The sequence below is a fragment of the Eretmochelys imbricata genome, chromosome 4 (assembly GCF_965152235.1).
Source record: "Eretmochelys imbricata isolate rEreImb1 chromosome 4, rEreImb1.hap1, whole genome shotgun sequence".
Taxonomy (NCBI): Eukaryota; Metazoa; Chordata; order Testudines; family Cheloniidae; genus Eretmochelys; species Eretmochelys imbricata.
This window is the reverse complement of record NC_135575.1, coordinates 93,450,001-93,652,365: the sequence shown is the minus strand read 5'-3', so window position 1 is coordinate 93,652,365 and position 202,365 is coordinate 93,450,001. Positions and strand designations below refer to the sequence as shown.

The window sequence follows — 202,365 nt, the reverse complement described above, 5'->3', positions numbered from 1 at the left end:
ATCACGTTATTGCCACTGAAAGCACAAACTCAGGGTGAAGATATTGCATCTGCTGTCACTGCATGTCTGAAACAAAAAGATATTGACATCAACAGAATAATTTCTATTGCTACAGATGGAGCACCAAGCATGAAGGGAGCACACAAAGGTTTTGTTTCTTTACTTAAAATAAGTATGGAGCATGATGTAATTTCATTTCACTGCGTAATCCACCAGGAGGTGCTGTGTGCACAAACCTTTCCAGAGAAAATCTCAAAAGTAATGGAAATGGTCATGCAGATTGTTAACAAAATAATGGTAAGTGCTCTCAATCATTCGTAGTTTTGCGAGAGTCTTCAAGAAGTTAACAGCCAATATTCTGATCTTCTCATGTATAACAAGGTAAGATGGCTTTCCAGAGGTGCAGTCCTGGTGAGGTTTGCATCATGTCTTGAGGAAATTAGGGTGTTCCTCCGAGAAAAGAGCCTTAAATATGTGGTGCTAACAGATCCTCACTGGCTGCAGAAATTCAGTTTCTTGGTGGATTTAACTTCTCATTTAAATGTGTTGAATCGGAAGCTACAGGGAAAAGGAAATACTGCAATTTCGCTTTTGGAAGAAGTTCTTTCATTTAAACGAAAGCTGTCTTTGTAAAGGACATTGAGACGGGCATGTTAGTGCATTTCCCAACACTGAAGCAATACAAACAAACAAATGACTGTGACATTGACATTAGGTTCCTTGCAGAAACAGTCATCAGAATGCAAGCTGCATTTGTTGTTCGATTTCAAGAGTACAGAGGGGAAAAGGCCACTTTGTAATTTCTGTTGAAACTGCTTGAAGCTGACACTTCTGCACTGAATTTTTCAGCATTTGCGGGAATCGATTGAGCGCAATTTGAACTTGAATTAACGGACTTGCAAGACAAAGATTTATGGAATTCAAAATTGAAAGATCTTGTCATTGAACTTGAATATCTGGAAAGCCAGAAATCCACCCTGGGGCTACAACACAAATGGTCTGAAATGGACGACCTTAAATGGCAAGACCAGATTATATTCCATGTTTGGAATTGTCCACCGGATACGTACAGTCAGCTGAAGAAATACACATTTGGCTTCTCTCAATCTTCAGTTCAACGTACTTCTGTGAACAAGTGTTTTCCAACATGAATTTCATCAAAAACAAACTGAAGAGCCAACTGCAAGATGTTAGTCTTGAGTCCTGCTTGAAAATGAAAATCACAGCATATTCACCGAACATTGAGCAACTCTCTAAAGCTATCCAACAGCAGAAGTCGCATTAAAGGTATTGGTCAGTAGTAATAACTTTATGATTTTCAATTATTATTAGTTGATAAATTCTAACTTTACAAGTAGCTTTGCATGTGATGTGGCTTTCTAAATATTTTGGTCAAAGACAAAAACAAAAAAGTGTCTCTTCTTCTTTGAAAGGTCACCGACCCCTGGTCTAGTGAGAGATGCCAAAGATGGCTTCTTTTCTTGCTGATATCTCCTAAAGTTCAATGAACTTGTTTCAAGTGGCAGGATGACCTTGTGCTGTTCTTCCCTTTCTGTAGGCTTCCCATCCCCTGCATGATTTCTATGTAAATGGGGCTTCCCTTGCTTGATTCCATCATGCTTAATTTATATAGGAGACCGGTAGAGAGCTGTGACGTTCACTCTTGTCTGGGCAGACCATAGAGCCCTAATATCAATAAGAATCTATAATTCCTTACATAGTGTTAATACATACTTTTTCACAATGATATTAATCACCAGTGTGTCACTAGCTTTCAGAAAGACCTCACTCTATACACTTTTATAATACAGTTGATTCAGTTGCTTACTACTTGAGGTTCAGCCCCCCCTGTCTTTATAGACCACTAAAACTTTGAAATGGATTCTTTGAAAAATGAAACCCAGACCAACCTTCTCTCCCTGGCTGGGTGTAGATGCCATGCTGTCTTCTCTTCTTGTTAGCATGAGGTTTGCCTCCACCCCTGATTAACTTGATGGGTCTCTTTACTGCTTATATGTAAAGTGAGGTAAACACACATTCCTTTGTTTAGGATAGATTTGTTTAACAATTCCCCTGACATACCTGGTTTGAACATATCTTAGTTATCATTCCAGCATATATCCATTACTCTTAATACCCACCACGTACATCCATGATGGAAGATTATTAATGATCAATGAGTTATTAGTTTTCAAATGATACCTCACAAGGCCTATTTTGTACAAAGATTATTACAATAGTGTGTAAGGTGTGAATACAGCAGTGCTTAATGTCACAGGGGTCTAAGGGTGGGGGCAGGACAGAGGCAAGGCTGGGTACAAGGCAGGAACAACAGGGACAAGGTAATACAGAAGCAATCACAGTGGTAGGCATGAGCATTGTGTAGCCATTGAGATACTATTGCTACTTGTCCCTCCATCCAATCTGCTGCAGGCCGCCTGTACTGATAAGGCTGCCTGGAAACTAGCTCTGCTGCAGGCCCTGGTTCCTGACATTTACCGTTAAGGTCCCAAGACTGCAAACACAACACATGCAAGTATTCCTATTGGAATGTAAGTAGGTCTAAGGGAGTCACAATGACTTTAAGGTAGCCTAAATTGGTAAACTTAGGCCTTGTCTACACTGGCAAGTTCTTGTGCAGTAAAGCAGCTTTCTGCGCTGTAACTCCCGAGGTGTACACACTGCCAAGCCACTTAGTGCGCAGAAACTGCGCAGTTGTAGCACTCTGAAAAAACCACCCTAACGAGAGGTTTAGAGTTTTCTGCACTGGGGCTACAGTGCTGCGGTGCCAGTGTAGACACCGTGGTGATTACAGCACTGCGACTGGCTTCCAGGAGGTGTCCCACAATGCCTGTTATCACCTCTCTGGTCATTGGTTTGAACTCTACTGCCCTGCCCTCAGGTGACCAAGCGTCATCCCCACCCCAGACATTCCTTTGCAAATTTGACAGTCCCCTTCCTGTTTCCTCAGTGATGCGTGCAGTGGTCTCAGCGCATCTTTCCAGGTGTCCATGCCTGCCCATGCACTAGGCGATCCCCCACTTGGATCAATGCTGAGCTGCTAGACCTCATCAGCATTTGGGGAGAGGAGGCTGTGCAGTCCCAGCTGTGGTCCAGCTGTAGGAATTACAATACCTATGGACAGATTTCATGATGCATGACAGAAAGGGGCCATGACCGGGACACATTGCAGTGTAGGGTAAAAGTGAAGAAGCTGTGGAACGCCTACCAGAAGGCGCAGGAGGCAAACCACTGCTCCAGTGCTGTGCCCACAAGCTGCCGGTTCCACAAAGAGCAGGATGCAATACTCGGTGACGGCCCCTGTGGATACTTCATTGGCTCACGTGCCAGTTGAGAGTGGACTGAACCAGGAGGAGGAAATCTTGGATGAAGAAGGGGAGGGAGACCCAAAAGCAGAGGATGACTCAGAGGCCAGAAATGCATGCAGTCAGGAGCTCTTTTCTACCCTGGAGGAGCCTAGCCAGTCACAGCATTCGGAACTTGGCGAACTGCAAACAGGAGAGGAGGCCCCTGGTAGGTAGATCTCATTCTGTGAATTGCTGAAGCAAGTTGTTGGGGGCAGGAGGGTTGCAGAAAGCAGGCTTGTCTCCCACCATATGCCTAGCCTGAGCAGCAGAACAGGCTGTTGATAGACTCCCTCACTTCACAGGGATCTCCCTCAGAGATCTACAGGAAACTCTTGTGGAGATACTGGGCATTCCGCTGCCACAGGTTCCTCGGCAGAGCTGGTTTGTTTCTTGCCCCATTAATGGTAACATTCCCGCGCCACTTTGCCATCACGGGGGGAGGGGGAAGGGGGCGGGGAGGGGGCGGGGAGCTGACCATTGCTGAACACAGGCGAGCCACATACTGCTTCTGTAAAATGTTGCATTTAAACTTCACAGAGATGACCTTGGGAGCCCAGCCTCCCTCTTTGTTATCGGCGGCAGAACGGTTGCACAGAATTAGAAAGCGGCCAAGAAGAACTAGGGAGGACTTTCTTCATGGGGTTATGAAGCACTCCTCCGCCAAGAAACAGGAATTGAAGGAGTGGTGGGACATTGAGAAAGGAGAACATGGCACACCAGAAAGAAGCCACAGAGCGGCTCTTAATCGTTATGGATCGCCAAGTGGATACACTCCAGGTGATACTAGCTCTTCAAACCGAGCAGCTCCGCACCTGCCCTCCCCTGCAGCCGCTTTCGCAAAACTCTTTCCCATGCACCGCCCACACACCGCCAGCACACGGTTATCAACTCCTGGCTCCACTCTCTACCAGCAGCATTCCACTCCTCCTTCGTCACAGTCCAACACTGTGGACTCCCAGTACCCACTGCACTCAACACCCATCCCTCTGCAGTTTGGCCCTGCTGAAGTATAGCACCCTCTGCATTGTACTCCAAAGGAGAAGGTTGGACATGATCCCTGGACGTATACAAATCTGTAGCTGTCCCGGGACTCCTCCTCCTCCTGAGACCTTTCCTTCCCCCATTTCCCCTCCCTGCTGATGAATTTTTTCATTTAACTCTCTCCTCCGGTTGTTGTCTTTTCATAAAAGAATTGTGTTGGTTTGAAAGCAATCTTTATTCTACCAAGTGAAAGTAAAAAGGGCACCGTAAAGCAACATACAATTATGGTAAGTCTCCTTCTTGCATCATGTGCACCAGTCACCTCCTAGCATTGCAAACACTGCAATCCCAAGCATAGCAACAAATATTAGTGGTTTTCAGCTTCAAATTGCTGCCTCAAGACATCCCTGATCCTTATGGCCCCACGCTGTGCCCCCCTAATAGCCCTGGTCTCTGGCTGTTCAAACTCAGCCTCCAGGCTCAGAGCCTCTGTAGTCCAGCCTTGAGTGAAGTTTTCACTCTTCCCTTCACAAATATTATGGAGTGTACAGCTGCTATAAGTATAGGAATATTGTCATCTGCAAGGTCCAGCTTCCCATAGAGGCATCACCAGCGGGCTTTAAAATGGCCAAATGCACACTCAACAGTCATTCTGCACTTGCTCAGCCTGTTGCTGAACCTCTCCTTGCTGCTGTCAAGTTGCCCTGTGTATGGCTTCAGAAGCCACGGCATTAAGTGGTAGGCAGGCTCTCCCAGTATCACAATGGGCATTTTGACTTCCCCTATGGTGATCTTCTGGTCCGGGAAGAAAGTCTCTGCTTGCAACTTCTTGAACAGGCCAGTGTTCCGAAAGATGCATGCGTCATGCACCTTTCCGGACAAGCCTCCATTAATGTCTGTGAAACACCCGCGGTGATCCACAGGTGCCTGGAGAACCACTGAGAAATGTTCCTTGCGATTAATATACTTGGTGACTAGGTGGTCTGGTGCCAGAATTGGAATGTGCATGCCATCTATCACCCCTCCGCAGTTAGGGAAGCCCATTTGTGCAAAGCCATCCACAATGTCATGCACGTTGCCCAGAGTCACGGTCTTTCGGAGCAGGATGCGATTAATGGCCCTGCACACTTCCATCAACACGACTCCAACAGTCGACTTTCCCACTCCAAACTGGTTTGCGACCGATAGGTAGCAGTCTGGAGTAGCCAGCTTCCACAGTGCAATCGCCACACGCTTCTCCAGTGACAGGGCAGCTCTCATTCTCGTGTCCTTGCGCTGCAGGGCTGGGGCAAGCTCATCACACAGTCCCATGAATGTGGCTTTCCTCATACGAAAGTTCTGCAGCCATTGCTTGTCATCCAGATGTGCATCGCGATGTAATCCCACCACTCAGTGCGTGTTTCCCAAGCCCAAAAGCGGCATTCCACTGTGGTCAGCACCTCCTTGAATGCCACAAGCAATCTCGTGTCGTAGCTACTACATGAGGTGAGATCAACATGTGGCGCACTCCTCTTGCCTTTGTAGTTTAAGGAATAACTCCACTGCCACTCATGACATGTTGGTCAGAGCAAGCAGCATACTGGTCAGCAGTTCAGGATCCATTCCTGCTGCCCAAAAGATGCAGAGTGTGCAGCACACAAACCATTGAAAGATGGTGCCAAATGCAGATAGAAGCAGAGGGATTGCTGGGATGTGAAGCAATGCATCATGGGGCATTGGGACAGGACCCAGGATGCCCTACAACACCCCCCTACACCTTCCCACAAGTCTTAGCAGCAAAAGAGAAAGAGGTGCTCTGTGGGATAGCTGCCCAGAGCGCACTGCTCCGAATGCTGCTGCAAGTGTGAACATGCTATTGCGCAGGCAGCTGTCAGTGTGAACACACAACAGCAGTTTCCCTTCTGCACTCTCTGAGTAACACTGTAACTGCCAGTGCTGCAACTTTGCCAGTGTAGACGTGCCCTCAGATGCTGAAGAGACAGAAAGTGTAAGTAATAGGTGACATATTTTGGCTTGCATATTGTAACACCCTCCTGTTAATTGCTTTTTCTGCTACACTTCTCTCAACCCCTTGACCTTGAATTAAACAATCCTAGACTCTCTTAGACTCAGGACTTGCCTACAAGGAACACAGCTGCATGGTAGGGTGCAAATCTACAGAGCAGTAGCTTGTTGCATAGTAATGTCCCATATGGACACTGGTATAGCGAGTGGAAAGTATGTCAAATGACTAATGATCGAACTTTTAGTGTACTGTACCAGTTTCTGCATTGGATGTTACTGCACAGCAAGCTAATGTGGTGTAGATTTACATCCTCGCTTGCTGTGCAGTAACATCACATGTAGATAATCCCTCAACTGATTAATTCAGAGATGGGGCCAACCCTTGCTCCCAATATTCAGTGGGAGCAAGATCAGGCCCATGGTAAGGGTCATTTATTAAATCTTGATTAGTGGATGAGTCTCAGAGGGCAAAAGAAGTTGTAAATTAGCTCTCTGACTTTGGATTTGAATTTGAAGCCTGCCTCCTCTTGTCCTGCTGTGAAAGCAATTTTTTCCCCTGTCCTAGTGGATAGCTTTCCACTTGCCAATACTTATAGGATCCCAAGTGGAAAACCAGACCGAACCTGCTACAGCATCCAAAGTATCATCTATTCATGATAATTGATAAGAATCCTTCAAAGTTACTTCATTTAGTTTTCTATAGTCCACACAGAATCTGGTGCTGCCATCTTCTTCTTTTGCCAGAACTATGGGTGAGGTCCAACGACTGATTGAATGCTCATGGAGATCAGCTTGCATTTTCCTCACTAGCATCTGCTAAATTTTCTGCATCCACCAAAGTGGGTATTCACCCACGAAAGCTTATGCTCCAATATGTCTGTTAGTCTATAAGGTGCCACAGGACTCTTTGCCGCTTTTACATTTTCTGGTGAGCTGCTGCAAGGAAAGATTCAAGTTCTGTGGCAAATTCCACAGCCTCTCAGAGTATTCTTGGCCTCCTTTCACTGATCTTGATCTGCAAGCCCAGTTGATCATCTATAAATTGGTCCATTGCTAATATATCACTGGTATCTAGTTATGCCAGGAGCACAAATCTCCTCAGGGCTTCTACCAGTTCAGGTCGGGTCTCTTCTTTCCATCTCCTTGCTCTCAGCTGCATCCTGTGCAGCTTTTATTGATGGATGACCCCAAACTGTGTATCAACGCCTAGTACCAAATCTGGATGATTGATTTAGACTCTTTTCTTGGGGTAAGTTCTGAAGACCTGCTCCATTCAAGTTGGCTGCTACAAACCCCCTTCTCTGTTCATCTGGACTATGTTAAATTGAGCCAAAGAAGCCTCCCAAGAAATTAATCCTTCAAAAAAAGTTGGCTTTTGTATTACTTGAGTTGCAACAATCAGATCTCTTCCCCTCTGAGCCTCCGTTATAAAGGGGCGGTAGAAACGTTTTGCAATGTCTTGTTTTATCCAAGTGCTTTGACTAGCCCAATTCCTCAACCAAATGGATTACTTCCACTCTGGGCTACGACATTCTGATTTATTTTGAAGCTGATTTTTTTTTTTTTTTTTTTTAAGATCCTTAAGTCTTTGCAGCAGCTCACCTCTGTTAGGAAGCTCCAAATTGGACAAAGTTTTCCTGTTCTCTTCTATTTCCTGGAAAGGCTTATCCATGATAATCAAGTTGCTGGTTACCTCATCAATCCATCTTGCCATTCCAGGTTGGGAGTTTTGTAGCTGGGTTTCCAAATCTGTCCAGACAAAGTTTTGTATCTCCAACCACATGTCTCTCAGTCCTTTCTGGGAAACCTCTAGATGTTTCTTTAATTTCTTTTCCAAGATCCTCAGCTCCTGTTTTAAATTATTTTGAGAAGTCTCTGGTTCATGTTGTAAACCTTGTTTAATTCTGATTTGGGCATCTTTGTATTCTCTGAGCACCTCCATTTTGGCTCAACAAGAATGCCAGCTCACAATTTCTCTCCTTGGAAATGCTATCCCACCACTAACAGCGTTGCCCCTTGATCAAAGTAGTTAGCCAATATTTGATGCAGGGTGGATTTGATTTAAATCAAATTGATTTAAATCATGATTTAAATCACTAGTCAGGAAGACTCAATCTAATCATGGATTGCTACATAAAAGTGCATTCTTGTTGGTTGTTATAACCTTAATACATATTCTTCACAACTCAGAGACAGATGTAGGTTTCATATTTAGAAGATACACCCTATACATTTTTAAAGTGATTTATTTTGAAAACTTTTCAGATTCGTTTTACAGTTATACCAGAAAATGAATGATTGTTTGGTTATTACATTTACCAAAGGTAACTGAAGCAGATATTTATGAAGTCATTGGGAGGCGAACTATCTCCAATTCAACGGGTTAATCATTAATATTTGGAGGATTTTCTTGCCATGCTGTATTAGGAGGAGAACATCACCAGAGAGACATTTAAATTGTTTTATTTAATTAAAACAACAACATTATGTATTCTGGATTTTTTTCTTCAACAGCAAATATATAATATTTTAACAGAACAAGCATATGAATTTTTGAATTTAGTTAAGCATTCAAGTTTTTTAAAATCAGGTTTGTTTTTGTTAACATTGTTTTTAACTAAAATAGTTAAATGAATTTTTTTTTTAAATTAAATTGACTATGTCAGCCAGGACAACATGAGAAACTTAAAATATTGGCTTCTGCTGCTAACTCAGTCATCTTCACTTTCATTTTCCTGTTTGTTCATAATCTGGAAAAGAAAAACAAGTTTTCCTGCTTTTTCAGGTCCTAAACAATTTCTCAATTTGGAATGAATTAGTCCAGAGGAAGAAAATATTCTTTCTACACCAGCAGAAGAAGTTACTGCTGTTAAAAGTGAGATTATCACTTCACCAGTCTCTGAATCCAAGTGCTCAACTTCAACCAGTTCACTGGAGTGACTTTCTTTAAAACATCATCAGCAAACATATATTTCTTGAATGGTTCTTATTCCCAAACTGGGTCTCTTTTACAGCCTACTGCCATTATAGGTTTTCCCTTCTAGTGAGAAAATGGTATGGTCAGGGCCAGCTCTAGGATTTTTGCCACCCCAAGCAAAAAATTTTTTGGCCGCCTCCGCTTTTTTTCCGTGCCCCCCCATCCCCGCCCCAACTCCGCCCCTTCCCAACCCTTTCCCCAAATTCCCGGCCCCGCCTCCTCTGCCGGGCGTGCCGCATTCCACTCATTGCAAAAAGAAAAGGAGGACTTGTGGCACCTTAGAGACTAACCAATTTATTTGAGCATGAGCTTTCGTGAGCTACAGCCACAAGTACTCCTTTTCTTTTTGCAAAGACAGACTAACACGGCTGTTACTCTGAAACCTGTCATTCCCCCCATTGCTTCCTGTGGCTCCCCCCCCCCCCGCAACCCCTCCACCCTAGCTTACCTCCACTCTGCCTGATCCCCTGAACACGCCACCGCTCCTCTTCTCCCCCCTCCCTCTCAGGCGAGGGAGAAGCAGTGCGTTCAGGGGAGCAGGCAGAGCGGAGGTAAGCGAGGGTGGGGGGAGCGCAGGAAGTAATGGGGGAGGTAGAGGAACCGCTCCCCGCCCCAGTTTGCCTCCACTCCACCACCACCGCCTCCCCCGAGCATGCCGTCATTCGGCTTCTCCTCCCTCCCTGCCAGGCTTGCTGCGCGAAAGCCTGGGAGGGAGGGAGCAGGGAGAAACGGAGCAGCGGCAGCGCGCTCAGGGGAGCAGGTGGAGGCGGAGCGGAGGCGAGCTGGGGAGGCGGGGGCACATTTCTAGGGGCAGCATGGCTGGCGCCGGAATGCCACCCCTAGAAATGTGCCGCCCCAAGCACCTGCTTGTTTTGCTGGTGCCTAGAGCTGGCCCTGGGTATGGTAGATCTCAAATCAATGAAGGCACACTAAGAAAGACCTCAAGACTTCTGGAATATGCTGCTCAGACAGCTTCACTTTTCTTTGCACTGCCTGTCCCTCCCTTCTCACATTTATCTCCAGACTTTTTCTCCTTGTCCAGAGCTATTCCGCCCACAACATTCATTGAACTTTCTGAAACTTTGCACTTTTAGAGAGTGGTAAGGGATTGACTCTGTATACACAAATTTGCAGAGGGACAATAGGGTTGAGGTCTGTTATTTCTCACCTGTGCATATTATTTATTTATTTGAAACCATTTTTGCTGTTAACAAGCATGTTATCTCTGGAGACACAAATCCACAGTTTGAGAACTGCAAAACTAAGCATCTCTGATGGTATCTTCTAGACTGAGCACTGAGTCCCATTGGGTAGATAGAAAGATTAACCTAAGTAATCTGTACAGAAGCCCTTGGAACCTCATAAGATTGGGTCCCTAATCCATGAACTATTGGAACTCATTTACAAAACTTTTCTTAAACATTACATTAATATATTGTCTCATACTGTAGAATTAGAATTTATAATCCCTATTCCATGATGAGATATCTTTGAGCTATAATGTATCTTAATTAAAACTATCTTTAGATAGGTTTTTTCCTCAAAAAGCATTTTATTAAAAAAATCCGATTTAAATAAAAAATCTGACTTATTTTTATTTTTTTTTTTTAAAATCATTGATTTTTATCCACCCTAATTTGATGTCTTGTCGTGTTTTTGTTAGGAGGAGAAATTAATGATGTGTGTCAGGTATTTCTTTGGTGAAATCCTATTTACAAAGAACGTACACTCTCCTATTTCCCAGAACACAATAGGAACAACTACAGGCAGTTTCTTTGCTCACAATTTCTAAGCCTGTCTTTCCTGTGCCTGAAGGGGATCTGACTCTGCTCCCTCTCAGGACTAAAAGAAAAGGAGTACTTGTGGCACCTTAGAGACTAACCAATTTGTTTGAGCATGAGCTTTCGTGAGCTACAGCTCACAATACAGACTAACACGGCTGTTACTCTGAAACCTCTCAGGACTGTTTCTCAGCTTTTCTGATGGCATTCTGATGGCTTTCACAGGGACAAACCATTTGCAGCCACTCAATGCTCCAGTCCCTGTGTTTCCAATCAGTCCCCAAGGAAAATCCTCAGCCTGCATGGCTTAGCTGTTTATCTGCTCTGCATGTGCCCTAATGCCTTGGGGGTGGCTTCTATTGTCTCCAGCTATCTTATTCCATAAAAGAGCTTAATTACTTCTTCTGTTTAGTCTGAATGGAAGGTGGCTAGCATGACCATAAGTTTTAAAGGGGCTGTGGTTGCCTATAGATCAATGACACTGTTTGTGGCAGCCATAACCACAATACCTTATCTCAAAACAGATTATTGTTCTTTTACACCATGCAACTTAATATTGCACAATAAATTATTGAAAGGTAAGTCATTCAAAAATTATTCCACATGTTGCTCAATTACAAGAAATAAATACTTAGAATTTGTAAAGTAGTTGAAAATCAGTCCTACAGAAACCATCAAAAATAATTCTGTCCACAGGCCACCTTAAAAAAAAATTCTTAAAAATATCTATCACTTTATTTGAAAAAAGCTACAAACTACCATATTTCATCTAATGACATTCAATTCTCAGACCTGACAATAAACACTCCTGATCTTCTGTAGTGAATGGCAGGGGAATGTTCTTTTAATTCCATCAATGCCCCTCTGCCATGTACATTGGTCAAACTGGACAGTCTCTACGTAAAAGAATAAATGGACACAAATCAGATGTCAAGAATTATAACATTCATAAACCAGTCGGAGAACACTTCAATCTCTCTGGTCATGCAATTACAGACATGAAGGTCGCTATCTTAAAACAAAAAAACTTCAAATCCAGACTCCAGCGAGAAACTGCTGAATTGGAATTCATTTGCAAATTGGATATTATTAATTTAGGCTTAAATAGAGACTGGGAGTGGCTAAGTCATTATGCAAGGTAGCCTATTTCCCCTTGTTTTTTTCCTACCCCCCCTTCCCCCCAGACGTTCTGGTTAAACTTGGATTTATGCTGGAAATGGCCCACCTTGATTATCATACACATTGTAAGGAGAGTGGTCAGTTTGGATGAGCTATTACCAGCAAGAGAGTGAGTTTGTGTGTGTGTGGGGGGGGTGAGGGGTGAGAAAACCTGCATTTGTGCTGGAAATGGCCCACCTTGATTTTCATACACACTGTAAGGAGAGTGGTCACTTTGGATAAGCTATTACCAGCAGGAGAGTGAGTTTGTGTGTGTGGTTTATGGAAAAAAGGGGAGGGGGTGAGAAAACCTGGATTTGTGTTGGAAATGGCCCACCGTGATTATCATACACATTGTAAAGAGAGTGGTCACGTTAGATAAGCTATTACCAGTAGGAGAGTGGGGTGGGAGGAGGTATTGTTTCATGGCCTCTGTGTATATAATGACAGGTTTCAGAGTAACAGCCGTGGTAGTCTGTATTCGCAAAAAGAAAAGGAGTACTTGTGGCACCACATCAGATGAAGTGAGCTGTAGCTCACGAAAGCTCATGCTCAAATAAATTGGTTAGTCTCTAAGGTGCCACAAGTACTCCTTTTCTTTTTGTGTATATAATGTCTTCTGCAGTTTCCACAGTATGCATCCGATGAAGTGAGCTGTAGCTCACGAAAGCTTATGCTCAAATAAATTGGTTAGTCTCTAAGGTGCCAGAAGTACTCCTTTTCTTTCAGCTCTGATGTGTCTCCCTCCTCTTCCCACTCTGATCCATCTTTTTCTCTATTCTCTGCTCTTATTTGTATCTTTGTTTATTTCAGCTGTGACCTATTATTTTAACCTACTAGCTGTGGTGTAAAACTTTACAGTGCAGAACAATATGAAAGATGAAAATTAGGCTGGAAAACTACTCGATATGAACAATTAATGCCAAAAGGGATTGGTGATAGTTGATCACCAAGCCGCTGGGCCTATACCCATGCAGAATTAATTCCTTGTCAGATTGAATTATCTTGGAGGCTAAAAATCCTGAAGGTTTTATTTTTTTTACATATCACAAATGCTGAAAATTTTTGTTTTTATTGCCTTCTGCTTTTCCAGTGTTGTTTTTATTTTTCAGTGTTTTAAGGTGCCACAAGTACTCCTTTTCTTTTAACTTCCATTGTTTTCACAGTTATGCAGAGTCAAAGCAATGGAAGTTCTGTGAAGAAATCATGAGGGTTTAAAAAAAACAACAACACACCCCAGAGTGCAATTTTTTCTCTTTATAAGCCAGTTTGAAAGGAAGACTACTAGCCAGTGTACAAAATCAGATTAACCAGTGGAAGTTCATAGTGACTCCATTAACAAGGACATTTATATTGGTAGTTATTTGTAGTATGTTTTAATTATTATCTGTGCAAATACTTAAGTATTCCAGAAATTAAAATAATCAGTATTGATTTGAAGACTCACCGTAAACTGGAAATCTTGTAAGTTTTAAAAAATGATTTAAAAGTAGTTTCATGTTCTGCACCTGGCCTTTGAGTCCTGTCAATTTCTGTGGGTTTAGTATCAGTTTTTTTTAATTCAATTTTTTATTTTCTCAACTGCGTGAAAGTCCAAACAAACAAGTAAAACTGACTGACTCTACAGGCAAAACAGTGTAACTGGCATAGACTAAGGGCCCAATCCTGCAAGCACTCTTCTCAGGTGGACCATTGTGTCTACATGGAGTTCCGAGTATGACCAAGGTCAAAGTACTGTCAAATATAGGAAGTGAACAAATGGGGAGCAGTGGGGAAAGAGAAATACTGTACTGACCCTTAATAAAAGATACAAGTTTCTTAAGGTATATATAAACTTGTTGTATAGGAAACCTACGTCTGAAAACTTTCCCAATCAAACCACCTTTCTCAGTCCATTTATGATTGCATAGTAAACGAGAACTGATTGTAGCAATGAAAATGACCTGACTTCACTGCATGGTTAAATAATTAACAAAAGTAATGTTCCATTCATACTCATCACACCATTTTCAAACATTTATCTCGAAAGGAAATTTCTTCATTCAAGACTACATCTATGCCAAGTACAAAGCTGTAAAACAAGGTTGTCCATGCAGATGATTCAAAGAATGAGCTCCCTGCCACAAAGTGGAGCTTTTAATATTTGCATAGGCTTCTGTTTTGATTGTCAGAGCGTGGATGATGCCATGAGAGATTCTTTCAGTGTTTGCAGTGGGATGAGGAAAATCCTCACACCTGGGCCGAAGTGGACCCAGGAAGGTGGGCCAAATTTGTTTCCACACCTCCCTCTTCTTACATTTTATCATTAAACGTTCCCTTAGTTGGTGCGGGGCTGAAACCACATTAAAGATGGCCACCATTTTTCCACAGCATTTCCTGCACGTGAAAGGGAGGCTTCCTATAACAAAGATGGCAGCCATTGCCTACTGTTTTTGAAAACTCAGGCAAGGCTGCCTTTAAGGAAAATGGTCTCACTTCCCATGCTCAATGGACAGGAAGAGGACATGCCAACATAGGGAGCAGTAGCGATGCCTAAAGGGAATGAGGGAGGGGTGTGACAGAAAAAGAGAAGGTGAGGATGCTGGGCCGATGAAGGGGAAGGGAGGGGAAATACAGAGACTGCGGGCGCAAGGGGGAGAACAGTGAGGGCAGGATCCTGGCTGCCGTGTGGAGGAATGCAGGATAATGCTAGTGAGTGGGTAGCAAGAGACAGAATGGCAGCCTCCCACCCTAAGGATAAGGAAGACTAAACCCTTCCCCCTGTGCCAGTAGCCTGGGAAAGGCCTCCATTCGTGTGGGCCTGTTCAGGGCTGGATTCGCCAAGCTGCAACGAGCAGCATGCTCCAGCTGGGGAAGGGTTCACCCCGAGAGACTCCCACCGCAAACACTTCCGCGTGACTTGGTTTAATCTTTTTATTTTGGGGCTGGGTCTCACTGAGGATTTCTTGTAACCCTTGTGGCTGGCAAGTGTGTATTCCCCCCGCCCCTAGCTGCAGGGAGCAGCCCCCGTTTCTGTGGCACCAGTTACCCCGGCCCGGGGGCCCAGGGCCCGACACGATAGTTGTGGGCCTAAGGCAGGCCGGCCCTGTAGCCTTCTCCGCAGGGCGCCCCCCCAGAGGGGATTCTCTCCCCATTATGCCGCAAGGGCCAGGCCACCTTACTCCTTCCCGCACTAGGCCCTACCGGGTGAGGGGGCAGGCCCCGTTTCCCCGCCCCAACCCCCGTTGTCCTGCCCCCAGCGGGGGCCGGCCCGGCGTCCTAGTGCTTCGGGGGCGGCGGGGCCGGCCCTTTCCTGTGTGTGTGTCAGTCACTCGGCGGGGGGAGGGGAAGCGCTGAGCGAGCGAGCGGCGGCTCCTCGGTGGGGGAGGGGCGGGCGCTGCACACACCGGCCTCCGCCGCTCGGAGCTCCTCGGCTGCCGCTAGAAGCGCCTGCGGGGCCCGCGCGGGGAGCCGGCGCCTGTGTCTGCGCTCGGCAGGGGCCGGCGGCCATGTCGACCGGCGAGGTGGAGCGGCTGGCGGCGGACCTGAGCGGGACCGGCGGGGATGAGGAGGAGGAGTGGCTCTATGGCGGTACGGACCTTCCTAGGCCTCGGCCTGGCCCGGCCGCCGCGGGCTCCCTCCCTGGCGCCGCGGTACGGGGACAGGCCGGAAGGGGAGCGCTAGGCCCCAGCGTGCGCAGCACTCACTGTCCCCATCGGCTAGGCCGGCTCCTTGGGCCGGGCCGGGCCGGCTGCCTCCCGCCCCGCTCCCCGCGTGCCCACCTCCCGCGGGAGCCGCTCCGGGGGCCTGCTGGTGCTGGAACCACCTGCTAATGCGGCCGGCTTGGGGGCTGGGCATGGCCCACCCCGGGTCTCCTGATAACTAGTGTGATGATTATAGTGATCTGCGGCCCTGCGCCCCTCCGCCCCATTTCGGCCTGGTCCCCGCCTACTGCCTGGCCGCCCGAGGGTCTTCAGCGCTCCCCTCGTTATCCCCTCCTCCTCGGGCCTGAGGCCGCTGCTTGTTGTGTGCGACCCCTTTTAAAAAGTCCATGATTCTCTCTGGTCTCGTAACTTCGCCATCACCATCCTATTTAGGCACTTCCTATATCTAGACTCCTCTGAAATACCACAGATTTAAAATGTGTATTTTCAAATGTAGTTTCCTATTCTGTATAGCGACTGTACCATTGGCTGTAGAAGAGCTAAGAGGAAAAGGTTGTTTGGACACTGGGTTCATATAATGCTTCAGTCTATAATCTGTACCAAATCCACTCGTTTTGGAAAGGAGGCTTAGAATATAATGACTGCTCATAATAGATATGCGCTAAGAGGGGTTTCATTTTCTGAGAGGTCGTAGTGGTTCAGATGCTTCGAGGAAATCCTGGGGTGTGATTGGTATGGGAGTACTGAATACATATTTAGGGACCATTACTGCAGCCTTCATTCACCTGAGTAGTTTCACCAAAATCCATGGGGTTGCTTGTGTGAATAAAGATAGCAAGATCAAAGCCTTATTTTCTGTCATGCCTTTCATATAAATTGTCTTAAAATTCTTTGAATTCTCAACACCAATAAACTGTCTTAGACGCTTCTTGTTGTAGATTAAAGTTTCATGTACATAACTCACATTTCAATATAATGATAACAGTAAATAAGTGACCTAAAAATGAAAACAAGTTTGAAATACTGTAATTGCTCTTTCTCTTTTTGGTTTGAAACTTGTAGAGCTTGACTTCCTTGGGTATGTCTACACTGCCACTGGAAGTGAGTGTCTTAGACTGGGTAGACAGACTCTTCAGCTAGCATACTAAAAAATAGCCGTGTGGACATTGTGGCCTGGGCTCAGAGCTTGGACTGTCAAACCTAAGGTGTTGTGTGGGCTTGAGAACCTGAGCTTCAGCCCAAGCCACAACATCAACACTGCTGTTTTTAGCATGCTACCTTGAGCCTCACAAGCACGAGTCTGTTTTCCCTGACTGGGAGGCTTGTTTCCAGCTGCAGTGTAGACATACCCATTTACCCTAACCACGTTAATGCTGCCTGCAAACTAAAACCCTGATACCACAAAGGGTCTGTTTGTGGAGCTCTGTTGGCTTAAGTGGGGTGCTGTGTTGGCTCACATGTCTGACCACACAGATCCAACTCAGGATTGGAGGGTCCACAGTTTTATTTAGTGGCATATTTAAAAGGGATCATTGTTTACATAAAGTCATTTGGTATAGGATCAGAATTAGAGCTTGCAAGATACTCTGCTATTTTTGACTCCATGGTTTCTAATACATAATTCTTAACTAATGTGTTTTTCTTTTGACAGATGAAAATGAACCAGAGAGACCAGAGGAACAAAAAGCTAGGTGAGTTTTTTGCGGATGATACTAAACTGGGAGGAGTGGTAGATACGCTGGAGGGCAGGGATAGGATACAGAGGGACCTAGACAAATTAGAGGATTGGGCCAAAAGAAATCTGATGAGGTTCAATAAGGATAAGTGCAGGGTCCTGCACTTAGGACGGAAGAACCCAATGCACAGCTACAGACTAGGGACCGAATGGCTGGGCAGCAGTTCTGCGGAAAAGGACCTAGGGGTGACAGTGGACGAGAAGCTGGATATGAGTCAGCAGTGTGCCCTTGTAGCCAAGAAGGCCAATGGCATTTTGGGATGTATAAGTAGGGGCATAGCGAGCAGATCGAGGGACGTGATCGTCCCCCTCTATTCGACATTGGTGAGGCCTCATCTGGAGTACTGTGTCCAGTTTTGGGCCCCACACTACAAGAAGGATGTGGATAAATTGGAAAGAGTCCAGCGAAGGGCAACAAAAATGATTAGGGGTCTGGAACACATGAGTTATGAGGAGAGGCTGAGGGAACTGGGATTGTTTAGTCTGCGGAAGAGAAGAATGAGGGGGGATTTGATAGCTGCTTTCAACTACCTGAAAGGTGGTTCCAGAGAGGATGGTTCTAGACTATTCTCAGTGGTAGAAGAGGACAGGACAAGGAGTAATGGTCTCAAGTTGCAGTGGGGGAGGTTTAGGTTGGATATTAGGAAAAACTTGTTCACTAGGAGGGTGGTGAAACATTGGAATGCGTTGCCTAGGGAGGTAGTGGAATCTCCTTCCTCAGAAGTTTTTAAGGTCAGGTTTGACAAAGCCCTGGCTGGGATGATTTAACTGGGGATGGGTCCTGCTTTTGTGCAGGGGGTTGGACTAGATGACCTCCTGAGGTCCCTTCCAACCCTGATATTCTATGAGTGTCTTGACAGTTGTGAATCTGCTAATGTAGTTTTGCAAAAAGTGTATTCAGAACAAATCATTTCACACCTGTTTCTTGCAAAGTGATAGCCACTTGTAAGTCTAACTTTAAATGAATTTGGGATGTTCAGTCTTAAATATGAAAGTTCACTTTTAGTTCAGGGTTATCTATATTGGTGCTTCTCAAGCTATCTGATGTGGGGCACTGGCAGTTTTTTTTTCCAATGTGCGCACAGACCAGCAGCCGATGGCTTGCGGACCGGCACCGGTCCACGGACCAACTCTTTGAGTGGCACTGATCTATATCACTATAGAAAGGACTAACAGATTTCTTTAACATAGCTTTTGTTACATTGGGAGCCTACTACTGTAGAACGAGGGACCCCCGCCACCACACTTAAATGGATTGTTATAGGAGGCATAGGGATATCTGCTGTAATTTACAGTATTTGCAATGAACATGAAACATATAAAATTTCAGCTAGAAATAGAAGCTACAGTGAAATAAGAACATTTTGCTCTGTTTTCCAGGGGTTACTGCTCTCTTTGGAGGGCACGTGACACAAAAGATATTGACCAATAAAGGCATCCAGAACGATAAATATGACATTAAAAATATCAGCATGGAACCATTCATTTTTGCTAGTTCTTGGTTTTTATTCGTTTGACTTGATTAGAGTGTTCCTAAAGTCAGATTCTAGGGTTGAAACATATACTGAATGTTCCTGGGGATTGACTTGTTGGGGATGTACATGTTAGATTTCAGTTAACCCCTTTTAAATTGTTTCTGAGGAGTGGAATTGTCAAGAATGACTGAGATTCCCGAGCAGTAAGTGTTTTCTAGGTATCCCTTGACCAGGCTACTTAGTGCCTTGATGGTAAGGACTGAAATCTTCTACTTGATATGATTTTCTGTAGCGAGCAGAGGGCAGGTGTGATATGCTCACAGTATCTTGTGTTAGTGAGGAGATGTGCTGCTGCATTCTGATTTCCTCAGCAGTGGAACTGTCAGGCCCACATAGATTGTATTGTTGCAGTTCAGGCAGGAGATGACAAAGACATGAATTACCAAAGCCAGGTTGTTATTGACAAGGATAGGACATGCCTTCTGGCCAGCGAGAGATAGTAGAACATGTTACTTGTATGTGCTGCTATGTGAGAGTTTAGCTTCAGCAAGAAATCCAGGAAAGCCTCCTAAATTGCACAGTGCCTACAAACTCTTCTTGGCATTTTATTCTACCTGTCAGTATAACCTAAGTCTTACAGTGGTTTAACGTCAACCAGCTTTCCTTCATCCAAGAGCATATCTGAGCCAAGCGTTGGTTTAACTTGGTGACAGAGATCATCCAGACGTCCCCACAACTGCAGCTGTGCCCAGTATCCCCTGCAACTGCAGGGTGTGGAGACTGAGATCGTGCCAAGATATAACTCGGGAAGGCTGCATCTTCATTTCTAGGCTGCAACTACACTGAAGTCTTTGGCCCAGGTATTTAGGTGTTGCTGTGCTCAGATTTGCAGAGCTTAATTGTTTTAGAGTCTGATCCCCACAGTCTATGGTTTTACACTCCTAAGTGCCTAAATCCCTTTTGAAAAAAGATTTAGGTTCTTAAATCAGGTGTCGTGACAGTGAGCTCAGCAATGCCGAAGTACCTTTACAAATCTGAGCCTTTTAGAAGTTTTCCCATCATTAGTCTAGCGCAATGCAGTTCTGCTGTTGCTGATGGAAGCGCTAAAGTAGATTAGAGATCTGGCATTTTTACAGTGTCATCTAGACATGCTGTTTTAGTGTGGTTTTTTTTTCACTATAACCTATAGATAAGCGTGACAATAATTTTCTTCTGTTATAATTTCAGCAGATAATATTGCTTACATTGATAAAAATAGAAAAATGCTAAAAATTAGCACAGTTGGAGGAAATTATGGGAGTCAGACAATTATTGAATGAAAGTAGATGTTGAGATTCAAAAAGTTAAAGCTTTATAAACCATTAAAACACAACTTTTCAGCAGCACATGTCAAAATATACAAATGAATATCCTGAAATCAACAAATTATACCTGTTGTTACAAATTCACTATGAATGAATAGTAAAAAGTCTAAATCACTGGATGTTGACTCTATACTCTGCCTATCTGTAAATTTGGTTATCATCTATGGAAATGTATTTCTGTTTGTGTGTGTGTATCGAGAAATCCATGTGTACCAATTAAAAAAATCTAATCCTTCGAAGCCTGCTTATAGTCACCCATAGTAACTAGCTCAGAGCAGGGTTACATGACAATGTTAAAGGACTAAACCAATATATTCAACCTTTTCCACCTTTGCAAACACTGATGCTGAGGCTGCACTGGTGTTTAACCAATGGTGGAAGAATTGCTAATAATTTTCAGTGTCATCAAGGCCACAGTGTGGAGTAGCTGTAGTAAGTGCTTTATTCCCTGCTGAAAACAACTATTGCAAGACTGGCCTTTCTTCTCTGAATTTTCTGGAGCAACTGCATCAAGACTGAATTTTTTTTTACCCTTCCCTCCAGAGGGCAATGGTGGGGTAGAGATTTGAAATTCAGTGCTTTACAGCTGTCTGTTATGTAATGACTTCTGTATTCCACAGTGGATTCAGTTCTAATGGAGTGAAGCTTCACTATAAGAGGAATGAAAGTCCACTAAAATGCACTCAAGCAATTTCGGACTTGCATACTCCCTTCATATGGAAGTAGAATCATTATATATGATCGATTATGATCATGTTCCACTGTATCTATTACTTGTAAACATTTGAATCCAGTTTTGCTATCCACGGGGTCATATTTGTGGACAGGAGTCAATGAAAATTTAAACAAATTTCTTATAATGAAATAATCCCTTTTGTTTCAATCTGTTTTCTAATACTACTTTCATATTGGTGAGTCTTCTGATATTGATGGTGGAAATTACACTATCTTGTTGCCTTCTGATTTTCTAATATCTTCTCTAAATAATCTCCAGATTCTTCTTCCCCATAGTGTTTCATTGAAATGCTCGTGAGGCTTTCTTCTTCTCTAGGTTTTCAGACCCTTGGGGCTAGATTCACAGAGTCCAACATTTACGTGCCACTGGCATTCACTAAACTACTGCTCAGCTGCTGCCTAATCACCTTTAAAGGATAGTATTTAGGCTTCACTCTCTCATCATTTTGTACTGGTTAGCTTAGGCAGCTCTCCACCAAGCATGCTGACGTCTGTGAATCCCTTATTTTTAGGCACCTAACTTTCCCTGTGCATTGTGTGGGGAGCCAACTCAGGGTTGTGAATTCCACTAGGTGGCAGAGGGCTTAAGTCCCCCTTGGGAATCTAGCCTTCAGTGTAGTTGTTTGATTTCCTAATCTTGCTGCCATCAGCTCCATTTCAACAACTTTTGTCAAAATGGCTATCGTGCTAGTTTGCTTAGTTAGGTGTGCAGTAAAAGTGATTTGTCACATTTGAGTACAGCTGATGATGAAAAGAAATACTGAAAGAACACAGAGCCATGGAAAGTTAATAATGTACCTGCATTCTCCGAGATTCACTGTACTTGAGCATGTCTAATCAAAAATATTTTCATGCTTATTGAACCAGCTCTGTGGCAAATAAACTTTAAATTGTATTTGCCATAGTAATAAAATGTGCTGGACTAGTTGTTTGATGTATTGGTTATTTTTAAGGCTTTGTAATGATCTCATAATTAATGTCACACTGGAAAATCTGTTTTCTTTTTAGAGTATTGACTATGTGGTAGTTAAAATGATCAGCTGTTAAATGAGTTGGTTCCTGGAGTTTTTAGTCAATAGTGCCACACCTGACCACAAAATAAACCGTCCTGATAGACAGTAATTGGCATCACTGTTGGCAGTGTGTAGAATGGATACTAAACTACCTCCTAACCCCTAAATTGGCTTATTTCAGGTTCGGACAGAGTGGGGAAGGTTGTACTACTACTAATGCTCTAGTCTCCATTCTTGTAATTCCAGAAAAATTCAAAAATGTTACATTCAGTGATTTGTTTTTTAACTTTACAGTAGCCAGTGTGTCAACAGTGATGTGAAACACCTAGATTTGAATCCCAAAACCAGATTCAGTCCTGGTAACGAGCAGATACAACTCTCATTGAAGCATTGGGAGTGTTGCCAACTTAAGTTAGTACTGAATTTGTTTTTTTGACTGATTGCCCATCCAGAAAGAAGCTGGGACAACAGACCCCATCTCAAATAAATCTGTTAGTCTTTAAGGTGCCACCGGACCCCTTCTTGTTTTTGTGGATACAGACTAATACGGCTACCCCCTGATACTAGACTCCAGCCAGTGGCTTGAGGAAATAATTTTAAGTACCAGTATTCTCTTTTTCAGTTAAGGAGCATTGGTCAGCGTGGCTCTTGTATGTTGTTTTGTTTGTTAAGCAACATAAACAAGGATGTCAACAAAGTGTTAGAAATTTAGTTTAGTAGTCAGTTTAGTAGTCAGTTTTTGCTGTCTCAGAAGCAACAAAACACTGGCTATTGAGTTAACTTGTTTATAAATTTGAGTGCCACAATGACTTAAAAAACAAACAGAATTTTCAAAACTGGTGGACATTACAAATCAGGTTACAACAAATTTAAAGGCCAATCAAAGGTTGTATTTAAAATATCTTGTACTATTGTGCCAGATAAAAAAAGAAAAAGAAACCTTGATAGAGATTTTTTTGAAGCATTCTTTGATGTTTAGGCACACGTCTTTCACCATTTTAACCGAAGATGTGTCTAAACAACCTAGTCATTGTAAAATCTGAGTCCTCATTTTGCATACTAAGGACCAAATCCTCCTCCCGTTATACTCAATGAAAAAGCTCCCTTATGACTTCAATAGGTATAGGATCCAAACATGGTGAAAAATTGAAAATACAGTACTCAAAAAATATCTAGTTCACATAATTTGTGTCACCTGATAACTTAATGTCAACTTTACACTATCTCTTAGAATATTTTTGCTTAGCAGTCATATAAAAGACTGCTAGGACATTGACTGTACTTCAAAATACTGTATCAGTGCTTTTTCACTGTAACATGTAGGTACGTGTAGTAACTAGCTTGCATTTTCTGTTTTTAAGTGCTCCACCTCCTTCTGCAAATGAAGAGGAAGCTGCTGAAAATGGTGTAGTGAAAACGGTAATTCTAAATATGTATTACAGACATTAGTTAATACGCTTTGCTTTCACATGGGGCAGTGATAATTTCAGTGACTAAAGAACTTCGCTAAAGTAACTGACTTTACATGTTAGTTTGTAAGTTGTCACTTTATTTGGCTAATTTTCAGTTCATTTTTTATGTGCAATGCTTGCCAGAAATTTCTTAACATCCGAAACGGTACTTTTTCTGTCACCTTCTGTGTCTCTCGTGGGTTAACCTTTCACTAAGAATTACCTTTAAAATGGGTCTAACAATGACCTAATAGGAATGTTGAAACTTATCTAATGTTTGGAAAGTGTTTTGTGGTTGTCGGATTAAAAGCACTGTGAAAATGCTAATTACTATTAGTGCTGCAAACGTTTTTTTGGGGGGATAATTCTGATTTTGTAAATGAACAATGGTTTTAATATTTTGGACACATGGAGACAACTAGTTAGTACAATGTTTTAAATGTGTATGCATGTTAATACTCATTTCTAATAACGTCTGCCCCTTCCCCCTTTTGCATCTCCAGGCAATTAACTTGTGTGCTACAGAGAAGAACCGTATATTAAGACATGTTAATAAAATTAAGGTTATTAAGGGAAAAGGAGGAATAGGAAGGGTATACATATTGGATCAACAGTATGCCTTAATTTTATAAATTCCTGAGTAACAGGAAAAAATCAGATAATTTATTCAAGGACTATTATTGGTATACATTGAATACGTTATTTGATGAGTAGTATTCACCCAGCTGTAGAAAAAAGAAATTGTTTATGTAAATTATTTAATGAAAATTTTTGATGTTTGCTGAATTTCATGTACCTGACCATTGTTTTTACCAGCATTTGTATATATTAGTATTTGATTTGCTGAGAAAGTGTAAATAAAGATGCAGAGAACTTGTTTTCTCTTATTTTTGTATTCTTTCCGTGTTGAGCAGGTGATGGAAGAGCTGAACTGTTATGGACTAGGTAGACAAACTGCGGTCTTGGGTAGCCAAAACCAGTTTTTCTTTACTATGCAAAATGTTGCATTTCACAAATAGCGTATTGACATTCAAGATACTTAAGTCTTATCACCCCTTTGCATCCAGATATCATCAATGTTTACGTAGACTCAATGGATAAGTTTGGTTTTCCTGGTAGCACCCTGTTGTGCTAAGCAGTAGATGCCAGCTGTAAGCCAAAAAGTATAAAGTAACTTGTTAATGTTCATTTGTTTTTCCATCAAAGTTCTCTGGAATGGATGCTTAAGTCTATGATATTTTAGGCAAATATCTGATTGTACCTTTTATGTCTGTTTTTGTTGAAGAAGGTGACAGAGGCTGAGGATGACAGTGACAGTGACAGCGATGATGATGAGGATGATGTTCATGTCACCATAGGAGATATTAAAACAGGAGCTCCACAGTATGGGTAAGTTATTTTCAGTGCCTGAATATTAAGTGTTTGACTCAGATCTTGCAGCAAGTATAATGCTTAAAATAGAGGACAACTAATTTGTTCTGTGTGCTTCTATTTAGCCTTTTCATGTGGTTAACCAATTAAAATTTAATTATCAAATTGATCTGAAAAGAGAAAACTGTAAAATAGAATTTCTGCAAGGAAGAACCAGCAGATGGGTTACATTTTCACTTTCAGTTTCTGAAAAACACAGGGTGGGTTTGATTTAAATCATGATGTAAATCGCTAGTCAGGAAGACTCGATCTAATCATGGATTTCTACATAAAGGTGCATTCTTGTTGGTCGTTATAACCTTAATACATATTTTTCACAACTCAGAGATAGATGTAGGTTTCATTTTTAGAAGGTACACACTATACATTTTTAAAGTGATTTATTTTGAAAACTTTTCAGATTCGTTTTAGAGTTATACCAGAAAATGAATGATTGTTTGGTTATTACATTTACCAAAGGTAACTGAAGCAGATATTTATGAAGTCATTGGGAGGCGAACTATCTCCAATTCAACGGGTTAATCATTAATATTTGGAGGATTTTCTTGCCATGCTGTATTAGGAGGAAAACATCACCAGAGAGACATTTAAATTGTTTTATTTAACTAAAACAACAACGTTCTGTATTCTGGATTATTTTTCTTCAACAGCAAACATATAATATTTTAACAAAACAAGCATATGAATTTTTGAATTTAGTTAAACATTCAAGTTTTTTAAAATCAGGTTTGTTTTTTAAAATTGTTTTTAATTAAAATAGTTAATTTTTTTTTTTTAAAAATATTTCATTTAAATCAACTATGTGAGCCAGGTCAACATGAGAAACTTAAAATATTCTGCTGCTAACTCAGTCGTCTTCACCTTCATTTTCCTGTTTGTTCATAATCTGGAAAAGAAAAACAAGTTTTCCTGCTTTGTCAGGTCCCAAACAATTTCTCACTTCGGAATGATTTAGTTTAGAGGAAGAAAATATTCTTTCTACGGAAGCAGAAGAAGCTATTGCTGTTAAAAGTGAGATTATCACTTCAACAGTCTCTGAATCCAAGTGCTTGAATGACTTCTTACCAGTTCACTGGTGTGACTTTCTTTAAAACATCATCAGCAAACACATAGTTCTTGAATGGTTCACCCTTAGGTCTAAAGTCTGTTATAGTTGGCATTATGGAGGGATGTTTGCTGGATGTCCATGTCCTAGCCAGCTCATCATCTTCAGCAGTTAAGGTTTGACCCTGGTACCAAGTATTGAGAATATTTGGAAGAAAATGACCTGGAGATAGTTCTTGTCCCATTTGTTTTTTTAGTGCTTGTAATTTAACTCTGTCATTGCATATTTCTCTTTTTAAGATCTCACTCAGTTCCTTCCAAATTTCAATAGCATCAGCAATAAAACAGCTATTTCCCTGCATTTTGTTCAAGGCTACAGAAATAGGCTTCAGGGTACTCAGCATGTGTTTAACATTTCTCTTAAACCCAATGCTGAGAACTTTGGCTGTGACAGTGTCATCTGTTTTTTCATGAACGGTCATCAGATTAGGCAAGTTCTTGATCTAGTGCTCAAAACAGTCCACTACTGAGTTCCATCGTACATCTTGTGGGAGAGTTAGCTTGGTTCCTCCAACTTTTTTCAGAGCAGCTGCTACAAAGTGGTTGTTACAGAAGTGTTTTGCGGTTTCAACAACATTAGCCTTTATTTCTGGAACACTGAAGTCTTTGGCTAGGCGGTACATCGAATGAGCACTGCAGAGGCATGTTGTTAGCTTGGGACTCTCTGCTAAATAATTTCTTCTCATCTTGGATACATTTGCAGCATTGTCTGTGACTAGACATTTGAATTTTTTTTCAGTTCTAGCTTTTACTGCTGCTTCTTGTAAGTATTCTGCTGTGTGTGCATTTCCTGTTGTATCAATTTTTTCTGTAAGGAAGACATTCCCTTTTTCTGTTGTCACACAAGCACATACAACAGGATCATTGTGGACATTGCTCCACCCATAAAGACTCAGGTTAACAATTTCACCCTCTAGACTTTTTGCACACCGCTCAATTTCTCTTTCATACACTTCATCTGGCAATTTGTCTGAGACATCTGCTCTGTTGGGTGGACTGTATTCTGGTCTTAATGACTGAACCGTGTTAATGAAGTGTGCGTTCTCAGTCATACGGAAAGGAGAGTTTGTTGCATAAACAAACAGGGCAATTTTTTCATCAATTACCTCTTTTTGTAATCTGCTGGTTCTTATCACAAACTTAGTTATGGTTGTTTCTGGATGATGGAGAATTTTTTTTCTTTTTGCTACAGGTTTGAGTTCACTGTGGCTATGTGACATACATGATGTGACTGAAACACTATCATTGGCAGATAACTCTGAAACTATAGAAAATGATGGTGAGCTTGAAGGTGGATAGTTTTGAGAATCCTGTATGTTGAGGATGGATTCTCCTAAACAAAATAAGATAATGCAGTTATTTAATTATTATTACCATACTGCTCATTTAGTATTACTCATTGCATTCACTGACACTCAGTACTATTTTAAAGGTGAAATTGTAAAAGGAAGATCTGCCTATTTCATCTATTTATTTTTATCACAACTGCATCTAAAATGATAGAGTAACAACTATATTTTTTGCTCAAACATGAGAATTTAAAAATAGTTCAGAAGGAAGACAGGCAGTCCTTAAGACAGAACTATGAAATAAAAAAGTTTACCAACCTGAAGATCCTGCATCTTCAGACATGTTCTTTTCATCATCTTTAACGCAGCTTCCTCCTGAAAAGGAACACTTCTCATGATGTTGTTTCATTCGGGCAACCAGGCCTTGCATTTCTTTGTTGCACTGTTTGCATGTTGCACGCATGCCTGTCTTACTCACAGGTAGAGGAACTTCATTGAAACGTTCCCAAACTGGGTCTCTTTTACAGTCTGTTGCCATTACAGGTTTTCCTTTCTAGTGAGAGAATGGTATAATAGTTCTCAAATCAATGAAGGGTACACTCAAAAAGGCCTCAAGACTTCTGAAATATACTGTTCAAACAGCTTCACTTTTGTTTCTATTGCCTGTCCCTCCCTTCTCGCATTTATCTCCAGACTTCTTCTCCTTGTCCAGAGCTATGCTGCCCCCAACAATCTTTTCTATTCATTGAACTTTCTGAAACTTTGCACTTTTAGAGAGAGGTAAGGGAATGACTCTGTGTACACAAATTTGCAGAGGGACAACAGGGATGAGGTCAGTTATTTCTCAGCCCGCCCCCCCCCCTTATTTATATATTTGAAACCATTTTTGCTGTTAACAAGCATGTTATCTCTGGAGACACAAATCCATAGTTCGAGAACTGCAAAACTAAGCATCTCTGATGGTATCTTCTAGACTGAGCACTGAGTCTCATTGGGTAGATAGAAAAATTAACCTAAATAATCTATACAGAAGCCCCTGGAACCCCATAAGATTGGGTCCCTAATTCATGAACTATTGGAACTCATTTACAAAACTTTTCTTAAACATTACATGAATATATTGTCTCATACTATAGAATTGGAATTTATAATCCCTATTCCATGATGAGATATCTTTGAGCTATAATGTATCTTAAATAAAACTATCTTTAGATAGGTTTCTTCCTCAAAAAGCATTTTATTTAAAAAATCAATTTTTTTTTTAAATCATTGATTTTTATCCACCCTGGAAGAACAGTTGCATTGCAGAAACGTATGGTGGCTGAGACTTACAGTTTTAATTAAGTGGCAATATAACCAAATTAGAATTTTAGGTTAATATTTATGATATATTGACTTTTCCTTTGCAAACTGGAAAGTATTATGCACAAAGAGAACATTAAATATGTTTGTTCTCAATCTAGTTTCTAGTGGACAAGGTGCATATTAAAACACCATCATATCTGGCATTTTTATGATGTTCATAGAGGATTTAGTGGACTTCAGGGTTGAACTGGCAGTCCTTAGAGATGGTCCCTCAAAGTTAGGGCTCAGGCACACGGTTGGGCTGTGTAGAAAAACTTGCATTATCACTGACCTGTATTTTTTTTCCTGTGAATAGAGGACTTCATTTTCACTTTCTGCTACTCCAACAACTTTAAAGAGTACTAAGTTCACTTAAAATTATGGAATACAATTTTCCAAGTGAATTATGTATTTACAAGGATTCTGAAGGAACAGCACCATTAAAGAATGAAAGTCTACTTTAGGGTTGCTATTCACGTGTAGAATAAAATTCTATTAATCTCATGCCTATGATAATACTGAGCCAAATTCTGCTTGCCTTTCTCATATGTGTAGTCCAGTTGACTATTTACGTGAATAGAACTAGTAGAGTTTAATGCTGTATGTGCTGCAGTAGTACATTTTTCTAGGCATAATTTACTGGGTTATGTACACTATCTTAACAGTCTTACGTACACAGTCTTAACTTTAGAATTATGTTGCATATTCTTCAGTTTTGCAAAGTGTTCACTATTCCAGAGCTTTTAGTATTTCATATCTTAAAATAACTAAATTTGCCAAACTGTGCAATATTAAAAAATGCAAACTCTGTCATCAGTATTTGTGATTGATTGTCATTTCAACAGCATACTGCATGCTCTGGAGCTGGTCACTCTTGGATAAGGAGAACCTGGAGGGGGGGGAATAGGGAGGAAGGTTAGGATTACATTTTTCATGGCCAGGGTACCCCTCTTACTCTGACTACCTAGGATTATTGGCATATTATACTAAAGCTTATTAAACTGAGTACAAGGAATTTTAAATAAAGTGAACATTTTTTCTAAAAAGCCCTTCCAGAACAAGGTTATACAATGAATTTGTCACCCACTCTTGCTTTTATGAATGGAAAATAGATTTTAAAATTAATTCAGTTTTAGTTTAAATAAACTTTAGTACAGTAAGTTATTTTACAAGCTTAAATTATCTCCATGTATAATATTTAGTTTTGGCCATTGATAAGAGAACTATAAAATTTTCTCAGCAAAGTCAAATACTGATGTAGCATGTCATACCAGAAGAAAAGTGCTATTTGCCAGTCTTGCATTATTGCAATGCAAATTACTTTTATTTAGGAAGAGAACTGGAATGAGAAAGATGTTGCAGGATAGTTACACCATAAATTGTACCCTGCCTTTTACTTACCAAGATTATATAATAAAAGTGTCTTCACTACATGTAGGGGCAAATACTACCTGTGAGGATGAGCCAGTTGCACACATCCTGGGGTAGAACTTGTTTCTTGGTGTCCTGAGTTACAACACCATTACTGGGCCTTTTCAAGTGACAGCACTCTATTATTAGAGCAGTGTCGTGTCTTGTTTATAGTTAAGGTATTTTTATATATTTGCACTGGAAGTTCAAGATCTGTTGGTATCTGTGAAGAAAGTTCTATTGGCCTAATTTTTGTTCGCTGTTTTTGTAACGTATAGTTAGCGTAAAGATATGAGATTTGTTTAATTTACTGAGGAGTATTTGAGGTGGTACAAAATAGCATTTTCAGCAAAAGACACAAGGGTATGTACTTATTGAAACTACAATAACCTTTCAGTCAGTTTTGATAAATGCTTATTCTTCCTGCTTCAGTACAGATTAAATGATAATAATGAAACAACAAAGACTCTTTATCAAAAGCATTCTCCAGTTCTAGTTCCCTGGTATCCTCTGTATCCCTAAGTGAGCCCTTTTTTATTTCTTTTTTGGTCCTGTCAATTCTTGAGGCTCTGTCATGGTCACTATGCTTTCAGCACCCAAAGTGTGATTGAGACTTCAGTGCCATTTATTAATTGGAGATATTGCTATTGAGTGTTGGAGTGATGCACTGTCTTGCTCCTAGACTCATCTCTCTACTTCTGCGTTGTTAGTTTGGAGAGCTAGAGATTGAGAATGATAATCAAGTCTAGGTCCTCTTCTTGTTTCTGGATATAGCTAACCATTTTTGTCGGTTTTCTCTACCTAATTCAGTTTTGTTAATTTCTTGAAGCTATGGAACAGCTCCTGTGAATCTCAACATCAAGACAGGAGGTCGAGTTTATGGATCTTCTGGTAAAAAAAAAAAAAGTTTGCACATTTATATTAATAGAAAAATGTAACCAGTGCAGTAATCTGTGGTAGTAGCAGCACATACTCTGTTTTTAGTAACAATTTTTGCCTAAAGTTTCTGCACAGTGTTGGTGAATTAGACAAATATAAAATTAACATTTTAGTCCATTAGCTTTTAGTGCAGAGGTCCCCAAACTGAGGGGTGCACCCGCCTAGGGGGACACGGAGGAATGTTTGGCGGGGCGGGGCCTGGGCCAGCTCCCATGGGGAATGGGGAGGGAGCACCACCCAGACCCCCTCTGCTCTTAGCTCTGCTCCAGCGCTGGCCCCACCCCTAGCCTCGGCCCCTGGCTGGGAAGTGGGGTGGACAGGTGCAAGGGGGGGCGAGACCCTGAAAAGTTTTGAGACCAATGCTATAGTGTATTAGATCTGCTGATATATTCAGAATTAGGGCCGTAAAAATTGTATAGTTGCATTATGTATAATTTAATCCTAACATTTAAGGTAATACAAATAATGAAAAATAATATAAATAGCATATTATCAATTGTACAGCAGAAGTCCCTGGAGAAACATGTTTGCCTTTGTATTTACCATCTATACCATAAGGCACTTAAAGGGTAACACTTAGTTAACCTCTGTTGCTGATTTCTACTATTGCATTCTCTCAGCTCTCTCGTAAAAATTCTGTTTGCATTCCAGCAGTGATGAATGAGCTACAACTGCTTAGATAATATGAGCTAACAAGATGCATAACAGGTGTCATGACTTGGACCGTTGTCTTCCCCTGCTATATGTCTAATTTAGATGGTATACAGCTTGGAGAAGAAAACTCTTTTTAACTGTCTGTAAAGCACCATTTATATCTATGGCACTATAAAATAATGATGATAGATCTGCACAAATTAATGAGTCAAAGTACGTGGCAGAAATATATATATAATTTAAGATCCAATATACAATGCTTGCATTTTGCTATAAAACTACTACTATATGTAAAGCTTTGGATGATATATTCTTGAATGTGGAAGGGCCATGTGATGTCCTGAGTGCAGTGGAAAAGGTGTGGTGCCACTTCATGGCAAGGGCAGGGCACAGCACGGAGAAGCCATAATTGGAGACTGCTCTGTGAGTGCATGCGTAGAGCACAGCTCAGATTACAATAGAAGGGTTTCAGCATGTGGCTGTTCAGATGGTCTGTACCCTGACCTTTTGGTTCTGGGGCAGGGGTTGCCTGAGAGGGGGATTTGTGTTTCACAGGGACTTTTTTCATGTCATCCACTTAAGTTTATTGGAAACAAGAAATAACTGTGATGCCTCTAAAACCAGTCCTCAAAACACCAATTATGTTAACTGAAATTTCTGATAAAACAAACACATGTATAAAACTATTGTTTTATGAGCATTTGGTGTACAGTAGTTAGTCTACAAAAATTAATTACAGACCATGTAGTTGCTATTAATTCACTGTAGGTAAGTTGGAAGGATAAAATGTGTTTAAGATAGTAAAGAAAATCATTTCATTTAGATTATAAGCTCTTTGGGCAAGGATTCTTTCTTCTTACTTGTTTGTAAAATACCTAGCACTCTAGTGCTGTATAACTTGTCAAAAATAAAATTTTAATTTTAGGAAAGTCACATGAAAAGTGTTGCATTTATTAAAATCCCTTTTACAGAGTTAAGTTACGATTTTTGTTTCTTTTCTTTATAGGTGCAAAAGTCAAAGGAGTTGATCTTGATGCACCAGGAAGTATTAATGGTGTTCCACTGCTGGAAGTAGATTTAGATTCTTTTGAGGATAAACCTTGGCGAAAACCAGGTAATATTTCTGCATGACATTCTTATTGCATAATAATGTATACATCAGTTGAAATACAAGTATATTTAATAGATTACTTTGGAGAGTTTTTACCCACAGCAGATTAATTTAGTGGTAACGCCCTACAAATGGAAGTAATATACACAGTAGTATTCATGTTTAATTGTACAATTAATGAGCTAAATCATCCAGTCCTTCTTGAAAAACCTGTAAAGGGAGATGAGTTACTCTGATGAGAATGTATTATTCTGGAGTTCCGGGGTATCCACTGCAAACACCTGTCAACAAGTGGCGGGGAGAAAGGGTCATGGTATATGCCCAGCTAAATTCATGGACATCCTGAGAGATCCATGAGTGGAAAATCCAAAGTTCTCTAGGGTTGTTGCCATTGGCTCCATGCCTGAATGTACTACCAGAGATAAAGCAGAAAGTAATGTTACTAGCAGTAAAAGCTACATAGAATGATTGCCCCTTAGCTCTTGTCACTCTCTGATATATTGTATTCATGCAGGGCACACACAGACTTTGAGGAGAAGGTTGACTCTTAGGGTCTCTGCATGTGTTCATTGTTTTCTGCTTACCTCTCTCCCAATACATATGGTAAAGCCAGATTTGGCCAGTATTTGCATTCTTTTTATCCCTCTAAACTGCTCATTGGAGTATTTTGTAAATTGCTTTGAAGATGGAAATGATGTCTTTACAAAGATGTAAGAGGCATATTGCTTTTTGATTTATTATTTGAAGCCTGATCTCTGCAAAATTGGAAAGTATAGCATGACCAGAATAGACATCAAATATGTTGAACTGTAGAAGGTTGCATATTATTCAGTGTAAGAAATCTATAATTCTTAACATTGGGACTTTCCCCTGATTTCTGATTCTTTCTGTTGCTATAAACAAAGCAGAAATAGAAAAGGAAGGATGAGTTATAATGCTTAATTCTTAGAATTTGTGCTTTTCTGTTTGAAGGTGCTGATCTTTCAGATTATTTCAATTATGGGTTTAATGAAGATACCTGGAAAGCTTACTGTGAAAAACAAAAGAGGATACGAATGGGACTCGAAATTTTACCAGTTACCTCAACTACAAATAAAATTATGGTAATTAATAACATTTTTGTGGTATTCCATAATATGTAAACACTCCGTCCCTCCCTCCCCCCCCCCATAAAGCTGTTACGGTGCTGTGTCACTGTTTGTGTGTTAGAAACCTCTTCTGTCTGGTACAATATCATTATTAATAAGTTCATACTTTTTCTTTTCCCGCCACCCAGAATCTTTCTCTGTTGTTTCGTTGACTATTTGTGCAGATAGTGGCACTGCTAGGCTGTAACCATGTGTTAGTCATGATGTAGCCCATCAATTCAAAGTTGTGTGGTATCTTAATGGGCAATGTGTTATTTAACTTAGGCCGAAGACAATTCTATGGAAGTAACACCAGGTGCAGAGATTCAAGATGGCAGATACAATCTTTTTAAGGTGAATTTTAGTAAACTTTCCTTGGTTGCTCTCATTTTTGTTGAGTATTGCTTCCCATACTACTCTCAAGTGATAGAGGCAAGATTGAAGTGGACATAGCTGTTTTTCTAAGCTCTCATCTTACATCAGTGACTTTCAGTGTATCTCACAAAGTTGCTGAATTAAAAAAAAAGTTTGTTTTGTTATCACTGCTACAAGCATGTGAGTTAATGGCCTAGTGCACTAATAATTGCTAAGTGAAACTATACTTGCTTTATGTGGTGGTTTTATTTTTTTAGTTATAGTGCATTTGTTATTCAGGTTAAAGAATTCCTGCAGTGGTTCTGGAGAGGCTTTGGAAGCTATTGGAGGATGTTATGGCATGATATTTTACCCAACAGCCTTGTAGTTATTTTACTTTATTTTGTACCCTTCATCCTCAGTGAGTCTGAGATGTGAAGATATCTTTTCTTTTAGGTTCTTCTGTTGTCTAATGTGGGTTAGATGTACTCTGTTTTATTTCCATCTGATATTTGTCTAAATGAGGACAAACTGCCATAAGAAAATATCAGTATTTTAACAGAAATACAACCTAGCTACTTGTTTTTATTTTCAGTAGACTGGAGTGAAGCATTGACTTAAATTTTCTCTTTTTTTGAAAGTCACTCTTTAATCATTCAATTTATATTAAAACTGCTTTTAATATAAATAAGTCTGTAGATTCAGTTGCAATACTAAAGTCATTTTATTTTGGTTGTTGAGTTGTAATGTATGGTAAGTATTTCATTCTTGAACTTCATTAAAACCAGTTCAGAATAGATGATTGCTGTTTCTCTATTCCATGCTACAGCAACAGAAACAGCAATTGTAGCCAGGTGGGTGGGTTTTTTTTTTTTTGTTTGCGGGGGGTGCGCCATTTCTCACTCCTACGTTGCTGCAGTGTCCACTAGTTTTCTTCTCTGTCTCAGTGAGGATATTCTTTACAGTAGCTTCTGTAGCTTTTCTTTCCACCATGTTCATCATGGCAGAGTTCAGAAAATGCAAGGAGTGTGGTCTCCCATTGCAACTAACCATTACAAGGTCAGACTCTCTTCTGGACCTGCTGCTTGCCTTGGTAAGGGGAGATTTAAGTGATCCGACTCAGAGGCTTCCTCACTTGAGTCTGGGGATTGAGGTTTGAAGCTCTAACAGGAAGACAGCCTGAGGGCAAGAGCTAGTGATATGTCGCTGTTTAGGTAAGTATTTTCATTGTCTAAACACAAGAGATTGTTGGCCATGCGTGTCTTCCAATTTACGTGCCTTTTCTGGTAATGAGGAGGATATGTACATATCTCCTATAGATGTCTGAGGACAAAGACATTTTTTCTTTTGAAGAATATAACTTCTGTCTGGGTTAGTACAGAACCTATCATTTAATATTAATCTTGTTAATTTCCCCATAATAGAACCATGAATGAATTTTATTTGAATACAGTTTGTTCATAACCACTCCAGACTTCATATTTGAGGTATGATTACAATTAGAATGTGACAAAACAATTTTGTAAATGTATGGTTTTAGTTTTTGAAATAGCATTCTATGGCTGATCATTTGAAGGGTCTAAAACATAAAAGGGCATACATTTGGTTAGGATGAGAAAATAGAGTAAGCTGAACAGGGTAATGAAGAACATGCTTATTTTATCATTTTGTTAAACACTTTTCATTCTCCATTGAACTATAAAAACGAAAATATTATTTGCCTTCATATTATAGGTTTAGACTAGCCCTGAAGTAATTAACAAAAATAGATCTCAGTATTTTCACATTTTCCAGAATTGATTGGCCAGTAGAAATCTTTAGGGATTTTATCCTTCACCTGAAGGGTCTGTAATAATTAGTTATTCAGTTTTTCTAGCTATTATGCCTTTTTATTTCTGGTTAAAAGGAAAACTTGAACAATTATGCCACTCTTTTGCATGTTTGATTAGAAATTTGTTAAAATTCCAGTGTGACCATGGCAACAAAATGTTGAATACAAAATTACTTTACTATACATGGAAATAGCTCCATAATGATTTCTCTTTAAGCTGGATATCCTGTGAGGTTAAAGAATCCAAGATTGTTTATTATCATTACTAATTACTTAAGCACTGAAAGTCTCTGAAGTGTTTGTACATAAATTCGTAAAGGAAGACACAATCCTTGCGTTAGACAACTTACCATCTAAGGTTGGACTACTGTGCCTGTGTGGAGCTCTGTTTAAGGCATTGGGGCTGTGCAAAGGCTCTGCAGTCCATTGTCATGTGAAAAGTTACAAGATCAGAGCCTATATGGAAGTATACCATGATTTAGCTAAATTTCCATATAATAATTTGAGATATTGGTATCTAAACAATCATCCAACAGATGTTGTTGTTAAATGGAAATTGTTTTACAGATGTTAAGGACTGGAAAGTTGAGTGTGTATTGTTAAAAAAGCATAGGAAAGTATAACTGTTTGTTATTATATTTCTAATTCTGCATTTAAAATTTTGGTTCTTGATCTACCTTATTGGCTAATGCATATCTCATACAGTATACTTAGAAAAGGTCTTAGGTTTTTTTTGGCCCCTAATTCCACTTTTGCTATTGCTTTTCCAAAGAGAGTCTCTGAAGAGGTGGCATTTGTGTGTCATTCCACTACTGAATTACTATTACTTCTGTTTCTTTCATAGTGCTCACATATTTCCCTAACAAAATCTTTCAGATATTTTGCTTATAAACTGTGCCACTGTCAGCTGCCAAATCTGTGGGGAAAAATAGTGTTAGAGGTATTTGCACCAGAAGTACTTAAGATAGAAATGCTACAAAATCTTGCACTACTTTACAAACTTTTCTACATTTCTAGTATTTCTTACTAAACTGAAAATGCCAGTAGCTGCATGGTTAAAGTACAAGAATTGAATATTCTTGGTATGGCTTTCAACAGTGAGGTAATTACCGTATATACACGTTCATAAGCCGAATATTTTTGGTAAAAAAGTGATACATCAAAGAGCGGGGGTGGGCTTATAAACAGGTCTATACCAAAATTTGATGATTTTAAACTCTATGAAATCATTGAATTGAATATCTAATACATTGTCATTTTGTTTACCTGGAGCGTTCACAGGCACGGAGCCCCTCAGCTCCCTGTGGCTGCGGTTCGCCGTTCCCAGCCAGTGGGAGCCAAAGTTTGCCAACCCTGACGGTCCAGGAGCCAAAGTTTGCCAACCCCTGAAATATAGGGTTGGCTTATGAAAGGGTCATACTGTTTTTACCTATCCATCTTGGGGGGTCGGCTTATAAATGAATGGGCTAATGAACGAGTATATAAGTTAATTAGGCTGTAGTTACTGTCTCATTAAATGAAGAATGTTTTCACCTTGTTTTGCAGTTTGTTTCTGATGTGAAGACTTTACATTCCATTAGTTTTCTTGATGAGGAGTGTCTTTGAAAATAACTTTGATATTTTAAATCAAAATGTTATTTTATAAAATAAGAGTCTGCAGGAAGACTAATTTAACCCAGATTTTATTATCCTTGGTCATACGCCTTGAAAAAATTAGGAATTTTGATCTTCATAGATAAATGTGAAGCTCTTTAGTTTCCTTTTTTATTGTTAAAAACAATTTCTTGCAAGTAACTCTTCCTTGTAAAATGTGGGATTTTATTAACTGTGCAAGAATAATAGTTTTAATATTATTGAAGTTGTGAATCATAGAATATCAGGGTTGGAAGGGACCTCAGGAGGTCATCTAGTCCAACCCCCTGCTCAAAGCAGGACCAATCCCCACAATCATGTGGTCTGTCTTACCAGTGTGTATTGTTGTATCGAGTGATGGTGCTGTTAAACTTCTGAGGCTGAGCTAATGAGGAAAACATTATCTTGAAGGTACAGCAGGGCAGAACTGGAAATATGGAGAAGGAGGTGGCAGTGCAATTGACCAAAGCTGAGTTTACGTCTCCTCCCCCACTGTTCAAATCAGGAATCCCGACAAACAGGTCAGTTGGACAGTCGTAATTTTATAACTTGTCATAAAGAGTTTTCTTTTTAAAGGTTTTGATCTGTTGTAGAAATAAAAAAATGTGACTAGTTAAAAATATGCAAGGAAGCATGATCTTATTCAGTTTCAGTTTGTAACCAGCTCTCAGTGAAGCGTTTCTCTTTGTGCATGCAATGCAACTCCTGTGATGCTCCTAAAAGAAGTGGTAGCATGACAGACCAGGAAAAAATGATAGGACCAAACAGGACAAAAATGAAAATCCCAGAGTTGGTATCTCATATGGTATTTTCTATGTAGTTAATTTGGCTGCCAGAGAGTGGAATAGCCACCAGAATGTCTCCTGTTAACACTGCACTACTGGCACGAACACACACATTTTTTCAAAATAAACAAAATTCAGAGTTGGAAAGCTAGAATAAAAACAACTCCGGGCTCCTGGGATCTAGTCCCCGCCCTACAAGGTATCTCTTGCTTTCTTGCACTTGGTTGACACTTAGCATACTTTTCTTAAAAGTGGAGGAAATAACTTCATTACTGTAGTATTGTTCCAACCTCCCTGGCTTTAATATGTACTGCTTGTGTCCTCCCTTCAACTCTAAGCTTTACTGTGTTTGTGATTGTGAACTTGGCTGTCTTTGGAGTTCATGACTCTACTTTGTTCTAGTTATCAAATGGTCCTGAAGAGCAATTCTGCTGGCAACTCAAAAAACCTGAAGGCATTTTATCATAGTATCGTAGACGTTACAGATGATGGCAGTGGAAATGTATTGAGTCATCCAGTCCCACTCTTCCCCAATTCAAGGTTTTTTGCTATTCATTTTTTAGTACTATGTCAGGAGTAATTTTAAATATCCCAAAGAAGGGGGCTTCTATCACATTTTTGAAAGGCTGTTTAACAGACAAATACATCTCTCTGTAAAGAAATCCTTGCTTGATATTCAGCCAAAATGTTCCCCGCCTGTTGCTCTGAGTTATACTCCATTGTAGTAAACTAAATAGTTCTTCTCTGTGCTTGGGGCTTACACTGTTCAGATGTTGGTAGGTTATTTTCAAGTCCCTCCACCAACCTTTATTTATCCAAGAAACCGTATAACTTTTAAACTTCCCTCATTTATATATCCTTTCAATCCCCCTGACAATTTTTATTTCTCTTATCTGAATTACCTGTAGTTTGTCTCTATTGGTAATGAGATTCCCAGACTGAACACAGTATTCCAGGTGTGATTGCTTTAGAACTGTGCAGAGTACCATTGTTGTTCCATGATATGATGCCTTGTGTAACACAGCCCATTTTTACACTGGTATTTTAAATACTTTAGATAGTGTTAATGAACTACTATGAAATTAGATTTTTAAATATATTAGCTTAAAATATGTGGAAAACGTTGGTAGTGTAGACATGGATTGCATATTCTGTAGATGTATATTATAGGAGTGTGCAGTTTTAGTTTAAGCACTGTGTGTGTGTGTGTATTGAAATTGAATGTTATTTTGTAAGGAAAATCCCTTTGACATACTGCAGATGGAATTCAAATTTCATGCCATGCCTCTTCCCTTTCCCAGTGTTCCCCTGCCTACTTTCATTTCCCCTCACATCCCTTATCTTTGAGTCTCAGCTTGCAGCTACCATATTCTGATTTTCCAGTGGTACTAAAGTCAGTAAACATTGTTATTAATTAGAGGAGTTATTCTTGAGCAATTGGAGGTGCACTCCTTTTCTTAAAGAGCCAGGTTTACTCCCCAACTTTTGATATCTTTGGGAGTAGAGATTAGAAATCTAACCTGGTTCTCTTGTATGGCAACAGAGAGCACAAATCAGCATGCCAGCATTTATATTTCTATCTGTTTCTTCCCCATCAGTACACATTTAGAATAGGTGTGTATATTGTGTGTCTGTATTATATATAAACTTTGCTTAAATCATTGTAATTGCTTGTCCTTATAATGGCAAAGCTGACTTTTTTTAGTATTTGATGTCTGCTATTTTATAATACACCGAGTTATAAGTTGCTGTGCCAAAAACAATGTTTCTTATAAATGGTCAGATGAGACTTTGAAAGAAAAATATTTGTAAGTTATTATAAACAACTTAGTCTTGGATCATTTGCAATGCATGCTTCTACTTAAACCATTTTTGGTAGAGTGCTGTAACAGCAGTACAAAGCTCATCACCACCAGCACCTTCCCTGCACCCTGTTTGTATATGAGGGAAGGTTACTCTGACTTTTTTTATTGCAAATTAGTGGGCTAATGAAAAAATGTGGAAAAACTATTGTAGATGCTTATCCCTTAAAATAAGAGAATTTTAACTAGGTACAGCTTATTTCAGGTGATAGGATTGCACTGCAATCCCAGTCTGATGTCACTTGTTTAAAAATTCCCAGTGTAGTATGAGGCGCTAGCAGTAGTGTTGTTTGTAAATTTGGTAGTAAAGCTTCTTGAATTACATAAGAACTCCTGCTAGCTTTTAACAGTAGTTGATATGCTGGGTGGAGGGAGTGGAAGAATGACAGTGGAAATGGGAGCAGGGAAGAGAAGAGGAGCTCAAAGAACAGAAAAGATAGAGACAAGAAAAGAAAGACCTAGAAAATTTATCTCACCAGAAACAGCACCTCTTCTCAGTCACAGACAAGCACTGCTTCCAGAAAAGCCAGTTCAGGCATCGGGAAGTGGCAGGAGCGATATGGGAGGGCCGAATCACCTGAACTAAGGTAAGAAAAACAAAAAATTAGGGCACAATCCTTATTTAACATTTTAATCCCTCCCTCCCCCCTCCGTCTCCCCACTTTTTTTTTAATTTTTTTTTTTTTTTTTTTTTGGTCATTGGTGGGACATTGTCCCCCTTAGACAGATTTTTGGAAATCTACCTAGTCAGGGCCGCCATGTGGTTTCCTGGATATACTCTTGTGCCTAGATATTGCAGCACATATTTTCCCTTATTTGGGAGTCTGAAAACAGGTGGTGGTCTGACCACATAATATATGTGTGAGAAGCAAAAATTGAAAAGCATTTCATTTTAAAAATATTTTCTCTAGTGTTTGAATTTAGAGCCTGTTAATTGCCCCCATCCAATGGCTTATCAGCTAGAAAACCCTAATACCCAAATAGCTTTTCCTCCAGTATGTAAATCAGTAATAGTGGTCAGCCAGGAGCATGGAAACTGTTGTTCAAATGATACAAATAGAACTATCATTGGCTACTAAAAAGCTAAGAAGCAGTTTTAGCCAGATGGTAATAGGTTTCATTTGAAAAAAAAAAAAAAAATCATTAATGTACATCATATGAATACTCCTGTATAATGGAAGACTTCCATTTGATTGAATATCTTTCGTGATAGCTCAGTTTATTTAGAAACTGCAGTATAAATTTAATCATGTACAAGGTTAAAGATTATTGAATAAACAATATGTACTTCTGAAAGAACTAGAACATTATGGAAGTCATCTAATAGATGTCTAAATAATACAGTATTTAGTTAGATTTTTTTAGCAGCTTAACAGAGACAGATATAATTACAGGGTGAGTCTTGTTCTGTCACTAGGCTAGGTGTACCTCTGTCCGTTCTTTGGGGTCTCTGTGAGAGCACCACCTAGAGGTGTCAGGCCTTTGGCCATTACAATTTCTGGGGTGGAATTCCACAGTTTGCCCATTGTCACACCAGGATCCCTTGGGTATCAACTGTAACTAATGCGGCAGGTCCTACTGGGGTATGACCCCGCAAGGATTTCTCTTTCGGAGCTTGTGACAGCGTACTCTTGCAGTGAGACAGAATCAGCTTCTTCAAAACAAAACGTGATTTATTTTGCCGAAAGGGTACACAATACTTAGATTAGTAGATATAAAATAAGAGGCTGTACATACATATTCCCTTGCCTAAACTTAATCTCTCTATCCACCGCTCATGTGGGTCTGGCTTATTTCCCCATCTCTGAGTTGGGAGAACCAGCCTACACTGCTTGTAGCCTTTTCCCTTTGTCTTTGAGTGCATCCTCTTTTCAGCTTATTTTCCCCACCCACCGCTGACAGCATCCAAGACCAGCTCACCTCAAAAACCTCTTCAGTTCTTTTTTAAAACGATCCCGGTCTTTTGATCTCAGTGATAGAAAGCGAAAAGTTCTAGCCTGGATGAAGCCAGCTAGGTAGCTGCTGCTCCCTCATTTGATAGCCCAGCCATTGTGTGCTTAGCTGCTTTGAAGGCGTGTACCTAAAGCTAAATTATATCTGTTATTGTTTTGCCTTTCCTGCTCAGATCTGTAGAAGCCCCCTGTAACAAGGCGCACCATGGGCCCCTCTGGTTTTGGACCCTGTTGCCCTCTCCAGTCAGTCAGGAACGCCTCAGCTTGATGCAACACCAGTGTTCTTTATTTACAGTTGTTTTCCCACCACCACTTTCCACCTGTGTATAGGTTTCACAGCCAACTTTGCAAAGTACAGGCCTGGCCAGCAACAGACCAGAAGGCTCCGAACTCCCTCTGTGCTTAGCCTTTTGCTTCCTCCGAACCTTTATAGCCCTGGTTCATGAGGCTGGCAGGTGCTGCCCGTTACCAGGCAGACACAGGGCTATCCAACCATTCTATTCTCCTAACTATTCATTCTCCTTGATTGGAGCGGGAGTGGCAGGGGCTGATTAAGTGCTTCTCACTCAGCACCCTGTCACACCCCTTTGCAGCTCTCTGCATTTGGTCAGGCACCAATATAAAATTGAATAGGGAAACTATGATGTTTTACACATCATATTAATAAAAATACCACCTGCACTATTTACAACAAATATAAAGCAATGAAGGAACCTCTTTGAACATATTGATAGCTAGATTGTGAACAGATTGAACATTTATGAAGTATATTTCAGACTAGCTTAACAGCCAGCACACAGAAGGTTTAGGTCTTTGTAGGCTATTCTGTTCTCACAGGTCAAAGTGGAACATTTATAAAAATGCTATGTTTCCAACCGTCTAGGTATGAACGTGAACAGTGAAGTGCAACATCTCTTGCATCTATATTGTAATTGATACGGCACATTTTTAGTAATATGTAGTGTAACTAACTCTCCATTACTTTTTTGGTAGTATTCTTATGTTGCTTATCCCTTGTCTGCTCTGTTAATTTTATTATTTTATGTTTCTAATGGATATTTTCATTAGGAGAAAAATGACTTGTCACCTAGACAGTCATGTTCTCAGTTCTGCATGGTTCAGAGAAAAAGCACTGTAAGTGCCATAGAACATTGATCTGTGCTTGTTCATAATTAAATAGATATATACTTCACATTCCCTGAATCAACATTGCAAGATTAAAGGGGGAAATATCAACTAGGGTTGAAGTATGTCTGTTCAATAAATGTTGTACAGAATTGAAGCTGGATTACTTTGTTACGTTTGTTTGCTTACTTGTGCCCAACAATTAACAGCAAGTAAAACTGTCTCAACAAATCCCTGGTCCTCCTAAGGAGATACAGGGGAACAAAATGTACATATGGAGGTAGGATAAGAAGAAACAAAGAAAAGCATTACTTTTATTAGTTAATGGTTTCTAAAGCACTATGAAGATGAAGAGCAAAATATAAATGTACAGTTGATACTGAGTAGCCTAGTCAATAATTAGTATCTTTCAGATTTTATTAGTTTATACATTTGGAAAAAGTTGAGTTTATGTTAAAACACATTTCATTGTTCATAGTCTCATTTCTGGTGAAGGTATGAAGCAGTTTATATCAACTTGGAATTTCTTAACAGAGTTGCATTTGTATTTTTTTTCCTTTTCATTTATAAAACCTAAACAAGTTTAGCCTGCCATATAAGAGAGTACCTTTTTGAACTAGATTTTCTTGGAGAATAAGGATAGTGTAATTTGAATGGTTTATAAATAACCATTCTCTGCTTAGAATGGAACCATTCACTAAAACATTATTCATTTTCGAGTGACTGTCCATGTGGATAATACTTCTGGTGTGCATGTGCCCCATTTCCACACGACTAGATTCTTTTTGGCACGCAGGGTCCTTTGGGGCAGTGCCTGCACCCTACATGCCTTTAGGGCATAAAGGGTGGAGCAAGCAAAATTGTCCTTCAATTCCTTCTTACTGCCCATGGCAGCAAGATGGAACCCCTTTAGTGTATACTTACACGTGGTCTCGTTAGGCTAGTTAGTAGTAGTTAGTTTAGTTTTATTTATGCCCATTGGCAAAAAAACAAAAGCAAACCATTTTATGGTAGATTAGGACATATCCCCAGTACTGGAACTCAAGACACTATGACTGAATTAAAGTCACTAGGATTTAAAATTTGTCCGTCTTGTGAGGTTGCTCTCCTTCTCAGTGATGGGCATGCTCTAGGTGCCTCTTGTGCCTTGGCGAGGGGCGTGTCTCTGACACAGAAAGCAAGCAAGGCCTGCATCAGGCTCTTTCTGCTGGAGTGCTCAGTGAAGTGCCTCTTCAAAGTATGAGGAAAAAGAACCTTTGAAGCCTGAACTTTCAGCTAGTGCTCCTGTGAGCACTGGCTCTGCTGTGAGCTCCTGGGCTCATTTTTTCGTTGAAGAGCTTTAACTCTTTGACTACTGAGTATTGAAGAGCAGTCAAAACCTCCTTTACCCAGTCATCAGAAAGGGATAGGAAGGAACATCACTGCAAGGACGGGTGTAGGCATAGGTCATCTTTTCTGGTGCTTCGTAAAATGAGGCAGAAGGCCCATCATGCCTCTGTATTGGCTCTTGCTCTTCAGTGGAAAGGGAGTTCACAGGCTAGATCTAAGTATGATGGATCAAAGTATGTTGACTGGTCACTAAGATATCTGTGGTACCATCTGAAACCAAGGTTCATACTCCCCCCTAGTACTATTGACTTGGTACCAATGTCAGCACAGCACACTTGGTACTGATAACCTTGGTGCCCATAACTTTGATGTTGACCTCCATGGTGCAGATGTTTCTAGCCCAGGTTCTCAGTACCAAGTGATCTCACGATGACCACATAACTGGAGTCACCCTTGCTGGACTCATCAGTGGCTAGAGGTGCATCTGCCTTGATACCGTCTACAAATACCACCACAATACTGATGAGCTCTCCTGTTCAGATTGTGGATAGGATTTGGGTATGCCCTATGACACGAGAGAGAGTAGCTCCCTCTTTGGAAGAAATATATTCTTCTGGGCTTGTAACAGAGGGCGCCTAGAGCACAAGCATGGCCCCAACAGACATTACTCGCCAAAAATAATCCAATCTTGCGTGCATGGGGAATATGCTCACCAGGAGTGAAATCCATGTAGATAACATATCTCAAAGAATCCAAGTTACTATAAGGTAAGTAACTTAGGAGAGTCTTCACTGTTTTGTTTTTCAGGAAGTAGACAACAAAATACAAAGTACATTTTAAAAAGGAAGGATTTTGAACTGTTCAATTTGTATTAAGGCATTCTGTCAAGTAACACTTCTTGCAGCTTCCAGTGTATTAGTTACGTGTGTACCTCACTCCTACAGAAAACAGATAAAGTTTACTGAATGGAGAAGGGGAGAAGAAAGTTAACAATCTGAGATAAGGAAAACAAGGTCCATGAGCCTTCATATCCCTCTTTCAGTATCTAGAAATCTACACTATGTTGTTTTGGACAGTGGTTGTATGTGTAAAGTAGGTGATCTGGAGATCCACTCTCTGGTTCATTTATTTTTGTCAGAATGCTATCCCAGAACCACCCTGTGCATGGACGTTCCTAGAATGTGGCGATAAATGCCAGCTCTCGCTTTGCCAGATATTCAACGTCAGCTGCTATCTCGTGGACCTGTTGTGTGCTTTCACTTGGGGGTCTTGTGTAACATGTAAAGATTGTAATTGCGTGAATTTCAGCATAGTCTCTGGATGCAGACTGACTTCTAACTGGGCCAATCTGCTTCCACACTCTGCCTCACAAATTTGCTTTTAGCATGTAGGTGACTTAATTGTAAAATCTAGGAGCATGCTTTAAATAGTCAAAACCTGTTTAACTCTGATTTTTTTTTAGCTGATTATCCAGTTTTTCAATCTTTAGATGCAAGGGTTGGTAATCCAAGACCTTTCATCAGATTGTGTTTTAATTGTAAATACTGGTAGATATTACTCTCCCTCTCCCCTCCACCTCCTTTCTTCCTTATATGCACATGTACACACAACACAAATAGACCTCTGTTTTTGTCTAAGCACTATATATTCACTATGGTTTATATTCACATAGCATTCAGCAGTTGTATTTTGCTCTTCACCTCCTTTTAGAAATTGAGTGTGAAACACTGGTGTGATATATTGTTTGGTTTTTTGGCTTAGAAAATCAGCGAATAACTTCTGTGTATGAGGTGTAGTTTCTGTGTTGCCTGCATTTTCAGACCTGAATAGCTAGGTCCTCCATTCTTTTCACCCGACGTCAACCCACTTGTTCCCAAAATGTTTCAATCTCCTGTACTGTATTGACTAATGTCACTAAAAACTTTCATATTCTGTTGATACGTTTTATGATATAGTCTGGCAGCTTTATGACATAATCTTGCAATTTACTGTATGTAAGTAATGATTGATTTTCACCTGTGGTGGTATGTTCTCTTCCATTTGATTTAATGAATTTGTGTAAGACTGATAAAGCTTAGCTTTTGGTAGATGAATGTCTGCTTTCCTCATGGAAGCATATAGTTTCTTCAGTTTCAATCTATGCTTTTTCTGCCCTCTAAAACTAAAAAAAAAAAAAAAAAAAAAATACTTTTAGTTCCAAAAGTTAATTTTCCAGCTGGTTAGTAGTAGTAGTTTGAGGACAAAGTAGTTGTGAATTGTGAAGCTGAGTAGACCTAAAGAGACTTCTATAAGAGACGGTCTGTAAGTAGCTATGTGGGGAGCAAAAATTTGATGGTAGAGGGCTCTTCAATCTGGCAGACAAAGGTATCTAGCAGACAAAGTGTCTGGAAGTTGAAACTTGACAAATTCATGCTTGAAATAAGATGCACGTCTCTAACAATGAGGGCAGTTAGTTGTTGGAACAACTTATTAAGGGTTGTGGTGGATTCTCCATCACTGGCAATTTTAAAATCAAAACTGGATGTTTTTCTAAGAGATATGCTGTAGTGCAAACAGGAATTAATTAAAGTAAGTTCTGTGGCCTGTTACGCAGAAGGGAAGAGTCAATGATCACAGTGCTCCCTTCAGGCCTTAGAATCTATGACTCTCTCTCCAAAAGTCCTCTGTCTAATAGTGTTGATTTTTGAATTATACCTGTTTTTCTCTCAGTATGTTCCAAAGCTTTGTTTAATGTCACTCTTAAATCAGTCGTGCTTTTTGTGACCCATATAAATTGCTAGTCCTTAAAAACAGAAGGATGGCAGAATGTAAAAGGTAGCAGAATTTCCATTTGAACCCAAGGGACTTTACATCCTGATATTATTCTAAGTACTGCAGTGTTCTGTTACATGTCTGGTTTACTAGTAGGTGGGTCTTTAACTAGTAATAGAGAATTGTCTGTATATAGTAAAGACTTGCATTCGGTCTCTATGATTTGATACCTTGTGACACACTTTCTTTCCTTATTGCTGTCATTAAAGTGTCTAATACCAAAGAGAATAAACCAGAGAAAAGAGGCAGCCTCGTCTACTCCCTGTTTCCAGTTCACAGAATACATGCAAAAAAATTAGGTTGGAGTAAAATAAGCGCAACATATTGAAAGACAAAATGTTAAAATTCTCAAGCTGTTTCACAGCTGTATCACTTCATAAAGGGAAAGAGAGAGACTAGGACACTTGCCACAGTGTGGGTGAGAAGAAAAATGGGAACACGGACCCTTCGGACTCTTGCTTCTAAAATGAAAAATGTCTCAACATTTCTAAGGGACTACAATTGCTATATTCTGTTTAGTCTGTGTTTGCCTCTTTTAAATGTACTTTTAGAAGACCTTGTCTTTCTCCTACCTCAGAACTAGTATCCTTTAGTTTTAGAGGTCCTCTCCAAAATGCAGACCTTTGGGAATTATTTGAAGCCCAATGAAGATGAGTAGTCCAGATTTTGTGAAGGGCTAAACCTCTCTCCTACATTATCAGAGCAGTATATCTTGTGAGAACATTTTAAAACGTCTCAGATTTGAAAGCATGTAGTGAAACACATCTGAGGAAAGAGTACAGAGGTAGGGGAGTATTAAGTATGATGCTGAAAGTAGATTAGTTAACTTCATGAGACAGTGAAGAAAATTCTGTTTGCTGGCATAACTTGCATGTTTTATTAATAATTTACACTTATAGGGTGAGTTTCCTATGAGGATCTCAAAGAGCATTATAAACACTGCATCTCTCAAAGCATTGTTAAGTTGTTAGGGGATATATGTAGGACATTTAAACTGTGCTTGAAGTATGGCCACCTCTGTGGTGACATGTGGAAACTGTTTACTGGCACAGAGAAATAGTATATGACATCTGAGAACTGGAAGGGACTGGACTAGCCAAGTGAAAATTTCAGGAGGAATTAGGTAGCCAGGGTACAGTTATTGGAGCTAGAATTTGCTTTGGGTACCAAGATTTATACCCTCTGCTCTAACACAAATGCCACAGATTCTTTAACAACCATGTCTCTTTTTTCTGTTATGTTGTGTTAAAAAAAAATCTTAAACTAATGGTTTTTCAGACAAAGCTACTGTATGTGACCTTTGTGTTGATATTTAAGGTACTTGGAAAGTTCGTCAGTCGGTGGAATTCTGAAATGTATTGTCCCATCTCTGTCTCAAATCTCTGTGATTGTGATTCATTCCTCTATGACAAGAAGGATGATGGTTGTGGTGGTGAGAGATCTTCAGTAATATAAAGTGACAAAAAATGCAGAAAATCTCAAGGATCTCTGAGTGGATGTAGAGTAGAACTTTGGTTAAGACCCTCTGGTGGTTCGTGAGTAAAGCTCCATGTTTGTCAGAAAGCTCACAGATTACGTGCCTTTCCGTGACTTATGCAGCAGCCCAGGCCACTGGCCCGGGAGCTGCCTGAGCAGCTCGGCCAGCCCCTGGGCCAGTCGCACCGGCTGATGCTGGAGCAGTCTCAGGCCCCCACCCCCGAGCAGCAGGAGTTTGGGTGTGGGAGGGCTCAGGCCTGGGGATTGGGGTGTGGGGCAGTGCTTACCTGCGGGGGGGGGCTCCCCGGAAGGGTGACAGGAACTCAGCTCCTAGCTCCATGTGCTGCCGCTGTCAGCAGGAACCACCCACACAGCTCCCATTAGCCGTGGTTTCCAGCCAATGGGAGCTGCAGAACCAGGGCTTGGGGCGGAGTGGAGGCAGCAGGTGGAGCTAGGAGCTGTTGGTCAACGCTTCCCAGGAGCCAGGAAGGGAACCTACCCCAGCCCTGCCAACCCCCTCCCCCAGCACTCATGGCACATCCTGGGCTGCAACCCCCTTGAGCACCCGCAGTGCAACCATACACAACCCCCCGCCACCCTTTGAGTATACACAGTGCCCCCAGGGCCACCGCCCTCCTCCGAGCTGCCCCCACCAAGTTTTAGTTAGGGGTATATAGTAAAAGTGATGGACAGGTCATGGGCTGTGAATTTTTGTTTATTGCTCATGACCTGTCCATGACTTTTACTAAAAATACTTGTGACTAAAACGTAGCCTTATTCATGAGGTGGTGACCACTAGGTTTCACCTCTCAGATTGAAGTGGTTGGAAACAGCAAAATCCCTTGGACACTAGGCCCAGCAGGAACAAATGAAGTTGATGGTAGTAGAAACTCTGCTCCCTTCTACTACTCTTTCTACTGAAACTGCCATTCCACTCCACACCTCTGCTTTCATTTCAGTTCTGGGGGCAGCACCACTTCAAGAAATTGTGTAACTGGTTCCACAGCTGCTTAACGGTGCTATTGGACCTGACTGTTGTGGAGGCAGAAAAGGGAGAAGTACTTACACCAGTCCCCCCACCTACCTGCACTCAAAACCATTTATGGGTTTATGCTCTGAATCAGTCCTTAGAATCATAAGTATTTGATATTTGGGCAATAAATTACGGATGGATTTTGGATCCTGGGTGAAGAAAGGTTGAGAAACACTGGGGGTCCCTGCCAAAAACAAAAATGAAAATAAAGTCTGGCGAGAGGCTTGAGTTGAACTTTTATTCTACTATTAATTTCTTTGTTAATGAAGGCAAACCCAGGAAGGAGTTAAGTGTTTGCCTGTACTTTGTTTTTAGAGCAGTTAGGGAAAGGCAGCTCCTTGCATATTTCAGTTCTACATTTTGGGAAACTGAGGTACCAAAGGATAAGTGGCTTGGTCTAAGTGGCTTCTGAGTTTCAGGCAGACTTATCAACCCAAGAACAGAATCCAGGTCTCTTGGCTTCTAGTACCCTGTTCCATTTGACGTTACCCACTAACTGGTATGTTGCTATGTCTAGATGTTGCAAAACCCCGAGGAGAATGAGTGATTTCATGCAATATGTGCTGCAATATCTACAGTATGCACAGTAGGGCTGGCTAACCGTTTTTATCAGTGCCTCATTATATACCTAGTCATTCTCTCCATCTTCCATGGACCATTACAGGCATAGTTTCTGCAGTCTCAGGTCTAAATTTCCTGTGTTTTGATAGTTTCCTGTAACACTTTTTTTAATTGATTTGCTAGTTTTTATAGAATTTCTCTGAGGTTACTCTTTTCTTGTTACATGTTACCAGTACTCTTTAATTGCAATATTGCTGATCGTTTTCTTTTAACATAGGCAGAAAAACATGGCTGTTTACTGAGGGGAGGTGGGAGTAGAATGTGGAAACATTCATCCTTTATTCTTGAGAAGGCTGTACTGCTCCTTTCCTTAATTCTAAAGAAACAAGAAAGCTGAGGTTGTAAGATTCAATAAATGAAACATGTTTTTAGCATCTAGCATTCTGCAGAAACCTTATGCGACTTGTAAATAGCTTTTATACAGAGGAAGGAGCTTACAGACTTTAATTGATTCATATATTATTTGCCTTGGCTGTTTAATTTGCTTGTTCTAAGCTTTGTAAAAGTCCTTTAGTACTTTTTGGTTATTCCATTCTGTCCTGTGTTGCAGGAGATTGTCTGGTACAATAGATGTGATTGGACAGACCATCACTATCAGCAGAGTGGAAGGAAGGCGGCGAGCCAATGAAAATAGCAACATACAGGTTTCGTATTTCAGATTTTCACAAGTTCTGTCATTGACCAAAGAGGGGCTTTTTTTTCTTTCACCTTATCATCTGAATAAATAATTCTAAACTTCATGGATGAATGATAATATGAACAACCAAGGAAAAGGAACAAATATCATTTAAAATTAATGTGTTGAATTTAACTCCAAGAAACTTTTTTCTCTGTGAAATCCAAATTGATGTAGTTCAAAAGAAAACATTGTAATGTATTTTCTAGTAAAAAGCAGCAGTGGTCCAACTTCTTTGCTGACTTACACTCCAGGCTGCTATGTTGACTTAATTGGGCCTGTACGGGGGTGGTGGTGTATGTATGCGTGTGTGTCTGGAAACACACACATATATTATAAATATAAATGTCAATTTTATGGCATGTTATATTGAATGTTATATTGAAAGTAGTCATCTGCCATGCATGCCTGCCCCCCAAATGACGCTGATGTTAAAAAGAAGTGAGGAGAGTTTTCTTAATATGCAATTTAAGAAATAAAAATCTGATTTAAGGCATAAATGGCTTGTAATGAAGGGAGACATTTAAATAAATTTTTGTGTCACTGTTCCACTAACTCTCACTATGTAATAAGAAATGTTAGTGTTTGTGGTCCCTGATTAAATTAAATTGATTTTTGAAAGTAATCAGGGTTTTTAGTCTAATTTTTCCCTCATGGCATCACTATATGGCAGAATTAAGGTTTTTGGGTGCTCTAGCTGTATTCCTATGCTTTCACATGTTCAGGTTATTTTAAAAGAAATCCTAACTGTGAATGTAATAATTTCAATTTTCTTGTAATGTTTTTTACTCTTAAATTACTGATATGTAGCCTCAACCCTAACTCCAGCTTCATGTAGTTTTTTTTTTAATCTAGGAATTCAAAATGTTCCGGTTTTGTTTTTAATATTTAGTTTGGTTCATAGAAAGGTGGTTGGGTGTGGTTTTTTTTGTTTTTTTGTTTTTTTTGTTTTTTTGCAAATGTATATTCCTTACATAGATATTTAAGAAGGTATTTTGTATGCATGTGTGTTCCTTCCCTGGAAAGAACTAGAAAGGTTGGAAAATATAATTTTCTTCTCTGTCTCTACATAACCATTGTAACTGTAGGTTTCATGTCTTACAGGTTCTTTCAGAAAGATCCAGTTCTGATGTAGACAGTTTTACCAAGCCACCTCCATTTTTCCCTCCAGGAGCTCCACCTACCCACCTTCCACCCCCTCCTTTCCTCCCACCCCCTCCAACTGTCAGTACTGCTCCTCCTCTGATTCCCCCACCAGGTAAATACGGTATGAATAATTGTTTCAATCATTTTATAGAATGATTGAAACAGGAATGTGATGTTTGAAATGATTTTTTTTTAAATGTGTTAGATCCTAAATTACTTGTATTTGAAATCCTAAGAGAGATTTTTCAGAACATTCCTGCTCCCTCTCTTCCCCCATTCAGAATTAAACTGGGAAGGCTGAGACTGAAATCTGGTTTTACATCCTCAGTACTTATAAAAGACAGATCTGGATACTATAGAAATAGCTAAAACAGGGAGATTATCAAATTTTGAGTTTTCCATCCTTGAAAGTGCCCTTTTAAGTCAGATGCTTTTATGATTAATATTTTGCTATTGTTAATGTTGCAGAGGTATGTTTTAAAGAGGAGCTGTGGATGGCAAAAGGACTGGAGGGGATAATACTAAAAGTGCAGTGGGGCCAGGTCAGGAAGTTCTTGAGCAGAGGAGCAGCTGAGTGGGAGCTCATTAAGATTGGAAAGGTATACTACTCATGGGGAGAGAGCCTGATTCATCGTGGAGCCAGAGAAGCACACTCATTTTTTAATTAGCCTCCCCATTGCTCTTTACCGTCTCCACTGCCGAGCAGTTTTCCTTCCCTTCCGTGGCCTTGCGGAGATCCCACACAGCCACTCCTTTGCTTAATAGTTTTCCCTGCCATCTGGTGCTCTTCTAGAATCCTCCCTTCTAATCTTCTCCACACATGAACTGGATGGGGATACCTGCTGTAGAGGTAGCACCCTTCCTTTCTGCAGTAGTTTTTGGCTTTTTCATGGTCTGGTTCCCTCTCTTGGAAGAGGATGCCAGTGCCGCTGCTGCTGGTGACCTTTAGGATTGTAAGCTCCCTATGCCTGGAAAACAAAGTCCTTCTCAATGGCCTGCATCTAGGAAATGGTGCAACCTAGGGGAGATGGAGGAGAAAAAGTTAAAAATAAAATCATTCCCCTGCCACTTTCTGTGTGTATGTGTGTGTGAAATTATAGGTAAAAATAAAATGTAGAAATATTAATTTGATGAGAGAATGCTACTGCTCTGGAGCTTTTGTAGAAGTAATGTTTTTTTTTTTAAAAACAGAGCTAATCAAACTTTCAACTTTAAAGTGACCTGTTCATTAAATAATATGTACAACTCATTGGAAGTTTGAAAATAATTATCTTCTTTATAATGGTGGAAAGAATCAGAGTTGCATACTATAAAAGTTAGGCTGATCTCCCTTTTTTCCCAGCTTAGTGAGATGTTAATGTTACGTAGGTGTACTGTAATGTTTTTATAACGCCTTTCACATGTCGAGAATAGGCATTTAATGAAATATGCACACGTGTTGCAGATCTGTCAAGCAGGTTTGGCTTTAGTCTTACGTTTTACAGACAGGTTTATAACATGCACTTGTTCAAAAAGTCTCCTTCAACATCCTTCCGTGCTTCGAGTAATTTGAAAATAACCATTAAGAGCTGTGGCTTTGGCTCCTCCAGTCCCGTGCTTTAATTGTGCTGGTGCCAGCTCTTTATCTTCAAAGCTTTTACTAAAATAGAATCTGCCATCCCTCCTAGGTTCAGTGGAGAAAAAATCTACTGTTGTTACCTCATATTAACTGGGACTACTTGCCAGGAAATTTAAGTACTCCAAATATAAAACATCCTCCAGAAGCTCCTTTGAAAAAGGATCCTGCTTTGAAGTTCTGTCTCTTGTACTGTATTCACTTATTCTCTTGTGACGCAAATGCCTTTTCAGGAAAAAGTACTCGTATTGTTTGGAAAGCTGAACCTGGAAACCAATGAAATACTCCTAGAAAAGTCACTCTAATTGGCTGTGGTAAAAGGTGTGGTTTTTTAATTTGATAGGATAATTGAAATCTGGGAGGAAATATATTTAGGTGCTATTGTGATAGTTTTAAAGCTTATTACCTTTTTATTTTTTAATATTGCATTTTAAAAAGATGCCATTTATACATTTATGAAGTTACAAAAGTATTTTTACATTGTTATAGTCTCATTCAAGCATGCCACATAATTTTAAGGGTGTCACGGAATCTTAGTGACAGCACATTGTGGCCCTGCTCCCCTTTAGTGAAAGCTGTAACATTTTGTGAAGATTCTACACACTTGGACTGTGTGGGGTGGTTAAAGGCAGGGTCCCAAAATAAAGTGCTGAAAGTAGATTAGGTCATCTTTTCAGACTAGCGTTCAGGTCAAGTCCAGCATTGCAAGGAATGAATCCATGCTTCAGTGCTATCCTCTCTCAAAAAGAAGTCATTGGCTAACCATTTTGTCCTAAAAGTATCTTTTTAAACATTGTGTTTATCAGAGATAAGGGACTAGTGTGTCCCTCATGCTAATTACCTGATTTTCCTGTTATTATGTTACACATTTTTGACACTTATACTATGGAAGGTAAGGTAGGAGATAACCTTCTGTCTAGATCGGGGTTCTCAAACTTCATTGCACAGTGACCCCCTTCTGACAACAAAAATTACTACACGGCCCCTGGAGGGGGGCCTAAACCTGAGCCCTGCCTTTGGTTGGAGGGCCAAAGCCTAAGCCCCACTGCCCTGGGCAGCAGGGAGGGCAAAGCTGAAGCCCGAGGGAAGCCCTATAACTCGAGCCCTGACTCCCAGGGCTGAAATCCTCAGGCTGTGGCCCTGGAGCAGGGGGGCCTGGGCTTCAGTTTTGGCCGTGGACCTCAACAAGCTCCATTAAAACAGGGTCGTGACCCGCTTTGGGGTCCCGACCACAGTTTGAGAACTGCTGGTCTAGATCTTTTCACTTGGTGTTTGCTACCTTGAAATAAAGAAGAACTGCTATGCTAACACCAAATAGATTCCAATCCATTATTTAAAGTGACATAACAAATAATCCTTTCCTAGTGTTAAAGGCTTGAGGTTGAAGAATCTGAAATGTGATGATTTAATATAAAGACCTGTTAGTGAGCCTAACTTACTTTTTGTTAACTTTTCCAACTTTGGAAATAAATTTCAGTATTGAGACAATTACTATTAGTAATATTGGTCTCTAGATATAAAAATTAGCACGACTAGGTCTAATTTTGATCTTTGTACACATGTCTCTGTAGAGTACATATCTTAAAATGAAAGTCTTAGTTTTACCTGGGCTCAAGTATAGGGCTTTATATTTATGTATATTTTCTTGAGATTGTACAAATTGTTGAAAGGACTCATTTTGTAGAAGGTGTTGACTGATGATTTTCATAGTTAAATAAAATGTAACATTACCTATAGTGGAGAAAAACTTATTTTATCCTGAAACTTGACAAATTACGCTGTTTTAGTACAGTAGGGAAAATTACATGCAAAAAAACAACTTTCATGCGGTGTTAAATTTGAAATGTCAGTCATTTAAGTTGGAATTCTAAAAGTATTGCTTGAGTAACATCTCTAAGATGTTGCATTTTCGGTATATTTAATGGTGTATGTTGATAAAGTGCAACATGTTAACAATTCTCCAAGAAAAGAGGAATAGAAAATACTCTGTATTCAACTTAACTAAGTTAATATTGCCCACTTGCCCGTCATGTGAAGTATTTTCTGACTTTCTTGGTGCTTGATCTCTCAACCATCACATTAATGCCAGCTAACTTTTTTTCTATCATATTTCCTAGATTATTAATAAGGGTGGGTGTAGAAACCCCACAGCCAGAAGGTAGAACAGACAGCACAGTTTATAAGATCTACTAGTTGCATTAGCAGATCTTGACAGCTTTTATCTCTGGAACTAATGGATTCCTGGAATTGCCAGGGTCCTGTAATCCCCTTAGTCCAGATGTCAAGGAGTTGCTTGAGTTCAGAAGTTCTGTTACCTCTAGCTCCAAAGCCACTAGGTTTTTTGATCTTGCCATCTCCTGATTCCCATTTCAGGTGGAAAATTAGTTTTTAAATTTCTTGGTTTTGAACAGCTATATTTTACAAAATAAACAATTTAATTGCCTTAGAAGTAAGGTTGTTTAAATGCATTACATGTCAATTCAGGCATTAAAAAGCAAGCACATCACCAGTTAATATAAGTCTTATCCAGTACTTTATCTCAGCTTGTATATTAAACACCCTGCCATCATGCATAAGTCATTGGGAAATTTGATAAGACAGTACAGGCTGCAGTGCCAGCAGAATGTGGCTGACACAGCTATATTTCCGTTTCATGCCATAATATGCTCAGACTCCACTGCTCCACAGTATATTCACTTTCAATTCTAGAACAGAACCACTCAAATATATACATCTAGTTTCTGTCGATCTTGCCCAAAGCAAAACCTTAACGCTGACCTCTGCAAGGTGAAGGTTTCTTACCTATAGATGTGTAGTATTTTAGTGAAAGTCATGAGAGAGTCTGAGAATGGACTCCGTGATTGGGTCTGAACTTTGTTTGGTGTGCATATTAAAGTAGTCCTCACAAAGCTGATGAAAGCACCTTTCCAACCACTCTTTCTGAATAATATGAGGGAGAGATTTGAGTCTTGTCAGGCTCCACAGATGCTGGCTTTCCTAGTGGAATCACTGTTGTCCACGTTGACCCTTATGTTGCTGTTAAGTCTGCCATGTGACCTATTTTCGATTGTCATTTGTGCCATTAATGTAAATGCCCTTTTAGAGTACATTGTGGCCTATTAATATTACTTGGGGGGGGTTATTTTTTCATTTTCATGGCTCTTGTGCTTTTACATCTTCAGTGCTAATGCCAGGTGGGGTTTTTGTATTGTTTCACCCATACACAAAGGAGAAGGAAGGGACAAACTTGCTAACGATTTTATATCAAAATAAATACTCAAATATATTTGGTTATTTGAATAATTTCTTGGTGCAGTTACTGAAATATGTCTAAATGGAATATGCTTGCTTCAAATTACCTCTGATTTCTTTAGATTTTTATATTTTAAAAATGTCCTTTATGGCATTCTAGAAGATATACATATCTGGAGTCTTGTGAAAAATAAATTATTAGCAGATGCTATCATATTGGAGTCGAACGTTTCAAGCTGATATGATTTGATAATTCAAGGAACTTTCTGTAAATATTAACAAATTGTCACCATTCAAACAGAAAATCTTATATTATCTGTAGTTATAATTTTAGACAGGAAATATTGCTTTAAACAAAACCTTAAACATATTATTTTACCTGTGTATAGAACTGAAAAAGATCATTAATACAATCTGCACAGATCCTCTGGCAAAAGTTTTCAAATTTGGATGCCTAAAAGTAAGACACTTAAATCCATATTTAGACATCTAAGCAAAGTATCTTTACTTTGAGGTGTGGTGAGCATCCATAATTCCAATTTAAATCAGTGAAAAGATTTGCATTGAAATGAATTAGTGGGATGTGTGCTCTCATTTAGGTGTTGAACTTTAGGCACCCAAGTTTGAAAATTTTGATCTTAGTACTTTAGCTTCTGATCCTGCAAAAACTTGTCTTTTAAAACTCAGTGGGACTACTCTTGTACATAAAGTTATGCATGTTCATAAGTGTTTGCAGGATTGGGCACTAAGATGCAGGATTGGTCAGTCTTTTCATTGACTTCAGTGGGCTTTGGATCAGAGCCTAAAATAGGTACGTGTACTTGGTGAAGTATTGTGATACATATTCTATTAAACCCAATTGTACCTGAGGCTAGTTTAGAGTTTGAAGGGCATTTATTTTATGTAATTCAGCTTTGCTTCCAAAAGTTCCTTTTCTGACACATTAAAAACCCACTAAACAAAATGACAACACAACAACAAAAAAACAGTTTGGGGAATTTTTTATTTGCTTTCTGGTTTTTGAATGTTTTGGGTGTGCTTGGGTCACATTTTCAAGGTAGTATTTGCAACTTTGAAATCTTGAAACTGACTTGGGTTTTTGTTGTATTAATTGAAAACAATTCTCAGGAGCTGAAGTTTTAAATAAAACCTCAAATATCATGAGACGTGAGATAAAATGAAGCGTTGATAACACTGAGACTGCCATGATTCTTACTCTAAGGACAGGGAAATACTTTTGTTCTTTGTATTGATAACATAACTTGAATTAGTTCTGCTGATAAAGAACACAAGTTATTGCTAAAATTGACTTAGTATGTATCATATATTTTTATGTCTTAGGTATACCAATAACTGTGCCACCACCAGGTAACTTATTTAGATATTTTCTGAAGCATTGTTAAGAAATGTGAAACTTAAATTTGAATGTGCAACACGCAGTTCCCTACATCTGCTTGTTCATAGCAAGATAAAGTTCATAAACATAAAACTATATGTGTAGACGTAGGCCTGGTTGATTTTATGCAAGGTAGAGATGGAACAGTTTTAATGTTCCTGATTATGGGACCAACCTGCCACTTCCCTGAGAACTACACTCCTTCCTCCCCCCCTCCCCCCCAAGGCTCATTAAAATTATTGAGAGACTTGTTGCTGGTGCAAAGCATTCTTGATAACCTCTCAAGAGTTGCAGCACAATAGAAAATAGTTAAAGTAAATGTTTTGAAACTGATGACAGATGAAATTAAGACACATATTTAGGACTTGACCCTGATTTTCGTTAAGTAGTTGTGTACTGTGCAGTCTTACATAATCGTTAACTGTGTAGATGGTCATTCTTTGCTTCAGCTCAGCTTCTCTGGAATTAGTTTGCCACTGTATACCTAACCCAATTTTTTATGTTTTCCAATTTAAATATTTCAGGTTTTCCTCCCCCACCTGGAGGTCCACCACCTTCTCTTATACCAACAATAGAAAGGTAAATTTTGTTTGAAATCATTTATTAATTTTCATCCTTTGCAACATGGGGCTTTTTTAAAAAAAACAAATCCTTACAGTAAGCATAATAACTTTTATGTTCCTTATATAGAAAAAAATTCTGCTTTTGTCATCATTTTCTGTCTTGGTTTTTCCCAAGAGTTACTGTCATCTAAATTTTCAAAAGGCTGTAATACAGCTAACGTTGTTTGTGTATAAAGTATTTTGCTATCTGTCATCCTGTAGATCTATCCCATTATATTGATGCAAGATTTAAGAACAGAGCAGCTCTTGCATTAGTTAGGGTGCTGATTATTCAGAGATTCTCAGATTATTCAGTGGATTATCTAACTTAATCTTACTGTGTTTCTCTGGAACAGCATATACATTACACACACAAAAAAGTTAAGGTTGCAAAGTCAAGCACTCAAAGCCCAGGAAATTCTGGAAATCAGGTTGTCTGTGCAACTGTTGATACTGATAGCCATAGTATCAGAGTGCTTCACAACGTCCCATAAGGTAAGATGTAAAATTATCCCCATGTTGTAGAGGAGGATCTGAGAGAGAGAGATATTAAGGCCAAAATTGTCATGTCCACAAATACTGGGAATTTAAAAAAAAATCAGGCCCTAGACATCTCAAGTTAAACACTTAACATTTTTGTAGCACTTGTTGTTCAAAACTCAGGCCCCATTGACTCCAGTTGCAGTTGTGAGTATTTATCACTTCTGCAAATCAGGCCCAAAATGTCTCAAGATGGGTCCCTAGATAATGAAATGTGCACAGTGGCCACTTGTGAAAAGTTGGTTTAAATTACTTTCCCAGCATCACTTAGGAATTTTGTGGGAGAGGAAGGGATAGAATCCATTTCTCCAGGGAGGCATTTCAAATGTTTAAACCACAAGACCATCCTTTCTCTTCCTGTAGTCCCCAACCTTATTTACTACACACCTTCCTGCTTTGCAACAAATCAAGTCCTGCCTGCAGCATCCTAAATCACAACACACTAATTCAGACCTGGTTTACACTTAAAAGATAGGTCAGCCTAGCCAGGTGTACAAGGATATGAAAAATTCAAACCTCCTGTACTGCATAGTTAAGCCTACTTAACTCGCAATGTAGATGCACCTAGGTTATTGGAAGAATTTTTCTGTTGACCTAACGACCACCACTTAGGGAGTTGGATTACCTATTGTGATGGAAGAACCCCTTCCATTGCTGTAGGAAGTATCTGCGCTATGGTGCTACAGCCACCGAGCTGTAGCTTTGCCCCTGGAGTGCTCATATTGTTAAGATGGTCCTGAACATCTTGTATGCTGAATAATTAAGGGTCCTGTGGAAAAAATAGTATGCAGTCATGTGATTAAAGATGGTGGGCCAGATTTTTAAAGATATCTAGCCAAGATGCAGGAATGAACCTAGTGGGATTCTCAAAAGTGCATAGGCACCTAACTCCTATTGATTTCATAATGCATATGCTCAAGGGAGCCAAATTAAAGTTGCACAGACTACCTCAACTCTGGCATTTCCTACCTTCTGCGTGCTTGCCTTTGCAACCGTAAGATTCTTATAATATAGTTGTTTTTGTATGTAATATCCTAAATTTATTTTTTTTAAATGAAAAAAAACCCCACATAAATTCTATCCTATAGAACCGTATTAATCTTCACATAGGTCAGCAGCACTATCAGAACCTTTAGTTTCATAGGGCAGACCTCTACCATTTGAATTTATGGGGTAACTGGTAATATCAGTAGGCTATTATCCACTGTCAGCCTCTAACAAACCTCTAGTGAGCATGTGCAAAATGAGATTTACAGTGGTTTATAATTTGGCAAAATTTGTGTGGAATTTCACAGAGACGGTAAAAGGCACATTTTTGACATCAGAGAGTCCCTTTGCGAGATTTCGAGACCCATCTCCACAGTATGGAGATGATAAAGCTTCTCAGTGAAACAGCTGAAAGAATTATTTTTAACATAGGTCATGCACAACCCAAAGATTTACATTCCCACCAACTGGAATGTTAAAATTTGAAGGAAATAAAATATACAGGAAGTACTTTTCTTAAGCTTTTGCCAGTAAAGAAGACATAGCAATACAGAGAATGTTGAAAAGGCATGAAGTATATGCTAGCTTGACTTTGTTTCTTTGGGTCATTGTGTTTTTTATGGCTATTTTTACTTATGAGAATAAATTGTATAGGTTCCTCAATATAGTATAACTTGTAAAATTCTTTATCTAGTTTATATTAAAACCTTGCATCTCCAGCTCTGACAAATACCCTAAAATGTTGAGACATTGCATAAGGCTTTCATTAATCTATTTTTAAAACCATACTGATCCGAAAGTCTTTTTATAGTGTGAGGCTGTCTTCAAGAACAAAAGTAGCACTTAAGTAAATGTGTTAAATAAGGTGTACATGATTAATTCAAGCTATCTAGGAAGCGATAAAACTTATCAAAGGTTATAGAAAATTGAATTTAAGCCCAATGTGCACATCATCCTTTTCAACCTCTATATTTTACCTATTTAAGTTGGCTACCATTGAAAGAAGTAGCTCTAGAAAATATGAAGTTGATTTAGAAGAATATTTATAGAACAATCCATTTGAAGCCCACCTGCTTTTATATGTATATGTGTTTGAAAAAATTGGATTCACTTCCATACCTACTTATTTAACAGGAAGGATATAAGGAAGCTTTCATTCACAGATTTGCTTGTTGCCAAGCAATTGGGCATGCAGTATGATTTCTCTGCCAGTATTTGTAACTGTTTTTGGAATATAAGCAACATATTGAAATAGAAAATCCAGTGAGGACAAGACAGAATAGTTTATATATAATATAATATAAAACATATTCAGACATTTTTGGGAAGAAATGTTTAAAAAAATTAGGAATGTTAAGGGAGAATATGAATCTTCCTTGCTACATCAGTATTAAAATATTTATATATTAGACATCTGTGTTTGTTCAGTGCAATTGATGATTAAATTGTTTTTTATAGTAGAAAGGCTTACGATGGATGGCATATTATTTAAATGTAATCCCCTTTAAAGATATACTGTTTTAGTCACATACTTCTAAGAATTGTGAAGAATAAAATCAGGTTCTCTCTCTCTCTACATATACATATATATATAAAAAAATGCTCAGGCGAGCAAGAGAGAGAGAACCTGATTTGCAGGAACCTGACTTGTATATTTACCTTTCAACAGTGGACATTCCTCTGGCTATGACAGCCGCTCTGCTCGTGCATTTCCGTGTGAGTATGGTTATCAGCTTTGAGGATTTTACTTAAGCTTTGTTAAAAATTGTTTAAAATAGCTATAGCTACATTGTTTCAGTTTAAATGTAAACAAGAATCTATCCACTAATCAAAATAAGATGGTGCAAAAGATCAAAATGAGTATTATCATGACTGAATACCTAACACATCATATTAGCAACTACTGGTAAATACCTGCTTACCTGTTCATTCATTTTTCTGTCCTCTAAATTGACATTTCTATGATGGGCACCCTTCCATTCTGCTTCAGTGCTAATGTGTTTGTTTTTTAAAAACCATGCAAACACCAATAGAATTCAGTGTGTATCACTAGCAGGTGGACAGACATAATTTTTTCTTCATGTACCTTCAAAACTGTACCCAACAAAATCTGTAACAGTGATTGGAAAGATGCAAATTTTTTTGTTAAGCTATTTTTCCTGCAGCATGCTGTAAACTTGCAGATGGCAACAGAAGGCAAGTAGTTGGGTAGTTCAGTACTTTCTCGGTATGTGTGTGTGCTGTGGGGCACTAGATAATCTGGTACACTCCAACACTCCCATTTTGTGTGTGTGTGTTTGCCCTTTCTAGAGCAAGTTTTTCATTTACTATTTTGAAAAGGTAAGGTGGATTGATTTAAATCACAGATTGTAATCATGATTTAAATCAGCAAGCAGGAATCCTTGATTTAAACCATGTGTTTTAATTGTGTTTTGCATTTGTACTTTCATTCTTTTCCTAAAGAAAGATTGATTCTCATTGGTTGGTAACCATTAAAACATGTTCACTTGAAACTCAGTACAGTCTTTATACTAAGTTTGATACTTTTTTTTTTTTTTTTTTTTTTTTTGCTAACCAGGAGGATACACTATATCTCTACACTTTTACTTAAGCAGTTTATATAACTTAATTTACATTTATTCAGTTTCTTAATTTTTACGTTAGAAAATTCTGAATAATGCATTTCTTATTTATTAGATGAGGATTAATTTTTTACTTGTGATTTGTTTCAAGTTCTGTTTGGATGGTAATTCAAATTCAATTAAAAATGCACAACAGCACGTTCTTTTTTATTAAATAAAACTACTGTAAGTGCTGGAAACATAAGAAAAATTCCCAAATGTATCAAAACATGTTTTGCTTTTAAAGCTAACTGATTTATTAAAGAAAGGAAGTATTGTCTATAGTTAGTTATTTAAGCCGATTGTTTCTACGTCACCATGTCCATAAAGGCTTTAGAACTAGTAGATCTCAGCCTCTCACACTTAGTTTTTATTCGTAGATTGGAAGAGGAAAAATGAGCTCTCCTTTTTAAACTCCAAATTGGTTTAATAACTTTGAATGAGTAACTTAACTGAGTTAAGTGAATAAACTGAAATTACATATTTTTTTCTGCACCTGCAAAAGGGAGGCAATTGGTGTCAAAAGCTGGTCTAGCACTTCGGCAGACTTTAGTTATAGGTGCTTAGCCAGTAACGTCCACCAGTCCAGTGGTTTGCCTTTAAAACTTGGCAACAAACATGTACTGCTTAATATTAATTTTTTGTATTTAATTTAAATTATTTAATAGCTTATTGAAGTGATTATAATAAGGTTAGGCCTCCTCAACATAGGTTGTCAATTTGAAATTTAAACTGAAGTAGGTTTATTTAAAAAATAAAACTGTATTTAATTTAAATTAAAAAGACATTTTTATGTACCCTGCAAATACTTAATGTAAATCTTACTAATGTTACATGGATAACCTTAACTCTGTCATTCCTAACTTCTGAGTCTTTGAGTTTGCAAACATTTATCAATGTATTTTTTGTGGTTTTTAAAAAAATTTCCTCAATTTTTAAAAAAGCAAACTGAAAAACCAACAATTCCATCCTGTGTAATCATATTAATACCCAAATGATTGATCTTCAGGATTAGAAACTTAAGGTGCACAGTATCTGCCACTTGAACTAAGAGTAAATTATAACAGTAGTAGGTTGTTGTGCTCTGTGAGCCAGCCACTAGAGTGAGATAAGGTGCACACATTGCTGGTCACCATCTCTGCTCTCTGCTTCTCATTTCAGTCCCTGCATTCCCACTCTGTCTTTTCCATGACTGTCTCTTCTTTTGCTCCCCCATTCCAGTTGTCCCTGCTTTCAATTACTGTGTCACAGGGCCCCCTGGGTGCTGAAAGCAGCAATTTCAAAGAAAGTGCTGCTCAGACCCTGCAGACCTGGCACAGAGTATGCTTAGTACAGACTACGTCTTCAGAAAATTTACCTGCCAAATTCCTAATGAATCTCTACTGAGCATTTGCAAACTGAAATTTTTAGAGGCTCATAACTTGCTCAAATTAGGGTGGATTTTCATAGGAGTGGCAAAAGACATGTCCCTGACCTCAGGGCAATCTCCCTACCAAAGTTTAAGTCCTTGCTCCAGAGCATCTTCTTAATGCTTCCTAGTGCTTGGAGCATCTTAGTGAAATGGAAGAACTTTTGAATATGGGCAAAACACCCTATTTGTCTATAACTTTATTCTCAGAAATAGATGAACCATACTTCCGGAAATTTCCCCCAAAAATTCAGTCTAAGGCAGACACCGAGCATGGAAAATTTGAACTCAAATATTAAAGTTTTGCAAAGTTGTAAGCAAATGGAAAAGAGTCTTACCATGGAAAGTGCTGAACATTAATTATAGATGTTACTAAATACACTGCCTATAAAGAAAAAAAAATCATCCATCCACTTTAGTTTGCTTTTTTGCTCTTGGGCTGGAGCTTTACTTTCAGTTGCAGTCTTTATTTCACTTTGGGGAATTTTTTTGGTTACAAGGGCTAAGCTATTTCCAGCCCACCTTTATTGTTGCTCTAGGTAGTGGTAGAACCAGCTCAGCATTTTCTACTTTAGAAGGCTGTGATTGGCCTTCAGGGTTGATACTGATGTCATACTGAGATTGACTCAAAAAAAAAAAAAAAAGAAAGTGTCACAGAGATGATTATCCTCGCAATAAATATTTTCCTGTCTCATGGGCAAAGTAAAAGCAGGAGCAGTACATATATGTGGTTGTGAGGACCAAGCAGCAAGTGAGAAAAAAAATGGAAGGTTGAAGGGACATTTAGTTGTGAATGGGCATACCAAAATTTTATTTTCTAGTAACTGATCACAGATGTTTGTCAAATTGACTTCTGTAATAGAAGACAGATGTGATCTGATTAATGCATGTATGCGAATATTTATTTTTTTAAACTGTCTTTTGTACATTAAATAATATAGTGTCTGGATTTTTTTCCCATTCTCTTCTCTTGTTCTCTCAAACATGATCCATTGTGGTGAATCTCTCTCCAGTGAAGGCAAGCTGGAAATGGCTCCCTCCTGAAACCTATGAATGTTGCTCATTAAGTCAATTGGAAAAGTTAACTAGAGAGGAACATGGGGTGCTTCCTCTCCTTTTTTTGTCCCCTCTGAGCGCATAGCTGGCTCAGGTGCCGGCAACAAGTTTGAAACCCTAACTTTTGAGCATCACGTTTTATGTCAGAGAGTAGGAATGTATTGGCTCCTTAAAACATGCAAATCCAGAACATGATTTTTCAAGCCTCACAACTTCTTTTCTAAAAAGCAACATACTTTACAATTATCAAAATACGATACAAGTTTTAAGTGGATGGCTTCTCTCTATTTCTGTCTGTCGGAATTGCTGTAACTTGAGAGAAAATGAGAGGCATAGTTCTTGACCCCATTTAGTAAAGGCACTCAAGTTTAAGTATTAATTCATAATTTATTAAGTCAATTTCCTTATGTACATTTTAATAATTCTTTTAGGTTTAGTTCCTGGTTTTTAGTGCACATAAAATTTTTATTTACTAAATGTCTAAAATGTGCCATCAGTTTTCACTGGGGATATCTACAATATTGAAAAAATAAGCTGCTTTCTTAATGAATATATTTGCCTTCGATACAGTATGTATTTCATAACAAACTCTCTCCGATGAAAGCTTGGTAATAGATGGCTTTTAATCATTCATAGAATCATAGAATATCAGGGTTGGAAGGGACCTCAGGAGGTCATCTAGTCCAACCCCCTGCTCAAAAGCAGGACCCATACCCAATTAAATCATCCCAGCCAGGGCTTTGTCAAGCCTGACCTTAAAAACTTCTAAGGAAGGAGATTCCACCACCTCCCTAGGCAACGCATTCCAGTGTTTCACCACCCTCCTAGTGAAAAAGTTTTTCCTAATATCCAACCTAAACCTCCCCCACTGCAACTTGAAGGTCAGTAGACTTTGACTTTGTTAGGCAAATGTGGAGAGCGAGTTTCTGCCACATAGACCTCCTGTTACTTACCTGCATATGTTCATGTGTAGGGACTGTTAGCAAGAGGTTCCCACCTGATCTCAATTGTTACAGTAGTGTATAAGGAGAGATTAAGATGGACAAAAACCATGCGGCGCTTTATAGATCATATCTTGCGTTTGCACTCAGGTGCAATTCGGAAGTTTGCAGTTTTCAGAGAACAAAATGTTCCCTGTCGGTGACATTATAAAGTAGGATGCTGCTATATACTGCGTTGGCTCTAGCTTCCCAAAAGGATATTGAAATAATCTAATCTGGGGATCACAACTCAGAAATGACTGCCGTAATACACAACTGTGGAGCAGTCATTGCAAACACTTTAGCGGACTCAGATGGGAGAAATATCACTTTTGTCTTAAATTTGATTTGGTGATTCTGTCTTAAATCGTTACCAACTAAATATCTATTTTTACTCCTTAAGAACGTTTTTGAATGTATGGCAGAAGTTGGCCTACTATAATCAACTTCATTAATGTTGCTTGAACATACTAGATTTTTTAGATTGAATTTTATGAAGGAGATTTTAAAGGAAGATGTTTAAAGGTGACTTCAAAGCACAAAAAATTGACTGTTTTTTTGCTTCATAATGTATAAAAATGCTTGCTAGATCTATTTTATAAATTAATATTATAAAGGGCTTTTTATTTTTGATTTTGTTTTCCTGCTGGTGTTTTATCTTAGAATGTCAGGAATGTTGTCTAGCCTTCTCAGCCTTTGCTAGAAGTCTGAAATATGGATTGTGAGCTCTCTTAGTTCTTAATGGAAAGGGCCAGAGTTGTTTGAATCCTTAACAAACACATCTTTTCTCTTGGAAGTTGCAGTTGTATAAGTATTAACAAAAAACAAAATTTTAAACAGTTTAAAATCACTTAATTTCACTGTCATAATGCTGTTACGTCTCCAGTTGTCCATAGGGTCTTCAAGGAAAAATGAGGTAGACATGATCAGAATTTCTAATCTGGCGCCCCTGATCTTCCCCCTAACTGTGGGTTTTGAAGTGGTTTTTATTCATAGGTCTGTGAGTACTGATACTCTTCCCAGACTAATGTTCTCTATCCATTTAAAATGGAATCACAAATTTAGTACAAGTATTGCAAAAACAATTCTAAAAACAGCTTTTTCTACAACACAAATAAGATCGGCTAATGTTTTGCTGTTGTACATGACACAGTATAGTCTTATTTGTATGAAACTGTTCTCCAAAGCAGAGTTAATGACTCCAGATGCACTGAATAAATTGAAAGTTTCCTGTACCTGAAATCACCATCACCAAACTTATTTGGTGTGCCTCTCTCCCAATCTAGAAATGATCAGTAGCGCAATTTCAGTGTGAAGTTTAGTACAAATCCATCAAGAGGTAACAAAATATTGAGATTTGTTCCTAGTAGAAGACACAAAATACTAGTCTTGATTATGTTTGAAAGCAATTCTATTTTTTAATTTCTTGCATGTTGAGAACTCTTATAGATAAAATCCGAATAGCTGCAATCAGAGCTATATAAAGCCAGAGCACTGGGTCACGTTAGGTCACTGTGATGCAAATGACATATTTTGCTTATGTCAGATAAATTTTCTGGTGTATTTGTCTGGCAGGATATGGAGATTACTGTAGTTACGGCGTAGGAGGGACCAGACAGAATCAGCATGGATGTAGATTCCATAATAAGTAAAAATCATTACTGTTTGTGTTTCGCAACTTACATTTAATGTAACCAATAGAATTAAGTAAATATAATTTCATATTTTTAAATCAGAATAGTCTCTATCATCCAGTGTATTCAAGCCCTGAAGACCATACATACCTTGTTGAAATCATGGCAAGTTAAGGAAATTAGCAGTCTTTAAAGTCCAGCTGTTTGGTTTTTTTGTGCTTTTCTATTTCTGGTTGCTTTCCTTACATAGAAGAATTTCAGTTTTGGCAGCATAATAAACAAAACACTGTTGTTCTAGGATTTTTTTTTGTTAACTCCTCATTTTCTCTATATTCCTAAACTCAAACATTAACTAATGTTTGTTCAGCATTTTGTAGATGTAAAGCACTGTATTGCTGCTGCTGTTATGCATTATGTGGGTTGTCACTGGAAATAGTATTTTAATGCTGAAGTTTCTCTCCCCTCTGTAAAGGATCGTTTGTATTTGTTCATGGAGCCCTTGGCGAACCCAGTATTTTACACTTCTGCTCAAGCACGCTGCTGCAGGCACATTCACAGGCATCTTAAACAAAGAAGACCAAACATGACTCTTATCAGAACCCATTAGTGGTGCCTCTTTGTGCACTATGTAACACTTCATATTTCTGAAAGCTCTGTACAGTTGTTAACTTGCCCTCATAACAACACATGAGTTAGATAAGTATTATTCTATTTTACAGATGCAGAAAAATGGTAACTCACTGCTGTTAAACTGATTTACCTAAGGCCACGCAGTTAGTTGGTCGCAAGGCAGATATCAGCACTCAGGAATCCCTAACTTTGAGACCCTAAGTCCACTAGAGAGTGCTGTGTCTCAGTAAAATAAAGCAGTCACTGTTGGGTAGAATGAGGCACTCCAGTTGCCCCTTTGAGCATTATCTTTGGGCTACTAAGCCTAGTCTCTAGTCATTTTGGTGTCTTCCTGGCAGCAGAACATACTGGAGAGTCTTTCTATTCCACTGCTGGTTACAGAAAATTCTTGAGTGCAAGAGGATGTTTTCTTATCAGGAAGTCCGATTAAAATTTTTCTCCTCTAAACAAGTATATTGTATTTTACAAAGAGTCTTAAACTGAAGGACGTATTTAATTTTCTCAAAATGTAACATGTTTTAGTAGTAACAGTGGTTCTTGTGAATGTTTATTATAATGGTATTGTTTGTATGAGATAAACAATAGAATTATTTCCTTTAGCTAGTTATAATAGCTTCCCCAAGGCTAACTTACAGAAGAGACTTCCACATTTACTATTGTGGAATATGAACTCCTGAGAGAAAATATGGAATGTAACTGTCAAAAATTGTACATTTAGTTGCAACTATTTTTATTTTGTGCACCTTTTAACTTACATAATGTTTTTTTTTAAATAAACTGAGCAAAGTAGGAAACACTCTTTTCTCCCCCTTTTTTAGTTATACTTTCAGAGCCACAACATTTAAAAGGATCTGTTTGTTCTGGCTGTTTTATTTCCTATTTGCTTGTTTTGCAAAAGTAAAACTAAGCTAATCACATAAAAAAATCTGACCCTTCTTAGGAAGTGTTTGCTTGGCTGTTTTATTTGTAGTGATGTAGAATTTAGACATTCTGCATAATCTACATCTGAATAAACAAAATGTACACTGGTAACCGTACGTCTTCAGAATTAAAATGCAACAGAAGCGTGTCTGAGATCTTGGATTGCCATCGTAATAAAATACTGTACCTAGTTTCAAGTAATATATAGACTTGTGAAAGAAAAATTGTACATGTACAAAACTCTCTCTCTCTCTCTCATTTCAAGAGCGAATCATATTATATTTTACCAGCTTTTGTTCTTGCTAATACCAGCATTTTTTTCTTTAGTCACCTTTCCGCACCTTGCAGGTTCTGCTCCTTCGTGGCCTAGTCTTGTGGACACAAGCAAACAGTGGGATTATTATGCACGAAGAGAGAAAGATAGGGAACGAGAGAGAGAGAGAGACCGAGAGAGGGATCGTGATCGGGATCGTGATAGGGAACGAGAACGTACCAGAGAGAGAGAGAGGGAACGTGATCACAGCCCAACTCCAAGTGTTTTCAACAGGTTAGTAATAAAATAGTTAACTATAATACTGTATTTAAGTGTTGTGTCCATATTAGGTAGTGTGCTTCAACACTTAAAACCCTTGGTGTGCAGCTGTATGTCTCAAGGGACAAGAGGGTGTGGGTTTTCTTCTCCCTTTGTTTTCTGTTGGAAACTAGCAAAAATTTCCAAATGTAAAACAGAAGTGTAAAAATATACTTTATGTACTAACTACTTATAGAACTGCAGGCATTACGAATGTGATTTAAGCTTTGTGTATGAGGGAGAGAAGCAGTCTTTGACCTCATTAATTCCAAAAACAACTGTGGAATCTGTGGGTTCTCTATTATTTTACAATTGGAATTTCTACTTCTTTTCTGAGAGCAATGTCCACATACAGTTTACTCTAATTTGAAACAGTGGTATTACTGCCTGCTAAAGCTGGGTTGATTAGTTTGGTGGGTTTTGTGAGTAGTTGGAAATGAATAATGTTCTGTCCAAGCTATTTATTTGTGAACTTCAGGCTTCACTAAAAGGTCAAGAACTTTTTGTTTTCAGACAGATAACTCCTTTATTGAGATTTCAACTCTTTAATAATTTTTATTTTTTAAGTGATTAAACTTAGACACTACTGCTATCTTCTGTATGTTTTTGTGTACAAGAACAGAGCATTTAATGTTGAATTGGATGTGACACAAATAAGTTGAGGGCTATAGACTTACAAAGTTAGTATGAACGTATTTTGCTTAGGCAGTTTATTTCATGCTTTTCTAGTGGTTGCAAAATATTTTAGGATTAGTCCCTTAACTCTTCAGTTAATTGTTTTGATTGGTTTCATATTTACAGGATATACACATTAGCCATTCAATTGATTTTGGAATTGTCATCTTAATTGTTTTATGTTGCTGAACCTGAGCAGAACACCAGGAATTAGTATTACCTTAGTTGAGAGAAATGGGGTTTTTTTTATCATCTTTATCAATCATTACAGGCATAAGAGAATTGTTAAAGATCTAAATTAGGTGCAAGAAAACTTAGTTCTTATTTTGTGCAGTCATTGACATTGTGATGTTGTGGTTCTGTAGTGTGTCTGTGTTTTGTGTTACAAATTACTGAGTCAGTGTTTAAGAACTTAAGTCCAATTTAAACATCTGTTTCTCAGGCAGCTTGATTGAAGGCCAGAAAGAAGGCTGGTCATTCAAGGGTGCTTGAAATGAACCTTAATGACTTCCAGGCCCAGAGAAGTCTCTGTGTTGCTGCCAGAGATATCCGTAAAGGAGGGGGAAGAGGAGGCCTCAATTTTTTTTTTTTTTTTTTAAATGTGACTAAATTATCCACCATCTGCAGCAAAGCTGCTGCCACATTGCTATGTAAGGAACCAAGAGGCCCTTAACTAGAAAAAAGTAGATTTGGGAGTAACAGAGAAGGTGGGAGAAGATTTAAAAGGACAGATAATTCACATACGGTAATGTTGTTTTTTAAGCTTATTTACAGTTTCATTCACTTTTCAAAAATAAAAACACCTGTGAGGAGGAAGAAGGGAACGAGAACTTCACACATCACAAAGATGCATTAAATTTCAGGGAAAGAATACTTACCATTGTTGTCTTTTTTCCTCTCGGTTTAAAACTACCAGAAACAATACTTCTGCGAGTAGGCATCATGTTTTGTGCAGGGAAAACTAAAATGAGGCTATATGCACTTCTATATTTGGCCCTGCAAACGAAAAATCTGTGTTCTATTGCATTTCTTACCAGTGTAAGATAACCCGAGTGCATGTTACTGGAAATGTGCAAGTTAATGTGGTTTTAAATGATCCCACAACCATCTTACCACCTTCTTCCCTTACTACCCCCCTCTGTATATGAAAATTGTGCGTATTTTGCTTACATCCCACTCCCTACCGTTCAAATGGTGCCTTCTTTCTTGGATTTTAATCTCTTCAGGGAAAGGACCATGTTTCCTTTGTGCTGAGGTACAGTTTTGAAGTTAGTTATCACTAACAATGTAAAGTGCAAATACTTGATTGACTTCCTCTCCGTATTGGAACTCATTCTTAGCAGGGTATCTTATAAAGAATGAATTCTACTGTTTAAATCAGTTTTAAGGGTTTTAGCAAAATATATGATAAAACTTTCAAATATGGATGCCTTAAGTTAGGTACCTAAATAGAAGTGGGATTTTCAGGTATGTTGAGCATCCTCAACTGTCATTGAAGTGAACAGCAGTTGTAGGTTCTGAGAACCTCTAAAATTATGCCCATTTCTGATTTGATGCCTAAATATGGATTCAGATGTTGATCTTTAGGCACCCATGTTTGAAAATTGTGGGCATAAAGTGTGTGTGTGTGTGTGTGTGTGTGTGTGTATGTGGGGCAGGGTGTACACTAACACTTATTGTGTATGTATGTTGTGTGTGCTTGGTTTTGTATTGGTAGTATTTGTATGTGTAGAGGTTTGTAGGGGCTTTGTGCTGGGAGAGAAGCTGAGCCCTGATTAGGGGGCGGGGCTTCACTGACTAGGGGTCCTATAAAGGTAGCAGCCAGTCAGGCAGCGGCACAGACAGCTGCAGCGGCACAGGAGCTAGCAAACAGAGCTGTAAACAGGGGAGTTTGAGTGGGAGTTCTGTTGGAGGAGAAGGTATTTGTGTGTGCTTGGTTTTGTATTGGTAGTATTTGTATGTGTAGAGGTTTGTAGGGGCTTTGTGCTGGGAGAGAAGCTGAGCCCTGATTAGGGGGCGGGGCTTCACTGACTAGGGGTCCTATAAAGGTAGCAGCCAGTCAGGCAGCGGCACAGACAGCTGCAGCGGCACAGGAGCTAGCAAACAGAGCTGTAAACAGGGGAGTTTGAGTGGGAGTTCTGTTGGAGGAGAAGGTATTTGTGTGTGCTTGGTTTTGTATTGGTAGTATTTGTATGTGTAGAGGTTTGTAGGGGCTTTGTGCTGGGAGAGAAGCTGAGCCCTGATTAGGGGGCGGGGCTTCACTGACTAGGGGTCCTATAAAGGTAGCAGCCAGTCAGGCAGCGGCACAGACAGCTGCAGCGGCACAGGAGCTAGCAAACAGAGCTGTAAACAGGGGAGTTTGAGTGGGAGTTCTGTTGGAGGAGAAGGTATTTGTGTGTGCTTGGTTTTGTATTGGTAGTATTTGTATGTGTAGAGGTTTGTAGGGGCTTTGTGCTGGGAGAGAAGCTGAGCCCTGATTAGGGGGCGGGGCTTCACTGACTAGGGGTCCTATAAAGGTAGCAGCCAGTCAGGCAGCGGCACAGACAGCTGCAGCGGCACAGGAGCTAGCAAACAGAGCTGTAAACAGGGGAGTTTGAGTGGGAGTTCTGTTGGAGGAGAAGGTATTTGTGTGTGCTTGGTTTTGTATTGGTAGTATTTGTATGTGTAGAGGTTTGTAGGGGCTTTGTGCTGGGAGAGAAGCTGAGCCCTGATTAGGGGGCGGGGCTTCACTGACTAGGGGTCCTATAAAGGTAGCAGCCAGTCAGGCAGCGGCACAGACAGCTGCAGCGGCACAGGAGCTAGCAAACAGAGCTGTAAACAGGGGAGTTTGAGTGGGAGTTCTGTTGGAGGAGAAGGTATTTGTGTGTGCTTGGTTTTGTATTGGTAGTATTTGTATGTGTAGAGGTTTGTAGGGGCTTTGTGCTGGGAGAGAAGCTGAGCCCTGATTAGGGGGCGGGGCTTCACTGACTAGGGGTCCTATAAAGGTAGCAGCCAGTCAGGCAGCGGCACAGACAGCTGCAGCGGCACAGGAGCTAGCAAACAGAGCTGTAAACAGGGGAGTTTGAGTGGGAGTTCTGTTGGAGGAGAAGGTATTTGTGTGTGCTTGGTTTTGTATTGGTAGTATTTGTATGTGTAGAGGTTTGTAGGGGCTTTGTGCTGGGAGAGAAGCTGAGCCCTGATTAGGGGGCGGGGCTTCACTGACTAGGGGTCCTATAAAGGTAGCAGCCAGTCAGGCAGCGGCACAGACAGCTGCAGCGGCACAGGAGCTAGCAAACAGAGCTGTAAACAGGGGAGTTTGAGTGGGAGTTCTGTTGGAGGAGAAGGTATTTGTGTGTGCTTGGTTTTGTATTGGTAGTATTTGTATGTGTAGAGGTTTGTAGGGGCTTTGTGCTGGGAGAGAAGCTGAGCCCTGATTAGGGGGCGGGGCTTCACTGACTAGGGGTCCTATAAAGGTAGCAGCCAGTCAGGCAGCGGCACAGACAGCTGCAGCGGCACAGGAGCTAGCAAACAGAGCTGTAAACAGGGGAGTTTGAGTGGGAGTTCTGTTGGAGGAGAAGGTATTTGTGTGTGCTTGGTTTTGTATTGGTAGTATTTGTATGTGTAGAGGTTTGTAGGGGCTTTGTGCTGGGAGAGAAGCTGAGCCCTGATTAGGGGGCGGGGCTTCACTGACTAGGGGTCCTATAAAGGTAGCAGCCAGTCAGGCAGCGGCACAGACAGCTGCAGCGGCACAGGAGCTAGCAAACAGAGCTGTAAACAGGGGAGTTTGAGTGGGAGTTCTGTTGGAGGAGAAGGTATTTGTGTGTGCTTGGTTTTGTATTGGTAGTATTTGTATGTGTAGAGGTTTGTAGGGGCTTTGTGCTGGGAGAGAAGCTGAGCCCTGATTAGGGGGCGGGGCTTCACTGACTAGGGGTCCTATAAAGGTAGCAGCCAGTCAGGCAGCGGCACAGACAGCTGCAGCGGCACAGGAGCTAGCAAACAGAGCTGTAAACAGGGGAGTTTGAGTGGGAGTTCTGTTGGAGGAGAAGGTATTTGTGTGTGCTTGGTTTTGTATTGGTAGTATTTGTATGTGTAGAGGTTTGTAGGGGCTTTGTGCTGGGAGAGAAGCTGAGCCCTGATTAGGGGGCGGGGCTTCACTGACTAGGGGTCCTATAAAGGTAGCAGCCAGTCAGGCAGCGGCACAGACAGCTGCAGCGGCACAGGAGCTAGCAAACAGAGCTGTAAACAGGGGAGTTTGAGTGGGAGTTCTGTTGGAGGAGAAGGTATTTGTGTGTGCTTGGTTTTGTATTGGTAGTATTTGTATGTGTAGAGGTTTGTAGGGGCTTTGTGCTGGGAGAGAAGCTGAGCCCTGATTAGGGGGCGGGGCTTCACTGACTAGGGGTCCTATAAAGGTAGCAGCCAGTCAGGCAGCGGCACAGACAGCTGCAGCGGCACAGGAGCTAGCAAACAGAGCTGTAAACAGGGGAGTTTGAGTGGGAGTTCTGTTGGAGGAGAAGGTATTTGTGTGTGCTTGGTTTTGTATTGGTAGTATTTGTATGTGTAGAGGTTTGTAGGGGCTTTGTGCTGGGAGAGAAGCTGAGCCCTGATTAGGGGGCGGGGCTTCACTGACTAGGGGTCCTATAAAGGTAGCAGCCAGTCAGGCAGCGGCACAGACAGCTGCAGCGGCACAGGAGCTAGCAAACAGAGCTGTAAACAGGGGAGTTTGAGTGGGAGTTCTGTTGGAGGAGAAGGTATTTGTGTGTGCTTGGTTTTGTATTGGTAGTATTTGTATGTGTAGAGGTTTGTAGGGGCTTTGTGCTGGGAGAGAAGCTGAGCCCTGATTAGGGGGCGGGGCTTCACTGACTAGGGGTCCTATAAAGGTAGCAGCCAGTCAGGCAGCGGCACAGACAGCTGCAGCGGCACAGGAGCTAGCAAACAGAGCTGTAAACAGGGGAGTTTGAGTGGGAGTTCTGTTGGAGGAGAAGGTATTTGTGTGTGCTTGGTTTTGTATTGGTAGTATTTGTATGTGTAGAGGTTTGTAGGGGCTTTGTGCTGGGAGAGAAGCTGAGCCCTGATTAGGGGGCGGGGCTTCACTGACTAGGGGTCCTATAAAGGTAGCAGCCAGTCAGGCAGCGGCACAGACAGCTGCAGCGGCACAGGAGCTAGCAAACAGAGCTGTAAACAGGGGAGTTTGAGTGGGAGTTCTGTTGGAGGAGAAGGTATTTGTGTGTGCTTGGTTTTGTATTGGTAGTATTTGTATGTGTAGAGGTTTGTAGGGGCTTTGTGCTGGGAGAGAAGCTGAGCCCTGATTAGGGGGCGGGGCTTCACTGACTAGGGGTCCTATAAAGGTAGCAGCCAGTCAGGCAGCGGCACAGACAGCTGCAGCGGCACAGGAGCTAGCAAACAGAGCTGTAAACAGGGGAGTTTGAGTGGGAGTTCTGTTGGAGGAGAAGGTATTTGTGTGTGCTTGGTTTTGTATTGGTAGTATTTGTATGTGTAGAGGTTTGTAGGGGCTTTGTGCTGGGAGAGAAGCTGAGCCCTGATTAGGGGGCGGGGCTTCACTGACTAGGGGTCCTATAAAGGTAGCAGCCAGTCAGGCAGCGGCACAGACAGCTGCAGCGGCACAGGAGCTAGCAAACAGAGCTGTAAACAGGGGAGTTTGAGTGGGAGTTCTGTTGGAGGAGAAGGTATTTGTGTGTGCTTGGTTTTGTATTGGTAGTATTTGTATGTGTAGAGGTTTGTAGGGGCTTTGTGCTGGGAGAGAAGCTGAGCCCTGATTAGGGGGCGGGGCTTCACTGACTAGGGGTCCTATAAAGGTAGCAGCCAGTCAGGCAGCGGCACAGACAGCTGCAGCGGCACAGGAGCTAGCAAACAGAGCTGTAAACAGGGGAGTTTGAGTGGGAGTTCTGTTGGAGGAGAAGGTATTTGTGTGTGCTTGGTTTTGTATTGGTAGTATTTGTATGTGTAGAGGTTTGTAGGGGCTTTGTGCTGGGAGAGAAGCTGAGCCCTGAGTAGGGGGCGGGGCTTCACTGACTAGGGGTCCTATAAAGGTAGCAGCCAGTCAGGCAGCGGCACAGACAGCTGCAGCGGCACAGGAGCTAGCAAACAGAGCTGTAAACAGGGGAGTTTGAGTGGGAGTTCTGTTGGAGGAGAAGGTATTTGTGTGTGCTTGGTTTTGTATTGGTAGTATTTGTATGTGTAGAGGTTTGTAGGGGCTTTGTGCTGGGAGAGAAGCTGAGCCCTGAGTAGGGGGCGGGGCTTCACTGACTAGGGGTCCTATAAAGGTAGCAGCCAGTCAGGCAGCGGCACAGACAGCTGCAGCGGCACAGGAGCTAGCAAACAGAGCTGTAAACAGGGGAGTTTGAGTGGGAGTTCTGTTGGAGGAGAAGGTATTTGTGTGTGCTTGGTTTTGTATTGGTAGTATTTGTATGTGTAGAGGTTTGTAGGGGCTTTGTGCTGGGAGAGAAGCTGAGCCCTGATTAGGGGGCGGGGCTTCACTGACTAGGGGTCCTATAAAGGTAGCAGCCAGTCAGGCAGCGGCACAGACAGCTGCAGCGGCACAGGAGCTAGCAAACAGAGCTGTAAACAGGGGAGTTTGAGTGGGAGTTCTGTTGGAGGAGAAGGTATTTGTGTGTGCTTGGTTTTGTATTGGTAGTATTTGTATGTGTAGAGGTTTGTAGGGGCTTTGTGCTGGGAGAGAAGCTGAGCCCTGATTAGGGGGCGGGGCTTCACTGACTAGGGGTCCTATAAAGGTAGCAGCCAGTCAGGCAGCGGCACAGACAGCTGCAGCGGCACAGGAGCTAGCAAACAGAGCTGTAAACAGGGGAGTTTGAGTGGGAGTTCTGTTGGAGGAGAAGGTATTTGTGTGTGCTTGGTTTTGTATTGGTAGTATTTGTATGTGTAGAGGTTTGTAGGGGCTTTGTGCTGGGAGAGAAGCTGAGCCCTGATTAGGGGGCGGGGCTTCACTGACTAGGGGTCCTATAAAGGTAGCAGCCAGTCAGGCAGCGGCACAGACAGCTGCAGCGGCACAGGAGCTAGCAAACAGAGCTGTAAACAGGGGAGTTTGAGTGGGAGTTTGAAAGGGGAGTTTGTCTTGCGGTGCTTGTGTTGGGTTTGGTTTTGCTGTGGGTGGTGGTGTTTTGGTGTGGTTTGTGTTTCCCAGAGTAACAGGATTTAGGTGGGAAGGATATGACAGATACAGAGGTGGCAGTGGGAGTGACCTATGTAGCAGAAGACACAATGAAGATGACTGGATGTGGAAGCTGTGGTATGTACATGATCCTGGAGGGGGCACCTGGTAAGAGTTTTGTCTGCATGAAGTGCCGTCTGATAGAGCTGATGGAGGAAAAGATCCGAGGTTTGGAGATGCAGGTGGAAAGTCTGGTAGAGTTTAGGAAGGGGTTTGAGCAGATTATGGAGCAAAGACATGAGGTATCTGAAGGGAAAAGCTCAGACTTGCAGATGGAAGCAGGACTAGGGAATTCTGAGGGGAGACTGGGTGAGGAAAGTGGTCGGTGGAAGCATGTGACTAAAAGAACTAGGCAGAGGAAAAGACGGGCTAGTGAAGGAGAAATAGAGCTTAAGAATAGGTTTGCAGAGTTGGAAAATGAGGAAGGGGCTCAGCAGGTAGTCACTGAAGGTGACAGGGCAAGGAAGAAGAGAAGAGAGGTTAGTCCTATAGGAAAAGGGGAAGAGTTAATGGAGATTACACCAAATATGAGCCCCAGGAGGATACAGGATGGGTTAAAAAGGATTACAAGGGAGAATGGGAATGGAAAGAACTTGCAGCCAGAGGGAACAGGGGATAGACTGGAGAATAGTACAGTCACTAGGAAAAGGCAGGTCTATGTGATTGGGGACTCTTTACTGAGAAGAATAGATAGGCCTGTAACCAGAGCTGATCCAGAAAATAGGAGGGTGTGCTGTCTTCCGGGTGCTAAGATACGGGATGTAGACCTGAGGTTGAAAAGGATTCTAAAGGGAGCGGGAAAGAATCCCCTAATTATCCTTCATGTGGGAACAAATGATACGGCTAGATTCTCGCTGGATAGTATTAAGGGAGACTATGCTAGGCTGGGGAGGACGCTTAAGGAAATTGAGGCTCAGGTGATCTTTAGTGGGATTCTGCCTGTTCCTAGAGAAGGGCAACAAAGGTGTGACAAGATTATGACTATCAATAGATGGCTTAGGCAGTGGTGCTATAAGGAGGGCTTTGGGATGTATGGCCATTGGGAGGCATTCATGGATAGAGGACAGTTCTCTCGGGATGGACTTCATCTGAGTAGGGAAGGAAATAGACTTCTAGGATGGAGGCTGGCACAACTGATTAAGAGAGCTTTAAACTAGGAATTTGGGGGAGATGGTTGGGAGATGTCCAGGTAATCTCCACGCCAGAATTAAGCATAGAGTGGAAAGAAAATGAAGTAAGAGTGGATACAGCTGTAGGTAGGAGGAAGGGCAGTGTAGATACAAGTCTAATAGGTTATACTGGTAGTAAAATAACCGTGCCTAATAGGGTACAGAATGTGAGTGAGGCTAAACAGCAAAAATTAAGATGTTTGTACACTAATGCAAGGAGCCTAGGTAACAAAATGGAGGAACTAGAGTTACTGGTGCAGGAAGTGAAACCAGATATTATAGGTATAACAGAGACCTGGTGGAATAGTAGTCATGACTGGGCTACAGGTATTGAAGGGTATGTGCTGTTTAGGAAAGACCGAAATAAAGGTAAAGGTGGTGGAGTAGCACTGTATATCAATGATGAGATAGAATGTAAAGAAATAAGAAGCGATGAAATGGATATGACTGAGTCTGTCTGGGCAAAAATTAAATTGGGGAAGAAAACTATTAGAGCCTCCCCTGGGATAGTGCTTGGGGTGTGCTATAGACCGCCGGGATCTAATTTGGATATGGATAGAGCCCTTTTTAATGTTTTTAATAAAGTAAATACTAATGGAAACTGTGTGATCATGGGAGACTTTAACTTCCCAGATATAGACTGGAGGACGAGTGCTAGTAATAATAATAGGGCTCAGATTTTCCTAGATGCGATAGCTGATGGATTCCTTCAGCAAGTAGTTGCCGAACCGACTAGAGGGGATGCTATTTTAGATTTGGTCTTGGTGAGTAATGAGGACCTCATAGAGGAAATGGTTGTAGGGGATAATCTTGGCTCAAGTGATCATGAGCTAATTCAGTTCAAACTGAATGGAAGGATTAACAAAAATAAATCTGCAACTAAGGTTTTTGATTTCAAAAGGGCTGACTTTCAAAAATTAAGGAAATTAGTTAGGGAAGTGGATTGGACTGAAGAATTTATGGGTTTAAAGGTAGAGGAGGCCTGGGATTATTTTAAATTAAAGCTGCAGAAGCTATCGGAAGCCTGCATCCCAAGAAAGGGGAAAAAATTCATAGGCAGGAGTTGTAGACCAAGCTGGATGAGCAAGCATCTTAGAGAGGTAATTAAGAAAAAGCAGAAAGCATATAGGGAGTGGAAGAAGGGAGGGATCAGTAAGGCAAGCTACCTTATTGAGGTCAGAATATGTAGGGATAAAGTGAGACAGGCTAAAAGTCAAGTAGAGTTGGACCTTGCAAAGGGAATTAAAACCAATAGTAAAAGGTTCTATAGTCATATAAATAGGAAGAAAACAAAGAAAGAAGAAGTGGGACCGCTAAAAACTGAGGATGGAGTGGAGGTCAAGGATAATCTAGGCATGGCCCAATATCTAAACAAATACTTTGCCTCAGTCTTTAATAAGACTAAAGAGGATCTTAGGGATAATGGTAGCATGATAAATGGGAATGAGGATATGGAGGTAGACATCACCATATCTGAGGTAGAAGCGAAACTCAAACAGCTTAATGGGACTAAATCGGGGGGCCCAGATAATCTTCATCCAAGAATATTAAAAGAATTGGCACAAGAAATTGCAAGCCCATTAGCAAGAATTTTTAATGAATCTGTAAACTCAGGGGTTGTACCGTATGATTGGAGGATTGCTAACATAGTTCCTATTTTTAAGAAAGGGAAAAAAAGTGATCCAAGTAATTATAGGCCTGTTAGTTTGACATCTGTAGTATGCAAGGTCTTGGAAAAAATTTTGAAGGAGAAGGTAGTTAAGGACATTGAAGTCAATGGTAAATGGGACAAAATACAACATGGTTTTACAAAAGGTAGATCGTGCCAAACCAACCTGATCTCCTTCTTTGAGAAAGTAACAGATTTTTTAGATAAAGGAAACGCAGTGGATCTAATTTACTTAGATTTTAGTAAGGCGTTTGATACGGTGCCACATGGGGAATTATTAGTTAAATTGGATAAGATGGGCATCAATAGGAATATTGAAAGGTGGATAGGGAATTGGTTAAAGGGGAGACTACAACGGGTCCTACTGAAAGGTGAACTGTCAAGTTGGAGGGAGGTTACCAGTGGAGTTCCTCAGGGATCGGTTTTGGGACCAATCTTATTTAATCTTTTTATTACTGACCTGGGCACAAAAAGTGGGAGTGTGCTACTAAAGTTTGCAGATGATACAAAGCTGGGAGGTATTGCTAATTTAGAGAAGGACAGGGATACCCTACAGGAGGATCTGGATGACCTTGTAAACTGGAGTAATAGGAATAGGATGAAATTTAATAGTGAGAAGTGTAAGGTCATGCATTTAGGGATTAATAACAAGAATTTTAGTTATAAGCTAGGGATGCATCAACTAGAAGTAACAGAGGAGGAAAAGGACCTTGGAGTATTGGTTGATCATAGGATGACTATGAGCTGCCAATGTGATATGGCTGTGAAAAAAGCTAATGTCGTCTTGGGATGCATCAGGAGAGGTATTTCCAGTAGGGATAAGGAGGTTTTAGTACCGTTATATAAGGCACTGGTGAGACCTCACCTGGAGTACTGTGTGCAGTTCTGGTCTCCCATGTTTAAGAAGGATGAATTCAAACTGGAACAGGTACAGAGAAGGGCTACTAGGATGATCCGAGGAATGGAAAACTTGTCTTATGAAAGGAGACTCAGGGAGCTTGGCTTGTTTAGCCTAACTAAAAGAAGGCTGAGGGGAGATATGATTGCCCTCTATAAATATATCAGAGGGATAAATACCAGAGAGGGAGAGGAATTATTTAAACTCAGTACCAATGTGGACACAAGAACAAATGGATATAAACTGGCCACTAGGAAATTTAGATTAGAAATTAGACGAAGGTTTCTAACCATCAGAGGAGTGAAGTTTTGGAATAGCCTTCCGAGGGAAGTAGTGGGGGCAAAAGATCTATCTTGCTTTAAGATTAAACTCGATAAGTTTATGGAGGAGATGGTATGATGGGATAACATGGTTTTGGTAATTAAATATTCACGGTAAATAGGCCCAATGGCCTGTGATGGGTTTTAGATGGGGTAAGATCCAAGTTACCTGGGAAAGAATTTTCTGTAGTATCTGGCTGATGAATCTTGCCCATATGCTCAGGGTTTAGCTGATCGCCATATTTGGGGTCGGGAAGGAATTTTCCTCCAGGGCAGATTGGAAGAGGCCCTGGAGGTTTTTCGCCTTCCTCTGTAGCATGGGGCACGGGTCACTTGCTGGAGGATTCTCTGCTCCTTGAGGTCTTTAAACTACAATTTGAGGACTTCAATAGCACAGATACAGGTGTGAGGTTTTTTTGTAGGAGTGGTGGGTGAAATTCTGTGGCCTGCGTTGTGCAGGAGGTCAGACTAGATGATCATAATGGTCCCTTCTGACCTAAATATCTATGAATCTATGTTCAAATATTGTGTGTGCGCACATGCAGTGGTATCAACTATGTGATAAAATAGTGGAGTCATGATTACATTACATTATTACAAAGTTCTGTGTTTTGTCATACACCTTTGACTGCCCTCTATATACTATATATACTATATATCTCTCATTGGGAATATTTCTGACATTCAGAATGTGAGCAGTTTCAAATACACATAGTTTATTACTTTAAGCTACCTGCTAGGCAGAGAAATGTTGGTTCCTTTTGTCCGAAGTCATGGAATCTCTGCTCCTGCTCTGAAGACCCGCTGATCCATTGCCCAAGGGTGGCTGTATTTGTTCAGTGCTGCACCAGGGACTCGTTTTAAGGTCCAATATTACACAACTCTGCAGGGCAAAAAAAACGGCTTCAAATTATTGAAAAGGGGTGTGTGACGCATGTTTACCTGTCAGTTGTTCATTTTTGAGGTACAGCAGAATAAAGATACAAGGGAGTAATAAGAAAATATAAGCCCTGCCTCTCTAAAGGTGCACAGTGAGCTAGATTCAATTTGACATGTATAGCCAGAGAAAATTGTTATACATACCAGGATCCAGTCACCTTTATACTTTAGGGTGACTAAGGTGCAAGCAAGATAAAAAAGCATTTACAATTTTAGGTTGTGTGAGAGGAAATTGAATAACTCCAGAGATGGACAGGAATGATGATAGTAAGCAGATATAGGTAACAATAGTTATTGTACAGAGAATAAACTATTCCACTTCTTCTCATCTCTCCCCTCCCAATGGCACACCTAATCAACCATTTCATTGTTGAATTGCTGATGTAATCCAGTGCTGTGTGCCTGATGGATTGTCATAGTTTTAATGACAAAAAGGGTAACTATTACAAAGGACTTGGATCTTGGGGAGAAGGGAAGGTGATACGTACCTGGTTGGTTGAGTCTCAGACGTGTGGCCTGCTTAGAGGGCTAGAAAGAAACTGGTACAGAGAGGAGTCCGTTCTAGAAATCTAGGATATTGCTTTTTTCACTTCAACAACATGGATTGTATTTATCTGGAATTAGCTTTTACAGAGTTTTGACTAAATATGCTGGGCATACAGTTTCTTTTAATCTCATTTTATTGCTCTGTTTTAATTCTTTGGTTTTTTACCTATAGCCAAGGTGGCTTTAGACTGAGAATGTCATGCAGACCATCCTGAATAATTTCAACCTCCTAAGAAGAGGTAGCAAAAGGAAGCTTATCTGGATCCTATTGCACTTGGATTTGTCTGTCAAAAAGGGCACTGATTAAATATTAGATTCTTCGTTGAGTGGTGTCTCTAGAGGTGCTTCACTTTGTGTGTGCTGGTGTACGTGTGCCTGGGAGTGGAGGTCTTCAATAGCAGTGCCTGTTGGGCTCATCCCCATCACAGACTGTAAGGGTGTCTGTATAGCACTGTGTGACCCAGCATCCGTCAGTTCCTTCTCAACTGTCCTTGGTCTGCGACAGAGCCTCTAGCAGATCCCTTCGTCGCTCGTTGTAGTGCCTTTAGATGTTTTAAGTTTCCGTTTTAGATAGTTGTTAGCAGTTTTTTTCTCTCTTTTATTCTCCCTGGGAAAAAAAAATGTCTTTCCTCCCTGTTATTTCCTAGTAGAGATTCCAGAGTCCTTCCCAATCGGGAAGTTCTCCCCTCACGGAACTATGCCCAGATCCCCTGACTTTAAGAGGTGCCTCTCTTGCCATGAGGCCATTCCCATGAGCGATGGGGATTCCCGGTGCATTTTGTGCCTGGAAGAAGGGCACGTATATCAGCAGTTGTTCCCGCTGCCTTAATTTAAAGGCACAGGCCAGAAAAGACTGTGACCTCAAACTCAAGTTTAATTATGATGGAGAACACATTACGGCCCGCCTGAGATCCTTGTCCTGAGACCTCTTTTCTGCAGCACTGATTCGCCTCAACTGCCAACCCCGACTGCTCGCGCGCTGCTAAGAGAGTCTGCTCTCTCCTATCCAGAAGACAAAAAATGCGTCCTGGGTTCACACTCCAAGGAGCCACCCCATCTCCCAGTGAGATCTGTGGCTGCCATGTCTTCTTCACTGAGATGTAGCTGTTCTGTCACATGAGTACCTCCGGTACTGGCACTATTGGCAGGCCCAAAGACCCCAAGAGGACAGGACCGCATGAAAGGATTACACCATGTGAGACTGACAAGGGTAATGTGAAAACCTCCAAGTTGGCTCCACCATCCATACTGAAACATATGGCTCTGAGTGATGAAACCACCGGCACCGCAGAGGCCCTCGGCACCAATGAAGCTGTCAACACCATCTGGTGGACATTCGGCAAGCTACACCCTGTCTGCTGGTACTGACAAGCTTTGCACTGATGCCTCATTCTAGGACATCTCAACACATGATGCCAGTGATGCTTAACTCAACTATCCTCTCACAGGAGGGCCTTATGTAGCTGCTCTCCATCTTCCTCGGTATCCAGGTCCCTGGAGCCAAAGCTAGAATTTCTGGAGGAGCAAGAGGAGAAATGAGAGGAAGAAAGCAGACCACTGGCCAACATCTTGTTCTGTCTATATGAGGCAATCATGCCATCGCCTCCCACTGTGGATGACTTCAGACACTTCCAAGAACTCTTTCGACACAGACAAGTGTAGCGGACACTCTACAGATCCCATGAGAGTCTGTGAGCAACAACATAAGTTGTTAGACATCTTACAGGCCTTCACATAGGCAAGAATCACGCTTCCTGTCAACGAAGCCTTATTACACCTAGTTAAGGTAATCTGGCAGACCGCTGCATCCACGCCACCAGTCTGCAAGCGGGTGGACAAAAAATATATATATCCTTGCAAAAAAAAAAAAGATGGGTTTTTTTATTTTTCCACCTAACCCCTAATTCCCTCATAGTTAATGCAGTGAATGAGAGAGGGAGAAAACGTCATTCTCGGACACCCCCTGCAATAAAGAATGGAAGAGGCTAGATCTCTTCGGGTCCACACTCCCGTTCAGGATTACTACTTACGAGGTGCTTCGATAAAATATAACCATTTGAACTACTCTAAGTTCACTGACTTACTGCAACATATCCTGGACAACAAGAAGGAGCAATTTCAGGTGCTTATAACTGAAGGACAGCCGTTGGGACGGACAGTGCTACTGGCCTCTCTGGGTGCGCCCGACACTGCAGCCCAATCCATAGCCACAGCTGTGGTCATGAGACACGCATCGTGGCTACATCTGTCGGGGTTCCCCAAAGAAGTTCAGACCATACTGGAGGATAGCCTGTTTGGGGGCCCCAAACTCTTCACCAAGCTTACTGATGAGTCCCTTCATTCCCTGAAGAATTCAAGGCAACACTATGCTCCCTCAGCATTTATTCACCAAAACAAAGAAGATGTCAAACTACTGCTAGTTCTCGTCCTCCACTTTTTGGCCCCTAACGATACTACAACACACAACGTAGATGCCAGAGACCCCTCTCCTAAATGTAAGCAGGGCCCAGCTCAGTCAACTGCTCTTCATCCTTCCACCTCCAAGCAGCAGTTCTGAAAGTTACGTCGAGACCCTGAGAGCTCTCCCCCTGAATCAAATGCAGCAACCATCCATATTATCTCACCAGTTTGGCAGCCATTTGACCCCGTTCTACCCAGCACGGCAGACAATCACCTCCAACAAGTGGGGGTTGGAAATTATAGACAAGGGTTACTCCATTCCATTCCTCTCCCTCCCATACACCCATCCCCCTTTCCGTCCGTCTTCACCTTTCTCACAACCATCTCTTACGGGAGGAATTAAGCCACCTTCTGCAACTGGGAGCCATAGAACCAGTCCCGTTACATCACAGAGGGAAAGGCTTTTATTCCAACTACTTCATAATAAAAAAGAAAAACAGCAGATGGAGACCTATCCTCGATTTGAAGTACCTCAATAAGTTAACAAACTCCAGTGCTTCAAGATAGTCGCATTAGTAATTGATAATCCCAGCTTTGCAACATGGGGACTGGCTCTCAACCCTCAATCTCCAAGATGCATATTTCCACATCTCTATATACCCTTTAGACAGACGGTTTCTCAGATTTGCCCTACAGTTGGACCATTATCAATACAAGGTACTATCCTTTGGCCTCTCTACAGCTCCCAGAATTTTTTCCAAGGTTTTAGCAGCTCTGGGAATACACCTCTGCAAACAATAAGGAGTCATGATATTTCCTTATCTCAACAACTGCCTAATAAAGGCCTCCTTTCAACATGATGCACTCCAGGCCATAGGAGAGACAATGAACCTCCAGTCTAGGCCTCGAAACAAACACGCAAAAATCAGTACTGACGCTAATACAACTGGAATGTATCAGAGCACAGTTGGACACAATAGAGGTCAAAGCCTTCCTTCCAACTCACAGATTCGACTCAATTGTCAGTTTAATTTCCAAGGTGCAAACCAGTCCACAGATCTCTGCCAGAACTCGCAGGCAACTACTAGGTAATATGGCAGCAATTACATTCATTGTCAAACACTCTAGATTGCCTATGCACAGCCTCCAGAACTGGCTTCCAACGATCTACTTACCACACAGACACAACCTGAATAAATCGCTATTGGTACCACTCAAGATCAAACTGTAATTAGAAGAATGGTGGACAAATCACCAGAATGTCTGTAGGGGGGAGTCCCCTTTTTCCAGCCTCCTCTGTAATTGCTCCTGACGACAGATCCCTCCTTGGTTGGGGTGCGCATTTACAGAACCACACAATACAGGGCGAATGGTCCCTTCAGAATCTATGCCCCACATCAATCTTCTAGAGCTACGTGCAGTCTGCAGTGCATGCAATGCATGCCTCCGCTTTCTTCCATTAATCAGGAACACATGCATCAGAGTATTGAGGGACAAATGTCTCTTGCATGTTTTACATCAATAGGTTAAGGGGGATCCAGGTCTTAGACTCTGTGAACTGAAGCCATAAGGTTGTGGAACAGGTGTAACTGACACAGTATCCATATCTTTGCCGTGTACATACTTGGTCACCAGAACACCACAGCAGACTCCCCAAGCGAGAAGTCCTCACAAGATGACAAGTGGGAGATACAGCCGATTTTCAACCAGTGGGGGTTTTCGAGCAAGACCTGTTCGCCACACCTGACAATGCCAAATGCTCACATTTTGTCATGAGGGCGGGCCTTGGCCATCAATCCCTTGGAGACACCTACCTTATTGCATGGAACGCATCTCTTCTCTATGCCTTTCCACCCTTTCCCTTTCTTTTCAGGGTATTGCACAAAATACAAGTAGAACAGGGCAGAGTCATTCTGATAGCTCTGAACTGGCCCTGACAGATATGGTACCCTTATCTCCTGTGCATGGCAGTCTGTCCTCCTATAACCCTTCACCCAGAGCCACACCTCTCTCAGCATGCAGGCACAATTCTCCACCCCAACCTGGAAATTCTTCACCTGAAGGCCTGACTCCTTCCGGTTTCAGCTCCTGAGATGACCTGCTTTATGGACGTACAAGAAATCCAACCACTCGCCAGACTTACCTACACAAATGGAAAAGATTCTAGACCAGTGTGACACTATGCATACTTCAGCGCTTCATGCTCCTCTGCCACCCATTCTGGACTACATTCTCGAACTCAAGAAGTCCGGACAATCTCTGAACTCTATTTGCATACACCTGGCTGCCATCACCACCTTCCACTGCAGAGTCAAAAGACTATTCTGTTTTTACCATCCCATGCCAAAATGATTTCTAAGGCCCTCCAAAATATCCTGAGGTTTGAGATCCAACCCTGTCTTGGGACCTTAGCTTAATCCTTTGCTGCTTCACCAACTCCCCATTTGAACTCATGGCCTCCCAGTCCTATATCCACTTGTCCATGCAAATGCCTTTGTCATAGCAATCACATCTGCTCAATGAGTAGGTGAGATAGGTGCCCTCATGGCGCACCTCCCATGTGCAGTCTCCTACAAGGATAAGGTCACATTACGACCCAACCTGAAATTCTTGCCCAAAGTCTTATCGTCCTTTCACTTGAACCAACCGCTCCACCTTTCATCATTCTTCCCCAAGCTATATGAAAACCAACATGAGGCAATGCTACACACTCTGGAAGTAAGGACAGCCTTAGACTTCTACCTCAAATGACCTGAATCTTCAGACAATCACTGTGCTTATTCCTTTCTACGACTGAAAGGTCAAAAGGATCTGCCATGTCAAAGCAAAGATTTTCAAAATGGATGTCTCAGTGCATTCATTTTTGCTATTGACAACGTAATCTACAGACCTCAGCAGGAACTCAAACATATTATACCTGATGGCTGTCCACCTCAATAGCCTTCCTGAATAATGGACATTTGTGAGGCTACCACTTGGGCTTCATCGGACATATTCATACAACATTATGCGATCACCCATGACGCACTATCCAGTACATTATAAGGACACACCATCCTATCCTTACTCTTCTGTACTGCTTCGAAGCCTCAACCTTCCAACACTGCTAAAGTGAAGCACCCATAGGGACACCACTCGAAGAAGAAGAGAGGGTTACTCACCTTGTGCAGTAACTGAGTTTCTTCCAGATGTTTGTCTCTGTGAGTGCGCCACTACCTGCCCTCCTCTGCTCTGCTTTGAAGTTCAAACATGGCCCCGGCAGTGGCGAAGAAACAGGGCGGTTAGGTTGCACCATGCTGTATAGGTGCTGTTCACAGCGCGTGACAGGGAGGAGCGCATATGCGGACCAACGGACGCTGCTACCAAAGAGCTCCAATCCCAGGCACAGGAGTGCAGGGGATGCCAGCACTTCTAAAGTGGAGCACCCATAGGGTGACACATCTCGAAAAACCTCAGTTACTGCACAGAGTAGCTAACTCTCTCATCCTCTACCTCAGGGATGAGGTCCTACAAGCACATAGGAAGTGCCTAATGACTACAGATGGAAACCAGGTGTAAAGTGACAGGGGAATTCCTAGCTTGCCAGTGGGGCACACAGGATTTATTCCTAGCCTGGAAGGTCCCAATATATTGGACCATTCAAACTGTGATTTTTGTTTTGCATGCAGAAAAGCTGGGTTTGGTCATGTTTAGAATTTTTCATACACCTCTACCCCAATATAACGCGACCTGATATAACACGAATTTGGATATAACGCGGTAAAGCAGTGCTCTGGGGGGGGGCGGGCTGTGTGCTCTGGTGGATCAGCGCGTGAGCATGTCTGGCTCCGACACGCTGCTCTGAGTGGCGTGTTAAGGGTGCCCAGGCCGAGGCCGAGGGGTTGGATAAGGGGCAGAGGGTCTGGGGGGGGGGGGGGGGGGTTGGAAGTTTCGGAGGTTCTGGGGGCGGGACGGGGAACGGGGGCGTTGGGTAGGGCATGGGAGTCCCGGGGGGCCTGGCAGGGGGCGGGGGTATGGATAGGTGTCGGGGCAGTCAGGGGAGGGGGGGTTGGATGGGTCGGGGGTTCTGAGGGGTCAGTCAGGGGGCGGGAAGTGACTATTAATAGCGGAAATGCTGGAGGCCAAAGCAAGTTCGATATAATGCTGTTTCAACTATAACGTGGTAAGATTTTTTGGGTCCCAAGGACCGCGCTATATCTGGGTAGAGGTGTAGTTCCCGCTGAATCCTTTGTCATCTGCATTTGGTAGTAAGATCTTGAACTGTCAAATAAGAGGGATTTAAAAAATAGTGTCAACTTTGAAACCTCTCTGGAATATTTTTAAAATAATTTTCTATAGCTCTTTTTGGCAAATACAGAATATGAAAAAGGTGTGATGAAAAAGGTTTTGGCCTTTATGTTTTAAACTTGAAAGCATAGCAAGCATTTGACTTCTTATGTTAAACTCATCAGAGGTAACATTCCATATTCCGAAGTTAACTCTTTACATTAGACTTTAATCAGCAATTTTTTGATCTTGGGAACTAGATTTCAGGTAGGGGGAAATCCACTAAATTATATTTTATTTTTCTTTGGCTTTGGTTTTGTTTTTTTTTTTTTTTGCTACAAAGTGGCAAAAATGTTAGGCTCTTTGAACTGTGCTGAACATCTCTATTTCAAGGGTGTCTTCAGTGAGGGAATTATTATGCACTGATTTCAAATTTGGTACTCAATTTCTCTATTTTCAGACCTGGCTTACCCATTTTAATGCCAGTAAGATATTTTTGTGATTTTAGACATGGGGTGAAATTTCAGTTTATAATTTATAATATTTGAAGCACATAGAAGTATAATTTATATTCAAGAAGTATATTCATAATCTCAACCTACAATGTTATCAATTTCAAGATTTTTTTTTTATTATAAGACATTTAAAACATTTTACTCTTTTTAATAGAAGGGATATATACTTTAAAATAGATGATCTAGACAGATGTTACGTAAGCTTTCCATAAGCTCTATCAGTGTTTCTCAATTCTAACCTGAAACAACCTTTTTATTCCAGAGCTGAGCCTCTCATAACTGACTGACTAGTCATGTTTAGTTTTTGAGACATGGGCTAAATTTATTCAGAATTAGAACACACTTCCACTTTAGGCCAAATCAAGATTGAAATTGTGAACTAGAAAAGTAATGTGAACTATTCACCAGGTCTTCCTTAATTCTTAAGAAATAATTGCTAATTAATTAATAATGTTAAATAATTAGCATTTCTAATGCTGTATACACTGCACAGGTTGGGAAATGTCTGAAGTGCTGTACCACACTGATCTGTGCCCCACTGCAGCTCCACTCCACAAGGGCCTAATGTCCTCTTTGAGTTTATTCAGCCCTATCTCCTGTATACTATTGTTAACCTAGGCTGCCCTCTCTCAGTATGACATGTTTTGGAAACTGTGGGTTGATATTTGCAGAATTTTCTGCTTAAATTCATGTGACGTTTGATGTGGGAGAGTTTGATTGGTCAGCTTTTTTTTTCCCATCAGCGGAATGGCTGTGATGTGAGGAACTATGTAGTGGAATAGAAGTTTGGTTATGGACATTTTCCCTTCACAGCATCTCACAGTAGAGTGGAAATTGAGGGGTAAACTCATTAATTTCAAATCTGTTATACTCTCTCTGCAATTGGGATTCAGCAAAGTTTCTTTTTCTAGCGAAATTACTTCACCTTATTCTGGTGTTGGGCACCTAAGAGGAATGAGTGTGTGTTGTGGATTCAACACAATAAGTACCTTGTGTGTTTCATGTAGCTTATTAAGTACTACCCCATACTCCTCAAACTGGTCATGGAACAGTCTGATTTAAGCCTTAATCAATTCCCTATCTATTGTTTTTTGTATAGGTATGTTGTAATTGTAGGTTTTATTTTGAGCCATAGTGTGAATGTGAATATGCTTTTGAATAAATGTTTTTTTCTTTTAGATTTAAAGTAGTGTCTCCCACAACATAAGACCATGCTTTATATCAATTTGTATACTCCCTCATCTTTGGTTGTAACTACAGTTATGTTTTCATAATGCAAAACATTTAGAGGAACATTGTTAGTCAATCCAATTGTATTATTTAACAATGAATCATTACTGTGAGTTAACCAACGGTAGTTATTATTGTCCCATATTTTGACAGAGGAAATATTTTAACATATTGTGGAGAAACAGATGACATTCCTTGGCTTCCTTTATCATTTCTCCATTTGTTAAAGTGCTGTGTAATATTTTGGGAATTAGTGTTCTGTAACTTCCGAGGAAATACTTCAAATTTTACCCAAGATTTAACTGCCAATAACAGTCCTAATTTTACTGCTCCACAGCAGTAAAATATAGAGACCCATAGTGAGACTTGGCAGTACTTGTTCCGGTGTTGATTTCCTTCCCGCCAACACACACACATACACACAAGTCATGCTCTGGCCTGGAGTAGTCAGATGCAGTGGTCCTATTAAAGAAATGGCTACTGGACACTTTGTGGCAAATCAGTCTTCCCTCATTCAAATTCTCACTTCATTGAGATGTGGGGAATCTGTGGAGCTGGGTTCTAATGCATGTAGAAGGCACTTTCCCTGCACAGCCTCCCCAAATCCTTCCTCATTAGTGGAGCCACATGGATTCTTCTGTACACAGGGTCCCCTGACCACGAAGGAAAAGTCAGCAATATTTTGCTTTAGAATAGACTGAAAATGTGGAGCTTTAGTTTTTGCTTTAACTTAATGGCTTCTAAGTTCTAATTCCTTTTGGCTAGTTACTGACTCAAAAAGTTGGGTCACATCAGTCTGTAGTTTTCTTTCAGGATCTTAATTTGTAAAGATCTCCCCTTTATTTTCTGAGCTATGGAAACTAAGAATTCATATGACATGTTCCTATTCAATCAATTTATCTTCTTTGAACAGCATAGGTGTCAAATTGCACCTATGACACTGCATCTGTTTTTTTAACCAAGTAATAAATAATACTCACCTCTTACATAGAGCTTTTTCATAAGCAGATCTCAAAGCAAGGAGAAAGTAGATTGGATACATATTATTGGCAGCGGGTGCATAAGAAGTTAATGTTAAAATCTGTTGTGTTTTCTGTTGGACTAAACTCAAATAGGTATTACTATCAACTTCTTATTTCATGGAACACTTCATTGACTTTGTGTGTGTTTTTAGGAGGACAGGAACATGTTACAGTACACGTTTAAACTAAGATGTTATGAAGCCTTACCAAAGTTAAATATTTTATGGGATCTTATATATTTTATAGTATCTTTTACAGTGCATTGAGGCCTCCTATATACTTAGTTTCTTCCTTCGTGGCTGTTACTGCATGTCATCACTAAGACTTACTGAAGATTTCACTGAACATGCTCAAATGCTTTTTAACATGTCAGAGGTGCTGATAAGAAATAGCCAGTATGTTCTTTCAAAAACCTCATTTGTAAAGTGTGAGCTCAAAACTGTACAACTATAACATACCATCCAGATGAGGATTAAGTATAATAAATTTTCACTACTTACGATTTTCATACAAAGTTTGTTATTGCATAAAAAACTGTGCATATATTTAATAAGATGCTGCTAACGTCTCCTTTTTCCCAACCCAAATACACCCTTATGTCAAAATATCAAAGACTTCAGATCTAAAATTACAACAATCCTTATATTCTACCCCTTAGGTTAAGCAACTTTAATGTCTTTTTAACATACATTGTAGATGGTATTTATGAATTCTGACAAATACGTTAAGTTTGGTTTGCCATTTGTTGTGTAAATGTTAAAATGTGTGGTCCCCCCCACCCCCCCGGCTGCTTTAACATTTCACTGGCATGTGAAAGATTTTTCTTCTCATCAGTGACGAAGAACGATACAGGTACAGAGAATATGCCGAAAGAGGCTATGAGCGTCACAGAACAAGCAGAGAGAAAGAGGAACGACACAGAGAAAGGAGACATAGAGAAAAAGAAGAGACTCGACACAAATCATCTCGAAGGTTTGATCTTTAATAGTGTAGAAAAATGACAGTTGGAGTATCATGAAAAGGTTGCAAAGATCCTGATGTGCTGCCTGCAGCAAATCTGCCATGTAAAAGATGTATAGCTGACAAGAGATGTTGGTCCAGGGTTACTGTGTAATGTCTCTACCAGCTTCAGCAGGGGCAGTGTGTAAAATCCTTTGTCTGGACCTTACTGGTATACTTCGTATAAGGAGCATAAGTGAGGGGGAGTAACAAAAACATTAAAAGAATCACAATAGGGACTTTCTTAAGCTGTAAGAATAAAGCCTTGTAGTTAGAATATGTAGAGGGGAGAGGATTTATCATTCCTAGTTTTAAAAAAAAAAAAGAAGTGTGGATGCATATAAACCATTTATTAAAAATGAAGCTTGAGTGTGATGCACATTTATGTTCTGATGAACATAGTTCTTGTATGAGAACTTGTATGAGAACTCTGCCTCTTGCTTCCTTACGTTATGTTTGAGGGCCTGTTTAATAGTGGAGTATGCATCTGTCTGAGCATTTTCCTCTCTTTGTCTTAGTAACAGCAGGCGTCGTCATGACAGTGAAGAAGGGGACAGCCACAGGAGGCACAAACACAAAAAATCCAAAAGAAGCAAAGAAGGAAAAGAAGCTAGTGGTGAACCTGCCCCTGAACAGGAAACCACTGAAGCTGCTCCAGTGGAATAGGCATGTGTGATATTTGCCTACTTGCAATTACTAGTGCCAGAAATAGATTACTATAAATCTTGTTATTTTTCTGGGTATTAAAGAAATTTTGCTCTTAATCTCATTCTGTTAGTACAAAATATAAGGTTAATTTGTTTTTTGAAAATAAAAGAGTGAATTTTTCATGTTAAGTTAAGATTCATGGATTGACTTTGTCTTATTTTTAAGATACTATAAGACAAAGTGCAGTGGTGGCTTCTGAGGTCTAGAGGGTGGTGCTGTTGCAGTACTGTACAGGAAACCTACACCCAAAATACTGGACCCAGTCTCTTGTTGCCTAAGACAGTAGGAACTATGGAAGTTTATTCTTCTTCTGAGTTGAGGCTGGTTTGCGTTCACATTACTGCATACTAATACCTACCAGTACATCCGTAACAGTGCTAATGGATCTCTGAAGTTTATATAATGAACTCAAAGGGCAAAGCTAAACAGCTCATCCTTTTGTGTGCCATAGGAGAAGAGTGAGAGGCATTTGAGAAACTTTTGCTGGAAGTTATGGCAAAAACATTAAATATGCACATTATTTTTCATGTGATCGGAGAGTATGACCCTTATTTATATTACATATAAAATGTTAAAACCTTTAACACAACTTTCAAATGTACGAGTGAGTTCAGGAAGATGATTTAAGTAGCTCATAGGATTGGAGGTTAGATAACCAGTTAATAGAAACCAAAAGTAGTTATCCATCAGTCCTGCTGCTCTGACCTATGTAAAATGAAGTTGGTCTTAGCATATTTTTGAGAGACAGCTGTCCACATCGCAATAAAAATTAATGGCCTGATCCTTTTCCCCTTTAAAGTTAATGGGAAAGAGCATCTGACTTCAAAATATCGATAATTTCCATAGAGGCCCCTACAATCGTTTAAGCAAAGAAAATAAACTACCTTCTCACTTTTGGACATATTCCCTCCAGAAAAGGTTTGAGTCTAGCAAAATTTACACTGCCACTATCCAAGTGGATAATTTGTAGTCAATCTGGCAATACTTAATTTTTTAAAATTCATGGATAAATAATGTTTAAATATGAAGTCCTAATCTTGCTGGGTTAATCAGAAACTTTGGGAAAAATTATGGTTACTTTTTTTCTGGTTTTCTTGAAGGAAATAACATGTCTGTACAATAGTTACGTTTATTTTTAGTAAGAAATAAAATCTCATTCACAGTATTACATCCTAACAAGCAAAATATTTGAAAGTCTTGAAAATATCAGCATCATACTGACCATGAAAAGGAACATTATTTGATCAAAGTGCTTTTCACATGTTGGGTAGAAACAGTCAACTGATTTACAAAAATATTTCAAGTTTATCATTTCAAGAGACTGCCACATATTTTTCCAAGTTACATATCCATAACTTTTTTTATAAATTGAAAACGGTAGTGAACAGAATTGCTGCTGCTTCTTAATGGACTTTGATTATTAACATGAATCAAATATAAAAATACAAACGTAAAACACATGAGAATTGTACCCTGATCTATAATTTCAGTAGCTTTGCTTTTTTCTTAAGTGCATGTTACTCTGACAGGCGCCATGTTTTCTCAAGACTATCTTGACATGCAAACTTACAATTCACGAACTTTTATTTACAAATATACAGTCGACCAAAAAACTGTAGGAAAACTGACGTCCATAGTAAATAGCTTGTTTTCTGTGTCAAATGATTTGTCATTTTTCCATGAATACTTGTTTTATAAAAAAGTGCCAGGCCAGGACATAAGAGTGAGAGTAATTTTTCCTTTCAGTTCTTTGAGCATCCTTGCCAAACAGGCATGCATCATTCCTGATGTATTCCTGCCGTTGACAGCAAGGAGGATATCACCGCATCTGAAAAATTAATTGTAGATAAGATTTTAGTTAAAACACTTAAAACCAAGAAGAGATCCTGATCTCAAAAAACTTTCTTGCCAATTCAGCTGCTTTGGCTGACTCTATAACATTGTGTCACCACTTTGCCAGAAGGATGGCAACTACTAAGAGGGACCAAAAGAGGGGGGGGTGAAAAAGTTGAGGCTTCTGAAGGTAAGCCGTTGAAAGAATCCTTGTGTTCTTACTCTACCATGTATTTGTTCTTTCCTGGCATTCCTTTACAAATCAGATATATATGGAGGAAAATATGAAATCAGAGCTCTTTTTTCAGATCTGTGTGTGCCAGGTAAAATTAACTGGTTATTGGACAGTAAAATGCTGTGTAAGAATTTACAGGTCATCTATATTTTATCTCACACACCTAGTATTGGATTTAAATTACATTTTAGTTGTCAGTATAGAAGTATATGCATAATTAAGATAACTGTTACTTTGTAAATAACATACACTATTTCACAGATATCTTTTATTATATGTAGATGTTAATAGTTATACACATGATAATATTTTGCCAGGAAAGCAAGTTGTTAAAGCACAGGATTCTATTTCAGATTCTATTCCTAGCTCTGTCAAAAAGGGCCCAATTTTATACTCAGCTGGTTTCAATGGAAGTTTTCATTGGACTGGTATGAAATTGAGCCCTCTTTGTGACCTTCAGCAAGACACTTGGTCTCTCTGGACCACAGTCTCCTTATTTTAAGACTTAATTCTATGAATATTATAAAGCCCTTTTGAGTTCCTTAGATGAAGAGTACTATTTAAATGTTAGTTTACCTAATTCTTCCATCATTGTATGCTGGTGTGCCTCCAACGATGGATTTGATAAAGAATGGTTTGTTTCCACTGTGTTCTTCATAACCACCTACGATGCTAAAGCCAAGACTTCCTGCTGTATTTCTTCGTAATACAATTTCTTTGCAGCTGTGCAAATACCTGAAACAAATCAGTCTAATTAATGTCTCAGGATTAAGTTAAGTTTGTTTATTTGATGCATCTGCCTTTCTAGGTACTGGTAGCATGTTTGGGGACTGCTAAACGCCAAAGTTCCATTGAAGAAGATATTTCAACTGAGATTGGACTTCATTTAAATCATAATTTAAAAACAACACTGATTCTGTCTGCAGATGTCAAGTACCTTGTTACCTGCATCTGATCAGCTATTCCATCAGTAATAAGTGTCATGCTTTTAGGACATGCTTTAAAAATAATACCCCCAAAACTCTCAGGATAAGGATGGATATGAATTCTGGTGTACCACAGAGCTGAGTAATTCAAATGTCCATTTAAAAAAAAAAAACCTGAACCACAAAAATCAAAGATATCACACAAGGAAAAAATCACATCAGGGAAGGGATTTATAGCTTTGCTGTTAGTGAGCAATGAGTGGGAATTGTGCAGAGAAGAGTATTATACTTTCAGAACCGTAGTGGTGAAGTGTTATAGAGTAATTATGCTGTTGTTGAGAAGGTGGCTTGTTACAGGTACAAGATTAATTCAGTGGGTTTTTTTGACGTTAAGAATGAATGATTAAAAAACCCTCTCTCTGTCTTTTGATTTGGCTCTGATATAATCCATTGGTTATATTACCTGATAACATAATGTATTGCCCAACTATACATAATTGATGCTGGCTTGGGGGGAAAAGTGATAGGTTAATTAAGCTTGTATTTTGTGGTATGTGGTAATCAATCTCAATCTTGCATTAGTTTAAATGCCTGTTTGTTAGTAATTTTAGTGTTTATTATGAAACTAACCTTCTAAATATTTCAGTGTACCATTCAGATTTTTGCTGAAAATCAGAAAAGACTGTTGCCATCTTCATTAGAGATATAGTAATGCAAAATTTTGCCTGGGATACTAATAAGTCTTTACCATCTAGCCTAAGGCTGGTAGAGGAAGCTGAAATCCATTTGGTGTTATAACAGACTAGTTAACTTTCTGCACATATTCCAAGCCAGTCCATTACAGCTGACTTTACTCTGCATTAAAAGACATTTTAAAATTCTCATTGAGAGCTGATCCTTCTGCTGAAAAAGGCAAAATTGTACCTTTAAAGATAAAGTGTGTATATATATATATATATTTAAAGTTTGTCATATTTTTCATGTAAAATAATATGTTTGCTAAGTTTCACAGCAAGATTTTACAGTATTACTAGATTAGTCCCCTGGGATCTACAAATATTCACCTGCTGCCAGGATGTTCGGTATAGTGTTTGCACAACAGTTCACTGGCTGCTAATGGAAAAAGCAGGTGACTCTTGGTCATTCCCCAGAAGGCAGGCTCTATTACTTTCCCAGCTGTGGGCTTTTGAGCATGCAGAATCACTTTAAAGAAAATGGAGAGAAAAAACCCACCCTAAACTCACAGGATTTGGTAACAAGGTCATGACCAAGTATTGCCAGGATTTAGTTGTCATCATTATTAATTGAGCCTGATATGCAGAACGGGTAACAACCTTGCTGTATTTGGGCATTACTTATTGTCTTAAGGAGGAAGTTTCTTGACCACTTGAATATGAGCAATTTTAAAGTAAATACTTATGTCCATTTTTTAAAAAAAGGGAGTTCGTTCTATGTGTTCTTAACCTGCTAGCCAAGTATAATTACAAGGAAATAAGGTGTATGAGTACATTCTGTAGGACTTTCCGTTAAATTACCACCATTAGATTACAAGTATAAGGTATACCCTATAGTCTAACTGTTGAATTTAGGTAACAGAGCTATGACATGCAGTGGATATGATTGATCTACTGTGCATTTAATTTGAACCAACTGTGTTTGTGTAAAGGTGTGTCTAATTCATGGTTAATTGTTGGAGTTCTATTAACAAATTCAAGTTCCAGATGGCAAAGTGATTTGGGTTTCTGTTGTTCATTACTCTTAACAACATAGACTTGAGAAAGAAGAGGCTGGCTCTGGAAAGCTATCTTTACTCGGTAACCTTTCCTCGATGGCTGTGAATAACTTTGCCATTAGCTGAGCTGCCTTGTGTTGTAAGCATTCAATCTTCTAATGTTCACGCCGAACAGCAGCACTCTATACAGAATTTAGATTTGCAAGAAACAGAAACATCCCTGTTCGAAAAGGCACAGAAACAACCCCATCATCTAAAATATTCTTAAAAATCTTGCCAAAGCATTGACATAAACAGTGAGCTTTGTGAGCCAGGGCCTGTCCCTGCCTGAAAGTAAACAGAATATCGTGAGCAGTACTGCAAGCAGCATACATTGTGTTTTTCATGGGCCAGAGAACATCTGAGAGAATCCAGTACTCGTGTTGTGCCAACTCTTGGAGTCCTGTAATAATCATGAACCTTGAAGATGACACTGCCAGAATGGACAGGAACTTGAGCTCTACTAGGAAACTAGTGCTACTCGGCAGCCTCTCAGGACTAGCCAGGTAGCAGTGGTGTCTATCTCAGAAATGGTGGGTACCCTCAAAGGAACAGGTTTTACTTCTGGCTCTTGCCCTCAACTGTTCTGGTTGTGCACTGGCCCTGAAACTGTTGCTGTTAAATGCCTAGCTTTGGGTATTGATGGCTGAAGGGACACATCTGGTCTTTGATAGCTGCGAAGGGTAGAAAATCTGACATCTGCAGGCCAGATTGAAGAAAACTGCACTTACTGTTGCAATAGCTTGGTACTGGGGCAATAGAAATTGCCCAGTGCTACAAAGAAAAATAGACATTTGTATTTTTACTTCTTAATTTCCACTTCAGTTTCTTGGTTGGCTAACCAGAAATACAGGGAGTTCAGACTAAAAATATTCAAATTTGGGTGCCAAAAGTTAAGCACCTAAACACACCAGTAGGTGAATTTGTATTCACACAAACTTACATTTTTTCATTGCTTTCCTAAAGACATGACATAACTTACAGCAGTGCACACCATCTCTATGCTAATACATTGAAATGACTGCTACGGGCCTGAAAGCTGCACAGAAACAAGGAAATAAGTAAGGCTCCAATGGAGTTGTCTGGATATTTCAGCACGTAAGGAATGAAAAGCTGCCTGCTCTGCATGGCGGGGGGAGAGGGGGTTACAAGTGGAGAGTTTGAGAATAAGAAGGGGGTAGTTGTGAGTTTTGTAGTAGTAAAAATTGAGTTAAATAGCACCACAAAGAGAAAATGCATCATCTGTACTAATTGCTGTGGAGCAGCTTGAGGGTTCTCGGTATACAAGGAAAAACTCTATCTGTGGATTATTCACCTAGTTAGATCACAATGGTTCCTTTGGAGCTGCTGTGGTATAGGGAATAATGTCCACTTTGGACCATACTAATTTATAGATTACCACTCTACAGAAGATAGTGATTGGTATTTTTTTTTAATGCTTAGGAGGGTTTTCTCTGCATACAAACATACTGAGTGCCAGAAGGTAGCTTTTGTACTTCCCTGAGGATAACAATGCTGTCAGACCCTTGTTTTATAACACCATTACAAATACAGTTGCCCATCATAATGTTATGTACTCAGCAAACTAGTCCAGCACTTCGTATGAAGCTGTCATAGATGCATTAAGAGATTAAAACACACTTTAACTGCCTTCTCTTTACTTAAATCAGATTAAAATAGTAAGCCCTTTAATACTCTGCTCCTGGCTGCTTCATCTTTGTTTCTGAAATAATGCATATTGAAAGATCTTTTTTAAACTGTTTCACACTTAATACTTCAGAATGACAGCCTGGGTCGGCAGACAAAACTTGATTTCCCTATCAGGTATCAAATTTCATGTTTTCCCCTTGTTATAATGGATCAAAGTTACAGAACAATTTAGTCCAAACTTTCAATATAATGGGTCTGTAAAACTGGCATTTGCTTGTGTACTGAATGGGGATTAGAGGTCTGTTAGAAAGTTCTGCTTAAAGCAAGACTATTAAAATGGGGGAGTGCTTGTCCAATTTCACATTTCAGAGCCAGTTCTGCCACTGATTCTTTGTGACACCTTGGATAACTCCTCTCTACTCCGCTGTGAAGTGAAGCAAAGACTACTATTCACAGTACGTCTGTGTTTGATCTATAATGTATTTTTGAAAGTATTTGGGGGGGGAGGGGAAAGTGAGGATGAAGAGAAGGAACGAGGGCAAAATTAGCAAGGGTAGAAAAATTACTGTAGCACTGGGAAAGTGTAACTTTGCTCTAGCTGCTGTGCAGTATTTTCTTTATCACCTTCAAGAGTATAAATTTCCTTAAACAACAAATGACCTGTATTCCTCAACAGCCAACTGCGTAGAAAAAAACAAATGTTAAGAAATAACTATACCGGATAAGGATGATGATTAGTCTTTACTTCAATAGATCTGACTACCAGCAAACATACCCGTCACTCATGTGGCCCCTACTATCTAGCTCAGGTAACTGCTAGAAGCCCACTGTTTCATGACCACCACATAGTGTGTCATACTACAGAGGGAACAGAGGCAGTAGTTATTTATACACTAACAAATCATCTAAAAATGACTCACCAAAGACCAGTTTTAAAATAAATATCATTGGAAATTAAATTTCTCCCCATTTCTTGTGAGCTCATTTAAAGAATGTAGAAAGGCGGTGATTCCTGGTGCTTAGCGCCAGGGCCTGACAAGTCAGATGTGGCTTTTAGTGCTGACTTGCTGTGAGCGCTTGAGCAAACTGCCTAAACCTTGGTGTTTATTTCCTCATCTGCACCAACCTTTGTAATGTGCATGTGACCCCGGAAGAGAGGTGAGCTATATTAGGGGAATGTATTGCTCATTTACAGTATTGGTATCAGCACAGAAGTATGCCCAGAGAAACACTAATCTTAAATCATACAGCTACAGTCACAGAAACTAAGGGAAAACAAAACAGGTATTCCAGGTTGTTGCTGAGGCATGTCCCTTCCTTCTCTCTCTCCCTTGCGCCATGTCTTCATGTCATGTTCTATATTTTCCCCCATACCATTTTCTCTCCTTTCTGTGTCCCCTTCCCCTCTTTCTTATTCTGCCTGCTCTTCCTTCTCTGGCTTCCCATCCTGCAGGCCCAGGCCTGCTTGTTCCTTGCATTGCTCTTTCTTAGGGGCATTGTCTCCTGCTGTTGAACTTTAATTATAGTATCTAAATGTTCCATACAGTGGTATGCCAAAACTTCCTCCCATTGCACCACACTTGAATATTGAGCAATCTAGATTAACACTGACTAAGCAGAATCATATTTGAATTGAATCATCTTTTCCCAAGACAAGCATGGGCTATGTAGCAAGGCTGTTGAAAATACCCTTGAAATCTAGTGGGGAGTGGCTCTTGCCAACAACATCCTGGAAGCCTAGTGAAAGGTTAAATTCTCAGACTGGGGGGAAATGAGTTAACGTGTATTAATGATACATGTCCTGGTGACAGAACTTGAAGGACTTCCAGATGTGTAGTGTGGATGCCAGAGAGTCAATGAGAACAGAAGGGTAACCATTATTTGTGCTAGATAAGATTGAAGTATCTGATAACGTGTATTGTTAAGTGAATAAGTCCAAAGCTGATGCTTGAGTCCTGCCAAACAAGCTAGTACTAATAAGGGTGAAATACACTTCTGTTACTGTCAATTCTAATCATCTTTATTCCCCCTAATTAATTTAAGTTTAAGACAACCAGCGCACCAGTTCAGCATACTAATTCCTCTAGTCTTCAGCCACACTGTGGCCCTTTTCTGTGAGTTGCATTGCAGCTGGGGATATGATTACAATGAATTTCCTGTTTTCAGACCTGCTGACATGGTGGGTAATTTTCCTTCAGTTAAAAGGTTGGGCGTTGTACATGTGCAATTTCTGGAGCAGGGAGGCAAATAAACTCAGATGCTGTTCAAAAGGGTAAAATCCAGCACAGAAAGCCAAAGATATCTGACCGCTTGATCTTAACAGTGTGCTATTGCTTATTGGTACTCTGCATCTCTGACAGTAACTTTATCCTGACTGCAGGACCTGAGACAGAGTAACCACAGTCCTCCTTCAGTGTTTACAGCAGGTGCAGTGAGCTGACTGAGGGAAAGCTTCCTAAAGGTGGTCTTAAGCTGCATTTTCCTCAGCAATAGGCAATGCATTGTATTTATATTGAACCACTAAGAGTAAAGTTTAGATTTCTGTTGGCTTACGAGGGAGAACTGTAAATTGTAGAGAGGGGAGCTCTCAATCCCTATGGTTAGCTATGCAGCAATACAGGAGGCAGAGGGTGTGTTCTAGGGGTGATACTGGCATCTGACTGGTTCACCAGAACCATAGCGAAGGGTAAATTAAAATCCACCCTCAGTTGCTGATAAATATTCTAGTTTCTACGTAAAAGTAAAGAAGGGAAAAATCTATTGGTCTAGGCTATCTACCCCCCCCCCCCCCCGAATGAAGAGATGTACCTAACCCTAAAGATGGCACAAATTTGCTTTTCACACTTCGTGCCCTTCACCCACATACAAGTGGGGTATTCCATCTTTGCACTCAGACTAAATTCAGAACCACCTCACCACAGGCCTTGCCGCAAGCTGAGAAAGGGCCTGTAAAATGGCCTAATGTGGAATAGTAAGGAATAGAATCTAGCTAGAGTATAAATACCCCCAAAAAGTAAAACCATGAAGCTGTATACATAAAACCTAAATAACCCAACTGGTTTCACCCTGGTCCTCCATGCAGCGGAGCCACCTGACATTGCCCTTTTAAAAGAAAAAGGGATATTCTGAACAGCCATTGAGTTCAGGTTAATAGGTAAAGCATATATAAACTGTTGGGTCAAATTCTGCAGTCCTAGAAATCAATGAGAGTTTTGTTCCATTTAAGAATTGAAATTTCAGCATTAGCTCAATGTAATCCCGGATACAGGGCAAATCTTCATTAAAAGCTCAGGTTCAAACAACATTGCAAGATGCAGATTTATGTGTTCTAAAGATGTTAAAATGCCCTGTGTATGTAAGACAATTAAACTACACACTATGTGGCTTTTATTTTTACTAAAACTACAAAACAGCTGCTTCCTGTATCTTACAAATGAACTTTTCTCAGGCAGGTGGTGGAGTCAGGGAAGGCGATTCTGAGAAATGCACCAACTGCGTGCACTTTTTAACATCTGGGCAAAGTCAAACAGTTCAGCTGTATTTAACAAACACAGGATTTGTGAAGCTTGAGCGCTGCAGGGGTAGTTTTGGACTTTGCAGGGTGGTCCAGAGGGCCCAGATCTAAGTTCTATGAGCTGAATCCATTCAGAATTTTCCCTTCCTTCTCTAACACATTTTCAGGTATAGGACTGTTCAGGATCTTTCTTTCCTCCCTTAAAAGCAGTCCTGTGTGTCTATTTTCCATATATGTATACACAATTACAAAGGGGAGGTATTTAAAATAAAGGTTTTTGACAGAGCCTGGATTTAATTAAGATGTCAGTGTAATGAATCAGGCCAAAAAGCAAGAGCCATCCAAGACACATAAATCTTTCCTCCCACTCCCCTTCAACACAAGGATGTAATTTTTGGACTTACCGCGGGAGCTCAAGCCACATAACCCAGGAAGGTGACCATTCACTGTTATCTGATGTGTTCTGATTGGTGTCAGGGAGTGATACATGGCTCATGTCCTCCAGGGCTTCACATTCTTTCATTTCCAAGGCTTTGAGTACTACAGAGGAGGTGGTGTTTTTCAACAGGGCTACTGCCTCGCTACGGCTGACACCAGTCAGGTCAATTCCATTCACATTCAGCAAAATGTCACCTGAAGGACAATAAGCAGAACCATTATAAAAGGAGAAAATGGTTTTAAGGCTTTAATTAATTTTTCCTTTTAAACAAAATGCATTTCAGGAATAGGCCAGGGCTGGGAACTTGTTGCCTGTCAAAAGTGGTTGTTAATATTTTCATACGAAATAAATATTTCAAATAAGATAAAGGCATAAAATAGACTCTGAGAGTGAGATGAGGGGCTGAATTCAAACATGCATCAGCGCAGCCAAGATGGGCAAAGGTAGTATTTTTGGTCACACTACTCCTCCACCCTGGATCAGAGGGCAGCCAAGGGTCCCTGAGGTAACAGAGAGCAGTCTAAGGGCTGTTGAATAACACAACCTGCTCACTGCCCAGCATTAAACAAGGTTTGGCATACACCGACCTCAGCCTGCTTTGAACCATGGCAAACACCATTACAAATCCCTTTAGCTTTTTCTTAAAGAGACAGAAAAGAAAGAAAAACAGTTAATGTGAAGTATTAAGTAAGGTTTTCATTTTAACAATATCCCTTTCCCTTTAGATGGCAAGAGTTTTCAGATGGAAAACCCCCTTGTTTGACATTCTTTTAGATGGGATAAAAGATGGGGAACAGAAGAATTTAGCGGAGATGGGCTGGAGCTGTCCTTGTTGTTAAAGTCTGATCCCATTTCCTAAAAGACAAACACACACAAGAGGGACGAGAAAAGAACAGCGAAGATAGAAAATGCAGCTTCTGTCTCTGATATTAATTTCACTTGCAACCTCACTGCGGAAAAACACAGGCATGGCACATGGTCTTATCAGCCACTCCAAGACCTGGCAAACTCATGTCAGCATCAGGTTATGTAGAACATTGCTTTTGCTGCCTCTTTCTGGTCACAGGCTTATAGTACTGTTGCAAAATATACAGTCATGGCCGGCTAAGCCTGACTCTTATCAGACACAAGGAAAAAGGAGAGAAAGAGAGAGAGAGAGAAAGGAAAGAGAAGAAAAATAAGATAAGGAAAGAAAAGGACACAGAGGGCCGTGGGGGAGAGAAGGAAGTTTCATATTTTAGGTGGAGGTTGGATTTCAGCTGATAGAGGTGTAAATGTCATGGGGTTCTCTCTTCCTTTGGCCCTGTCTGGTCATGATTAGGATGAAGGCAGTTTGGCATCCCAGGAGATGGTGGGGGTTGCAGTCATGATGGTGCAGCTCACTCCAGTAGGTAATTCCTCCCCCCGAAAATTTCTCTAAGGATTCCAAAAGGCAGTGATGGGCAGAATAGCCCATCTCATTGTTATTTTATCTCCCAGTTAGGCCTAATTTCTGACACACCAATTATTGGTTCACTGATTTCTGGGTTTATACTTCTCCTGTTTACCAAGCCTTTTTGTCTGGACAAATTCAGACTTTCAAACTTGCTTTTGCACCTTTTCCTATCAACATTTGTTGTTACAGGTTGTTGTGATATCTTATGAACTTACACTCACTTTTTACCATTGAGGGTAAATTACGGTAAATTTGAAGGCTCAATTATCACAACAGGGCTACTCTAAGCAGGATGGGTATATAGATGATCCATTGAGATTGCTATGCTGGGTGAGGTTCTCCAGCGAACAGGGAGCTCTGATGATGTCCTCCCCACCCCTGGCACACCACCTACAGCAGGTGAGGGGCTGGATGGGAGTGCCACAGAGATGTGCTTATGCATCAGATGAGAAGTCCCTTACATGGAGGCAATCATCAGCTAACCACGTAGGGCAGCTTTAAGGCCTCTCTATGCTGATGCAGCAGTAAAAATGAGACAAAATGGGGCTGAAGAGCATGGGACTTGAATTCTAAAATTTGAATCCCATCTGGGATGTTTATTCCCTCCCCACCCCATGATTAGCCACCATCTTTCTGCCTCAGTTTCTCTAGCTCTACTGTAGGGATAACACACAGACAACTGCACATGGCACTGTGATAATTAAGGTCTGTAAAGTGCACTTCAAATACTTTTGTATGTGCCACTGTTTTACGTTCAGGTGTTTGTTTTCAAACTGAATTTAAAATCTGGAGGAGAAAGGGTTGTTGTTTATTTTATTCTTCCCCCGATGCTATTACTTGTCCTAAACTGAGAACAGCAAATTTAGCAGGTTTTCTGTAAACTTTGTATCAATATATTATTAATGTTTATTTAAATGTGCCTAATGCCTCTGGCTGCCTCACACAATGCAACAAATGAAATACAGCAGTTTTAGAAATAAGAATTACCAGAGTGAACACACAAAAAAAGAGGGGGAATCTATTAGTGTGACACCACTCTTGAAGAAACAGTAATTCACAATACCAAGTGCTCCCTTTCATCTTGGAACAAGCTGGAAGCTAAAAGCTTCCTGTGGTGCCTCCAGTGCATTTTGTCTTATCTGTGCCTGCCTCTTAGGCCAGGTCTGCTCCTAAAACATAGGTTGACTTAGCTACACTATTTCATGGCCTGAGCAGAGGTGAAAGTGAGCCAGTACTATGGCGTACCGGTAAGAAGTGGCCGCCACTACTTTAATGTCGCTTCCCCACCCCCATTGGCCGCTTTGCCAATAGGCACCCTACTGGCAGAGCTGCTGATGAAGGGGCGGGAGAGAAGGGCAAAAGGGGCAGCTGCCCCAGGGCCCAGCGATTTAAAAGGTCCTGGGGCTCCCAGCCGCCACCACTACCACAGCCCCGCCCCTTCCACCCAAGGCCCCGCCCCTTCCACCCAAGGCTCCACCCCTTCTGGGGGCCCGGAGCCAGGCCCCCGTACCGGTAAGTCTTTTATGTTACTTTCACCCCTGTCCCTGAGCGACATACTTACGTCGACTTAACCCCCACTCTAGATGCAGGAAGGTTGACAGAAGAATTCTTCCATCGACCTAGCTACCGCCTCCCGGAGAGGTGGATTAGCTACATCGGAAAACCCCTTCCATCAACGTAGGTGTAGCGCAGACATACCCTTAGACCATACACTCCTTGTGGCATGGATTATATGTACAGGCCCTGTCAAGGTTCCTCCCCCACTCTGAACTCTAGGGTACAGATGTGGGGACCTGCATGAAAAACCTCCTAAGCTTATCTTTACCAGCTTAGGTCAAAACTTCCCCAAGGTACAAAGTATTCCACCCGTGGTCCTTGGAATGGCCGCTACCACCACCAAACTAATACTGGTTACTGGGGAAGAGCTGTTTGGACGCGTCTTTCCCCCCAAAATACTTCCCAAAACCCTGCACCCCACTTCCTGGACAAGGTTTGGTAAAAAGCCTCACCAATTTGCCTAGGTGACTACAGACCCAGACCCTTGGATCTTAAGAACAATGAACAATCCTCCCAACACTTGCACCCCCCCCTTTCCTGGGAAATGTTGGATAAAAAGCCTCACCAATTTGCATAGGTGACCACAGACCCAAACCCTTGGATCTGAGAACAATGAAAAAACATTCAGTTTTTTACAAGAAGACTTTTAATAGAAAATAGAAATAAATAGAAATGAAGAAATCCCCCCTGTAAAATCAGGATGGTAGATATCTTACAGGGTAATTAGATTCAAAAACATAGAGAACCCCTCTAGGCAAAACCTTAAGTTACAAAAAAGATACACAGACAGAAATAGTTATTCTATTCAGCACAATTCTTTTCTCAGCCATTTAAAGAAATCATAATCTAACACATACCTAGCTAGATTACTTACTAAAAGTTCTAAGACTCCATTCCTGGTCTATCCCTGGCCAAGCACAGCATACAGACAGACACAGACCCTTTGTTTCTCTCCCTCCTCCCAGCTTTTGAAAGTATCTTGTCCCCTCATTGGTCATTTTGGTCAGGTGCCAGCGAGGTTACCTTTAGCTTCTTAACCCTTTACAGGTGAGAGGAGCTTTCCCCTGGCCAGGAGGAATTTCAAAGGGGTTTACCCTTCCCCTTATATTTATGACAGGCCCTGGTCAGCGTTAAGCACCTGATCAGCATTTAACTGTAGGTGACACAAATACTGATGCCTATAGTTAAGGTTTCCCAACATTTTCCATTATAAGATTGTGTTTGGCAAAGTTATAAACAGCTGTAAACTTCAAGCGTTTGGGCTGAAATTTTCCATGCTAAATGTCTGCCTCAGACTGAATATTTTTGCAAAATTTAAGCCAAGATGATTCAGCCATGTCTCAGAATGAAGCTAGGGGAACATATGTTGTTTTAATGCATAAAATATGTATAAAATTATTACATCCGTTTTGTGGAGAAGCTCTAGTAGGCTCCATGCAATGGAACAAGAATACCTACAATTCTGTTGTATGGTGCATCCTCTAGCCCAGGGCTTCAGGAGCTGAGCATGACTTTGTTGCCAGGAACAGAGCAGGGAGACTCTCTACTGTGCTCTCAATGCTCCTCCTGCTGGCACACAGGCAGCAAAGAATAAAAAGAGGAAGCAGCCAGATTGAAATGAAGAGGAATGGGATTTGGAGCTGTTTGGAGGTGGGGGAGAGTACTAGAATGAGGAGCTGAAGCGGGATGCAGTCTGAGACTGGGACAGGGACAGGCTGGTGGGGTGTGAGGGAAAGAGTCTGTAACCACTACCGCACATTCCCCTCAGAACCTGGAATAGAACCCATAGTCCCAACATCTCTCTGCTGTCAGACCCACTGGCAAAATGTGTGTCTCATCTCCCTTTAGTGATTGGCCCACATAGAGGATGAAAACCTATACCTGCTATTAATTACTCTGTTAGCTCAAGAGCCAAGCTCTCTGTGGATCTAAAGGTTCTAACCCTGCTGATGAATCATGTGGAGTAAATATGGGTCTACATTATGGAAATTCTGTTTTTTTCCAGTTTGCTTTTAAAAAAAAGATCTAAGAAATTACATACAAAAACTCTATTAAAATAAAGTTAGGGTTGCAAAGTCAAACACTCAAAAGTTGGGAAATGCTAGAATTAAGGTTACCCATGCGGTCTCATTCGGCTCCCTTGCATGTATGTATTATGATGCAGTCTTTAATTACAGGATCACATACTGTCCTAGGCATCTCTAGCTGGGCAGTTAATATTAGTGGACAATTTTGACATTAATACTACTGTGAAGAGCACCACTGAAAAGCCCTTGAGGAAATGAATAATTCTGCCTTCAGAGAAGGGTTTGAATAGTGTGCAGTAAATAAGGCTTAGGGCCACACATTGAAAAATGAGGATAAAACAAAATATTGAAAAGCTGCCCATTAAGTGAGCTCCACCCATCCTGTGCGCTGAAAGAGGCAGGGTCCTGTGGAAAAAATAGTATGTGACCATGTAATTGAAGACTGTATTATAATACATATGCAGACAAGGGGGCCAAATAAAGTGTGCACGAGCAACCTGAATTTTGTCCTAACTTTGCATGCTTGACTTTAAAGCCTTAACGTTCTTTTAATTTTTTTTGGTATGTAATAAATAATATAGGCCCATTCACCCTCTCCTCATGGTAAAACCCATAGGAATTGATAGTGAAAAGAAAATCTCTGCAAAGATCCCTTTGCTAAGGTCCTACCACATCATCTGGTTGGGGAGAGATTCTCCCTAACCACAGAAAAGACTGTGGGGCATGGAGGCTTAGTAGAAGAGGCTATACTATACACCCTCAGGCTGTTTTTTTTTTTATTAACTTCAGCAGGTCTTTGAGGGTGGTGGGATGATTTACATTACATTACCACTCAACCCCACACTGCCCACTTTTACTGCCTCAGTGCACACGCAGAACCACATAGAGAGCGACCACAGGCTCTGAGAGGAGGGTAGGGGGACAGCACTGCAGAGGTACCTTAGAGAACCAAGGGCTCCAGAGGTGGAGGGTCCCTCCAGCCATAGGTCTCAGAGGCACATGCTCAGCTAAGGCGTTTGCCTTCTTTTAAAAACTCTTTCAGGCTAGTTTCTCTCTCATCTCTGAGAGATATCAAAGTGTCTACAGAAACACCCCTGTGGCACCCCTTTGTAACCTTTCAGTTCGTCAAAAGGGAGCTTTCTATTCAAGCAGGCCTCCAACCCCATTAGCTTTACCTGTTTTCATTCTGCCATCTCTGCTGATGACTCCTCCGGGTTCAACGCTTATCACGTAGATAGGCAAATCCCATTCCATGTGAGATGCTCCACCTGCCACAGTCATTCCCAGTGACTCTGTGTGATCCTTCCGGACAGACACCACCTTCTCATGACAGGTGACAGCATGAAGGGTGTTCTGTGGAGGCCAAATATCAAGGATAAATGCAGTGTACACATACAGCTTTCTGATAGCTTCATCACTTGCAGTAATCAAACTGGAATTAATATGCAGTTGTATGATGACTACTCAGAGGATCTCAAAGCATTTTACAACCCCTGAGCCTCACAACACTTATGTGGACAGTAAATATGCCTATCCTACTGCTTGGGATTCTGCAGGGTCACAGCTATGACCAAAGCACTCCAAACTGGGATGAGTAAGTCAATCACTAAATCCATATTTTGGATTCAGTACTGCTCCCATTAAAGTCAGTGATGGTTTTGTCATTTACCTTAATGAGAGCAGAATCAGGGCACCTGGACACAAATAAAGTGGCCTGAGTTTTCAGTTAGAAAGCAACCAGAGATTATACACTAGTAAAAAGTTTGGGTGTTCAGCACCTCTGAAAATCAGGCCACTTATTTAGGTGCCTAGATTTAGATTCAAATGCTTAACTTTAGGCATCCAAATTTGAAAACTTTGTCATACATATTTAACAAAGAAGAAACAATATATGGACTATAAGGAACAAACCTATAGGAGATGGACTATATGACATAATAATTCTTTTCCATCTCTGGCTCTATGAAAATCTCCGGGAGAAACTGGCTAGAAGGATGTGTATTCAACTAGGGAGAATAACAAGGACTTTTATAGAATAAGTGCCAAGGGTCTCTGGGGTGATTCATTTATTGCTGATTTTAAAAGGTTGCTTCTGTGTGATGGCCATATCCAAACTATGAGGAGATTCATCTTTTTTCTCCCAATAGGAAAAGCTAGCCCCTTTGTTAGTCAAGAGTGCTCAGTTTGTTTATACTTTGTGAATAAGGGTCAGACAAATCAACACACACCATCAGATACTGAAGAATCAAAAGGTAACTTAGGTTCTAAAACGTAATACTGACAGGGAGAGCCTTTCTAATATTCAGATCCAGTTCCCTCCTCAGCTTGTGACCTGAATGTGTGAGTGTTTTTTTCCAAAGCACCCCAATCCCTACTAAATAATTTATAAAATGGATGGGGATTTTTCTCCAAAAAATCTGGATTTAAACTTTACTGAATAACTTTAATTTCCCTAAATAATTCATCTGCTATGTTCCTGCAATTACTTTCTGAATATTCCAGCCTCTAGAGCAGAACTAGGGTGACCAGATGTCCCGATTTTATAGGGACAGTCCCAATTTTTGGCTCTCTCCCTCTCTTATATAGGCTCCTATCACCCCAACCCCGTCCCAATTTTTCACACCTGCTGTCTGGTCACCCTAAGAAGAACTGGCACACTATTTTCAAGTTTCAATACAGAAATATAATACATGTGCTGCAGGGCTAACTATTCTTTATGACACGTTAAAAAAGATCTCATCATTCATGAGTGTGACATCACATCTGTGATATGCAAAAAGATGGATCAGTCTCATTCAGGGCTGTAATAATCCCATCCCTGAAATCTCAGATTCAACCACGAAATCCTATTTCAAGTTCTGAGTCAATGGCATAGAGAGAAGAACAATCAAATGTCTGGCTCTTCTGGCAATGGCTAGAGTAAACTTCAAGGAAAGACAGAAGTGGGAAAGTAGGAAAAGGGAACAATTGCACTGGGAAATCTGCTGATGAATGATTAGTGGGCTTGAGTATGTATATGTTTATAGCATTTTATTTTTAAAGACATATTTAGAATGATGAGACTATAATTCCATCTCAAGAGTTCTGCGATTAAACAAACAAGCTGCATTTATCAGCTGCCCATCTAGCAAAGGACTTCTAGACACTTCAGAAAATAAGCAGAATATATCAAAACGCTGACATTCCATAACACTTCAGATAATAAAGTCACTAAACTCCATCTAAATGGGTTCCTTCTTATGTCGTAGGGATAGGAATTGCAAAGGTAGCACTGTTATGGATGCTGCATATCACGTAACCCCTGGCCTGAGATGGAACACAGAGAGTCAGAACCTCTGTAAGATGACTTGATAATGTGGTTCGAGAGCAACTGAACACTTCCAAAGGCTCTACAGCACAGCTGTGTGAAATCATCCACATTTTCCCCACAAGGATTTTCACAAAAAATGTTCATTGTTCTATTTCGGGTAGTTTCATTCCTGCAAAATATTGTCTTATTTTTTCAAAATTAATATTTTACATGAATGTGTAAAATTGTTATAACTCCACCTTTGCTCAAAAATAAACCCAATTTTGCTTTGCTTTACCCATGTACATGCAAAAAATTGCCCCTTTCACTTTGAGAATGGGTTGATTTAACTGAGATTATCCCTTTTTGGGGGTAGGGGAGGAGAGGAACGCTAATTTTCCAAAAAAGGGCAGGGTTTTGATTTTGCAACAACGTCTCAAAATGATACGCTCTGGATTCAGGGCATGCTTGTTAGCTATTCTGCGTCCACTCTGTCTCAGATATCAAGAGAGTGACTGAGAAACAGAGGCTGTCTCTGCCATATTTCTGAGGAACCAGCACAGACACGGTCTGCATTTTAGAGGTATGTTGAGAAACAAATTGGCGTAGGTTACTTCTCAATGGAAAATGACGGAAGAGCTGCTTTACAGTCAGCTTCCCTTTAAAAAATAGGGGGCTGCAAGGAATCTTCAAAGTGCTCAGAGAGAAGCACTGTGAATTCTCAAACGAGGGGAAGAGGGTGATCAAAGGGAAGTTAAAGCCTTCTTAACAGACACAGGGAGCGCTCTCTTGGAGGTATTGCTGCTAATGAGTTACCCAGTTAAAAGGCAATGTTTATTAATGAATGCATTTCAATACATTCTCTTCTAAACAACTACCCTTCTCCATCATTGTGAAATGACCTTGGAGGCCATGACGGGGAAAACACACAGCTTGTCCCCTTTTCTTAAGTTTACTGTAAAATAAATATTTACAGCAAATTATCACAACCTCAAAGTCATGACGCGTGGCTCACAGGCAACGGACACAGCTGTAGCTGCTTGGAAAATATATATTACCTGCAGGCTAACCCACTCACACAGCTACAGAACGTTATGTGCGTGAGCAGCAAGAGCAATGGCTCCGTCTTTAAGGACTGGACAACTTGTTATAAACAATCAATAGGAATAGAAGAAATAGTTACAATTAAAACCAGTGCTATTTTAGTGTCTCATCCTGCGACTGCATTGAAGTCAATGGCAAAACTCCCAATGACTTCAAAAGAGCAGAATCTGGCTCTATTTATATATTACAAATCCTGTTTAACAGATCCCTCTGTAGTACAGGAGTGTTTCTGACATCTTTTCTATTCAAGATCAGACAGCATCAGCAGCAACTCGGGCTTTACATTGCCTTGCTCCTCAGACATGGGAGGATCTCTTACTAAGAACCCTGTCCATGACCAATCATACACTACACTGTATGCAAAATACACTCCCAATACGCACCAAAGAGGATGTATTCAATACAGATTGTGTTGCTACTTCATCACTGCTCTGCTGCCTGTCCTTCTGTTTACCATTGGCATCTGCTTAAAAGAAAGCTTCTTTTCTGCTCTTTCCAGATGGAGGCAGGATGTCATGAGGGCAGTGACTTGGCCAAAAGGGATTCCTGAGTCATTATACAATAACAAATAATACTGGAGTCTGCAGTTTATTCTTGGCACTGAATACATTGGAAACTTGAAGGCAAAACCCAGCACACATTTACATCCGTGCTATATAGTTAACCAGGACAAAACTGGCTCTCTCAGAGAGTTAAAAGAGGGATCAGTGATGTTAACAAAAATCCACCTCTCCCAAGGATGAATTATCCACCCCATAAACTTCACATTAATAACACCAGGTTACATTAATTAGCAATTTCTCTATTAGCCACATTTAATTTAACAATCCCCACTGACAAAGCCAGGTGTAAGATTCACCAAGCCACACATCCAAAGGAAATTGCTTTGACTTGAAAGCATGGCCAAGAAGATGTCCATTAGATCTAAGCAAGAGCACAAACTGCATTACAAGATTCTGGGCTGGCACGCTTAATCCCTGCATTAAGGTCTGATTTTAAAAAATATTTAAGCCCACATGGCCTGCAAAGCCTAATTTTAAAGAGAGTGAAGTATGAAAGAATATAATGAAAAAAATACAGGGTATGTACTGAGAAATATCTGGTAAATACTGAGACAAATCCAGACCAATACTCACATGTTCCTGACAAAAGGCAAACAACACTACTACAGCGAGTTAAAGACAGTGCACCACAGCAAAACTCTGTGGGGCCTGCACATAATCAGTCCCACTGGCTGTATGAGCTCCTCTGGAGTTCTTCAGACTATTGAATCATAGGTGCCACATTGGAAAAGCAAAGACTAGATTCTAACTAACCAGCAGGAGTGCACCACAGCACCAGTGTTGTGGGGAAAAGGGGAACAGAACCACCTCCCTCCTTGTGCATCCTTTCAGAAAGAATAAGGCTGTTTGTATACCCTCAGCTAAATGGTGCCAGGGGCATGTGTATGACTGAGGGTATGTCTACATGGTGGGTGATGTGCACTACCAGGGTGTGATTTCTAAAGAACACTAACATATTGCGCAATAATTGGTCCAGGTAGACCCTGCTGGTGCACCCTAGATTCACAGATTTCAGGACCAGAGGGGAACATTGTGATCGTCTAGTCTGACCTCCTGTATTGCACACGCCATAGACCTTCCCCAAAATAATTCCTAGAACAGATCTACTAGAAAAATATCCAATCTTGATTTAAAAATTCTCAGTGATGGAGAATCCACCACGACCCTTGGTACATTATTCCTTGGTCAGTTACACTCACTGTCAAAAATCAGAGGAGACTTGAAGGCCTAAAGGCTCAGGATCTCCTTTTGCGGGGGCATGGAGGGGATGTGTGAAAGGGAAAGGCAGCTATGCAGCCTGCTCTCTCCAATCTTGATTTAACCACCCCAGAGCTTCATCTCTCTTGGGGTGAAAAGGCCACAGAAGGGAGGAGTCAGGGATTAGGGGCTCCAGATAGCATGTTCCCCTTTCTACACAGCCAAAAAAGACATTTGTCAAGAGAGGGAGATTTGTTTCTGAGAAAAATCTCCATCTTCGCTGTGCCCTCCACTGGAGGGGTCACAGACTGCTGCCACTGGCCAGAAGCAGCACAGCCACTAAGCCAGCTGTGCTGTCACTGATGGGCCAGGAGACCCAGAGAGGCACAGACACACACTCCAGCCACCTGTTGGGGGATTCTTGCAGTGGATCAGGAATTCCCTTATCTCCATATCCTATGCAACAAAATAAGGCCCCACCAGCTCCACGTAGGGTGCTGCAATGCCAACACAACTCCCTAAATCTCACAAGTCAATGCAGTTCCCCAAATCAACTTATAACTAACCAAGAATTCCTTTCCTGCACCTCTTTATACAGGAAGAGAAGAAAGGGGCCCAAAGTTGGGTATGGAATAGAATTAATGTACTGAATTCCCCTGTACCATACCCATAGACCAGTAACACAAATATATTAGATATAGCAGACGCTCAGGCAGTCACTGGAAATCATGTGATAGTGTCATGAGTTAATTGCTATCCCACTCAGAGATCTCCCTAAGAATCATGAAAGCATTATTTCATTGGGAAGTAACGACTTGCAGATGAAGCATCAGCTAGGATTGTCTTGTGACAGGATGGCAGCAGCCTCGTGTCGTCTCTGCTGTTCTGGACAGCAGACGTGGGTCTGTTCTTACAGCATGAGGGAGGAGTTATGTCTGTGAACGGCATGCGAGGGTACAGGTAAGATGGAATATGCTGCAGGAAATACCATTTCGTAAGGGGCTGAATGAACATAATTGATAAAAGGAGGAAAACAACAAAGGGATGTTTATAAACATTTTTAAAATATGGGCCCATCCTTTTCTCCCCGCTGGCAGCTGCGTTCGGGAGCTGACAGCTGGCAGTGCAGTCTAAGAGGCATGTGGTCCTTTAAGGTCACAGTTGCCTGCTTCTCAGTCAGGACTGATTTTAAATGAGCCCTGCTGCTTTTTAAAGCCCCTAGTGACACGGTCCTGTCTATATTCAGAACTCTCCCTTTGCTGGATAGCCGTGCTGTTGCACCAATCTCCTTTTAGGGATTCCACCCTTGTGTTGTGTATGTAGCTAGGACTCTGCTTTCTGTGTACTGGCTTCCAGGTGAAGGATACGCTGAATGACGCACACACTGCTGTCAGCTTTGTGGAAACTGTATGCTTGTTCTTTGTCATTTTCCTTAATCTAATAATACCTAGTCCTTACATAGGGCTTTTCTTCCATAGATCTCAAAGCACTTTACAAAAGAGGTCAGTAGCAGTATCATCATCCCCGTTTTCATAGATTCCTAGATTCTAAAGCCAGAAGAAACCATTGTGATCATCTCCTCTGACCTCCTGTATAGCACAGACCATAGAACTTCCCCAAAATCATTCCTAGGGCAGATCTTTTAGAAAACCATCCAATCTTGATTTAAAAATGGTCTGTGATAGAGACTCCACCATGACCCTTGGTAAATTGTTCCAATGGTTAAGTACACACACTGTTAAACATTTACACCTTATTTCCAGTCTGACTTTGTCTAGCTTCATCTTCCAGCCATTGGATGGTGTTGTACCTTTATCTGCTAGACTGAAGAGCCCATTATTAAATATTTGTTCCCTACATACATCCTTATAGACTGTGATCAAGTCACCCCTTAATCTTCTCTTTGTTAAGATAAATAGATTAAGCTCTTTAGTCTAACACTATAAAGGCAAAATTTCTAATAGTTTATTCATTTTTGTGGCTCTTCTCTGAACTCTCTCCAATCAACATCCTTCTGGAATTGTGGGCACCAGAACTGGACACAGGATTCCAGCAGTGGTTGCACCAGTACCAATTATAGAGGTAAAATTACCTCTCTACTCCTACTCGAGATTCCCCTTCTGATGCACCCCAGGATCACATTAGCTCTTTTGGCCACAGTGTTGCATTGGCAGCTCATGTTCAGCTGATTATCCACCATGACGCCTCAATCTTTTTCAGCCATTGCTTTCCATGATAGAGTCCCCCATCCTGTAAGTATGCCTTACATTCTTTGTTCCCAGATGTATATATTTTTATTTTACTGTATTAAAATGCATATTGTTTGCCAGCACACAATTTACTAAAAAGTGAATGATCGAGTAACAGTCACAGTAATCAACACCCAGATGTGGGAATATGACACCCAGTCTATGCAAGCTTCTTGCCTTCATGCTTTGCTCCAGATGGAGTAAGTGCAGATAAGCCTCTTATTTTTGTTAGAATGCATTGCATTTTGCTGGCTCAGGTTGGGAGGCAGGTTTGTGTACAATATAGTATGTGTGTATAAAATTTTGGTCTCATTATTATCCTTCAGCTTCCTCTCTCCCAATCCTTCCAAATTGAGTCAAGATAGAAGCACTTCCTAGTGTATAAATAAAGATGATTTCTGTTCTTACATTTATACCGCAGAATAAGACGTGCTTCTCCTGCTGATAGGGTCTGGAGACAACAAAACCTTCTGTTTCCCACAGAAAGAACAGTAAATATAAGATAGATCCAGGCCTCACCTTGTTAGGATAGTTTCCTTCCGATGGGCAAGGCTGAGGACTGCCGTTGTAATTCCACTCAGCCTCCTGCAAGATGTCAGGGGTCTGCTGTCTGGTCTGCCGTGACACAATAAAGTGAACCCGCTTCTCACTGGCCTACATGACGAGACACAGATGTAAATCCGTCTGTTATGCAGCTACAAAGCCAATCTTTTCAGCACTAGAAATTCACAAAGTCCAGGTCTTAGTTAAGCTTGCTGTTATTTTCATTTTCTTTTGAGATGATATTTTGGGTTGCAGATTTTGGTTAATTGAAGGGCAATTCTTTTCTTTGCCTCTACCCTTATTACCAGCTTGCTACAGGAGGAAATAATAATGTAAGTTCAGCTCAGTACAACACAGACTGCAAAACTGAAGTTAATCCTCTAAAAACCTATTTTCATGCATTCAAAATTTCCCCTGAATTAACAATCCTCTCGCTTGATAGTGCTGCTCAGTTCTTGCTTTTAGACATTTATTCTATTCACTTGTGTACATTAGCACAGCTAACTAGTGTCTCATGGTTACATCACATGTGTAAAACTAGGTCTACTACTGTTTGATGGAATAGTGAAAGCAATGCTGCTTATCTCCGAATGATGGAAATGCTCACACTGAGGGGGGCTAGTGGCAGAATTTTGCACGCTGCTAACATGACAAATGTAGTTTTACTTAGAGAAGGGGCCATGCTACTATTCTGAACAATATAATCTTAACAGACTAGTGTAACAGGAAGGAGGCAGCATGGATCAAACACAGGATTGGGAGCCAGGTACTCCAAAATTCAAATCCCGACACTACTACTTGCTCAGGTAGACCTCAGAAAGTCATGAAACTTTTTAGTCTGTCTACTTTTTCCAACTGCAAATGGAGATCATAAAGACTGTGTCCCACAGATGTGGTGTGAGGATTCACTGATTTGTACATCACTTTGAAGTTGCAAGATGCTACACTAGTTTAATTATTATAACTGTAAAGTCTCAGTGCAGTTGGATCAGTACTCGAGAGGCCAGTCCTACCTCCAGGAGTAGACAGCCAAATTCTGCTCTCAGTTAGACTGACTCCCTGAAGTCAACAGTGTTGTACTGGTAGAACTGAGAATAGAATTTAGTTGAGTAAATCCAATACGTGGTACTTTCCTAACATAAAAACAAACCAATACAAGAAAGAAAAATGTATGGTTAGCTTCAGTGGTTTAGAGATGTGCTGCTATATGGGAATATTCAAAGTTAATTTTCAGATACATAATATCTTGCTTTTCAGGCTGAAGTGGCTGGAAAGGTTGCAGATACAAAAAGCTCAGTTGGCAGTACTTAATTTTTGCCAGGTCTTGCCACGGCTCAGCCCCAGCACCTCTGGGCTTGGCAGTTCATAGTCCCGGCACTTCTGGGCTTGCTGCATCAGTTATGAATGTAAAAACTTGCTTGAGCCCTGGCACCTCTTTCATTACAATTTAAGCACTGGTTCTTGGGGACAAGGAGAGCCGCTAATGGCCTCCCGAGGGAGACTTGTTCTCTTGGGTTCAGGCTATTACTGTAATGTAGAGCCTCCCTGAAAGAGTTTAAAGGGGATAAAACATCACAGAGCTTCAGAAGCCTAAGGTGTTGGTCTAGGTTGGAACAGGCTCCAAGGAGAGAGAAGTGTGGAAAGGCATTTAAAAGAAGATGTAAACGAAACCTGGAATTCAACCCTACTCTCTCGAAAAGTCAACTCTCTCAATGACTTCAATGGCAGCTAGATTAGGTCCCTGAGTTTTATATTCTACAGTTAAACTTTTCCTCACTAGAGTCTGGTTCAAAGTTCTTTGCTGTGATTTCAAAAAATGTTTTGATGGGTTTTAAACTAATAATGAAAATAACCAATATTTGCAGTCTGAATTCCTCATACTGGGCTAGTTACTACTTCTAATGACATCAAAACAAGTTAGAAACATGCATTTCCCTATAAGCTATGGTATATTAACACCTTGAATCTGAATCCACATGATACCTGAGACTGGAATCTTGTGTGTTGGTAGAAAAAAAACACAGTAATCCCTAATCTGTGAAGATGTTTAAAACCTAGAAGCACAACACAAGACTAAATGACCCAATGGTGTAAAACCCCTTAACATGCAATTCTACTGTAAAAGAAACATTTTACAACTGCAGTTTAAAACTGTTCTCTCCCCACGTGGCTTGTCTCAAAATTGATTATTTACAAGGTAGCTGTAAATTTGATTAATTCCTTGTAGAATGACTAGCAAAAGTTCAACAAGAGCATCTGTAGCAAATGTCCCATTTGTCTCTAGGTCAGTCTAGTTGGGTCATTTCTCATAAATTCAGAGAATATTACGAAGTTATCAAAACACATCAGCATCCAAGTCTACATTCTTCCATGTAAAAACCCACTAAAATTTTTGCTGATTAGTATATTAATTGTTGTTTCAACTGGTCTCTCTCTGCTCTGCTAGTTGTTTTGCCCCAATTCCTCCATGGCTATTCATGACCAGAAAAGAAATAAAGATACATACACTTGCTTTTAGCTTTGTTTCAGTACTGAACACAAACTGTAGCTTAAAGAGCCTACCAGAGTCAGATCCTCTGCTAAGACCAAAATGCACACGCAAAACAGGGTCAGTGTGTCTTAAAACTCTCTTTTACACTAGCCTCATTCTGGAACTGCTCTGTGCAGACTATTCCCCTACACTGTGCTACGGGAGCCGGAGGGCTCCTCTAATTACACTGCTCTGCAATGATCACCATTATTATTGTTATATGGCATCACCCGGATACCTCAGTTGAGATGGGGCTACACCGGGGCACTGGGCCAACCCACGGTAAGGGACATCCTCATCCCAAAGAGTTTACAGGCTAAACAGACAATGGCCAAAAACTCCATGGGCTGTTCTGTGCTTCTCAGAGGATTCTGTCTTTTCCTCTTTCCCGTCAGCTACATTAGCAGCAGGGAGAGTAAGTGGTACCCACACTTTAGCTTTGGTTCTGGGCCACTGCCAGATCCCCTCCAGTTCAGTGAAACTGGCTTTACAGCCAAATTATATGTTGGGTCAGTGCAGAATAGATACCCTGCACTGGAGGAACTAGCCCAAAAATCTTGACAAAAAGGTAACATAAGAACATAAGAATGGCCATACTGGGTCAGACCAAAGGTTCATCCAGCCCAGTATCCTGTCTGCTGACCGCGGCCAATGCCAGGTGACCCAGCGGGAGTGAACCTAACAGGTAATGATCAAGTGATCTCTCTCCTGCCATCCAGCTCCTCCCTCTGACAAACAGAAGCTAGGGACACCATTCCTTACCCATCCTGGCTAATAGCCATTAATGGACTTAATCTCCATGAATTTATCCAGTTCTCTTTTAAACCCTGTTTTAGTCCTAGCCTTCACAAACTCCTCAGGCAAGGAGTGCCACAGGTTGACTGTGTGAAGAAGAACTTCCTTTTATTTGTTTTAAACCTGCTGCCCATTAATTTCATTTGGTGGCCCCTAGTTCTTATAATATGGGAACAAGTAAATAACTTTTCCTTATTCACTTTCTCCACACACTCATGATTTCATATACCTCTATCATATCCCCCCTTAGTCTCCTCTTTTCCAAGATGAAAAGTCCTAGCCTCTTTAATCTCTCCTCATTTGGGACCTGTTCCAAACCCCTAATCATTTTAGTTGCCCTTCTCTGAACCTTTTCAAATGCCAGTATATCTTTTTTGAGATGAGGAGACCACATCTGTATGCAGTATTCAGGATGCGGGCATACCATGGATTTATATAAGGGCAATGAGATAGTCTCCATCTTATTATCTATCCCTTTTTTAATGATTCCTAACATCCTGTTTGCTTTTTTGACTGATGCTGCACACTGTGTGAACGTCTTCAGAGGACTATCCACGATGGCTCCAAGATCTCTTTCTTGATTAGTTGTAGCTAACTTAGCCCCCATTATATTGTATGCATAGTTGGGGTTATTTTTTCCAATGCGCATTACTTTACATTTATCCACATTACTTTTCATTTGCCATTTTGTTGCCCAATCACTTAGTTTTGTGAGATCTTTTTGAAGTTCTTCACAGTCTGCTTTGTTCTTAACTATCTTAAGCAGTTTAGTATCGTCTACAAACTTTGCCACCTCACTGTTTACCGCTTTCTCCAGATCATTTATGAATAACTGAATAGTATTGGTCCTTGGACTGATCCTTGGGGAACGCCACTAGTTACCCCTCTCCATTTTGAAAATTTACCATTTATTCCTACCTTTTGTTCCCTATCTTTTAACCAGTTCTCAATCCATGAAAGGATCTTCCCTCTTATCCCATGACAACTTAATTTACGTAAGAGCCTTTGGTGAGGGACCTTGTCAAAGGCTTTCTGGAAATCTAAGTACACTATGTCCAATGGATCCCCCTTGTCTACATGTTTGTTGACCCAGTCAAAGAACTCTAATAGATTAGTAAGACATGATTTCCCTTTACAGAAACCTTGTTGACTTTTGCCCAACAATTTATGTTCTTCTATGTATCTGACAATTTTATTCTTAACTATTGTTTCAACTAATTTGCCCGGTACTGACATTAGACTTACCAGTCTGTAATTGCCAGGATCACCTCTAGAGCCCTTCTTAAATATTGGCGTTACATTAGCTATCTTCCAGTCATTGGTACAGAAGCTGATTTAAAGGACAGGTTACAAACCATAGTTAATAGTTCCGCAATTTCACATTTGAGTTCTTTCAGAACTCTTGGGTGAATGCCATCTGGTCCCAGTGACTTGTTACTGTTAAGTTTATCAATTATTTCCAAAACCTCCTCTAATGACACGTCAATCTGTGACAATTCCTCAGATTTGTCACCTACAAAAGATGGCTCAGGTTTGGGAATCTCCCTAATATCCTCAGCCGTGAAGACTGAAGAAAAGAATTCATTTAGCTTCTCTTCAATGAATTTATCGTCTTTAAGTGCTCCTTTTGTATCTTGATCGTGCAGGGGCCCCACTGGTTGTTTAGCAGGCTTCCTGCTTCTGAAGTACTTAAAAACATTTTGTTATTACCTTTTGAGTTTTTGGCTAGCTGTTCAGACTCCTTTTTGGCTTTTCTTATTACATGTTTACTCTTAATTTGGCAGTGTTTATGCTCCTTTCTATTTACCTCACTAGGATTTGACTTCTGCTTTTTAAAGATGCCTTTTTATCTCTACTGCTTCTTTTATATGGTGGTTAAGCCACGGTGGCTCTTTTTTAGTTCTTTTACTGTGTTTTTTAATTTGGGGTATACATTTAAGTTGAGCCTCTATTACAGTGTCTTTGAAAAGTGTCCACGCAGCTTGCAGGGATTTCACTCTAGCCACTGTACCTTTCAATTTCTGTTTAACTAACCTCCTCATTTTTGTATAGTTCCCCGTTTTGCTTATAATTTAGGTCTAAAGGAGAATAATCCACCAGATCACTTCTATGGGTAAAGCTGATTTCTCCATAACGAAGTGGTGAGCTCTATTGTACTCATTTAAAAAATTCTTGCTTTGGTTAGACACTCATTCCTTCATATCAGAAAAATTGTATTATATGGCAATATCTAGTGTGAAAAAATACACAGAGGAAGAGAAAGGAGATAAACAATGTGTTGTTGTTCCTATGTTTCCTGAACCGGCACTGACATCTATACAGGCTGAGGCCTGATTTTCTACTCCCTTGCACAATTTGTTCTCATTTGAACCTGTGCAAAGTGGGTCTAGAATGTTACCATCCAGATTTGGTAGCTCTTTACCCTTAATTTGCACTCCCTTTGCACAGGTGTAAATGACTGCACAAGCCCAAGAAACTGTGGAGAATTAGCTCCTGGGGGTGTGGCTGAGGAGAACATTTAGCCACTGGATAAGGATTTGCCTTTTAAGTGAATAGCCTATCAAGTGAGACGTTGGTATGGAAACAAGTGATTGGATGGCAGATGCAAAAATCAACAAGATTTCACTGTTTTTCATCTGAGGATTTGGGGAGCATAATTCCATGACTTTGCTGCATCATTCTGGGGTCCCTGCTTATAATTTAGGTCTAAAATGTGATATCTGACCCATCCTCACCATAGGTGATGGGGCAAATGTCCAAAATCCAAATTTTGTGATTAATGCACATCCCTAATTACCACCTTTACATTTTCTTCATTTCAGCTTTTGTGACTGAGTTTATAACAGCCAGACACCTAATCTACTGATTAACAAGTACTTAATATGTGCTAATATCTAATTGCTAGGGCTGATGAGTCAGACCTCTCTCATCTGTACATCATTTAGGAGCCAAATCTAATCATGCTCTACAGAAACCTGATTTTCTCTCAGTTTTATTCAGTGCAATAAGTCAGGAAAGTGAAGCTATAGGACAAGATAATAAAAGGATAATCATCACCACCACCTAAGACATATAGTTCTTTACAAATGTTAATTTACGGTTATTTATATTTTAAAACTGATCCCGTATTTTGAACTTCCTGTACTATTATTTTTTGGTTCCTTGTCTAACAAGTTGCAGAGTAACAGCCGTGTTAGTCTGTATTCGCAAAAAGAAAAGGAGTACTTGTGGCACCTTAGAGACTAACCAATTTATTTGAGCATGAGCTTTCGTGAGCTACAGCTCACTTCATCAGATGCATACCGTGGAAACTGCAGCAGACTTTATATATACACAGAGAATATGAAACAATACCTCCTCCCACCCCACTGTCCTGCTGGTAATAGCTTATCTAAAGTAATCAGCAGGTTAGGCCATTAAACCTGGATTTGTGCTGGAAATGGGCCTAACCTGCTGATTACTTTAGATAAGCTATTACCAGCAGGACAGTGGGGTGGGAGGAGGTATTGTTTCATGGTCTCTGTGTGTATGTAATGTTTTCTGCAGTTTCCACGGTATGCATCTGATGAAGTGAGCTGTAGCTCACGAAAGCTCATGCTCAAATAAATTGGTTAGTCTCTAAGGTGCCACAAGTACTCCTTTTCTTTTTGTCTAACAAGAGCGTCCCTGCATTTGGGTCTTGGCTGGTGGAGTGTTGTTGAGAAAGAAGAGGGGGAAGTACTGTGCTGTGTAAAAAGCAGATGCAAAACATTTGTGGCCTCTATATAATCGTTCTCCTCTGAAATAATGTGGAAACAAGCAAGGAGATTTATGAAAAACATGACAAAAAGGACACAGGCTGGGAATTCTGTGCTAGGCAAATGTGATTCATGGAGCTCACATTGGTGCAATGTGATCCTGGCCTGTTTGGAAACATGAGTCAAAGTCTTTGATGGGCGTGTTGTTTAAATCCCCAGAGGCTGGTGTGCGTTTCAAGTATTTATATAAATAACATCCATTCTGTAGAACTAGTAAGAGCTTTAGTTGTGTTTTTAAACATGTGTGTGAATGGTCTCATTTTTTCCATCTCTTCCAAAACGGAGTGTGTGTTTTCTACATGTGAAGCATTGTTGCTTTGTTTTTTAAGCCTAAGGAAATGTTCCAGGAATATGAATTTTCATGAGGGTTTCATTTCATACGTTGCTCTCCCAAGAGAGCATCCGCCTTTCTATTAGTAATCTACACAAGGAAAACCAGAACACCACTCAGTCAGGATTCCAGCAACTAACATTATGCAAAATGGTGTACAGTCTTGCTCCCCAGCCAGAACGTACTCTACTTGGATTAGGCTGACATGGGAATATACCCATTGAAACACAGCTGAGTAAATGAACATTTTCCAACTCTGCTACAGACTTTCAATACACTGGAGCCCATGAATCTATGCTAAAAACAAGCCTGTTACAAACAGTACACTGAGCTGAAGTCTCTTCTCGCTCAACCCCATGTTACTTCACTGAAGTCAGTAGGCTTATGCAAAGGACAGAGGGGAGAATCTGGCCTGATCTGTTGTCTTTGCATTTCTACATGTGAAATGCTTCCATACACATGTATGCTGCACCCCACCAAACCAGACAAGCAGAATAAGCACAATGACTCTGTTATAAATGCAAGGTTTAGCAGTAAATGACTCTTGGTTGTTTTGCCGGTAGCACTTGGCCATTTTAAAGAGAAAAAATTAAAGATTAGGTCTTAAAAAAAGACTAATCCAAATGGCTGTGTGTGTGGGTGGAGGATGTGGAAAGAAATCAGGTTTGTAGTGGGGAGCAGAGTTTAGTGTTCTGTGGGCAATTTAAGTGTATTTGGTTTTGTAATTTTGGTAAGGATGCCTAGTACCTTGGATAGATGCCCCTTTTAATTTTTTGTATATATGTAAACAATAGACCTAATCTATACAAATCTTCCCCAAAGTGCCTGGCTCTCCAATTGCAGGGTGTAGGTATGGCCCACCTCTGGTACAGAATCATAGAAGATTAGGGTTGGAAGAGACCTCAGGAGGTCATCTAGTCCAACCCCCTGCTCAAAGCAGGACCAACCCTAATTAAATCTTCCCAGCCACTGTTACTGTAAATGGTATCCATAAAAACCACTTAGATTGGAAGATGATACATACGTTACCAATCTTTTCTCTTCTTGGCACAGAGCAGGGTAATAGAACTCCTAATATCCTTTGACAAAGGGTATACATTCTAGTGCTTCCATCACTCCTTACCGTGATGCCTGTCCCAAGTGTGGTAGTACTGAGCACATCAGCAAGTCTGGCATCCAACAAGTTAAAAATTCTATTGCTGACAGGCAGAATACACAAGAGATTAAATCTAGTTTAAAATCATAACTAGGTCTCTTAAATACTCTTGTACATATAGAAGATGTCCGCTATTTTTATGGAGTTCTTGGCCAGTATGGGTAAAGTTCTATTCTCATTTTCACCCATGTACCCTCCTTGAAGGCAATGGGGTTGCACAAGTTTAAGTGACAGCAGAATCTGACCCGTGGCATCCACCCTGCCACTTGATATGACTCATAGTGTGGCATAGCATTGGATGAGGGAATTATGGTTTTTTTCAGTCTATTTAAAGGAGTTCAGAAACTGAGGTCAAGTCATCATGACAAACCTGTATCAGCTGGGCTGCATTTTCCGGACTGCCGTACCGAAGATCATGGCCATTAATAGCTAACACCCGGTCATTTTCTTGAAGCTGTCCATCACGGGCAGCTACACCTTGTTCCAGCAAGTTGAAAATAAATACCCCGGGTTCATCTGCCTTGCGGACCAGCTTTATTCCCAGCTGCTCATCTGGGCTGCCTCGGTTTAGAACCACATGAAAACTGTCATCCCTGTTGTAGTGAGCATCAAGAGAAAGTCCGTTGCTTCGGTATCGGTACCTCTGCTCTCTGAGCACAGTGAGTCGGAGCACCTGACAAGGCTGCTTCAAAACTGACAGGGCATAGTTGTGAGGGACATTGATGATGTCCATGCCGTTCACCTGGAAGAGAGAACCATTAATCAGCAATGTGAAGAAGCATCTAATCTGAACTGGCACTGCAGACAGCTGATCTGTTTACACAGATGTGTCCATGTTCACTGACGTGCAGTATTTGAAATGGTGTCACACAAGAGGCCAAGTTTTTATTATATAATATCCTCCCCCCAAGGACAGGACGCAGCGTACAGACACTTACTGTCTTTTTCCTCTCTCACTGATTGTCTCCAGACATAACTGTTATTTTTCAGTTTATTATTGCCCCTCTTCAGGCCCCAATCTCCTTTTGTGTATCTTCATTTTATTCCACTAGTTTCTGATTTCAAACCCAGCTACCTTTCCTCCCACTCCCACTCCTTTTCTGCAGTGTCCTTGTTCATTATCTTACAACCACTGTGGTAACAGTAGACAGTCTGTATCCCCAATTTCCGACCTCACTAAAGAACTTCTCATTAAAATGGGGGAAAAAAGCTCTAAGTAGTTTTAATTCACTGTGGTCCAGAATCTCAGCTTGAAGCTATGCTGATTTACATCAGCTGAGGAACTGGCCCTTCATGTTTCCCTCCATTTCCTGGGTCAGAAGAGTTCATGTTTCTTTCAAATGGCTTCAGACAAAGAACTTTAAATCAATCCTACAATTTTTGTTCTGTAAAACTGATTGGCTACTGCACTTTATCCTTACTAAATGAAAAACATTTGCAGGGTTTAAATTTGCTGGAGGAAAAAACAAACTGGACAACAGCATCTATGTAGCTTTACAATATAATAGCAGATCCATTTAACATTTAAAAATGTTTCCACACTGCAACAAAAAGATCCCCAGCAGGGGTAAAACAACTCAGCTGCGCTTGGTTTTGTAAACAGCTTCTGTGGCCACTAACTGTAGGCTCTGCTAACCTGTTATCATCATACTCTCAGTAATGCTGCAACTCTACTGGGACCAGAACAAAAGAAAAACAGACTTAGGCTATGTCTACATTTAAACCATTACAGCAACATAGCTGCATTGCCATAGCGCTTCAGTGTGGACACTCACTCAAGCAACAGGAGGGGTTCTCCTGTTGCAGTAGTTAATCCACCTCCCCAAGAGGCAGTAGTTAGGTTGACAGAAGAATTCTTCCATTGATCTCGCACTGTCTAGGGGGTCAGGTTGGCTTAACTACTAGCTTTTCACACCCCAGAGCAAGGTAGCTGGGTCAGTCTAACTTTTAATGTAGACCTGGCCTTAAAACTTCAGTAACTCTGGATAGGCTTCTCCTCCAGTTACCTACAAGTATTATGTAGAGGAGAATTTAACTAGGACAAGGAATACACAGACCAAGGGCACAATCCTGCATTATTGACTACAAATGGAATTTCTGATTCTGATCTTGCTTTCATTTAAGTTGATGGCAAAACTCCTTTAAGGAAAAAGGATCAGGCCCCAAGTGGAACAATCAAATCTTAATATCTAATGTCACGATGCTGTGAGGTGCTGAGTACCTCCCCAGCAGGACGCTGAGTGTCCTCAGCTATCACTGATGTCAATGGCAGTTGAGAAAGCTCAGCAACATTCAGGTGGTGCTCTGCATCTCAAAAGATCAGGCCCTGTTAGATTACTAGTAAAGAAAACTTAGTAAGAGAATTCAGCAGAGTGTTCAGTCCCACTAGATGTACTGTACACCACAGGTCATAAAACAGGGATTGTGAAAGTAGACACCAAGCTTGCTGTGAAAAGTTATAGCTGTGGGGGAATCCTGCAGTATAAATATAAAGGGACTCCATCAGCTACGCACCCTGAAGGTAACGAAAGAAGGGAACTAGTTCTGTCTTTGTTCAGTACTATTGTGCTATTGCTCTTCTCTTTTAAGAATTGAAATACTGCAGCTTTTAGTAGCCATGCAGGCCTCAGAAGCTCACAGGCACAGTGCGAGAAATGGTACTTGCAGCAGAAGCCACAGCTGAAATATGCAAAAACCAGATTATTTCAATGCAGTTGGCCTCATTTTTTGCCCATCCATCATCCATTTCTATGGAAACAGGAATGGAAGTAGCAGCTGACAGCCAGCGTCACCTCGTTATTCAAGCTTGCTTATAGATTTCAGCTGTTGCCACTGACTGTGCTGTTTACCAAACAGCACCTACAGAATTAGGGTCTCATCCTGCCAGGTGCTGAGAATCTCTCAGTGCCAATGAGAACTGAAGGCACTAACTACCTGTTGTATCAACCAGGCAAGGTACTAACAAGCTTCAACAGGATTTTATTTTCAAAGTGGAAACCTCTTTACCAAGCTGCTGCTGCACCCTCTGTACCTCTCTCCCAGCCTCTCAACTCCTGCTCCTTCCTTCCTGTTTCCTGTCCTTTCACACTCCCAACAGCCAGTGCTTCCAATTCTAATAATTACCAGCAACATCTAAAAATCACATTCCCTCCTCTTTTAAGAAACTCTCCCAATTAAAATAATCATTATTGTTCTAACCACAGGAACAAATATGAAACAAGACACTACACTGTTGGCAGAAATATTACACTGAAAACACTGTAGATACTACATAACATAGTCTCTAGCCCAGACAGGTGGTCATCTGGGTCTGACAGGCCGTCTCTCAAGCCCCGGTTCCAGTGCAATGTCTTGTTGTGTTGGTGCTGTGGTGAAGTCATCCAATGCAGACTGGGTGTTGGCATAATCTCCTCTTCATGCACAGGCAGATGCAAGATAAGAAGCATTCCATATCCACCCATCAGAAAGTCGATAGGTGTAAGTTCCCTTCTTCTCTATGATTTTAAGAGGAGCTGAGAATTTATGGTCCCCTTTGCGTAAAATTCCAGGTTTTCATATTCTAACGAAGGAACCACACTCAAACTTTGGTTCCTTAGCACCCCGCCGCTTGTCTGTGAAAGCCTTAAGCTTTACATAGTCCATTATTTGCACTGTTCAGTCCTGCATTGCCCACAGTTGTAACTACTGATGCTTCTGATTATGGACTTGGGTTGTTCTCACACAACTTCATGAGGACAACACAGAGAGGACTGTTGCATTTGCTTCAAGGACACGTGGTTCTGTTCAATTGTTTTTCTCACATCATCCTCGGTTGGGACATCAGGTCATGCCTTTAACAATCCAGCAATGTTCAGTTTAGTATTCATCTGTTTCCCACGCAGTAACTCTGCGAGTGAACTTTGCGTTGTGGCATGTCGTGTAGCCCGGTATGCTTGCAAGAAATCAATAGTGAAGGGTATCCACAATTGCCCTTCCAGTTTAGCTGTTTGCAAACTCTCTTTCAAACTTCTGTTAAACCATTCCATTTCCCCATTGGCTTGAGGGTAATATAGGGATGACCTTCTATGTAAAATTCCTCTGTGCTAGAAAAATTTCAAACTCCAGGGAAGTAAATTGACTACTATTATCTGAAACCAGTTCTTTGGGGTTACCTTCCCTGCTAAAAACTGAAGAGAGGAACTTAATTACTGTAGCAGAAGAGATTTGCGATATAAATGCTACCTCAGGCCATTTACTGAAATAGTCTATTAAAGTGATGGCATAACAGCAGTCAATTGGAGCAGCATCAAAGGGTCCTACAATGTCAATCGCCACTTTTTTCCATGCAGATTCAGGAAGGGGAACAGGCTGTAATGGAGGGGTACATGTCACTGCTGTCTTATCATGCACTGGCAAGTGACACAGGATTTTCTGAAAAAAGAAAAGGAGGACTTGTGGCACCTTAGAGACTAACAAATTTATTTCAGCATAAGCTTTCGTGAGCTACAGCTATAGCCCTGTAGCTAACAAAAGCTTATGCTCAAATAAAATTGTTAGTCTCTAAGGTGCCACAAGTACTCCTTTTCTTTTTGCGGATACAGACTAACACGGCTGCTACTCTGAAACCTAAGATTTTATGAGTGCTTCAGTTTGAGAGTCCATCCCTGGCCATCAATACAGATCCCGTAGTTGTTGTTTGGTTCGGACAATTCCTTGATGAGTATCGTGTGCCAGGTGTATGAGTTTTGACTGTAATTCTTCTAGTACAAGGAGCCGGTGTGTACTTCATAGGACACAGCCATCAAAGAAAGTTCATCCCAAACTCTAAAATAAGGCAGCAAAACTGGGTCAAGGTTTTTATGGTGACTGGGCCATCTCTTTGTCAGAAATTCTTGTAGTTTTTGTTGAATTGGACATGCTGAACAAGCAGCTTGAAATTGTTCTCTTGTAACTGCAGTGAGAGTGCTTGTAATAAGCGCAACCACTACATCCTCATCCTCCGGGGGACATCTGGTGAAGGCAATCAGCGACCACATTTTGGTTTCCAGGCTTATATTCCAGTTCATAATTGAAAGAGAGCAGTCTTGCAGACCATCGAGCAACACGGTATCCTGCTCTTCCCAGGCCTGTCATGGTGAGCAACGTCATCAAGGGCTGTGGTCTGTGCGCAACTTGAACGTGCGGTCCCACAGGTAAGTTCTCCATTTTTCAGTAGCCCAGACACAAGCAAGTGCTTCTTTTTCAACTGTAGAATATTTTCTCTCAGCATTACTTAGCGTCCTTGAAGCAAATGCAACAGTCCTCTCTGTGTTGTCCTCATGAAGTTGTGTGAGAACAACCCCAAGTCCATAATCAGAAGCATCAGTAGTTACAACTGTGGGCAATGCAGGACTGAACAGTGCAAATAATGGACTATGTACAATCAAATCTTTCACCATTTTGAAACTAGCTTGTGCATCCATTGTCCACACTAAGGTTGAACTTCTCCGTAGTAATTCCCGTAATGGTTCAATGACAGAAGCATAATTGGGAATGAATTTTGCATACCAGGAGGTAAAACCCAAGAAGGAATGTAAGGTTTGCAAATCTGTTGGAGGAGGAGCATTTGAAATTTCCAGGATATGATCTGGATCAGGTTTTAGTCCAGCCTGTGAAATTGTATGCCCCAGAAAGGAGAGTTCAGTTTTTCTAAATTTGCATTTGGACCTATTGAGCTGGAGGCCTGCTGTGCTGATGCAGTTTAGTACAGACTGCAGGTTATTGTCATGCTCCTCAGAAGTATTTCCAAACACGATAATATCATCCAGATAGCACTGAACTCCATGTTGATCCTTCAGAATCAATGACATCATTTTTTGAAAGGCACTTAGGGCAGATGCAAGACTGTATGGAACACGTTTAAAACGGAATAGTCCCTCATGTGTAATAAATGCTGTGAGGTCTCTGCTATCTTCATGCAACATAACCTGGTGGTATGCGCTCTGCAAATCAAGAGTAGAAAACATCTTTGTTCCATGGAGTTCTGCAAATACTTCTTTTATGTGAGGAAGAGGATGGCTGTCAATCACAATAGCTTTATTTGGCTCCCTTAAGCCCACACAAAGGCGAATGCCTCCAACCTTCTTCTGCATCACTACTAAAGGTGAAACCCATTCCGAGGAGTCGATCTCTTCAATAATGTCCTTTTGAACAAGTCTTCTAAGTTCTTCTGAAACAGTTTCCCTGACTGAAAAGGGTAAGCGCCGTAACTTCTGTCATACAGGCATCACATTATTCCGCATTTTAACTTTATGCAGAAACCCATAAGTACAGCCGAGTTTCTCCTCAACCTGGTGTTGGGTCCCAGCTGAAACTGGTGTGTGTACCGCAAGAGTGCTTTACTGAGGAAGATCAATTCATTCATTAACTACCCTGAGATTTAAAGCAGCCAATAAATCTCTGCCAAGGATAGGAGTGCCTTTGTGGACAATGTAGAACTCTGCAGTTACACAGCAATCACCAAAGGTAACTATTACTGGCAGGCAGCCATGTACTGGAATATGGTTTTTCAAATAGCACACCAAATGAAGTTTGGGTTCAGTAAGAGGCACATCTTTAAAGTAATGCAGATCAATGGAATCAGGTAGTATAGATACTGCTGAGCCAATGTCCAACATTAGCTGAATAGAGCGTGGTTTGCCTGAGGGTATGGCAGAAATGTTTACAGTGCACTTTATCTGTTCTGGAATATGTGCAGCAGTGATTTTGTCCACGCTCAGCACAGTAACATCTGGTATTGTAACTGCATGCACCTGTTGATTGAACTGGCTACTGTGACATACTTTAGCAAAATGTCCAATCTTTTTGCAATGATTGCACTGAGCTACTTTTGCTTGACATCCTGTGTAGCTTGCAAGGTGCTGTGGGGATCCACAGCAAAAGGACGCTTTTACTGTATTTTGAATTTGCTGATTCAGTGGTTTTTCATTAGTTTTCCTCTTGCAATTGTGTATCTGCAGTGGTAGTGAACTTTTCTGCAAAGGAGTCACAGCCTGGACTGTGCCTCCTGTATCCATGCTCATTATTTTGGCTTCAGCTGTAGCTGACTCAATCTGAGTAGCAATAGTTATTGCTTTTTCTAGTGTAAGTTGTGGTTCTAGAAGTAAGCGTTCTCCTACATGAAGCATGGTTGTTTTCTCAATGAGATGGTCTCTAATCATCTCATCTGCCATATTCTCAAAGTTACAAATTACCATCAGACTCCTCAGGGAAGCAATATACTGCATTATAGTCTCCCCTGTTTTCTGCTCACGCTGGCAAAATCTGTAGCGATTAGCTACTACATTCACTTTTGGCACAAAAAAATTCTTTAATGCAGTTAGTGCAGTCTCATATTTATCATCTGTAAGGGGATGTAAAATATATGCTGCCCTTCTGCTCCAAGGCACTGGTTTAGCAGAGCACACTTTCTTACTTCAGAAATCTCTGTAGCACTGATTGCAAGCAGATAAGTCTCAAACATATGGATCCAGGTAGTAAAAGCAATTGGAGGCTCACCTGGGCTTTGCAGAAAGGGTGCAAGTGGGTTCAGAGGCAGAAGATCCATCCTCATCACCAAAATGTTGTATCAACTAGGCAAGGTACTACCAAGCTTCAACAGGACTTTATTTTCAAAGTGGAAACCTCTTTACCAAGCTCCTGCTGCACCCTCTGTACCTCTCTCCCAGCCTCTCAACTCCTCCGTTTCCTGTCCTTTCAGACTCCCAACAGAGTGCAGTGCTCCCAATTCTAATAATTACAAGCAACTTCTAAACACCACCCCACCTACTGGACTAGGCCTGTAGGAGTTTCAGGGCCAAATTCTCTGCTGGTAGAACTCTATTAAAGTTGCATCAACTGAGAATTTAGCTCTCAATGTATTAACAACACTTCCTTTAAAAACACAAAACCACAAGCCCTAATATTAGAACAGTCTTTGCAATGCCCTTAAACTGAATTAAAGATTAAAACAATTAACATTTCTTTTATTCAAATATACAAACTTTCCTAAACCTTCCCTCCCCCCTGCCAGTTTAGAAAAACACCCGTGCATTTCTAATGGTATGGTTAAACCAGACGCCGGACAGTGACGGGTGAACTTAAAGGTCTGGAGCTTCTATTTGGTTAAGGGTCATTCTGTTTATCAGAAGCGTATAGGAACATCTTGGCCCTCATTCTCCTAACCCTGCAGCTTGTGTAGTCATTAGTGCAAAGGGGGTGTAAAATACAGTCAAGCCAGAATGGAGGCATTTCAAACACCCTTTGTGCTAGTGTAAGTCAGTAAACAAGGAACAGGACAATGGAGAATTAGGCCCCTTTCATCCAGAAGTGGATCTCAAAATGTCACTAAAACAGACTGAACTGTACTTCCTGATTCTGGCTGGGTCAGAAATGGCACAGGAGTACTCTCTCTTACTGCATTTTGGTCCTTCTGCCTAAGGCCAGGAAACAGAGGGGCCTGAAACTCAAGGGAAAATGAGAAAACCAATCAGTAATCTTCAAAAAAAGGTTTGGTTGAAGTTTTGAGCAAAAGTTAGGGTCAGTTCTTATTTGTGCAATGCAGTTCACCCATCCTTATTCACTGAGGCCCCAATTCGGGAAAGCATGCCTACTCAGGATAGCACTCAAATACATGTCTATATGACAGAGGAACCATATCAAGCACCAGAGTCTGTAGTTTAATGACACATCTTGTCATGTATTATACTTCTGTATATGCAAACAAGTAAGTCTTACCTCCCTGTCTTACAACCCTATTGCAGCATGTATTTACATTGACTTGTTCTTTGTTAAAATGTTAACCCTTCACCTGGCATTTCCACAATACCGTACCTTTAGTATCATGTCTCCCGGCAGTAATCTTCCATCTCTGGCAATCGCGCCATCTCGATAGATATGTTGTATAATTATGTGAACCAAAGGCGTCTCACTGCCTCCCACAACTCTAATGGCAAGACTTTCTTTGGGATCACCACGATTGATCTTAATACTGGTAATTTCTCCATCTGGAATCAGGTGATATAATCTGGGGAAGACTGAAATGCACATAAAAAGGTATTTATCTGAAATAATAATTTTGCTTTATTAAAAAAACCCCATAATTTCAGGTCTCTGCAGCAGATCCAACTAGGTTTTAGCAGTCGATATGGTTTATGTTAAAGGGGAGGAGAGGATGCCATGCTGTTTTCAGGGATTGTTGTAATTAGTAAATTCAAGGTTTAATTTTTTCTGCAATCAGTTCTTCTCTGCATCTTCTACTTCGATGGGCTGCACCTTCCCCACTCATAAGTATGATTCTACAGAACGCTGCTGGGACATTCAGTGTGATCGAGGCTGGTGAAATGTATTTAAAGGAAATGTGCAGTGATTTGTTCTAATATCCTAGGAGAACTAAATAGATACTTTACCTCTCCAATACCCTCCCTTCTCAGACAGTTCTTTCCTGGCCCCAGGAGCGTCTCAGAGGGATGTGTGTAAGTACCAGACACACCAAGAGCCTGCAGGGGCCGCAGCCTGACCTACTAGCCCAGAACTCATACCTGAGTTGTCACAGAATTTTTTTTGTGCGTGTGTGTGTCTGTCTGTCTGTCCAGGACCAACTTAAACATTGTCTACTATTGATTTAGTAGCCCAGGGTTTCAGCACCAGAACAGAAAGTTCCAAGGGACATTTGGCTCACAAAACCTGAGCAAATATTTCCTCACATCTTCACATCTAGAAAGTTTCCTAATATCCAAATTAAAGGGAGGAGAAAATTTTCTGGGCTACCCAAAGAGAAGTGACATTTTCACTGTAGGACCCTTCCTACTTCACTGTATGGAGCTCAAGCAAACTCATTGGAATAGGAATCCCTTGCTTCTTCTAATTTAAGTATGCAAAATGTCCATATTAAAGCAGCATGCACTTGGACAGAGAGCAGTCAGAGATCCCTAAGGATCTGAGGTAGACAAGGCTCCCTCCAAACTTCAAGGGCTTTCCAAACTCATGGGCCCAGCTACATGAGAAAAAATGACTCATTGTGGATAAATCAGTCATATACAATGCATAAGGGTTTAGTTTAAATTCTAATTGGGAAATGCAGACTTAAATGTGTCTCAGCATGGAGCCAATTTAGTGGAAAGGGACGATACATCTGCAGTCATCAATAGGGGATGTGTTATCTCCCCAGTGTCGTCTACGGCCTGGTGAAACTTTACTACAGACCCTTAGTTTCAGACAAATATAGCTAGGCAGTTGGGTGTCCTGGTTATTACTACATGGTGTTATCTCCCATCTATAGAAAAGTAATATGGCATTATTCCCAATACAGACCCCAATTCAGCCAGGAATTTAAGAATGTGCCTAACTTTAAGAATATATATAGCCCCACTGAAATCATGGGATTGCTCACGTTCTTAAAGTCTGGCTTTGCTTTAGTACCTTTCTGCAGCAGGACTATACCATACAGAGACAAACTAGCTTGGATTTTAGTAAAAGGAAATTTATTTGAAGGGAACAATGACGTTATTTCCTCTCAATGCTGGAATATTTTTCACCTGACTTAAGAAGCCCTCGCCTGGTAGCACAAAACCATGATGTCTGCTCAGCTGTATTGTGTGAAGCTCTGCTGTACTTGAGGATCCGAGTATAGATTTATTATCTTTTAAACTATAATTTACTTTAGAAGTATGTTCCTTTCCCAAGTAGCACATTTGTCTGTACAACATTGCTATTATTTTCTTCTCTTTTAGGAGTATTAAAACTTTTGGTTCAAATTCATTCCTGTATAAATCCAAATAAAATCAATGACGTTACACTAAGGAAGTATTTGGTTCAATATTATTTTACACATGCCTTAGTATTTTTTAATGTATTCATCTGTCCCAAACCATCTATTACAGAGGTAAAGGCCCCACACATGAGAGAAGGCATTTTGAATTTTTGGCACAATGGATCTTTTGATTGTAAGAGTGAGCTCACATGAATAACCCACTGGTAGAGAAATAATGTATCATCATTCCTTTCAAAGAACTGTAATTACCTATTTTTAAAATCAAAGAGCAGAGGTTGCCATTAAAAAGCTAACACTTAACTAGAGTTACAGCAGAACAGTATCAGAGAGCACAGTATTTCCTAGTCTAAGTTTATCAAAGAGCAAATAGACAGAGAGAGAGAAGCTGAAAAAGAACAGGATCATTGTGTTGCATCCCTTACCATTCCTTTGACTGTAAACTCTTCAGGACAGGAAACTCTCTTCCATCATGCCTGTAAAGAGCACCTACCAGCAGCACAGACTTGGTCTTTGTCGTTTACATACAGTAGATACAGTTTATTACTGATCTAGGTAATTATACAGCCTCATCACTGCAGTATCTGAGTGCCTGTTTCTCTTACACCCTCCTATTAGTTGTTTCTGCTACAATACCAGCCCCTTTCTGTTTTGCACGCACACTGAATGCCAGATAGGTGGAAATCATGTACACCTATTTTTTTGGACCAGGTTTTATCCAGTTTGTAACTTATCCAACCACTTTAAGTCACCACTGAATTTGGCCCCAAATGTTTTTTTTTTAAATAAAGGATCCACACTTTCAGGGCCTGATTCTCATTTCAGCTAAGCGGGTGTATAGCTGACAGAAAGGTGTAAAGGGGCTATTGTGTAAATGAGAATCAGAACCCCAGTATTTTTCATTGTACCTCATCACCTATAAACCATCTTGTTGGTCTGTCCTAGGCATTTTTCATGCCCCCATCACTGTATTAGCTAGGTGCCAATGGAATTCTTGTAGTGTGATCAATGCAACTGATCAAAAAACTGCTTGAATTTCACATTCCATGGCGACTTGTTACAGCTTCTAACAAACTGTACCATTGATTTTATCAGACTCTGTCTCTACATCTTATTCTCAGAACCTTTTCTAGTGAATTATACTGATTAGTCTCTTGATCAGTTAAACAATGTGGGCCTGATACACTACTATGTTATTCCAGTTTTACACCAGTCTTGCTGTAGATTTCAGATGAGTTGTACTAGCATAAAAGTAGAGTACAGAAACAATTGTTATATAGTTTTGGTTCTTTGCTTCATGTACAGATGATGCTTTTAACTAGTTTGTAACCTACTGGGTCTTGCAGTGGCATGTTCCTGTATTTCACTACAAACTATTACCGCATCTTAGTTGCAGATATGCCAAGAGGAATTTTAATATATAATTTGCTTTTACTCTAATCAAATGTGTAATCTATAAAGAAATCTCTCCAAGAATTTTCTCTTTTCTTGCCAGTCGCTCATTATACAGGTTTTCCTCTTATACTCAATTGTGTACATTTGATGTCTGTAAAGAACATCCTGTAAAATACAGAATGTTCTTTATAAAAAGTAGACACGTCTGCCCATAACCCAGGTGAAATAACTGGATTAATCTCTTTATTTTTTCTGATGGTTTCTTTAATGCTCTCGTGTATGGTCTGTATTCACAATATCCATTTCTACTTTGAGCCTGGTTTTCAGCCGTATGTTTGTCTAAACTGTACCAGATTAAAAACTAGCTGCTAACCAGATTAGGCCCCCTTTTAAGCAGAACAAATCTATTATCCACTTTCATTTCATTGTCAATATGAATTATGAAAATGGTTGATTAAAATGTACTTTACCCTTTTAAAATAGTAATATACAAGAAAAAAACCCGGAATGGCCTTTTAATTTACTAATATATTTATTTCACCCAAAAGAGTTAGGCCCTAGATCCAGCTACTGCTTGCATATGGGTGGATGCCTGTGCCTGAACAGAGCCCCACTGACCTCAACAAGACTCTGCATAGGTGCAAGTCATGTGTCACACACAGCTAGTGGCAGGGTCAGAGCCTTAATCTGTGTGCCCCCCATTTATTCCAATCTTCACTGTATTCTTAATTAGTTATCCCCCATCCTCTTTCAGCAGGTTTTCCAGAGCAGGAAAACCCTTAAGTATTTCATACCTTTCTTTCCCCATTTACACTTCCAGTCTTTACATATCGTTGAACAGCAGAATCTAGAAAGAAGTAAACTTTCTGTCTTGTTTTTGGTGACTCTGCTTGCAGATTTTTCTCCATACTCTTGTATATTTCTCATCGGGAGTGGTATGGAACACTCTGAATCTGTCAATAATAATAAAAGGTCATCTGTGTTCAGAAATATCCAATGTACTTCTTCCTCAAGCTATACTTCTTTGATAGCAGCATGTAATATTATTGACATTACAGTTTTAAATAAGATAGGAGAGAATGGCCATTCCTGTTTAAGACAGTACCTCTGTTCACTGAAAAAGATGTAAGACTCTGAGTGTTCATTAATACTTTAGGTACAGGATTTTTATATGAGACTTTATGTCCCCCAAATTTATGTTCCTTAATGTAAGCATAAATTCAATGCTCAAATTTAGCAAACTCATATGCTTATTATGCATCAACTGATAATGCTGCTAGTGAAATATCCTGCTCCTTAACCTCCTTAACAGGAAATATCCTGTTCCTTAACTTCCCTAATTTCATCAGGTGTGATGAGTGCTGGATAATGTCTGCTATTAGGTTTTAACCCATCTTGATTAGACTGAATTATTAACACAATTTGCACCCCATGCTGCAAATCTACATTCATGCTAGTAGGCCTGATTCACATAAGTAGCTCACATGCGTTTATTTGCATGACTAAGGACTACTCACCTAAATAAGGCTATGCAAAGTGCAGACTATCGTTTCCTTTATCCTCGTTTCCAGAATTTAAGCAATATAGCCAATGTTATAACCAATTGTTAGCAAATATGCAGATCTATAATTCTCACACACAAGTTTGACCCAGTTTGGTTTCTGTGTTACATTAGAGTTATCTGAGCCTTACATATTGTCCTTTCCAACCTGCTTTCATGTTTGATTTTCCTAATGATTTTCAGTCACTTTGGAGACAGGAATGATCTATCTATCTATTTTTAATTCTCCAGTGAAGTAGCCTATACTTCGAGATTTTTCCTTTTTTAACATCTTATTGCTTCTGTGGTTTCTCCAGTGGTATCTCAATCTTCTCAAAGAAGGTTTGGTAGGACTGATGATGTGATTGTTTAGGATCTTATACAGGCAGGTTAAAACAGGAATTTATCTCAAACGGTGGAAATCCTGCAGGATTACTCTTTTTTCTAGGTATTTATGCCTTGTGCATCACCATGGAATCAGAGTGCTTAAGATCCATCCTTATGAGATCTCCACCAGCTGTTTTGTGAGATTTTGACAAAAACAGAACCAGAAATTCCAATCTGCTGTGGTGGATTTTAATTTGAAAATCACTGAAAGCGGGTTAGACTCCACATTCTGGGTTTGGGCCACATCTAGAATAAACTTGATTTTTTGGTTTCTTTCTTCGGTCTGTATAAACCATTTCCCTTTCTTTATACAAGTCTCACAGGCATGATGCTGAAAAGGGGATTCTAGTTCCCTAAAATCATAACTTTTTCTCATCTTTTCAGTATCTCCATTCAGTGAATAGGACTCTCATCTTGCTCAGGATCAATTCCTGCCTCTTGCACCAAAGCCAATTAGCCAGGCTTAGTACAGGGAGTGTTACAGGAGTGGGAAGGAAGAAATCTACCTCTACAAGCTTCTCAGCATCCATTTTTGCAGCCCTGAGTCTGCAATAGCTCTTTACAGGGTGAGGGGTAGAGGCTGGTGGATCTCTGTAAGCACAGGATCCACAACCCCTATACCACACGTATCCCAGCCTGCCCACAGCCTTGCCAGCAACTCACTTGTATTGATCCCCTAAAAAGGATAAAGGGTACAAGGAGGCAGACATCCTGGCAATGTCCACATCAGCTCTACTGCCCTCTGCAACTGAGAAGAAAAGGGTAAGATGTATGTCTCACTGCAGGGGGCCACCTGCAACACTGCAGTCCCTAAGAGGCAGCCAAGCCTCGTGAGACATATGACAATGAGAAAAATTCAGATAATCAGCTTTTTTAAGTTATTTTAAGGTAAAGCCCATTTAAAAAAATGTTTCAGTTAATTTAACAATTAGTTTAAATTAACCAATTTAATATTTACGTATAATCAGCTTGGAAGTTGTTGGAGTTTCAGTGGTTTCCAATGAATCCTGAATCCCTTTTAGGCCTAACTTTGCCTCTTGAGATTGTCAAGATGGTAGCTTCTTGCTTGACCGCTCACTATTCACTCACCTTCCTTTTATTCATATGCTTTTCATAGAACACTGCAGTTTCCCTTAACTTTTTTTTCCCTCACTGGGATAGCCTCATAAGACCTCTAAAGAGGCCAACAAAGAGACCACACACTCTTACTCCAAGATACACCTGCTGTCTGGATGCGTTTGCTGTATGTTTGTATAGCTCCTATCACAATGGAGTCCTAGCTCCTAGGGGCTACCACATTACTAAAATAGCGGGAAATGTCATTCAGCAATCACAATCTCCATTTATTTTACAGCTTCCTAAAATAACCAATGAATGTTACTGAAAACCATCAGCGTGAGTACCTGTTACAGGGGGAGACCCAAATGCCCGTTCCCACAGTTAGTGTTAGCCCTAGGTGGTTTAAAATTAACACTGTAGACTGGTTTGAATGAGGAGTATATATGTCTCTGTTGGACAGAAATGAACATAGACAGATTGGTGCCAAACGAGGAGTATATTGACATATGTGGAGTACACCATAGTTGTACTGACTTGCTCATGGTACTTGATCATTTAAGTCGACTGTTGAGGTAACTCACAGTGACAGACATAGTCATAAGAAATTACATCTTAAATGCAACACAGTTGGAGAGGCTTCTTTAAAAGCTGTAGGAATTATTTCAAACCCTACATGCTACCAGTTAGACCATTCTCATTTAAACACTATTACCTTGGATACCATATTGTAAACAAACATTTCCTTGCCCATATTGCCAGAGAAAATATCTTAAATTCTTAAAAATGAAAGAATTTTAAAAATCCAGTTTACTTCTCAGTATTTATGCTTTGCTTTTTAGCATTTCCTTTATTTTGAACAATGAACAATTTTTGCTGAAACTTTCAGAAAAATTCAGGCTCAGGCAGAGAGCAAGTCTAAAAATTTTTAGCCTAAATGGTTAGGGTTTGACAAAGTTATCAGCAACTGAAAACAGGGGCTTACCATGGAAAGGGTCAGGCAATCTTAGCTGTAGGTGGCACTACCAGATCCATTTATAATTGATCATTAAACTCCTAAGAGAGCCTCTAGGATGCTATAATATAATCAGATTAAAGAGACAATCAGCATTGTTTAATATTTATCCAATGCATCAGTGTCCATGGTGAGAGAAAGAACTGTGTGAAGGCAAGCTAAACAGAGTCAAGACTGTTTCACTGTGGATCTTTCCACCTTAATGAAAAGCATGATGAAGAGGAGTATAGATCATCACTAAGGCTAAGATTTTGCCATAGATATTTTAGTAAAAGTAATGGATAGTTCATGGGCAATAAAGAAAAATTCACAGAAGCCGTGACCTATCCCTGACTTTTACTAAAAATATCCATGATAAAATGGGAAGGGACTAGGCAGCTGTGGGTGGCTAGGAGCTCTGGGGCCCTCACCACCCATGGAGACTCAGAGCTCCAGGGTCCCCATGACTCCCCGCACGGCTGCTGCGGGCTCCGGGGACCCCCTGCCACCGGGAGACCCCCTGTCCCTGTGGCCAGCAGTTCCCCTACCCCCGTGGCTGAGGACCTGTGGTCTCCCTGCTGCCACGGCTGGGGAGCTGCGGGGGTCCCCCTGCCCCGCTGTGATGGGTGGGGAGCTGCGGGGTACCCCCCCTGCCTGTGGCAGCTGGGGAGCTGCGGGGTACCCCTGCTGCCCATGAGGGCTGGGAGCTTGGGAGACCACTGCCTCAGGTGGAGGTGATACCTCACAGCAGGGCTGGAGTCATGGAGGCCTTTGGAAGTCACTTCCGTGACCTCTGTGACAAAATCATAGAATCACAGAATATCAGGGTTGGAAGGGACCTCAGGTCATCTCGTCCAACCCCCTGCTCAAAGCAGGACCGATCCCCAACTAAATCATCCCAGCCAGGGCTTTGTCAAGCCTGACCTTAAAAACTTCTAAGGAAGGAGATTCCACCACCTCCCTAGGTAACGCATTCCAGTGCTTCACCACCCTCCTAGTGAAAACGTTTTTCCTAATATCCAACCTAAACCTCCCCCACTGCAACTTGAGACCATTACTCCTCGTTCTGTCATCTGCTACCACTGAGAACAGTCTAGATCCATCCTCTTTGGTACCCCCTTTCAGCTAGTTGAAAGCAGCTATCAAATCCCCCCACCTTCTTCTCTTCCGCAGACTAATCTTCTCTTCTGCAGACTAAAATCATAGCCTTAATCATCATCTCAGGCACACAGCAGCTAGCCTACCGGTTTCACATTATCAGAGCAGGGCCACAGTGATGATATCAGACCCATCATATAAGGGAGACTATACAAGACAACATGGGCTATGGCCATGAGGTTATTCTAAATGCTGTTCATGCTGTGCAGCTGCAGGAAGTGCAAGCATCACAAAGGAAGATCTTACCTGCCCCTTATCCATGGAGATCTTGTGCCTGAGGTACAGACAAACACAAAATAGTCAGAGACCCCTAAACCCAGCAAAGGGAGGGAGTTCTGACAGACCAGCAGATCAACCATAACGGACGTTAATAACTCAACCTCGGTTGGGCTTTTGCCAAACAGATGGCAGCTCCTCACAGAAAGGTTCACCTTTAATTAGTAATATGGCATTATCAAAAACGTTTACTGCAACCGGATATTTGCTATTCAGATGGCCTGGGCATAAAAACCATGAACACCTTGGGCCTGATTCGGCACTCACACTGGCATAAATCAGGGGTCTCTCTGCTGATGTTAATGGAGTTACACTCGTGGAAACGAAGGGAGAGTCAGACTCTCTCTCTCTCTGGGAAAGTTGGGTAATTTGGCCACAGCTGACCGGATGAGAATCCTACCACAGGGGAGATGTAGGTGATAATGTAAAGCAAGCAGAGCCAGCTCTGGCACCTGTGCCAAACTTCCCAACCACCCTAGCAGAAGGAGCGTGTGACGGGAGACAGAGGGCATATCAGAGGCAGAAAGGAAAGGGGAGAGGGCAGGGCAGAAGGCAGCTCTGCTACATCAATTCACAACTGGTATATGGTCCCTTGGGAACCAGAGTAAGCTGTCATAAATTACAGGAGCACTTAAACTATTCTAACTTGGGTTGAGGCCAGGGCTGGGGCATCTCGAGATTCAAGGAGCCATAATTGGCTCCCTGATGGCCCCAGTCTCTTCTGCACTGAGACCTGCTCAGCACAGGAGAATATCTGGCTTTTGAATCCCATTTTGACTAAACATTGAGTGGCACAGGACATATGTCTAGAAATAAATTGCATTAAAGTTGACAGCTACAGAAAAAACCCTAAAATAATGGCAGCTAAACCATCCAAACTGCTGCTGACTTCTGTGAAAGCATGAGGTACAAAATATAATGTTGGTAAAACCAGCCAGATCTTGAATCCTGCCAGGATTCAATTCATCCCAATATTTACCAGTCAGGATGATCCTGGAAGGGTACAGGCAATGCCTGGAAGCCAATGGGCCTCTAAGAGAAAGGTATCCACTCCAATGCAGCACCACACTCTCCAAGAGGTAAAATCTCTCCAAAAGGGATAAGAGACTCAGCAAAGCAGGATAAATCTGCAGCAGGCTGAAAATCCAGCCTGGAGAGCTATGACCTGTTTGGCTATCAGACTCCAGCCATCTCCAGAATGTGACCCAGTGACAGCACAATTAACAAAAGTCAGACCTTAGACTATGGAGAACAACTGAGGGAGCCCCTGCACCCACACAGAATTGGAGTGTTCTGCTACCTGTCAAGATGATTATAATTGTTTCAGAAAGAACTGTATGCAGTTTCTCCTCCAGCAAGAGGCGAGAGATGAGCAAGAACCTTTGAGTCTCTGCTATACAAAGCACCTGTTGTAATGAACTGTCAAGTATCAAAATCACAGATTCATATTAAGGGTGTATTTGAATTATTGCAAGTTATTTGTTTACATGCTTGTTTCCAAGATGTAATAGGGCATTTAAAGACAGATCTCTGTGTGTATATAATGTGTTCTGCAGTTTCCACGGTATGCATCCGATGAAGTGAGCTGTAGCTCACGAAAGCTCATGCTCAAATAAATTGGTTAGTCTCTAAGGTGCCACAAGTACTCCTTTTCTTTTTGCGAATACAGACTAACACGGCTGTTACTCTGAAATCTGATTCCCAGAACTGTGATCACACAACTACATACATTTTTTTAATTTGAGTTCATACAGTTATAGTAACGTCCATGCAACACTGACCTAAGCAAGATGCAAATGGATATCTGATTTGGGGATAAGAGATTCTATGTCATGCTCCCATCGTTAAAGTTTAGAGCAGAGAAATAATGAGCTTGATTTAGGCAACAACTACGCCAAAGATATTGTCACTTCTCCTCTATCCTGATGGCTGCCGTGTTGGCATATGGTAGTGCTGTGAACATATCAAGTGCTAAGTATTATTTTTCACCCCTCCCTGTCACTGACAGATAACATATCGTAACTTGTCTCTATTTCCCTTTGACAGAGCACAATGCTCTTGCAGTGTCACCTATCTGGCCATGTTAGCACACATCTGCCACAAAATATCAAACATAAGTGCTGGAACACTGATGGTGATATTTCACATTTGTATAATACCTTCCACTTACAGACTTCCAAACACTTAAAAACATCAATGAAGCCTTACAACCCCCTCTGAGATGTATAGTAGGTATTATCCAAATTTTATAGAAGAGGAAACTTAGACACACACTGGATAAGTGGCTTGTCCAGAATCAAAGAGTGAATCGGGGCAGAGCGAACAACAGAATTCAGGTGTCCTGACTTCCAATCCCATGTTTTAAACACTAGCCCACCCTTGTCTGTAGGCCATCCATGTCTCTGTAGCATGTGTTCTGTTGCCAGAATAGCCCAGTCAGATTCCACATATCTCTAAGTTCTCCCTCTCCTTGTTTGGCTGGTACATTTAAAAAGAAATAAAACAATGAAGTGTTTTAAAAACACAAACTAATCCATGACTAGGGCTCCTAGGCACTACGGTCACACAATACATAAATAATAACAGAAGAACTGCAAGACCTGGGTGTTAAATCGTCATGTGAGTGGGGTTCCCAGCCAGTCATGGTATATAGAAAAATACACAGGCTGAACAAAGCATTACCTTCCTCTGTGGCAAGACAGTTTTCAACATGCTCCCTTTCCCGGTCAGCCTGGTTGGATACAGCACTGCCATTTTTCGTCCTTCGAAGAACACTCAAAGCTCGATTTATTTTTTTAAAAGACCTGGTTCTTATAGTGGAACGTTCGAAGGGCCGACCTGCAACAGACAGAGAAAAATAAATAGAACGCAGCAGCTTTGGGTTGTACAACCCACAGAACCACGTCATTTCTGTAACCCCAGCTATGCGCAGGGGAGGCAGAGGCAGTGGTGGCAGTGACACCAGGGCTGCTGTAGCTTCTCCCTCCCCTCCTCGCTGCATATGGCTTCCCTTATGTTGTATCTGGCCCCAAATGGAGTTTCGGGCCTGAGAATTCATTAACCTTAATTTGAAGGATTGCTATCCTGCACCCCAGAATCTTTAACTTCATCTGTTTAGCCATCCATAAACGCAACATTGATTTCCAGGGCTAGTGGCCTGTGAACAGCACTATTCAAAGCCAAAGCCATACCAAGGATTGGCTAGTGGAAAATGCCTGTAAGGTGAAGGGCTAGTGCCACAACAAATGAGCTGAGTATGTTCCACCAGCCTGCAGGAGAGAAACTGGAGGCTCTTGCTAGGTCTGCTATAGAAGCAGCACATGGCACTGCTGCAAAGCCATCATGGTGGCCCCTCCAGCCCCCCACCTCAACAGTGCCTAATATTTTAATGGCTAAAATTAGAAGTGTCAGGAATGCTAGCCATACGGCATTCCATCCTCCTGATTAGCAATAATAATTAGGGAGGAGAGAAACCAAAAAGGGTCCTAATTCTAAAGCAGGCAAAAGAACTTTTTAAAAAGGTTTTTAAAATTGGGCAAAAATAATGATGATGAGGAGGAGAGGAAAAAAGAGCAAAAGGGACTTGCAAGACAGTACAAACATATAATAACTGAAATACAGACTCTCCTGATTTCTACAGAGCCATAGGTATGCATGGCACTTCTTACTCTGTATCTTTCAGTACGATATGCGTACTGTGCATCACCATCTAGTGGTACAAAACTCCCCCAATCAGATTTAACTCCCCTCCGCCCCCCCCAGCCCACCCAAAACAGCAGGGTTCAATTCAATGATGAAGGTCTTTGATTCTGGTGCTCTCTCCCCACCTTTCTGTCTGCCCGCCCACTCCATGTTCCCAAGACCAAAGCGTTGGTTTTGGATTCCTAATTCAACTCAGTTTAAATTTTACCTTTGTAGCCTTGCGTCCGTTCTCCCAAGACAAACGCCTTTTGGCTCCCATGCTCCCACAAATACTAGTTCTACCTGTATTCTACTCTTCTTTTCACTGGCTATACTTCTTGATGGTTACTTTCGGCCATACTGCATTTTTCCAATATGCTACACTCACTGGGGTTTGGCAGGGCAGGGTAGTGGAGGAAGAAATAGGGAAAGATTTATTGGTGTGGTTAGTTCATTACTGTGGTTCGTTTTAGCACTGCCAGCTCCTCTGAGCTTCATCATCTTGGAATGTTGGCAAACACTCCCCCAAGGTCATGGGTTCATTTCCCTGGGAACATTTTATACCCACAAAACATTGGTTCATTTCAAGATATATTTAAGGTGAAAAATGCATTCAGCAATATTGGTTTATTGGGAGCGTGCCTTAAAAAGACAAATACAAAAGGGTTATTACAGAAAACAAACAGGTTTCTCTGCTCTCTGACATTTTTAAAGCTTTCGGCAAAGTAAATTTCAGAGAGAGGCCTCAGAGACTATCCTAGTTAGTTCTTACTTCTGTTTTGGTTGCTTCTACTGGGGTCCCCAGACCTGCTCCCTGACTGGTTGTCTTCTGAGGCAGGGCTGAAGGCTGGATTAACTAGACCTGGCTCATCCGTCATTAAGGCTATCGCTGCAGCTGCGGAGAGCTCTGGGCCAAGAGCCGCTACGGTTAAAGTGGCACTACAGTCTGGAGAGTCATCTTGTGAACGTCTCTTTCGTTCCTTGGTAAGGCCATAATGGGATGCTCCTTTACATCTAAGGCAAAGGCAAAGGGAAAGGATATGTTAGTAAAAGTTGCATTTAAAATATTACCTGCTTACGACGAGTGTCTGACATTGACGAATGATTAACAGTACCTAGAGTAATGATTGCAATTAAATCTTTTTCTTGATCTATGAAATACAGACACCAAAGAATGTGGGAAAATGCCAGCCCAGTCGAGGTTTCACAGAATTAAAAGAAATTGAATAGATGCCACTGAATAATTAGCAAAATTATTATTTTAATTGAGAAATCTACTTCAACAGACAATTAGCTAGATACAGCCTGTTGGTAGCTGTAGTTCTGTTGGGCACAAACGCGAGACACAGGCATAGCAGGTGATTGATCAAATCAAAGACCGGAATCCATAATCTGTCCTTTGTGTGCAATTAATGAAAGAGACCAGTGTGAGGCTTGAAAGCGTGTTTGTCTCAGCTTATGTTTGTGAAAGAAAAAGCCACATACACAGTACCTTTGTGAGCTCCTCACCATGACATATATTCTCTGTCAGAGGAGCTGTCACTCTGTTAGCGTAAAAAGAAAAGGAGGACTTGTGGCACCTTAGAGACTAACCAATTTATTTGAGCATAAGCTTTTCTGAGCTACAGCTCACTTCATCGGATGCATTCAGTGGAAAATACAGTGGGGAGATTTATATACAAAGAGAACATGAAACAATGGGTGTTACCATACACACTGTAACGAGAGTGATCAGGTAAGGTGAGCTATTACCAGCAGGAAAGCGGGGGGCTAGGGGGGACAGGGAAAACCTTTCGTAGTGATAATCAAGGTGGGCCATTTCCAGCAGTTGACAAGAACGTCTGAGGAACGGGGGGGGGGGGGGTAATAAACATGGGGAAATAGTTTTACTTTGTGTAATGTCCCATCCACTCCCAGTCTTTATTCAAGCCTAAGTTAATTGTATCCAGTCTGCAAATTAATTCCAATTCAGCAGTCTTTCGTTGGAGTCTGTTTTTGAAGTTTTTTTGTTGAAGAATTGCCACTTTTAGATCTGTAATCAAGTGACCAAAGAGACTGAAGTATTCTCTTACTGGTTTTTGAATGTTATAATTCTTGACGTCTGATTTGTGTCCATTTATTCTTTTACGTAGAGACTGTCCAGTTTGGCCAATGTACATAGATTCATAGATACTAAGGTCAGAAGGGACCATTATGATAATCTAGTCTGACCTCCTGCATAACGCAGGCCACAGAATTTCACCCACCCACTCCTGCAATAAACCTCTCACCTATGTCTGAGCTACTGAAGTCCTCAAATCATGGTTTAAAGACTTCAAGGAGCAGAGAATCCTCCAGCAAGTGACCCGTGCCCCATGCTACAGAGGAAGTTGAAAAACCTCCAGGGCCTCTTCCAATCTGCCCTGGAGGAAAATTCCTTCCCGACCCCAAATATGGCAATCAACTAAACCCTGAGCATATGGGTAAGATACTACAGAAAATTCTTTCCTGGGTAACTCAGATCCCACCCCATCTAACAGCCCATCACAGGGCATTAGGCCTATTTACCATGAATATTTAATTACCAAAACCATGTTATCCCATCATACCGTCTCCTCCATAAACTCATCGAGTTTAATCTTAAAGCCAAATAGATCTTTTGCCCCCACTGCTTCCCTTGGAAGGCTATTCCAAAACTTCACTCCTCTGATGGTTAGAAACCTTCGTCTAATTTCAAGTCTAAACTTCCTGGTGGCCAGTTTACATCCATTTGTTCTTGTGTCCACATTGGTACTGAGCTTAAATAATTCCTCTCCCTCTCTGGTATTTATCCCTCTGATATATTTATAGGGAGCAATCATATCTCCCCTCAACCTTCCTTCTAAACCTTGTTTAGTTAGGCTAAACAAGTCAAGCTCCTTGAGTCTCCTTTCATAAGACAAGTTTTCCATTCCTCGGACCATCCCAGTAGCCCTTCTCTGTACCTTTTCCAGTTTGAATTCATCCTTCTTAAACATGGGAGACCAGAACTGCACACAGAGGGGCATTGCTGGCACATGATGGCATATATCACATTGGTAGATGTGCAGGTGAACGAGCCTCTGATAGCGTGGCTGATGTGATTAGGCCCTGTGATGGTGTCCCCTGAATAGATATGTGAACACAGTTGGCAGTGGGCTTTGTTGCAAGGATAGGTTCCTGGGTTAGTGGTTCTGTTGTGTGGTTGCTGGTATTTGCTTCAGGTTGCGGGGCTGTCTAAGCAAGGACTGGCCTGTCTCCCAAGATCTGTGAGAGTGATGGGTCGTCCTTCAGGATAGGTTGTAGATCCTTGATGATGTGTTGGAGAGGTTTTAGTTGGGGGCTGAAGGTGATGGCTAGTGGCGTTCTGTTATTTTCTTTGTTGGGCCTGTCCTGTAGTACGTAACTTCTGGGTACTCTTCTGGCTCTGTCAATCTGTTTCTTCACTTCAGCAGGTGGGTATTGTAGTTGTAAGAATGCTTGATAGAGATCTTGTTTGTCTCTGTCTGAGGGGTTGGAGCAAATGCGGTTGTATCGTAGAGCTTGGCTGTAGACAATGGATTGAGTGGTGTGGTCTGGATGAAAGCTGGAGGCATGTAGGTAGGCATAGCGCTCAGTAGGTTTCCGGTATAGGGTGGTGTTCATGTGACCATCGCTTATTAGCACCGTAGTGTCCAGGAAGTGGATCTCTTGTGTGGACTGGTCCAGGCGGAGGTTGACGGTGGGATGGAAATCGTTGAAATCATGGTGGAATTCCTCAAGGGCTTCTTTTCCATGGGTCCAGATGACGAAGATGTCATCAGTGTAGCGCAAGTAGAGTAGGGGCATTAGGGGATGAGAACTGAGGAAGTGTTGTTCTAAGTCAGCCATAAAAATGTTGGCATACTGTGGGGCCATGCGGGTACCCATAGCAGTGCCACTGATTTGAAGGTATACATTGTCCCCAAATGTGAAATAGTTATGGGTAAGGACAAAGTCACAAAGTTCAGCCACTAGGTTAGCCATGACATTATCGGGGATAGGGTTCTTGATGGCTTGTAGTCCATCTTTGTGTGGAATGTTAGCGTAAAGGGCTTCTACATCCATAGTGGCCAGGATGGTGTTTTCAGGAAGATCACCGATGGATTGTAGTTTCCTCAGGAAGTCAGTGTTGTCTCAAAGACAGCTAGGAGTGCTGGTAGCGTAGGGCCTGAGGAGGGAGTCTACATAGCCAGACAATCCTGCTGTCAGGGTGCCAATGCCTGAGATGATGGGGCGTCCAGGATTTCCAGGTTTATGGATCTTGGGTAGCAGATAGTATACCCCTGGTCAGGGTTCCAGGGGTGTGTCTGTGTGGATTTGTTCTTGTGCTTTTTCAGGAAGTTTCTTGAGCAAATGGTGCAGTTTCTTTTGGTAATCCTCAGTGGGTAATGGCTTGTAGAAAGTGGTGTTGGAGAGCTGCCTAGCAGCCTCTTGTTCATATTCCGACCTATGCATGATGACGACAGCACCTTCTTTGTCAACCTTTTTGATTATGATGTCAGAGTTGTTTCTGAGGCTGGGGATGGCATTGTGTTCTGCACAATGATTATCACTACAAAAGGTTTTTCCTCCCCCGCTCTCCTCTGGTAATAGCTCACCTTACCTGATCACTCTCCTTACAGTGTGTACGGTAACACCCATTGTTTCATGTTCTCTGTATATATAAATTTCCGTACTGTATTTTCCACTGAATGTATCCGATGAAGTGAGCTGTAGCTCACGAAAGCTTATGCTCAAATAAATTGGTTAGTCTCTAAGGTGCCACAAGTCCTCCTTTTCTTTTCGCGGATACAGACTAACACGACTGCTACTCTGAAATCTGTTAGCGTAGCAGGACCTCTCTGTCCACAGAAGACATCTCTCCCTCTCCTTTTTCCTTTTAAACCTCTTCCTTGAGAGCAACTACTTCAAATCTGGGCTAGCACTGTTGATGAACCAGAACTTCAGATACAAATACCCCTGAATATGGGTGTATTCAACAATGGAATATCGGAACAATGAAGAACCAGACCCAGCTAGCTTGAACCACTTCACAGTAACACAGACACAGCTTAACACATTTAGAGCGAAAAATTCAACTGTGGCATTGTACGAGATAAAAAAACAACTCTTTTAAATTTAAATAAACTTATTTCAGAGCCCATTGTCTGTGTGTGATTTATCCTATATGACAGGACTGGGACCACACACACACAGTTGCTTTCAAAACTCCTAGGATTGCCTGAAGAAAGAAGGGTTCTGTGCTCCTACTGATTCCATATTTAATCAGAATCACGCACTAACCACAAAACCATGGAGGTTTAAGGGAACAACGCCTGTCACTTTTCTCCAGTGTCATTTCTACCCCATCACTGCAGCCATCACAAACATATTCACTGTAATGAATTCTGCTTTTTAATCATTGCCTAATGAGCTTGCCCTACTTACTGTTACTATTATATCTTCCTCATGGCTAAGGTTAACTGATGACTTTCATATAAATGCCCTCTAGGATGCAATCACAGAAATAGCTGCATAAGCCCTTAGGGACACAAAGCCTTTAGTAATATGTGGTGCACACATAGAGGATAATACATAATACATACAGTACATGATGCTGGTGGAGCATGCATCAGGAAAACTGTAACACATGGAACAGAGGCTCATGAAATTGCTTATGAAGATATTTTTGGGCATGTAGGAGAGTGTAGATGGCAGGTAGACAAGTTATAGAACTTGGTGTGTTCATTTCAGAACCGTATTTTAATTCAACTTACTGTTAATTACAGCAGTGGTGTTTTTAAGAGAGAGAATTAAAAATGGTTCCTGTAATACTAAATCATGTTTTATCCCCATTGTCGTGACACTGGTTCTGACATCAATTCCCTTTTGGGTAGAGAGCTGCCTCAGCTTATAAATACTCATGAGAGCTGAGCGACAAACGACAACTTGTCTTAGTATCTAACCAACTTGTGTACATTTCAGAGTTTGGCTCTTAACACCTGCGGCAGAGGCCAGTTTCAGAGCTTTCTCTCAAACAGAAGGAGAAGGGGTAGAAGAAAAACTCTCCTCTGGAACAGTGGCCTGGTTAAGTATTTTAAAGAGCCAGCAAAAAGTAAGTGTCCCCTGAAGGTCTTCAGATCTTGGGGGATGCTTATTCCAAAACAGGGCTCACAACAAAACCAGCAAAATAAAAAGTACCTATGTGGTGTAAGAACTCCCCTCAGGGAGTGGAGAGCTTTCCTCACTGCTGCAGCCCCTTCTAGCAAACTGGCCTTTTCCCTATGTGCTCTGGAAACTGGGTGCAGCTATCCTGTCTTATGCCCTAAAGGTCCTGAGGGAGGTCCTCTAAGTCCTTGCTTCCCACCACCCAGACAGACGTTGCCTTCTTTAGTTAGGGGGAACGGTGAATGGAGAACCAGGACCATGAGGGACCCCCTTTTGCGTCCTGAAAGGTCTGCATCACAAGTACAGATGTCTGGAAAATGGAAATCCTTTCCTGCAAAAAAAAAAAAATGTCACGTACTGAGTGCACCCTTGTCTCTCTGGCCCCGGAGTAGGGGGCAGACTGAGAGCCAGGGAAGCAGCAAATCAGAGTGCTCAGCCTCGGCTGCTCTCCTGGAAAGCTTCTGTTCATTTAGTTTTCAGCCAAGCAGAAATTTAGAAGACCATTCCAGGCAGAAGCCAGGGACCCATCATGTCAATATCCCCAATGGATTTTGTTTTTCTTTTCTTTTTTCCAAAATGGAAGTTTTCCTATGGAAATTTTTGGTTTTGCAGAAAAGGCTTTTTTTGTCAGAAAATCATTGCAATTAAAAATTCCCAACCAGCTCTGCTCACGACAACAAACCAGTCACAAGTTATTTGTGCAGGAAATAAAACATATGTGGAGAATTTGGAATAACCAATTTCAAAATGTTGCAATTGCCCAGTGAACATTCCACAATTAAACAAACAAAATGTTTGTTCTGAATTATTTGCCCATCTCTGATTACTATCTTCCTACCTCATGGACATGTTGAGCGGGTTCAGGATTTAATAGCAGAGAATGCTATGTAAGTATTTACTATTACTACAGAAGGTATTTGTAACATGCTGCTGTTACCATTCATGCACTAATACCCTTCTGCCTCAGCTAGAGTGAACTTTATTGGAGAGTAGACTATGCGTCAGATCACTGCCCCAACCTGGCCTAGCAGGAAACAATCAGTGGACTCAGGGCCAGATTTACACCTTACGTGCCCCTAGGCACAGCATCTTCAGTGTCCCCCCTGCCTACAGTTGACCCTTGTGTTTTCTGTAAAAAATGAAACGAAAAGAAATATAAACACAGCCTCCCCAGGAAGGAATGAGACCCTCCACCATGCACGGTGCTCCCAGCTCAGGGCTCAGCCCACCTGCCGCAGGCAAGGCACAATGGAGGGGACTGTACCTCTCCCCATGGAGAGTGGTCCCTGGGTGTCTTCCACCCCTCCCACAGCCCAACACGGCAGCCGCGCTCTGGCTCTGCCTGTGCAAGTGAATGGGGCACCGGCCATGCCCTTTCCTTTCCCTCCCCGGCATGGGGCAGAGGCAATGGGACAGATGAGATTAGGAAGGGCTGGGACATTCCCAGCACCTTCAGCAGCTGCTCTGCCCAGCTGCGGCTCAGAGAGCCCTCTGAGGTGGGCTGACTCGGACCCTCACCCTGCTCCAGCCCTACAGGCCGTGCCAGGAGCCCAGCCGCCCGCAGGGGAGCTTTACGTATTAACCATTTAACTTTTAACCCACTTTTAACATATAGGTGCCCCTAGAATACCAGCGCCCTTACGCATGTGCCCACTGTACCTAATTGGAAATCCGGCCCTGAGTGTGCTCCAGCCCTTGAGCTTCTTAGAGATGTTTCTCTGCAATGCACAGCACCTATCACTGTACAGTCACTGAAGATATTAAGTTCACTGCTCTTTTAAAGAGTAAGTACGCTACAGCTCATTAACTTAACTGGGATAAACACACCCTCCCCTTCAAACACAGCCCTGGATTGGTTTATAGTAAAAATAAAACAAGTTTGTTAACAAATGGACATAGTTAAGTGATACTAAGTAAAAGAGATAAAGGTAGACATGGTAACAAGCAAATTAAAGTGAAAACAAGCATCTAAAAAGACTAAACATAATCTATCAAGATACAGTCTTTGTTCAAGATGGTTTCTCTCACCCCCAGTATTCTTTCCAGCTTTCCATCACCGAGATCAAATAGCTTGGTTTCTTTTTTCCTAAGGTGTAAGAAAACGAGGGAGTCTCTCTCTCTCTCTCTCTGTGTTCCTTATATCCCCAAAGGGATGTCTTTGTCTTTCTTACAAATCAGGAACACCTCCTGGCGATTTAGTCTCCTGCCTCTCTCGAGTTCAGGCTCAGGATCACACTGGCCAGTTGAGTTCGATAATTTTGTTTACTGCTAATATGTAAATTGAGGTAAACCCACAATCCTTTGTCTAGAACAGACCTGTTTATTACCTTTACCTAGGGTAGGCTGTTTGGTCTTAAACATGTTCTAGTAACATCCTACAGGGGACATTTATAACTTCATACATAATATTAACCCATGCATTTTACAATGATATTAATAATCAGCATGCTATTAGTTTTCAAATGATACCTCAGAAGGCATATTTTATATCAACATTATTGCAGTAGTGTGTTGGGTGTGAACACAGTGGTGCATAGGTCACAATATTGTTTTAAACCAATGTCAGGTAGTTGATGATGTAAGAGACTCACAGCAGGGAACAACATCACCTAGCAACAAGACAGACCAGACTAACACCAAACTAGAAATTGGAGTATTTTTACCATGCAACCAAGGTTCAGTTAATTACACACCTAGGCCCCATCCTGCAAATGGATTTGCAGGGGCAGACCCTTACACTTGCATGAAGCCCCACTGGAGAAAATGAGACTCTGCACAGGCCCACAGGCCCACCAACATGGACCAAATTGCTGAATCGGTGCCAAAGTACTCTCTTTTACTTAACCTATACCACACCTTCTCTGGCCATCCCCAATCGCTTATGTTTATTCTGCTAAAGACTGACAGTTAACAGGGTCCAGCCAACTGGTTTGTTTCAGAGAAGAATTTCTTCTAACGTACACATGGATGGCAAGGTTTAAGATGTGGCTGACTGGCACTGTGTTCTAAGATGAAAGACATAGAATCATAGAATATCAGGGTTGGAAGGGACCTCAGGAGGTCATCTAGTCCAACCCCCTGCTCAAAGCAGGACCAATCCCCAATTAAATCATCCCAGCCAGGGCTTTGTCAAGCCTGACCTTAAAAACTTCTAAGGAAGGAGATTCTACCACCTCCCTAGGTAACGCATTCCAGTGTTTCACCATCCTCTTAGTGAAAAAGTTTTTCCTAATATCCAACCTAAACCTCCCCCATTGCAACTTGAGACCATTACTCCTTGTCCTGTCCTCTTCTACCACTGAGAATAGTCTAGAACCATCCTCTCTGGAACCACCTCTCAGGTAGTTGAAAGCAGCTATCAAATCCCCCCTCATTCTTCTCTTCTGCAGACTAAACAATCCCAGTTCCCTCAGCCTCTCCTCATAAGTCACGTGTTCCAGACCCCTAATCATTTTTGTTGCCCTTCGCTGGACTCTCTCCAATTTATCCACATCCTTCTTGTAGTGTGGGGCCCAAAACTGGACACAGTACTCCAGATGAGGCCTCACCAATGTCGAATAGAGGGGGACGATCACGTCCCTCGATCTGCTCGCTATGCCCTTACTTATACATCCCAAAATGCCATTGGCCTTCTTGGCAACAAGGGCACACTGCTGACTCATATCCAGCTTCTCAACCACTGTCATCCCTAGGTCCTTTTCTGCAGAACTGCTGCCTAGCCATTCGGTCCCTAGTCTGTAGCGGTGCATTGGGTTCTTCCGTCCTAAGTGCATCTTCTTCTAATTCTACCAGAAGAAGTTAAAAGACAGCCAAAGCTCTTTAAGTGTGAACACCCACTCTGTACCCTAAATAACTGTGGCAGGCATAAATCAGCAAGACTCTAGCAACCTTGCTTCAGATTCACATACTATCCCTAGAAGAAGAAAAACCTCAGACTTGCAATAAAATCTGCAGTGGCATCTCTTCACTTTCAAACATCCCTGTTTCACTTACGATGACACTGCTGAGATAACAGAAAACAGAATTAAGCAAATATGTTTCTCTAACCATGAATGGAGGCGACTGCTTAAGTAGAATCATATTTGTATGGTTTCAGCTTTCTTTTCTTTCATATGGCCGTGTTTGGCTCTCCAAACAGAGAGAGAGCCATGAAATGGCTACATGCCAGTACTAATTTTCTCTCTTGCTCTCACTAATACTCAGCGCCTTGATTTATGGCTGAAAAAGAGGAATGGAAAGGAAAGTAGGATCCCTGATTAGCATGGGCAAGTCACAAAAGCGATTAGAACACTGACTGGTGGCCAAGATGAATTGCAGATTTATGATCTCCTTCAGTTCTTCTGGACACCAATACTTTTGTGCTGCGACAGGATATAGAAACATTGGACTTGTCTTCATTGCTGGGGTAAGTCGACCTAAGTTACGCTACTCCAGCTATGTGAATAATGTGTGTAGGTAGGCAGACAGATGGATATTCAGAGTAAGAGAAAAATAAGATACTCAGGGCTCAAACCTTTGGGGTGCAGAATAAACATCAGCGATTTGGGATGCCTTTAACTCCTATGGATGGTCAACAGGATTTGAGGGCCCTCAGCAATCATATGTTCAAGCTTTAAGCTGTTTTATCCCACCAATCCTAAAAATATGCTAATGGGCCTGACTCAGAGAAGTGCTGAGCACCCTCAACTTCTGTGGATCCCAATGGTGGTGGAACTTTATATGATTCACTTATTGCCTTGTAGGATTGACCCATATTCTACAAAACACGTTTTAGAAATGAAATGAAAACTAGGATTTTTCTGACGAATATGTCATTTAAAGAGGGAGACCTGAAAAGAGGTAATTAAATAAAATCTAACCCCAAAAGATTAGATGATGGAAAGCCTATGTTGCTCATTAAACATCAGTGGTCCCACAATGCTAGAACATTCTCATCTCCGTCAATGATTAGATATAAAAGATATGTACTGTAGATTAGCTATGTGTACATCTTCACAAGGAGTTAACCTGGCATTTGGACAGTTCCATATGCTTAAATATTCCCCATTAATAGCTGTCAACTTCACTTCTGGTTTCTGAATCCTTCCAGGAGCCTCCAGAGAACAAGCACTGGTATTAAGCAGGCAATCCTGCCTATCAGGTTTGCCTTATAATAATAAAATGATAGACACAATCCTTTCAATAGCAAATGAGCACCACAGTTAGTGAAACTGCAGACCATTCAAAATTCTGATGCTTTCAGATTTTAACTGAGGGGTCCATGTTCTCTTTGCAAAAGAGCCTAATCAAAATCAGAACTTTTATACAATGGCTCTACTTTTTTATAGTGGCCGAATCAAGTTGTTTGGTGCAAAAACAAGTGAAGACCGAGTGAAATTTCTGTGAAGTACTGCAATTATGTGCCTCATAACTAATAGAATCTGCTACAGTGACTTTGTGTCCTTCAGACTGCATGGAGGGGTTCATCCTGAATTAGATGTTAAAACGCAGCCACAAATCTGTTAATTGCTTGATGTATTTTTCATGTTTGTTGTTCAGTGTTTTGATCATTTGATTATATTTAAACAAGAATAATTAGTTACCCAGAAATCTCAAGCATATCTCAGCATGATCTTCCCCTCCTACCATACTTCGTAAGTAAGAAAACTGCATAACAGAGAGAAGACAATATTGGCAAGGGCAGTACTAATACAACTCATAATAAATTAGGGGGAGGTTTTTTTTTATGAGTTGTGGGCTTATCTGTGTTTTGATTATAAAATCGAAGCCTTTAAATGATACAAAACACACATCTCACGTTAAAGAACGTAAGTGGGTGGTGACATATTTTTGCTTCCCCAGTATTGGTGTTTAGTTTTGAGAGAGAGGAGATTGTCTGTGATGTGGGGCAGGATGGAAATGGAGCACTTGTAAATAGTTTTATTTCAATCTTTTGTGTCAGCGGATTAATATTTTGTGTCTTATAATATTAATTCTGTACACACTTTACATAAAATTTCCTTGGCAATAGCTAAGTAAAATACCCATCAAGTAACAGACTAAACACACCAACTTGGTTGAGATCAAAATGTCTGGTTTTAAGCTACTGTTGACATAAAACAAGAATATAAATGTCCAGATCTGAAATATAGAACAGTTTAAAAGCATCACATTCAATTTCAGGGAGCTTCCAATCAGGATCTTATTTTTACTAATCTGTTGCCTGAAGTAGTTAGAGATTTTTGACAGCAGCCCCAGGCATATTATGACAAACAATGAACACTGTCTTAACACCGTGTTCCATCAAATAAAAAGGTGTAAATAGTAGCCCAGAAGTCTGGATTTAGTGACACTTGCCTCTGACCTTAATGACCCTTAGATCCCCCAAGGCCTCTTTTAGGTCAGCCTAAGTATTCAGATTTCCACTGTGGGCATGTCTTGGTAGAGACTAAAAATTCTGAAAGAGGATTTGCTTCATGCCAACAAAGGTCAGAAATTGGCCTCTGCTAAAATGGTAGTAAAAAAGAAGATATAAATCAGGTGCCCATGTATGCGTTGCACATGTGCGTGTGTTGACAGCAGTGGGTGTGGAAAGGAGCATCACAGAATGTTAAAAATACATTTTTGTTATTTTAATAAGTAATTCTTCTGACCTGTTAACTTCATGATCTGACATTTAACAAGGAGCAAAAAACAGTTTAAAACATAAGTGAATCAGACTGTCTTGCACAAAACCCTGAACCAGCAGGGGCTCCTTGTAGGGGGGAACGGAACATTTCCTGGCTTACTACACAGCTGTAGTTTCCTGGCTTTCAACGTAAATGAGTATTGACACTGGAATAAAAAGTAGATTAAGTCACACTACTGAATAAACTTCTCATTACACTGGAGGTTCTGTAGACCTAACAGATCCAGCAGCAGACCTTGCTCATCTAACTGTAGTAAAGCCCTGGTATCCAGTCCTACTAAATGCCCAGGGCTCTTGCTATGATTATCACTGGAAGAGGATTTGGTTAAGTGCGATATTGTGAGCTGCTGATTTTCAGAATTAGAACATTCCTTTATTTTCATGCCTATTGGGTAGGCAAAATCTCCTTTGGTGATGGTTTAATGGTATTAAAAACATTCCCTGGAATATGCTAAAATAACAACAACAACAACAACGAAGAAATAGTCTGGCATTTTGGTGAGGTATTCTGGTAATCCATTAAAATACACACAGGATAAAACCAAATATAAAGGTTTAAGAAGTCCTTGTTCAGCCATAGTACAAATATCACAGGTATATTGATTATAGTCCTACATGGTAAGTAACACTGATTACTCTGTAAAAATTACAAAATGCATTCTTCTTTTAAATTTCTAATTTTTTCATAATAACAGAATTGTTGATAATACAAGGTATTTACTTGTCTAAGAAGTGAGAGCATAATTCTGTCAGCCATTGACTTTTTAATGTGAACAGGATCAGGCCATAAGGGAGGGAATGAGATATGGAAGAGAAGGTAATATTCGAGCAGAGATGGTATAGCTCATAAATTATGCTTTTTATCTGTAGAACAAAGCACTTTAGAAATAATGGTAAGGATATGTATCCCTCTTTTACAGATGGGGAAACTGAGGCATGTGACAATGAAATGACTTTCCCACAGTTGCAGAGGAAAGTAGTGTCAGAGCTGGCAATAAAATACAGGTCTCCTGATTTCTAGTCCAGTGCCCAACACGCTGTACCATGCTAGTAAAGTTTAATCAAAGAAAATTCCTTGACTATTGAAATTAAAAAGTCATGGAAACACTCCCATTGAAGTTAGGCTTCATAACATTTGTTTTTGCCACATTTAAAATTTGGGCCTAAATTGCCCAGATGGTTTCCCTTTACATTCCTAATCTTGCTGGCAATGCATGTTTTCTTTCATGCTTCCTACAATGAAAGTTACAGTTAAACTGTAGATTAAGTAATAGATAAAAAGTGGTTACTGATTCTTTAGAACTGTCTTTTGTACAGAACCTAGCACAATGGGGCCCAGCTTCTGATCTGGAGCTCTTGGTGCTGATGTTATATAAATATTAAATAATATTTTTTTAAAAAGTAATCTCTAACACTATGTCAATTACACTTTGATCAAAGTTACTCCTGGAAACCACTCTACACCTGAATACACTGAGGATTTTCTGGGGAATATATATTAAACACCCCCCCCCTTTGCTTCAGTCTCTTCAGGTCTGTCAGACAATTGGCCCTTTTATGTATGATTATAAATAAAATAAAACAAAAAACAAAAAATCTTATTCACTACAGTCTTTTTTTTAATTACACCCATTTAGCTAACAAAGATTCCAAGGTAAGCGACTGACACCATACCAGCTCAGCACAAATTGTATTAGCCCATTTACTCTCCCTCCAATTAAAATACAATGTATAGAAAAGAAAAATAGTAAGAGGGCAATATTTTTAAAGATTTTTTTAACACTATATAGCATTATGTCCAAATGGGGAGTCCAGTTTTCAGTTTGGGTGCTTTGTTCCAAATCTGGAAACTCAAACATGCAACTAAAATGGGCAGCAGAGCACCAAAATATCCAATGGCAGAATTGGGTACCCAGACTTAGGGATCAGTGCTTCAAAATTAGACTGGGTGTACACTGATCCCTCTCAGTCACACTCCCTAGCAATGCACATCCTGCTTTACCTTGCTGCTGCTATAAAATGGATCTGGATACTTTTTTTTAAAAGCAGTGAGACACTCTTGAAATTATTTCAAAGTGTATATTGTTTCTGACAGGTTCTGACATCTTGGTGACTCAGTCAATCAGCCTGCAGCCATACCACATCCTTCTGTGATTTCGTTAGCATCACAAGTCAAACTGGTTTGAATCTAGTTAGCAGCAACAGCAGACCCTCAAGGAAAACCAAGGTGATGTAGGAAATGATGCTGGTTCAGTATTGACTCAGAAAGGAGAGCAATTACACTCTACCTCCTTAAAATTGTGATGACCCTACACCTTCAGAAGTGAGTAAGCAGCTCAGAAAATAAACACTCGCAGCACATTCACTGCATGGCTCACCTCCTGCTAGAATTTACAGGGTGGAGGAACTAGCCACATCATGTAAGCACAAGGTGACCCAAGGCCATTGGCAGCAGCAACATCTCAGAGCTCCAGTGGGACATCGACACTTGCGACCAGCAGACTGCAACACACGGTGGGTACTGGATGTGCTGACAGACTGAATCCAGACATATTTAAAACAAATCTTTCTTGCTTTCTGTAAATATTATTGTAACAGCCTGTCAATGCAGATAGCTAATCCACCCAAACTGACCAGCTTTTCAATATGTAATACTCTTACAGTTACAACAGGAAATTTTCTTCAGTTCCAAAAAAACCCATCCCTGATACAAATTCTGTGGATAAAAAGTTTTTAACCATGGGGGACAGACTAAACAAATTCACAGATGCATTCAAATATTTATATTAACGACTTGCTCATTGGGTTCTATCTTTGTGGCTGTTTGCAATGCCCCGTACGTTTGGTCCTTGGTTTATCTAGTTTCATCTGACTGTACCTTTTGTGGTTTAGGCACTATTAAATTGCTAGTGGAATGAATTCTCTTCCTGGAAGGCAGAGAGAAGATTCTCAGCAGTCATCACTTTTTGTTTACCAGGGCGGATATATGGGGGAGGAGGAGGAAAAGGGAAGAAATACCTAACATCTTAATGGCTGTAAACATAACAAGGGACTCACAGCAAACTATTTTCTGGTTTTTTTTTTTGGTTTTTTTTTTAAAGAAAACAAGCTTGGAGGGGGATGTTGCAACATCGTGCACCAAGGACAGCTGCGGACTTAGATCTTTGCATTACAGTAGAGCTTTCAAAAAGGAACTCGAATAGTTCTACTAAAGTTACCACTTCAGTTTACAGTTTTCAGTACATGGTACTATTTACTAAGGGCTTGTCTACAGGGGGAAACTGACCAGAATAGCTAATATGGAATAATTTTCATTGTTGTTTGCAGTGTTGTTGTAGCCATGTCAGTCCCAGGATAGTAGAGAGAAAAGGTAGATGAAGTAGTATCTTATATTGGACCAACTTCTATTGGTGAAAGAGACCCACTATTGAGCTATACCAACCTGAAGAAGAGCTCTGTGTAGCTCAGAAACATGTCTCTTTCATAAACAGAAGTTGATCCAATAAAAGATACTCCCTCACCCACCTTGTCTCTTTATTACAAAATAAGGTATTCTACAACAGCTATTCCAAAAAGCTCGTCATTTGGACATACTTACTCTGGAAATAAGAGTGTGTCTTTCTTTAGTTTAGCTTGATCACAGTCAATTAAATTAAACCAGAAAAAGGCACTCTTTTTCCAGACTAGCTATAAGCATTTTTAATTCACACTCTACCTTATTCCAGAATAACTTCCCTGTGTAGACAAGCCCTCAGTTAGGAGCAAATTGCCCCTCACAAGACTCTGGGCACTGACAGGGAACTGGGGAAATCCTCAGAGGAAATATAGGGTGGAGTCTTCCCTAGGCTCTTCCAAGCTACTGTTCCAGGTTCTGCAGCCACAAGTCCCCACAATAGGATAAGGCAGGGTAAGACCATAACATCTACAAAAAGGTGGGTCACTATGTCCTCCCTAGCTGCCCTTGCATACAGCCATGCAGGGAGCCACTGGTGAGTAGGTTCCACATACAGAGATACCCCACCAAGGCACAGTCTCCCCAAATTCTACTCCCCCAATTTCTGCACTGGAAGTGCACTGACTTTGATGCAAGAGGATCTAGTATTCCAGATGAAGGATAGGATTCACTCCTTTGCATGCAGAACCTACTATTGCTTACGTGCGTCTCATAGTTGCAATATCTGCACCGATACCTCTATTGTGCAAGAATCAAAATGTCTTCTCCAATACATGCTTTTAAATGTCAGACTTGTTCCAATTCCATCACATAGGAGAGACCCTGAAAGCAGTGATTTCAAACCAGAAACTCTTTAAATTTGATTTTAAAAAAAGATCAATATAATGTAAGTTATTTCTACTTGCAAGTCAATGAAAGTATTTATCCCCTTACTCTGACCTACCCAGGCTCCCGTATACCTGAGTAGGGATTGGATGTGAATAACACAATGCAGTGAATCAGCAGGTCATTCTGATATTTGGAGCAATTTGGGGTTATTCTCTTTTTTCCTTTGCAATGTTCTTTCAGTGGATTAATCTTGAGAAATATCACTAACATAGGTGCTTTGCCTGATTTGGAAAAAAAAATCTTAAATTAGAAGACACTTTTCTTGGTCAACACCCTGTACTAAAGAACTTACTTAATTATCCTGTACAAAAAGGTAAATCCAGTCAACCCAGGAGCTGTGATTCAATGTCAATGAGCAGGCGATCTCGTCTTCCAGTCAGAGCAAGGCACTGGGATTCAGCGAAGAGGAGCTCTGTTTCACACTCTGCCATTGGCTTGCTGTGTGACTACGGGAAGGTCACTTGGGCTAAAATTTTCAGAACTAGCCTCTAAGAGTTCTGATCCTTCAAACACTTAAATACCTGCTTAAGTGTATATACAGGAGTAGCCCCGTTGAAATTAATGGCACTATTAGTGTATGTGAAGTTAAATGCATTTGTAAGTGGTTAAAGGATCAGAGATTAATATCAGATGCCTTATATGCAGGGTTGCATTTATGGAACAGAGCCAGAATTTGGCCCAGGAGAGGCAGTTGGGTCCTGTGAATAGATTGCGTGAGACTCATCAGACCCAGATTATATTGCTGGCTCTGCCACTAACCAGCTGTGGTACTTTGGGAAAGTCATTTTGCCTACCTGTGGCTGTCTCTCCTCAAGCCGTCTGTTTTATCTATTACAACTGAAAGCTCTTTGGGGCATGGACTGTTTCTTACTATGTGTTTGTACAGCATCTTGCACTGATCTGAGTGGGGTTCTATGTACTACTGTAGTACAAATACTAATAGTGAGGGGAAAACACTCCTAGACCCCTAACTGTACGGAGAGCATTGTCATGCTATTTCAGCACTTCTACCGGGAAGAACAGAGGGCAGTGAAAATAAAATCCATGACTTTTTGAATTTCTAATTAGCTCAAGGCTTTGGTTGATTTATTTCATTTGCAAGCTAGCTGAGCTGGGAACCTGACACATTGTCTGGATCTACATCCAAATGTTGCCAATAGTTCAAGGGTGCTTGAATCTGAGGTTCCACTTCAGGATCATTGTTCATCTAAACTAGTTTGCTCATCCTAAGTATTAACAAAGTGTCATTGGTTTGAGAGGTCTGCTAAAAACTAAAAAGAATTTTTTTCTCCAATATGAATAGTTTAAAAGACCTGGAAATAGCGTTCTTCGTGAAGGATGGCAGAGGAGGGGAGAATGATAACAACAAGAGCTTCTCTGACACAAGGGACCTTGGATGGAACAGCCGTTATTTTTTGGAAGCATTAAAAGAAAAAAAAAAGTGTGATGGGAGGTCATTAGCAGACACCACAATAGATATTTCCAAGTTGATGCTTTATATACTCAGATTCTTTTCTTTAAAATGCATCTCAAGAAGGTCTGGGTATGACAAACTTTATGTGTAATGAAGGCAGTTTTAAAAACAAATTTAATTCCATGGTGAGTCATAACCATTCATCATCAAATCTCTTAGGACCAGGTTTGCCTGGGTGATCAGCACAACCCTGGGCCTCAGCAACCTCCAGCTTCCATTACAGAGACACTGGCAACTAGCACAGGCAGGAGCAGCCTGATCTAACCCACTGTCAGACTTCCTTAACTTGCAGCGTGTGTACGCGGGGAGATAATCCCATTTAAAAAAAAAAAGCAGCCTAGGAGACAGCATTTTAGTACCTCTTGCACCATTGTGCTGAGTACTTCTTGGCTGAAGCTTAGGGTCCTCATTGGGAAGTCTCATTTTTTGCCACTCCCACTCAGTCAGCTGTGCTGCTTTATCAGGAATATCTAATTTAAAAGGGACTCTTCTTAAATTGTAACAAACAATTGTCTGAAGTCAGAAAGATATGGTGTGTGTTTCTAACAGGGAAAGATAAATATATACAAAAAAAATGCAAGAACTCACAGCTACTTAGGAACTGCTTTAATTCCTGCCATCCTCACTAGGAAAAGGAAAAGCTCATGGAGTCTGAGGTCTGTGAAGCTCACAAGCGACTATTTTTTGCGTACACAGGATCTGCAGAAACAGGAGTTTGTGAAACTTTACTTATGTAATTTAAACTCCTTCATTCCTGCACCTCCAAGAGCGATTCAGTTTTTAAAAGTTAATGTTGTTCAAGCTAAAAGGGAGATAGAGGTACCTTGCTCTAAAAAAAAGCTTGCATTTTTAAAGAGGGGGTGTGCATGTGTTCATACATATGCAACTATCCACATGCACAACGCCTGTTTCTCCTCTCATTTACTCTGGTGTAAATCAAGAGTCATCTCACCAAAATCAGTGAGTAACACCAGTACAAAACTAGTGTGAGAGAAGAATGAAGCCTACTGATGAGCCTTTCTTCCGCTCACTGCTACATTTTTCAGTTTCTGTGTTTGAGTTTCACTCTACCCACTCCCTGCTCCATTTTCACACTTTTTTCCCTAGATTTCCCTCCCCACATACACACATTCATTTTTAAAAACAGTCTCTCCTAAGGGAAACACAAACTCAAAAGCATCAGAGCCACACTTCTGAACTCACAAATTTCAAGTTCTCCCATCCTCAACTGTCACAGCTAAACAAGTAACTATTATCAAGGGCCAAATTCTCCCCTCACTCGTCATGCCTGAATTTGGCCAATGTAATGGCACTGAATAAAATGGAATTATTCCAGATTTACACCAGTGTCAGTGAGAGCATAATTTGGCCTTTTATTTTAAAAAGAGTCCTATTATTTGTCCAGGGTCCTTGTATCTTTCTCTTCCATCACATAGCCAAAGTGCAGTGTACTCTATTGGGGCAATTCCCCATTAACCATCAGTCATACCACTACCAGTTGTGAGCAGTTTGGAAACCCTTCATTAACCATCTTGTAAGAGAGGACAAGGAGATTGAATGTGACGTGGTGTGAGACAGGGACAGGACGCAAAGGAGGGCTTCAGGGAGGAGCAGAAATTTAGCTGAAGCAAGGACAAGAGGAAGATGATTTTGGCAGAAGCGTTTTAGATAGACAGGATAAGGAGTGAAACTACCGACTGTAGTTAAGGTAATCAAGGCAAGATATGACTGTGGGGTGAACAAGGGGTGGGGAGACACCCCCACCCAAGACATATCTGAGGATACTAAAGGGAAGTTTTTCCTCTCAGTTTATTTCAAATGTGAATGTTCTCTCTAACTCAAAGTATCTGTAAGGTATAAGCTGCTACCTACCTATACCAGGTGTAGGTAAAGTTACCTATCTAAGAGTGGGACTGAGAGGATTAATTAATGTTTAATTAATGTTTATAAAACACTTTGAAGAGGTAGAGACTTAAGTAAAGTGCTACATATTATTTAATCTGTTGTCCTTAGACAGCATGCATACAAATTAGGCTCTATCAGTAAAGCAGAAATCTTTGGTCTGTTGACTACCAGCTATCCTGGTGCTTGAAAGCACTACTAGGCCCAGAATCATGCTAGGATTTTTTAATTGTTTGTATTTATTGGGGATTTGAAATAACTGAGGTGACATCAAGTACAGATTAAAATTTGCATAATCATTAGTTGACTTTAACAACAAGCAAAGAGACTATCACAAATCTTTAAAAAGCATTTTTTAAATAGCTGCTAGGACAAGCCCTCCATAATACTGCTGCAAAATGAGCACAAGGGATGAAACGCAGTGTTAGCTGACAGATAGGACATTGTCTAGGGGAGGGGAGGAGGCAGGGGAAGCTTTCCAAAAGTGTCTAGTATGGATTATGGTTCATCATCTGTACAAAAAGGTCATTTGGTCTAAATCTCCCTTTACAAACTTCCTTTCTTCATTCAGGTCACATTACTGTTAGTCAGGCTTAAAGTCTGAAAAAGCCAGATCCTTGAGCTTTACATTTATTTGCTTTGTCAGCTCTATGTATTAAATGCATGTTTAGATGGGCTCTATATATCTTATTAAATGTTCTGTCCTGTTTAGCTCTGATCTCATCTGATTTATTCTGAATTCAAAGACTATGACTGTAAGTGCCTTCAAACCTACAGATGCTTAGAGTACTGGGGACACAGAACACAAACGTGAAATGTACCAGCCATTACTGTCCGATCCCATTATGCTCATGCCTTGGAAGGATAAAATAAGAATGCACTGGAATTCAATCTCTTCTATGGGGAGAAACTGGAAGCAAAAAATCTCACTTAGAAACTATGTGCGCTTAAAGCCCCTGGAAATGACCAAGATAAGTAAAACGTACATATAGACTACATCAAATGGGGGACTGCAGACAATTAAAACACAGCACCAAAGGAAATACATACACATTCCTAGGGACAGATCTTTGGTTCATGACAATGCATAGTAGCTGAAAAACCAGCAGAACAGAGGATCACCAGGTGGTGTAGAGCTCGCACAGCCATCTCCTATAGCCCTTCATGAAGAGGGCCTGGCCAGAAAGCTGCTGTGTACTGGCAATCCTGGAGCACCCAGAATGGCCCCTCCTAATTTGAATCAGGTACACATATTAATGCAATCACCCCCCGTGTATTTATGCAAACAATTAAATGTAAAGTGGATTGCACTTCCAATCTCCCCCCCTCGCCAAATGGATTCCAATGATAAAATAACCACAGTAGTGCCAATAGCAAGATAATTAACACTGCATTCATGCCATCCATGGGGAAGATAATTGTACTCTATCTCTTTTTCATGAAGACTCTAGTAGTGTGATCGTAATGGTGGTTGTTGTAACTATTAATTGGATATTAGTATACCAGTGAGATACTTGCCAAGAGTTTAAACCAACATTACTGGTGATTACTTCTTGGGTGTTGGCCAACACAAGTCACAACTACCTCTTGAGATTCCTGTTTCACAGAACACTACTGCAGAACCGGTTCTGTGAACTGTTGCATTACTACATGTGCTGTACACAGTATGTGTGCTTTTCTGCATGTAATTTAACTCATCACTATGAGCTCTGGCATCTATTAAGAATATTAAGCAGAACAATCTTACTTCTTACTCGTAAGTTTCAGCCCAAACATTCACCACCACCTAATAGGAGCACAGTGTACTCATTACCTTCAATGGGCCGCCTATGAATTACAGAAGTTACAAATGAAAAAGATCTATTGGATCATCCAGGCCATCTCCCTTCTATACAAGATTGTTCAATATGGTACAGTTTCTAGTATTTTGTATAGTCTAGTTTAAAAAGTCCCAAGTGAGGAAGCTTCCACTACTCCCCTTGGGACATTAACTAAGTGGTTAAAATAATGTGAAGCAATGGAAACAGCTACAAACATGGTTGTGGAGAGCTCATTTTGTTCAGAGTATCATCAGGTTGAATCACCACTAGGTTTTGCGGTCTGTTACTATCCAATATTTGAGTTCTTAGCCATTTTGACTTCACAGATTACACTCATATGGTGTACAGCTACAGTAGGACATGTCTCTATGCCATGCCAAGAATCCTAGACCACTGTGATATCAGAGGTAACTCAAGCAATCACCACTCTTGCACTTCAGCTAGTCTGCAAGCAACAATTTTATTGGTTGTATGAAGAGACTGCACAGATGGTGGATTACTCGGGCCACCTGCCACACTCATGCAACAGGATGCCCTTTCAGCTACTCGAATACAGTAAGTCATAAGACATACTGGGAGGTGGACCAAGGCAGGGTGGGAACAGGATAGTGCATGGATCCACTGGCCATTGCAACCGATGGACAAAGACTACTTACTCTGACTGGGAATCAGCCACACCATCAGAGGCTCATTCACCTGCACGTTTACTAATGTTATATGCCATCATGTTAATGCCATCATGTGCCAGCAATTCCCCTCTGCCATGTACATTGGCCAAACCAGACAGTCCCACGTAAAAGAATAAATGGACAAATCGGACATCAGGAATGGTAACATACAAAAGCCAGTGGGAGAACACTTCAATCTTCCTGGACATTCTATAACAGATTTAAAAGTAGCCATACTGGAACAAAAAAACTTCAGAAACAGACTTCAAAGAGAAACAGCAGAATTAAAATTCATTTGCAAATGTAACACCATTAATCTGGGCCTGAATGGGGACTGGGAGTGGCTGGCTCATTACAAAAGCAGCTTTGCCTCTCCCGGAATTGACACCTCCTCATCTATTTTTGGGACTGGACTACATCCACCCTGATCGAATTGGCCCTGTCAACACTGGTTCTCCACTTGTGAGGTAACTTCCTTCTCTTCATGTGCCAGTATAATAATGCCTGGATCTGTAACTTACACTCCATGCATCCGATGAAGTGGGTTCTAGCCCGCGAAAGCTGATGCCCAAATCAATCTGTTAGCCTCGAAGGTGCCACCGGACTCCTTGCTGTTTCTGACTGGAATGCTACTTCCATGCTCTGACAGCAGTGGCGTTCAAGCAGCAATACTGCTCCTTCTCTAGAACCTGGGAGAAAAAAGGACCAATTTCCTCCTCTCCCACCTTGACCCCACAGGACCTCCCTCAAGCCAAGCCCAGTGGCTCGGGCTTGGCACAGGAAGGAGAGAACTTATGCCTCCTGACTACAGTGGATAAAGACAATAGTCTGCCTGATGATAACTAAAGTGCCTGACTGCCTACAATCTTGGGGAAGGCAGGACATCATCTGTCAGTGAGGTTTGAGGTATTACAAAAAAATCCCCAAACCCAACTATATGCAACATAGAGGAAAAATAAATATTTGGATAACAAGGTCCTTAAATCTAACTTAGCTACAGTGGGTTCCATACTCTTTGTCACAGGATGATTGGTTATAACAGATGAATTTATGGTATCTTAATGATGCTCCTTCTGTATAGTAGTAGTTTTTAACCTCAAGCCATTCCAGCAGGATGTTCCTGAATGTGTTTTATTCTACATTTTGCATCAGTTGTCAAAATAGCCAATGAGTCAAACAGTAAATTCTAGGCATAGTCGCAAAGCAGGGGGCTGGACTAGATTACCTACTGAGGTCCTTTCCAGTCCCACATTTCTATGAAAAGCAACTTCATTCTATGAAAAGCAAATTCTATGAAAAGCCAAATTCATCCTTGATATAACTCCACCGAGGTGCAGAGATGAATTTGGTTCAGTGATTCAAAAAACTGATTTCATATTCTTTGATCTATCATCTAGAACAAAATGCAGCTATAGGACTCAAATCCTTTTGTAATTAAAATACATGAATCACCATATTACACCCTTCTTACTAATATGTAGGCTTGGAAGGATTAGATTTTTATCAGTAAGTGTCAATTTCACCAGACATACACAAACTGTAAAAAAAAAATTTCCATTGACAACAATCAAAATGTACAGATAGGTAAAGAAAGAAAAATGCTGTTTGGACACTTATTAGAGTCTGATTTGAGGATATTTACTTTGTATAGTGTCGTGATGTTGGCTGCCCCATAATTTCTCTCAACTGTTAATGTTTAAATTGGTAAAAATCTAAAATACTTTAAAATAAACATCAATATTATCCATCGGAATTATGAAAAAAACCCTGAATTCTGCCAAGCCTAGTGATACAGAATATTTCCACTGTAGTGCTGATTCAGCAGAAGGGATCAAATTATGTCTTCATTTACAAAAGTTCATTTCTAATGAACCCCAAACATACTTTCTACTTTATTATCCTAATGTTGCTACTTGTGTTGCTATAAAGTCTCTGCCTCTGTATCTGGTGCTGTTGGTGTCTTTGCACATACAATCAGCCTGTAGCTCAAGGGGAACAGTTTGGATACTTGGTCACACGTCAAGATGCTGAAAATCAATTCTAAGCCCTGAAAGACAGAACTACTCACGGAGAAGGTCACTAAATACAACCAGCTGCTCTGCAGTGCTACAAGCTTAAAGGCAGATCCTACAAAAAGGTCATGTGTGTGTGCGTATTGGACACCCAACAAGTCCATCCCTCCCCACTCTGTTTCACTACTGTAAGAGGGACATACCCGTAGGGGACCATAAATATTTACTGAGTAGGATTTACCTTATATTGAGCACATAAATATGGGATACAGAATGTTGATCCCTGGTATTGCAGGATAGCAGAATTCTGCCTGATTCATCAGAGAAAGATCTCAAGATTAAAATATCATCCTTGTCATGCTGCCAAGGTCAGTGATAAACTGGGTTAATTGTAGTAAAGTGAGGCTGCACAAGTTAGGCCTGCCTATGTACTGTACCAATGCATATTAGTGCAAGGAAGACTAGGGTAATGAACAGGGCCAGTTTTAGGGGTTAGCAAGTTGGGCCATTCAGCTTTTTCTTTTATTTTCTGGGCAGCCCTCATTATGAATCAGTTTCTTTTGCTTGGCAATACCCAGCCTGCACCTTCTCCCCTTCATTTCCTGCCCCATTTCAATGCTCGATCTCTTTCTCTAGTCCCCTCCCATCATTTCTTGAGCAGGTCACCTGTTGGGAACTAGCTTCTGATAGGCAGAACCTACGTTTTGTTTATGCACAGGTTATATAAAAGGGGTGTGCAATGCAGTCTTTTCAGGCAATTTACACAAAAATCCAACATAACTGAGGCATAACTAATTCATGAAAATAGAGCTTTGTACCAACTGCAATTATGGCATTATCTTTTCAGCTTGGTGTGGTTTAACTTTAGCAACTAGCTCAGGTTTACTTTTGGCTACAGAAATATTTACCCTAATTGATGTTGTCTGGGAGGGGGCTTCTCATGGGTTAAGAGCCAATTAGTGCACCTGCGACGGATTGATTGCCTCCTGACCTGGGTGGAGTGAGGCTGAGGGCGAGTTAGGTAAGGATCATTAGGTATCTGGAACTTATAAGGAAGCTAAGGGTACTCAGTAGTGGGGAGACTGGACTCTCCTGGGAAGAGAAACCCAGAGAGCAGCTCAACCCAAGAGGGGCGAGTTCAGCAGAGAAAGAAGAAACTGGGAGGAACTAGGGGGAAGGTGGAGGCCTGAGAACCAAAGGGAGGTTGTATTAAGCACAGGTTTCAGGGAAAGCTGCACAAGAGGGCTTGGGGTAGGAAGCAGCCTAGGGAACAGAAGCACACCTGAAGCAGCAGACCTAGCTGTTTAATATAAGGGGCCCTGGACTGGAACCCAGAGTAGAGAATGGGCCAGGGTTCCTCTACCAGCCCTGGGGAAGAGATGTGCAAACCCAATGTAAGGAATACTGAGCCCAGGGTAGGGCTGAAGACTTATCCCAAAGGGCAGGCCATGGAATCTGCCAATGGGTGGGCTGAAGGCTCTTAGGTTGGGACATTTTGTGAACTTTCATACGGGATCTTTATGTGACTTGGCCAGAGGGCAGAGACAAGGAAGACCTGGTGAAAGGCAGCCTGCAGGAGGCGCCAGATACAAGGGGCCCTTGCAGCATCAACCCTGACACAAGGGGGCGCTACAGGTGCTGAGTATACTATTTTACATAGCCTAACATCAGCCTTTCCTGAAACTGTCAGAGAAAATGTACACAGCATCATCGCAGATCAGATTCTGCCTCCAGATGGCAGTCTTCAGCTACCAATGAGGTAAAGGGGAGTTTCACACAGGCACCAGATGGTAGAATCTGGTTTGATCATTTTCTTCTAAACTATTCCAGATACAACAACCTGCCTCCTACGCAAAATTCCCTGGTAGAGATCTACAGGAATCTATAAAAGATAAGTGTTGTTGTCCCTAGTGTAATCTTACTGAAGTTAACAGCAATATACCTTAGAAATAAATGTAGCCCAATACATTGTTTTTTTAAAAATGGCCCTTACCTGTGTTACTAACAATATTTAGCCATTATATAGCACTCTATATTTTCAAAGCATTGTATCGTCACACGTTTAAAAGGACGTAGAGGGGTATGGATGCAGAAAGTGGCACCAGCAATATGAGCCAGTGTTGGACTGTCCTGGGAGGGCCTGAAGAGCAGCCACGTGACTGGGTGGCATCACACCATCCACCAACGGAGGGCACTCCCTTCCTGGTAGGAGGACTGCCATTGGTCAGTCACTGGGATTGGCTTGCTGCTGCCTATAAAAGGCAGTGTCAAGTGGAAGCCGCTCCTTTCTGCTCTGCCTCTTACCCTGCAGCATTGTCTGTAACAATGTGTCCTGGAGAGTTAGTGGTGCAGCACTGCTGACCCCAAATGTTCAAAAATCTTGAGTTAGCCCCTGTGCCCCCAAATCATGATATTAGCTTAAAAATCATTTAAAAATAAATAAATAAGGGTTCTTTTCATTTTCCTTATGCTTTTTGAGTGGTGCTCTGAGGTCACATTCTCAAACTTTTTCCTGCAACCATGAAGAATAGAAATTTACTTTTAAAAAAGAAAAAAAAAAAAAAAAGACGAGAGATTCTCCCATAATCAATTTAGTCCAGGAGCTGGGGCTTTAAGTAAAGCATCAAATATCTCTAAAGTTGGCAACACAGAGTTTGGGATCTCCTCACTCAACCCCACCAATGTTATATCTTTACTCTTGATAAGGCAACTATACAACAAGACATGTTGTTGGAAGCTGGATCCACGGATGCACTGTCTGTCTTTCTGAGGACTTTCTAAGGTGCCTGGAACTCAGGTGTCTAAGCCAGGTACAATTTAGGAGAGCACTGCTTGCGTCCTAAATGGCAGTTTTCTCACAGCATAGTGTTATGATTGTTATGATTTCCCACTGATGCAGCATGGATGGGTCTGCCAGCCTGTTTCGGTGTTGCACAGGTTAGATGCTTAGTAGTATTAGTACCATGCATGGGGAAGAGGAGGATGCAATAATAGAATTGCACAGCTGCAGCAGTTGTGACTCATTGCTCTGATATGTTAATCTTTTAAAATCCAATTAAATAAAGTTACAGCATTTTGAACATTTTGGACCAGATTTTGCAACCTTTATTTGGGCTGGTGAGCATTTTATTCATGCAAGTAGCACCAGTGGTTTCAATAGGCCTCCTTGTGTGAATAAATGCTTACCAATGTGTGTGAGGGTTGCACAGTCTGGCCTCTTCTTTGTACTTTTGCATCTGCCCTGTTGGTCTCCACTCTCAGCAGGAGAGAGCTGCTGATGAGAGGAAAGGAGCAAGTTCAAGAAAAAAGAAAAGCAGTTGAAGAGTGGCGTTGGTAGAGATGGAAGGTTAAGTCACAAGGGAGGAGCGGGTAAATCAAGTTAAGGAGACAGAACAGATACTAAGCAGAGATCAGGACTGGAAAGACACACCGCGGTGAATGAAAGGGAGAGTCAGAGTAGGGCCAGACACCAGGTAGGGGTCATCACCCTCAAGCTGGGGGAAGTGACAGCTGCTGGAAACTGTAAGAGATCCCAGGATTTTGGTGGAAGAATAACTAATGGGAGGGTGTGCTGCTCTAGTGAAGGGGTTGGGGAGAAGTAAAAAGGGAGGCTGAAAATTTCCAGGCCCTATTACTCATCCATCCTGCAGTAGCTGCTCATACAAAGTGGAGGGCTTAGAGCCAGAAGATAATATCCAGATCAGGGGAGGCCCAAAGAAGATAGAGACAGGAAGTCTACAGAACCAAACAGACTGGAGAGATTTTTTACCAAAGACACCAGAGGCACCAAGTTTCCAGCACAGCCCCTTTCGCAAGGCTGTAGAGAACATCTGAAGCTAACAAACACAGTCCAAAAAAATAGCTATTTCCTCTTTGTTGGTCCTCAGTTTTGTTTTTCTTGTGATCCATCCAATTCTAGTACACTGGAAATAGGACTATTTTAATTTGTTTTGGGCTACTAATTCAATGTAAAGGTTCTCATGGTTTCTGCTCAAGAACGATATTTTCTTTTGAACCTGGGCCTGCATCACATTTCTGTTCTTTAAAAAACTAGAAATCTTAATTCTGGGACAAATTTTCCTCAACCAGGCCATTTGTGTGTCCACAGTCAGTGGCATTCACAATTTTTTGATGCACTAGCACTCATGTGCGAATGGGATTTGTGTTTATAAATTCTGTCATCGGTGACAGTGAATGCAATATGTACTGCACTACGGGCTTACTCCTGTGCACCTTAGCTCCATCCTGTAAAGCACGTGTGCTTCTATTTAAGCATGTGAGTAGTCCCAACTCAGCGGGGTGCTCACATTCTTAAAGTTAAGTGTGGTTAAGTGCTGTGCTGAATTGGGGCCAGAACTAAGAACTTGCATCCTGTAGAACTAAGCCCCAAAGAACCAGTCCTACAAATACTTACACTGAAAGTGTACAGTGCAGAAATTGACCAGTGCAATAGTTAGCCTCCAAACCTTTAGGATCAGGATTAAGTTCACTCATGGTGGGGCTCCTCATAGGTGCAAAGTTGCTCACATGCGTAAAGTTTTGTAGGATCAGAGCCAATCCATTGCATTGGCAAGCTGTGCATGCACAAATACGGGACCTTTATTGAAAACATGGGCCTTGGGGCTTATTTGTCTTGAAACCAATCCTTTAAATTATGAAATGATTTTTAACCATCATCTCTCATTTTGTAAGGAAGTCCTCCTTCTCCTAGTAGCTTGATCCAAACTATGCTTATGATACATGAAATGTATCCAAGGAAACTAGAAAACAGCTGTGTTTGTTTTTTAATTCGACAAAAGAGAAACTTTTGGAGGACTAATTTTAATGGAGAACCCATAAAGCTCACAGTGTTGTTTTAAATATTAAGAGAATAATTATCCTAAAAAAATGAAATGGGAAACCCATTTCAGTTAATTTGGTGAGGTTATTCTAGACTTTCTAATGCAAATGCTAAAAGGAATGCAAATTAATTTTCAGCACTACACAAGAAACAGGTAAAAAACCATGACTTCAGCTATAAAACAATAGATTTAAAAAATATTTGGGTTCAAATTAAATTGTGCTCTGAAGCTGGTCAATTAATGGCATTGGCTAAAACCAGGTGCTGTGTAAACTTTACCACACAGTACTCAATCCTGTCAACGGTTATTCCAGTCTTGCCAAGCCAGCCGAACTAAATGGTCAAGTTAGGCTAAAACCAATAAACTAATTCTTTGCATGACTGAAAACAGTTCCTCAGAGGTAAAAGTAGAGTAATTCCCACCAACTGGACCAGCATCCTTCCCCGTGTCATTTTATTTCTAGCAGGTTTAGTTAGGGCCAGATTTTTTGATGCCTTTACATTGACTCCACAAGTAGTTCATGCCTTTTACTTAAGGAATGCTCTTGTAAATGGCTTCATGTTAATACATGATTTACATCGATGTCCACATGTTTTGTTTCCAAATTACTAAGAAATCCATCCTCATTCAGAAGAACTTCTTGAACCCATTTATTTTTAAACAGTGCTACTATGTTTTATCTAAGTGCAAAAACGTTATCCCCTGGAGTTGCTTTGCCAGGAAGCAGAGGAGGGGGAGTGGATCCTCAAAACAATGCAGCTGGCGTGGGTCTCCTATGGCTTCCCCTGCATGGATTTCAGGAGTTGTGTGGGCTTGTGTGTCACCTTCTCCCACCACTCCTCTGAACAACAGAAAGGAGACTTGGCATGGGAAACTTCATGGCTTGCCCTTCTAGCACTATCCCAAGGGCTTCTCTGCAGGATGAAGCAATCTGGTCTAATAATAAATCCCAATAATATTAAACATCTGTCAAATATTCTGGAAGAAAATGAGAGCAATATGTATTATGTGTCCTAAGGGGAGGGGACATCCTCCCTGGGGAAGTGGTTTCAATGGTGGTGACTTCAACGGGAGATTGACATTTGCTCACCGAGATTACCTGTAACTACCAAATATTATTTTTTCCTAATTTGAACAAACTGCAAAAAAGTAGAGAGCTAAAAATGACAACATCCCACACTCTACCCCAGGGAAATCCCAGAGAGGATGCTTCTCCTGGGCTTCAGGGACAAACCCCCTCCCACAACACATGCAACCCCGCAACACATGCACCATTATCTTCCCACCAACATGGTCCCAGATGAAGGGCCCCAAGCCCCTTTGATACTCCTCTCACCAATATCCCCTCCCTCAACTATCCCAGAAAGGAGAGGTCTGAGTCTCCTCTGCTCTGTGCTCTACAATAGCCTTCTCCCCATCTTTGCTCCTCCTATACTCTGCTGAAAGAGGACAGCCAATCCCTCTCCATAACTCAAAAACATGTCTCCCTAGAGGCCAGAAGGGACTCAGGGCTGTGTCATGATCCCCACCCCCAAAAGATCATCCATTCTGCTGTTGTGTAGAACAAAACCTGGCATTCCTACCTTCAATGCCCCTTTCCTGGCTTTCTTGCAGCTTAGTACCTAGTAAATTATGGTAGTACAGGGTGATATAGAAAAGAAGATACAGGGAGGAAGAGGGAGTCTCCTGACTGCTTCATTCTCTAGCTCTTGTCCAATGTGGACCTTCACAAGACCTTCATCTAGCCTCACACCAACACCAACTCATGCTCAGAGTGCACCAATTTCTTCCTTTGGCAGCCACTCCTGTGCTGTCCTGCCCCCTCAGATGACGCCTTTTTGGTGCATGCCAATAAAGTGAGTTCCGACCAAGTTCAATACTTACATTGGCCTGCAGCCAAAAGTGTAGGTGGTGGTAAATAAATATTTCCACTTATTGCAATCTAATTTCCAGTGACACCCATAAATTGAACTGTTGCACACAGTGATGGACTAACTCTTTCTGTTGCCTGTGTCAGGGATTAAAAATGTTGCCTGCCCCCAGCCTAGCCCACTAAAGGGCAGGGGGTTAAGAACTTGCCTACACAGCCTGTAGACTGTCTGCGGTACGGATACTGAATTTGTCAAACAGACAAATCTTTAAGAATACAGAAACACACACTGGAAAATGTGTCCAAGTAACCCGAAAAGCAACCAGCAGGCTTAAAAAATTCATGCAATCTGATTAAACAGACTGAAAACAGCATTTCTCCCTTTCAACTACTGATGTTACAGTGGGCCTCGAATCCAACCCGTATGTTAACAGAATATGTCACCGACTGTGCAGTATCCATCAGTAGCCAACACAGAAAAACAAAGAGGAAAAATTACAGCAGCCAGTCTAAAACTAGCACAAACTGCCCGATGTCCTTTTGAATTATGTCAAAGAGAGAAGATACCAACCAATGCTCCTGTATGTTAAAGAAATAGTCTCCAATCACACAATCCATACCCTATCCTCAGTGATTTAAACTACTCTTTTGTGGCTGGGTTGTGTTTCAGTCCAGTTCCCAGGGGACTAGATGCGCATCTCCCATTACTCATAACTGGAGATGCACGTCCAATTCCAGAGCCCCTGGGCAACGAATGTGTGTCTTTACAAGAACAGCTAAATAGGGTGACTAACATTTTTGTTGGCTGGAAGGTTAATGTAAATTGGAGATGAATAACTACTGTATATAGCAGCCCTTTATCCCTGTAAAGCCAACGAACCAGAATTCCCCACGAAAAAGCAACAGGGGTGGGTGTGTGGGTGTGTGTGTGTGTATACACAAGCTCTGATTAATCTCATCAGTTTGCTTTCCTGGAAACTGCATGCCCCAGATGCCATTGTTTCCATTATAAATGTTCATCTGCTCCGGTTTCTGCTTGAATTTCTATAGCTTGCTTTGCTTAAGTGATTTATTTTTTTAATGAACATTCTTAGCACAACCCTGATTTTAATTTAGCGTTTTGGCTATGATCTTCTAAGCCACATTCTTTTTAATATTTAAAAAAGACTGTATGAGTTGGAATGAGCAGAAATCCTGAGTAGCACCATAAAGAATTACTGAATTATTAATAGCTGTCATGCACATCAAACAAGATTTTCAAAAGGGGACTTTTTGTTATCTCAAATGCTACGAGTTTGGTATGAGAGCAGAGACAATACAACCACAAACACACCCTGTGGATTAAAACTGTTCTTATCAATTCCCCTTCAAAGGGTACTTACCTCATAATTCCTGAGCAAAATAAGCCACTTCATTCATTCATCTCAAGCAACATGTTGAAATTAACAAAACCTATTTTACTTCAGACCATATTTGCTAATATTCTTATAATGCATTGCTATATTTAACTGCATTTAAACAGCACCTATTACTATTGCATCTAAGCATTAAACTAGCATCATTTATTGACCACGCATGAAGTGACAGAATATTTATTGTAAGCTTTGGCAAGGTCAGTTATGTTTTTAACACACTGGATGATGTAAATTGGATCATTACATTTAAAATAGGCAATATTAAAGAGAAAATAACATTCTGCTATAGGCAAAAAACACAAACATGGGGGATTTCTTTCCTCTCATAAGTGAACTATGTATGGGAAACCGTTCTCAACGATGGGGTGTTTTACCAAAGGTGTGCAGATTTACACAGAGAACACATGCGCACACACGCACACACACAGAGAGTGATTTACAAAGGGTGTGTATCTGAGATCCCATGCTCTACTCTCATCTTCTGTTTGAGTCTATTTATGGACAGAAAAGGAGACACAAAGGGGCAAAAAACCCAACAATCAGAAACACCAGCCCAGAAAAGCAAAGTTGACAAGGAGACAGAAAGACTGCTTCGCTCAGCTTGTCTCAGCTGCTTCCATATTTCAAAAGTGGAAAGCGTTAGAGAAGCATCGCTATTATTAGTCCTTCCAATCAGATGCAGGCTGTGTGTGGCATTGTTTTAAGCCTTTGGCAAGATGCTTTGTAGTTTACACACGCATCCGATGAAGTGAGCTGTAGCTCACGAAAGCTGATGCTCAAATAAATTGGTTAGTCTCTAAGGTGCCACAAGTCCTCCTTTTCTTTTTACACACACACAGGTATTGCATACCGAGAATTTCCCCATTAAAAAGACAATACATAGACACACACAGAGACCACAACAACAGCACGACTGTGAGTACTCACAGCTCTGAGTACAGGAAGTGCAGATTGCCCACATTGTCTATGTAGTTTGCAGGACTTAGCCAAGGTAGGACCAGTAACAGAAGAGCCTTCATTTTCAGGGTAGGGCTGGCACTGCTGCTAGGTTTTCTCCTTCCCACTTTTTCTCTGCCTGCTGATGGGACACAGAACTTCAAGCTTGTCAGCCAAACCCTTTCTAAACGAGCCTTTCCATTTCAACACAATTGGTAGCACATTATGAATCAAATTTAAATCCCTTAAACGAAGCTATGCTGAAAAATCATTGACCTGTAAGAGGATTACTTGATCTGATTCTCAGATGGGTAGATGTGAGGGTTTAGGGACAGCACAGCATGGTTGGCGAGATAGTGACTTATGCTGCAGAGCAGGCTGATGCACAGGAAAGAGACCTGCCTCCTGCAGTATTCAGAGTGGTTCTTCAGAAGCAGCTGGTACATTTACATCACTGGCCAGAAGCAGATGGGTTATGAGCTAAACTGCATCAGAGTAGGGTGCAATAGTCTCAACATGGCAAATGAACCTCCCTCCCCGCTGCAGCTCCAAAGCAAGCAATGTAGGATGACCACACCTTTTTAAAGTAAAATACCACAAAGGAGCTTAACTGACTGAACTAGAATCAATAACCAATCTAAATCCTCAATATTCAGCTAGATGTTTTTGTCCAAAGGTAATTTAAATATGAACCAAGGACACGTCTTCTCTGTCTTTTTAAAATACAAATAACTAATTTTAAATGAGAATGTTCTTAATGCATGTTTGTGCCGATTCCAGTTATAAGCAATTAAAGTTCTCTTATTAAGCACCAGCATAAATATGCAGGAAACTCACCTTGTCCTATCAATGATCTCATCTGTTATAAAATGAAAGCTCCCTCCTTCTCGCTGAGAAAAAGAACAAGCCAGAGACTGATTTATAAAAGAATGTGGCAATAGCTGGCTACACTGATGACTCTAATAGAATCCACTTTGATTTATTCACTGAGAACAACAGTCACATTTAGCGGAGATTTCAGCCTGGGTTTGAATTGCTCCCTCCACAAGGATCAGACTACTTTATTAGCAGAATCATACACCTTTCCCCCTCATATTGATTTGCCAGTGCTAAACAGAATACTGTCATTTCAATCTGCGTTGTGCCTAGATGAGACAGATTCCCAGTTTGAAGCACACGCAGCCCTTCTCGTCTCCTGTACTATTATGAACTGGAATTCAGACTGCAAGTGGGGTTTCTGCACCTCACTGGGCTAAAGTAGTCATAAGCAACAAAGAGTGGTAGTGATAATTACCAAATGGTTGTATCTAAACAATTAATACGCTTCCGGGTATCTACAAATATAGGGTTTGAAAGTCCCATAGGAAGGTCATTCTCGTGTAGGGGCAAGGAAACAGCCAGCTGGTACTCATGAAGTTTCCTCTTAACTCTTCCTTTGGGGAGGGGTGTGTTTGTGTGGGTTGCCTCATGACCTCATGGAAAGTGCACTGGGTTTGTCCCTCAAAAACTGTAGATTACCCAAATACCATCCACAAAGACGCTCTGCTCTCTCTGCATTTCCTCCTATCTTTTATCTGGCCCCTGGCTCTATTGTAACTCAGCCCATAGAATCATCCTCAGGAAACAAAGTGGGTTCCACATGCAGGGGGGAACCAGTTAAATGACTTGTTCAGCATTAAGTTGTACTGGGTTGGCCCACAGGTTTCAGGGGTCAGGGAAAGATAGCACTAGATTGGCCAATACTGTCTCCCCACAGGCCCACTTTCTCCAGATCTGCTGAGCTGGAACCTCGGGGAGCACCTGTGGAAGTTGACTGCTTGGTCAGGCGGGCAGGAGAAAGGAAGTAGGCACATGCTGTTGAGCCAGTTATTATACAGCCAGAGTACTATTGTTAGTTCACTGCTATCACTATTAATACTCTTATCTGAGGCATGTAAAAAGTATTGGCCAAAGGTTAAAACTTTAAGTGACACTGCTAAGCCATCCCCCTTGAAAGAAAGCTAAAAACAACACAGAACATACCACAGCTGATCAAAAAAACAATCAGAACCAGGAAATTAAAAAAAGGAGGCGATTAAATCATGAGGTTTAAGATACCATCAGAGTGAGCAATGAAATCTAATTTCAGAAGTACATGTGACCAATATGCAGCCACAAATTATGGTTGCAGAAACACTAAGGAACAAGCACATGCATGTTGGGGGCCCATATTTTAAAATGTCTTTCAGTTCTGACAATGCAAAGTTGGCCAGATCCTTGGGTGGTGTAGAGCAGGATAGCATCATTGAAGGTCACAGGTAAAGGGCTCAAAAGCACCTTCATAATTTAGTAACTTAAGTATCATTTTCAAAAGTGACTTAAGTACCTAAGTGCCACTGACTTTCAATGGGATTTAGGCTTCTAAAGTGTCTAAGTCATTTCTGAAATTGGGCCTGAAGTGCTTTTGAACATTTTAGCTGATATGTTTTCTTCTCAGTTTCATATATAGGTAACTTTTAAAAAAAGAGAAGGCAATTTATACTCCCTTATAGCAACTACAAAATATTTAAGATATCCCTATTCCCAATAACTCAAAGATCATTTTGGATGATTAAATACACACTTTTACTGTATAACGTACCATGGAGATATCCTCCATGATCAACCCCAGGATACTGCCCAAAAGAGATTGGTGTATTAGAGTTTGTTTGTTGTAGAGTGGAGAATAAGAATATACTCAAATGAATGGTCAAAATTTAGCCCTAACTTAACTCCTTTGAATACAATGAGCTTATATCAGGGCTGAATTTGAGAAATCTGTGTTTAAATTAACTGTCCATTATAAGCAGAGTGTGCTGGACTCCTTTCAGATTACTGATGCTTTCAGTCCCTTCTCAGACAAACAAATAACCAAGCAGAAAACAAAGGTTGGCGGTGGGACTTACCCAGTTTGGAAATGCTGTTCAAGGTCACAACGTTGTAAAACCTCTGAGCAGTGTTCTGTGAAAGGGCAGCTAACCATTAACTTATCCAGGAGTTTATTTACTAGTATGTTGGACTTTCTGCAAGACTGTAGAATCAAAATTTTGCGATCCACAGGGCAGAAGTCCTTTTCCACTAGGAAGTTTGTAAGGCAGACTGTGCAGTAGGTGTGACCACAAGGAGTGTCCAGTGGCTGGATCAAAGCTTGCAGGCAGATGTGGCATATTAGATCATCATCCACTTCTTCTGTGTAGCTGTACAGGTGGTTCTCTTCTGGTAAATGTGGTTGGCCACATGTGATACATAAGGGTTGAGGGCTCTCCTCCGCTTCTTCTGACAAATCTTTTTGACTCATGATAAGATCTGATGTGACGTAAAACAGAGCAAATAAAAACTGCTCTCTATTTGGAAGAATATCAGCAAGTTCTGCGAGACAGCAATCCTGTAGGAAAAAGCCAAAGAATTACATTTTGGGGTGGTTGTTTTTAAACATCATTTATGATTTATCTGGATGTGCTGTGCCTTGTAAGAAAATGCTTTAGTAATTTTTACAGAAAGAATGCACTATTAACCATTAGGGCAGGAAAATAAGAAAATGAGTTAACCCCATAACTTATGTTTTTTTCTTGCTTTCCTTTATCATCCCCTCTCTGAAAAAGGTATTCCTGCGGGGGGGGGGGGGAGAGGTAAATAGGGAGAAGAGGGGAGAAGGTTGCAAGAACTTAAGGTTTAAAAACATTAAAAAACCCACCATAAAATCAGAGTCTGAGAACTTTAACTTCTCCATGATACCTGAGTTTAAAGCAGGCAAGTCAGCTGATTAGTTTTTCCCTACAGGAAAACTTGGCAGTGACAAAGCAGCCCCATATGAAGGCACAGCAGCGTGACACTGCATGTAGAAATATCATTAAGAATAATGGTTACCTCCCCTGCCACCAGTCCAACACGGAATGGGAAGCCACTTGTAAACTAGATGTAAAGGAAAATAGTTATGTTCTGAATTAGCACTACACTCATATCATATGCTGCACTTTTCTGCATTAAGAAACTTTTATGAGCCTTCTTCTAAACGTTGCCTCAGCTGTAGAAGAAAAGAACAATAGGCATAAAACATATTATCTTTCAAACAACTAGTGAGCAAGACTATCTCCTTATAGAGATCTGAAGCATGGATCTTTGGGGCAGAAAATATTTGTAGCGATTAATTATGATCCGCCTTCACTGGATTTACGGTGTGTACTTCCACGGTCTTCAAAAGAATAACTTCTGATCTACCCCAGCATGAGATGAGAATAGGTCCTTTATATTTTTATTTAATAGCTGTCAGTCTCAATCCAGTTTCTAGGGGAAACATGTCATCACCAAATCTGGACACCCTATTGGCAGTCCCAGAGACAAGAGGGATTGAATGTGAAGAATTAACTACCCTCCAACCCCTAAAGATGAAGCCATGGTTGTCTCAGGCACATTACTAGAGCAGTTTGCAGAAGGGCTGCATACTGCTGCCCACGCCTGTTCTGTAAATAAACCAGATGATTTCAGTCTTCAGGGCTGCCAGTCCAGCCCCTTTCACAAACTATACATTTACTTTTACAAAAATGCAAAACATATATTGGTCCAAAGGGAAGTATAACACTATATACTACAGAGAAATGCAAGTATAAATATGTTACAGCCAAGCATCATCAGGGGTCTTGTTTATTAACCAAAACCAACAAACATGAAACTCAATCTTTTACTTCTCCAATTATATGAAGATTTTACAGATATTCGCTCTCTACACAAGAGTACATTTTGCCTACCATAAATGCTGCAGTAGCTAGCTGCAGCAGGACTGATTAAGAAAAAACATAAATGTAACTTTTAATTTTGTGTTTTCATTTTTAAACTCCTCTATCCCACCATCAATCATCCCTCCAAAAGAGTCAACGCTGTTTTGGGTTCCATATTTTGAGGTATCATATCACAGAGCATGGAGGTAACAGCCTAAGACTTCGGTGAGACTTCCCCATGGCCTACTGCATATAGGCTCCAATTCAGATCAACCCTTGGGCATGCTCTTAAGTCCCACTGAAACCAATGCGCTTAAGTGCTGTGCTGAATAGGGGCCTTAATTTTGAACACTGCATTACCAAAAAGATTAGATATATTTGTAGGAATTTAGGAGCTGGAGGGATTGACTATGAGGAAAGATTTAAAGAACTGAATACATGATAAGAAAAGGAGTACTTGTGGCACCTTAGAGACTAACAAATTTGTTAGTCTCTAAGGTGCCACAAGTACTCCTTTTCTTTTTGCGAATACAGACTAACACGGCTGCTACTCTGAAACCTGAATACATGATGTTTACCTAAGCAACATCCAAGGGTCAAGGGAGTGTGGAGAGGAAAATTTTCAAACTTGGGTGCCTACAGTTCGGCACGCAAATTCATATTCAGGCCCCTTAAGAAATTGGCTCCATTTTCAGAAATGCTGAGTGTCTCAGTTTCAGGATAACTGTACCTGTATGTTCCACCACTCTGTGGTCCATCTCAGGAGTGCCCAGTCAGGCCTCAGGTCTCCAGCCATCACCTGTCTCTAGGCAGGGACCCTTGTCCCATTCTCTTGTGACCAGGGGTTTTGAGGCTCCCTGCCTTACATTGTGACTTTCCCAGCACTCTTATTTGAAAGGCACACAGCAAGTGTTAGAGCAAGGATCAGTATTCAGCACTCCAGACTCCCAAGTTATTACTCTAATCCCCAGAACATGTTCCCTTTCTCTTCCATGCAAAAGGGTTATCCAGTTCATATTAGGTTCAGCTGGAAATGGTGTTATATTTCTAAGTGACTGAACTTATTTTCACATGACAACAGAGAAAGAGAGATATTGCTTCCCTAAGCCCACATCCTCGTGTAGTAAGAAAGATCAGCAAAACGCACTGCAAACAAGTCTAGTTGACACAGCCCTCTAAAGTGGCAAGGTGTTAAGATACACTGGTAGACTCTTGTGGTAGAGACTGTAGGCAGTGGTATGCCATGGAAATTACACGGCCTGTGTCAAATACAGGGGAAATGCTAATGGCTGTATTTCTTTAGCATATCCTTTGTAAGCAGATTCAGTACACAGTATTGTGCTGACTGGAATGACTTGATCTCTTGCTATATTAGACAATGGTATGGGTACTATGGAAATGGTTAAAACAAAGAGAAAGTGAGACAAAATCTGTCCTAATTTACACCCCACACACCCCTAGAGTCCACTGGGCCCATCATATGTATTTCGCATAGTTATGCAGTACACTTTTCCTTCATCTGATTTATAATTATTAATAAGTGTGTGGCTATTATACCTGAATGTCTAAAGTATATATAACTACAAGTACTTGCTACTGTGCAAAAAATCAGAACACTAACTTAAACTCGTATGGCTTACCTGTGATCACCCTATATACACAAGCAGGCCTGTTAAATCATTGGGTCTGCTCATGCGATAAAACAATCAAAATCTGGCCTTTAACAAGAGATTATATTATCACTTATTTTTTATTTCAGGTATGGAAAATATTTGTTTAAAAGGTTCCAGGAGAGGGAGGGATTAGTCTGTGATATTTACAATAGTTTGGATTTATAGTACTGTGTGGTCAACCTCAATAATTTACTTCATGTCTTCTTTACTGGCATGATGTTAAGCTAGTGTCACTGATTTTCTCTTTAAATATGTGTGAAAATTAACCAAAAAGTTTAAAAGAAAAATATTTTAAATTACTCTGAAACAATGACTCAAATATTGGGTGATTTTTTTCACTAATTGCAATGAATAAACAATACATGATTAAGAAGCACTGTATATATTGATGGCGGCTCACAACCATGCTAAAAGACAGCAGGCTTCGTTCTGATCTCATTTGTGAGATTATAATCAGGCCCAAGATTTCTTCCTCAAGGACTTTACAGATCTTCCATCACTGAAGATAATGAGGGTGCAATGCTGGCCCCACTGAAGTCAATAGGGAAACTCCTGTTGACTTCAATGGGGCTAGGATTTCCCCCCTGGGAATTTTGCCATTGTCTTCAACATGGGAGTAGGCCCGGGCCCCTAATGGCCCGATTATATAAACCTTATTGCCATAACTAGTTAACGGGACTAGTTGCATGAGAGAGTGTTTGCAGGACTAAGCTTGTAGAGGGCACATCTATATTCCAGCTGGGAGAGAGCCATCTAGCCTAGGCAGACAGATTTGCGCTAGCAGAACTCGAGCTAGCATGCTAAACATAGCTGTGTAGATGTTGCAGCTCAGGCTCTCAAACCCACCTGATCCCCATTAGCTCTTTTGTCATTGATTGTCCTTTTGTATGTCTGTACACCGCCTAGCACAACGGAGCCCCAACTTTGCTGAGATAAATAATAAATAACATAGAAAAATAATATGTAAATAAACAGGAACAACATATGAGACACACTGAGATGATACTCAGGGAAATGATATAAACAGCAGATGAAGATAGGACAGCATCATCCAGGAGATTAATGTTGGAAAGTTTTGCAGAAGAAGGATTTTTTTTTCTTATTTTGCTTTTAAAGTTTTATACAACTTCATACCACATTAATATTTAAAGTTGAAAGAGCCACGCTAACTGAGAATGGTTCTAAAATGCTGAATGAAAACATCAGCTTGCTGACTTTAGTCATTGCAGATAGTCTTAATACTGAGCTAGTTTTTTAGATTGCACTGAAATGGAAATTTCCTTTATTTTTTGTAGGGTATTTTGTATGTTTGTTCTATTAAAAGAAGGAGAAAAGGGGGTAATAATTGCTAGTCAAGTTTGTAAATTCCATAATTCAGATTCAGTTGGTTTCATGACTCCTGAACCCAGCTACCCTTGACTAAACAAGTATAACCAACACTAGGGGAATGTGGATCTTTGTCCCTACCTAGTGGCTGGTCCCCAGAAGAGGGTGCAAGTTTATTACAGCTGCCAGCTAATGCAGAGTTACTCATTTGGCTAAAATTGTAGTGACTCATGCATTTTGCACTGTAATTCCAGGGTTCAAACCTCACTGTCAGCCCAAAGAGGGTCAGTTAATAAAGTACACAGGAAAAATACCCCATAACTGTTATTTTGTAACTTATGTATAAAAACACCACAACTAAGAATTTTACGCTTAGTGGACATCGGGTTGAATACCAGAATAACTGTCTGGCACTAGTTAAATTGATTCTAATATTGCTTTAATTAAGCAACATTTATTATTGCTATTACACAGTATTCTTGTCAGCAAGTTAAAGAAGTATGGGCTGGATGAATGCACTATAAGGTGGGTAGAAAGTTGGCTAGATTGTCGGGCTCAACGGGTAGTGATCAATGGCTCCATGTTTAGTTGGCAGCTGGTGTCAAGTGGAGTGCCCCAGAGGTCGGTCCTGGGGCCAGTTTTGTTCAATATCTTCATAAATGATATGGAGGATGGTGTGGATTGCACTCTCAGCAAATTTGCGGATGATACTAAACTAGGAGGAGTGGTAGATACGCTGGAGGGCAGGGATAGGATACAGAGGGACCTAGACAAATTGGAGGATTGGGCCAAAAGAAATCTGATGAGGTTCAATAAGGATAAGTGCAGGGTCCTGCACTTAGAACGGAAGAACCCAATGCACCGCTACAGACTAGGGACCGAATGGCTAGGCAGCAGTTCTGCGGAAAAGGACCTAGGGGTGACAGTGGACGAGAAGCTCGATATGAGTCAGCAGTGTGCCCTTGTTGCCAAGAAGGCCAATGGTATTTTGGGATGTATAAGTAGGGGCACAGCGAGCAGATCGAGGGACGTGATCGTCCCCCTCTATTCGACATTGGTGAGGCCTCATCTGGAGTACTGTGTCCAGTTTTGGGCCCCACACTACAAGAAGGATGTGGATAAATTGGAGAGAGTCCAGCGAAGGGCAACAAAAATGATTAGGGTCTGGAATACATGACTTATGAGGAGAGGCTGAGGGAACTGGGATTGTTTAGTCTGCAGAAGAGAAGAATGAGTGGGGATTTGATAGCTGCTTTCAACTACCTGAAAGGTGGTTCCAGAGAGGATGGTTCTAGACTATTCTCAGTGGTAGAAGAGGACAGGACAAGGAGTAATGGTCTCAAGTTGCAGTGGGGGAGGTTTAGGTTGGATATTAGGAAAAACTTTTTCACTAGGAGGGTGGTGAAACACTGGAATGCGTTACCTAGGGAGGTGGTAGAATCTCCTTCCTTAGAAGTTTTTAAGGTCAGGCTTGACAAAGCCCTGGCTGGGATGATTTAATTGGGGATTGGTCCTGCTTTGAGCAGGGGGTTGGACTAGATGACCTCCTGAGGTCCCTTCCAACCCTGATATTCTATGATTCTATGATTATGAAACTAAGCAGTTTCCTGTGAGTGGCCATCCTAATCCAGCATTTCACAGTAACATATCCAGTAATGTTCCTTTGCATTTAAACACCATCTATCATATTGACATACTTGGCATATTCAGTCACGCAACCTCAGTACCTCAGGTGCGGATGGAAGCAGCCAACTGGCATTTGGGATGCTGTACAACCATAGTAGAAAACCATCATACATTGACCCCTGCTCTTACAATATGCACCACACACTCTTTAATATCCACAAGGAGCAGAGGGGTGCTTTCATTTTTAAGGTCTTGATTGGAAAATTCACATAGTAAATTGCATAGAATTCAATTTATCCACCTACAGGCTGAGGGGCTGAGTCAACCCTCCCTAGATCTGACCCTTTGCTCCCAGGGCAACAAAATATTTAAACCCTGATGTTTAGACCAATAAAATATTCTCTCATTCAGCTCTTTAAAACACAATTCCTACTATGCATACTAGGGCTGGTCAGCAAAATTCCAACAAATTTTTGTCGTCAGTTTTTACCATTCATCAAAATCAAAACATTTAGTAGAGATTTTTCAATTTTGACAAAGTTCTGATGTGACCCTGGCAGGAATCCAATAAAACCCTGACTGCCGGGATCTATCAGAAACCTGCTTGGTTTTCTGGCAACTTGCCTGCTAGGCTCCTTGGCTGTCTGCCTGTTGGATTGCCTCTGAGTTAGGGATCCCAGGACTTCCAGGGTCTGTGGCTCAAGGGCAATCAACCAGGCAGACTGCTCTAGAGCCAGAGCGCCATTCCTTTTCTTGGAGAATTTTAAAATTTTTGTTTTTGTTTCACATCGGGAATCAAACATGAATATCAGTAAACATGGATCTCCAGAGTGCCCCTGGTGATTGAAGCCACTTTAGACTGAGCAAAAAACCCTAATAGCACAGTACTGCAAGTTAATATCTGCAAGTTTTTAAGCTTTAGATCAAGCTATGAAACCTGACAAAATCCATACTGCGCCTGCAAGTAACTCAAATAGCACTGAACCAATTTCCTTGAAACATGGCTTATTTTGTGGATCTCATTGAAATGTACAAAATAAACAGAGTTGGATAAATTAGTTTGTTGAGTTTTGTACACAAAGTTTCTGATCAGAACATAAGGAAACATTCTCTTTCTCATGCGAGCACACACCCTTCTCAAAAAGCCTGAACTGATTTTATTGGCATTTTCACAAATACAAAATTAAAGCTCTGAGATCCTGGATGGAAAATTTCAGCCTCAAAATAAATTATTTAAGAATATTAGGAGCAACTGAACAAGATATGTGGGCTGAAGGAGGGGAAAAGGGGGGTACAGAACAAAGAGAAATACAATAAATAAAAGTTACAGTTCATCTTTTACTGTGCTGTTACTCACACTATGATGAATATAAATATAAATGGACTTACTTTGACAATATGTAGTACTTCTGATGAGATTTAGTTTTGTTACTTGTACAGTTCAAATGGTCAATAATTTGAAAATATTCCACCGCTGGTATAAGAAATAATTCGAAGTTCCTATTTCTTATACAGTTCAATCAAATCAATGTTTGACAGACAGTTCCATGAGTAAACCACAAGCTAATATTACAAGTATGAGGACGAGTTGTGGCAAAATCAACAGACAGAGGCTAACTGCTTCACAAATGCATGTTCTTTCTATACAGAGGAAGTCCATCATATGGTTCAAGCCAGATCATGTGAACAATCATGATTAGCTCCTGAACTGCTTCCTAAACATGTGCTCCACCTAATTGCATAATAAATGCCATCAACATTCATGCACTAAATTGCACTGTATAATGGTATTAATAATTATGTAATATAAATTGTGTTACTCTGTAGTTTGGTTGATAGCCCTAAAATACTTTTACCAAACAGGTAACCTCTTTAGTAACATGACCATATTTAAAGCTGTCTGATCAAATGATGATTTTCTTTACTTGGTAGAATTGCTGGTTTGACAGTATCACTTGATGCCGTTACCCAGCTCCCACTGATTTAGACTCATGGTTACTTTGGCGTGATAGAATACAGATGGCTACATACCCCCTGCATACACTGTGTGGTAACAAGAACCCATCCTGTATTTTAGTAGCTATAGAATAGCTTGGAACAAACTGCGTTTGTTTTATACCTCTGGATTTCTCACGTGCACTCAACTCAATAATCTAATTCCACTGGGAGTGCTTTATTCCAGCATTTTTATACCCAGGACATCAACTCTAAAAGGAAATTTTATTTCCTTCCCACCCCCACACCCCGCCATCCATAGCAGTCTGAAACTGGTAAATGCCCATATTTCCCAGTGAGTTACCCATCAGGGCAGAACGTTTTCCCCAGCCACTACCCTGGTTTCCAACTGACCAGGGATCAGGAAGGAAATCTGCCTGTCTCTATATTCCAAAGTCCTGTTCCCTGTTCTTCTTTAAAGAAACATTCTGGCCCTTGCCTGCACACTGGGGAGCAGATCCTCAAGCTACTCCTCAACTCTTTTCATCTAGCTGCAAAGAGAAGCTCTACTGTTCTCCCTAGCTCTGTCGTCCCAAATAGGGAAATGGGCCATAGGTGCTGACTCCTTGGGTGCTCCAGAACTGAAGCAACCACAGAAAAAAATTAGCGGGTGCTTAGCACTCTCACTGGCAGCCAGCTCCTCCCTCCCCTCCAGCACTTCCCATCCGCTGGTGGCCCCACCGATCAACTGCTCCCCCTCCTTTAGCACCTCCTGGCTGCCATGATCAGCTGTTCCTCAGCATGCAGGAGGTGCTGGGAGGGAGGGGAAGGAGCGGGGATGGGGCGCGCTTGGGGGAGGGGGCGGAAAGAGGTGGGGAAGAGGTGAGGGCTTGGGGAAAAGGGTGGAGTGGGGGTCGGGCTGGGGGCGGAGCAGGGGTTGAGCACTCTCCAGCAAAGGAAAAAGTTGGTGCCTATGAAATGGGCCCACAGGAAACTCCCAGGCTGCCTTCAGTGGCTAAATAGGGGGGAAAGTAAGAGCCTGGGTTGGGGAGTGAAGTGAAAAAGGCAGCTGGCCAGGCAGCTAGGAGAGGAGAGGAAAAGTTTAGCTAGAATGGTGTTGGAAGGAGTTACCAGCAGGTTCTAAACCCCATTTTGATTTATAAAACTTTCTGCTTGTTCTAACTATTTTTGCATCCCATGGCCTTCACTGCAGAGGATGTGAGGGAGATTCCCACACCTGAGCCATTCTTTTTAGGTGACAAATCTGAGGAACTGTCCGAGATTGAGGTGTCGTTAGAGGAGGTTTTGGAACAAATTGATAAATTTAACAGTAATAAGTAACCAGGACCAGATGGTATTCACTCAAGAGCTCCGAAGGAACGCAGAAATGAAACTGCAGAACTCCTAACTGCGGTATGTAACCTATCGCTTAAATCAGCCTCTGTAACAGATGACTGGAGGATAGCTAATGTAATGATGATTTTTTAAAAAGGGTAGATAGGCAATTACAGGCCAGTGAGCCTAACTTCAGTACCAGGCAAACTGATTTAAACAATAGCAAAGAAAAGAATTATCAGACACACATATGAACACAATATATTGGGGAAGATGCTTTTGTAAAGGGAAATCATGCCTTACCAAACTATAGGAATTCTTTGAGGGGGTCAACAAACATGGACAAGGATGGTCCAGGGGATGTAATGTACTTGGACTTTCAGAAAGCCTTTGATCAGGATAGTATTCTGTTCCCAATTCAAATACAGGGATTGGCTCTCCTGCATACTGCAGTTAGCTACTTAACACCAGAAGGGGTTAGTATTGAATAAGGAGAGAATGATTTTACTCATGCAACTCAACTCAAGGTAAAGACAAGTTTTCAGAGGTTAGGGTGAGAGCTGATTGGTTGAATTCATTAGCAGGCAGCTGGTTTTATAGGTGATTGTTTCTGCTTGATAGCATTCCTGAAAGGAAATAATTTATGGGGAGGTGAAGCTAAAAAAAATTGCCTTTAGGTACATCTAACATAAAGGTAGTTATTGTTAGTGATGGGCAAACTTATTTAGATATGGTACGAACACTAGTCAGCTTTCATCCATTCTTTAAACCTCAACTGAAATTTGCAAGATTCTGAAATGTTTGGGTAGAAGTTCTGCACTTCTTATTTCCAGCTGGAGGAAATCAAAACTTCCCGAGAGATGACCCCATGTCTCAGACTCCGGAGAGAGATCAGGGATGTCTGGTCATTCCCCCAATCCTATCCATCTTCCTTCCCCTCAAGACAGGCTCCCCCCTCTCCCAACAGGTCCAAGTGCTCAGACATCACAGTGAGGAGTGCAGTAAACATGTCTAGATAGAGTTCTCCTCTCTACATGAACCATTTCCTGTGAGTGTGGCAGAGAAAGGCCAGGTGGTTTTCTGCTTAAACCTCTTGTTACTTCAAGGAGGAACTGACCTGTCTATTTCCCAACCCCACACCTGGATTTTCAGAGAAGAGATGGATGGCTCACTTCCCACCAGCAAATAATCCCCAAGGAGGAACTGTACAGAAGCAACAGCCTGTCCTCAACTCTGCTTTAATGCAATGAGACTCAGGAACATTTCCCTGAGTACTGATGTGGCTGCTGCTCCTGGCAGTCCATTAGCACTCTGGGACAGATACCCCCAGGAGCACTGGGTCAAATCCTAAATTATTCAGGATGAAGGATGGGGTGAAACAGGAGGGTGAAGTAGGCCAGTGGGCAGCCCCTGAATATGCTGGGGGATCAGGCCCTCCAAAAAAAAAAAAAAAGACAGTACAAGGGTGGGAGTAGGATTTCGGATAGTTTGTGGAGCCGTGGCTTAAAAAGTTTGAATGAGCATCTGAACCTTTGGATATTTTTCTAAAAACTGAACCTTACTGCTAGGCTGAATGTTAATTACTATGTCAAAAGTAAGATGTCATTTAAAATAAGGTAATAAATGGTGAGACAAAAGTGTGGCCAAATGGCTCAAAGAACATGGTCTGAGTTCTAATACTGCCTCTAAGTTCTAATACTGCCTCTAATCCCTACAGGGCCTTGGACACACAACCCACCCTTTCTTGTTCAGTTTATCTCATCTGTAAAACACAGTAATACTGTACGTTGCCTTATTTGCCTGTAAGAGCACTAAGCATCATAGTGGAAGTAGAAGCAATTGCTATGGTTAAGTTTTGCCTAAGTGTTTCCATTCTAAACCCCTATATTCAGCAGGCTACTGACTAAAGGCTCTGTCCTGAAAATACTTATGCACATAAACTTTGCTCAGGGACAGATTCTGCCACATTTACTCATGTTGAGGAATACTTTATTCTGTGAATAGTGCCACTGAGTCAGATACTACTCACTGGACTTGATTCACCACTGCTTTACACCTGTTTCATGCAAGTGTAACTCCATTAAATCACCCTTTAAAGTACAGTATGAATCAACATACATGCTTTGTTAGTCCACTATTAATGCATTCGGAACATTCTTCTCAAAATGAAGAGGCTTACTAGAGTTCTGTTTTGTCAGCCAGGACATGCTGGTAACTTATGGCTAAAGAAGATCGTGAATACTGTGGTTGAATTAATGTCTTCTTCTGAGAACTGGTTGTGTGGGTGTGGAGACCAATTTGGTGCAACTTAATCTGGTGGGAGAAGACCAATTAGTGTGAATTCATAACTCTACGGACACATGCCACAAGATCAGGTGAAAGTGGCTGCATGGATCAAAGTTTTTTATTTGGATTTTTTATATTTATTTTTCCTCCTATGAAGCTTAGCCATTTGCAGTAACCTCAGACCCATCCTGCCAATAAGGCCTCTCAGAGTCTATATCTTGATATCCTCCTAAGTAGCTGTAGAGCAATTAGATGACCTCATTGCAATGGAACTACAAGAAACAGGGATGTGGTACAAATTTCGTAGCATTAAATTCTATTTGCAAAATACTGCTGTAGTCCTGAAGCTGTGTAGTGCATTTTTGGTGTTATGAATGTCTGCACTCAAAAATCAGCCTTAAAGAAACTCCAAAGAAAAAGCAACAATTACCTCTATTTTATAATAGTATTATTTAAATAGTACTTGTAGGCTTTGATGTTCATGTCACTGAGGCAAATGGGTTAGGGAAGGGATGAGATCCCAATTTTCACTGCGTTTTGGGCCAAACCATTCCCTGCCAGAGACAAATCTGTAGGAGGCAGCCATAGGTATCGGAAAGCTGCAGTGGGTTCGTTTCATGAAGTTTCCTGCCAAGCAGCATCCAGTGTGTATTCAGACATACGGGTTTAGGCGATGCAGAGTCTGGTTCAGACAAACCCGGGCACAACCATTTGTTGTTGGCAGTATTCTCCTGGCAAGTTGCAGTCTTGCATCAGGTTGAGAACAGGACACCGGCAACGGTGAGGTCATGTCCAACATGAAAAAGAAGGTATGCTTTTACAGAAGGGCTATAGAGCCAAGGTCGAAGGAAGTAGAGCATAAGGTCAATCACAAACAAGGTTGGAAGAAGCAATTTTGAAGGATTTAAGAAACCTAAGTCCTCCCATAGTGATTCTTGCTGAAGGAAGCGTGCAGGATGAAAGTCCATTCTATGTGCCACCATGGCTACATCATAGCCATGTAAGTGCAGTTGCTGCTCTGAGATTTATTTAACGTGAAAGTTTTCATCTGCACATTCAATAGCCTCAAGTCACATATTTTATTCTGATTTCAGGTGATTTTTTTAAGCCAAACTCAAGTGAAAAAAATCAAAATGCATGTCTTCGGAAGTTTAATAGAAAAAGATGTACAGCTGCACATGCCCTGATTTCTTTGGGTGAAATTTCAGTGAAGCAATTATTTCTGCATTTCAATCATGGGAAAATATTGAATTTCTGCATGTCTTAGTGTATAGCCATTTTCACTATAAAAAACGGACTTATTTACACGACAAAAAAGTCTGTTCTACTGACGTCAATGAGCCTGTGCATGGGCACAGGTGTCTGCCCAGGCAGATCAGTCTACAGGACTGGGGCCATATTAAAACAGGTCACATTTTGGAGCTGTCAGTATCCCTTTAACAGACCATTTGGATAGCTCTCTCACTTTGAGACTCCCCTGATTGTTTGCTTTCCTGCTTGAAAAAGCGTTGCTTGATTTATTGGATATTTTTACATGCAACACAGTAACTGAATGTTCTACAATGAAATGAAGCTTATCTATCATCTCATCCTGTGTGCATACTTTACTGGCATTTTGCACAAAAATGTTATCCTGAGGAAGATACTGGACACTCTTCAGAATTCTCAGATAGGATATTTTAATTTTCTCCTCTGATAAACAAGCATGATACTGAGTCAGGGGCCTTCCTTTTTCTAACTCACTGCTTCAATAAAGCACTGCAGCAGTTAATGCCCAAACACACAAGCAAAGAACAATCCTCTAAATAGCACTAATGTTAGTGGAACTGTGAACAAGATGGGTCCCAAGCGAGTAAAAGGAATTGACAGCAGCAGCAGAAATATTTTCAGGTGGCAAGAGAAGGCTAACAGACAGCTTGTTTCAATTTATATTTTTGGAAAATATACGCTCAGTTTTTGGGTGGAAGAGTATAGAATAGTAAATTGCTAACAGATTACTTCCTTAAGAAGAATTTTCTAATTTCATTTCAGGAAAGAAGTGGATTAGAGTATTTAGTGTAGAACTCCTCAAAGAAAGCATCTTTTCAAATGCCTTATATAACCCAATGGTGAATCCTAGCATTCCATTTATAGATTAGTGCTTTTGTTGTTCTAACAATAGCAGATAAGATAAAGTGCTGTTTTTATTTCATTGGAACAACTGCCTTGCTATTGGTATTATGTTGCAGGAATCTGTCTGTGTAAATACAAATACATCCCAGGGAAAAACCAGGCCCTCAATTTTTACATAGGACTTCACAGCACAGTTCTGTGTAAACAAACAAACAAACAAACAAATAAATAAATAAAAATCAAGTGCCTGATGTAGCTCCCCAGTGGGAACTTTTAAGGCCAGTCTTGCTCTTTTTATTGCTGGCTGAACAATTTGTTACCAATTTGTTTGCCAATAAAAGGAAAGCATGAATTACCGCAGCTGTGTTCTGTATAGTCTATTTACGATATTTCTGAGCTATCTATGTATACAAGACCTCAATTCAGCAGTCCATCCTCCCAGCCCAGCAAAACACTTAAGTACCTGCTTAACTTCAGGCACCTGATAAAGTCCCTTTGACTACATGTGCGTAAGTGCTTTGCAGGGATGGGATGGACTTATGTACACGCTTAAACACTTTGCTGAAATTGGGGCTTTAGCATATATGTGCCAACACAGGTCCAGTCCTGTGAACTTTTGCACAAGCTTAATTTTACATAGGTCAGACAACCCACAGAAGTTAATAGGACTATTAACATATGCATAAATTATTCATAAGTGTAACTGTCTAAAGGATCAAGGTCATAGTCTGCAGTATATCATGAAAAACTTTAGTTGCTTTAAATTAAAATTTGACTGCAAGATTAAGCTAGTGAAAGACAATATGTGCCAAAAGCAAATTAACACAAATTGAATTAAATAGTTTCTCTTTTCAAATGTAGTTCAACATTCTGATCTGAAGGGGTATCATTTTGATTTTAATATACTTTACCACAGATGAAAGTTTACTTAGAAAAATACAAATATAAAATAAAACAAAACTAGCAGACAGAGATTTAGTGGATGAAAGTTGCCATTATCCTTAACATCTAAACTAGTATTTTAAAAGCAGTTAGGAAGAAATACTGTTACACTGCAATAAAGTTACAAGCCTTCTCTTCTAGAGTATGAAAATGATCAGCATATTAGGTTATGGAGAGACTGAACCCTACATGTATGAAGTAGTAAAAATTCACTGCTGTGGCCATGTTAGAGTGTCACTTCATAATTATAAAAGCTGAGATACTGATCAACTCTTAAATGGTCTTTTCCTCTAAAAAAGTACAGTGTTTTGTTCACATGATCAGTTCCTTTCACATTTGTTTTTTAGACAAATGTGTGGCCAACTGAAGAATAAAAGTCAGAACAAAATGGTTTAAACTCACCTTTCTGTCTTACTTTGTCTTTGATTCATATACAGGGTTGTATGCAGCTGCTAGATTCCTGCAGGTGTAAATTAATGAACTTTGGCAGATGTCTGCCGAACAGTGTTTGACATTCCAGTCTGATCTCTGTAGGAAGAAAACTCTTATTGGTTGTACCACACAAGGAAATGCATGACATCACACAAGGTAGAAAAGACAAGCTTCACTGCATACGCCTAAATGATTTAA

The 202,365-nt window shown here is 40.9% G+C and overlaps 2 protein-coding genes across 11 annotated transcripts; one reads left to right on the top strand and one right to left on the bottom strand.

Moving 5' to 3' along the window:
* The first annotated feature begins 15,616 nt into the window (after positions 1 to 15,616).
* On the top strand, positions 15,617 to 95,994 carry FIP1L1 (factor interacting with PAPOLA and CPSF1). 10 transcript variants are annotated; one of them, XM_077815627.1, is made up of 19 exons: positions 15,617 to 15,839; positions 17,565 to 17,604; positions 23,597 to 23,654; positions 24,975 to 25,075; positions 31,094 to 31,155; positions 32,864 to 32,971; positions 33,941 to 34,071; positions 34,381 to 34,449; positions 38,324 to 38,433; positions 39,100 to 39,237; positions 41,039 to 41,146; positions 51,457 to 51,550; positions 52,687 to 52,840; positions 58,937 to 58,963; positions 59,516 to 59,570; positions 62,790 to 62,836; positions 70,698 to 70,917; positions 94,590 to 94,727; positions 95,273 to 95,994. In XM_077815627.1, the coding sequence occupies exons 1-19, from the start codon at positions 15,758 to 15,760 to the stop codon at positions 95,418 to 95,420; spliced, it is 1,890 nt and encodes a 629-aa protein (XP_077671753.1). In that variant the 5' UTR covers positions 15,617 to 15,757; the 3' UTR covers positions 95,421 to 95,994. The 10 variants fall into 10 exon arrangements, with proteins under 10 accessions (XP_077671753.1, XP_077671754.1, XP_077671752.1 ...); XM_077815628.1 differs by having other exon boundaries at positions 24,972 to 25,075; positions 70,719 to 70,917; XM_077815626.1 differs by having other exon boundaries at positions 15,618 to 15,839; positions 24,972 to 25,075.
* A 1,160-nt stretch (positions 95,995 to 97,154) lies between these two features.
* On the bottom strand, positions 97,155 to 183,850 carry LNX1 (ligand of numb-protein X 1). Its single transcript, XM_077815635.1, has 10 exons — positions 183,759 to 183,850; positions 150,428 to 150,669; positions 148,657 to 148,812; positions 137,233 to 137,435; positions 128,774 to 129,145; positions 119,771 to 119,905; positions 112,025 to 112,202; positions 105,796 to 106,024; positions 98,107 to 98,265; positions 97,155 to 97,290 (listed from the first exon to the last, which is right to left on the bottom strand). Exons 1-10 carry the CDS (start codon positions 183,848 to 183,850, stop codon positions 97,155 to 97,157), a joined length of 1,902 nt encoding a protein of 633 aa, XP_077671761.1.
* Positions 183,851 to 202,365: the final 18,515 nt, after the last annotated feature.

Coding starts and splice junctions, on each gene's coding strand:
- FIP1L1 (XM_077815626.1), top strand. CDS start 15,758: ATGTCGACCGGCGAGGTGGAGCGGCTGGCGGCGGACCTGAGCGGGACC. Junction 41,147..51,456: donor GCCGAATCACCTGAACTAAG/GTAAGAAAAACA, acceptor CCTGTGTTGCAG/GAGATTGTCTGGTACAATAG. Junction 52,841..58,936: donor TCCTCTGATTCCCCCACCAG/GTAAATACGGTA, acceptor TTTATGTCTTAG/GTATACCAATAACTGTGCCA.
- LNX1 (XM_077815635.1), bottom strand. CDS start 183,850: ATGAAGGCTCTTCTGTTACTGGTCCTACCTTGGCTAAGTCCTGCAAAC. Junction 129,146..137,232: donor CGGGAGACATGATACTAAAG/GTACGGTATTGT, acceptor TCTCTCTTCCAG/GTGAACGGCATGGACATCAT. Junction 119,906..128,773: donor ATGCAGCCCAGCTGATACAG/GTTTGTCATGAT, acceptor CTCGTCATGTAG/GCCAGTGAGAAGCGGGTTCA.